Genomic DNA, 288,358 nt, shown 5'->3' with positions numbered 1-288,358 from the left:
GCATAGTTGAAAATTGACGATTTTTGATATATGACGTTGTTGAAAGGAGTGAGCAATATGTGTGATTTTTTTTGTTTAACTAGAATGTGCCACAGTAACGCATGGCCGAGTACAGTTAGTGCAAATAAAAATGAACCATACAACCAGATCGACATTTTTACTATTTTTAATTTAAGTATAAAATCTACCGTACCATCGTTATTCAATGCGCTCACGTAACCACATATATTATGACATTCATACGGTTGCAAACATTGATCGATAAAAATAATCAAACGGCATTTTCTTCGATTTTTCCCACAGCATAAAAATTTTCCGATTAACACACTTCTCATAGTAAAAATAATTGGAATATAAATCTCGAACGTATTAATTATACATGTATGAATGCTTGTACGACTCGATATTTTAAAACTGAACTATGTATGAACAATCACATAGATACAACATTTTAAGCTTGTCCAAATACTTGTTTACAAAATCTGGATTGTCTCCAATTACAGGAGTTAATTTCATATTATTTTTTGACATCTCATCAAAGATTAAGAAGAAATATATTGATTTAAGAATAATGTTTCAAAATTGGTTCATATATTTGGAACTTACAAGAATTTGAGTAGTGTGGTTGTCAATAATGGGTAGAATTGGTGAATGTTACACGTGTGTAAAGTGATCACTTAAACCAGCCTATAACGGTCGTCAGCCCCGTTAATTCCCAGACATCCATATTCTTCTTCATATTCGATGAGATGTCAAAAAATAATATGAATCACATAGATAGTTGTGTCGGGTTGCAGTCCCGTGGTTAGTATCGCTGACTCTTGAGTCAGAGTTTTTCGGTTCGAACCCACTCTACCAGAATATGAAACCTATTTCTAATAATGAGCCGCTTGGCTTACAGAAATGTGTACTATGAAATTGAAGTGTTTTTATAAATAGTAAAAATACAAATATTTCTCTTTTTTTTTAAATAAAATAAATAATGGAATATGAAAATTACTATTTGCTCTAGAAGAGATACGTTTGTTTTGTTAAAGGAATAACCCTCAAAGCTGTCATCTAATAAGCTTGACTGTAGATAGGACAGTAAAGAAAGGGAAGTTTGATACGAAAAATACGACATAAACACCCAATTGAAATTAAATATTTATTGATTTCATTTTGCAATTGGCGGGATTCAAATCCACTACGTTTCTTTCGCAGTCAAGCGCCTACCCAATTACGCCACGGTCCCTACCGTGCAAAATGCATACAAGTTTATACCAATTTTATAATTTTTATTATTTTTAGATATCAGAAAGGAATATAAGGCTGAACGAGGAATAACTGAAAAGATTAGGAAGAGTTCTTTACGGTGGTATGGACATGTGGAGCGAATGGATGGAGAGAGAATGACTAAGAAAATATATGTAGCGAATGTGAGAGGGAAAGCAGAACGAAGACGACTGAAAAAGACTTGGCAAGATCAGATCAATCAGAACCTGAAATCTGGCGGTGTCAAAAGTCTGCGTAATCGGAGGACATGTATGACTAGATGTATGGATGTGAAGGTGGCGAGGAGTGTATGTCAGTACAGAAGAGTGTGGTGTTCCATCCTCTCTGACTACCCCTGCGAGGAAACGGCGTGATGATAGTAGAAGTAGTAGTATTAGTAGTAGTAGTATCTTTACTTAAAAATGTAGGAATAACCGAATATTCAAATGTGGTGAAACCAATGTTTTAATTTTTGTATGTTTTCCTTCAGAAATGTTTCTAGAAAATTACATTCTATTTAGTAACAATTACAAACTAACAATCCACTTCCCCACAAGGGTAGCCAGAGAGAATAATGCGCTACACCACTCTTTACAAACAAGCTTCATCTCTTCCATATTCATGCATGTCCTCATACATATCCTCCGATCATTCCGACTCCTGACTTGACCACTTAGTGCTTAGGGCACTACACTGACACAGTGTTATATTTATTTTTACTAACATGAAGGCAAGTTGATCACTCCTGCGCTTAAGCGACCTGTCCAGGGTAATATTAAATAAAATTAAGAGTGTAAAATCACTAATATTTATTTTCATCTCCCCCCCTGGGAATCGAGCCCGGGACCTTCATTACGGTAGCTACACACGCCAACAACGGAGGCGGACAACTCATAAAAGAGTAATTGATTACAATTTTCTTTTGTGTATTGACGACGACATTTCAATTAATTTTAATTTATTTTCAAATTATCCTTATTATTGACCCTTAATTGTCTAAAGGCATAAAATCTACGGCCCCTACGTAAAGTACTCTATCTGCAAATCGGTTACTTTACAGGAGAGAGCTTATAAGATTTTTTCAACGTATTTTTATTTATTAATTAACGGTTTTATCTAAAATTCTAAGCTTGTATTATTAATTTAAAAACACGATAAAATATTGTATCAAATCGTTTTTAAACTTTATTATTTGTCAAAATTAAGTAGTTAGCGTTTTAGGAGTTAAATTCATTTCGAAAATTCGACGTAGATAGCGTCTTATACGCCTAAAAACTAGGCATAATTTATTTTATATATTTTTTTTGTTTGTTAAAATATGTAGATAACGGTCAGTTATTACATACACCAAATATCTCAAAATGACAAAAATGTAGTTAGAGCACTTTACGTAGGGCACGTCGAAATGTTTTATTAGATTTGAAAAATTCCTCGTCTCAAACAGAGTAAATTAAAAATACCTACCAGGTGTTACAAAGTTGCGAGGCAATATGAAAAAAATCGAATAGGTTAAATTTCTGATCAAATCCAGATTCGTAGTTCGAATTCATTGTATCGACAAAATAATATAAAAAAATCAACGCGTTAACACACCAAAAATTTAAATAACACGATTCTCCTGTCTTTTCTCACCTTTTGGTCAGTTTTTTTTTTCACTGTCGGAATCCTGTTGTTGAAGGAGATAAAAGTATTTTGTGAAACGTTTAGTGATTTGAGAATTTAAACCATTTTTTGTCCAACTAATTGTATTCTTTCGGAAGCTTTTTCTTTGTCTGTATATTTAAATATCGAAATATTATTGGTCTTTTTATCAACAAATACCAATTAGGTACTTGTTTATAAAAAGGGCATTACTTAGTGATATTATGTATCACTTATCTTAGTAAATACAAGTACAGATTTTTAAAAATGGATATTTTAATTTGCCCAAAGCTGAAAGTTGATAGTTATTTTTTTAAGGTTTCGTTTACATCTCAGCGTATGCAAAGAAGCGTATTAAGATGAGAGTATGGATGTCTGGTTATTAACAGGGCTTAGGATATCTCATTGGTTGGTTTAGGTGGCCACTTTAAAGACTGCGTAATATTCACCATTCTACTCATGATTACTCAAATTTTGAAATGCTTTTTAAATGTTGCAACGGACAAGGGATAAAAAGTTTTATATGTTACATCCATGTTTGCTCTTTTCCGAATTAAATTTATATAAATTATAATTAAACTTTAAGTGTGGTAAAGTTAAAAATGACGTTTCCACGACATTAATTTGACGTATTCACATACGTCAAATTAATGTTTATTTATGAAACCATATGTATTATCATTTTTATTTGACTAAGATAACATTCGGTCTGCCTCCATAGTGTAATGGTCAGCATGCTTGTCTACCGTACTGGTGGTGCCGGATTCAATTCCTGGAGAGGGGAAGGTCAAAAAAATATAAGTGATTTTTTCACACTAACATTTATTCAACATTACCCTGGACTGGTACTTGAAGCGAAGGGCAGATCACCTTTCCTTCATGTGTTAACGATCAAGAAAACATTACGTTTATATTATGCAGTGCCCTATGCACCATTGGGTGTGGATAAGGACCACATTAATGAAAATAACATTTCTTTAAAAATTAACTATCATATTGTGGTGGTTACCGCGTTTGTCTACTATACTTGATGTCCCGAGCTCGATTCTCAGTGTTATGCAATGTAAAAGTCTTTGTAAAAAGCACACAAATGATAATATAGGTTTGGTTTAATCGGGATACAATTTTATATTGTTTCACATTTTCAATAAATTTCGCAACTTAGTTAAAAAAAAAAATTTGCTTAGCAACAGCAGATCTGTCAGGAAGCCTAGATGCTTCTGTATCAGATCTGGGCATGCGGTGGGACAGCTTTCAATAAAATATAGGTTTAGTTAATAATTAATTTAAAGAAAATTTTATATGTTGATGTAATTAATTTTACCGACAATTGTTTTATGTACAAGTGCATGATTTTTAAAATCTATTATGAAGTGCCCTCTGCAATCTGAAATGTATTTCAATGTATTGTTCAAATTCAGGTCACGCTCTCTTTGAGAATGCGCAGTAGCTCTTTTTTATCCAGCTTCCTTCGATACCAGATCCTCGCAACAGATATTGTGGAGCATCAGAGATAAGAGACAGGCACAGTGCATAACAAAAAATTACGAACATGCTTTTGGCATCAAATCAAAACGCAGTAACGTCATAAAACATCAATTGATCCCCAGAAAAGGGGGTAAGTTGGATACTAAACAGTTTTTGGTGATTTTCTCACAATGAGTGGAAGTTTTGAATTAAGATTCTGTAATTCTGATGTTTTTTTTCATGAAAAATGAAAGATAAAAAATTTAAATAATGTTAAATAAACATGCCATGTTCGCCTCCGTAGTGTAATGGTCAGCACGCTCAGCTACCGTTCTGGAGGTCCCGGGTTCGATTCCCAGGGCCCCCCACCTTCAAATAAATAAAAGTGATTTTTGCACTGTCATATTTATTCAATATTACCCTGGACTGTGGTACCTGAAGCAGAGGGCTGATCACCTTTCCTTCATGAGTTAACGATCAAGATAACATTGCGTTTATATGATACAGTGCCCTATGCACCATTGGGGTGCGGATAAGGGGTTTGAAGGGAAGTAAATAAACATTAGAAAAATTCATGTATAAAATATTGCTTTCATATAAGTAAATTCTAGTGTAATTATCTAAAAATATAGATCTGATGCAATCAAGAATTACGTAAATTGTGTCGTTTGGCATTTCAAAAACATAGGAATGTTTGATTTTTCATTTAAAAAAAAAATAATTAGATGTTTTTAAAATAATTTTTGATATATATCATTTCATTCCCAAAATTTAACGATAAGCGGGCACCAGCGGGTTGACCTCTCATGGCTAGTCGAAGATTGTTCTTTATCCATTTTTTTTACTTATAAAAGAAAATACAAAATCCGTCGAAAATTGACACCCACTAAGCTATTTTGAACAACCATGACCACAATTTTTTTAAATGTTTCTGATTTTTTTGTATCAGCTACCTAAGTAGCACTGCTATTCACCACGATCCTTAGAAATCCCCGAATGCCTGTAAATTTTACACAAAAATTAATCGTAGTTATGTTTTTCCCTAAAATTATCAAATATTTTTACGTTTAGTCTATTTTCAAGCATTGTGGTGTAAAAAAAAAGGTTTGGACACTATTATGGCACTTCTGCATTCATACAACTCCTCATATATACACATGACTACTTTCAAGTATTTGAAATACTTTATCATGCCAAGTATTTTTGGTCTTCATTTGCTTCTATTATCAACACATACCACTCTCACACCAACCACATTTAAAATCAAAATTAATCATGATAAAATTAAAGCATTAAAAATGAATATTTAAAATGAAATGAGGTTTTAAGAATACATCACAAATTGACAACTCCGCGAATACTATTTTTCCTTTGTCACACATAAATAATGTATTTATTGAACTAATTTTTTACCGCATAATGTTAACATTGTAACATAACATATTTTAAAAATACTTCGGACCAAATCCAAATATGAAACATGTTTTTACTCCATTTCAATATCGATCCAATTTAAGTAACAGACGATCTTTACTATGATGATTTTGGCCATTTAAAATTCCAAATGCGATTCGCCATCTTTCCCAACAGATTTAATCTTCGATCACGTCCGTAGATCACAGAAAACTGCGCGTTCTGATTTCTAAAATACTCACTTTTTCCTTTTTAAATTAGAAAAATTTATTGTTTCCGTCCGACGGTTGATGCCGTATCCAAGATTTATGTGATTTATAAAGTCGTCATTTCTGATGTATAACAAATGAGGTAAGTCCTTTACGCATGGAATATGATTTATAACGCATTATCAGCATCATAAATCGCATGTTTGTATAAAAAACACCCTGTATAATGACATGTGGTTGAGTCTCGGTTGGAAGAAAATATATATAACATAAGTTAATGGCATTTTTTAAATTACTGAGAACATTGCAAAGCCATATCAATATTGTATTTGGCGAACTGGTATCTTCGCAAAAACCAAAATCACCTAATTTATGAGACGGAATAATTGAATTGGTTTAATAATAATTGAACAACCGTGATACCAAATTATTTATCGATTTTTGTGTTGAGTTTGTTGAATGACACGATGATTTGAATATAAAATAAATACACTTGTAAAAGACCACTTTTTGAGTTTATTATTGTAAACACTTTTAGTTTCCTGAACTACAAATGTTTTCATCGACAAGTGAAAATAAATTGTATTCTATATCAGTTTTTCGGTATTTTCCCCTGTTGATGAGAACATCCGTAGTTCTCGAATCTAGTCGTGTTTACATTAATAATCTCCAAAAATTAGTATTTTATTTTTATATTTAAACCGTAATACTATGTTTATGTCTTTCGATACCCTTCTTGTTAATTTTTTTAGTAATTATAATACCAAATACTTTGAATATTATTAACCAAATATGTTCAAAATATTCTACATATCTTTGTTTTCCTGATAACATAATATTTTCTTTATAAAAAAATGTATTAAAAATGTATTAAATGTAATAAGAAGATTCAATATTATAAAGATATTCATTTTCTCTAATTATTTGGTTATCTTTATATAAAATTATTTACATATGAATTTTCGATATCGAATATCAGATATTTATTTGAGGAAATTCAGGAACCATCCACTATTCTGAGTACACTAAATTCAATAATTCTATAATATTCTAGGTAAAGATGCATTCTTATTATTATTTGTGGTTGATATGTACAAATTTTCTCTAGGAGTTGAAGGCACCCGAAGACGCTATTGTAATCAAAAAGGGTATCAGTGATATAAAATGTGTACGATACATTCAAATAAAATAAACGCTATATATACGCTACTAAAATATTTTCATTTAAATTCTTCACGTCATTTGAAAGGCATTCGTTAATTTATGAGTCGGACCCAAATTCAATCTATTATACAATTTTTGATATCAAGATTTGACTGTAAAAAGGTCTAAATTCGGCTACCGGTGTTCCTTTGGCCAGAGAAAGGAATGTCCCATATCAGAGATATAAGATCTGAATGTCATTTTATATGAAGTGCGTCGGAAAAAGCCTTTAATCTTTGACATTGGATGTCCAGTGATTAACGAATTACAAAAAATATGTATATCCTTCTTCTTAATCCTTACCCACTTTTTTTAAGTGAGTTGAATTTATTCTGGTCTTTTTTAAAATGATATATGCGCCTTTTGAACGAATAATTTAAACCATTTTCAAAATCATCTTTTCCTGTTACATCACGCGTATGTGACCTGTCATGTTTCCGTCAATTTTCAAAACTTTCAATTAAGGTATCGCGTACTTGAAACTATATTTTTGTAGTTTTAATGACAGCCACCAGCCAACAAAAATAAAACATACGAGTAAAAATTATTTTTATGTATTTTATGTTGAAACATTGAAGCGGTAATACGATAAAACAGGTAAAATCCATAAATAAGACTGGTAATACCCATCCCTGAAGAAGACAATGCATGTTTCGAAAACGTAAAAAATAGTATAAAAAAATAATTGGTCAGTAAGAAGTTTAGGTTCATTATATTTATATATATTTACAAAGGAAATTTAAATAAACTAGAAATTATACAAAATAAAGCTATGAGAATAGTTCTTAAGAAAAATAAATATAGCAATGTAAAAAAAATGAGAGATGAACTAAAATGCTTATTTGTAAGAAGAAGACTTAAATTTAATATGTTGATATTTATACATAAATTTTTTCACGATAAATTACCAAAATATTTTAAGGATAAAGTTGTCTTAAACAAAAATTGTCATGAATATGCTACTAGACAAAAGGATAAAATAAGACTACCATTATTGAAAAGAGCTGAGTCGCAAAATTGCTTGATGTATAAGGGTTTAAAAATGTATGATGAGATGCCTGAATGTATGAAGAATGAAAAGTGTCTGAAAGAATTTAAAAATAAATGTCTAAGTTACTGTAAGGAAATGTAAATATATAAAGATGATGTAAATGTATATAATACTTTATATTAGTTTTAATATAAGCTAACTTATGAAATAAATAAAAAATAAAAAAAAAAATATTACATATCATTTATTACATATCATTTATTACATATCATTTATTAATTTTGTTAGGAAAAAACACATTTATTTTACCAAGTTAACATGTTTTTTCATGACAACGAATGGAAATTTTACTACACATATACATAGTACACATTTACGTAGTGAAAATTTTAAGTTATAAGGCTGAAAATACCCAGCGTTAAATACTGGAAGCAGAATTGAACGATATTTAAAATAAGATTAAACAAGCTCTATAAACAAAAAAGCTTAATACTTATTTTAAAAAAATACATTAACCAATAATGACCATAACACCGAAACCATGACCTTACCCATGCAAGTAAATAACCTCTATAAATGCCTTAACAGGTCTGCAATGAGTTTCGTCTTATTAAGTGCTGCATATTTTTCACCACTTGATTAACTGACAAATATTAATTAATAACGGTTCATTACACGCAGGGAGTGAATGCACCATTTTTTATTATTATTAAAAACCAATACGGATTTCATTAATTTTCCAATAACTCCACCCGATTACCATCAGACAAATAGCCAAGAATATGTTATCTGCCACCATTAAACTTCAAAATCAATTTTTCATTCGATTCGATAATGATACATCAATATTACATATTTTGTAATTGAGTATACGCAACCTGAATACAGACCATTTCAAAAGGGAAACTTTGTTGTACGTTTATCAGACATATTACTACCACTTCGAGTATAAATTGCAGAAAAATCGTTGAAAACTAAAGTGAAAAGCTCTACAAACAAGTTTATTATAAAGAAAAAAATATATATATTCATTTTTACATTATTATTACATACATTCTGAAAGTTAAGGTAAATTTAATCACAAGTAGATAGAGAAAATAGAACGCCGCACCAATCTGTCTTTCTAAGAAATATTTAGTATTATTATTTGTTGTATAATTATTTCTTCTTATTTAATATAATTTGGAGAAATATTGAAATACTCCGTAAGATTGATATCTAGTGGCAAACAACAAATAAAGCAAATGTACAAGAGTATGCAAAACATCATGTCAATATCCTACATTTATACTCAAACAACATCAAAAAGATTTTATGGTAATTTCTCCAATGGGGAATTTATGTCGCTTGAAAGTTTTTATAGATTGGTTTTTCTATTCCTTCAAACAACCGGTGTGGAAGAATTTTAGCATTTTAAATACCGGTACATGTTTCCTGAATGATTTTGCACCTAGCGTATTAGATTTTGATCGCCCGATAAGAGTTGTTTAAAGCTTGCGCGTACACCTTTTTAAAGATTTATTTTTTATTCAAATACATATTTATCATGGCATATTGTGAGTAACCCAAATAATTGGCGCGGCCTATCGGGACGGGATCTCGAACCCAATACCCCCAGATACGATCGGCTGGTACGTGAAGCAGAATTACTAATTAATTTCTGAATTAATCCGACACCCGCCCGCGCGCCGCCACGATAAAACGTAAATCAGATTCATTGCCTTTAAACCACTTACACTGCTTTCATAATCTTGAAAATTTGACAAATATTGTGCTTGACTTTGGAAAAAATAATAACAGTAATATAAGAAATTATTTTAAAAAACAAAAAATTTAGAATATTTTTATTTGTCATAATTTTTTTTGGGAAAGTATGAATAAAATTAATAAAGTTTTTGGGAAGGCATGAATAAAACTAGGTTTATTATTCGTTAATCCGCCTCCGTAGGTCAGCACGCTCGGCTACCGTTCTGGAGGTCCCGGGTTCGATTCCCAAGGGGGTAAAATAAATATTAGTGATTTTTTCACTGTAATATTTATTCAAAATTACCATGGACTGGTACCTGAAGCGGAAGGCTGATCACCTTTCCTTCATGTATAAACGATCAAGATAACACTGCGTTTATATGACAGTGCCCTATGCACCATTTGGGTGCGGATAAGGGTTTATATATATATATATATATATATATATATATATATATATATATATATATATATATATATATATATATATATATATATGTATATATATATATATATATAAATATATATATATATATATTTATATTTATAATTCATATATTAATCACTGCTCATTGTTCGTCACTCAGAAATACCTTAGTTAAAAGATTATTTATTTCATTAATTGATTCGGCAATGGTAATATGTATCCAATTGTTGGGTAATATATCCAAAATAAAACACGGTTATTTATTTACATAAATATGATAATATGTGACGCGTTTTGTCTTATTAAGACATTATCAAACACTCAATATAATATGATAAATTAAGATAATGTCTTAATAAGACGAAACGCGTCACATATTATCATATTTATGTAAATAAGAATAGAATTCAATCCAATAACCGTAATAATGATTAAAGAAAACACTTCGTTTTTTACCACTTAAGTTCTATTATAGACTACATGTTTCAGAAGTTAAGCTTTCATCATTCAGGTCTGTATAATAACTCAGTATAATGAGTTATTATACAGATCTGAATGATGGAAGTTTAACTTCTGAAACATGTAGTCTATAATAGAACTCAAGTGGTAAAAATCGAAGTGTTTTCTTTAATCATTGTAACATGTCTTACCACAAAGTTAATGCCGAAACAATAACTAAAATACCAATAACCGTATTTGATTTTGGATATATTACCTAACAATTCAATATGTAATTCTACCAACTGTCTGCAATTACAATAAACAATGTGAATCCATTTTTAAGTTAAGGTTTGCTTTGTAAATACCACTATATCTTTAAATCTATCGTGGCACGTGATTCGATGAGATTTGGTCTAATATTTAGAACTTTACATAATGGTGATACTACTTTGAAGCAATATTTGCAATTTGAAATGTTTAAAAATTAGTTTGAAATCAATAAAAAATAATAAAATATTTTGTTGTGTTAACAATACAAACATATATTGTTTTTCTGAGAATATGGTAATTTGTGATTCAGTTGATGATAATAATTGTACATACCTTCGATACTAACTTGTTTCACAATTTCAACACATTATAGCCCGTAGGCTATGTATGTATTCCCATGTATGTATGTACACCCTTCTTTCTTCAACCCTTTTGATCCTCGCGTGAAATCGAAACAACGATTTATTTAATAACAGATTACTTATCATTAAATTTTATTAATCTACTGTTGTATTGATTCCTCTCAAATATAACCAGAGTAAAGAACACCATGTTACTCTATTATTTATTTCTTTTACACCTTGTTATACAATTATTATGAGAATTTTTTTCAATTATCAAGTGAATATAACTCATTTTCCAATTTCAACTAGCATTTTAATAACAAGTATTTCATTTATTGATTCGGTAGTCACTTCGTAGTAATATCTGTGTTTAATTTAAGTTTCAACTATTTAATTTTTTACAGAAATGTTAGTAATATTAGAATATAACCACTCACCGAGTTTTTTGTAAGAAAAAAATAAATAAGTAAAAATGACTTACCACAATGTAGATGCTTTAAATATTAATTATATTAAGAATATTTCATTTAAGTTTTACTTAGTAAATACCACTATTTCATAAAATCTATTCTGATATATGTTTCGATGCATTCCTACTACGTCTCAAATTTAGACTTAGCTTCACATACAGTGTTTGAAAATGGATTAAGAATGGATTTTAAGAAATAGTAATCCAAAAAACAAATATAAATGGCAATCGTAAAATTGTGTAAAATTAAATTTAAAATTTATTCATTTTATAACAAAGTAACTGCCAAATTAACTCACAAATGTAAAAAAATATAATAAAAGATTATTTTTATTTTTTATTATTTTCTAATACAAAAAAACGACAATGGACGATGACAACGATAACAAGTGAAAATTAAAATTAAAATCAACTTATGAATTTTAAAAATATATATACGTAAAACTATTAAAAGATTTTTGTAATCTGATACTTGCGTTGACTTTAAGTCAAAACTATTTAATTATTTTATTTTAATTTTATGATTATAAGGAAATTCGTCGTCAGACAAAGGGTTATCATGAAATGAACTGCGACAGATTACGTATTGTCAACACGCTCTCTGTTCACATGATGCCGAGCGATTTGTGATCGGCCGCCCTTTGATTGGCAATGCGCCGCCGCTGATCCGCAAATTGGCGAAGAATTGACTCACCAATCTGCCCCGAATTACACCGCCAAATTCACAATTCAACGCAACCTTTTAATTATATGTTTTTACCTCTTGATGCATTTCATTATGCACAGATATCCATTTTTTAATGATTTCTCGAAGAGATATACAAAACCTGGGAGTAATTACAGTTATTTCGCAATATTTTGAGGTGTCCATATTTTTATTAACTAATAAACATGAGTACGCACACACATCATAAGAATTGGGAAGATTGGATTTATCTACTAAGAAGTTATTTATTCATAAATAAGTGGTTTAATAGTTTAATAAATAAAATAAAACATTAATTGATTCGGCAGTCACTTTTTGGTAACATCTAGGAAATTTTAATTTTTATTTTCATATTATTATTATTATTATTATTTTTTTTTTTTTGACATCTCATCAAAGATGACGAAGAATATGGAAGTCTGGGCATTTACGGGGCTTACGACCGTCATTGGCTGGTTTAAGTGATCACTTTACACACGTGTAACATTCACCAATTCTACCCATTATTGACAACCACACTACTCGAATTCTTGGAAGTTCTATATATATGAACCAATTTAGAAACTTTGTTCATGAATCACTAGAACTTCACTAGAGACATCTATTGGTGAGATGTAAAGAAACTTTTTTATTAAGCAGAAACTCTTATATTAGTATGTGAGATCCGAATCCTGGATTATAATCACACACATGAGAAACGCCAGAAAATACCATTTTCATTTTTATTATTAAGCTTATAATTTGACCAGATAATTTATTTACAACGTTTTGAGTGTGTCCAAATACTTGTTCACAAAATCTGGATTATCTCCAATTACAGGAGTAATTTTCATATTATTTTTTTTGACATCTCATCAAAGATGACGAAGAATATGGAAGTCTGGGCATTTACGGGGCTTATGACCGTCATTGGCTGGTTTAAGTGATCACTTTACACACGTGTAACATTCACCAATTCTACCCATTATTGACAACCACACTACTCGAATTCTTGGAAGTTCTATATATATGAACCAATTTAGAAACTTTGTTCTTGAATCACTAGAACTTCACTAGAGACATCTATTGGTGAGATGTAAAGAAACTTTTTTATTAAGCAGAAACTCTTATATTAGTATGTGAGATCCGAATCCTGGATTATAATCACACACATGAGAAACGCCAGAAAATACCATTTTCATTTTTATTATTAAGCTTATAATTTGACCAGATAATTTATTTACAACATTTTGAGTGTGTCCAAATACTTGTTCACAAAATCTGGATTATCTCCAATTACAGGAGTAATTTTCATATTATTTTTTTGACATCTCATCAAAGATGACGAAGAATATGGAAGTCTGGGCATTTATGGGGCTTATGACCGTCATTGGCTGGTTTAAGTGATCACTTTACACACGTGTAACATTCACCAATTCTACCCATTATTGACAATCACACTACTCGAATTCTTGGAAGTTCTATATATACGAACCAATTTAGAAACTTTGTTCTTGAATCACTAGAACTTCACTAGAGACATCTATTGGTGAGATGTAAAGAAACTTTTTTATTAAGCAGAAACTCTTATATTAGTATGTGAGATCCGAATCCTGGATTATAATCACACACATGAGAAACGCCAGAAAATACCATTTTCATTTTTATTATTAAGCTTATAATTTGACCAGATAATTTATTTACAACATTTTGAGTGTGTCCAAATACTTGTTCACAAAATCTGGATTATCTCCGATTACAGGAGTAATTTTCATATTATTTTTTTGACATCTCATCAAAGATGACGAAGAATATGGAAGTCTGGGCATTTACGGGGCTTACGACCGTCATTGGCTGGTTTAAGTGATCACTTTACACACGTGTAACATTCACCAATTCTACCCATTATTGACAACCACACTACTCGAATTCTTGGAAGTTCTATATATATGAACCAATTTAGAAACTTTGTTCTTGAATCACTAGAACTTCACTAGAGACATCTATTGGTGAGATGTAAAGAAACTTTTTTATTAAGCAGAAACTCTTATATTAGTATGTGAGATCCGAATCCTGGATTATAATCACACACATGAGAAACGCCAGAAAATACCATTTTCATTTTTATTATTAAGCTTATAATTTGACCAGATAATTTATTTACAACATTTTGAGTGTGTCCAAATACTTGTTCACAAAATCTGGATTATCTCCAATTACAGGAGTAATTTTCATATTATTTTTTTGGTTTATTTTACTTGGTAGCCAGTCAAGTTAATATTTTTCGAGAACAAAGTACTACATACGAGTATTTGTATTTATTTACAAAGAAGAACTAGAGAGGCAAAATCAAAAACGTCCCATTCATGGGCACTCTATCCTAAAAACCAATATTTTTTTTTATCTGTTTACGTTGAAAACGATGGAGAATGTATCGAAATACGTGTCATAATATATTCTAAGAAATAGTAGTAATCACCAAGAAAAACTTTAATGTAAAAAAATAGTAATTTGTTTCACAGTTCATTCTTCTATCATTCGTAACTTCAAATTACTTACTACGTGACTACTGATTTCGGAACAATAATTCCATCATCAGGTTATTAAAAATAAAATTAATGCTATTTGACATTTGTACAAAAATAATTTGAACTTTTATAAACACTCTTTCGGTAGTCACGAATAAGTGTTTATAAAAGTGGTTTTACACAAAGTAAACGATGAATTAATATGTTATTAGATTAAAACCAATATTTTTAGCTTTTCCACTTTATTTTTATTTGACCAGCGACCGGGTTTCGTCGTTACCGACATCATCAGACCTTCACCTTTGACCAGCGACCGGGTTTCGTCGTTACCGACATCATCAGACATTACCGACATCATCAGTCTGATGATGTCGGTAACGACGAAACCCGGTCGCTGGTCAAATAAAAATAAAGTGGAAAAGCTAAAAATATTGGTTTTAATCTAATAATATATTAAAAATGCAATTCCATCACGAAGTGTCAGTGGATAATATAAATCTATTAAACGATGAATGATAAGGAGAGTGTCATATTGTATTACCATACCACAAAGTTATCAATGCTTTTATCAATTTACAAAATGTATTTTATATTATTTTAATGATTGCGATTTCGATCACGCATGTTACAGTAATACCGAGGTATCTATTTACAGCATACTCGAGTTTTTATATCTTCACCAAACCATTATAAAAATAGCTAAGATTAAATTAAATCCATTATCCATAATTATCACCCTTGGTCATGCACTAGTTTCGAAGTGTTGAGTAAGTTTCCATACGACTTGCAGGAGAATCGGCCGAGAATGTACGGGTAGCGTGTATTCCGTCGGCAGTGGAGTGGTCTCACGTAAACACTGTAATTACGTCTTGATTGAGGTTTCAGATGTATTAAGTACTCTTCAATTTCATTATTAACGATAGCTAAGGACGTACATTTGCTTGGTAACAACTCTACTACTTGACTTAACAACGCTACCACCTTTTTTTAAAGGTTATACGTAGATAAACAGTGGATCTATTTTTAAAAAAATAACGTTACATATATTATGTATATGTATAATTTAATTATAAGAAATCGCTTATCAGTCAGCTATCTTTTAAAGGTTTTAATTTTTTTTCAAAGGAATAACCAATATTTATACACTCAAATCATAAATTGTGTTATAAATAAACGAGTTAGACCTTATGATGTGTGTCTCTAATACTCTTAGAAGGGTAATATTGTGTATGTACTGGCGAAAACCGTTATCTCGAAAATAAGCCATTTAGACTCATGATGCATATTATATTACATAAGTTTTCAATGTTCAATAAAGTTTCAAAATTCACCAAGTAGTTTTAAATGTCATAAATATGTGCCTTTAAAAGTAAATTAGACTTTAAGTTCAATAGCGGATATTTTATTAGGCTAAAAGCTTTAGTCGGGTTGTGGTTCCGTGGTTAGTGTCGCGGACTATTACGTCAAAGTTTCTCGGTTCAAACCCACTCTACTACGATTTGATACCTATTTCTAATAATGAGTCACTTAGGCTCACAGAAATAGTATGAAATAAAAATATTTGTGTCAATAATAAAAACACCAATATTTCTCTTTCTTTAAATAAAAAAATAAAATTACAGGGATTTTTCAAACAGGGATTTTAGAGTAAACGTTTTTTGCCAGTATTCGCACGATATCTTCTTCAAACGATGATATAAATATGTACACACATATGTACCATGTATGCAACTTTGATTTTTTTTTGTTTTTTTTTGTAATAAATTAAAATATAATCAAACCTCCCCTAAAACTTTGTGCAGATTTCGCTCACTCCTTTCGATAACGTCATATATCAAAAAACTTGGTTTTTCAGAAGATAGTTTTTAAAGTTTAAAAATATAATTAAATGTATTAAAAATGAATAACAAGCCAATTATTGAACTTTTTACTGCGCAACAGATCTTTTTAGGTAAAACCTGAAGGTTTTTTCTCCATTTGAAAAATATTTAGTACATTAAAAAAAATAATGAAACAATACCTTTTCTTCAAAATGCAAAAACAAATTTTCTGCCCTGTAGCCGGTAAATACTAAGCTAAAAATATGCCGCTTTTGCTGGGATATAGTACATTTTCTGGGCATTCCGAAAACACGCACAACTGAATATTGTCGATTTTTGATACACGCCCTTGTTGAAAGGAGTGAGCGATATGCATTTTTGCAACTTGTCGATATTATATGGCAGTGGTAACAACGACCAGTGACCATCGCGGTAGCGTTTTCGTGTAGATGTAGCTCGCATTATACAAATCCTGTTGGTAGTTCCACGAAGAGGCCAGCAAGAGTTGGGACTCATCACGAGTCAATCTCGTTTGGAGTAACGGACAATGGAATCGGAATAATTGACTGACCTTCTTATTTTAATTAATTCAACGAATTTATTCGCATCGGCCCAGTATACTTCCGAGGAACAAAAGAAGTTACTGTACCTTCGTAAAGTGGACAATTTGAAACAAATCGATATTGCTATCAATACGTTATCTTCATCTCATTGAAAACAAATGATAATCTTTATAAAATAAAACAACTTTGTTTTACAACATTTTGAGTGTGTCCAAATACTTGTATATTTTCATATTATAATATGAAAATGACTCTTGTAATTGGAGACACACTCAAAAAGCTGTAAATAAATTATCTGATCAAATTATGAGCTTAAATAATAATAATGAAAATGGTATTTTCTGGCGTTTCTCATGTGTGTGATTGTAATCCAGGATTCGGACCTCACATACTAATAAGAGTTTCTGCTCAATAAAAAGCTTCTTTACATCTCACCAATAGGTGTCTCTAGTGAAGTTCTAGTGATTCAAGAACCAGGATTCTAAATTGGTTCATATATTTAGAATTTCCAAGAATTTGAGTAGTGTGGTTGTCAATAATGGGTAGAATTGGTGAATGTTACACGTATGCAAAGTGATCACTTAAACCAGCCTATGACGGTCGTCAGCCCCGTAAATGCCCGGACTTCCATATTCTTCTTTGATGAGATGTCAAAAAATAACTTTGTTTTAACCACTTTTTATTAGTACAATTTGTACTAATTCTAAAACAGTGAAATAAAGTTGTTTTATTTTATAAAGTTTATAAAATGTGCCACAAAGTATCTGCGAAAAATATTCAAGAAAATAAATGGTAAATTCCTAATATCTTCTCACTTTCGGAAGAAAACTGTATACTATTAAGTATTAATTTTCTCAAAAATATTTAGAAAAAGTATACGTCTCAAATTGTTTAAGGCATCTCGAATGCTCAGATTAGAACGCATTCGGCCACGCCGAAGGCTAGACGTCTCTCTGGGCTTGATTTTTCTTAGAATATATATTGATTTCAACTTTTTTTAGAGTATAAAAGTATTGCAAAAAAAACTCGTAACCACTCTATTCTTTTCAATAACATATGTATGTATATTTATTTTGAAGAAAAACTTGGGAAAAAAGAGAGAAACCAGATTTGTGAATAAGCATTCGGACACACTCACAATGTTATAAATACAACATATGTACAACATTTTGAGTGTGTCCAAATACTTGTTCACAAAATCTGGATTATCTCCAACTACAGAAGTTATTTTCATATTATTTTTAACATCTCAACAAAGATGAAGAAGAATATGGAAGTCTGGGCATTTCAGCCCCGTAAATGCCCAGACTTCCATATTCTTCTTCATCTTTGATGAGATGTTAAAAATAATATAACTTATGTACGTATAACATATTGGTACGTACACATACTTACGTATGTTAAAGCTCTTACAACAAAAAAATATCGTGATGTAGTAAATGTTCTTGCAAAAGCCAATTACTATGCTAAATAAATATTTTCTCACCCTGGGAGATGTTTATCGAGGAGCTACTTTAAAAATCGCCTGTAACAACATCGTAAACCTTCTCCATCAGATAAGGAAAATCAATTTACGCCTCGAAACGTGGGGAAAATTGCTAAAAACCTCGTAAATTCCTACAATTTGTTTAATTCGATAAGTACTCCTTCGTATCAATCCATCTTACTGTTACTACTGTCTACGTGTAAGGAAGTTACTGAAAGAAAGAGGCCTAAGTCACATTTAAACGATATTTTATGCCAAAAAAAACTTTGATAACTGAACATAGTTGTCTACTAAGGTGGGCATATAAAAGTCGGTCTATTAACGGGGCTTTTAACCCAGGGTTGCCTTGTTTAAGTGATAATTATATGTCATATTATTTTTTTGATATCTCATCAAAGATGAAGAAGAATATGGAAGTCTGGGCATGAAATAATGTGAAAAAAAAATAATATGAGAAATACTCCTATAATTGGAGATAATCCAAATTCGTGAACCAGTATTTTGACACACTCAAAATGTTGTGGATTATTATATGCACTGTATTCAACATTCGCCATTCTACCTATATCTGACAACTACAATACACTTATAATAATTTCTGAAAGTCGTATATATGTTCTAAGGAAAAACAAAGAAGATTTTTTCCACACTTAATATCATAGGCGGCATCTAGCGTTGATTGCTCAGGTTATCAGTCTTAAGTTTCAGCATTTTACTCATCCTATGACAACTGTTTTTTTTTGTTATAATACCTTATGTCTTATTTAATTAGATTTGTTTTGAAAATTTAAATATTATTGAGTTTAAAAATTCAAAGAGAGGCTTTTCATTGACTAAAAAATTACATTAGTTAGTAAAAAAAATACTTAAATAAAAACCAATAGTAGAATCCCGTTTTTATTTTGAAATTATGATTATTTTCCATAATCTGAATGGCCCATTTCAGTCATTAATTTGTTGATTGTGACTCGTTTTTCATTTGAGTTTATTTATGTTCATTTAAATAATAAAATGTTTATACAATTACATACAAAATTGTATTGTAATTTTATTACTTTAATAAAAATTGTATTGAATTACTTGCTAAAAAATACTGTTTCTTTTATTCTCTATTATTTATTTTTTTATTATTATTTAACATACACCGCTTTGGTATTGTTCAAGTGATGTTATAACTGCTTCTTTAAAAGGCTCCATGCATTTCACGGAATTTTCAACTATCGAAATGTACAATCTACATTTTTAAACATGCTCACGTTACTTCTTATAATAATGCATGAGGTATCTCAAACGGACGAAACCAAATTAATCAACTCATTTTTGCAATCTTAACGATATCAAACCTCTACAGAGAAGGTTCCAAGAAAGTGGCTGAAACAATAATATATAATTTCGAACATTTCGAAGTAAAGATGAGGGAGTGCGCCATTCTAGTCTTAGAACCGTGAGTAGGTACACAGAAAGAAATGTCATTGAATAAACTATTGTCATATTGAAAATTAATATTTAATACCGTCAAATGCATACTTTAAATGAAAATATTTGTTTGTTCAAAATCTCAAATCTCCATAAGTTATTCATTGGTCGCTCTTTTATTTAAATACACGTGACCGTTGTTTTTATGGGACACGTGTAAACATATTTTTCTTAAACGAGTTTTTGTCGCAATGGCAGCGCCATCTGTTGAACGTAAAGGCGATGTGCCTAATACCAATGCATTGCTCATGGTGGATAGCGTGTTTATTGACAGATGCTAAAACACGTATTGTCAAATTAAACATATTAGAAATGTGTACTTTCATTTTTTTTCATTTCCATTTGACCAAACTGAGCCATTTCATCAAACAAAACATGGTTGGATAAAGTTAGAATCGTAGAATATTTTTCTAAAAATTAAAAACAAAATATTTCACTTTTAAATGCTGTGTTTAAATTTGGACTTTTTTAAACTTTATATAATATGTGAGGCGTGAATACGTGATCATAACATAAACGATTAAATCGTTTTTTAGTGTAGGTTTTTTGTGAATGAAATCGCGTTAATCTTTTTTTCCTCGAGTTTTTATCGCTCGTTTTTCGCCGCCGCTTTGAGCTTCCGTTTCAGTATCAGATCCAATACACATAGGTACGAACGTGGCCTAATTGTGATCAGCCAATCACCGCAGATATCGTGTTCCGATAAAGTTCCCAGAAAGCTCGCGATGGCGTGAGGTGTGACAACTTATCGCCCCGGCAACACTTATGATGGTGTAATTACTGCGAGTAATATGTACGTCCCCTCGAGACGAGTTCACGGAAATTGGTAGCCTTAAAGACTAAAGAATATCGGATAAGAAATACGTTTAAAATATTCGAGATTATTTACTGAGCAAGACACAGTTTGGACATTGTTTAAATAACATACGACATTTCATGAAGAAGAATATGAAAGTCTGGATATTTACATGGTTTACGATCTGTCATAGGCTGCTTTAAGTGATCACAGTATACACGTGTGATATTCACCATTTTACCCATGATTGACAACCATACTGCTTAAATTTTATCCATGATATATTGAACAATCTAATGACACAGTACCTACATATGAGTTCACAACAACCATCTATGTTGGAATAGGGAAAGCTTTCACAAACTTGAGACCCGCCTGAAAACTTGATTTTCATTTTTCATGTAGCGTATAAATTGACCATTTTTTTCAGTATTTAAAAAATATATTGAATATATTCATACGTATATTTTTTTTTACTACAAATATTTAAAATAAATACATTTAAAATTCTTAATCTAGAATTGTGAACAAATATTTGAACACACTCAAAATTTAGTTATTTTAGTGTTTTTAAGTGGTATTACACAAAGTGAACCATAAATGATAAGGATAGTATTATATTACCATGCCACAAAGTTAACCAAGCAAAATCTACTGGAAGTTATTTGGGTGCAAAAAAATATGAACATTTTTCAAAGTTGTATGAATATTTTTCACTTAAATTAATGGAAAATATTATCAATACTTCGCCGACAATGTAAAAACAGATCTTTATGAGATTCTGAACATGTCTTATACGGAACTCAGACCTGTATCTGATGAATGTATGTATGCAGGCAGTTAGTATGTTCAAGCGAGATTGACAAAAGTGATTTGTAAGACCATATCAGGTAATAAATGGGTACATACATTCCTTTATCATTTCGCATCGAAGCTCTTGTATCACTGTGCGGAAAGACATGTACAAAGACTGTACATGATAATCCATCCTAACTAACTAACTAACTAACTAACCATCACGCCGCTTCCCCGCAGGGGTAGGCAGAAAGAATAGACCGCCACACCACTCTGTCCTTGCAAACATTCTTCGCCTCTTCCACGTTCATGCATCTCCTCACACATACCCGCCAATTGTTACGACTCCTAACCTGACCACTTTCAAGTATTTGGCATACCTGATCGTGCCACGTTTTTCTCGGTCTTCCTCTGCTTCTTTTCCCACTAACATTCGCCTCATAAATTTGTTTTACCGTTATTTCCTCACTCATTCGTTCTACATGTCCAAACCATCTCAACACACCTTTCTTAATTTTATCGATAATGCTTATCTCAGCTTTGCATTCCTTCCTTATTTCACTATTCGCACATCTATCATACATCGTTTTGTCGCACATTCTTCTGAGAGATCGCATTTCGACTGCATTCAGTCTACTTTCATCCTTCTTTTGCCAACTCCATGTTTCACTTCCATACATTAGAGTTGGTACCACGACTCCGTTGTGCACTGCCAACGTAAATCCATTCAACACATGTAAATCAATATAAATCTAAACAAGCCTTATTTTTTGACATCTCATCAAAGATGAAGAAGAATATGGAAGTCTGGGCATTTACGGGGCATTTTTAGATGTCTCTAGTGAAGTTCTAGTGATTCATGAACAAGGTTTCTAAATTGGTTCATATATATAGAACTTCCAAGAATTTGAGTAGTGTGGTTGTCAATAATGGGTAGAATTGGTGAATGTTACACGTGTGTAAAGTGATCACTTAAACCAGCCTATGACGGTCGTAAGCCCCGTAAATGCCCAGACTTCCATATTCTTCTTCATCTTTGATGAGATGTCAAAAAATAATATGAAAATAACTCCTGTAATTGGAGATAATCCAGATTTTGTGAACAAGTATTTGGACACACTCAAAATGTTGTAAACAAGCCTTGTTTATAATTTGTGTTCACATCGGAGTCCAGGTTCCAACCCTAATGTATGGAGGAGAAGGATGGAGTTAGCAAATGAAGGATGAAAAAGACTGAATGCAGATGAATGCTATCTTTCATATGCATGATAGATGTTCGAATGGTGAAATAATGAAGATATGCAAGGCATGATAAAATTAATTTCATTTATTGATTCGGCAGTCACTTTGTGGTAAGATCTATCCATTTTAATTTAAGTTTTACATTAATTAAAGAAAACACTTTGTTTTTTACCACTTGAGTAAACTTTTTTACTCAAGTGGTAAAAAACAAAGTGTTTTCTTTAATTATTGTAACATGTCTTACCACAAAGTTAATGCCGAAACAATAAATAAAATAAGTTTTACATAGTGAATACCACTTTTTCTTGAAATCTATTGGACGTGTTTCAAATCATTCAGCATTATTTTACGCTTTATACGGTGTTTGAAAAGAATGCGGAATGCATCAAAACACGTGACATAATAGTTTTTACAAATAGTGGTATTTACTAAGTAAAACTAATATTATTTTTTGACATCTCATTAAGGATGAAGAAGAATATGGAAGTCTGGGCATTTACGGGGCTGACGACCGTCATTGGCTGGTTTAAGTAAATAACTCCTGTAATGGAGATAATCCAGATTTTGTGAACAAGTATTTGGACACACTCAAAAGTTGCAAGTAAAACTTTAATTAAAATTTATTCAATTAAGATAGATACAAAAATGTGAAAGATGCTATTATTCAAGTAGATAATATACAAGTATTTTAAATACTTGATAATGCCAAGATTCCATCGGTTTCCCTTTGCTCTTATTACCAACTACATATATTCGCATCACAAATTTGTTTTACCGTTCTTTGCGCACTCATTCGATTAATACCCAAACCATATCAACACACATTTCTAAATTTTATCGATAATGCTTACCTCAGCATTGCTTCTCCTTATTTCGCCATTCGGATATCTATGATACATTTTTTGGCGCACATTCGTCTGAGGGGTTGCATTTTAACTGCATTCAATCTACTTTTAACCTTCTTTTGTTTAACGATGTTGTACGATTATAAAAACCATGATCCAGGGATTTAAAAGTGAAAATGGACTTTACAATGGTAAATCTAATCATTCTAACAGCCTCTTGTTATCGAACAGCTAAGTTGCATTGAGTTATGTTGAGTTACTTGAAATTCGGCAGAGATCTTATCGGGGTAGCATAACATGTTAATATGTAATCAGCATGTTATTAGTACTAAATATTTCAGTACTCAATCATTAGTCGATACTTAACGCTAGCAGACAAGACACATCCGCTAATCTTATGTGCAGTGACTGCTCACTCCACTATACTGATAGAACTACGTACGAGTATGTAATTGTATATCAGAGAACATTACACCATTATACTTATATTACACGAACTTCTTTGTAACTGGTTTATACCGACAATTTCAGACATTCAAAAGTTGTGAAGATATTTCATTAGAAAATGTAGACAATAGTACGGAACAAAATATTCTCCATATTTATATGATAAACACAGAGTTCATTCCACCGCAGACCACCGGAGACCACCAAAGAGGTCATATGGTAGTTCACGCTCGTTTTTTTAAAAGAATTGGTTTTTTAATTTTTATGTTTTTTTAGAATATATATTTTTATAAAAAATATGTTTATGTATTGTTTTCACTCCTTACCTTTCAATTTCTTTTTTATTCAAAACCATATATCTATCATTTTTAAAGTGACCTATTGAAGTAAACTATGAAAGCGGGAAAACAATGAATGCGAGATTAAGAAATTAAAACACAAGGAGATACTATTTAGTAAAGATACCGTCCTCCCAATCTGCATTACCATTGGTAGGTTAAAATTCTGAGAAGAAAACATGTTTTAGATGTAAATAATTCAGATGTAATTTTCAAATAAATATTAAGGCGAGAAATATTAATCACTAAAAAAATACACACTCTTCCCAGGGAATCTAACACAAGACCTCCAGCACGGTAGCTAAACACACTAAGCATTTTACCATAGAGGCGGGCATATGAAGACTATTCATAGTTTAAACATATTATAATAATTTTAAAAAATAAAAACTTTTTAAAACACCCGCAATAATTTAACATTTTGAGTGTGTCCATATACATCTTTACAAATCTGGATTATCTCCAATAGGAGTGTTTTTAATATGCCCAGACTTCCATATTCTTCTTCATCTTTGATGAGATGTCAAAAGGTAATCTAAATTCAATGTTTTATTTGAATAATTCAGCAGTTTTATTTCTTTTCTACCAGGAGAACATAACATACAAAGTAGAATGAAGAAATTTAGTAGAAGAATATGCTCATAAATCCGTTTTAATTAGCCATTCAGGCGCCGACATATACCGCAAAACGCGTTGGAATGGTTGACGCATTTGCGGATGCATTTTAGACTGAATTTAATTTTGTAATCATTGCAATTAAAATATCTGATCACGTATTGGATTCAGGTATTGATCATTAATTCAGTGGTTTTTTATCACTTTATTTAATTGAGGCAATTTTATTCAAGTCTAACACACTTAAATTATGATCAGGCTTCTCATATCGCTCACGCCTTTCAACAACGTCATATACCAAAAAACTTGATTTCTCAGAAGATCGTTTTTAAAGTTTAAAAATATAATGAAATGTATAAAAAATAAACGTGAAGCCACTTATTGAACATTTTACTGTGCAACAGATCTTTTAAGGTAAAACCTTAATGTTTTTTCTCCATTTGAAAAATATTTAGTTTATATAAAAAAAATTGAATAAAAGGTTTTCTTCAAAATGCAAAAACAACACGTTCTGCCCTGTAGCAGGTAAATATTAAGTTAGAAATATGCCACTTTTGCTGGTAAATAGTACATTTTCTGGGCATTCCGAAAACATGCACAACTGAAAATTGTCGATTTTTGATATATGACGTTTTTGAAAGGAGTGAGCGATATATGAAGTGTTAAATTTTCATTCAAACATTTTTTTAGAATATATGTATGTACATATAATATACATATACTACTACTGCCATCACGCCGTTTCCCCGAAAGGATAGGCAGAGAGGATGGAACGCCAAATACTTCTGTCTTGACATACACTCCTCGCTTCCTTCACATCTAGTCATACATGCCCTCCGATTACGCAGACTTTGACACCACCAGGTTATTTTAAATAAATATTTCATGTTTTAACATGTGATGTTTTGTTGTATAAAAATCAATATTATTTTTTTTTTATCCTTATCCACACCCATTGGTGTATAGGGCACTGCATCATATAAACACAGTGTTCAAGTACCATTCCAGGGTAATATTACAGTGAAAAAATTACTTATATTTATTTGACCCCCTCCTAGGAATCGAACCCGGAACCTCCAGAACGGTAGCCGAGCGCGTTGACCATTACACTACGGAGGCGAAAAAATTATAGTTAGATAAAACTCATATTTCCATCAATCAAACATTTTTAGAGTATGATTTGACATAAATACTTAACGTTATCAAAATTAAAATATTATTCATAAATAAAACATTATTAAAAAACCCCAAAATGCATACCAAGTCCTACGAAAATTCGTTTTTAAAAAATGCCTGCGAAATGTGCAATAAAATGCTTAATCCAATAGACATCCATAATATTTCTTTTAAAACGTTTAAGGGAAATGTTGTTGATGGCTATTTTACTATTTGATTATTTGATTAGAAACATAAGTTCTAATATTATATCGTAATACTCATGTTTATTATAACCTCATTTTCGAGTATTTTTTGAAAAACCATTAAAAAATTAATATATTTTTGAGAAAATCCGTTTACTTATTTTTTATCATTGTCGGTACAAAATGGCATGAAATATTTAAATAGTATTGAAAAAATAAGTTTTTCTTCGAAATAGTTATATGGTTTAAAAAGAAAAGAATTATTGAAAGGTAAAGAGTTAAAATAATATTTTTTCTATATTTATTCTTAAAAGCAACAAAAAATATCCGATATATATTCAATCGGTGGAAAGATGTGTCACCTCTTGGGTGACAAGCGAATATCCCCTTAATGCAACTTTTCTCTATTTAAATTAGGTCTTCGGATGTAATATTTTACCACTTTTTATAATCAAACAAAAAACATCGCCGATAATTCGCTTCCCAGTTAATAAATAAATATAGCATTTTATATGAGATATTTATTGATATAGTTATTGATTTAGACAACCATGTTGTATGATATATCGAAGAGAACGGAAGACGTCAGTGTAAATAATACTCGATGGGGTTGGCGTATAAGCGGGTGCACCAATAAAATTAGTAATTTTAATTGCTACACTGTATTAACTCCGATCACCGCCATAAACTAAATAGTATGGGCAGTACCATGCATGGCGGTGCTCTTTGCACGATATTTAATACGTGAGCTTATTCTCTACACGCGCCTTTCTATATGTATAAAATAATAATAAATTTGGATAATTTATACAGCGCTGCTTTCGTAAAATACTACCACTAGGGCGCTTTAAAAGACAGACATCATTTATGTTTTTTTTATTCAAAATAGAAATATGTATTTGTGTTTTAAATGTTTACAAAAAACTCGTATGAATGATTCCTTAAACCAGCCAAATGCCAAGTCGTTAGCTGTGGGAATCTCGCACTTTCATCGTGTTTTTATTATTTAACAGAAATATTTGTGTTTTTATTATTTACAACAAACATTAATTTCATACTATATCTGTGAGTCTAAGCGGGTCATTATTAGAAATATGTAGGCATCAAATTGTGGTAGTGTGGGTTCGAACCCAGAAACTCTGACTCAAGAGTCAGCGACACTATCCACGGGACCACAACCCAATATTTAACATTTCTATATTATGTTTCTAGGGTTAAAAGTGTTGATTATTAAAAAAAGTAAGCTACTAGAAAATTCGTTAAAAATTAAAATATATTACGAAAAGCGCTACATGACGGTAAAGATGGAAAACGTAGTACAGTTTATAAAATCAAGTTTTCTGCTGATGATAATGGTAGGCAGATTCTTAACTTATGCATATTTTATAGATAATCCATGTATAACACTGATTAAATGCATTAAAAATATTATATTTTCCATAATTCACCCAAAAAATTATCATATTGCAAAAAAAAAATTTATTTAAATTGTATTAAATATTTTATTTTAGAAAATTTCATTTTAAATAAACGAATCCATCTACAGTTGCTATAAATTATTTTAAAGATTTTTTAATAAGTTTGGCTGAAATCACCGGTTCTCTAAGAATTCTATTTATAATTGTGACACCATTGTTTTTTTTTTGGGATTAGAATACACATATCTTTTATATATAACATAAACACGTAATCTTATGACGTACATTAATCCTTATATTAATATTTTATTACTTAAAATGAAATGAACTTACTGAAATCGTGTTGTGGCAGAGAAGGGATCGAACCTCGAGGGACGGATTCAACGAAAGTCTGCGACACTAACCACTGGACCACAACCTGATAAAAGATAATGAGCAAAATGTAACTGATAAGAAAGACATATAATGATCATCTTAAAATAGTGGTTAGAAAATTAACAGAGGTTATTTTACATATTAACACTCGTTATAGAATAGGCACCTCATAGTGTAGTTTCGTATTACGATCATCTCTGTCGATCTTTACGATGGCTTTCACGCGCCAATCAAAATCAACATGCAAATTATAGGTTGTCGGAATAAGTTCGATATTCTTAACTTACACTATATGTATGCAAAATCATTACTGACACTTGTTCTTAAATTAATCACAGCATATTTATATTTCACGTACTCCCATTTAGTGTTTGGATCTAAAAACAAGCCATATCCGATATATTTTTTAAAATTATTTTATTCAACTTTTTATTTGTATTTATTCAATCAGACATTGGATTTATTACATTTAGGATAATATATTTACGATAATTAATAGGATTATATATTTGCCCTCTTCTGTGGTAAAATGGTAAGCGTGTTTAGCTACTGTGCTGGCGGTCCTGAGTGCGATTCCCAGGGGGGGAGGTTTAAATAAATATTTGTGATTCCGCACAGTAATATTTATTTAATATTACCCTGGACTGGTCCCTGAAACGCAGGAGTGATCACCTTGCCTTCAAGTAAGTAACAATCTAGACAACACTGCGTCATTGCGATGCAGTCCCCTATTATTGGGAAATATTGGAAAATGGTTGTCTGAGCATTCTAGGGAATACGACTTGGCATTGACTGGTACATGTAATCACTTTATACACATGTAAAACGTTCACCATTCTGCACATTATTAAACATGTGAAATTCCTTTCACGTTTAAGTTGTATATAGAATGATGACAGATTGTCATCAGATTTTTACTTTTTTTTTTTTAAACTTGATTTTTTTTTGTTAGCAGAGACCTCCATAAAATTTATGTAGGATTCTTTATGGAATAAATATCTTTATATAAGAAACTCTTAAGTTCCCAGAATTTTGGAACAAAAACGTGGACAAAAATAAACTTGCAAAATCTTAATAAATATTTTTAAATATCTTAGACCAATGTACTTACAAAGCTTCATTAATCCATTTTTTTTATAAGACAATTATTTATTTTGTAGCTTTCCCATAAATTTTAAATATTTTATTTATTTATTTTCGGTCTAAATGAACTTTAATTTTTTTTTGATAATTACTTAACCTGATTTTCGTTGTGAGCTTTCAATCAAACTTCAAATTTGCTTTGTATATTGTGCGCGCTTAAAATTCTTATGTATTTCATCGTGATTGTTAACATAGTAAACTTGAAATTAAGACGTCTATATTCGCGTGCCCAGGGTTCTTTACAATATTGAACCAACTTGTGCATTACTGGGGTGACCATATTAATTTAATTATTAATTATATTAATTTTCGAAATCATTAAATAAATTACATTTTAGATTAAATTATGATTAGAAGAAGAAGAAGACCGAGGAAAACTTGGCATGATCAAGTATTTTGAATATTTGAAAGCGGTTTGTCTGGAATTGGAATAATCGGCGTATATGTATAAATATCGAAGAGGCGAAGATTGGGTGCTAAGACAGATTCCTGGGGCATTCTTTGTTCTCTGCCTATCCCTGCGGGGAAGCGGTGTGATGGTTCGTTAGATTTAAAACTATATTTCGAAAATGAATTAACAAGAAAAAGCATTTTTTATTGTATTTATTGTAGTTTAGAAAATCGACAGTATGTACTATTGTAGGAATCAACGAGCTTACTATAAAATAATCGTACAATACTTACATAGAAATATTTTTGCAAACTCATATGATTCCTCATATTAAATGTTGCGTATAACATTAAAAGAATGTGGAATTATATTATTAAAGCATTAATTATTTATAAAAAATATTAAATTACACAAATTCACATAGTATGATTCCTCCTAATAAAAGTTGTGTATTTTATTAAAATTGAAAGAACAATTAGTTAACATTAAAATTTTTACTAAAAAGTATGTTTTATTTTATTTAAAAAAATTAAAAAAACATAGATAATAGATAAGTACATTAAATATATCAAATCAATACTAACAATAAAAAATTTTAAAAATCAGCTTTGATAAATATCGTCATAGGGTAGTTATCATGACGACATGGTTTATCAGTAATTTTAAGCCAAAATATCATAAACCAATATTATAAAAAAAACATGGGCAATAAGTCCAATCACAAAGCATGACATATTACATATTTGCATGTCGAATTGTCTCACATACCGCATCGTCCGTTGTAAATCATTTGGTCTAGATTTAGACATTTTTATTTGGAGTTGTTAGGCAAGCCAGGCTTATGGGCTTCTATGGAAGTACCGCCACTGGGGCATGGTATGGTTACCCTACCCGAGAGCAGCATGACTCGCCCCGCCCTTGCTCGCAGTGTCCGCTCTCCTCGCGTTCACCCTACCTCCGGCTAAGTAACACAAGAGCCCCGAAATGGTACTCTATTAGTTTTGATAATAATAATTTGATGGAATGATTGGCTAAGCATTACACATTGTGAATACATTAAAAATGAAAGTACTGATGATGAATTTCAAACACGCTATATAAATAAGTTATGTATGTAATGAAATAGCTTTGTGATTTAACATTTTATAACTTACGAAACAAAAAAAAATTATGTAAAAACATTTTTATACCGCCGTTTTCGTGAAAATCGCCTCAAGGGCGCCATTTAATTACCAAGTTATTTTTTTACTTAATTTCAGTTATTTACAACATTTTGTGTTTAGGAGTTATTTTACATTTTTTACACCGTATAATTGGTCTTGAGCACTGAACATACCCAGATTTTCATATTATTATTCATCTATTTTGAGATGTTAAAATAGTTCAATTAATCTCTTTAAAAATATATGCGTAAATGTACATATACACAATTAAATATTTATTTTTCAGCGGGGAAACGGCGTGATGGTTATTTTGTTAGCAAAGAATTTTTAATAAGGAATTATATACGAGTGCGCAAAATGAAATTATAGTTATTTTAAACACGATTTGTAGGAAAAAGGCTATACAACTTATAAAGTAAACACATGATAAGCGGTGTTGCATAAACCATTGCTAGATTTCAGAGTAATTTGGACGTTAGATAATTAATGGATACAATTTTCAGGGATTGAAAATATCATTAATAGATTCGGCAGTCATTTTGTGGTAATATCTAACCATTTTTAATTTATGTATGTTTTACTTTATAAATATCGCTTTTTATTTTTTTTGGTATTTCCCAAGTAAAAATTTGAAATATCGTTTATTACCAACGTTTTTCTAAATACATTGCAACTATTCTAATTATTATTCAAATCAAATAAAATAAACGTAAACAACAGATTGACACTTCATTATCCCAGAATCGAATTTAAAATATTAATCGATATAATTCTCAATTTTATTTTATTTATTTCTTTATTTGATTTTACGTCTGAACAAATACACAATTTAGTTTTTATATACATAAATATGACTATCTTGATGAAATCTAGTTGCTCGTAAACCGGTATAAATTTGTATCATTTTTTAACCCGGTGAATTTATATAATTTTATTCATATTTTAATCGATCATATTAATTTAGTTCTTTTGATCGGCATCGCGTTACAGTGTAACTTTCCAAATATATAATACACACCTATACATGTGCTACGAATCATACAATTTATGGGCGGGCAGGCAATCACATAAGTCAACGTTGCATAAGATTTTTTTCAGGAAAAATACAGACTCGAATTTTGATTATGTTATGATTCCTTATATAAAACATTGCTTTTACCCTCAATACACTGTCGCTAGGTTAAAAATTATAAAAAAAATCACACAACCATAAAAAAAACATATCGTGCTCTCTTTCTCTCTCTCTCTCTCTCTCTATCTCAAATGAGTAAAATTTATTCAGAGATTACCTTGATTTTTTTATACAATATTGCATTTGAAAGCTTGCATGGTTTTATATACCTTATTTATTCATTTATTTATTTATTTATTGAACGGCTGAAGCCTTAAAGGTAATACATATAATACATATATGCAGTATCTAATACAAAAATAAAAAATACACTATAGAGAAACAAAAAGTCTTGTAACAAATAGTCTTATAAAAAATTGAATAACAAGTAGTAAGCACTAGTAAATACACCTCTCCTTCAAACACTATCGGTGAGCAGTAAGATACAGGTATTTTTATTTTAACCTGCAGGTATAAAAATGTTTTAAAAAACATTTTATTTACTTAAATGGCAGTGCTTTCTGTTAAAAGTAACAGTATCAAACGTAATATAAAACATTGCACACAGCGAAAAACGTGTTTCTTGACGTTGCATATATATTTTTTTTAAAGAGAAATATTTGTGTTTTTATTATTTACACAAACGTTTCAATTTCATACTATTTCTGTGAGCCTAAGCGGCTCATTATTAGAAATAGGTATCAAAATGTGGTAGAGTGGGTTCGAATCGAGAAACTCTGATTCAAGAGTACGCGACACTAACCACGGGACCAAAACGCGATACTCAATTAAAATGCAAAATTAAACATATCAGATTTTTTTACATCTCAACATAGATGAAGGAGAATATGGAAGTCTGGGTATTTACAGAGCTAATGACCAGTCATAGGCTGGTTGAGTAATCACCATTCACCATTCTACCAATGATTGACAACAACACTACTCGAAAATGTTGTGAATATCAGAAATGTTGCTTTCTGTTTTCTTTCTTTAACATTAAGTCATTAATTAGCCACAGCACGCGGGGCTGGGTACAGCTAGTCTTTAACATAATGATAATAATTTTTTGATAATGATAAGGAATGTACAATATTTTTCATATATGTACAATGTTTTTTTCACACTACTCCACTGGATGATTGCACTTACAAAAAATACCATAAATGTATCATTTGTAGGAATCTTTTCACCGTCACTTTAAATTGATTTTGAATATTAGCATTTTAATGCCGGGAGAAACCTAGTTAATTTGCCTGGCTAATAATATTATTACGGTTAAGTGATTCCGATACAAGGAATAAATCATAATTAGTATCTTTAATGATATCAAGAAGAAATGCACTCCGCCCTTGCCGCGGGAAAAATGTGTTATTCATCCATTAGATTGTATTTTATTGGAAATTAATTCACAAACGCAAAATCACAAATCACCTCCTAAATACCAGCTTACTACATAGAACCTATGATTTATTAGAAATCAATAAAAATGACTACATATATTCATATCTACCAAATTGGACGCCTTACAACTCAAATTGGACGTTAAACAAATATTTTTTTACTTAATATTGTATTATTTTAACAAAAAAGAATTTTAAAACAATGTAATTGTATTAGTGCTACAAAAACCGTCATTGTGGATATGTACCCACATCTATTAACTTCATAAGACCAGCACGTTAGTCGTCATGGATGTTCTGTAGGTTCTGGAGGTCCCGGGTTCGATTCCCAGTGATTTTTTCACTCTAATATTACCCTAATTCAATATTACCCTGGACTGTTCCCTGAAGCAAAGGGCTGATCACCTTTCCTTCGTGTGTAAACGATTAAGATAACACTGCGTTTATATGATGCAGTATATATTACACCATCGGGTGCGGTTGATGATTTGAAATGAATGAATGAATGAATGAATATATATTTATATATATATATATATATATATAAATATATATATATATATATATATATATATATATATATATATATATATATATATATATATATATATATATATATATATATATATATATATATATATATATATATATATATATATATGTGTGTGTGTGTGTGTGTGTGCATCATATTTTTCGTAAATGTCAGTACCTTTATAACCTACATTGTAGTTTTTCATTTAAAGATACGATATTACGTGAAAAACGTTTTGAATAATTTTACGTCGATGGCTATATAAAAACCTTTCAACGTCGTTTTGGGAATGACGAACAACCCATTAGTGGGTACTCCGTGTACCCCGGCATGTACAAGAATCGCGGATGTAATTTACTCTTACACCGCTCTCGATACCCATTATAATTATTATTTAAAATGAAACACCTACAAATTGCACCTTATAACAGAGTTATAATTCGTGACTCACAGGCGAAACATTGCAACTCGTTTATATATTTAATTTTTTTACATGATACTGTAGAGTCATTAAATTGAATAGTGTTTCATTTTTATTTTTATGTCTAAAACTTGGGTTACAAATAATCTTTGCCATTATACTCGTATGTTTAAAAAATCATGTTTATACATTTTTTCAAATTATAAAAACAAAAATCAAAAATATCATTTATGAAAAATTTGTTAGGTACTTACATATCTTCTTTATTAATAAAAAATGAATATTGGGTTTTTCAAAATCTTAAATATCCTTAAGTTATACACCGATGGCTATGAGTTTTTTACGTAACTTCGCATTTGAATATGTGCGTGTTTTTACCTATGATAGGTAAAAATATGTTTTTTTGTACATATTTTTTTCTATAATTGCTGCTATCTGTTAAACGTAACATCAAAATTCGCAATACTTAACACTACTCATGGAGGACAGTAATTAAAATATAATATGACCACATCAGTTTAATAAAAAAATAACTGTTGTTTTTACATATATATGTATAAGTAAGTATTGAACACCAGGATAAGAGAAAATATGCGAGATCGAAGATGTCGTTAGATGGGGAAGGCAACGATGGAGACAAATGGTATAGGCATGTGAGGAGAATGGACTCATCAAGACTCCAAACCCAAGGTAGACGACTCCCAAAAAGAGCACCAAAGAAATGGATTGACAGCTGGTAATCAACATCCCAGGACGCTAATCTCTCTTAAACACAGGCCACAAGGCCTTCACTAAGCAGAAGAAAAAGAAGAGCAGATAAGTAATAAAATATGATATATTTACATACATAAATAAAGTATATATAAAATACTATAGAGCAGTGGTTCTTAACCTGAGTTCGATCGAACCCCAGGGGTTCGGTGAGTCAGTCTCCCGGGTTCGGCGCAGGTCAAACAAAACACACACCTGACTTATTGTACGATATTATGAAAAATTATACGATGTACGATTAATTCATTCATCCAGTAGGTCTAGTAATTATTTGAAATGAATATATCCATCTAGCAATAAAAATAATACAAACGCTAAAACAATGCACATACTCCGCATTGTACATTTTGTTTTACTGGGATGGGACTTTAAATAAGACATAACAAATGTTTTAGATTTATTGTCATTGTAAATTTGTGATTTACGTAATCGGACATCACATAGAATAGAGAAGTGATAATTTCCTGACAACACTGCCCTCATTAGTCGAATTGTGACTGTCGTGATGGTACGTTATGTGATCCTTTTTTAAAATATTTTAATCCCTTCATACTATGTCAAGCAAAAAAAGAAATAATTTTCCAATAAAGGGTTCGGTGAAAGCGCATATGAAGCTGGTGGGTTTCGGTACCTCCAACACGGTTAAGAAACACTGCTATAGACATTTCAACCGAAGTAGCTTTCAAGTTATCGGACGTCTTCGCTAAACCTTTGAGCTTTAAGTCATATGAAAATTATCAGCTGTTAAACAAGGACAATATAATGCCAATAAACGGTAGTAACGAGATCGAAGCCTCCGATAAACTTTTCTCTTCGTTAACTAGACGCATAAACCTTCAAAATAAAAAAAATGTAACACTTAAATTTCAGAACGTAAATTTTGTATAAACCCTTCAGAATGTAATAATAGGTATTGTTCATTTAACCCCTTAATATGCATTTTTTTTTTAATATTTATATTTTTTTATAAAATATTTATAGCTTACTAACTAGTTTACCATCACGCTGCTTTCTCGCAGGAATAGGCAGAGAGAATAGAACGCCACACCTTCTGTCCTTGCAAATATACTTCACCTCTTCCTTATTCATGCATCTCCTCATTGTCTAGTTTTCTGTGGTCTTCTCGCTTTTATTTCCAACTACATCCGCCTCATAAATTTGTACTACCGTTCTTTCTTCATTTATTCGTTCAATATGTTCAAACCATCTTAGTACAACATCCTTAATTTTATCGATTATCTTGGATTCATTCCTTATTTCCCATTCGAACATCGTTTAGCCACACATTCATCGAAGATATCTCATTTCGACTGTATTCAATCTACTTTAGACTTCTAATTGTACATTCAATATGATCTTACATCGATACTTTTTCAATGTTTTTATCTAATATATCCAAATCATTAATATCCCAAATCTAAAATAATATTGTATCTTAAATACAATTTATTCTAAAAAAAATATTTTTCAGTATAATTCCTTTTAAGAGGCAAGAAAAACGTTTTCGCCAAGATGTGATGGACTACGAATTGATTATTGTTATTTTTACAATTCTTGAATTAAAAGATTTCGATGTTTAGCAAAAACTTTGTTGATCGTAATTAAAACGAAAATATAAAAAATATACATAAAAAAGTATTTTGCTTAATTTTTTTAAATATCACTCTAGTTTTTACAAAAGCAAACATTGTTCGAAAATTTGTGTTTATATTTTTTTTACTTGTAACACAGGAAAACCAAAGTTTCACATGCAAAAGTCAGAATCGAAAATCGTGTTTACCGGTATTTTCACCGTTGTCATCATGGGTAGATTGGTGAATGTTACACGTGTATAAAGTAATCACACAAACCAACCTACGACTGGTCGTATATCATGTAAATACCCAATCTCCTTTACTTTTGAGATGTTAAAAAAGATTCGTCTTTAATTATCTTCATTTTTAAAAGAAAAAGCTTTTAACTAATCCATCGAAATTTTATACGTGATCAACTCACAAGAAAGGGTTATTCAAAAAGCACCATCTGTAAGCCCATTCCAATATCACTTCAGAAGTGAAAAAATTCGAGGGTGATGTTTGGAACGGGAGTCGATAAGAAGCTTTCGCGATGATATTCGCCAACGAGGTGTCGCGGGGCTTGTTAAGTCGCCATTAGTCAAATTAGGGCTATAATTATCTGGCCGGGCCGCGGCCTTTCGGTCGGAGAATGCTGAAAAAAGATTTCATCTTTTTATGCCATTTTGGCACTAACGAGCGCGGATTTATTGGCCGAAGATTGCTCCGCACTTTAAGCTGCCTGTAATTAAAAGGAGTGAATCTTATTTGCAGAATTTTTGCCTTATTTTGTTTTGAAATACCTCATGTACACTTATGGTTCATAAAATTTAAAGGCTTTATTAAAATATATAAGATGGAGATGAGATGTAATGCAAATATGATTTAAATTATTCTCAATATTATTAATATTTATTGCATTTACTTTATGGTTAGTCATTTTTACTTATTTATTTATTTTTTTACAAAAATGTTAATAAAATTAGTATATAACCACTCACCGAGATTTTTACCTTACGAGATGACCAAAAATTTTACATTTTTGGTACATTTTTTTGGCAAAAATTTTACGTTTTGACAATTTTTTTTACATTTACGAGATGACCAAAAATCGCATGTGTTAGACATTTTGTGTAGTTTTGAGTGTGTAAATGGTGCTATGGTTATGAAGGGTAGTATTGTTTGCATGCTGTGTTAGTGATTGTCCTGACGAAGAGACGGGTACGTCTCGAAACCGGTAGACGTAAAAATCTCGGTGAGTGGTAACATACTAATTTTATTAACGTTTTTGTAAAAAAAATTAATAAATAAATGAATTAAATTGTTTATCTGCTTTCATAGTGTAGTGGTTGTTGCGTTTGTCTACAATGCTGGAGGTCCGAGGTTCGATTTACATTTTTTTGTTAACACTTTTCAAACGCGTAACATTCACTATGAAATTTTTGGAACTCATACATTTATCATAAATCTCTTTTATGTTTAGTCTCACGGGAGCCATCTATGAATGGTTTGAAAAAAGTTGTGTGTAAAATGATCACTTGATACCGTTATGCCTGTGATAAGTTTTAAGCCCTGTAAACATCCAAACTTCCATTTTCTTCTTCACCCAGATTTGTGTGTGAACAAGGATCTGGGCACACCTTAAAATTTTGGAAGAAAAAATATATCTTTAAACAAAATTCAATGTTTTCATAATATACTTGTACACCTTACCAGTATCTTACTAAAGCTTTTATGATTTAACTTTTTATATTCGAAAAACACAAATATTCATTTTATCGATATTTATAAGGAGTTTTCAAAATTCTTAAGTCGATAAAAATTAACGACTGGATAAAGTAAAATTTATCTAGACTTCGATTTTAAGAAAAAGTGGTATTTACCAAGTAAAGCGTAAAATTAAAAATGGATAGATTTAATCGCAAAGTGACTGCCGAATCAAATATAGAAATACAAGACTTATATCAACCTGTGTAATACACCCTCTGATCAATCTTTATAATGGTTTTCCATCACTAATGGTATTTTGAGGACGCTGATGTCATCCATAGCTCGGAATCGAACCTAAGACCCACGCGTGTCCCCTGTAATCCGCGTTATTATCCACTCGCCCACCGAACATAACATACGAGTACATAGTTCACTGAGAGAGATGTGTTTTATCTAAATTCTCAATAATCCGGATAAAATAAATAATTTTAGACATTCTTTGTTTGCAAATCATGAATTTTACTTCAAGATTTTTGAATATGGAAATCTAGATTTTTATAAGACTCACGATCTGTTGTTGGCTGGTTTAAGAGACAACTTACTAATTTTAACAAATAAATGAACTGCCATGTTTTCCACGAATTGTATTTTATCAATTGATAACTAAGAATATTTATAGCTTTTAGAAATTTAAGTGGTTTTCCATGATCGGTTGAAGCTGAATATAATAGCATATAAAGTTGTCACTACAACTAGCCAATGACAGGCTCTCTAAATGCGAATAATTTCATATTATTTTTTGACATCTCATCAAAGATGAAGAAGAATATGGAAGTCTGGGCATTTACGGGGCTTACGACCGTCATTGGCTGGTTTAAGTGATCACTTTACACACGTGTAATAAATGTTGCGAATAATTTCACATTTCCATCTCAATTAAAATCTGCACATCTTTATTAAGATATCAATAAAATCTCGTCTTTATAAATGTAAAACCAAAATAAAAATTAGGCATACTATCTATACATATGATTTTCTTCGGAGGAATTGTTATCAAAATATTTTTTTGATGTCTCACCAGAGATTTTATATTCAAACAGCTGTATGAACACTAGAATCTCATATATCTGTTCTATAAATATATCATTAGATTCATTGTTCAGGCACTCGATAAAGAAATCGTATGCATATAATAACATTGCATCAGCACACACCAAAATATTCAAACAACTTCATGAACATTAGAATCTCATTTACCTGTAGTGTAAATATCTCATTGTATTAATTGTTTAGGCACATGATGTATGTAAGAAATCGTATGCATGTAATAACTCACTTCACTATATTGAAACAACTTCATGAACAGTAGAATCTCATTTACCTGTAGTATCTCATTGTATTAATTGTTTAGGCACGTGATGTATGTAAGAAATCGTATGCTTGTAATAACACACTTCACTTTATTGAAACAACTTCATGAACAGTAGAATCTCATTTACCTGTAGTGTAAATATCTCATTGTATTAATTGTTTAGGCACATGATGTATGTAAGAAATAGTATGCATGTAATAACACACTTCACTATATTGAAACAACTTCATGAACAGTAGAATCTCATTTACCTGTAGTGTAAATATCTCATTACATTAATTGTTCAGGCACGTGATGAAGAAATCGTATGCATGTAATAACATCGCGTTTGAAAAGTTTTCGTGCCCATTTTATAAAAACGTTTATCTCGATCCTCAAATCGAGCACGCACCACGCGGGTGGCGCCACCAGTTATCGGCCAACTGATCAGAGGTCAGAGAACCAAATCTCATTTTGTTTTTAATTCTACGGATGCTCGCAAGCGCACATCGCACATGGCATATTTAATGAATTTTTAGTTACATAATACATGTGCGATTTGTTTGTAATCCTTGCGTAAGGACATGATAGACATTCTTAGGGTAAAATCACATTGTCTTTTAATAATGAATTTGACAGATATTAGTTTTGAAATAATATGGAAAGAGCGAAATAAAATGAAACTTACATTTTCACAGTATTTTGGGTGTGTCATTGTTCACTTAATCAAATCGTTGTTCTCAAATATCAGAGCTGGCACTGTTTATACTCATATCGCTCACTCCTTTCAATAACGTCATTAATCAAAAATCGTCAATTTTAAGTTGTGCATGTTTTTGAAATGCCCAGAAAATGTACTATATTAAAGCAAAAGAGGCATATTTTTAACTTAATATTTACCCGCTACAGGGCAGAAAGTTTTGTTTTTACGTTTTGAAGAAAAGGTGGTGTATTATTATTTTTTTAATATACTAAATATTTTTCAAATGGAGAAAAAACCTTCAGGTTTTACCTAAAAAGATCTGTTGCACAGTAAAAAGTTTAATAAGTGGCTTGATATTTATTTTTAAAACATTGTATTATATTTTTAAACTTTAAAAACGTTCTCCTGAAAAATCAAGTTTTTTGATTTTTGACATTCTTGAAAGGAGTGAGCGATATATTGATTAAATCAAAATATACTCATATATTCTTAAAAGCATGATCGTTAAACATAAAATCGTTTTACAAAATAATATATGTTTTCCATAAAATCATGATCATGCTTCATTTCACCTTAGAACAGAAACGATAGATATCTCAATTTAATTATAAGGAAATATGCCATATATACATCTAAAATGTGGCTGTTGAACGAACAAAGAGGGCACTTGTTATCTCCTGAATAGAAATAAACCATTTCTCCTTCCATAATCCTTTACATCCTTACATTGTGCTGAGCTTTATTTTCCTGACGTGACTTCTAAACAAAGATCTGTGCGGAACGGGTACACGGCTAATGAGGACTCAACTAGAGCGAAGAAAAGCTTAGATTTGCTTACTCCTTCCAAATCATGTGTATTCAATTTAACACCATCATTGTGATATCAAATCATTATTTATTTATTCTAAACCTTGGGGTGAAGTGTGCAAGGTTTACATCGTGTATTATCATATAAAATGCAATGTACATTATTAAATTATCCTTCCAGGGTTCCCACGAAACTTCGTTCTAGAAAACCAGTTTGCAAAAAATGTTGATTAGATAAAAAAACCGGTCCCAAGATTTAGTTAAAAAGTTAAAAGCTTATTTAAAATGATTTTTATTTATTTAGGTTATGCGTTTTAATTGAAGAATATATTAAAGTTTTTTGAGCTAAAATAACCAATAAAGCATTATTTATTTAAATAAAATTGCCCCATATAACATAAAATTTGACAAATACTGTTGTTCAATTATCGATAACTTTCACTAAAAATAAAAAAATATTATTTTCGGATTTTAAATACATTTTCTCTTCGTTATTATTATAGTTGCGTAGTACTAAGAATTAAGTCTTTATTGGCTTCTTTTTTATCTTCGATTTTTATTTTTAGTATGTATTCTCACATAATAATCTAATTCTTATACTTTAAAAAAAATGGTTTATTTTTAAACCGTTTTTTGGCATTTGTTTTTTTTAACACCGTCCTTACATAGTATTTTTTTTAAATAATAAGTTGCGAATTGACCGTGCGTTGAGTTTTCTATTTTCTCTACTATAAATACTTATTTTTCAACATAGCAAAATTATTATGAAATCATTTTTTAAATGCCATATCATTCGTTTGTTAGATAATAATATTTGGTTTGTAAATATAATATGTAAACTGAATTACCTTATTATGGATTTTTTTAAATCAATACCTGTGTATTTTTGCAAGCCCTGTATGTAGTACGTACTCTATAGCATGTAAAACGATAAACATCTAGGATTGAATATCCACAGGTTACAATAGAATAGTAAAGGGACCATAAAGAGATCAGTTGGATAATGTGACCGCAAATTGAGTAAAGAATGACAGGATGTAATCAACTAACATTGACTACATATATTTATAACATATCAATTAGAATTGTATATTTTGAGTATACTCAAATCTTTGGAAACAATTGCTGGATATAATTCCCGAGAGATTTTTGATCAAGGTTTTCATACAAATCTTCAATCAGATTGAAAACTTTAAAAAAAGAAAATATATATAGGAATTAAGGGCATTTACAGAAAAAATATGATTTATGAAATACGTTATAAGTTTTGTGTAATGAAATTTGTCATTTTTAGGTTTAGATACTTTATGACACAAAACTGCAGGGATACAATAAAATATCAATTGAAATTTAATATTTTACAGTAAAAAATAAAATCATTCAATATGCAATACTGATGACGCTGTGTGAGATGAAAGGAGAGAAGCCGTTTAAATTTTTTTAAATTTTATATTCTAAACTTTAAGAATGGAAAACTGAATACAGGGCTTACAACAGAACAACGACTAATACGCGCGTGTTTTTATATACTCCCGATATGGGTGTTTTTATGTGGGACAATTTTTCTAAACACCTTTTTTATACTGAATGGCAGCGCTATTTATGGAAAGTAACACATAACACATTGTAGACAGGATGCTCCTTGACAGCGGCTGTCATTTAGCATTTTCTATGTTTTACTTTGTATTTTTATTGTGAATTATGAATTATGCAAATGTATTTTTTTGTATCTTATAAGCATTGTTGACTTTGTGGTATGGTAATATAACACTCTCCTTATCATTCATCGTTCACTTTGTGTAAAACAAAAAAAGTGGGATTACACAAAGTGAACAATGAATGATAAGAAGAGTGTTATACATATGTATTTGAAATATGTGCTTTCCGTTTTTTTTCTTTTCAATTTGAACAAACTGAGCTACAACAACGCGTGGCCGGATGAAGCAAGTAAATATGTATGTATATATATACACTTATTTAGAGGAATGTCAAAAAAACATATAAAAACAAAAAATGTCGGATTAAATTTAGGATTAGTACGTACAAAAAGCGAGCAATTATGCATTATAGATGGCGTTGAATACCATCTTATGGGGAATAAAAAATGGAGCCGGTATTTCCTTCGATCAGGCGTGGCGGGGTTACTACATCGCAGTACATTAGTCGTCAAACGAGATATAGAGATAAAAGCACATTAAATATCGATTATTTCCATTGATAACATTTGAATAATTACCCGAATCACAGTTACGGCACATCACAAAAACAGAATACGAATAAGATATTTCCTTTCAGTGGTCGTAACTCAACTTTCGATCAAAGTAATAAACTAATTACAATGAAACGGACAGAGCTTGAAGTCGAAAAATGACACCATATGTACGAATAACGACAAAATATATATTTTTTTAATAAAGCAATATAATACTCTTCTACAAACCCTTATCCGTACCCAATGGAGCATAGGAGAGCATCATATAAAGGCAGTAACACACGTTATCGTTAACACACGAAGGAAAGGTGCCCTCCACTTCAGGTACCAGTCCAGGGTGATATTGAATAAATATTAGAGTGAAAAATGACTTATATTTATTTGACCCCCCCCCTCCCCCTGGGGATTGAACCGAAAATCTCCAGTACGGTAGCTGAGCGTCCTGACCATTATACTACGGAGGCGGAGCAATGTATACATAAATATATTTTGCTCCATTTAGACATAGGTGAGGTTCTCTCCTAAAAAATAATATGAACTAATTCGGAATGAACCTGGAATGCTAAGACTTCCATCTTCTTTCATTCAATAATAAATTATCATCCCAACTTGAGACACCTATAATATCGATTTATCATCCGTAGGGTAAATAATCCAATGTCTGCTTTTTGTAAAAAAACTTTTACTATCGTCAATAGTTTTTACGAGTATTTACATGTGAAATGTATATCACAATTTTAGAATACATGGCTTACTCCTTTCAACAACGTCATACATCAAAATACTTTATTCTTCAGGAGATCGTTTTGCAAGTTTAAAAATTTTATGAAATTTAAAAATAAATTAATTAATTAATCAAGCCACTTCTTGAACTTTTTACTGTGCAATATATTTTTTTAGGTAAAACCTAAATGTTTTTTCTCCATTTGAAAAATATTATGGATATTTAAAAAAAAATTAAAAAATACCTTTTCTTCAAAATGCAAAAAAAAACTTTCTGCCGTGTAGCGGGTAAATATTAAGTTAAAAATATGCCGCTTTTGCTGGGATATATTACATTTTCTGAGCATTTCGAAAACATGCACAACTGAAAATTGACGAATTTTGATAAATGATGTTGTTGAAAGGAATGAGCAACATGTGATAACTCCAATATATTTTTGTTAATCTAGAACTTTTATAGCGTATATTAATCTAGAACTTTTTGTCCTTGCAATTAGTACGTTTCTCCATACTGCCATTGATATCTACCATCCATTTGTCTGACTTATACTGCCTTATAGCTTCTAGAGCACAGTAGAAGTAAGAAATATATTTATGTGAAAGATACGCAAAGATCTCTATAGAAGCTTCATGTGTTATATATAACGCTATGGGCGCTTGTGCACTACAGGAAAATTACCGTCCGGCAGTCCGGTTAGCACGATAAAACGGATGATTGGCTTGAATTGGCTTGTGCTTTTGGCCATCTTTCTTCGGATCGGTGCGCTTGACCGTTGTGTGATCACGGTGCGCGTAAATTCGATCACGCTAAACTGTCGTAGTCGCTTTTATTTAAAAAAACGGACTGCAGGACGGTTAAATTCCGTGTAGTGCACAAACGCTCTATGGCGTTACTATCAAAATTATAAAATAATTTTAATTTTATTCCTTTTTTTAACAAAATAACTAAAAAAAAATATCTTTTTACTAGTATAATCAGAAATATGGAGAAAGTAAAAATAAATGTCTTAATTATATCGGACACATGCTTCCGCCAAATCAAATGTAGGTTGGTTCGTTTTTTTTAACTTAACCTCTGTATATTGTCATTTACAACTTACTACCTGCGCATGTACTACTGTAAATACGGGGTTACAACACTCGAAGACACTTTCTATTTTCAAATACCAAATAAATAATTGTTTGAAATATTTATTGTAAAAAAATAAACATGTCAAAAAATGACATTTATTTTTATTTTATTTTATATTTAACAGAAATATAATTTATTTAGAAATTTAACAGAACTTAACATAAATACATTTACAATAAGGAATAAAAAATAAAACAGGTAATTGTAACATTCCAATTACAAAATTTCACAAATGTTAAATGAGTTAAAAGTAAACAGCAAGAATTAAATATAGCAAAAGTTAAAAAGATTAATAGGCAGACTTAATTTAGAGCTAAAGCAAAAATAGTGATAGTAAAATAACATAAAAAGTTGTAAGGTGTACAAGTTGAGAAGAGCAATAAAGTTAAAATAAGTGCTAGTGTATAAGGCAACAGCAAAAAAAAAAACAGTAAACACATAAAACAGAAAACATACGCAACAGATACGTAGCTATTTATATATTAATACGTAGTATCAATTTATTGATTTGAATTTGAAATAAAACGTATTTGTTCAATAAAGGGTTAATTTAAAATTATATTAGGTTAAACAATTTTTAATGTAGAAACATTTTGATTCTACTTGTTGAAAAACTGGATTATCTCCAATTTAAGGAGTTATTTTTCATATTATTTTTTGGCATCTCAACATAGATGTAGAAGAATATAGAAGTCTGGGAATTCACGGGGCTTAAATAAGCCCCATAAATGCCCAGACTTCCATATTTTTCTTTTCCATGTTGAGATGTCGGGAAGAGAAAAAAAATATAAAAAAACAAATCCTTATTGGAGATAATCCAGATTTGTGAACAAGTATTTAGACACACTCATATGTTGTGTTAATATATAATACAAAAGACATTCCCATTCTTTTAGCTACACCGTGTATCCATGTAAGTACACACAAAACATCAATAATATTATAACATCGTAATACTACTTATTATTTTTCTGACTCGTAATTTGTCTCGTTTACGCTCATATGGTCACATTAGAGTGACCAAGATAGGATCATGTAAAATTTTAAACAGATTTGACAATACTTCTGTGAAGATAAGAAATATATTAGGTGTGTCAAAACATATTGTTTACGATTCAGTTGATTTATTATTTTGGCGATTTAATCTGAAACAATTGATTAAAATGTTAACCATTGATAAACATATTACATTAGACTAAAATGAGATTGACGACATTCGAGAACATCAATTTGAAATATACCTACAGTATCGAACAGATTAATTGAACCAAACCCGAAGAGGGCAACAAGTTATTGCCGAAACTAGTTGGTTTAAATTAAAATGTGGGTTGATAAAAAAACAAGGTGTTTTATTTCCCCAAAAAAATCACTTTTTTCGCTATATAAACTCGCACATAAAAAGACGCATGAATCACATCATATCGTAGTCGTACAGGAGAAACTCACCAACTACCAAAATGTAAAATGTTCAGGAGGGCCATTTAAGTCACTATTGCTTGGCAAGAAAATAAACACTAATGCAGTTAGTCATTTTTAACTAGTTTATATATTATACTTCCAAGTTTAAAATCGTTTGGGATTTTTTCAGGGCAATATTAAGCTAGTAAGATATAAAATAGTCAATGATCACGTTTTTGTAAAACAATGCACTTGGTCACTTTTTCCTGTATGACTACGATATATAATATATATATATATATATATATATATATATATATATATATATATATATATATATATATATATATATTGTATATATATATATATATATATATATATATATATATAAATATATATATATATATATATATATATATATATATATATATATATATATATATATATATATATATATATATATATATATATATATATATATATATATATATATATATATATATATATATATATATATATATATATATATATATATATATATATATATATATATATATATATATTTATGTATATATATACATATATATGAGTTCCAAAAAGTTAAGTAGTGTGGTTGTCGATCACGGGTAGAATGGTGAATGCTACACATGTATAAAGGGATCACTTACACCACCTAATGACAGGTCATCAACCCTGTAAATACCCAAACTTTCACATTCTTCTTCAGCTATGTTGATATGTCAAAATGGATAAATAAAGTGGAGAAACCCAGATTTGTGAACAAGGATTTGGAGTCACCCAAAATGCTGGGAATATAATTGATAGCCATACTTTTGTGAAAACTAGAAGTAGGGTATAAAATTGTTTCATTTAGTCTTAATCGTTCTATTGTTTCCTCCCGGATTTTCCGTCTCGTAGCCCCAAGTGAATGTCCACGCACCTTCCATTCTCGTTAATGCCACGACATGTATGACGTACGGTATTAGTGAGTAAGTGTCGGTAATGTAAATAAAGACCCGGTGAAGAAGTGGCCTGTGACGGCGACCGAAACGCCCATGATTGGTTTATCATAAATCACCCGCCGATCGGTGTGGCGTCTAAAAGGCCAGATGTATTCAATACGATTATTAATTATATATTATTATTATACTTATTTACCGCCGACACCAATTAAAAAAAAATTATAACATATTCAGAATAATGTTTCATACATAGATATGTCCACCTCCGTAGTGTAATGGTCAGCACGCTCGGCTACCGTTCTGGAGGTTCTGGGTTCGATTCCCAAGGGGGGTAAAATAAATATAAGTGATTTTTTCACAGTTATATTTTTTCAATATTACCCTGGACTGGTACCTGAAGCGGAAGGCTGATTACCTTTCCTTCATGTGTAAACGATCAAGATAACACTGCGTTTATATAACGCAGTGCCCTATGCACCATTAGGGTGCGGATAAGGGTTTCATTATTATTATTACATAGATAATATTTCAATAAATAGTAAATACATATCGCTTACTCCTTTCAACAACGTCATATATCAAAAATCGTCAATTTTCAGTTGTGCATGTTTTCAGAATGTCCAGAAAATATACTATATCCCCGCAAAAGCGGTCTATTTTTACGTAATATCTACCCGCTACAGAAAGGGTTGATTTTGCATTTTGAAGAAAATGTATTGTTTAATTGTTTTTTTTTTTTAATATACTAAATATTTTCAAATGGAGAAAAAACATTCAGGTTTTACCTAAAAATATCTGTTGCACAGTAAAAAGTTCAATAAGTGGATTGATATTCATTTTTAATACATTGTATTATATTTTTAAATTTTAAAAACGATCTCCTAAAAAATCAAGTTTTTTTTTAATATTTGACGTTGTTGAAAGGAGTGAGCGATATATGTATATAACGTTGTTTAATATTATTTCGAGTGTGAAAGACTGAAAAACGCATTGGTTTTTACGTAAAATTATGGTATATATTACCTAATTATGTTTTAAATACATTGAAAGTTAATAAAGTAAAAAGTATTGTTACTTAAGTACTATTATATTATGTTGAAATGTAAAAATTTGCAAAAAATGCACATACTCGTATACCTTAAAAGAAACGTCATATCACCCTTCATTAACATAAGAGCTGCGCGTACAACGTAACTACTGCACTGTAAAGTACTATGTATGTACTGCATTACAAATTGATCGGCTAATCCGAACATTTCCAAATTCGATTAGGCCACAGCTCCAATAAGATCGGATTTCTAAGGTTCTACTATAAGTCTATTAATGTCTTTTTGCCTAGTGGCCAAGTCTCTGACCAGTACGACGATGGAATTAACAACAAAACTCGGTTACTTGAGAAATGAAATAAAAATGGAAAAATCTATCAACCATAGTTGTTTTTTATTACACAAAAAATGAAAAGGAATAAAAGGAGAAAGTTTATTAATTAATTTGTCGTATTGGTAACCCCTGTTTTATGTTTGTTTAGTAAAGATTTTTTGCGCTAGTCCAGCGACATTTTATATAATGGCGCTAACAGGGCGCCTTGCTGCATAAACTAACACATGACGAGTTCTTTTCTTCATATAATTAATACTTCTACTGATAAATAATTATCCTCTTATATTAAATACTAACACTGGACTTAAGTAACGTTAAAATCGACTAATGGACCAATCAAGTCAGTCTCAGACTTATAACATATACCCAATAGGGCAGTGTTTTCCAATTCTTGGGTCTTATATTTCCCTGTTGGTTTTCGCCCTAAATAGAATCTTTGTGATTATTTTTGCGATGGACAATAAAATGTAGAAATACTCAAAATTTTCTTAAGAAATGACAGTTTTATATAAATAATCTAGCATAAACTTAGCATAACATTTCGCATTAACAAACTTTTTGATTTATCTACATATACTTATTTATATTACATATTTATACATCATATAAGTAAATATCTCATTTTCAAACGATGTGGATATATACATCCTGATTGCTAAAAAAAAATATTAAAAAAGTATGTTAGATTCACAATAAATTCACCTGGGGATTACTTGCATTATAATCAATTGCTTTGTTTACTAAATTTAATAAAATTGAGTCATAGGAGAAAATTATTTGATCTGATGAATTTATACAAAAATTGTAATAATATTGTAGACTGTCCCTTGTTATTAACATTTACGCCCCGACCAGAAACACGAGAAACCGTCGTATATTTTATTGTAATAACAGCCGAATAGTGTCTGGATTCAATACTCCTATACACAGAATGCAAAACTTTCGCAATGATTTCGCGGACTATATCGACATCTGGAATATGTCACTTCCTAACTGTAATATTTCTGGCTAATGCGTCATTTCTCAATTTATATATTCACACTTGCTTAGATAAGTACTTTTCGAACCAATAATATACTAAAAAAGAAAAAAAATATTAATATGCCATCAAGTATACAATTGGCAACGGCCGTTGATAAAGAAAAAAAAGCGTTTTTTTTCCTTTTTTGTGCAATGCAGCATACCAAAACAATGATTAAGATTTATTTGTTTCTAATTATTTACTATAAATAAATTCTAAATTGCTGACAAACTTTCAATTGTATTTTCCAATGAAATGAATATATTTTCTGTACATGTTTTAGCGCGTATGCGCATTGCGAAAGCCGGTATCACACGGGAAGGTGAACTGCAACGTTTCTATTTGTGCCAAATATGGTGTTCCACCTTCCACTTTTATTACATTCACTTCGTATGTGATGGATCATTTAGATACACTCAATGAATGAAGTAGGATCTACAGAATACGTGAAAAAAATCCTTTCCATACCAGAAAATTCTGATATGGAATAATTTACAATACTTATCAAAATGAGAATAGCAGCGAAGAGAATGTTTTTGCCGAGAATTTTCACTCATGAATTACAAGAAATTAACTTTAATCAAAAACAGTAAATCAACTCACGAGTAGGTTTAGGCTGTAAAACTTATAAAGTAGGGCCTAAGTGACCCTAAGTAGGGCCATGATAAGCGGTTTTGCATAAGTCGTGGCAAGATTTCAGAGTCACTTGGACGTAAGGTAGGTAGAGAATAGCAGCAAAGATAAAAATAACTTCTAAGGGAAGAAACCCAGATTTGTGAACAAGGATATGGACACCCAAAATGCTGTACAGAATAAGGACTAAGGACTAAGGTATTATGGAAATATGTAAAAATATAAAAGGTTAAAAAAAATAAGCACAGTGACCATCATAATATTTTTTTCATTATAATTACCAATTTTAAGGTTTAAAAATATTTTTATTAAGTTGTATTTACGAAGTAAAATTTAAATTTAAATTTAAAGATATTACCACAAAGCAACTGCCAAATAAATTAAGGCCCAGTATTTGATAAGTCGCTATAAACTTAATTTTCTCTAAACGTGATTGATTATTTTATTAAAACGCCGTTTTATATTGAAAAATTACGTTTTTCTTCAAAATAATTATATGGTTTTGAAAATTTATTTATATGATTTTGAATTAAAGTTATTGAAAGGTAAGGAGTCAAATAAAAAAATACAAATATTTTTTCTTTATTTATTGTATAAAACAAAAAACATCCGATTTATATACTTTTAAAAAATCGGGTGTGGAAGGACGTGTAACCTCTTCGTCGGTTGGCTGGCGAATGATTTCAGTCTTTGCTAATATTCGATTAAAGAAAGAATGTTACTATTTAATATTGTAGAATAATCACTCTCCATTGAGCATATTTCTAAAATACATTAATTATTTTTGAACCGCACAAATATCGTTTTTGTGCAGTTAGTTCTTAATTCATTTTAGATTGCTATTATTTTGCTGGGTGGTGTAAGGGTACACCTCGTCCAACAATGCACTACTAAACCGGTAGATACCTTATACAGAGTTCTTGTCCATATTGCATATACACCAGGCGTGTCAGTGATGACCAATTTCTTGCTACACGTTTCGACCACCGATTACTGCCTACCTGAGTAGGATTAAGGATATCTTTTGAGTAAACTTTTAAATCAAACCGTTACTCAATACTTACATACTAAAAATTTATAAATGCAACCAAAAAGGTTTTTTTTAATAGAAATTTTATTCTACAATTGATTTGACATTAGCTTTGTGGAATGACGTGTTGATTATTTTAAAAATTAAACACTTGTTTAATACCACCTATTGAGTTTTATTTCATTATAGACTACTTTCGAAAACTATAGTTGTTTTATTAAACTAAAACAGTAATCACAGTTTTAGCTATCACTTGTCGATGAAAACAACTGAATTTTTCGAAACTAGTGGTATGAATTTAATTAAAGTGTTTAATTTTTTAAATAATCAATCAAGATTAAGTAAAAAAAATTTAATACTCTATTATTTCTTAAATTTCTCCTTGAAGTGACTCAGAACCTCTGAAATGATAGCCAAACGTATTGACCACTTAAATACATAGACAGACATAAAAATAAAAACATTCGATTAATAAAATTTATAAGATATATTTCAAGCACTAACTTTGTGTTTTGTTATTTTATAATTATAATTTAACTTTGTTTTAAAATCAATAGTGATTTTAAAACAAAATTACATTTTAATTATTATAAAATTTAATTTTTTCAACCCTGGAATTCCATTTTGTGTCTATTTCCATAAAGCTGGTATTATTGTAATATTTTGTATTATTTAAGAAAATCTATTAGCATTTCAGCGGTTTAGTAACACGTTTTATAAATAATTCTCTAAAACGGTTTCTCAATTTGCATTTTACGTAAACAATGAGCAAATGGATACTGATGAGGAAGGAATCATGGATGAAGTAATAAAAGGATTAAATAAAAAATAAATAAATTAAATAAATAAAAAAAGGCGCATTCGCCTAATAAATCATTTTTACTGTTCTTTCACTCATTCGATTCACATGCCCAAACCATCTCCACACTAACTAACCAACTAACAAACCAACCATCACACCGCTTCCCGCAGGGGTAGGCAGAGAGAACAGAACGCCACACCAATATATCTTTACACACAATCTTCGCCTCTTACATATTCATACATCTTCTCATACGTACATACAAGCCGATTATTTCGACTCCTGACCTGACCACTTAAGGTATTTGAAATACTTGATCATATCAAGTTATCCTCGGATTTCTTCTGCTTCTATAACCAACCACATTCGCCTCATAAATTTGTTTCACTATCCTTACTTCACTCATTCGATTCACATGCCTAAACCATCTCAACACACTTTTCTTAATTTTATCGATAATGCTTATCTGTCTTGCACTCTTTCCTTATATCGCCATTCGAACATGTATCATACAAAGTTTTCCCGCACATTCGTCCAAGAGAACGCATTTCGACTGCATTCAGTCTATTTTCATCCTTCTTTTGCCAACTCCAAGCTTCACTTTCATACATTAGGGTTGAAACCTAAACTTTATTGTGTACTGCCAGTTAAGCTTTCGCTGATAATTTTACTCGCTATAACTGAATTTAATTTACTATTCACTCTGTTCCAATCCTTCACTCTTCTTTCTTTATCATTATCAATCTTTCCATGCTTAGAAAACATACATCCCAAATATACGAAATCATTTACCTGTTCCAAATTTTCCCCCCATTTACTACTACAGTCGAACTCGGTTATAATGACCACGGATATAGTGAGATCTCGGATAAAACGAGGAAACATTTGTTGATATTTTGGTTTAAGATTTACTTCATACATTTATTCACGCTGATAACGAGCAAATTAAATCAGTCCCGTAATCTTCGTTGTAACCGAGTATGACTATTTTACATCCAGATATATCTAATTAATAAAATGTGAATAATCCTTCTGATAATAAACGGTAACTTGTCGCGTGAAATAGTACCAGACTTAGTATAACGAGTATAAGTTCCATGCCGCAGGTTTCGCAATATTAATTATATATTTTTTATCTGTATGAGAAATTGACGAAGTCATCATTATTTCCACTTCATTTGAATATGATGCAATTTCAAAGATATCTATCGCTGTACGACACGAGTATCAATAAATTTGTGAGATGAAAGTGCATCTCTATCGGAAATATGGCGAGTCATCTCTGATCATATCTCAACTAACAGATATGTCCGATGCGTCCGATGGTGCAAGGCGTATTAAAAAACCTTCACGAACATTTAAAAACTGCCCAAATTATCCTTATATTATGTATAAATATATATATATATATATATATATTTAAATATATATATATATATATATATATATATATATATATATATATATATATATATATATATATATATATATATATATATATATATATACATATATATATATATATATATATATATATATATATATATATATATATATATATATATATATATATATATATATATATATATATATATATATATATATATATATATATATATATATATATATATATATATATATATATATATATATATATATATATATATATATATATATATATGTAATAAAATAACTAGGTACCTACCCATACATTTTATTAAGTACCTACAAATAGTACCTACATAAAACAGTTCTACCAACAGATGTCGCATGCGTCACTCAGAAGAAAACAAAAGACTTCCGATAATATTATTAACTGTCAGAATCATATAGATATAAAAATTATTGTAAAGATTAATTAAGAATAAACTTTTATTGTCGTTTCTTTAATTACAAAGCAACACATTGTTTATTTTATTATTATACACCCACTTTACATATTATTTACACTTAATTTTCAAAAGGAAAATATTACCACGTTATAAAACGACAAATTTGTTAATCAAAAATAAAAAACAAAATAAAAATAAAAATGGATACTGCTCCTCAAACATTACAAAACTTACTAGAAAAATTAATACAAAATGCTCAGGTAAGCAAACATCAAAATTTAAAAGATATTTCAGAGAAGTTCATCATTGAAAAATTTACAAGCAAAAATCCTAATGCAAACCAGTGGATGGATATTTTTGAAAAAGAATGTATACGTTTTGAGGTGACAACGGATGAGAAAAAAATTGAAATATTAAGATTGTTTATGGATAAAAGTTGTGAAGATTGGTACAGTTCGATGATGATAAAATTTTCCATGAACTCAGAATGGATAGTATGGAAAAACAACTTTTGTAAAACATTTACAAACAAGGGATGGAACCATGTAATGTTTGCATTATCTTTTAAATATAACGACGGTTCCTTGTTAGACTATGCCATAAGGAAGGAAAAACTTTTGTTGGAGATGAGAAGAACGATCGACATGGGTACCTTAGTAGATCTTATTGTGGCTGGTTTACCAGAATTTATAATTAATAAGATTGATAGAGAAAAATTAGAAGATACAGTCGATTTATTGAATGAAGTAAAAAAACACGAAAACATTGGAAATAAAAAAAGGTTTTCGGATCAAAGAAGATATGGAAATCTAAGAACTAGTGGTAAAATTAAAGATAAAAGTCCATGTCAGATTTGTGAAAAATTAAATAAGGGAACTCGATATCACCCTGAAGTAACGTGCTGGTTTAAAACAAAGGAGGATGATAAGTTTAATAATAAAAATACTATCAGACATGTAAACAATTCAGTTATAGAAGCTAAGTTAAACGAAACCGATCAAAAAAACGAATAGTAACACCATTAATAAATGTCAAACTATTACTAAATGATCAAATTGAAATATTTGGAATTTACGATTCAGGTTCAAATGTTTCTCTAATAAATTCTAAGTTATTAAAACTAAACGGAAAAGGAAACAATATGAATGAAGCAGATTTAGTAACAATTAATGGTGTTAAAAAGACAAACGGTTTGACGACTTTGAAAATAAAAATATTTGAATTGGAAAAAAACGTTGATGTATATATTATTGATGAAGAAAATTTCAAATATGATTTTTTGATAGGATTAGATATGATAAAAAAATTTAAACTAATCCAAAATGAAGACTTAAAAATAACACAAAGACAATGCTTGAAAAATGAAAATAAAAAGAGAGTAGAAAAAATTTCTACAAAATATAAAATAAAAAATAGTGAATTTAAAAATACAGAAAATAACAACAGCGAGGAATGCAAAATAAATTATAATGAACATGTAAAAGAAGAAGATTTTGAAATAAAAATAAATCATTTAAATCAATTTCAAAAATCTAAAATAAATGAACTGATTTGCAAATATAAATCCGTTTTTGCAAAAGACAAATATGATATCGGCACTGTTAGTGGATACGAAGCGAGGATAAACTTACTAGTAGACAGATATTGCAGTAAGAGGCCTTACAGATGTACTGTAGAAGATAAAAAGGAGATAGAAAAACAAATTGCAAAATTACTGGATAATAAGCTAATAGAAGAATCCTACAGTCCATTTGCTGCACCTGTTACATTGGCATTTAAAAAAGAGGAAAACAAAAAATCCAGACTGTGTATAGATTTCAGAGACTTGAATAAAATAGTAGTGCCTCAAGCTCAACCATTTCCTTTAATTGAAGACCTAATGATAAAGACCAGGAATTGCAAATTTTTTTCAACACTAGATATAAACTCAGCGTTTTGGTCTATTCCTTTACGAATCGAAGACAGAAAAAAGACGGGATTTGTTACACAAGAAGGACATTTCCAATGGACTTGCCTACCATTTGGATTGAAGACCTCACCAGCAATTTTTCAAAGGATACTAGGTAACATATTAAGAAAGTATAAACTTACTGATTTCACCGTTAATTACATAGATGATATTCTTATATTTTCTAAAACTTTTGCTGAGCACATTAAACATCTAACACAGTTGCTGGAAGCGATCGAAACGGAAGGTTTCAGGTTAAAATTTACAAAATGCGCATTTGCGTCAGACTTGGTAAAATATCTAGGTCATATAATTCAAAATAATTCAATAAAACCAGTAAAGGATAATTTGATTTCAATAAAGAATTTTCCTGTTCCAAAAACGATAAAAAATGTAAGACAATTTCTGGGGAAAATAAACTTTTACCATGAATACATACCAAAGAGTGCAATAATACTAGATCCATTGCATAACTTACTAAGGAAAAATCAAAAATTTATTTGGTGTGATAAATGCCAAAAAGCATTTGAAACAACAAAAAGCATGCTTTGCTCACAGCCCGTTCTAGAAATTTTTGATCAGGATTTACCAATCAACATTTATACCGATGCTTCTTTAGAAGGTGTTGGGGCCATTTTGAAACAAAAGCAGCCCGATGGTAGAGAAAAACCAGTGGCATACTTTTCAAAAAAACTAAATGAAGCCCAGAAGAAAAAAAAAGCAATATATTTAGAATGTTTAGCAATTAAGGAAGCAGTAAGATACTGGCAATACTGGTTAATAGGTAAATCATTTACGGTTTATTCAGATCACAAACCTTTGGAAAATATGAATCTGAAATCTAGGACCGATGAAGAGTTAGGTGATTTAACATATTATTTATCGCAATATGAATTTGAAATAAAATATAATCCAGGAAAGAAGAATTTAGAAGCAGATTGTCTAAGCAGGAATCCAGTATTAGAATCGAGTGAAAATGCAGATGAACAATTAAAAGTTGTAAATTTGGTTAAATTAGGAGATATTTTAAGAGATCAGAATAAAAATGAAAGAATTCAACAGAAAAAAAACAAATGGATTGAAAAAAACAATGTCTATTTTAAAAAGGTCAAGAAAAAAGAAAAAATAATTCTTTCAGAACCGTTTAGCATCGAAATCATAAAAGACATACATGAAAACCTATGCCATATTGGAATTGGACAAATGCAAAAGACTATTAGTCCACATTACACAGCCAAAAATTTGACGAAAAACATAAAAACAATTTGTAGAAATTGTGAAATTTGTATTAAAAATAAATCAAGAGGACAAAAAAAATTTGGATTTATGTCTCATCTAGGCCCGGCCACAAAGCCTTTTGAAATAATATCTTTAGACACAATTGGAGGTTTAGGAGGTTCAAGATCAACAAAAAAATATCTACATCTCTTAGTGGATCACTTTACAAGATACGCATTTATTTTAACCTCGAAAACTCAGAATGCAAATGATTTTATAAAACTAGTCATGAAAATAACAGAAACCGAGGATATTGGTATGCTTCTCACCGACCAATACCCAGGAATAAACTCGAAAGAATTCAAGGAATTCTTAAATGACAAGCAGATCCCAATAATCTTCACTGCAGTAAATGCACCATTCTCAAATGGCCTAAATGAAAGGCTGAATCAAACATTGGTGAACAAAATCAGATGCAAAATAAATGAAAAAGGGAAAAGAAGAGCATGGACCACAATAGCTCAAGAATGTGTTAGTAAATATAATAATACTAATCACTCAGTCACTGACTTTTCCCCAAGTTATCTTTTATATGGTACAGATGTAAATATTTTACCCAACGAATTAAAACAAGGAAAATCTAATAATGACTGGATTAGAGACAGGAAAATAGCGCTTGAAAATACAATAAAATCACATAATTACAATAAAACATTATTTGACAAAAATAGAATAGGCTGCGAATTCAACGTAGGAGACATGGTGTATGTGGAAAATGGAAACAAGCTAAACAGAAAAAAATTGGATGAACTAAAAATTGGACCTTATAAAATTATTGAAAAAATTTCTAACTCAATATACAGAATTGATACAGGTCACAAAAAAATAAAATCAAACCTTTATCATATCACTAAACTTATACCAGTCCCTTCACTACAAGAAGATGATCCGGAGGACGAGTGAAAATTTTACTATGAATTTTCATCCCCAAGGGGGGAGATGTAATAAAATAACTAGGTACCTACCCATACATTTTATTAAGTACCTACAAATAGTACCTACATAAAACAGTTCTACCAACAGATGTCGCATGCGTCACTCAGAAGAAAACAAAAGACTTCCGATAATATTATTAACTGTCAGAATCATATAGATATAAAAATTATTGTAAAGATTAATTAAGAATAAACTTTTACTGTCGTTTCTTTAATTACAAAGCAACACATTGTTTATTTTATTATTATACACCCACTTTACATATTATTTACACTTAATTTTCAAAAGGAAAATATTACCACGTTATATATATATATATATATATATATATATATATATATATATATATATATATATATATATATATATATATGAATTAATACTTAAATGAATTATGCTACACATTTCTTCTTCAACCCTTATCCGCACCCAAATGGTGTATTTGGTGCAATGGTGCGTCTGGGCGTTTGTGTGAACAAATAAATAAAACTTCGGAATTGAAAATTCAACAGTAGTTTAAAAGAAAGAAAGTGTGAAATTCAAAAGTTGGCCTTCGCGCATTTAGGTTTGATTCCTGTCAGTTGGAAATTGAATTTAAAAAAAAATAAAAATAAAAAAAATGTATTTTAAAATCATAGTTAACTTTGTGGCATGGTAATATAACAATATCCTTATAATTCATCGTTCACTTTGTGTAATAAGAAAAGATAAAAGAAATAACAATGGGAATTTTTTTTAAAAGTAGACTTGTAGTAAAATTTAATTAGTTATTTATTATAGGTATGTAAGTCTTTATTAATTGCTTTAATAATTTTTTTCTACATTATTTAAACGAAGACCAGCTTTATTTACATATTAAATTTCTACACACGTTGATTTATTAATTTATTTTTTTTAAATTGAATATACCACTTAATGAGTTTTATCTATAATACGACTAGTTTCGAAAAATTACACATGTTTTCATCTTCTGGTAAAAATAAAAACTAACGAACAAAAAATATATTTAGGGGTATATATAGGTTCATAAATATAGGGAAGGGGGGGGGGTTGAGGAACATAATTTTTTGTAAGAGGAAACATAGAAAATAATGGTTACGTATTTTGAAACAGTTTTTCATTAATTAACGTTTTATCTGAATTTCAAGTTTTATGTATTTCTAAATTTTCTAAATTATTTATGACTTGACCTTTATTTTTTGTATTTGATTTATTAAAATTATGGTCTTCAGATAAAATGTAAATTAGGAAGAAATATTATTATTGAGACACCGTAGATGTTCATTAATTCTGATACAGAATTTACTCGGTGATTTTCCTATGTAAAAGGCTGGGAAATTGGTACAATTGAATTTATAAACACCAGGATGATTCCATTGATTAACTTTATTTAGGTAAAGTTTAATTTTAATTCAAGTTTAAGAGAATTTTTACCATGTCTCATTCGAATATGGTTCTTGAACTCAGCACTTTGGATCACCAGGATGAGCTCGGTCACGTGGTCGCGACTCGTTCCCGCCGAAAATAATTCAGACACAACAATACGTGTCACAATAAAGTTGCGCAAAGTCAAAGATAAGTTTCAGATAAGAACAGGTCACTGAGGGTTAATTGCTTTCCGCAGGGATTTGTAAAGTTTGATGAGTTTATATTGATTTTTTTGTTGTTGTTAAACTTCAGGTCAAATAGTCAATTGACAAATTGTATTCAATACAAAAATACTGTGTGTGTGTGTGTGAGAGAGTGTGTGTGTGTGTGTGCGCGTGTGTGTGTGAATTTAATGTCCTCCTCCATAGTTCGATGGTTATCGCGTTATACTATCGGTGCTTGGGGTTAGATTCCCAACAAGGTCAAAATAAATATTTGTAATAACACTGTTTCTATTCGATGCAGTGCCTTATGCACCATTAGGTGCGGTACCTAATGTTCAGGAATAATAACCTTTATACTATAAAAATTACAAATTAATATCCCACCAATTGTATGTGCCCTATTTACGTTTCGACACGAAAACTGACATAACCTAGTATGTTATTTTCTGTAAATTACATTTCAAATATAGAAATATAATTTCCAGAAAGCTCGAGGCCCCTCAAGTCCAGGTCAACCACTGGTTTAATTTGAAGATACAGCTAGGGGTAAAACAGCATGCTTTATTAAGCTATTTCGTGGTCGATCGTACTGCAGCAACACCGAATCATCGCAAATGAATATGATTTATCGCTCCTCGCGAGTTTATGCTGATGAGCGGCTTTTAAAATCTCTCTATTACAAATCAAACACCGACCTAACAATATCTGACAGCATAATACCCGTGGGAACCGAACGCAACTCCGCCAACAATACTCGCCCATAGACATTAATAAATACAATACATAATATGCGATTTCCATACTGAGCGGTCAGGAAAACACCGTTCACATTTCGTTTAAAAAAAAATATTATTTTATTATAATTTAAATATTGCTGTTATTTTCCTTTTCCTATAAATTATTTTTAGTTTTCATTTCAAAATTTCATATTTGCTAATTTTTTTAATTGATTTGACAGTCACTTTATGATTATATCTTTCTATTTTTACTTAATAAATACCATATTTCTTAAAATATTTCCGCATCATTTTCGAAATGATGCCGAATGCTTCTGAACACATGTCACAATAGAGTTTTTTTCAAAACAGTTTTATATTGAGCAGGTCAAACAACTGAAAAAATAAATTAAGTATTTATTTTATTTTGTTATCCATACTTTTTTTTAAATTTGGTACAACATAATCATTTACATATAAAAATAAAACACTTGTATAAAACCAATTATTGAGTTTTTTTGTGAACACGGCTACTATTTTCATCAACAGGTGATAGAATATATATTTTTAATTATATTATATCATACTTAAAACCCTTACCATAACTTAAATGTAATTATTATTGAAATATACTTCTTATGTAAATTCAATCAATTTCAATTCATTTTGTCTGTATTTTTATAAAACCCTGTCATGTCGTGTATATTACATAGAATTTCGTCCAGCTTCCCACCAGTCTGATGATGTCGGTAACGATGAATCCCAGTCACTGGTCAAACCAAATGTATGTGGAAATAAACTATATCTTAATTGTATTTTATTATAAATATATTTTTTTAATTGAAAATATATTCGAGGAAAGATTATATGATCCAAAAGTTTCGTCGCACACTGTATTATAATAGCAAATTTGTTTTATTGTCTGTTTGTTTGGATGTTCTCTATGCTTACATGCCGATTATGCGATTATCATCCGATTATTCGATTACGAAACCATCTACTGTCTATGCTAATGAAATGGGGACATCCATCGGGTTAATCGGCTCAGATTTAATCCAAGTGGACGGCGGATGAATCGGAATTAATGAACGGTCTTTATTGTCTGACGTTAATGAAGGTAAGTCGGAGAAAAAAATCGATCCGATTTCAGATTAAATGCGATTACTCAGATTAATCCTCGCTCAGAAATCGGATTCATATCTGAGATTTTAATAACGAATCACGCGGAGATTATGCCCGACTCTAACCTTCTAATTAAAAAAACTTAAATAAATTAAAATTAATGTGGTATAAAGGTATGAACAACCTATGGAAAGAACTTCTTTTACTTCTTCTTTTAACCCTTATCCGCACCCAATGGTGCATAGGACACATTAGTAATGTATGGTAAGTACTAGTTGCATTTTTATATGTCACGCGAGTAAGTTAGGATAGGCACTGTTTTTCTGCTTATATAAAATGCACGCCTTTGACTACTGTATAATATAACTTGTAATACTAACCATAAATTTGGAAAATTTAAATAAGGCCATTTTCGTAAAATAACATACAGGGTACTTATATCTGTGCCTTATACTGATAACGTGGCTTGAAGCGTAAAACTCATCGCTCACTCCTTTCAACAACGTCATATATCAAAAAACTTGATTTTTCGGGAGATCGTTTTTAAAGTTTAAGAATAAAATAAAATGTTTTTAAAATAAATATCAAGCCATTTATTGAACTTTTTACTGTGCAATTGATCTTTTTAGGTAAAACCTGGAGGTTTTTTCTCTATTTGAAAAATAATCAGTATATTCAAAAAAATAATTAAACAATACCTTTTCTTCAAAATGTGAAAACAACACTTTCTGCCCTGTAGCGTGTAAATATTAAGTTAAAAATATGCCGCTTTTGCTAGGATATAGTACGTTTTCTGGGCATTCCGAAAACATGCACAACTGAAAATTTTTGATATATGACGTTGTTGAAAGGAGTGAGCGATATGTCATATTCATACATCCAAGATATTTTAACCTATCTTCAGTGCACGTTAAAAAATCTTATTTTCGTTACCTACCTATTTTAACCGAAGTCATAAAATAAATTAAGTCAAGTTATGTTTTGACATTGCAAGCTGCGATTTAAATTTATGCCGGTCTAACTATTCCTGCGAACAATGAACGGTAGTTATGTTTTCAAAATATATCGTATAATAAATCGTCTAGTCAGAAGAAAAAGATTTATTCATTTCCGATCAAGACAAGCCACATCCTACCTTCTTTACAAGCGACAAAAATAGTAACACTAAAAAAAAATCCACAAATACATGTACGTCATGGTACTGTAATATATTATACATTAATTTATGTAATAAAATATGATACTGAGAATAAAATGTACTTTTTTTTAAATACCTTTATCTAGCACAGTAAAATATATTTGTTCAATATATGGGTTTAGAATAAAAATGGATCAAAAAGCATAAAACACAAGGTATGTTTTAGAAAATAATATTAAACTCCCCATAGACGGTAAATACGTTACATGAGATAGCTTGTAAAAATGTACTAAAACATATTTCTTGTAAATATGTTGGATCGGCTTCCTTTTAGAAAAATTAATTCGGGGTATAAAAATATAAAATTTACTACTGCTTTTCTTTTAAATATTTGACAAGTATGCCCATGAGTTTTATAAAATACATTAATGAACAAATAAACCTAGACTGAAAAAACCATATATCGTTTGAATGTGACGAAAAAAAACGTAAAGAATATAGAGGAAAGACGGATCTAATATATGAAAAATCATGAAATTAATTTGTGGAAAATGTGACTTAAAATTTTTTTTGTGGTTATTTAGTATAAAAAAAATATAAATTTTGATTAAGCCACGATTCAACGCACGTGTGCGGGTACGATAAATGTCTATAGTAAGGAGTTAGTACATTTCTTTATCTCTATTCAATCTTTAAAATATCCAATAGGTCAATCTATTAATCTAGGACACAGTCCTCAAAGTGTGGTTCCCAGAAAAACTCTCTTATTTTTATATGTGGAATAATGATGATTTTTCGACATCTCATCAAATATGAATAATAAAATGGAAGTCTAGGCATTTACGGGGCTGACGACCGTCATAGGCTGGTTTAAGTGGACACTTTCCACACGTGTAACATTCACCAATTCTACCCATTATTGACAACCACACTACTGGAATACTTGGAAGTTCTATAAACATGAACCAATTTTGAATGTTGTGAATAAATTATCTAGTCAAATTATAAGCTTAAATAATAAAAATGAAAATGATTTTTTCTGGCGTTTCTCATGTGTGTGCTTATAATCCAGGATTCGGACCTCACATACTAATAAAAGAGTTACTACTCAATAAAAAGCTTCTTTTCATCTCACCAATAGATGTCTTTAGTGAAGTTCTAGTGACACAATAACAATGTTTCAAAATTGATTCATATTTATAGAACTTCCAAGAATTTGAGTAGTGTGGTTGTCAATAATGGGTAGAATTGGTGAATGTTACGCGTGTGTAAAATGATCACTTAAACCAGCCTATGACGGTCGTCAGCCCCGTAAATGCCCAGACTTCCATATTCTTCTTTATCTTTGATGAGATGTCAAAAAATAATGTGAAAATAACTCCTGTAATTGGAGATAATCCAGATTTTGTGAACAAGTATTTGGACACACTCAAAATGTTGGAATAATTATTATAAATTTATTTTTGTTCTAGTTTTTTACATCTTTATACGACATGACGTCGGCCATCTCTTTTAACTGTTCTACAAAGCTCCTTTTTGGTCCTCCTATTTCTTTCTCTCTATTAAGAAGTCATGCCCCCAGGAACGGTTTTTTTCTTTCTTTTCTTTCACTCTTCTTAATGTTTTTTTTAGTTAGACTATTTGAATATTTCTTCAATACCACAATCCAAACATCCTATACATATAAATATAATATACACCATAGAACTCCATATTACAATGAATTTCTATATTATTTAAAGCAAAACAGAGAAGGTGAATAAAAAATTAAGTCATGCAAACTAAACAGGTTCAAGAGTTCACGAGTTTTCTTTATGTTAAATAAGTAATCAAAAATATGAAAATGTTAAAGTATAAAAGGTAAAAGAATAAAGTAACGGTCAGTGGTCGAAAAAATTTAGAATTATCACTACACTACAGAGGACATTATCCCAAATTATCTTTCGATATGATCGAATATGATGATAAAATACCTCGAAGGTCATAGTATACTCGCATTGTTTGCACTATTGTGCAATAATATAAGTTTCTTTTCAAATCCCAATCATAGAATATAAAAAGCCTTTTGAAAAATACCTACTTAACTCACAGCGAAATAAAATAATAGTTTTCATAGTATAAGATACAAAGTCATGATAGCATGAGGTATATATGCATTTTGGTTTCGAAACTCCAGTTGGTACGAGTATGTCCACAGACGATTTTTTTGTTATAAATTAAAAATCTCCAGATAAAAAGAACCCAGAACATCAGGCATATTAGTAAAAAACTCTAAGCACTAAGCTACTAAAAACACGCTTCAGAAAAAAAAAACACGTTTAACATACCATAAATTGCAAAACAGCCTCTTGTGTGAAATTAAAACATGATTACAAATTGAAATACTGAGATAAAATATATAATAAAATTTATAACTGTCTATTTTTTTATCTTGTCCTTTCCTGTCCGCCTCCGTAGTGTAATGGTCAGCATGCTCAGCTACCGTTCCGGAGATCCCAGGTTCGATTCCCAGGGGGGGTCAAATAAATATAAGTGATGTTTTCACTGTAATATATATTCAATATAACCCTGGACTGGTACCTGAAACGGAGGATTGATCACCTTTCCTTCATGCGTAAACGATCAAGATAACACTGCGTTTATATGACGCAGTGTTCTATGCAGGGGGGGTAGGGGTATATTTGGGTGCAGATAGGGGTTTTACTACTACTTTTACTATTTTTTTTATAAAAGCGATAATTAAAAATGAATAATAAACAAGTTATTGCTTGAAACATTTATCAAATTTATGAAATAATGATGCTAAGATCTAATCATTGGAGATGATAATTTATTCCATTTTATTTTTAATGTTTTGTTTCAGTAACTTTATGATTCATTTAAATAAAGTCGCTTCACATGTTCACGATCACCGTCCCAAAGGCAGCTTGCGCACTACACGGAATTTTACCGTCCGGCAGTCCGGTTTTGAAAAATAAAAGCGACTACGACAGTTAAGCGTGATCAAATTTACGCGCAACGTGTTCACGCACCGATCAAGAGCACGGATCCGAAGAAAGATGGACAAAAGTACAAGTCAATCCAAGGCAATCATCGTTTGAAAACGCTTACTGACGTGCCGGACGGTAAAATTCCGCGTAATTCCGTGTAATGGACAAACGCCCTAAGCCGATATATCGGATTTTCGTAGTCAAAGGGTTAAAGAAATTTCGTTATCGCTAGATGTTTAGTAAATTTGTGTCGTCTGTAATTTTGAACGATATTACAGTTAGTATTCCGCTAAAAAAATGCATAGTGCTAAAAATAGGTAGAGTTATAAGTTCTTATACAACAATATCGATCTTAAGTATAAAAAATTATATGCTTACTTTTATAACGCATTTATATGCTAACTGAAGTGTCGGACGGTAAAATTCCGTGTAGTGCACAAGCGCCCAAAGTTGACATTTTTAGGACACGGTTTATCGCCAATCAAAGACATGTCCTGAACGATTTAAGATAACGCACTTTTGTGGGTAAAGAGCACATTGCTACGTAGTTAATTGCTTCATGAATAAAATATATAATTGTATTTATTTACAATGACCGCAGGCTAAGAAACGATAGGAATATTGATTTGGGTCCATAGAACTAAAAACATTGAAGTGATGACATTTTTGTGAACCCAATAAAAGTATCTAAACATTTTGCTTTATGGCATATCGCTCACTCCTTTCAACAACGTCAGATATCAAATATCGTTAATATTTAGTTGTGCATGTTTTCGGAATGCCCAGAAAATGTACTATGTCCCGGCAAAAGCGGCATATTTTTAACTTAATATTTACCCGCTACAGGGCAGAAAGTTTAGTTTTTGCATTTTGAAGAAAAGGTAGTACTAAATATTTTTCAAATGGAGAAAAAACATTCAGGTTTTACCTTAACGATCTGTTGCACACTAAAAAAATCAATAAATGGCTTGATATTTATTTTCAATACATTTTATTATGTTTTTAATCAAAAATCAAATAAAGTTTTTTGATATATGACGTTGTTGAAAGGAGTGAGCGATATGTTATTCATAAAAAAATTGACATCTTTATTATTTTATAATACTTTATTTTATATTATTATTTTATATAATTTTTTCATTCATAGATGAAGAAGAATATAAAAGTTTGGGCATTTACAGGGCTTACCGTCATAGGATCACTTTACACACGTGTAACATTTACCAATTCTACCCATGATTGACAACCACATTACTCAAATTCTTGGAACTTAAAAAAAAAATAACGAGAAATATTTTTGTTTATATTATTTACACAAATATTTCAATTTCATGCTATTTCTGTGAACCTAAGCGGCTCATTATTAGAAACAGGTATCGAATTGTGGTAGAGTGGGATCGAACCGAGAAACTCTGAATCAAGAGTCCGCGACACTAACCACGACACCACAGCCCGACACTTCTAAATATATTGTTAAAATATCGAAATGAAATGCTTTAATTCACTATAATTTCACTATAGATATCTATGGTGAGATGGGAGAAGCTTTTTATCAAGCAGAAACTCTTTCATTTGTATGTGAGGTCCGAATCCTGGATTATATTCACATACTCGAGAAACGCTAGAATATAACCTTTTGTTATTCATTTTTTAGCTTCTAATTGGAGATAATCCAGATTTGTGAAATAAGTATTTGGACACACTCAAAACGTTGTAACTATATATTATTGTTAATGGTATATGCATAATATTACGTATAAAAGTGAAACGTGGAGTTGGCAAATGATGGATGAGAGTAGACTGCATGCAGTCGAAATGCATTCTCTCAGACGAATGTGCGTCAAAATGTTGTATGATAGACGCTCGAATCGTGATATAAGGAAAGAATCCAACTAAGAAAGGTGTGTTGAGATGATTTGGGCATGTGAATCGAGCGAGTGAAGAAAGGATAGTTAAACAAATTTTAGAGGCAAATGTGGGTGGCAATAGAAACAGAGGAATACCGAAAAAAATTGGCAGAATCAAGTATTTCAAATGCCAGAAAGTGGTCAGGTGATAGGCGTATCAGAATGATAGGCGTATGTGAATGAGAAGATGTATGAATGTGGAAGAGGCGAAGATTGTATGCAAAGACAGATTGGTGAGGCGTTCTATTCTCTCTGCCTACCCCTGTTAGTTTAGCTTTATTTATGGTATACATTTATGTATTTATGGTTAGTAGTAATCCGTTTTGTCCACATCCGTGGTGTAATAGTTAGCATGTTTAGCTATCGTACTGGAGGTCCCGGGTTCGGTTCTCAGAAGATTCAAGATTCCCAGAGAGAAAAATGAAAATAAATATTAGTGATTTTACACTCTAATACTTATTTAATACTACCCTGGACTGGTCCCTGAAGCACAGGACTGATCACCTTGCCTTCATATAAGTAACGATCAAGATAACACTGCGTCAATACGATGCAGTGCCCTATGCATCATTGAGGATAAGGGTTAGAAGAAGAAGAAGAAGAGTAATCATATTGGCATACGTCTATTTATGTCATATCTGAGTGCAGTATCCACTAGGTCCAGATAAGCGAAAAAGAGAAACAATTTTTTTTCTCTCTTTTTTTATATCAAAGTAATTACAAACTGAATCATGAATATGTTTATTGTTATGCTATGACATTATCACATACTTGCAATTATCATAATTTATTGTGATTATATTAAGTATGTATATATCAGGTCACTGAACAGCGATGTATACAATGCTTGTGACGACCATTTCCATTAAATAAATATCACCATATTAATTAATTTATATATTTGGTGTTTCACTTGTAGAACTCCATTTTAATTTATGTACTTAAATATTAAAATCAAACACTGATTTTCAGACTCTACTAAATTGTATTTGATTATTAAAAACACATAAAAAAATGTGAGAATCGTTTTGCTTTGTTATGGCATTTTCAAACTACTGTTAAGATTTAATGGATTGAGGGTCATAATAAAGCTTGGTTTTCAATTCTAAGCACTTAAGTTATAATTATGCCGTCTGCAGTAATAATTATGGGAGAAAACAATGGTTGAGTTACTGCACATGTTATAACTATTACTTAAGTACCTAGAATTGTATAGCTATATACCCTTAGTCAATTTGATCTTCACAGTATTTGTAAATGCCATTACAAGGCTAAACAGTTCTCACAAATTTTATTCTTATGTGTTTTTAATAATAAAATATAATTTAGTAGACTCTAAGAATCAGTGTTTGATTTTAATATTTAGGAAAAAATACTTGATGGAAAGATATACTCGTATATGTAGTGGTTAGTCATATAATCTTATTTTGTTTTTACCGTATGCTTTTTATATTTTCTCAATTGTTATATTTTCTCATTTATTTATTTTAAATATGCTTCTTACCTTGTATTTCTCTCATTTATTTCTTTTAAATACGCTTCTTATACCTATTTATTATACCTGTTTCTTGTTTTTACATTTTGCCATGTATTAGTTTTGGTTATTTAAAAAAATCTTTTTTGTAACTGTATTATTTGTGTTCCAGTCTTGTTTACCTTAATCCCATGTCCCAAAATGAGAAATAGAAATTAATCATCGGGAATATTATATATATGACGTATGTAATATGTTTTGAAAAAATAAACAAATATTCAAATCACCATATTAATATTAAACTTTTTTTAATATACTACTCATTAATCTTTTTTTAAATATATTTATTAAGGTACCCTCCCTAATTGAATACAAAGATAATACTGATTTTTTTTTTAAAAGAGAATGATGGCATAAAATAATGATAAAACGACAACATTCCAGCCCATTCAGGTTTCAGAAATCAAAGTTTTTGGCCAAACATTCGATCACTGTTCTTCCCCACCCACTCTACTCTCCTGATCTCGCCTTCTTACTTCTTGTTCCTCAAACTTAAAAGACCGTTGAAAGGACGAAGATTTGAGACGATTCTCGTAATTTAGGCAAATGCGACGAAGGAGCTGAAGGACATCACATAAGAAGCGTTCTATGACTGTTTCCACAAGTGGAAAAACCGTTGGGATAAGTGTGTGCGTTAGGATGGTGAATCTTTGATGGTAACCCAGATATATAACTTCCAAATAATTTCGAACCCTTATCCGCACCCCAATGGTGCATATAGTACTGCATCATATAAACGCAGTGTTATCTTGATCGTTAACACACGAAGGAAAGGTGATCAGCCCTCCACTTCAGGTACCAGTCCAGGGTAATATTGAATAAACATTAAAGTGAAAAAATCACTTATATTTATTAGACCCCCCTCTGGGAATCGAACCCGGGACCTCCAGAACGGTAGCCGAGCATGCTGACCATTACACTACGGAGGCGGACAAAGTAATAAAGTCTAAATAAAGTACTTCTACTTAAAAGAGGAAAATATGGTTTTTTAACGTGACCTTTTGTCTAAATAAATTTGACTGATAATACTTTGTTTGCTCGCAAAGGTAAGAAATAGACTCTTATCAGAAGGATTAGATTCATCGCAGGTAATTGTGTATTTTACATAATGTATGGTCTTCCTGAGAGATCTGTTTGGTTGTCAACTGTTTTGTCTTATCAGAGAGTAAATACTGAATAGGTTCTTTCAAGAATACCAGAGTCGTTTCAGTATTTACATGAAACTTGTGCCCTGTAGAAATTTTAAAAGTCACTGTATTTTTGTTTAATTGACACTGATTCTTATTCGATGCTCTATGCGCAATTAATGGCGGATAATAGCTGTAAAAGTCCTGAAAACATATTAAAGTCAATATGAATCTAAATTTATATTGACTTTAATATGTTTTAATTAACATATTAAAGTCAACACACACATGATTATAACACACACATTTTTTTACCACTATACTTTGAGTACTTTTTTTCCCACCGGCTTTGACAGAAACATTATCTTCTTTGGGTATTTATCGAAACTGGTTGGAAAATTAGAAACAAAAATATATTGGTTAAAAACAAAGTTTTATTATATTTTATAGTTTTTAAATTGCGCTACAAAGCATCAGCATTTCTATAAAAATATGACCCTTTTATAGTCAGATGTTACAGTAAATTATACATACCATATACCCTTAGAGTAAATTAATTTTAATGGTAATTGATTGACTCAAATATAAACGTTAAGTCAAAAAATATTTAACCTCGAAGATAAAAGTTAAAGAAACATTATTTCACGGTTAAATTAAAAACAAACGACGTAATTTAATAATTTTACTTCCTCCTTTCGAAAAGTCTAAAGGAAAATAATAAAAAAAGGAAAAGAAGAAAAAGAAGAAGTAAAAAATATCGAGCTTATGGAAATATTAGTAGAGTATGTAAAATAAAATTTCCTACAAATTTGGTTTTTCCCATTTCCAGTCTACAGTTAAAAGTTAGTGAGTCATTAATAAAGACTTATTAACTCCTAAATTCAATATGGGAATCTCGCGAACCTGGATTTAGACTACCAATAATCTGCTGCAATAAATGATTTTGAAAAAAAATAGCATATTTAATTAATGCGATGTTGAATGCATTTTAAAAAACTTGACAAAATAAAAATAAAAACACAAAAACCTTAGCATTTCTGGCATTACAATACCTTATACAGGCCCTGAAAACATTTGTTCTTCAGATGAGACAAAGATACTTTAGTAGTTGTCTGATATCATTTGAACAGTCAAAAGATCATTCGCAAGCATATTTTTTCTGGAGTGAATAAAATTATTTTGCAATTCCTCTATTTTACCTTTAAGAAAATGTTAATAGTTCTGTGCCTGAAAAGTTTGTAATTAAAATAAAATCAATTTCAAAATGTTATCTATTCTTAAAAGGACATTGTTATCCTCAGCTCGAGCATCTAGAAAGTAAGTTAGATTTGAGGATTTTATCAATTTTTTATTCATTATTATGGTGCTTTTTTACGAAAAGTTTAAAACAGTTTTTTAAACAACATTATAGTTGATACGGACAGCAATAGTTCTTTGTTGAAATATTGTATTACGTTTTTTCCTGTACTTGCTTACTTTTGTTTTATTATTTTTTATTTGATAGTCAACCAGTGAGAGGATGTTTCTGGCAGTGTCAAGTCTTATTTTTATTTTTAAACAAAATAATGAATGAGTGAGGAAAGAACGGTAAAACAAATTTATGAGGCGAATGTTAGCGGGAAAATAAGCAGAGGAAGACCGAGAAAAACATGGCACGATCAGGTATGCCAAATACTTGAAAGTGGTCAGGTTAGGAGTCGTAACAATCGGCGGGTATGTATGAGGAGATGCATGAACGTGGAAGAGGCGAAGAATATTTGCAAGGACAGAGTGGTGTGGCGCTCTATTCTCTCTGCCTACCCCTGCGGGCAAGCGGCGTGATGGTTAGTTAGTTAGTTAGTTAGTTTAACAAAATAATAATAACAATCAATGAAAAATACATAGTTCTTACTTATGTTAAAACGGACTAATTAACTAACCATCACAACGCTTCCGTGCATGTGTAGGCAGGGAGTATAGAACGCCACACCAATCTGTCTTTGCAAATAATCTTCGCCACTTCCACTTCGTGCACCTCCTCATACAAACCCACTGATTAATCCAAATCTGACCTGAGCACTTTCAAGTATTTGAAATACTTGATCATGCTATGTTTTCCTCGGTCTTCCTCTGCTTCTATTTCCAGTCTCCTAACTACAGTCGCCTCATAAATATTCCTATTCATATACACAGTGTTCACCTAATCCTGCCTAAAAGATATGTAAATACCCAGACTCCCACATTCCCATCTCAAATAAAGATAAATTTTTCACCTATGTTTAGATGTTAATAAAAATCTTACAACAAAATGAGAAAATTCTGTCCGCCTCCGTAGTGTAATGGTCAGCACACTCGGCTACCGTTCTGGAGGTCCCGGGTTGATTCCCAGGGGGGTCAAATAAATATAAGTGATTTTTTCACTCTAATATTTATTCCATATTACCCTGGACTGGGACCTTTCCTTCATGTGTTAACGATCAAGATAACACTGCGTTTATATGATGCAGTGCCTTATGCATCATTGGGGTGCGGATAAGGGTTTGAAAAAAATATATACCATATACTTTACAAACTTCTCAACTTATGGCACCACAATCAGCCACACTTTCAAATCTAATGAATTGGTACCGACATGTGAAAGGGATCCAAGACTATAGCATATATACAGGTTACAAAAATTAATACAATATGGATATTCAATAATGGGCAGAATGGTGAACGTTACACTAGTGTATAATGTGACTACTTAAGCAAATCAAATGCCAGGTCGTAAGCCCTGGGATGCATAAATTTCAATCTTCTTTCACATAAAAACAGGAGAAACGATACATATCGAGTTGAGGCACCTTTAAAAAGTAAATTATCTTTTAAATAATTATTGAGGTAGGTCATTGGTAACCTAAATCCTGGTTGTCGGGACTTTATTCCAGTTGCGTTAGTCATTTAATAGAATTACCATATCGCTCACTCCTTCCAACAATGTCATATATCAATAATCGTCATTTTTCAGTTTTGCATGTTTTCAGAATGCCCAGAAAGTGTACTATATCCCAGCAAAAGTGGCATATTTTTAACTTAATATTTACCCGCTACAGGGCATAAAGTGTTGTTTTTGCATTTTTAAGAAAAGGTATTGTTTAATTATTTTTTTAAATATATTAAATATTTTTCAACGGAGTAAAAACATTCAGGTTTTACCTTAAAAGATCTGTTGCACAATAAAAAGTTCAATAAATGGCTTGATATTTATTTTTAAAACATTTTATTATATTTTTAAACTTTGAAAACAATCTCCTGAAAAATCAAGTTTTTTGATATATGACATTGTTGAAAGGAGTGAGCGATATGTGACATCACTGTAAAAATGTTTATAACTGAACATGTAGGAAATTAATTTCTCCATAACTTTAGTTAAGCCCTGTTGTGCTTAGACTTCCATCTTTTATCATAAAAAAAACTGGACTGCCACTCAGCACTATCAAGTTCAGTCTGAAACACTAGGCCATGGACCAGAGCCAAGAAATCTGGTTCAACAGCATAGGAGTAAACCCCAGAAGGAACTGATAATGGTGTACTCACCACAAAAGCTCTAAAGCTCTTAGCAAGAAGCATATGAGGATCCTAACCATGACCTTAACAGGGAATTACAGACTGAGGAAGCACATGTCAAAAATTGGACTGTACGATTCCCCATCTGCAGATTTTGTATGGGGGATAGCGAAACCATCCACATTCTTTATAATTGTGAAGCACTCGCTCGCAAGTCACATCCTTGCAGGGCCACTACTGGACTCCGAGAAGGTGAAGCTCCTAACACCAAGACAGGTTGTGAGTTACATGACTCACGTAGGTCTTGAGAGTGAGCTTTGACACAGAGGGAGGTCACAATAGACCTTATTTGGTCGCAGTGACACAAGGGATACAAGATCCATTGACCTCTTGTAAAAATAAAAAATTAAAAAAAAGTAAAAAAACGATAAGAGGTTTAATAGCTTTTCTTTCTTTTTTCATCTCATCTCAACTTGAGACACCTATTGTATTATAAGTATTGTAAAATCTCACTCCCTTGTGTAATTTTTAAAATATCTCTTTTTTTACAATGAGCCATTTAAAAGTAACTTTGTCAAGAGATGATATGTTTTCACAGTTACAGTTTGAGCCGTATCACCTTCGAGCCACTCTTGGAAAACAGATATGACCTGGTCATGGACCATCTCCGGGAAGTGTCTTACCTGGACGTCCCTCTGTACAAGGCTGCAGGGCTGGTAGGAGGAGGGAAGGCGCCCGTGGAACTGGACAATGTGTACCTCAACAGCATCAAGGAAGGAGTTTCCATGGTGGCGTTGGATGATGGAAAGGTAAACTTGCACTTTGCATAACCATGGTATAACTATCAGCGAGCTATGCGTTCCACAATATCAAACTTTTTTTTTCACGAATGTATTAAGTCTGCTTATATACTATGCAGTGCTCTATGCACGATTGAGTGTGGATAATGGTTAGAATAAGAATATGTATTTATGTATACATTTATAGAGACAAAACAAAGAGTTCACACATTCGTGGAAGCCTGGGTGTAACGGACATGAATAGTAAGGTAGAGGAAAGGCAATTGAGACAGTATGGGCACATAGAACATAGAGAACCGGAACATATTGTGAATCAGCCAATCACCATGGATCTTCCTTGAAAGACATCTAGAGGAAGACCAAAGAATTCATGGACCCTTCAGAATGAAATGATTCGAAGGCATGGATATAATCATCATTTATGTGTTTATTGGTGCTCTAGCATTTGTTTTATAGAAATTCCATTTTATTCCTGTTGACTCAACAAACAGTATTTCATGTAAATATGTTAATACAATTGTGATTTCATTTTTACTTTCAAAAATATACCTGATAAAATAAAGGAGATATATATTTTTTTAAATTTAATTACACGCGTTTAGTCTAATTAACTGTAAATAGCCTTTTCCCCCTAATACAGTGTGTTCTATGGACTGTTGAACAACTGAGAGCTATCAATTTTAATATAATATGTTGAATTGATAAGGTGAAGATGAAAGGATTTATTCAAAATAGTGATTAAAAAAATACACAGGCACAACAAAAAATTGGTTAAAATTACTGCATTTTGTATGTTTGTAATAAATCACTTGTTTTGAAAGCGTACAATCTTTTTTGTCAATGTGTAACGTAGTTATCTTTTTACAGGTATGAAGTTTAATTAAATGCTAAAAAATAAAAATATCAAACACATTTTAGTTATCATAAAACAAACAGTACTGTCAGTAGATATTTGAAAATGTTTTAAATGAGCATTTCGTTGGTCACTAGTCACTACTATCCAGTATTTTTTAACGTAATTAGATTGAAGCATATTTAATCATATATTTTAGTATTTTGATTGGACTCACTGTATTTTATCCCTGAGGTCTTATATTGAGATTTATTATATGTTTAAATAAAGATAAAGTATAAGAATATCTGTTTACAAAGGTAATGTGGAACATTCAGAATTCACATAGACTAATTACAATCTAACATTTATTTATTTATTTTACATAAAATATGTTATGTAACAATTCTTTTGTGTAAATTAATTGATGCTTCTATCTTAATAGACTTACTCGTTTCAAGACAGAAATCAATTATAAACGCAATTATATTCACATACATACATACTTGTACATGTATAAACATATAAACCCATTTTTTTTTGGAAAAACTCCCAAATCTTCTACTACAGAGGACTGTGTGCAGGTAAGATGGTAAGGATAGGCAAGGTAGATCTGTAGAATTCATCACAAATATCCTAAACATGTAATTGAAAATAAATATTTCTTGTTAGGAATCAAACCTGCGACGCCTGTTTTTGTGTTTGCATGAATTTATGTCAATATATTTTGATGTAAATAAAAAATAAAACAAACTATGTATTGTGACCGATTTCTCCTCCTTTCCATGACCCACGTTGCAACAGTCACTGAAAATATCAAGATAGTAATATCCCAATAGGCTGGTTTAACTAATTATTTTATGTGCATATACATTCACCATTCTGGCATTGATGTAATGATTTTACATTAATTCTTTTTCCAGTTTGCGGGAGTGCTTATCAATGGAATTCTCACTCCAGATGCGGTGCCTGGTGCAATAGCAAGCATGAAAAAATCTACAAATGAGCGATACAAGAAAATGGATTTTATGTTCCTGAAACTATTATTAGATCTTGATATATTTAACAGGTAATCTTTGATATCTAATTTCACCTCTGCAATAATTAATCAAATTGAAATTTAATCAGATAAAAAATATTCTTAGGACCTTATCCGCTAGCATGTTTTGATTCTAGGTTTGGAATAAATAGAGCAATGGAATGCCGTTTGCTGTCAACTACAAGGCAATATCGTGGATCAGGTCTGGGGAAAATGTTAGTGGATCAAATCACAACAATGGCTCAAGAATTGGATTATCCAGTAAGAATTAAAATACTTATTCAGTATTCAATATTATTTTACCAAGGCTACTCTGCTTTGCTTCATACAAAATTAACAATATCATTATTTCATCAATATCATAGTATCTCTGTCCCCCATTTTGATCGGATTACATGCTGTATTTTAATATGGCAGACTAAAATAATTTTTGCTCACTTCAGGTAATGAAAAAAATAACATTTAAGTTTTCATTCCTATATATATATGAAAATTCCTTTTGGATATGACAAGTTTACAATGATTGAAGTTCCAAATTTAATTTGGTTTTTTGCAGCTTCAGATATAAAAAAAACATAGCGGCTAATGAACTAGATAAGGTTACCTAGATACCTTTTCCAGGTTATAATATTTTTAGACACATTTGTGAAAACAAATAAAAATTACTTACCATTCTTTTCTTTTGATTTCAATTCTTCATTGTTTCATTTGTCATTCTATATAGCTGGTGATTGGAGAAGCGGTAAACGACTTTCTGTGGAGACTTCTAGTAGCAGAGGGTTGGATAATGCTGAGAGAAATGCCATACAGCGACTACATCGATGAAGCCACAGGAAAACCACTTTACAAAGTGGATCCACCACATCATATACTTGGTCTGTGCGCCAGGATAATAGACAACAGGTATGAACCCTTTAAGCACCTGGAGGTATTAGTAAAGCTGTACTCGGTAGGCCATAGCATTTTAAGAAAAGTAAAACGTAACAAAAAAATATATAGTACTCGTACATTTATATTTAAAGGATGTTGTAAAGAGTTGCCAACTATGCACACTATTTGGTGTTATATTATATGTATATAAGTGTTCCATACATTATAATAATAAAATAAGTGCTTGACATAGGAAAAAACAGCAACAAAGATGAGCACATTTACACGCTAATTTTGTATGGCCAACCTGGCAAGCATGGCATTGGAGAGAACCAGCTAAGAACATTTTTTTTTAAATATAGGGGATTTCAAAACATGTCTTCCATTATGGCTGTTCAAAAATCAAATTAAAAGGTTAATTTAGCATGTATAAATATATTAGTAATCCTTCTACCTACCTGTATTGGAACCATATTCTTCATTCATATGTACTCCTTAAAAACCCATACAGCTACCTCCAGTATGCTTGTCTCATATTATTATTATTATTAAACCATATCCGCTCCCTAGGTGGAGTATATGGAGTCCACAAATTGTCTCCAGGCTTTTCTGTCGGCTGCCAGCTCCCTTGCATCCTCCCAAGTCAGATCCGCGTCCCGAAGTACTGACGAGAACTGCCGACGAATTGTCAGCAGTGGTCGTCCTGGGCGGCGCGAACCTGATGCCTTGTAAAAGAGGCAAGCTTGATAAAGGCTCTTAGGAGGCATGCGGAGTACATGGCCAAGCCAACTGAATCGCCTTTTCTTGACGACAGTTGTGACCGAGATTTGCTGCGTCCTACGCCTTATCTCTTCATTCCTCATAAAGTCAAACCACCGCACGCCTAAAATTCTCCGCAGGCACCTATTCTCAAAGCTTAGTACACGGCTGCTCTGGGCCCTTGTAAGGTGCCATGTTTCACAGCCGTATAAGAGAACAGGAGCAATGCAGGCATTGTATAGGCGGCATTTGGTCTTCACCGAGTATAAATCCGATCTCCAGACAGCCTTCATATTGTTAAATGCGGACCCTGCGAGTCCTAATCGCACTCCCAGTTCCTTTTGAAGGCTGCCATTTTCAGCCGCGTACACTCCCAAGTACTTGAAACTCTCGACCCTATCGATGCGCTGGTTACTCAACATCAAGGGTTGTTGGGCATCTAGGCATGAGCTGTTGCACAACACATGGGTTTTTGCAACATCTATTGTAAGCCCCATGTGCGTAGAGTACCTATTTACCCTGTCGACAATTAATTGAAGACCCTCGACGGAGTCATCAATCATAACAGCATCATCTGCGTACTCTAGGTCGCAGAGTTTCCGGGAGGGGGAGATGGTTATACCTCGGTCAGATGGTAATGACTTACGAAGAATGAAATCCAAGAGGATGATGAAGAGAAATGGCGCAAGGACGCAGCCTTGTCTGACTCCGGTAGAGACCCCAAACCAATCCGTGACAACATCGTCAACTCTCATACGGCATTCTGTCTCATATTACGTTATTTAATTCATCCTCAATCAATCTCGAAGTTCTACCGAGTAAATGTTTTTAAGATACCTATAATTATTTATAAAATGGTAGCTCTAGCATTAATATTCATAAAAATTAAGTGATTTTTTTTATTTCAGGTGCAAATGCAAGGATCCTTTGCCACTTCCAAATCCAAAAATATACTATCCTATTAAAATGGATTAAATGTGCCACAAAACACCAACAGTATTTTTTTAATAAATAACATTATAATATACAAGGAAATAAAACAGCGGCTATAAAGCTACATATATTTTTATTAATATGCATTTAGTATAAAAGAGATTGTTTGTTTGAAGATACATATTAATGAGATTTTATTTACTTACGAAAGAAACAGCATGTTTCAGTATGTATCAATATGTAAAACACATCATAAATAAATAATTAAAATGATACATGTATTGTACTGACATTTCTTTATTTATTTGAATTATTTTATTATTTACCTACTATGATTCCGCATATGACAATGATATAAAAATTACAAAATATAGATACAATCACAATGATATAAGTTTATAACATATTTAAATTACTTAAATAATCATCTTTCATTTCTGTGCACTGTTTGTTTCTATCAAAACAATGATCAACCGTATCCTATTAAAGATTTATGTGAACCGGATATATTTTGGAAGCTAATTACCATCTTTGAGATAAATAAATTAGGCATCTGCAAACACGACATCTCTGGCCACATTCATAATGCGTGTTAAAGGTATAACAAAGTTTGTGTATTAATGTATATAGTAAATAGGTAGATAGGTAGGTATTTACAAATTCGATGAATTTTCGTAAAAAATATTGATCAGAAAATTTGTACAACCAGAATACATTTTTTCCTTTCCATCCCGGTAAATCAAGAAGAGTCTACTGTATTTGTATTGAGATTAGGAGATAAAAAGGATTCAAGTTTCTACATTTCAAATGGTGATAAACATTATAACAGAGTCACTGGTGACGTCATGTTAATAATGAAAAAATCCTCAAATCTCTTGTCACGAACCTTGCATTATATTTAACAGCAGCATACATATTGGCTAAGGTATGCAGCAGGAAGAAACGATAAAGTGTATTTACACTTTATGGTTCGCTCACATATTAGTATGTGTTTTTGTCACCAGTATTAGGTGGCAAAATTTCAAAATATATCCAGTAATACAGGAGTCTATGTTTTTTTAAATGGCCCAGAAAATTTAAAAAGCACTGGCACACAAAGCGTTGTAAAAAAAAAAAACATGAAATTACTTCATGCGTAATTATGGAATGAATCACTTACTAACTAAAACTCTATGGGAATTTTACAACTGAAAATCGACGGCCCTTACGCAAAGTACTCTATCTGCAAATCTGAGATCAAAAAATACTTTACAGGAGAGAGCTTAGAAGATTTTTTTAACATATTTTTTTTATTATTAATTAACGGTTTTATCTGAAATTCAAAACTATTATTATACATTCAGAAACACGATAAAATAATGTAATTAATCGTTTTAAAACTTTATGCATTGTCTAAATTAAGTAGTTAGCGTTTTAGGAGTTCAGTTCATTTCGAAAATTTTATGTAGATAACGTTTTATATGCCTGAAAACTAGGCGTAATTTATTTTATATTTTTTTTGTTTATTTATATTTGTAGATAACGGTCCGTTGATAACGTACACCAAATATCTCAAAATTGACAAAAATGTAGTTAGAGCACTTTACGTAGGGCACGTCTAAAAAATTATTTTCAGATTTTTGTATATACAAGGAATCTTTAAAAGCTCTTTTGTGGGTAGAGTGTGTTAAATCTGACATTCCTTTCAGATGATAATACCCAATTGCCTATGAAAGAATGTTTGACACATTGAATATTAATATTTTAGTTTTTATTTGTGGTTTTGTTTTCCTCCATAGATAAATAGGTTTACATAACTATACAATTTTTAATGTTGAAGAGGATAGTGTACGAATCCCAAAAGTCTCGAGTCATAGGAACCTCTGTGATCAAGTCCTGCTTTCAGATCACAAGAAGGGATAAAACTGTTATCAATTTTGAACGGAGAAAACTCTTGAGGGTTTGCGTGTATCACAGACAACTGCGGGGGCGGAGTTTCTAATCTTCTAGGATGTTTGTCCAATGGAATGGACCCCGTTCGCATAATCTGAAGAATAAAGCATGCTTTTAATTAATCTGTAAATAATAATAAATAAAGGAAAAGAGAAATACTAAGTAACTATTGCAAGGATAACTTTAGGATAAATGCAGTTCAAGAAGAATCCTAAATCAAGAACTTGAGAGAGATCGGTTAACTTAGACTCTACGTTCAAATAAACACTTTAAAATAAATCCCAAAAAAGTTTATAAAAATACACGAACAATTAAATAATATGATTAAAAATTACCAAATTTTCAAAGAATATTTGACATAATCCTATGAGTTCAAAAAGATTCTTACCTTAATGTGTTTTGATAAAATCCTTTTAAAATCAAAATGCAATATGGCTTAGGCATTGAGTTCTAACTGGAACATGCTAATTCAACGAAAAGCAAAGCTAATTAGATGATATATATTGATATTGCTCAACCCGGTTGGTAACTGTTCCCGCCATTGCATTTCAGTTTTAGTAGGTTGGTACCTACTAAAACTGAATGCAAAATAAACATCTATGGCCTTTCAAAGTTATACTAAATGGAACATATATAGAGAATTTTTGAGTAGTGAAATGGCAATAGTATTTTCAGAGTTGTCTTAATGCACTCTGTGTTTTAATTAAAATCAAAATAATAATTAAAATGTTACTCCATCTTACTTTCTCCCGGGACACTGAATTCTTCCTTAGTTCAATATTTCTGTCAGACATCTCGTCATCTTTTGTTCCAGGGTCCAGTGTTGAACCATCATTTCCAGTATCGTAATGTATCGGTATTTGGGTAGGAGGATTAATGACATCTTTTGGTTCCCCGTGTGCATTTTTCATGTGAAAGTTTAAGGTTGATCGTTGAGCGAAACCGTGATTGCAAACCAGACAAATAAATGGCCGCTCTCCTGAAAGTTAAATAATCAAATCACCAGAAATGCTATTGGTTTATTAGATACAATATGTGAACGATGAATTATGGTGTATCCTTCACCAACGGTCTCATTTAAGTAAGGAACATATAAAATAAAATGACAAGGTTTAATAAATCATTAGTTTCTATCTTTCCAAAACTAAAAAAATATTAAAATATTCCTCAACATCCCGTTTCTTAGCACATTGTTTGCAGGAAACGCTTAAAAGAGTCTTTTACATAACGTTGGTAGAGAGTGGGAGATGCTTCTATGCGTTTTATTTGCTTACTTTTGGTAGAGCACAAGAGATGTTAAAAAAAATTGTACCGATCGGAATTGGGTTTGTGGTTACTTGTGACTTACTTGTTACTTGTGATTAGTTTACTGAGGGTCGGGCGGCAGACTGTCTGAGTATAATTAGAGTCGGGGTTATGAAAAAACGCCTAACAATAATGTGTTAAAATATGGTTTACAGGGTGTTATGTGAATAATCATTGAAATTTGGATTTTAATATAAACATTTAATGTACCTGTATGAGTTCGCATGTGTTCAGTCAAATTTCTATTCTTGACAAATCCTCTGTTACAGTGAGTACACACAAAAGGCTTAGTTCGTGAACCTAAAAAAATAAACGTAGAAAAAAATGAACAAAGTCTCCAAATAAAAACAAATATTGATAATATGTATGTTACGAAAAGAATTAATAACGGAGAATAAAGAAAAATGATATCATATGAGTATAATTTAAGATTTATCATTACATAAAGTCAAATTAAAAATCAAATCAAAAAACACATTTTTTACGTTACTGATGTTAACATTTTCCTGCTTTTTACAATAAAAAATTTAATTCCCATTTCATCCACGTATATTCCCATACAAGCAATTTAATTTCATAAAATATTTCATCCCCCCAGTTTTAGGGATAAATAATTTTGTCAACATTAATGTTGACAAAATGCGTCCATATGTGGCCTACATGCATTTCGTACCATAATCACAAAAGTGGAAGTAAAAAGACAAATATAGAATAAATAAGTGAACATTTATGAAGTCATTTATAAAGTTCAGTCTATTGTTATTATTCATATACGTACAAGTATTTTATTTTGGGTGTATTTTAGAGCTTACCTGAATGTATCTTAGAATGTTGCTTCAAATAACCCTGATTAGCAAAACGTCGATCGCATATCGGACAAGCAAATGGTTTGGCGCTCGAATGAGTTCTAATATGAACTGTTAATTTCCCAGCATGGGCTACTCTGTGCCCACAAATCGGACAAACAAACTTCTTTTCACCTAAATGCAGAAATAAGACAACAACAAAAATTGAAAATGAAATAACGGAACATAATTGAATATCTATGATCTAGCGGTATAACTGTTTTACCTGTGTGAGAGTACATATGTGCTTGCAAGGAGCTCTTTTTGATAAATGCTTTTGAACATGTCCGGCATACATACGGCTTTTCGCCGGAGTGTGTTCTCATGTGAATGGTCAACTCTCCACTCCTAGCCATCCTTTTGCCGCATATCGTGCATACGAAATCCTTTACGCCTGTAGACAAAACATTATATGCCTTTATAAATGAGCTTTTAACTGATCTTCCGTTATATGCATTTATTTGCATTGAGAGTATTCATGGAGTCTTTCCCAATTTTTTATCATTGAAATCTCGAATATGTTGTAACCATTTATGTAACTATACCAATATAGGGCAATTAGCTTAAACAGTGATGCTAGAGAGAAAGATATAATACAATTATCTTAAATAACATCTTTCCTGCCATGTGATAAACGGTAACTGTATATTTTTTAATATCAGTAAAAACCAAAAGCGCACAACTCCGCTGTAGTAGCATTTGGTACAAGCTGAAAATATGTTTGCCTAAGGCAAGATACATACTGACTGACAGAGTGATTGCCTCGTGAGGATACTCAACTAGTGTACGGATATCAACATAACAAAAGTATGAAAAATGTACCACCGCTGCCCAGACACAACTGTCAAAAAATATTCCCAAAAAGTTGATATTTGTACATACATATTTAGGAGCAATATATAAAACCCTTATCCGCACCCCAATGGTGCATACGGCACTACGTCATATAAACGCAGTGTTATCTTGATCATTTACACCTGAAGGAAAGGTGATCAGCCCTCCGCTTCAGGTACCAGTCCAGGGTAATATTGAATAAATATGACAGTGAAAAAATCACTTATATTTATTTTACCCCCCTTGGGAATCGAACCCGGGACCTCCAGAACGGTAGCCGGGCGTGCTGACCATTACACTACGGAGGCAGACAAAGGAGGAGCAATGGTATCATTAAAATGACTGGCTGAAGCTAAAATCTAAATAGCGCTTAAATTCGTTTAACAACTGAATCTGTAATTAATACTATCATTTATGTACACCTATTGTTTTTAGGACATGATAATGTAAGAATCCGTAGTGTAATGGTCCTCACTCTGGGCTGCCGTACTGGAGGTCCCGTGTTCAATTCCCAGGAGGGGTTATATAAATATAAGTGATTTTTTCACTCTTATATTTGTTCAATATTAGCCTGACTGGTACCTGAAGCAGAGGGCTGATCACCTTTCCCTTGTGTGTTAACGATCAAGATAACACTGCGTTTATATGATGCAGTGCCCTATGCACCATTGGGGTGCGGATGAGGTTTCGAAAAAATGATGATATGTAAGGATAATGAAACATACCTGTATGAACGGGCATATGTAGTGTCAGGCTAGCACCGTTAGTGAACGCTTTCCCGCACTCTTTACATACAAAAGGTTTTTCACCGGTGTGGATTCGCCGATGTATGACCAGATTGTTGGGCTGTATATAACTCTTCCCGCACACATCACAAACATGTGGCCTCTCACCTGTATGCGTTTTTTCGTGATACTGAAGAGGTTTTCTGTAGGAAAAATATATATATTTATATATAACCCCAGCAAAGCATTAAAAAAAACATAATATTAGTTTTATTTATTCAAATTTTCTTGCACAGTAATGTAGTATAAAGGCAGGATTATTGCTATGAAGCAATACCTTCAAATCAACCAAAAACAGTATAGTATGAATATCAGAATTTGTATCATTTAGCTGTTTGACGAGGAAATCGATATGGTTTTCTTGTATTCTAACCTCCTATTCGAACCCAATATTGCATAGAGCACCATGTCAGATTGACACAGTATAAACTTGATCACCAACTTTATGAAAGTAAGGAAATCCTGCGTTTCAGACACTTCTACCCAGGTGTAGAATATATCTAATAGAGTACAGATGACATAAGAGAAGGAACTAAAGATAAAAAACATACTGCTATGAGGTAAAGAAATTAGAGGAAGAGTATAAGGGAAAATAAAAATAGCAGCAACTTATACTAGCTTGTATCTCAAGATCAACTGTATATCGCTGGCTCAGAGTACAAATTTTCTGAACGAATCATAAGACTTATATGTATACTTATAAATTTAAATACGGGTCAAATCTTGGTATTACAAACTTCACGGGACCAAAAAAATACTTCACTATAATGAAAATTTATTACACTGGATGTATAGGATATGACAAATTTTAAATTTATTTTATCGCTATATTAAACCCACTATGATTAGAAAATTTAAATATTATTAATTAGTTATTACTATCACACTACACCCGATCTTCCAGTCAATACAATATAGGTACCTACCTACTACAGGACACAAAAATGAAACTACGATTTTCAATCTGTGAGACTATTGGAAAAAGGAAATTTATTAGCAATGAAAGAAAAGTGAACTAAAAAGCAAGTTCAAATAGGTTTTTCATTTCTGATAAAAAAAATCGGAAAATTTCTTTTGGACTTCTCAATGTTTTAAAATGAATTGTAACATCATTTTAAAATTTTGAAAAAAAAACTTCGTTATTCTGAGATCAGCTTCGCTACATTGAATTTTGGTTCAGTACAATTTATATAGAAGTTTTCCGGGGACGAATTGCAGATTCGTTATACTGGAAATTTCGTTAATTCGGTATTCGTTACAAAGAGATTTGACCTGTATATATAAAGGAAAAACCCTTTTTTATGGAATAAATAAAGCCTGCAAGAAAAAACAAAATTGTTTTATAAAGAATGTGTTACAAATACATCAATTAAATCTTACTTTTGTGCAAATTTCCTATCGCAGTAGGAACACTGATACGGTTTTTCCCCAACATGTGAGAGGCGGTGTGTGCGCAGAGTCTGTGCATCCTCAAAATGCTTTCCACACGCGCCACACACCAAATTATTCTGGGAATTGTGAACTCTACTGTGTAACCGCAAACCTCGTACGGTTGTGAATGTGCTACCTATGTGATATAAAGTGAAGAGATTAAATAAATTAATAAAACAAAGATAGTATAATAAAAATAAATTTAGAGATTTTAAAAATGCACAAATATATATCTACAACTATTACTACCATCATGCCGTTTCACTGCAGGAGTAGGCAGAAAGAGACAGTTCGCCTTCGTACTGTAATGGTCAGCACACTCGGCTACCGTACTAGAGGTCTCTGGTTCGATTTACAGGGGGTCGGGTTCAAATAAAATATAAATGATTTTACCTATTATTTATTCAATATTTTCCTGGACTGGTACTTGAAGCGGGGGGCTAATCACCTTTCCTTCATGTGTTAACGATCAAGATAACCCTGCGTCTATATAATGCAGTGTCCTATGCACCATCGGATGCAGATAAGGGTTTGAAGTAAGGAAGGCAGAGAGGGTGGAATGCAATACTCGTCTGTCCTGATATCCACTTCTAGCTTCCTTCACGCCCATACATCTAGTCACACATGCCCTCCGGTTACGTAGACTTTTGACACCACCAGATTTTAAGTTCTGGTTAATCTGGTTGTGCCAAGTCGTTTTTGGCCATCCTCGTTCTGTTGTCCCATTCACATTTGCCAAATGTACTTTCATAGTCATTCTCTCATTATCCATTCGGTCCACATGTCCATACCACCTTTATGAAGTTTTCTTAATCTTATCTTAATTTCTATTGGTCTAAGTAAACTTATACTATATAAAAAGTGAATAAGAACGTCAATCAATATGGCAAGCAAGAAAAGAAATATCATTTCCGTTGTGCAAATAAAATTGGTAATGATTATTTTATTTGAGACTAATTAAAAGTACATATAACTGGGATAAGGTTACATATCATAGGTATACTGGCAAGAAACGTTAACTCTAAAATCTAGTATTAAAATAGACTTAATAAATCATCCATAATAAATCGTTATATCCATAATAACTCTAAAATCCCTATTATTTAAATCTTTTAGCCTGAATAAAATTCAAACCCTTATCCGCACCCCAGTGGTGCATAGGGCACTGCATTATATAAACACAGTGTTATTTTGATCATGACCACATGAAGGAAAGGTGATCAGCCCTCCGCTTCAGGTACCAGTCCAGGGTAATATTGAATAAATATTAGAGTGAAAAAATCACTTATATTTATTTCACCCCCCTTGGGGATCGAACCCGGGACTTCCAGAACGGTAGCCGAGCGTGCTGACCACTACACTACGGAGGCGGACACTGAATAAAATACCCGCTATTAAACTTAAAGTTGAATTTACTTTTAAAACCACATAAATATGACATTTCAAACTACTTAGTGTATTTTTCCAATTTAGTGAACGTTGAAAACTTTTAACTTGCATCGTTACGTCAAAATTGCAGATTTTCGAGTTAACGATTTTTGCCAGTATACCCACGATATATCAAACGGGAACAGGAGTCAAGTAGGGTATCATTGCAACTATACAGGCATCAATAAATTGGTCTTTAACCTGTTTGGGAGCGTGGTCGTACATGTACAACCATACCAAACTTTCCTCAAAGGAGTATAGCAGTAGGTACACGTACGGCTGATACAAAACATGATTTATATCAAAACATGTTTAAAACATGATTTATCGATGTTTCGATAATTTTAATATAAATCATGTTTTTTTATTCCATAAAATATGCTGCTTATAGCATCGACTGATGACTCTGAGAAAACTCACTTCCCAGGTACAGTTTTGTCTGCAGAAACTCACTCCAAAACAGGTTAATATTCAAAATAATGTGAGGGAATATATTAATTTACATGGCATACTTTTGTGCAACTCGCATTAGATTAATGAACTCATACAATGTAAGCTGCTATGTAAATACAAATAAATAAAAAAAGTGACATATTATACTCACTGCAGTTAAGGCATTGATATGGTGTATTTTTTTTATTTCCTATATCCGTATCTGTTGTTACTAAATTCTGTTTAACGGCAACATCTCTCTTCAAAGTATCTTCAGCAACATTGATTAATTCAATTTCATCTTTTATTTTCGTATCTGTGTCGTTCTTACGGATGTTAGACAGCTAGAAAATATTTTTTAAATACATTTAAATGGTGACATTTTTTAAACAGATTTAGAATACAAAGATATTCATTAAATCCCCGCGTTTCAAATCTATCAAGGCATCCATACTACGTGGTATGAAATGGATGTTCTTTTTACTATTTATCAATACGTATTATTAAACATTTTTTATGTTCTGATAGTTCCTTCAGTCTTAAACATGACATTTTCAAGTTACTGTTGTATCATGTATTGCGAGTGATATACAGATATACTTTGTCTGATCACTTACAACAGCCTTTAAGATAATCAGTCTAGTTTAATCATAATAATATTTAAAAGATTTATTTGCATTTTTTAGAATATGTAAATATTATAAAGAAAGACAGACAATTTGAGTAAATTTTTTTTACAATTTGAATGTTCTGTCTCGGAAAATTATTAGATTTTTGGGTAGTGGTCAAAAACACTGCAGCACGCACGCCTCACAGATGAGCATGAGGATCATGGTTATTGGGTTTAAAAAATTAAATAAAAATTAGAGATTCGTATCAACTTACTTGGTGTGAAGGTATGTTTTCAAATGAATCACTAAGAGGAGTAACAGAATCATCATCGTAGTTTTTCTTCTTTTTTCTCTTATTCGATTGGATGCGTAAAATGCTACCGTTTTTCAGTGTATTCTTTTGTAATTTGTATCTTTCTGTTTGAAATAAAAAAAATATATGTATATATTAGTTTAATAAAAGTATAATTAAACACTTTTGATACATTTGCCAATAAGAACTCATACATAGAGGTTTCAAAAATGTCAATAATGTAATTTCAATAATGTATTGTAGGTATTATTTTTCCTAGTAGTAGCATTCTTTAACAAATTTATACAAAGTAAAAGAATTTCTATACCTACTGAAAAAAACTTTAGAGTAAGAAAATGCTAACAGAAATTAATACATGAAAGAATTCATCAAATCATAGCCTGAAAAACTACCTTAACTAAAAATTAAAGAAGACGGATCAAGTAATGAGTTGCTCTTTTTTACAGAGACTTGAGTGGTGTTTTTATACAAAAAAGTGATGAAAACATATGATCTCGCGGTTAGTGTCACGGACTCTCGAGTCAGAGTTTCTGGGTACAAACCACTGTTGCACAATTTGAAACATTTTTTTTAATAATGAGCCGCACAGGCTCACTGGAATATTATGAAATTGAAGTATTTTTGTTAATAATAACAAACACAAATATTTCTCTTTTTTTAATATAAATTAAAAGAAAATAAATTGCTACCGGATATCACGTGAGTAGAAGAAATTCCACCATCTGCAAGACCTGCAGAAGAAACAGCCTTTTCTTTTTTTATGACAATATTTACAGGATTGAAATATGCATCTCTGATTTCGGATTCTGCTATATATTTGCGCAAAATAGAATCAGCCTTTGCACATTGATTCTTAAAATCATAAGCTACTATAAGGCTCGTAATGCAGTCTTCACACAGCTTGCTAGGCAGGCCGTCACCTTGTACAATCTAAAAAGTAAAAAATGCACAATTTTATTTTGTTTTCTTTTATAAAGACCTTAATAACCTTACGAAAATATTAAATCGAACCTGCAATCCAACGAAACCGTTAAGAAATTCTATAGGGTCGAAATTCGAATGTTTAGGAGTGCAGATAAAATTATGAGGTGTAAATAATGAACTCATTTCTAATTTTCTTTTCAAACAAGAACGGCAAATATCACTTAACCCAAGAGAACTTAACTGGGATAGAATTACGTTCTCATGCACTTCGAATAAGGACATTGTACGGTAAATTCAGAAGTACTCCAATCTTCAACGAAATACAAACAAATTTGATTTTATTTTGGGTTACGAGAATAAAAACAAAAATAATCCCGAGTAGTCCATTTGCTCATTTACTTCATCTGTCAACTGTCAAAATATCAAACAAATCGAAAAACCGGTTCATCACGTTGGTAGTATTTTTATTATAAAAATTAACATGAAGATGTTTACACTGACTTCAAGCTTCATGTGATTAGCGATGTGCATGTATTCAACAAATAGCGATGATCGATTATTGATAAGTTATGAAAATTTGTGAATAATATGAAATAAAATATGGCAGAGGATAAATATTTTTTTGATATTCTATATTGCTTTGAACTGACCTACGAATAGGAGTTATAAGATTGTGGATTGTACAGTGTCATAATAGTGTAGAAAATATCGTAGGGCTCCTTGTTCTTTTCATGGCGTACGTCCATTAAAAATAAAAATTAAAGGGGAAATTAAATTTAAGCGAACAAAATTTACATAAAAAACTCTGACAAAAACTGCTACATGGAGACAGTGTTTCTACCAGGCATAGACAGGGGACTACCCACTCACTGGTTGCTTAAATGTTAATTGATTAACATCGGATCATAATTTGTTTTTTGGAAATTAAGTAACAGCACTGCTTTTTCTTAGTCTACGGATTGAAATATTTTATTTCATCCAATAATGAAGGTGTGTTAGTATTACTTTTAAATTATTTTCCAATATAGTTTGCAAGAATGTATAATTGATTCTTTTTTATTATACCTAGGTACAACGTTGTTCGTCTATATCGATTATCAGACTAGTTATTTACATCTCTAACACCCTCTGATAATACAGTTGGTAGCAACGATATTACTATTTCAGTTTGTACTGTTGGCTAACTTTGTATACAAAGTGATCAACAGTTTTGTTGAGTATTGAATTTGACATTTCCGACATATGTTGCAGTAGCTGCGGAAATAATATATTTGTCCTTAAGTTATCAACTGACGAGAGCATTGATTCCAGTTTCGTTTAGTTTTTAATAATGGCGCTGACTTGCAGTAATTTCTTCGGCGCTTTTTTCAGCTTCATCGGATTATTTTTAGGTTATTCCGCCTTCATAACGTTCACATTTGTTTATCACAACTATCATGCTGGCGTTCTTTCATTCCTATCAGGTACACATTCAGATAATTTATTTGTTTAAAAAATTGTATTTAGCAGACTTTAACAAACTTTATTGTTTGCAGGTATCTACGCGTCCATTGTCTTTTTGATGAACATATTGGATATCAAAGGTCGCATTAACCATTGGTACACAAGGGAGCATTTGAAATCCATGAGATTGTTCTCGTTTATTGGAATATTGACCGGTCTTTCGACTACCATCTGGTATCTTTTCATTTACATATATTTCAGAATACGTGAGTCTTCCATATGTTTTGTTTGTAAATCTTATCACCTCTCTAAATCTACTTTATTAATGCATTGTTCTATTTATAGTACTAAACTGGTTATTTGTTGTAATATGATAGCAAAAAATAATCCACAATAAAAAAACAGTCTCTTTCATTATTTTTAAGGTCATATTAATGCATTTTTATATTATAATGTATTTATTATAATAATAATAATAGTCAATGCTATGTATTGTGTACAAACTTAATGTTAATCTAGGTGTAATATCTAAATGCTGATTAAAGGTAATCAATAAATTACACTCCACAGAAAAAAAGAAAACGAATATAAGACAAATACTAATATAATGATAAAAAGGCGTTGAATTTATTGTATTAACTTCAGTAGCATTTTTTTTATTCAATTGCCAGAACATTATTAATACTTCATGCTAGTTATCCTTAAGGTCAAACTCGCATTAATTAAATTTAGTTGGCTTTCGTCAACGCATAGAGCATAGAGAGAATACATAGTTTTATTTTTGTTTTTTAGAATATGTATTGGAAAAATATTTTTATATTTTTTTTGTAACTCCTTTCCTTGACTTTTAATAACTCTTTTTTTTTAAAAACTATATATTTATTTCAAAGAAAAACTTATTTTTCAATACAAAAACATTATTTTAAAAATAATAATAAAACAATAACTCCAAATGTTACCTGGGTTTAAAGAAAATTAAGTTGCTATTTAACGAATACTAGGCCTTAATTTAGGGATTTAAAGTCATAAAATAAGAAAAATAATAATTTACCTTAAATTTTTTCAGCCGTTCTCCCTATTGACAGCAGCATGCTAATTCCTTCCGTATGGTCCTTCATGACGTTGAAATGGAGCGTTATTCTATTCTTCTCCACCAAGAAATATACCCGGATCATTGAAGAAGAGCAAGTCCTTTTACCTACCACCAGCGGGCGAGAGTATTATTAACTTACAAATGGAACTAACTCTAAAAGGGTGATAATTGAATGCAAATTAAATTATGATACCCTTCCAACATATTTTCAAATCTAATATGTTTATTCGAACTTATTGTTATCAACAATATACTGGTGATTAAGAGTCAACATGACCAGCCGTCTTAAAAACCATTTTGTAGGTTTTACATTTACAAATGAGGAACATAAAACTAGTTTATTATATTTTATTATTTTAAAACATTGAATAGTCTAAATATTTCATATTTTTAATTTAAAATATTTTGGTAGTGTATTTAAAATACTTAATACGTGGGGTGCGGCGTACGCGCCAGGCGCATACATCTAACATTTCCACCGGTGCGGATATAGGCGCGTATTGCTTGAAAGTGATAACAATGAGTCAAATGGCTTATTTCATATTTTTAATTATTTTAAGCATTTTGAAAATAGCTATTTATCAGCATCTCATGAATGATCGTGATATATTGAAGGCAGTGAATGTGTTAAAGACTTTTTTTTAAATGTTAAGATTATTTGGCTTATTACCATCAATATGTTTGGATGGTTATAACATTAAAATTAGTTTAAAGCTGTTGATAAAATCGTTTATTATGATATAAACCCAACAATATATGTTTAACTTGACTTTTTTTGATTGCCTGCATTTCGGAATCACTAAATGCTTACATTATATTACGTTTTATTCTGTTTGAAATAACAAGAAAGAGTTTTTGAATTTATTATTTTTACAGTATACTACTGCCTCACAAAGTCAAATGATAATTTATTGAGGCTTTCTAAAGCATTTCTTTTTTATTCCTCTAGTACTCATATCTAATATACTTTTTCACATTGTTTGCATTTTTATGCCTTTTGCCTTTAATGTTTCACAGCTCATGAATGCTTGTAATTTTTAGTTTTCTTACCATTTTCTCTACCATAATAGTTAATTTACAGAATCTCCATCGATAATTAGTGAATTTTTAACTACTTTAAAAACATATTTTCATAAAATTCAGATGACATGGGGTGTAGAAATAATATACAATTATACAACCTTTAAAATAATTTGTTTGTTAATTTTTCAACATGTTCGGGGACATTTTTTGTTAGACTTGTCCACTTTTAAGTACTCTTACTCATGTCTTCACCAAATGAAGTAAATCAATCCATAATAAAATTAGTGACGGATTCGGTAATATCATTTACCAAATCTTATCCGGGGTATCCAAAAAAGTAAAATGTTGTATTCATTACTTGGATCTTATGAAGTAAATTATATACATAGTACCAAATTTTTAAGCACCTCTATTTTTCAAATATCAGTCACTTGTGTATATGGACATATTATTGTATAACTAATTTTTAGACATTTTGAATCTAAACATATTTTTAAATAGGGACATAATACCCTTTCCCTTCATATGAATGCTTGGGTTTTATGTCAGTTAAAACCGTCTTTTCTGTACTGACTGAAGTTTGGTTGACAATTATAGCTGCCATTTATTAAATAAGAGACATAAATGTGAATGCTTTAGCAATTATAACCGTGAATGTGTTAAGCTTTATCGCTCACTACGAAATTAATGTGTTATGTTACCATTTGTTCCTAGTTAATTTACTATATTTTAGTCGATCTAAGTGTACTTAATAAGGTTTTATTTTAAACACAATTTGTTTTTAAATTGCTGTTCGTCCACTGCAAAAATGATCCATGTTTTCCTGATCTCGACTCCAAGTAACCAGATTAAATCTAAATTTTCATTTTCACACTGATTGCTTTGCGTAACAATCTTTGTAAAGTGCCCTTGAGGTGATTTTTCACAAAAAAAGGCGCCATAAATTGGCCATTTCATTTATTATTATTATCAGTTTTACATAGGGCTTGAAAAATTTCCCTTAAATTGGTAAAAATGTAAAGTAAATCTTTTTTACCAATAACCATGGTGTAGAAAAATAAATATTTCGCATTATATTATAACTAAAACAACACTAGTAATTATAACAAGTATTTGACTAGGTATCTGTTAAATAATAGAAACGTCACAAAACATAAATCATAGTTCTGATTTGCGACACCTCCAAAATAGAAGTGGTCAGACTGTACCTTTACGATATTTAGTTCAAATTATCTCACTATGGAGGTGGAAATAATTATATCTCTTATTTGTTAAGAATATCATAGTTTAAAGTTAAGCTAAATTTGACTCTTGATCTATGTTCGTTATTACACCTGAGAAATTACCTAAAATTCTAGGTAAACAAGCTAATGAAAAATTAAGCCATATTTAATGATTCACTGAAAATTTCCCCTAGCCTTATTTTATTTATGTACATACTACACATATCATTTTCTGATTTAAGAGAACAAAATTAATTAAATTTTGGATTTGTTTAATATCGGCAATACTATAAATTGCACGCCACTATTTACACAAGGTAACTTATACATACCTGATTCTCAACAAATATCAATCTTGTGAGCGAACAGTAATATCAAGAAGTTAGACATAATTAGGCTTTTAATTTTGGGAGAATTAATTTTCATGTAATGTACATTCTTATCATTATGTATTAAATGTCCTCGGCTATTTCAAAAGAGAAATAAAAACATTTTATTAAATACATACTAGTCACTACCAAAAGAAGATCAATTTTTTTTAAAATAAACCCGTATAAAGGTATCGGGCTATTTTATTCTACAATTTGAGATTGTGCCAATTGCAGAGAGTATTGTATGTATTAATAAAATAAATAAATACACAAAGATATATTTTTACTATTCATACTTTATTACATTGACACTTGGAAAATTCAAGGATTCTTGGATCACTGAATTTTATCGCCCTTGGACACTCTAATGAGTGCCTCGAAGTGCATTTTTTTATAGGTCATGCATATATTTATTTTGAATAAATTTACCAAAAATATTTGCACCTAGCGATCTTTTGCCAGAAAAGGGTTGACATATTATTGTAGTAAGCTTAAAAGAATATTCACTTATATGTAATTATTTTTTTATTATTATATTTGTAAGGCAGTGAGATTATAGATGTTTTGCAATTTCCATTACTAATTTGGAAGATGAAAAGAGTTCAAAATTGATATTTTTTTAATACAAATTGTCTATTAGGTCCTCTAAATAGTAAAATGCAGTATTTTGATATCTGCTGTCCTTTGTAGAAAATGGCACATCCAATTTTATTAAAAATTAAAAGCAACCTCTTGCTAACAATGTCATTACATTGGATCATAACTTTAAATGTTTTGAAAATTGTCATGTAAGAATTTGGAAATTCGGTCAGATTTTTCTATTAAATTTTTCTGGTCATTATTATTAATTATAATTAAGATTTCTACAACTTTTTTCGTATTAGAAATTTATCACATATTTCTGTTTACACATGAATATTAAAGGAACTATTTTTGTTAAGTGCCAATCAATTGATTTGTCCAAGTCTAAGCTGGGTATCCGCCATGTTAGTGAACTGTAACTTCTACAATGGAGGTGTGCTTGCAAAAACAATGAAAATGTGTATTTGCAGTTTTCACCATTGTTCACTTATGATTAATTTAATCACAGATAATTTTCCAAAAATGGAGCACAAATCATTAAGTGATATAAAAATATTAAAGCCTTCCAAAATATCTACACATTTTTGTATACTTGCGCTTACTTCAAGTGCTTTCTCATAGAGTAATTAGTATTAAGAAAATTATATTCCATTTATTCCAAAAAAAAAATATTTTTAAATATTAATTATGTATTTTAATTATTATACTACTTATCAAAGACAATGTTTATATCAATCATAAACTTTGACTGAACACACTATGAAATGTCTAGTGTTTATTTAAATTTAATAAAGATTTATCTCAAAAATTGTTTGTTTTAATAAATGCACTTTTAATACATTACCTTCTGTGATTCTTATAACTTTAATATAAGGATGCTCTTTTTAGTTTTAAATAAATAAATAAATAAATACATTTATTATAAGTTATAAAAAGTTATTATAAGTTATAAAAAGAGAAGTATGCTAGAGTAAGGCCAATCAAGCAAAGGTGAAATAAAAAGGGTACATAATAATAAATTTAAAAAAAAACCAACAACAATGACTAGAGGATGTACAAACTTGTGTATTGTCCTAGTAGTATGGCAATATCCTTCCAAGCAATGCCAATATCACTATTAATGAATCCGCATTTTACCAATTTTTAACAATGTGGTAAAAAAGCCAAAAATGTTGAATATTATATTTCTTTAATCCGGCCATACTCAACCTGCGGCCCACGGGCCGCATGCGGCCCGCCAAGCTTTTTTGTGCGCCCCCCAACACATTTATTATCAGGAACATGATTTACAAAATCTGGCATTCTATAAATATGGAATCATATATCTTGAGATTTATTTCGACTTTGACATACAGACATGGAAACCCGAAGAGGATGGTCGTTGTCGTGTCAACATCAGATCTGGTATAAGAGTGTTGCTACTGCACACGCTAGATTTATTCCCAAAAAACAAACATTTAACAGACAAATATGCGCTCTATTATTATTCTGTTTTGGTCATATTTTTATAAATCTCAAATGGTTTTCCAAAAAAACGGAGGTGGTGGGTTTCATGATATTTTTTGTCATACCAGTATAGTGTTGCGGCCCGCATAGCTTTACAAATATATGTATGCGGCCCGAAGAAAAAAAAGGTTGAGTATCATTGCTTTAATCAGTCATTTAAAATTATAGATATATCATTACAAAGCTGGTTTTGTTATAATATAAATGGATTTATGATATCAATTATTAAATTCGAACTTCAACATCTCAAAAATACAGTTTTGCACATTTTAACTTTAGCGTTGACCTATTATGAGGATGTTGGGTGTTACAGCAAACTAGAATCAACCAATATTGAAATTATATGTTATTACAAACTTGACAGTTTTTCACAAATATGTCATAACCCCTTCACTGGATGATTTTAGTTTTCCTTCCAATACCTTGGATAAGTATTATATAAGGCTGAAAAAATTCAAGAAAATGTAAAATCAATTTTTTTTGTAGTATTGACCCTAACATCAAATTATATGTCAAAACAGTTGCAAACACTGTTAGAGCACAAATTGTCTGTATACTGTTTTTTCGTCTCCCAACTATAGAACAATAGTTGGTAAAAATTGCACTAGATTTTTTTTTTACATAAAAATACTCATTTGACTCTATTATATGGGGCCAATATAAGGAACCAATATATAAGCAATCCCACCAGTCAGGTACATTTGAAACCGTGCTTACGCAGGTAATTAAGATTTTTCGTCAAACAATTCAATGATAAAAAATTTCATGTTTGTTGAAATTGAAAATAAGTGTTTCCCTCTTTTGTTGTCCAGCAATCTGTAGATGCTGAGTAGGATCCTCATCATGATCTGTTACAATATCATCTTCCGATACATTGTCCGTGACAATTTCCATATCATTTTCAATTTCATCTAGATTTTCCTCCGGATCATCATTGTAATAAATCTTTATATTGTGAAGTACTACACAGCTGTATATAATTTTGGCAGATTTGATCGGATCATAATGCAAGATATTTTGTTTCAGAAGGCACCTGAATCTACATTTAAGGGCTCTAATCGTACGTTCTGCGATACTCCTAACAGCAGCGTGCCTTTGATTGTAACAACTCTCCGGTGTGCCTTGGACTGCTCCCGCTACCGGCACCATCAGCCAAGGCTCCAATGGATACTCCGAGTCCCCTATTAAATAAGGAGAAATTGCAGGATTGTTATCGTATAGTTGGCGTAAATGTGCCCTGATATGTGACGTCACCCAGATTTCAGAATTTTCTACTGACCCGGGAAATCGTGCGTTAACACCTATGATTCGGAGCGAGGGATCAATAACTACTTGGACATTTACAGAATAAAAGCCTTTACTGTTATAATAGGTTGCTGCCAAGTACGCAGGGTTATTTGAAGGCGGCGATATAATTGCAACATGCATGCAATCTATTACGCCGATTGCTCCGGGCATGTTATAGTCTCTTTCAAACGCTTCCTGTATACGGGATATCTCTTCAGTAGTGTGCGGGAAATGTACCCAGAATTCCAGTAAGTATTTGTAGATAGCTTCGCAAGTTACGTCGATGCATCTGCTCACCGACGGTTGGCTCATGCCGAAATTTATGCAGCCCGCAGTCTCCAATTGGTAACTTCCGTGCCCGAAGAAATGTAAAGACACTAATATCTTTAACACATTTGGAACTGAACTTTTATTTTTGCAGATTGGTAAATGTGGTACTAGGATATTTATCACATAGGTGGCTGCGCTTTTGCCCAGTCGGAACAGTTTTTTGAATTGTCGTTCCGGCATCTCCATAACATTTTGCGCGTCTCGCAGCATTTTTTTCTGTAGCCGAACATTTTGCCTGCAACAAAAAAAAATAATAGGGGAAACAATGTTGTTTAAAATGTGCCATTTTTTATCAAATATTATATCGTAATGGATTATTATATCTTGATATAATTTTGATAGAAATAATTCACGAATAATAAATTAAAAAATTAAAAAAATTATATACGTATTCTGTTTCTTTTCCAGTTCTTCTTGAAGAAGTTGTGCTACTAGTTCACTTATTAAACTATCCATGTTATCTGAGGATTTCTGAAACAACTGATATTATCGCGATTTTAACCGTGATGCACATTTTTTAAAGCAATACTTAAGCTCTTTAATCACAATGATCGTATCAATTATAATTCAATGTCCGTTTGCCTTTTTCGATTTTAAATGCTAATCATATACAAACACGAACCAAAATGACAGTTGACAGTTGACAGCTGGTGATGGGAAGGTTGCCACTCTTGTAAATAAGCAGTTTATCCAACCTCATGAAAAAGCAAAATGGAGGGAAAATTCGATTAGTAGGTAGGTTTAGTCATTGACATCTATGTCTAGGGGTCTATTACAAAAGCACTATCTACGTAGATGAGTCAAGTGTAGACCTTTCTTTAAAATAAAGCTTTAAAATGTTATTATATAAAATAAAGTTGCTCAGTCTGGTTAAAAGGAAAAAAAAGATTCTATTTAAATTAACAGTATGCCAGTAACCAAACTAATATCGTTGACCAAAAGTTAATGGAGGTTCTAGGCCAAATTTTATGTCGTCTTGTCTAGGTTTTTAGTTTTTTTTTAATGCGGGTGTAGCACCGTACACGTGATAGAAATGAAACTTCTTAAAAAATTTAAAAAATAAGAGAGATTTAATGTAAGATAAAGAGAAAAAAGTAGAGAAAATGATAAAATAACGATAAGAAGTTTCACTTCAAAATAAAAAATTTTTAAATTAAAATTTATTATTATGGTCACATTTTGTAAAATTAATGGTCATTCTACGGTAAGCGGAGGTTGCCTCCTAATAAATAGGTTTTAAAAAGTCTACCTACCTTTGCAATGATTTACCATGCATTTTTTTTCGAAATACTGTTTGTTTTAGTAGGTACCGTCTTTTAAACTCCACGTTGAAAATCGCTATAATAATTCTGCATCATTGTACCTGATAAGCAAAGAATCTGATAAGTGAGTAACCCGTTTTACACCTTGCGACCTGTAAAAAAAGTACCGACATTCACATAACTGAATTATTGTTGTGAATCTTCTGTCAGTCGAGTTTCACACGCCGCGGCAGTAACAGTACCTGACGGGCTTTCCGGTGAACAGAGTTAGATGAAATAAAGTAGGTACTACACACGCGACTGCTTTTCCGATCAGTAGTATGGGACAACACTACTTCATTCCTAATTTCAAATTTTCAAAAATCCGCGAATCGAGTTCAAATATGAAAAATAATAGTGATTAGTGATTTTGTCAATTCATACATTTTGGTTCCGTTTTTTACATTACAATGAATGAAAATAGATTTAATCGAGAGTTATAAACATTATGTGTGAATTGTTTATGTGGATTCATCGCACCGCGAATTAAGAAAGTGATTCACAAAAGCGGACAAAAAAGCATTTTTCCCGTCAGCGATTGTTCGCGCTCATCTCTCGCACTCAAGTAAGTGAAAATATTTTAATTTCCACGATGTGACTATTGTGTCACAATTTTAAACATTGTTTTGTAAAATAAAGTAAAATGTATTTTATTTTTTATATGTAAAAGAAGATCGTCCTCATTATTCGACATATCGATCGGTTACCATTTTTTTTAATTATATTTCTTCAGTTAGCGCAGGATTACATTTAATACAATTATTTACACTTCATTTACGTAATATATATTTACATCTTGTTACAGTACACAAAATATTTCTTTTTAAATTTAAAATTAAATTATAAAACCATACAAAAAATACTGGACCTCAATATTCTAGTTATAACATAATTTTGACATAAAAAATACTCGCAATATTTAGGTATTTTTAAAACATAACAAATCATATATAAAAAATACGGAAACAATTTTTTAACAAAAAAAATCTATTTTAATGCATTTACACAAATTAGTTGACAAATTTTATGAGGCACATGTGGTTGAAAATAGAAGCAGTGTGAGACAGAGGAAAACTTGGCATGATCTATTTTAAATATTTGAAATTGGTCAGGCCAGGAGTAAGAATAATCGCCGGGTATGTATGAGAAGATGCATGGCTGTGGAAGAAGCGACGATTGTTTGCAAGGACAGATTGGTGTGGCGTTCTATTCTCTCTGCCTACCCCTGCTGGGAAGCGGTGTAATGGGTACTTAGTAAATTTTTATGCATTTCAATAACGTTTTTTTTTTTATTATATCTAGTTATTGTGTGTTTTTAGATCAACTAAAAGTAGGAAAAAAAACACAGCCTTTATTTTTTGTGCTATGCGGTTTGCTCGTCCACAGGCGTGGATTAGATCGCCCCGCCCCTATATTTAATTTTTCCTAAACCGAATGCATGGAAATTTACCATAATAAAAAATTAAATATTAAATTAATCTTACCAGCCTAGAATCAAACTCTATTTTTTTAGATTTAAAAATGTACAAAAAAGAAGAAAATTTTTTTTTGGTAAAATAAGAAAAATCCCAAACATAGTTTTATGAATTATGAAAAAAATATATACTGAAGGGAATTTTCACATTTTTAATTAACCCTAACCAAAGTGAAATAGCCATTCTAGAAATAATTTGTTTGATTTGAATTCTTATAAAAAACTCATATTGGTGTTTTTTTTTGCATTACATATAAATTAATGCATTAGTACGCGTTTTTTTGAGAACCTATAAAATTAAGTAAAAAATTAATTAAAACAATTTTTATTAGTTGTAACAGTAATTTTAATTATAATCTTTCAATGTATCTTATAAAATCCTTTTTTACCAAACACATGATTTAACGTGAAATTAAAGTGAGTCGATGATTACACTATAAAAATATAGATATACAAAATGCCACAAATTGCTGCTTTTATTTTATTCTTATCAGATCTTATTTATCAGACCTACGCTTTAAGTACAAAAATATAGCGAAAAAACACTTTTTTTATTTTGACCCTCCTGGGAGTTAAACCCGAGGACGGTAGTTAAAAGCGCTAAACACTACACTACTGAGGCAGACAAAAAGTATTTTTACTTATTTAAATATCTAATGTTCTGCTTCTTAGTGTAGGCCTTGTGGCCTGTTTTTAAGAAAGGTTAGTCTCCTGTGATGTCGATTCCCAGCTGTCAATCCATCTCTTTGGTGGTCTGCCCGGGAATCGTCTACCTTAGGGTTGACCGTGCAATGCGATGCGGGGGAGTCTGGATGGTTACATTCTCCTCATATGTGCATACTATTGTCTTCTTCGTTGCCTTCCCCACCTAACGCCATCTAATATTAATGTTTTTATTTCTCTAGAGATTTAAATTAGACATATATCGATTGAGTCAGAATTTTTCGTATTAATTTATTTGATAATGATAAATAAAACGTAATAATACCCGATTGTTGATGACTGGCAAAGAAACAACAACTGTACAAGATTTGTTTACTCCGTCTAAAGTTGAACGCTACGATTTTTTGTCGAGTTAAGTACCTTGTCACGGTTGAATTACAGCATCTGCGCCACTTCTTGACCTCATCTTTAACAACAAGTCAACCATCTTACGTCTATCTATGACAAAGTAAATAATGAAATAAAATATTCGGACTTCTTTCTTTTATTTTTCTTTTTACTTTTTTTCCTTGCTTTAAAATAATCAATGTCGTAAGCTAGATAAATAAAATATAAATGTTACATAGTTCAAAATCTTAAAACTTCTAAACTTATAAATTCACCGATTGCTTTAAAATTTTTACACATCGTTGCATTCGAATACACGCGTGTTTTATATAAACACACCAACGATAGGTTAAAACATATTTTTAGACAGGTTTTTCATCTCAATGGAAGCGTTATCTGTTGAACGTAATAACAATACACGCAAAACTTAATATATCCTATGATAGACAGAATGATTCTTGATAGGTGTTGAAATATTTTATACCCATTGCATTGTGAAATTAAACATATTAGATATGTGTGAAAAGTTTTTTTTCTTCATTTTACCGCCCTACACATACGAATGTACGTGATACGCACGGTTTTTCTTCACCATTCCGCGCTAACCCGTATGACCTACGCGCACGAGAAAAGCTATCTGTTCCAAAAATATTTAATGCGTACCGGAATGCGTACCGGATACATTGACAACTTTCGTCAGGTTTCATACCTGACAGTATTTTGTGACAACAAACGTGATACCCGAAGGAAGGGTGGTTAACTAGATTGTGTTCGAAAAATGCGTTGAGTACATTGATTGTGTTTTACGAAATTCATGTATAAAAGGTACATATAAGTATATTTATTTAATTTTTCGTTGGTCAGTCCACAAAAGTGCTTTATTTGAGTAGTTAAAATATAATAATTAATAACCTTGACATATTTTTAGTTCAGAATTATTATTATGTATAATATTTTAAACATTATTTTCCATTTATAAGGTTCAGATTCGATAATTTTCTATAAATCCAGGTAACATTTTATGATGAAAAAAATCTTAAAACACCTTTTTTGTATTGCAAAAATAAGTGTTTCTTCGAAATAATTTTATAGTTTTGAAAAGAAAACAGTTATTGAAAGAAAGGAAAATATATATTCTAAAAAACTAAAAAATGAATACATTCAAAAATATACATTCTTAAAAAAAAACAGGCGTGAAAAGACATGTGACCTCTCCGGTGATCGGCTAAATTGGTGGTTAAATTCTGTGTTTGCGTTGTATCCCCTTAAACTCTCGACTCTACTTCTACATCTTAGAGCAAGGTCATTACAAGTCTTCAGAATTATGACTAATTATTGTATGTATATTAAAGAACGTTAAACATAACGTATTTGGTAATATAGACAACTACTAGAATTTACAACAAGACTTCTCTTTGTCTCGGATAACCTTGCTCTCCTAAGAAGATTCACTCTTGGGATTCAGCATGCTTCCATATTATACTCGTACGAGAGTTTCACCAATCTGATGTCGAATCTCTTATTTTCGCAATTTTCAAGGATCGCTATCGCCGAAGGTTTGAAATTCTTGATACCTGCGTTACTATTATCCGCGTACAATAACAATGTACTGAGATTTGCATTTATTGGCCAACGGATAATAGACAATCCTCATTGTTCTATTTATATTCGTACTAACGTTGAACCTATCGACACAAACCTTAGTACCCTCAGGTCAGTTTCATCATTGTGGGCCTTTTTGAAACTTATCTAGATATCGTGGGTGTACTGGCAAAAAACGTTTAGTCGAAAATATGAAATTTTGACTTAATAATACATATTATAAAGTTTTCAACGTTCTATAAACTGAAAAAATACACGTAGTAGTTTAAAATGTCATACATGTGTGGTAAATTCAACATTAAGTTTAATAGCAAGTATTTTATTCAGCTTTAAACAACAGAGATTATTCAAACAGGGATTTTAGAGTTAACGGTTTTTTTCCAGTATACCCACGATATATTATAGATGTTTCAACAGATAAGTCTATTTTAATACACAAAAAGCTGAACCCTCTTCTACTGGAACTGAAGGTCTGTTGACGACAGTCAACAGTCCAGCTTCTCCTGAGGAGTTTTACGTGGTTTCCTCCCAGCAATAAGCAATTTCTGAAAAGCTCCCGATCGGTTCACACTAGATTATCCCTCTTGTTCCCAACACAGATTAAAATTAAATATATTTAAATTAGCTAGAAGAAACAAAAATCCACTGAATGATCTATAAACTTTGTACATAATAAGCAAGGTAAATATTACATGCAACTTCCATCTAAAAAAAGTATATTTTAAGAAGAAATATGAGCACTACACGGCTTACAATCTGTCTTTGGCTGGCTTAACAGATCACTTTAAACACATGTGTAACGTTTACCTGATGATCTAGCTTTTGAACGTTTTAAACCCAAGGTAGCTTCATCTGTTGAACGTAATAGCAACACTAAACATTGCTCGTGGCGGACAGCCTACTTCTTGACACCTGCTGTAATTTAGCATTTTCAATATTTTCGATTTCATTTTTGTTTCAAACATTTTAAATATTTTCATTGCTTCACAGGCATAGTGAAATTATACTTAGACATGTTTGTGTGCTTTTATTTTTTTCTATTCTGTTTTATCAGACTAAGCCCCAGCAATGCATGGCCCAGTAAAGCTAGCAACTTAATTAATAACTTTGTTCAAAAACACTATTACTATCATGTATCGTGTTCTGAAAACCAAATGCTAAAAGAACAACGCTTTACTTTAAAATCAAGTGTGTTTCACATAAACATAACACGAGTACAATGAACTGCGTTTGTATATAGTTTAATTAAATTTTTGAGCCTAGAATTTTTGGTAAAAAGTCATGCTTCGCAGTTTTACTAATAAACAGCGATATTTTTTTGTGATTAATAATTTTGCTATTATAATTGTGCGAAAATTCGAGTGCCTAAATTAGAAATAGAAAATTATATTTGGGAATTATTACACGTCCACCAAAGTGTTCCGATTGCTCTCGTTGAATACCTGTGCGAATCTCATTGTGTTGCAATTGAATTAAAGGAATCAAAAGAATACATCGTTATTTTCAAAAAACTAGATATTTTTTAAACTACATATTTTAAAACATCTGTATGGAAATAAAAAAAATTGAGCAAATTGAAGAGTAATTTTTTTTTTCAACATTTTGAGTTTGTCCAAATTCTTGTTCACAATTCAGGATTATCTCCATTTGGGAGTTTTTATTTTACATTTTTTAGACATTTTAACATACATAGATGAAGAAGAATATGAAAATCTGTTTATTTACAGGGCTCACGGCCTGTCATACGCTAGATTGAGTGATCACATTCACTTATTCTACACATGATTGACAACCACACTACTGTTTTTTTTCGGAACCCCTAGATATATTGTGCTCTTTTTTTAAAATTAATGTTTTACTTAATAAATACCACTATTTAATATGAAATAGTAGTATTTACTAAGTAAAACATTAATTAAAAATGGATAGATTTTACCACAAAGAGACTGCCGAATCAATTAATGAAAATATTGTACTCTTCTTCGTGTCGGGCTGTGGTCCCGTGGTTAGTGTCGCGGACTCTTAAGTCGGAGTTTCTAGGTTCAAACCCACTCTACCACAATTTGATACCTATTTCTAATAATGAGCCGCCTAGGCTCACAAAAATAGAATGAAATTGAAATATTTGTGTAAATAATAATAACACGAATATTTCTCTTTTTTCTTTTTTTTTCAAATCTACATTGAGATCTCAAAAAAAGTTACATATGTAAATTGGCGGACTTGTTGCCAAGTAGAAATATCTTTCAAACAATCAAAAACCGATTTATGATACTGGTTAAAGTGTGGACATTATTCAGCCACTTTTTTATTTTATTTATTAAAAAAAGAATTGTCATTTACAAAAATTATCATTTATAAAAATACTTCAATTTCATACTATTTCTGTGAGCCTAAGCGGCTCATCATTTAAAAAAAGGTATCAAATTGTGGTAGAGTAGGTTCGAACTCACAAACTCTGACTCAAGAGTCCGTGACACTAACCACGGGACCACAACCCGACACTACCAGAGGGCAGAAGTTGAAATAAACAATGGTATAAAGCATATTCCTTTATTTCATTCTCATTGTTAAAATAAATAAATGAATCGACTAAATTTTGACTAAATTTTATATTAAGATTCATTCTCACAAATATGAGTTAAGTTAACCCTTGCTTAAATGAAGAGATAAGGCGTAGGACGCAGCAAATCTTGGTCACAACTGTCGTCAAGAAAAGTCGATTCAGTTGGCTTGGCCATTGAACCCTTGCTTAAATGAAGAGATAAGGCGTAGGACGCAGCAAATCTTGGTCACAACTGTCGTCAAGAAAAGTCGATTCAGTTGGCTTGGCCATTGAACCCTTGCTTAAATGAAGAGATAAGGCGTAGGACGCAGCAAATCTTGGTCACAACTGTCGTCAAGAAAAGGCGATTCAGTTGGCTTGGCCATGTATTCCGTATGCCTCCTGAGAGCCTTAATCAAGCTTGCCTCTTTTACAAGGCATCAGGTTCGCGCCACCCAGGACGACGACCACTGCTGACAATTCGGATCTGACTTGGGAGGACGCAAGGGAGCTGGCAGCCGACAGAAAAGCCTGGAGACAGTTTATGGACTCCATATGCCCCATCTAGGGAGTGGATATGGTTTAATAATAATAATAATAATAAACCCGGAGTTCTGGTTCCAACCCTTATGTATGGAAGCGAACCATGGAGTTGGCAAAAGAAGGATGAAAGCAGACTGAATGCAGTCGAAATGCGATCTCTCAGACGAATGTGTGGCAAAACGATGTTTGATAGATGTTCGAATGATGAAATAAGGAAATAATGCAAGGCTGAGATAAGTATTATCGATAAAATTAAGAAAGGTGTGTTGAGATGGTTTGGATATGTGGAACGTATGAGTGAGGAAAGAACGGTTAAACAAATTTATGAGGCAAATGTAGTTGGAAAAAGAAGCAGAAAAAGACCGAAGAAAACCTGGCACAGTCAGGTTTGTCAAATACTTGAAAGCGGCCGGGTCAGGAGTCGTAATAATCGTCGGGTATGTATGAGGATATGCATGAATGTAGAAGACGCGAAGAATGTTTGCTAAGACAGAGTGGTGTGGCGTATGATTCTCTCTGCCTACCCCTGCGGGGAACGGGCGTAATGGTTAGTCAGTTAATAATAAACCCTTGCATTTTATTCTTTAGTAACCCTGAGAATCAATCAGACCAAGGAACAAAGCTTCCAAAAACATCTCGTGTCTTGTCCGTCCGCGTTGTCCGTTTGGTCTCGGAGAACAAAGGTGTCGGGATCGGTAATTACATAACGAGGAGATCTGGGTAATTGCTCATTGTGAATTTTTCTTTAATTACGTTCCTCTGGTCGTGTCGAAGTGGATTCGGGACGCAACATCCGAAACGCGCTAAATTAGTAAATCTTGCCAGTTAACAACAACAAAAAAACGCAACTGAACTAATGATTTTATCAGGATCTCCCGATTAAAGACCCCTTTGTCTTTGAGCACTTGAAAAACAAAATTTTGGTACATACGTTGATTTTACATTGGACTAAATCTATTTTTAGGACGATAATGGAAGGTTCTGTGGAAGTAATTGTACTTTCTTGTTATAAGATGTTTCGGCTTATCCAATACATTTTATTTTACAGATAATATTTTAGGTCAAACAAAAGTATACACGTGTTATATTATTCTAAATGCATGTTATGATAATATTCGTAGGTTTTTATTTTCAAGTTCGTGATAAATATTTTTCATATAAGGCTGAGATAAGCTATAATGAAAGATTAAGATAGGTGTGTTGAGAAGGTTTGGGCATATGAATCGAACGAGTGAAGAAAGGTAAAACAATTTTTTGAGGTGAATGTGGCTGATTACAGAAGCAGAGAAAGACCGAGGAAAATTTGGCATGATCAAGTATTTCAAGTACTTGAAAGTGGTTAGGTCAGGAGTCCGAATAATCGGCGTGTATGTATGAGGAGATTCATGAATGTGAAAGGGGCGAAAATTGTGTGCTAAGACAAATTGGTGTGGAAGTCTATTATCTAAATCTATTGTGACACGTATTTCGATGCATTCCGTGTCGCAATAGATTTTTAAGAAATAGTGATATTTACCGTCGTCCGCCTCTGTAGTGTAATGGTCAGTACGATCGACTATCTCACTCGAGGTCTTGTGTTCGATTTCCAGGGAGGGGGTCAAATAAATATACGTGACTAATACATACATATAATTACCCTGGACATATACCTGAAGCGGAACTCTGATCACCTTTCCTTCCTGTGTTAACGATCAAAATAACACTGATTTTATATGATGCAGTGCCCTATGCACCACCGGGTGCGGATAAGGACTTGAAGAATAACAAAAAACACTTACAATAGTTAAATACCTACTTATCACCCTGTATTTATTTTTGCAACATTTTTTTTATGGTCACCCTATAACATGTGAGAGAAGAATCCTCATTGTGTTACGATTTGTGTTTTCTCACCCGCGTCGTTTTCCCGCCGATCACAGTTGAACGCTCCTGGTGTTGGCGCAGCTGCCGACTGGCGGCTGTCTAACGGAACCGTCTCCATGGAGAGGCATGCCAATTCACGGGGAAAATGATAATTTCCCCAGGGGGATATAATGCTATATAAAATCCCATCACGCCGAACGGATTCCCAGACCGATCTCCACTTGAATAATTCCGCCTGCAATTCATGCGATTTCTTGCAAATGAAACAAATTATCATATCCCGTTGTGATTGCTATTTTGTACCATTATCTAACAGAGCTGGACTTTTTAGCTACTCAAAATAAATAATCATGATATTACTATATCCCAGCAAAAGCGGCATGTTTTTAACTGATCGTACTAAAACCCAAGTGGTACAAAACTAGTGTTTAATTTTTAATTTAATCATATCGTACTATAAATTTAATGCAGAAACAATAAATAACTTAAACGTAATTAAAATTTAAAAAGATATCAGTGAAAAACAATTACGCAAAAAATTGTCGAAATATATCTTTAACCGATCAGTGTAATTATTACATTGTAATATGTACGCATCGCCGAATTAATATATTTTTAATCAATCAGCGCAAATGCAGCGAGCGCTCTAAGGGGTTCCTGCAATATAGGATACGAATAGGAACAACTAATTGAATACCACTGAACTAGACGTTAGACAGCTCTAAATACCTGAAGATTAGTAATGACGCTCATTGGTGGAATGTGAGCGCTTGCAGACGCTTCCAGCTTCTGCTCTAGTAGCCAGAATGACTGCAGCGTGAGACTCGCTGCTAGGAAAGAGATTCGCACGAAGTCCGTTACGTAAGATGAACGATGGAATGTACCTAATAACTTCACGGAGTCGCGACTTTTTACTGTAATAATGAGACAACTGCGACGAGTTACCTTAATAAAATATTATATATAAAATTTATTTTTATTGACATGTCAACATAGGCGAAGAAGAATATGGAAGTCTGGTTATTTACGGGGCCTAAACATGGTATTCCAAATACTTGAAAGTGGTCTGGTCAGGGGTCAAAATAATATTTTGAGAAAACGGATATGTATGAGGAGATGCATGAATGTGGAAGAGGCGAAGATTGTTTGAAAAAAAAATGCTCTGGTGTTTTATTATCTCTGCCTACCCCTGCGGTGAAGCGATGTAATGGTTTGTTAAATAGGTTTTGTCATTATATTACATCCTATAATTGACACGTTCTTTCATATATGATCTATGTGATGGCAGCATCTACGGCAAAAACCCATACATATGTGTGAAGAAGGATTTGGACATACTCAAAATTTTATGAATTTTGGTTTCGTATAATTGGGAAGGGTGTTTTCTAGCGACGGAAAGATGGATAAAGATATACAAAGGAGAGTGAATCCTGAGAAGTGAACAGTGGACTGAAATCAGTTGTGGCGAATAAAAGCCTAACAGCGATTGATGTCAGTACATAACAGAGTACTGGTAACAACCCTAATATTTGGATGTGAAACAATCTCGGTGAGTGGTAACATACTAACGTTTTTGGAAAAAATATACTTACCACAAAATAAATTATATAACTAACTAACTAACCATCACTCCGCTTTCCCGCAGAGGTAGGCAGAGATAATCGAACGCCACACCACTCTTTCTTTGCAAATAATCTTCGCCTCTTCTACATTCATGCATCTGAGGAGATGCATACCCGACGATTATTACTCCTGACCCGGCCGCTTTCAAGATTTGACAAACCTGATTGTGCCAAGTTTTCCTCGGTCTTCCTCTGCTTCTTTTTCCAACTACATTGGCCTCATGAATTGTTTAACCTAAATGTTTTATATATTAATAATACGTATAGTCCGCCTCCGTAGTGTAATGGTCAGCACGCTCGGCTACCGTTCTGGAGGTCCCGGGTTCGATTCCCAGGGGGGGTCAAATAAATATGAGTGATTTTTTCACTTTAATATTTATTCAATATCACCCTGGACTGGTACCTGAAGCGGAGGGCTGATCACCTTTATTTCATGTGTTAACGATCAAGATAACACTGCGTTTATATTATGCAGTGCCCTATGCATCATTGGGATGCGGATAAGGGTTTGAATAATATTATAAATCCAAGTTAAAAATACGTTTCATTCATTTATTTCAATGCCGTGTTAGGGAAATTGACCATGACTCATATTTAAATTCTGAAAGAATTACTGATGATGTACAATTATGATTCACATACAGTTTAATCACTTCAAATCATTCTTAGACATGCACATACGTTACAATGTACATTATCCATCTTCTCTTCAAAATGATAAGTATTATTAATTGAAAGGTTACTAACCAAAGCTAGTAAGTCTAATAATTTAAATTGTTTTTGTAGGTTAAACAAAACAACCTATGGTGTATTCTACTGTATTAGAGGGTTATCGTTAAATGGTGAGGTCTCAGATAATAATGAAACAAAACTTTTCCAGTTATTATATCGATATATTATTCTTTATTGATGTAAACTATAAGTTTATGCACAATTCATCCTAAAGTATTTGTTATTTTTCAAGTTTTTAAAATTTATTTTAAGATCCAAAAATATATTATAGAGCACAGTTAAACCTCGATATAATGGAAGCAGACGATGTCCTTTAAAACCGAAAGTCCGTTATATAAAACAAGGTTTAAAATAAATAATAATATATATTTTTGTAAATATGAAAACTGTTTTAAGATATAATTAACACTACAAAAATCATATTTATTGGCTTGAGATACTCGTCGTGAAGTGACGTTGCTGTTTGATATCGACGCACTTGCCTTCTGTAATCCTGCTTTCAAAAAGGAATCTAATTTTGTTTGCACTTTTGATGTGTTTTTAATTTAATATTTACTGATCGGATTTTTGTCCGTTACATTCGAAGCTGATTAAATATATTAGATGTCCGTTATATCAATGTTTTAAAATGTAAATACTATCCTAATGAACCAAAAATAAAAATGGTAAGAAAAAAAATGTTTTAGTTTTATTTTATTCAGTTTATAAAGTCTACCACAAAGTATCTGCAAAAAAAAACATTCAAGAAATGGAGAATTATATTTTAAACTTACAGTTATTTGACTGTCAAGTGCTCTTCGCTTTAAATTACTTCGTTCTTGTGGTACTTTTTATGATGCGTTCTTCTCGGCGCAAAGTAATATCAGCATTCATTAGTGACGAGTTCACGTGTTCGCCGAACTAATCTAGAGAATTACCATTTTTCCATCATAATTCACTTTGATAATTTGGTGAGAATAATCGCAGAGATGGCGGGCGGTCGAGTAAGTGTTCGGTTAGGCGCGGCCATTATTTCACGTTCAAAGCTCACCACCGTAACCATGCCTAGTGCCTGGCATAATCGATTTTATAGGGTTGTTAAACAATCCTCTTCTTTCAGTTTCCGCACCCAGCGATTGTAGTTACTTCCAGGGGCGTGCATTCCATTTAGGCAGAAAAACTGTGCCTATCCTAACTTATTTATTTATTTATTTTTCAAAACATATTACATACATAAGTCATATATTTAATATTCCCGATGAGTAATTTATATTTCTCATTTTGGGACATGAGATTAAGGTTAACAAGACTGGAACACAAATAATAATGTTACGAAAAATATATTTTTTAAATAACCAACACTAATACATGGCAAAATATAAAAACAATAAACAAGTGTAATAAATATGCATAAGAAGCATATTTAAAAGAAATCGATGAGAAAAACATAAGGTAAGAAGCATATTTAAAATAAACAAATGAGAAAATATAAAAAAATGAGAAAATATAAAAAATGAGTAAATATTTTAAAAAAAACATAAGGTAATAAGAAAATATGACTAAACACTACATATAAGTATGTTTATCTTTCTATAAAGTATTTTTTCAGATCATTTATTTTGGATTCCCGAATGGGTTCTTTATATATCTTATATTTTATATACCCGCTTGAGATTTAAAAACGCAAACAGTATCTACCCTACCTTACTAAGTAATACCTTGATTACCTTACTACCTACCTTTACTGCCTACCCTAGTAAGTAGTACCTAGCTTACTTTTCTACCTACCTCTACTGCCTACACTAATTAATTCTCTGTACACTCTGTGGATACATCATACACTCGTATATCCCACTCTACGCAATACGCGTGATACTAACTTTATTCATGACGAGCAGCGTGCTTCTCTTTTCCTAAAATATTGTGTACCCGCAAGTATTATGAAATAAAACACATCAGAGATTTTTATTTTCTATATTCTTTCTTTTCCGTTTAACTAGATTGAGCCACAACTAATTTTTAATCAAGATTAAAATACGTAAAATAAATTTCTCAATTTTGGTTTATAAAAATTGACAAAAGTAGGTACTAGAATGAAAAATGTATATAAGTAGTAAGAATAAATGCTGATATAGTCAGTTTAGATTTCCACTTATCTGTTCGTTTCTTTCTTCGAAATGAATTAAGTAGCGTTACTGTATATATTATATTACGATAAGCATCTACCTACTTTAGTAAACTAAATGATTGTTTAGTAATTTTTGCTTTAGGCCACGATACCTTCCCCGCCCACTAAAGGATTTAATGCATTGCTCTGCAGGACCATGCCCTTAGATAACATCGCGAAGCAGTCATGCTCAATCTGTGTTTCCCATTAAATCCTAACTGTTCTTTAGCAATAGTTTTACCAATAGAAACTTAAGTTAACTTCTTTTGAAAAATATTTTGGTGTAAAATAATGCCTTGATTTGTTTTTTGGTTTTATCCAGTTGGTATATTAAATTTACAAATATAAATGTCACCAAACAATTCTGTTTGTATATAAATAATAAACTTTTACATTTTGACATCTCAACATTTATGAAGAATTTGGATGTCTGGGTATTAACAGGAATTATAATTAAAATTAAAATGCAACTTTGTTTTAAAATCACTACAAATATTTTATAACCACTTAATTATAATGTCTAACGGTTTCGAAGCTAACAGGTAAACATTATAACTATTTAGTGATTTTAAAACAAAGTAATATTTTAATTATAAAATGGAAAATCACAAAGTTAGTGCTGCAAATATAAATTATAAGAACTATTGAAATTATTTAAACGCTTGAGATCTCGGCCTTAATGTTATGTACTTAGATTCCACTAGATTAATAATATATGTTGAGGATCTTAGGAACTGAATGATCTATGATCTAGGGAAAGATTAAGGATTAGTAACGCTCACAAATCTCGTGAGTGGCAGAGTAATTATTACACTTGCAGCGCTATCCGGATCGGATCTCAAAACCCAATAACTACTGCTGTCGAACACAAAACGACCTATTCGTACAACAAAAAACAACATTACAGCCGTTCCGATACTATTGTGGAATAACCCTATCTATCTCACAAGCGGAACGGGACTTAAACTGACCTAGGTAAGTTAAAAGCGTCGCTTTCCTTTCACACTGCACCTTTTTGATTCCCTGATACTCGTACTAAGAATGGCTGATCCGAAATTACATATTTTTGACCACTCGTGGACAGATTTTTTTCTAGAAAAAAAATATATAAATCCGATCCATTAATAATAAGTAAAATTTTTATTAATATGACAAAAAAATATATTTTTTTCTACTTGTATATTTACATTGTAAGTCTATAATTATATATATCGCTCGCTCCTTTCAACTACGTCATTTATAAAAAAACTTGATTTTTCAGGAGATCGTTTTTACAGTTTAAGGATATATTAAAATGTATTAAAAATAAATATCAAGCCACTTATTGAACTTTTTACTGTTCAACAGATCTTTTTAGGTAAAACCTGAAGGTTTTTTCTCCATTCGAGAAATATTTAGTATTTTTAAAAAAATTATAAAATAATACCTTTTCTTCAAAATGCAAAAACAACACTTTCTGGCCTGTAGCGGGTAAATATTAAGTTAAAAATATGCCGCTTTTGCTGGTATATAGTACATTTTCTGGGCATTCCGAAAACATGCACAACTGAAAATCGACGATTTTTTATATATGACGTTGTTGAAAGGAGTGAGCGATATGACGTAATTGAATTTTTACTTAAAACATCGTTTTTGTGTTGAAAAAATAAGTTTTTCTTCGAAATAAATATGTAGTTTTGAACTAAATCAGTTATTCTAAGCCAAGACATGATCAAATTTCGTTAAAACAAACTGCCGGAATATCTCCATTTCAATATAAAATTTACTGTAATTGTTTACAAAACTATAAAAGTAAAACTTACATACTAAAATATATAATTAACAACGCGATATGTTTCCATTCACGAATGTGGGAAGTTACGCTCGCCAGTCAGCAAATTATGAAGATACCATGATGAAGGGTTTCTATTCACGTTACGTCTTCCGGGATTCATTTGGTTTCTTCTCTGAAATTATGTAGATTCCGAACGTGTGTAGATTCTCAGTTGAAGAGATAATGGGTGCCTATTTACTATTTACAAGCGTGTAAGGAATGAACGGGGTATGTTTACGATCAAATGCTTTCATCATTCCGTCGTTCCCCTTAAATGAACTAAATAAGCGATAAAGAAGCATTCTGGATTCCGGGTCTAATCAAAATCTTGTATCCAAGTTATATATTATAGATATTACACCCCTCCTCAATAGCAGAGAAGCCTTTAATATAAGTATTTAGGCTTCGTTTGTTACTTCTCTGTGAGCCTACTAATTGTACATATATGTTTTAAATTATTGACGACGTTAGGCATTATGAAAATTAACAAAATAAAAAAAAATATATGTTGTGACAATTTTGTGTATACACATAGTATCAACAATAATTTCATCGAAATGCTTCTGGCAGTGGAATTGATTTGATCCCTTTTCCTTTAATAATGATTTTTTTAATGTGTATTCTTTGGACACCTTTTCACATTACACCAAAGTTAATTATCTTTAATTTAATGATATTGGAATAATGGAAATTCTACTTAAAGTTAATGTTTATGAATAATTGATTCTCAAGCATTTTGCTTATAGGAATGATTAAGAAAAATAAACATGTTTTTCCGTATGTATATTTTTTATTAAATTAACGTAATACAATTTATATATATATATATATATATATATATATATATATATATATATATATATATATATATATATATATATATATATATATATACATATAAATATATGTATATATATATTATACATATGTAGTGTATATATATATATATATATATATATATATATATATATATACACCCCTGGACAAAAAAATTTACGAGTCCTCAAAAAAACTAAAATTGACACATAATGAATTATTCTTGATATTTAATTAGTTTTTTTTGTATTGTTTAACATATGTGATGACTACTCGTTACTTCAAGGTTAAAATGAAAGATCTTACTCATGAATTGTACTTAGAAATTGCCATTATATACCAGGTATCAGATTATCCGAACCTAAGAGACCCATAACGGTTCATTTATGGTGGAGTGTTTGTGATGGAGTAATAAAAGACATGTAATTTTTTTATTCATATTTAAGAAGAAGGTTCTAATCGCTTTATTTTAAATTAAGGTATTTTACATTTAAACATATTTATAACATTTAAAAATATTTAATACTTAGTGAATTCACCTTTATTTTTTATAACATGTAAAATTCTATTATTTAACGAAGCGTAAAGCGAATCTTAAATTTCTGATGTTATTTCTTCTTCCTAAACTTGAATCAAGTTTTTTTTTAATTCCTCAATGTTTTTTTATTTTTTTTCCCAACTTTTTTTTTCATATTTGCCCATAAATTTTCTATCGGGTTCAAATCAGGACTATTCCCGGGCCACGTCAACGATTTTAAGCCAATTTTATCTTTGTATTCAATGATCTGTAAGAAAAACAATAAATTATTTATCAAGTGGTCTACAAAGTGCATTAAAAAATAAATATTTGTACTCACAGTGCGGGCTCTATAGCACGGCGCCAAATCGTCCTGAAAAATCGGGTCCGCGGTATACTGCGTAATGTCCTCGATTGTTGGAATAAGATGGTTTTTCAGCACTTTTTTGTACTGGATGGCATTCATCGTACCCTGTATAAAATTTAAAGGTCCCAAACCGTACGCTGTCATGCACCCCCAAATCATGACGTAGGGTGAATGTTTAACGGTTCGAGGGACGCACGACGGATGGTATTTTTCCCCAAGTTTTCGTCGAACTATCTTTATGCCGTCTGGACCAAAAAGGTTGAATTTTAATTCATCGGAGAAAATAACATTTTGCCAATCCTCCAAGGTCCAATTCTGGTGCTCCTTCGCCCAATCCAGTCTAGCCTTCTGCATTTTGTTCGTCAGTAATGGTTTCTTTGCGGGACTTCGTGCTTGGAAACCATGCTCCAACTGCCGCCTGAACACTGTTTTTACTGAAAATGTTGATTAGCTAGTAGACTGCACCTCTGCGTATATTTTAAGTGCCGTTAAAAATCGATCGCGCATAACATTTTTTTTTATTAATCGATCATCTCGGGCAGATGTCGCGCGCCCCCATCCGCTTCCTTTTTTCCGTTCTATGGAGTCAGTTTGTTGGAATTTTTTAAATAAAAACCTCACTGCACCTTCTGAATACCCAACTCGACGAGATATTTTACAATTAGATATGTTTTGTTGCGACAGTGTGATTATTTTGGATTTTATCGCTATCGACATTTGCTTTGCACTTTCCATGATTGTTGTGTTATGTTCCCTCAAACGCGGGTAAAACAAAATTGTTGAGACATTTTAAAATGTAAATATTGTAGAAAGGTGACACAAAGTGTCTTTAATTTATTGAACAAAAGAAAGAGGTATCAATAAAGGATTTCTTAGAAAAAGAGTTCAGTAAAGTCAAGGCGTGCGGTAGCAAGTAAACTCGTAAATTTTTTTGTCCTGCGGTGTATATATATATACACCTTTTCACATCATCAAAATTAAAAATTAAGTATCAGCAATTAAATGATATTGAAATAACGGAAATACAACATGAATTTTATGTTTTGTTTTATTTAACGACCTTCATTTGTTGGATGAAAACAGTATATTTATGTATAGAAGATAAAACATACAGTGACGGATGGTGGTTGCTAAAAAGTTTATTACTAAACGAGGCATAAATAAAAGGACGGAAATATAACCTTTCAATTTCATATTTTGAAAATCGTAACGTTATAATACTTAATCATAAATATCATTTGTATCTACGTTGAATTTTATGGTACGACATATTTTTAAAAATGCAAAAGAAAAAAAGTAAAAAAAAATGGATAAAAATCCGGTGAAAAAAAATTGACAAAGATTTTTTTGACAGCTGCCATGTAGCCGATCACGTTGAAAATTTTGACGTGTATTCACACTAAAAATTTTTGTAGTATGTATTAGTATTTAACTTTTTTTTTAAATATACATACAATGAAAATATATTTTAATATTTTTTTTACTCCTTACCTTTTAACAACTCTTTTCTTCTCAAAACGGATTATTTCGAAGAAAAACTTTTTTTTCAGTACAAAAACGGTGTTTTAAAAAAGAAAAAAGGTCAAATGTTTCCTGGGCTTAGAGAAAAGTAAGTTGCGATTTATCGTACATTGGGCCGTAATACCTCACCCGCGCCTGTTTTTAAACACGTGATACTGTCTACCTTGCAACCTTCACGGTGAATAAACCCGTTCAACTCTCGGGTGATGGGAATCTAGTGATTTATTTGGATCAACTCACCCTACGTAACGGGTAACGGGTTAACCTAGGTACTAGTGCTGCGGGTACACGATCGCACACTCCAGCGGTGCACTCGAGCACATCAACAAGTAGCAACGGGCCACAAATTCATTATTTATACACACATAATGAAACCGGATACATACATTTTATATGAAACTCACTGCTGGAAACGGTTAATATCGGTCTCATTCACCATTCAATAAGTAAACAAATAAATTTACAACATTTTGAGTGCATCCAAATACTTGTTCACAAAATCTGGATTATCTCCTGTAATTAGAGATAATCCAGATTTTGTGAACAAGTATTAGGACACACTCAAAATGTTGTAAATAAATTAATAATAATAACAAAACCCTTATCCGCACCCCAATGGTGCATAGGGCACTGTGTCATATTAACGCAGTGTTATCTTGATCGTTTACACATGAAGGAAAGGTGATCAGCCCTCCGCTTCAGGTAATATTGAATAAATATTACAGTGAAAAAAATCACTTTTATTTATTTTACCCCCCTTGGGAATCGAACCCGGGACCTCCAGAACGGTAGCCGAGCGTGCTGACCATGGTCAGCACGCTCAAAAATGTTAATAAATTATCTGGTCAAATTATAAGCTTAAATAATAAAAATGAAAATGATATTTTCTGGCGTTTCTCATCTATGTGATTATGGTATAATCCAGGATTCGGACCTCATATACTGACATAAGAGTTTCTGCTCAGTAAAAAACTTATTTTCATCTCACCAATAGATGTCTCTGAAGTTCTAGTGATTCAATAACAATGTTTCTGAATTGGTTCATACATATAAAACTTCCAAGAATTTGAGTAGTGTGGTTTGTCAATAATGGGTAGAATTGGTGAATGTTACACGTGTGTTAAGTGATCACTTAAACTAGCCTATGACGGTCGTCAGCCCCGTAAATGCCCAGACTTCCATATTCTTCTTCATCTTTGATGAGATGTCAAAAAACAATAAACAAATAAATCTTCTTTTTTCTTTTTATACATCCGAGGATCTGTCTGTTCCATTATTCGTCTCTTATGACGTGGACTGGCAGCTGTCACGTCATCGCTTTGGAGGTCTTCCAGGTGGTCTTCTTTTGTCTGGGTTTTCTTGAAGAGTAATCCGGGTCAGTCTATTTTCTTGCATTCTATTGACATGGGTGTTCGTCTTCGCTGTATTCCCTATCTGACTGTATCCTACGTGCTGAATATTTTCACTACAATTCTTCTTGAAGATTTTATGAATTTTCGTGTTCTTTCACTCTGATTCTCTTATGGCGTTTTTTGTTACTGTGATGTCCGCTCTACATTCGATCCCATACGTTATGATGTACATGTCGTACATAAGTTTAAGGAGTTAATGCATTCTAATACTATTATTTATCACTTTTTTTTGTAACTGTCACAACATGAAATATGGCACGTATCAATATGTTGTAATTAATATTGATTTTTAGTGATAAAATTAAAGCTGCAAAAAATATACATTAACTATATTTTCATAAAGAAATAATAGTTTAAAAAGTTTAAAATATCATACATAAATTAGCAGGTAGGTACATACTTCAAATTGAACGCTTGACAAATCAAATTGGATGTTATATTGTATATATTTTATAACAAAAATAAAAATTGTAAAAATATATTCAAAGTAGTATGAAAACTTCAGTACACATCGCGCACACAGACTAAGACTGCGCGCCGTGCAGGCTTGCCAACTTGGCGACTAACGCACTTGCTAGTCTTAAGAATAAAAATTCTGGACAGGTATTCACACTGGCGGTATGTAATACTAATATGAATATGTTAAAAAATTGTAACATTTATTCTCAATATTATTAATATTTAAAGCATTTACTTTGTGCTTAGTCATTTTTATTTATGTATTTTTTTACGAAAATGTTAGTAATATTAGTATATAACCACTCACTGAGATTTTTATGTCTACCGGTTTCAAGAGACGGGTACGTCTCGAACATTTTCGTAAAAAAATAAATAAGTAAATAAACATTTGATTAAATCCAATACGTTTTGTAAAAAGTCCAATTTGATCTGTAAGTCATCCAATATAGTTTGTAAAACGTCCAATTTAAAATGAAAAACCTCTACACCTACATATAATATGCAACTCGGTAGGAATAAAATTCATAGTATGTTGTACCATTGCAAGATTCACCTAAATGCATGACTTCTCTTAAAATAATATAAATCGTGATGTTGACATGAGTCAAGCTACCTATATAAGTACAAAACTAATCATTTCCAGTCCATTGCCTATAATAATTTGCGGTTGATAAAATTACAATGATGGTTTCCATCATTATACTAAGATTCAACCGATAACATTAAAAAACTAATATGTTAGCTGACTACTTGCTCATATTATCTTACCTGTATAACCGAACAACGCTGATTATCTGTGAGCGGATTATCCGGACGACCGATCATATTGGTGGTAAGGAATTTGGTATTAAAAAAAATATATATATATAAATATATATAAATATATATATATATATATATATATATATATATATATATATATATATATATATATATATATATATATATATATATATATATATATATATATATATATATATATATATATATATATATATATACATATATATATATATATATATATATATATATATATATATATATATATATATATATATATATATATATATATATATATATATTATATATATATATATATATATTACTTTATAAGTCAACTTCATCTGAATTCTGTAAATTTTCAAGATGATTTCGGTAAAAAATAAACCAATTACTTGCGAATCCTAGAAGGGTCAAAATAAATAAATAAGTGATTTTAAATAAGAAGGGAAAAACAAAATAATAAGTGATTTTAAACCAATATGTCTTCATTATTACCTAATTTTAATATTTATTAAATATTACCCTGGACCTAGTACCTGTAGCGCAGAGCTGATCACTTTTCTTCGTATGATTAAGGATCAAGTTAACACTACTTCCATACGATGCAGTGCCCTATGCACCATTGGGTGCAGTTAGGGGTTACAAGAAGAAGAATTTGAATTTAGAGAAAGTAATAAGGTGACTGTAAGATGGTATTGATATTAATTTTTAAAATATTGTAACCGGTCACACGTCGCTGTAGCTTAGTCTGGTTAAATGGAAAAGAAAGAAGAGAGATAGCACATATTTCTAAAAAGTTTCATTCCACAATGTTTGTGGGTAGGTACACCATATTTTTCAGCTGTCAAGAAACATGTTGTCCGCCATGTAATAAGTTAAGTATCGATATTAAATCTATGACGTTCAACAGTTGGCACTGCCAGGGGATAAAATTCGCTGTTTTTTTTTTTAAACCATATTTTAACCGGTTTCAGTTAAAAACTCTGGTCACAGGTTTATAAAACTACGTACGAATTCGAATACAAGGTTGTGTCAAAATTCAAATGCAAATTTGTTAATTTTTAATAATTTGAGCAAACGAACATTTAGATTTTTATCGATATAGATTTGAAAGGTATTTTGGTACCTACGATTGTTTCTGTCCAATTTACTGTCCGTTTTCGATTATGTCCACTGCGTACATTGTTTTTTTCTAATTGGGACGGATAACCGGCGTTTTACCGACAATAATGATTTCTTACGTAAAATTATTATTATTGTAGTTTGGTATCTTTATTATTACCCATGTAATTTATGGTTCGAATACCAGAAAATTATTTCAAATTATGTATGTACCTACTGGTCTTTATAAACGGTAGGTACCCACTTCGGTAAACAATCTACTTTGATATAAAATATACGTGGGTACTTTTAAAAACATCGTATTTTTGACGTAAAAATACCAGATTATATCGTCATTTTATATATTAAAAATATAATAATATAAATATAATAATATATAATATAATAAAAATATAAAATAAATCCTAAAGATACTGTGATTCAAATTGAAGTTATGTCTATGTAACATATAATACCATCAAACCGCAGAAAAAAACCTTTTGGGTTTGGTTCTTGACTGTGCGTTTAAATCCCCAAAACCAATCACTTCACGATCATCATAACTTCACTTCATCTTAGGGGATTTCTCAAGTTCTAGCTGTATCCGGCCATGACTGTGGCCCTGTCCGGTTAAATGGAAAAGTAAGAAAATATAAAACACACATTTATAATGTGTTTCATATCACAATGGTTGTGAAGCAAAAAAATATTTTGAAATCTACAAAACAACAATGCAATCGAAAACATTGAATATGCTTACAGTCGTCTATATATTCCTAAAAACAACTACCATACCTAATATATCTACGAGTTTCTTAGTCAAAAATTACAGTACACTATTTGTAGGTATACATCGGTACAGATTATGTAGGTATATACCTTCTCTCTTACCCACATCACGAAATTGTTTTATTGTTATTTTTCTCTCTCCTCCAAACTGTTCCATTCATTACTTTTCTGCCTGAAGGCACTATTAAACCTCAACACGGGATACAAAAATAATAACACCTCGAGTCCTCTTCCAATAGCAGCGCCTAATAAATAAACAAATAGACTGACAACACCTTCTTCATCTTATCAGGCTCTTTCTGTTCCCATCTCAGCTGTACAATATGTTCAAATATTTATTATTAGTTATTAGAAGGTACTTTGGTACACATCTTGGGGTAGGTTGAAAAATACACATGTGTATTTACCTAAAGTAAATAATGATAATGACAGTTATACATGCGGGACCCCTATTCTTGAATTCCAACTCTGCTTGTTTACAAAATTCCATTTCAAATTCCTCAAAATGATGTCATTTGAAATCTATGTTTTTGTATCAACTTTACCCTTTTGTATGTATAATTTTGTTAACTATTTTATTTTATTTTACTCATTATTAACCCTTTAATGTTATAGCTGATGGTTTTACCATTATAATGAGTGACAGACGTGTCTTTGGAATAATTTAAAATTAAAATAAATAAAAATGACAATTCCCAGTTCTTTCTTTAACTTGAAAAATAAATATTAATAAAAGTACTTTTTTAATCCTTCAACTTAAGCTTTAATTTATCACTCAAATATACGAAAACGTTACAGTCACAATTTTGTGGACAGAACTTTCAACTAAAAAAAATAATATTTTGCTTGGTGGTTCGATCAAAACTGACTGACCTAGAGGAATTTGACTAAATGTGCGTAGAGCTTTTGCGTCAAAAATTGAACTTGTCCATGATTTGAAAGATCACATAAAAATCTTACAATACTGTCATTCAAAATCAATCAAATCAACGTTCAAACATTTTCGATATTAGCCTCTCATAAAATACAATACATGGACATAAAATACCAGGTCAGATACCTATTTCTCCACGTTTAAGACGTAGTGATAATTTCTCGAATATTTTCAGATAATGTCGGAATTTGGATGGACAACGCCGACTATTAAATCATTTATTAGCTAGTTACATGTTTTACCGACTGAGCAAACGATGTTTTAAAATGTCATTAATATCTTGTTACTCGAGAACTTAGTTTTGAATCTGTGCTGGGAAGTATTGTATTTCCAATTCGTTTTTGGTTTGTGCGCTATTTATATACAAGTAGCTGCGGGCTATTGTTACCGCACCTTCGTTTATTTATACAACCTATGATTTAACAACATACTATCCTAACGGTAAGACGAATTTCTTCACCCGTAAATTGTGACAAATAATACCGCTACGGCGTCACTCGTATGGTAGGTCGTTACATTCTAGCAAATCTTGTTGCAGTTCTGCCAACTGCTGCTCTGTCAGCACAGACATGTATTTCACAATCAAGATAATGCTTTATCCATCCCTAATACATTTATCTAAGAATAAATTGAGAAAAAAAATCTTACAAACATACATATTTCTTTGATAAAATATACAGGGGGTTGGTAAACCGATGTAAATCCTAATTATCAATTAAGAGTACAGGTACGATTTTAAACAAAACAATATATTTTTACAATTTCATTCCATAATGACCATTATTTATATTTTATATTATAATATAACATTATAATGTTTGCATTCATTCAATTTTGATGATAGCAAACTAAAGTCTTTTTCTCAAGATAAAATACTGCTTTTCCTTTATATTCACTTCTCAGAAGCATTAAAAAACTGATATTCTAAATTTTTATACTATTTGCCATTGAAATTTATTCATTAGATACTATACATAATTTTATGTGAGTATTATGGGTATAAAATGTAAAAAAATGTATTCTATCAGACGTTGAATTGCTCACTCTACTGATAAAATATTTATAATATAATGTGATGTTCAATATTGGGCAGAATGGTGAACGTTACATAGGTGTATAAAGTGATCATTTAAATTGAATCCCAGGTCATTAGCCCTGGGATGCTTAGACTTCCATCCTCTTTCACTTAAAAATTAAATACAAAAATGTTTTATCTCAAGGTGAGATACATACCTATAATATATATACCAAATATAAAATAGAAAACTTAACATTTAAATAAAACCGGTCTTACTGGGATTTTAATGGATATGCTTTTGTATTATTTCAATTAAAGAACAACAACAAAAAAGCAATTAATACCAATAAAAAAAGAAATCGTATTAATAATCTAACAAAACATAAGTTTACATATCTTCATCTTACATTCATTCACACCCTTATCCGCACCCCAATGGTGCAACGGGCACTGCATCATACAAACGCAGTTTTATCTTGATCGTTGACACATGAAGGAAAGGTGATCAGCCCCCCGCTTCAGGTGCCGGTCCAGGGTAATATAAAATAAATATTAGAGTGAAAAAAAATCACTTATATTTATTGACCCCCCTGGGAATCGAACCCGGGACCTCCAGAACGGTTGCTGACCATTACACTACTGAGGCGAACATCATCTTGTATACAAACTTAAAATATATTATAAATATTATACGAAATATTTAATATTAATTTATTCAATACAAAGTTATTTATTGTACATACAAAATAACGTCGTTTATAATATGAAGTGTTTTTTATTGAATAATTACGTTAATTTACAAGTACCTACCACACTATGTGCCTGTTTTTTGTTTTGTTTAAAATTCGTGACGGCCCAGCCCTAATCAAGATCGGGCGGGAATTAATGTTCTTATGTAATTCAAATCGTAATCGAAACACAAATCTAATATACAAATAGGCATATTTTAGATGCCTTGGTCCTTGGGAAATTATTCAACTAATCGAGTAATGGAACGTAACAAATGAAGGTCGGGGTCAGTGGGTAGCCACCTTACAAAATTGTGTAGACTATGCAGGCATTCAGAAACGTGTAGTCAATTATTAAATGTGAGGTTACAACTACAACGCTTCAAATAATATCTAAAACGATTCACAGCAACACCAAACTGATTTTAACAGAGAAATTCATCATTTTAATGCACGAGGACATAATAAAATACCTGTAGCTCTACTAAGTTTAAAATAAGGTCCTTGAAATATATTCCCTATACCCAAATTAAGTAGCTGCCTTACATATATAAAATTAAACCTTTGGTTAAGTTAAAGTTAGGGATACAAAATTAATAAACTGAACAAATACTTTATAGGAAGATATTTGTATTGGTGATTAGTTATGTTTTCTATTTTTTTTCCTTTAAACGTGGTTCTTACCTTATATTTATTTGCCTTTTTACCGTACTTTTTATTTCTTTATATTTTACATTTTGCCCTGTGTTTTTTATTTGTTACTTTCTTCCCTGTTTTTCAGTCTTGTTAATCTTAATTCCAAGTCCCAAAATAAATCATGGAAATTACTCATCGGAGTATATTATATGTGACATATGTACATATGTAATGTGTTTAAAATAAATAAATGTGTTATCCTTTACAAAGGATTTTTCTTTTCACTAGATATTAGTTTTGGTTCATATATACCTACTTACTGAGTTTTTAGTTTACCGGTTTCAAGACGTAGGTATACGTCTCTTAGTCACGACGAGCATTAGACCAGCATGGAAACAACACTTTACACTATAACCATAGCACTAACATTAACGTCCAAAATTAATCACATGCTTTGTTTACGCAGTCTACAGGCAAACATTTATTGCTACCTTTGAAGCCTTAGTTAACCTTTGAACTTTTAAATAATCGATAATAGTAAAATGCAAGGAATGAGAATCCATTTAACCTCTTCTCTTGTATGATTTTTTCAAGTTGGTCAAATTTTCACATATATATAAAATAGACCCAATAATGTGTCGAAATCCAAGAATTTAATACCGACTAAAACCAGAAGTCAGTACAAATAAATCATTTATCTTCATCGTGATTTCGTATTTTAAGACATGTCTTTACTATCCCTCGAGAATTGCAGATCAAACAGTTAACCAGTCGGAAGAGTGAATTGGTTTGTGCAGTTCACCAGTGCAAATCGTGTTTTCGGAATGCAAACATGCAGAAGTAATTAAAGTATTTATTTCTTTGTGTAATATAGCGCGATATTTGTGTAACAGTGCACTCACCATTTCAGGAAGGTGCATTGAAACTGTTTGCTGTGCAACTTTACTGATTGATATCACGCTCACCTACATGCTATACCTATAAAATTGCATTATTCTTGGTGAAGAAACCATTGATGTAAAATATAAACATGTGTATTTAATAGCTTCGTAAGCATCTTGGCTTTGTGATTTCGATCATTCAAACACTTTTTTTTGTACAAAACTTTTAGAAGTTATAAATCGAGGAGTAAACATAGTGTACATGATATTGATAATTTTTCTGAAAAATCAACAAACATTCATTGCCTCAATCCAACATACAAAACATGTTACAGTATATTTATTAGGTCAATTTGATATATAATAAATATAATAATGTTAGTTATCGTCAATCTGTAAAACAGTTCAATGAAAAGGTTCGACAAAATATATTGATTTATTCAGAATTATTGGCTGTCGAATTTTGGGGTTGCATTTTGAATTATTTTTAAGGGGTGATAATGAAGGAGACGATTCAAATAATAAGGGAGTGCTTCGTGGTTTAAATTTCGTTTTTGAAATTGATCTTGTCTATGAAGAAACATGTTGAAAAAACTACTGTTTTCAAAGGACTTACCAATAAAATCCTTATTGATTCATTGGATGCAATTTTGAACGTAAATGTTTTGAAAAAAAAATAAAAGGAAACTTTCAAATCAGATTCTGATGAGACAACTGATGTTTCTACTAAAACCCAATTGGTTTCAATTGTATGATCGAATTATATAAAGTGATTTATGAAAGATTTTTAAAATACCAATGATATAAAATACATATATATATATATATATATATATATATATATATATATATATATATATATATATAAAAAAATATATATATATATATATATATATATATATATATATATATATATATATATATATAAATATATAAATATATATATATATATATATATATATATATATATATATATATATATATATATATATATATATATATATATATATATATATATATATATATATATATATATATATATATATATATATATATATATATATATATATATATATAAATATATATTTATATTTATATATATATATATATATATATATACATATATATATATATATATATATATATATATATATATATATATATATATATATATATATATATATATGTATATATATATATATATATATATATATATATAAATATATATTTATATATATAAATATATATATATATATATATAAATATATATTTATATATATATATATATATATATATATTTATATATATATATATATATATATATATATATATATATATATATATATATATATATATATATATATATATATATATATTTATATAATATATATATATATATATATATATATATATATATATATATATATATATATATATATTTTTTATATATATATATATATATATATATATATATATATATATATATATATATATATATATCACGTCCAACATATTTTCTGCAATCAACAATCATTTGAACCGATTTAACCGACCATTTCATCAGCCGAGTGAGATTATTTATCGTCTACTGAGCTGAACATAATCAATTATTATCATCTCTTGCGCGAAAACCGTTGGGCGACTGAACTAGTAAAAACCGTTGCCTCGTGAACTTGACAGAAATGTTCAGAACACAATGGACTTTCTTGCAGCCCGAAAGTGTCGTGAACTTGGCTTCGAATAGGTACCTACCGACTGCTTCTGAGAACCGACCATTTTAGCCGAAACATTTTCGTGCAGTACTTAATCGGTTCCGAGGAAATTTCGGAATTTGAATTACAATAAAGTTAATTGTACTTACGTTTAATTATAAATTAATTTTGTAATACACGGTGCGAATGTTTGTCTATACAAATATTGTTTTTGTACTCGGCTAATATCGAAATGTGTTCTACTTATTTGAGATAATATCGGAGTAAAATTTCCGCATTAGAGTCAATAGCTAAAAGGTTAAAAACATAAGTCACGAAAGAAAAGTAAAAGAAATTTATAAGGGGAATGTGGTTGGTAATGAAAGTAAAAAACGACCGTGGAAAACTTAGTACGATCAAATATTTTGAAAGTCTTCAGTATTCGGAATAATTGGCGGGTATGCATGAATGTGGAAGAAGCGAAAATTGTTTGCAAAAACAGATGATGGTCAGCTAGTTAGTTAGTTAGTTTTATACATGAATATATACACGTATTTATAAATATATATATATATATATATATATATATATATATATATATATATATATATATATATATATATATATATATATATATATATATATATATATATATATATATATATATATATATATATATATATATATATATATATATATATATATATATATATATATATATATATATATATATATATATATATATATATATATATATATAGTACGATCAAATATTTTGAAAGTGTTCAGGATTCGGAATAATTGCGGGTATGCATGAATGTGGAAGAAGCGAAAATTGTTTGCAAAAACAGATAATGGTCAGCTAGTTAGTTAGTTAGTTTTATACATGAATATATACACGTATTTATAAATATATATATATATATATATATTTATAAATACATTCATTCACACCCTTATCCGCACCCCAATGGTGCATAGGGCACTGCTTCATATAAACGCAGTGTTATCTTGATCGTATACACATGAAGGAAAGGTGATCAGCCCTCCGCTTCAGGTACCAGTCCAGGGTAATATTAAATAAATATTACAGTGAAAAAATCACTTAAATTTATTTTACCCCCCCTGAGAATCGAACCCAGGACCTCCAGAACGGTAGCCGAGCGTGCTGACCATTACACTACGGAGGCGGACATATATATATCTATACATAGAATTTAATTTTTAACAATTCACGATTTTAAGGTTGTTTTATACGCCTTAAGGCCCAGTATTCGTTAAATCGCAACATAAATTTCACTAAATCTATGTAACGTTTTACGTAATTGATTTTTTCGTTAAAACATTAGTTTAACATTGTAAAAATAAATATGTTTTTCTTCGAAATAATTACTTGGTTTAGAAAAGAAAAGAGTTATTAAAGAGAAGGCAATTAAAAAAAAACATATGTGTTTATTTATATAAAAAAATCCAAATATGTATATTCTAAAAAAACAAAAATTAATACCAATATACATTCATGATGATCACTGATCTTCGTTAGGAGTGGCACAGAAAGAAGAAGATAAATTCTTTTTTTTTTAAATCGGAGGTAAACAGACATGAAATGTCTCTCCGGTGGTCTCCAGTAGGATATATCGCTCACTCCTTTCAAGAACGTCATAAATCAAAAATCGCCAATTTTGAGTTGTGCATGTTTTCGGAATGCCCAGAAAATGTACTATATCCCAGCAAAAGCTGCATATTTTTAACTTAATATTTACACGCTACAGGGCAGAAAGTGTCATTTTTGCATTTTGAAGAGAAGGTATTGTTTAATTATTTTTTAAAATATACTAAATATTTTTCAAATGCAGAAAAAACCTTCAGGTTTAACCTAAAACGATCTGTTTCACAGTAAAAAGTTTAATAAGTGGCTTGATATTTATTTTTAATACATTGTTTTATATTTTTAAACTTTAAAAACGTTCTCCTGAAAAATCAAGTTTTTTGATTTATGACGTTCTTGAAAGGACGTTCTTGAAAGGAGTGAGCGATATGATATATTCTATGTTAACGAATATCCCCTAAATTGTCAAATAGAATTTTCACTTTTTCAAATCCTCTAAACCTATCTCTGCTATATCGTGTTAATAGAAATTATAAACACTGTATCTTCCGGAAATCTAATAGTATGCATCTAAAGCTGAAATTTCTCATATTTGCGATAAAAATCTATTCCCATCATGAATTAACTCAATTGTTATTTCTTGAAGGAATTCTCTGTTCACACCGCTGAAACGTAGCACGACAGGAAAAACGCATTTTCGTGCCTTAATCATAATTTACGAGTACTTAGCAAATTCGCGTGTAGATTCATTAAAACTGAATGAAATATTCGATCAAAAACAATTAAAAATGAAAAATAAATTTAACTAATTAAACAGCTATCGGAAATTGCATTTTTGTTATAAAATAAATCGTTTTTAATTACTATTACATTAATTTATTGTCTACCAATGTAATAAATAATGAAATATATTGTAAACGGATGATTTCTACGTAACTGGAGGATATTTATGACTAGTAAAGGAAGTTGGGAGTGTATGTTGGGAGAGACGAGTGTGGCATTCCTTCCTCTCTGCCTACCTCTGCAGTGAAACGACGAAATCATAGTAGTAATATAATAAACAATATTCTGAATGTGGAAACATATTACAAATCTTTGTTAACGAAATATTCAGAAAAAGTACAAGAATACAAATAATTTTCTTTTTCTTTTTGACATCGCAACATAGATGAAGAGGAATATGGAGTTCTGAGTATTTACAGGGCTCATGACCTGTCATAGTGAGATATCAAAATGTAAAAATAACTTCTGATAAATAGTATGGTCAAACCCTGATTTGTGGCCAAGGATTTCGACAGACCCAAAATCATGTAAAAATTAATTTTATTAAGTTATGTCGACCTACAAAAAAAAATCAATTCCGTTTAGTTTCATATATAATAAAATGATATTATTCCTTTAGAATATTCTGCAACATATCAATGAAAATTGATTTTCTCCGACAATATGTAAAAATGTATTATGCAACCCGTCCGTACGCATGTATTGTATATACCAGTGTATCGTTTATTTTTACTCTTTGTCTTCAAATTGCTTGAAACCTTGGCGTATTCTAGTGGGGACCGGACCCTGGTATTATGGTCATTTGGTATAATACAACACAATTGAAGGCGGTTCAAAGCGGCAGTTTTCACTTTGGATTCTACAGTTTCCATACTTTTGCAAGTAGAGAATACACTAGGAGCCATCATATTAGAAAAAAATAACGTTAGTGCATATATTGTATCACGTTTGTTTTAAAAGTCATTATTTAAAAGGATTTTTAAATATCGGGATAAAGTTGTTAAATTTATTTTATAATTTAAAAGAAACGTTTTCTTCACAACTTTTATGGGTATGCCCAAATCCTTGTAAACAAATTTGAATACCATATTGGAGGTTCAAGGTTTAATTCCCAAGAAGGGTCAAATAAATATTAGTGATTTCTCATTATAAATTTGTTCAATATTTTCCTGGTCTTGTATCTGAAGCGCAAGACTGATCACCTTGTTTTCATGTAATTGACGATCAATTGAATACTGCTTAGATACGATATAGTGCCTTATACACCATTTAATGGAGATAAAGGGTAACAGAGTGAGAAAAAGCCATAGATGATAAATCATATAATTGCAAAAAGTGAAATTAAGTAACAGTAATAAATAAATTCACGTAAACAGTAAAAAAATACAATTTGTAACTGTTCAATAAGTAAAAAATAAACATATAATAATGTTAAAGTATTGTCAGGGCATTGTTAATAGTAAAATAAAACTAAAACGAATATGGACATACAAGAAAAATATTCTTAATATTCCCAACATTATTTATATTTAATGCATTTAGTTTGTGGTTAGTAATTTTTACTTTTTTATTTTTTTTTACAAAATTTTTAATAATATTAGTATATAACCACTCACCGGTGAGTGGTTATATACCAACATTGTTACCATTTTTATTAAAAAATCAAAAAGTTATCTTAATAGATTTTTATTCCAATAAATGCCGAAGTATTGAGTGACCATTAATCAATTAAAACATAATTATTAATTCACAAACACGTGATTTTTTGTATGAAATAAAGTTGAGGAAAAAATTCCTTACAAAAAAAATGCGTTTACGATGTGAAGGTCTCCTAATGTATAATTTATGGTACAAAAAGATGAAGAAAACTGTGTGTAGAGTGTACAGTCGGCTAATTGTTAGGCATAATAATTAGTAATTACTCCACTGTGATGAATGGACGCCATACATCAGTGGAGACGAGCAGAAAGGAACTGCATAATGAGTAGACCTGCCTTTGGCGAGGCGGTAAATGTTTGTCTTCTGACATATTGTATTCTTGTGCTTTATTACGAACTCGTCCATTTCCTAATGTAAGAAGATCTGTTGGGAAACGGGTAATTACTATTCAATGTGCCTACATAACAGAATAATGAAGAAATGACACAAATGTACATATTGTATTAAATGGGCAGATTGAGACATGTGTTCCTAAAGTGACATAGTTTTTTTTAACCACCGTGAAATGTGTGTTTATAATTGTATCTTCATTGAGCTTAGTGGAGGCTCCTCCTTAGCGATAATGAAAATTTCACAGTCATCGACGATTCAGATTTTTATAATCCCTGATAAGTCCACAATCATCCACCGTGCTGGGGGTCCCGGGTTCGATTCCCAGGGGGGTCAAAATAAATATGGGTGATTTTCACTCTCATACTTATTTAATATCACCATGTACTGGTACAAGAGGCACAGTTCTGATCACCTTGCCTCCATGCAATTAACGACCAAGATAACAGTGCGTCGCTACGATACAGTGCCCTATACACCATGAGGTACGGAAAGGGTTAAAAGAAAGTAATTCGTGGAAGTGAAACGTGAAGTTGGTTAAAGAAAGATGAAAATAGACTGAATGCATTTAAAATAGGATCTCTCAGACGAAAGTATGGCAAAACGATGTATGATAGATGTTTTAACTAACCAACTAACCAACCATCACGCCGCTTCCCCGCAGGGGTAGGCAGAGAGAATCGAACGCCACACCACTCTGTCTTTGCAAACATTATTCGCCTCTTCTACATTCATGCATCTCCTCATACATACTCGACGATTATTACGACTCCTGACCCAGCCGCTTTCAAGTATTTAGCATACCTGATCATGCCATGTTTTTCTTGGTCTTCCTCTGCTCCTTTTTCCAATTACATTCGCCTCATAAATTTGTTTTATCGTTTTGTCGCACATTCTTCTGAGAGATCGCATTTCGACTGGATTCAGTCTGATTGTGCCAAGTTTTCCTCGATTTTTAGATGTTTTAATGGTGATATAAAGAAATAATGCATGGCTTAGATAAGGATAATCGATAAAATTAAGAAAGGTGTATTTAGATGGTTTGGATATGCGGAACGAATGGGTAAAGTAAGAACAGCAATACGAAATTATGAGGTGAATTTAATTGGAAAAAAGAGCAGAGGTTGTTAGGTCAGGAGTCGTAATATCGGCGGGTATGTATGAGGAGATGCATGAATACGGAAGAGGCGAAGATTGTATGCAAAGACAGATTGGTGTAGCGGTTTATTCTCTCTGCCTGTGAGTTAAGATCCAAAAAAGTCTGCGTTTATACAGGGCTTACCACTTCGTGAGTACAATTATTTTAATTTTATTTTCTTCACAAAGCGGTTACCTGTGATCGAATAACTAAGCTGAAAAAAGTCGTTAATCCACATGTCAGATAAGTAAAAGTATAGTATTTTTGTGACATAACATCCATTCAATTACGTTGAATATTTTCTCCACTTTAATGTCATTTTAAACTGTCCATTATTATCTTTGACTGTGGCGAACATAACGCAATTTTCTGCATCATAATTTTTTATTTTTCCTCGGAGAAATGTATTCACAGCCTCACATACGACGGATAGTAAAAGTATTTTTTGTTGAAAAGAAAGTTCCCAGCAATTTCATTGTAATCGTGTGATTGTGCTATAAGCTACAATTAAAAATTGCTGATTTATAAATAATGACAACGAAATTATGGTTTGCGATTAGTACAGGGAAGGAAATCATCGATTTTTTTTTCAATAAATAATAAAGTATATGATTTTTTGACATATCATCAAAGATGAAGAAGAATATGGAAGTCTGGGCATTTACGGGGCTGACGACCGTCATAGGCTGGTTTAAGTGATCACTTTACACACGTGTAACATTCACCTATTCTACCCATTATTGACAACCACACTACTCAAATTCTTGGAAGTTCTATATATATAAACCAATTTAGAAACCTTGTTCTTGAATCACTAGAACTTAACTAGAGACATCTATTGGTGAGATGTGAATGCCCAGACTTCCATATTCTTCTTCATCTTTGATGAGATGTCAAAAAATAATATGAAAATAACTCCTGTAATTGGAGATAATCCAGATTTTGTGAACAAGTATTTGGACACACTCAAAATGTTGTAAATAAAGTATATGTATTTTACATGCATATGGGACTGTCCTCATCTTCTTCTTCTCTAGTTTTCTGCTCTCCACTGCTGGATATATGCCTCTTACGTATATACGAGTGTACTTAATTGGTATTGCTATAAAATAGTCTTGGTAGAAGGATCAATTAAGTTTTATCAAATAAAACAACTTTGTTTTTAACCACTTCTGTAATGGTACATTTTTCTCCAAATGGTTGAACCCTGCTGATGACAAGGTTCTTGTCGAAACCAGTTGGAGAAGAAATGTACCAGTAAAAAGTGGTAAAAACAAAGTTGTTTTTTATTATTTTATTATATGTGCCCCAAAGTATCTGCAAAAAAACATTCAAGGGATCAATAAGGATCTGTTCTCAGAATTCTTACAACTTTTGGTCGTCATATTCAATAACGCACGTGTTTTATAGCACGTGTATATATAAATGCATATATATATATATATATATATATATATATATATATATATATATATATATATATATATATATATATATGTTTGTATATATATATATATTTATATATATATATATATATATATATATATATATATATATATATATATATATATATATATATATATATATATATATATATATAAATATATATATATATATAAATATATATATATATATATATATATATATATATATATATATATATATATATATATATATATATATATATATATATATATATATATATATGTTAAAGGAATAACCCACAAAGTCTCTACTTTTAGAGGCTTGTCTGCCGGTAAAATAGTAAGGATAGCGAGGGTAGATGTGAAAAATGCACCACAAATACCCAGATCAATCAAAAATATTTTTTCTTGAATTCGTTTTGCAATTGGCGGAAATTGAATTCCCGCACGCCAGTTTCGCAGTCGAGCATTTACTCAACTACGCCACGGCGTCTGTAGTTCAATGTACGAGTATATCATCTCTATAAAAGTACTTTTTGTAAAGCTCTTTACTTTTCATTCTCAAATACCTATTACCTTCCAGATCTAGTACGGTACATCAACGCCCAATAACCATCATCATTGATGTTATACCCGTAATCGACTTCACATAATATAATAAATTGATCCCGTATTCCACGCCACTACCACTTTGTTCCCTCCCCAACCATCCCATGACTTCTCGGCAATCCTTCCTTACCTCTTCCGCATTCTTCCACACGGGTACAAAGTGTAGAGCCCGATGCATCAAAGATTAAGTTGTGCATGAAAGAATTAAATAAACTTTCCCATATAAATATGTATCAGCGCGGATATTAGTGTTTCCGTCATTAAAAATGTAATACGTGCAAAAGCAGTATTATTATGAGATTTTTTTAATTCAGAAAAACATTTTATGACAGTCATAAGGAAATTTTATCGCTAGTTTAACCGGGAACTCCTCGAACCCATGGATAATAAAATGCAGGTTTTTAACTCTTAATATTTGACTGATATTTTCTTTCTTCACATTTTATTATCTAACGTTAAATCTGGCAGTGTCACGGGTAATGCTAGAATACGATGTAAATCTAGGTTTATCCGGTTTAACTAAGCATTACCCAATCCTTTTGGGTAGTGGTCGAAAACTGTCAAAAATAAATTGGAATTTGCAATTTACCTGTGTGTACCTAACCTAGGTTTACCTAACAATGGACGGGTAATGTTAGGTTGGGTTAGGACAGATTTTTTTTTAAAAATTATCAATACAATAAGTTTGGTATTTTTTTTTAGTTTTTTTTAGTAAAACTTATGAATTCAAATATTGTGATTAAATATTCATTCGCCCTGACTCTGTACTTAATTGTATACCTTTTTTCAACATTATCCAATCAGTATTGGGTAGACCTAGGTGTACACGGGTACACTTCGAATTCGATTTTATTTTTGTCAGATTTCGAAGTTTACCCAAGAGCTTTAAGTAATGTATAAAATACATGTATATATATTTATATATATATATATATATATATATATATATATATATATATATATATATATATATATATATATATATTCCCCATATTTTTTCTTCTAATTGGACCGTTCACGGTTCATGTGAGGACAATATATAAATGCTGAGAGATTCTTTTGAATAAATCGAAATGAACTCAAGTGAAATCTTTGATGTAGATATAAATCAAAAATATGAAGAAGAATGATTCGACATATTGTGTATGTTATAGGTACATATACGTATGTAAGCACGGTACACAATTAGTTCCCTATTGCAATTTAGACGTACCTGCTTATTATCGCAATAATTAAACCGATTTACCGTTCTTCTTGCTCTTAGTGGGAAGTGTCTGTAGCCATTAAAAGACAAGACAATGCAACTATCAAAGTGTAGCGTGTGGACCGCGATGTGGTCGTGCGGGAATATAATGTGTACATGTACAATATTATACCTATACGAGTATGTAAGTCCAGAGAATTAAAGACGAATGGAGGAGAAATAATATATAACAAATAAAAAAAAACTCACATACGACGTTATTCATGTGGAGAAAATTACACAGTTGTTACTTAATTCTTCATATACAACGTTTTGAGTGTGTCCAAACACTTGTTCACAAATCTGGATTATTTCCAATTGGGGATTATTTTTCTATTATTATTATTTGTGAACAAGTATTTTGATACACTCAAAACGTAAATAAATTAACTGGTCAAATTATAAGCTAAAATAAAAAATGAAAATGGCATTTTTTAGCGTTTCTCAATTGGAAGATTGATACACGGTACCACAAAACGTGCGACAGATGCTTCGCAGTTATATAATTTGCGAGTTTTGGTTCAAAAACATAAAAACTTACTTACTAACCATCATGGAGGTCACAATAGACCTAATATGGTCGCAGTGACATAAGGGATGCAAGATCCCTTGACCCCAAAAAAAACCCTGCATGGGTAGGCAGAGAGAATAGAATGTTTGCAAAGACAGAGTGATGTGGCTTTTTATTCTCTCTACCTACCCCTGTGGAGAAGCGGCATAATGGTTTGTTAGTTAGTTTTTCCTGAAATGAAATCGGTCATATTTAAGGCAGTACTTATCGGCTTTTAGAGATCTCGGTTGAACAAAGAACGATATAATTAAGTTTGATCAGGCACCACATCTATCATGACGCTAAAAGCAGGAAGTCCTGGAAATTTCCCAAAAAATCCTGAAAATTAAAAATAGTTAAAAAAAAGCTTCGGGACAATTCGTACATACGAATTTAAAATTTAACTAAAGTTTGACTTTAAGGGGTGGAAATTTCGATCCAGGGTAATAAGGTGGCAATATTATTTGGAATACATTGTATGGTTATCATAGGAAATATTTTCCTGCTTCATAACTAATTTGCAATTTTGAAAAATACCATAGAGAATTAACGAACAAGAAAATAAAAATAAAGAAAAAATAAAAATATTACCATCATGTTTTCATACATCGTACACATATAAATTGACAATAAAAGGTTGTTATATACAATTCAGTCAAAGACCAAATTATCACTGTCGGTATTGTCAGCAAATATTGATTACTCAGATTATTTTATATCCTGACTCTTAAGAAGGAAATAGCGGTACTTAGTATTAAAAAATACATGAAGGTATTTAAAATATATATATTTATACATTTTATGCTTTGCACATTAAAAATAACTATAAAAGATTGTTACACACAATTCAGTTAATGGTCAAATTATTCCCGTGGGTACTCCAGTAAATATAATATTAAATTAAAGATTTACATGAAAAATTAAATACCTACTTAATTTTTTTTATAACCTGACATCGTATGAAAGAAATGAAGGTTCGCAGTATTAAAAATTCAGGTAGGTATTTAAAAATATATATTTATAACTTTTATAGCGAGCACAGTGAAACCAATAATTTTCTATACAAATTTTATATCACACAAATGATTATTTTTTATGAAGAAAAAAAACGTCTGTCAAATTTTAAGCAGACAAATCCTAGTAGATACCAATAACTCTATGAAGTAAAATAAAAATTCCAATAATTTTTAAGTTTTATTTTGAAGCCATTAAAGTTACTTTCTAAAGTTACTTCTTTAGTTACTTTTTTAGTTTTTTTTATTATTTTTTGTTTTTTTTTCGTATATTTTTTAAACAAAGATTTTTGTACATTTTCAAAATGAAAAAAATTGTCCGCCTCCGTAGTGTAATGGTCAGCACGCACTGCTACCGTTCTGGAGGGCCCGGGTTCGATTCCTAGGGGGGTTAAATAAATATAAGTATTTTTTTCACTCTCATATTTATTCAATATTACCCTGGGCTGGTACCTGAAGTGGAGGGCTGATCACCTTTCCTTCATGTGTTTACGATTAAAATAAAACTTCTTTTATATGATGCAGTGCCCTATGCACCATTGGGGTACGGATAAGGATTTAATTGAAAAAAAATCTTTCTTCTCCTAAGACTTTAAAATTAAGCTTCACGTGCATACATTTCCGGTTAAATAATGCGCTTATAAAATAAAAGCACCAATTCATTTTTATGTAGACACACTTACCCATCCCCACATGCTGTGTCTAAGAGTAACCTACATAAAATGTCCAAGTCCAACACGTCCTTACCATACTTGTACGTCATTAGACTGAGGGTCCATTAAACTAGATCGATTCAAATTCTTTGGGTATAGGTAATCGATTTTTTAGAGTAATTGCCTATTTGGTCCATAATGACCTACTCAGGTGTGAGGCAGAGGTCCACCTCTCCGCCCTGCGGACCGTTAACTATAGGGCTCGCATAGAAATGAGGCGACTTTTTACTTGCGCCGAGGCACAATAATTACTGAATAACAACAGCTTTTCCTTAACCAACATAGGTAGGTACTAGATAGGTAACTGGTTAAGTACGTGTGTTTTTTTTCAATTCAATTAAATTCAATTCAATTTATTTATTATAATTAATATATACATTACAAACTATAACAAATTTAAATCGTATATACTAAAAAACATTAAAATAAAATATTTGCAAGAACTGTTGCTAAAGGTGTATAAGAATCCCGCTTCGGAAAACTCCTTAAGACACATGGAACAGATCAATATCTAATGAGATATTGTTCAACATAGCGGTAGCTCTTCTCACAGGCAAAACCGTCGGCAGGTTGGTCCTGAGTATAGGAATGTGAAACAATCTATGTCGACGCTGTCTTAGGTAACTGTCGTTAACATACAGACCAATGTTCCAGATAATTTTAGGATTATCGATCGTACCGCGCAACAATCGATAAAAATGCGTAATCAAATACTAGTGTACTACTACTGCTATGTGTTAGGTTCTCGGTAGGTACTAGGTCAATTTTCATAGGTGTTAGATAGGTACTCCGTGAGTACCTACTGGATGGATGCCTATTTCTAAGTTGTTTTTTACTTTTGATCCTTTAAAGTATTTTTTAAATTTTCAATATATACACAACATTCTGAGAGTATCTTAGAAATCTGAGTTTTCTCCAATTAGGAGTAAATTTTACATTTTCACATCTCAACATAGATGAAGAATAATATGGAATTCTGTGTATTTACAGGGCTTACGATCTGACAATATGGATCTTGCATAGAAATAAAAGGTCTCTGGTAAATAAAGCTTTTGTAAATCTAACGAAGATGTCTGTTGTAAACTCAAATAAACTGCGTCATGAGATTGATCAATATATCTAAAAGTTCCGAAATTTCGAGTAGTGTGGTTGTCAATCATAGGTAGAATGGTGAATGTTCCACGTGTGTAAAGTGCTCAATTAACCAACATATGAGAGGTCATAAGCCCTGTAATTACTCAAACTTCCATATTCATCTCCATTCATCGTGAAATGTCAAAATTCTTTATATTATTTATTTATTTGTTGTGCGTATTTATTTACAATTTAACACTAATATACAATTTTATTTATGTATTAAAAATACATAAATAAAAATGTCCACCTCCGTAGTGTAATGGCCAGCACACTCGGCTACCGTTCTGTACGTCCCGGGTTCGATTCCAAGGGGGGGTCAAATAAATATAAGTGATTTTTACACTGTAATATTTATTCAATATTACCCTGGACTGCTACCTGAAGCGGAGGGCTGATAACCTTTCCTTCATGTGTAAACGGTCAAGATAACACTGCATTTATATGAAGCAGTGCCCTATGCACCATTGGGGTACGGATAAGGATTTAATTGAAAAAAATCTTTCTTCTCCTAAGACTTGTTTTAAAATTAAGCTTCACGTGCATACATTTCCGATTAAATAATGCGCTTATAAAATAATAGCACCAATTCATTTTTATGTAGACACACTTACCCAAGGGATTAATTATTATTATTATTTATTACAAATATAAAACAATTTATGATGAAAGCTAGACTGAATGATTTTGGTTTGTTTGATTACGAGTATTATAAATATCGTCGACTTCGGAATGAAAACATAATCGTATAACTTTCAAACAAAATTTTTCGATTCTGAGAAACATATTATTGTATTCAATTGAATACAACGGAAAATATTTTGTGAATTGATAAATTCTTCTTACTAATTAAATTATGATGTTTTTACTCTCTTCTGTAGTGAGCCCATATGGGATTGTGAACTTTACAAATTAAGCTCTTAATATGGGTTCCATCGTCTGCTATCAAACAATAAAAAGTATGATTACGTTGGCAAGCCTGCTGTTTGACGTTTCCCTGTAAAGAATTTTCAAATTGGGTCTCTACGATTTTTTTTTTATCGAAGACCACAAAAAGTATGGGAAGCGGATCGATTAAAAAAAATTGAGTAGGTTGATATCTCATTTGTCAAACCAATAAAACTATTTTAAAAATGAATACAATTATTATGTAGACACCTTTACATCAAAATAAAATAACAGTCAAGTACCAGGCAGACATTTATACAAAATAGCCTTAAGTAAAGGGCAGAGATAAACATAGGTTATCATGTTTGTAGCCTGTCGGGGAAGACCTACCTCCTGAGCACCATTTCCTCAGTAATTTATTTTAATTTATTACGTACCTTGTATGATTTTAGGAGATTTATGAACGACCCGTGCACGCATTAAACGGGCATTAAGAGATACGAGTACGATACTTAAAATCGGGAATAATTTGTAGCTGTCCTCAACACGCTAGCCTTTAACAGGATCCTCTTTATCGTTTCCCATTAAATGGAACATACATTTTTGAAGGCTTAAATTTTCCTTGAAGATAATATTTCAAAATATGAATTATATTAATAAATCAATTTACTTTAACATAATTTCATTATATAAGGTAACACAACTAGTACTGAAATAAGATACTGTATTTCATATAAGAAATAATATAACGACTGAAAAGCTTCATTAATTTATTCATCAACATTTTTGTGGTAATATATATAATTTTTGGATTTTGAATTTTATTGGTAAATACCACTTTTTCTTAAAATGTATATTGATACGTGTTTTGACGCATTCAGCAGCCTGATTCTGAATCCATTGAAACGCTTGTCACGATACATTTTAGGAAATAGTAATAAATACACCAATCAATATTTTATAAAAATACCCAAATAGCTTTATTCAAAACTCTTACTTGCACCCAATGGTGCATAGGGCACTGCATCATATAAACGCAATGTTATTCTGATCGTTAACACATGAAGGAAAGGTGATCAGCCCTCTGTCAGGTACCAGTTCAGGATAATATTGAATAAATATCAGAGTGAAAAAAATCACTTGTATTTATTTGACCCCCCTGGGAATCGAACCCGGGACCTCCAGAACGGTAGCTGAGCATGCTGACCATTACACTACGGAGGCGGAAATATAGCTTTATTACATCAATTGATTAATTTTAAATGATTCTACATTTGGTTTTCAAAGATGCTGATTTATAAATGAATTATTGACAACAATTTAACAACAGTTAACACGATTTCATTCATTGATTCGGTAGTGATAATGTTTATTCGTGTTTAAGTTTTACTTGGTAAATATCACTTCAGAAATAATGGTATTAAATGAGTAAAACTTAAATTTAAAAAGCTTCATTAGACATTAATTTCAATTGAACAACGACGAAACTAATAATTTATTTCTGTTTATAAGTAATACACTCGGGAGTTTATTTTGAAATAAAATATCGATTTTATATATAGTACTTCTTGACATTTTTTTTTAATTTACTTAGTTCAAGTGAATATCGGGAAATTTTCGGAGACTTGTCGCAACACCGTGACATCTTAAGGCCTTACTTGCGAACTCACAAATCAACTCCTTCCCTTTCAGTAACCCCTTTCTTTTCAATAACTCTTTTTTTTCAAAACCATGTAATTATTTCGAAGGAAAACTTATTTTTTCAATTAAAAAAACATGTTATAAGAAAAAAACAATTACGTAAAAACTTTATAAAATTAATAAACTTTGTTTTCACCACTTTTTTTAATAATACAATTTAACCTACCGGTTTCGACAATAACCTTGTCATCATCAGGGTTTATTTTAATTCAAAATCATTAAAAACATTTTTCTGCGGAAAATATTCAAAAAATTACGTAAAATGTTAGATGGATTTAGAGAAAATTAAGCTGTGACTTAACAAATACTGGGCCTTAAACTACTACATAAACTGACGAAAATGCTGTAGATTTTTTAAAAAATAATTACAGTACACATTGTAAATAAAGCTTACTTAAATAAATCTTACAAAAGCCTTTCAATAAAAAAGTGTAACATCATCATTTATTGTTTAAAAATCAATAGCCCTTTTGTCCCAGACGTTTCAAGTACATATATTAATTAATAACTGAATCGACGTTATTAACTTTAATGAAGATGATCCCATGTAGCGTTAGGAGTACTCTTTTGTCGTCTGTGATCAGTAATCAAAGATAATTTGTTTCTATAGAATTTGACATGACGTACAATAACAGACACCATCGCCAGTAATGGGATTTAATGGGACGTACATTCTTGGCTTTATTTGAAAGGGCATTTGGTCCTAATGCTGGTGATAGAATCGGTGCAAGGATAATATGATCGGATTGGGATGATTTATAAATTGTGTTAGTACAATAAAATAAAATAAAAATTCAAAAAAATTAGTTTTTAGAGGTATTTTACGGTTAAATTTAATGTATTGAAACGGTTTGACTAGTAATTACTAGTGAGAAAAAAAAACAAATCATTGTAATACATTTTTTCTATGGACACATATAATTATTTATTGTTTTGGCATTCACTTTGTTGTAAGACAAGATTAAATTTTAAATAAAACACCTGTTTTTTTTTAAATATATAAAACAATTGTTTTTTACTACTTGAGAACTCAAGTGGTAAAAAACTAGTTTTTATTTATTTATAATTTAGACATGTCTAACATATATTCAATAATTTGTGCCGGCCAGGAATAAACCCCCCCCCCCCCCTCTTTGTTAGAATTCACTAGAAATATTTTTTTGTTGAAGTGTGGTTTTAGTAAATAGAAAGAAATTTAACATTTGTTGTTATATGGCAACGTAGTTTAAGTACATTAAATTTCGCATAAAATTCTTCATCAACGTTATAAATTATTGTAAGCCTACAAAAGAGTCCTACTTGGTGTAATGGTTAGCGCGTTTCACCACCTTACTAAAGGTTCTGGTTTTGATTCCCATGAAGGTCAAATGAAATATGTATTTTATAATAAGAGAATGAGTGATTTTTAACCCTTATATAAACTGTATTTAACACAACTCTGAACTAGTACTAGAAGCGCAGGGTTGATTATTACCTTTCCTTCCTGTATTCAACGATCAAGATAATATTTCTTATATACAATGCAGTGCCCGATGCACCATTAGATGCAAGGTAAAGTTACAGAGAGAGAACAAAAAAGTGAAAAACCTTTTTTATATAATTATGGGAAGTTGGTAATATTAAAAAAAAAAAAAATTTATGTGTGTACGGTGAACGTTTAAAAAAAAGTAATTCCATAACATTTAAATATTCATTTTAGTTATGTGTACTATAAATACTTGATGACAACGCAAATCAGTCATACGATATTTATTTTTGAATGATCTAGTTTAATTTATTCAAAGCTAACTGGGACAAGCTCTGCGACAAACAAAATTAACAAGTCTTTTTAAAAAATGCAATAATTTAGAGAATAAATTACGAAAATTATGTGATAAAATCGAACTAAACAGCAATCAATATCACCAGAAAATATTTTTAAAAAACGTGAAATCTTTTGAAAAAAATTAATAAACGTAGTGATAAATAGACCAATAAAACAAAGTTTTATACGATTTTCAGCCCATGAAATCGTTTACACGTGCCTTTTTTTAATTTGCATTAAAATTTTTAATAATCTCCTGAAAAAATGTGTGCGATTATTTGGGATCACGGCTAAATGCCTTATTCCGGCCCTTGTTAAGACTATTTTTTTAAAACACATTGATCTTCTTTATTTGTTCGTTTTTAATATTCATCTCTCAGGGGTCCATTGATAATTAATAACATCTATAGATTCCATTCAATTATTTCAATTCATTCAAAATGAACCAAAGATATTGTATTTGATTTTATTTGTATACATACATTTATTTCCGATAGTTCAATTAATTGAACTCAGCCTCTACTATTATATTTTATTGTAAATATATTTATTTAACGATAAAACTATAATTTTTTTATTATTGATATCTCAACTATAAGGAAGTCAATCTAAATGGAAATATGAAAGACTGGGCATTTGCAGAGCTGATTACCTGTCATAACTGGATTAAGTGATCATTTTGTACTCTATGTACCAAATCGCAGATGATATTTAACTAATAATAAAATATCAATCGTTCTTAAAAAAGGAAACAACGATACATGTTTCAAGTTGCGAAACCTTTAAATTCGACGGCCTCTACGCAAAGTACTCTATCTGTACGAGTATATCTGTTAGATTACAGGAGAGAGCTTAGAAGATTTTTTCAACATATTTATATATTTTTTTAATTAACGGTTTTATCTGAAATTCTAAACTGGTATTATACATTCAAAAACACGATAAAATAATGTATTAAATCGTTTTAAAACGTTATGCTTTGTCTAAATTAAGTAGTAAGCGTTTTACGAGTTCAGTTCATTTCGAAAATTCGATGTAGATAGCGTCTTATACGCCTAAAAACTAGGCGTAATTTATTTTATGTATATTTTTTTGTTTGTTTATATTGTCAGTTGATAATTTACACCAAATATCTCAAAATCGACAAAAATGTAGTTACAGCACTTTGCTTAGGGTACGTTGAATTAATACCTCGTCTGAAAGGTAAACAATCCAGTTTCCGATATAATAAATAATATAAATGTCGCGCACTCCTTTCAAGAACGTCATAAATCAAAAAACTTGATTTTTCAGGAGAACGTTTTTAAAGTTTAAAAATATAATACAATGTATGAAAAATAAATATCAAGCCACTTATTAAACTTTTTACTGTGCAACAGATCTTTTTAGGTAAAACCTGAAGGTTTTTTCTCCATTTGAAAAATATATAGTACATTTAAAAAAATAATTAAACAATACCTTTTCTTCAAAGTGCAAAAACAACACATTCTGCTCTGTAGCGGGTAAATTTTAAGTTAAAAATATGCCGCTTTTGCTGGGATATAGTATATTTTTTGGGCATTCTGAAAACATGCACAACTGAAAATTGACGATTTTTGATTTATGACGTTCTTGAAAGGAGTGAGCGATATGTATTGTCAACATTTCCTTCCAAAATCCACCAGACAATAATAAAAATGTTAAGCCGAATTCCTATTTACTCATTTGTCTCCATTTCGGAGCCTGCGTCGAATTAAGCCGATCATAAAATAACTTTATAATGCCTTTCACATCCTGCCCGGTGCACTTAGGGTCAATAAATAAATCATTCTCCAAGGGCCGCACCTGACCAGCCCCAGATATGGAATCATTGTGTTGCATTTAGTCACAGGTTAATCTAGAGTTAAGGTTTACTTAACTGCATGTAACGGGGGTCAAAATTCTTTAATTCACAGCTAATAGGGGCTATTCTCAAAACATTCCGTTAATATAACGAGAACAAAATAATCCGTGCGCTCTACTAAAAAATCAAGCTAAAACAGCGCCTTCTGACTCAACATGTATTCAATGTCATTAAGTGATTTTAAGTGATATAGATGATAGTGCCATAGATAAAATGTAGAGCTTATTGATTTTTTTGGCAAAGCACTCAAAATTGAGTGATACATAAAATAACTGACTTTTATTCAACCCATATTCGATGGCATTAAGTTATTTAAAGTGACATCGATGATACTGCTATATGGCGGTGGAAAAATAGAGCTTACAGATTTGTATTCTACTCTTATTCGATATCATTAAGTGATTTTAAGTGATATCGATGATAGTGTCACTTGATGGTAGAAAAATACAGCTTACTAACATGTATGTAACTCATATTCAATGTCATTTAGTGAATTTAAGTGACATTGATGATAGTGTTATATGGTGCAGGAAAAGTAGAGCTTGATTTGTATTCCACTCGCATTCCATGTATTTAAGTGATTTTGAGTGACATCGACGATAGTGCCTTATGGCATAGAAAATTAGACCTTACTTATGAGAAAGCAATAGTATACATAAAAATTTTTTTGAAATGAAATAAAAGTTTTTTTTTCAATTACAAATCAGCTATTGAAATGTCGCCTTGCTTAAATCCATTTTACTGCAAAAAAAGACGTTTGATTTTTATCAAGTGATGTTAAGATAAGTACTTTTTTTCAATTCGTATTACATTTCTATGTTAACAATCCATTGAAATGACACGGCAGATGCAATTTTGTAAGCTTGACCTTAACTGTGCTACAATTTTTAATTAATACAAAACTATAGTATCAAAATGGGAGTCGAAGAAATCTTTTTTGTCAACGCATTCCTTTCACGTATTTCGTGCTAATGTAGTTTGTGCTAAATTTGTGATTGATACGAATAGTTTGTGCTAAATTTGTGAAGTTTTGAATCTACACAACCATACCGAATCTAGTGTGGTTAACTCTTAACATGACAAAAAGCTTTGAGAATAGGTCCAGGCGTAACTTTTTATGTCCCTTTTGTCCTCCGACGGCATCAGTGGTACTACCGTGCTAAGCACAGAAGCTGTATTTATCCACGTACATTCAAAACAAGTAGAATAAATGTTTTTATTTTACATTTTTATGTATTTTCATCTGTACAATCTACGTCTGCATTCTTTTATGAAAGTTTGTATTATAAATCTTGCAGCTTAATATTAAAACTGATATCTAACATGTTTATTTAAAATCACATATCCATAACTGATGACTTTTGTCGTTTTCCGTTAGGTATATTTTTATGTGCACTGAACTCCATATTAATTCGGTAGATACCTACGTTCCACGTGATACCGTGATTTTTTTTAAATGTTGGTTAGGTTGTATTATAATCTTGTATAGAAATCAATTCAAGATATGAAAAAAAAATGTATTGCTTATTTTATCTTAATTTTTTTTTTTTATTTAAAAAACGAAGGTAACTTTAAATTTATTTTTATATGTGTATGTATGTAGTTCCCATTTAATATTTAGCAAAAATAAAAGTTAGGGATATAATATAGTAAATATAAATAATATATATTTATATATATATATATATATATATATATATATATATATATATATATATATATATATATATATATATATATATATATATATATATATATATATATATATATATATATATATATATATATATATATATATATACTTTTATAATAATGATTAGTGTTTAAACATACGTACATATGTAAATGAACATTTGAAGGTTCATGAATAAGACAAATCATGACATAATGTCGCTTGCTACTAGAGTCCATGTATTTTATTTTCAAGTAATAGAATCCATGAAAGAAACGCGACTTTTAATCATTTTTGCCAGACAGTATTGTATACTGTATTTGCATTTATACGTATGCAGCAGGGGTGTTAGTTAATCTTTGGATCTTTGAAGATATAGTAAAAAAAATGACGATAACGAATTTAAATCCAATAATACTCTTTGAACTTTACAAGCTCATATTTTTTTAATTAAAAAAGTTTGCTTATTAGTTATTAAACAATGACACTCCTTGTCAAGTCCTGTTTTGGACAACCCTGATCCTAGGTACAGCAGGTAATATAAACGTAACGTAACGTGACCGTAACTAAACCTCCGTGACACGATCTTAACCGCTCAATTGACAGGAGTGCTGCTATTACTCGTATTATAATGTTACCCGTGGACCATGGAGACGTCCCTTTGTTCCCTGTTCCCATGGATAAACTATGTAACCGTTAGGTCAGATGAAAGGGTGTTTGATTGAGTATTGTGTTCCTGAAAATTGACTCACGATACTTTTTTACATGTCTTTCATATTCATAATAACACAATTTTTGTTGCTTTTGAAAATATTTTAATCTGAAAATTTTATAGTTGTTTTTAAACGATACAAAATATACAAGAGTATTTTTTTCTGCAACTTTACATTACGAAATTTCGTATATGTGACATATACATCACAAAGTTTTATTTAAAGTTTATAATATTAAATATTTAGAATATGTAGGTTGAACCCCGAAATTTTTAAATATAATATGTTGTAAAAATATTTGAAGCGTGATTACTTTGCCTTCATATATTAACGATCAACTTAACATTACATCAATTTGATGGAGTGCCCTATACACCATTGGGTATGGGTGAGGGTAAGAAGGTATAACATATATTATATACATCAAAATATTATTAGATAAATGTTTATTAAAATTGACGATAATTTCTTGATTTTAGATATTCAAAAAAATGCATCACCAGTTCATCATACCCATGCCAATTCCTTTGCAAGCACAAGAGCTAGTCTCTTTTAGTGCAATATTAATTCAATAAAAAAAACATATTCATTAGCCTCAATAAATTCATAAAATAACAAAGTATTGAAAAGAACATAATTTGGTTATAAATTTTACCCGTGAGAATTTTTTTCCTCACCTGAAAAATGAACAAACTTGACAATCAGGTATTCCATCAAAAACCTTTCAATTCAAATGTTAATTATCGTTATAATTGTAGGTGAAGTGTTTCTGAATGTCTCGCCAATTATCGGAAGAGCTTTCTGGATTTAAAGAAGCTAGAATTACTTGTAAAGTGTAAGTATGTAGATGGTGAAAAAGGCAATCCATTCACCATTCATATCGAATTGTATACATTTTTTCCGTTATGCGTCTTTTCGGTTCAGCGCAGTAAATCCCGCTCGTATTAGTTATTGTACAAGTCTGATTAACAGTTCTATATTTACAGTAACATTTCGCTTCAATACCCCTCTCTACTTTACCACTGTAATATCGTAATATTGTACACCATCCGATCTCAACCTTTTCACAGACGTTTTAATAAAACATAGTTTTTGTCAAATTATACTTAATTTGTTAAAAAAAATTATAAGGCAGTAAAATGCATGAACTAAATTAATTAAATAATAATGCAGGTACCTTTCAAAATCAAACATCTGTGATCTATGTAATATAGGAAAAGATCATTCTGTTAAATAATTCTGTCCGCCTCCGTAGTGTAATGATCAGCACGCTCGGCTACCGTACTGGAGGTCCCAGGTTCGATTCCCAGGGAGGGTCAAATAAATACAAGTGTTTTTTTCACTCTAATATTTATTCAATACTTCCCTGGACTGGTACCTGAAGCGGAGAGCTGATCACCTTTCCTTCATGTGTAAACGATCAAGATAACACTGCGATTATATGACGCAGTGCCCTATGCACCATTGGGGTGCGGATAAGGGTTTTATAAATACAAAGCATGAACTAAATTAATCAAAACCAATGAATAATGTAGGTACCTTTCAAAATCAAACATCTGTGATCTATGTTATATAGAAAAAAGATCATTCTGTTAAATAAACTCATCGCCAGTTATTTTACTAAACAAATTTAAAATGATTAAAAAGATGCTTGATAAATTCTAAAATCTATTCTGACACGTGCTACGATGCATTCCGCATCATTATCAAATACCGTACGTTATTTGATAATGTTGTTTTAAATATATATATATATATATATATATATATATATATATATATATATATATATATATATATATATATATATATATATATATATATATATATATATATATATATATATACATATATATATATATATATATATATATATATGTGTATAAATATATATATATATATATATATATATATATATATATATATATATATATATATATATATATATATATATATATATATATATATATATGTATATATATATATATACATATATATATATATATATATATATATATATTTATATATATATATATATATATATATATATATATATATATATATATATATATATATATATATATATATATACATATATATATTTATATATATATGTATATAAATATATATATATATATATATATATATATATATATATATATATATATATATATATATATATATATATATATATATATATATATATATATATATATATATATATATATATATATATATATATATATATATATATATATATATATATATATATATATATATATATATATATATATATATATATATATATATATATATATATATGTTTATGTATATATATATATATATATATATATATATATATATATATATATATATGTATATTTATATATATATATATATATATATATATATATATATATATATATATATATATATTATATATATATTTATATATATATATATATATATATATATATACATATACATATATATATATATATATATATATATATATATATATATATATATATATATATATATATATATATATTTATATATATATATATATAAATATATATATAAATATATATATATATATAAAACCACAAAATGACTGCTGAGACAATGAATAGCAAAAAACTTATTTAATATCATTCTGAATTCTGAAACTATATATGTATGATATTCAATAATATGTATATGTGATAGGCAGAAAATCAAATGTGCATCGTTACAGCGGTTCGTATTTTTGAAATCGAATTAATTAGACATTGACATAATTTTTGTAATATTTTTCTAACGGATTTTTTTTTATTGTGATTGCGTTCGTAGAATTTTTTATTGATCATTATGATACATCATTACTGTAAGTACCTTTTATGATATCATTGGCCACTTTTTTATTGATTGTCAAGTTGAATGACATATTTTTTCATTATATCGTGTATCATAGCTACTTTTTGAAATGATATACGAGTAGTTACATATTTTGTTAAAAGGGGGAGGTGGAATTAAAGTGACAGTTTTAACGTTACAGTGAAAAATAACTAAAATTTATTGAAAAGTTATTATTAGTTAACGGTATTCCATTGTTTTGTATCAGAACTATAATTTTTATTTTTCTCGTTTACGTAAAGACCGTCGATTTTTTAGTTTAGGTAAAAAACAAACGCTTGAAAATATTGGTGGTTTCCATTTTTTATGAAGTATGAATAAAGAATCAATGAAATAAAAGTAAAAGCTCACTAAATTAACTTGATTGTTAATCGTGGTGGCGAATAACTCTATAGGTGATCAATTTTGCACTTCAGGTGCTAAGAAATATATATTTAGTGGTAAAAATGACCCCCACAAAAGCCAACCACGCAAAAAACAAACCAGTCGAATGAGCCAACCATTACACTACGAAGGCCGATGAAAGAATTCATACCTACCTACTACCAACATAAATATTATGAATATTTTAAAGAAGCATATAAAGACCACATATCGCTCACTCCTTTCAACAATGTCATATATCAAAAAACTTAATAGTTTAAAAATATATTAAAATGTATTAAAAATCAAGCCACATATTAATTTTTTTACAGTGCAACAGATCTTTTAAGGTAAAACCTGAATATTTTTTCTCCATTTGAAAAATGTTTGCTTTATTTAAAAAAATAATTACATAATACCTTTTCTTCAAAATACAAAAACAACACTTACTACAATGTATCGGGTAAATATTAAGTTTAAAATATACCGCTTTTGCTGGGATATAGTACATTTTCTGGGCATTCCGAAAACATGCAAAACTGAAAATTTAAGAATTTTGATATATGACGTTGTTGAAAAGAGTGAGCGATATGTGTCAATCATTCAGTCATGGGGACCAACTATAGAGTTGAAGAAAATCCCATTAGAATAAAAAATCAATATTTCCTTCTCACTCTGCTGTTATTGCATGCAATACAGCCATAATTCGTAGTGTCAAAATAGTTGACCCACGGATCCAATTCAATGTTATTCGTCGGTACACAGCCTAGTTAAACTAACTGCTTCATTAACGTAAGTATTCGACAGGTACTAAGTCGGATTCTGACTAACCCGAATGCAGATAGCGGAAGGCGGTCTGCGGTCATCCGTCGATGTCGAGATCGAATTCAGGATGTTCAATGCTAACTGCAATTAAATATTGCAAATATTTTCTTGTGCATTGCGAAAATCTTGACATTTGGATGTACGACAAAATTTATCTTAAATATAATAAAATTGTGTATTTAAATACAATGTATTATTGATTGTTACATTGTTAAAATATCGTCAGGTTTCTTCTTTTAGCATGTCATATGAGGCTCACAGAATACAGGATACCGACTTTAATACGATAATACAAAATATTTATTTCAAATTTGTCTGGGAGTTTGTGATATGTTTTTCTCATCTACCTTCCTATCGTACCTACAAACAATCAAATAAATAGAGGCCTTTACGGTAATTCCCTTTTTATGAAATTAAAATGTTCAATGCGTTATCGAAATTGGACTAATATATGGATAAAGATACACTGCTTAAATGCATTTTACTGGCACTTTCTAGTTTAATGCAATGTAATTTTATTTACAATGAATTAAATAAAAAATAAAAATGAAGCACCCAAATAGCTTTTCATTTTAATTTTCTTTGACCAGAGACTGGGTTTCGTCATTATTCACGTCATCAGTCTGATATCGGTAGTAAATCCCGTCACTGGTATAATTTATTTTATGTTTAATTTTGCTATTTTTCCAGTTATTCAATTAAATGCGAAAATACGAACAACAATCAAATATAAAGTACATGTGAATATATTTTTTTCTTTATTTTAAATTCTTTTGCATTACAACATAAATTCAAATACAAAAAAAAATGAATACAAAAAAAGATCTCACAAAGGCATGGCCTGTGTGTGGGTATACAATATAATTTAGTCACAGTAAAGGGTATAAGGGTATATTGATGTATAAAAATAAAAATTCTTACATTTTAATAACCCGCAAAGCCTCTATATACATTAAGAGGCTTGTCTGCAGGTAGGATAGGGAAGGTAAAAGTGAAAAATACATCACAAACACCCGGATCAATTGAAAAAAATATTTCTTGAATTTATTTTGCACTTGGCGGGAATCAAACACGCGATGCCAGTTTCGCATTCAAGCGTATACCCAACTACGCCACGGCGCCTGTATAAATACAAAAATTTAAACATGTGTACGATTCAATGCATTTAAACTTCGTGTTCTTTTAATAATCCTGAAAAATAAACATTTAAGAAAAAAATAAAAAATACTCTTAATCTGAACTTCCTCGAGGAATCTATCGAATCTCGGTCGTATTGGCGCTTGGCGCGTGTTCCGGTCAAACCCGTCCCCATTGGCCTACAAATTATGCGCTCCGGCTTCCTCCACGTTTGCGTAACCATTATCCAACGGCCGGGTCATCACACACCGGAATAATGGGTCACAATCGTGAAAAATGCCGGTTCGTTTCGTAATGGCGATGCTTATCCGCGGCTAACTGTACCCGCCGCGCGCGTCTCTAGAGCACTCGAGCACCGAGAATCGCGAGCGAAGGGAGCGTCCCGTTATGCCGCGCTAAACTCTCCGGCCCAGATACGAATCGTGCTCTTGTTATATATTTATTCCATCTTGTACTTCATACCGTCTGGAGATAACTGCATACCGGTCTGCAGTTCTGCGTTCCTGGTAGATCACCAGACCGACAAACAATACTATACAGGATATTTTGTTGTATATTATTATATTTATTCCAATCCTTTACTTCATACTGTCTGGAAATAACTGCATACTGGTCTTCTGAATCTAGTGTACACTTCTGCGCTCCCGGTAAATCACCAGACTGACGAGCAATACTATACAGGATATTTTGTTATATACGAGTATTTATTCCATCTCGTTCTTGACACTGTCTGAAGATAACTGCATACCCGTTTGCAGTTCTGCGCTCCTGGTAAATCGCCAAACCGACAGGTAGTCTTCTTCTAACCCTTATCCGCACCCAATGGTGCATAGGGCACTGCATCGTATTGAGGCAGTAATTATCTTGATCGTTACTTATATGAAGACAAGGTGATCACTCCTGAGCTTCAGGGATCGTTGATTATACGAAAGAAAGGTGATCATTCCTGCAGTTCTGGTAGCAGGATAAGTAAATAAATGTAAATAAATATTACAGTGAAAAAACACATTTATTTTAATCCCGTAGTAATCTAAAATATAGTAACCACCACTTTGACATTCTATTTATCATTCATCGTTCTCTTTGTGTAATACCACTTTAACAAACACTAATTCGTGACAACCAGTTTCGGAATAATCATTCCATCATCAGGTAATTAAAATTAAAATTTACAGTTTTGACAGTTTTACAAAAATAAAAATTTTGAAAGAGAGAAAGAAGACAAATGAATCACTATGGGAATATTTTTAAAGTGGACTTGAAGTTAAATGTAGTTGGTTATTTATTATGGTTAAGTCTTTATTAATTGCTTTAGCTATTTTTATTTTTCCAATTATGGTCATTTCTAATTATGCACTGAAAAGAAGAAGAAGAAGTGTTACTAGTATTGTGATAGTTATTTAAATATTAGTATAAGATTCAAACGTTTTAATGTACATTCGACCTAATTATTATATACATACCTGTTGGAATGTGTAACTAGATGTACTGCATAAATATTATATGTTAATAACATTAATAGCTTCACCAGAATGGTAATTTGCGGTAAAAGAACGCATGAATTGAATATTATTTAGTGGTCAGGTAACTCCTCTTACATACCGTAAAATCGCCATTATCTTTTATAAGATCTGCAAACTTATCGCGTAATATTACCTAATAGCGTGACAGCCGCTTAGCTATTTTTTTTACAGACGAGTCTAAGATTAGTTGAAAATTAAAATAATGTGGAAAGGAAATTGTAGGTAGGCACACAAAAATGTATAATTAACTCAAAATCTACATATCATTACCCTACTATGATTTTCAGTCATCTTTATTCGACAAAATTTCATGAAGTACAGACCTTTGTTCTCTAGCTTTTTGTTTATTGTAGCCGATATTGAATTGGATCAATGATTGATCTTTAAAAGGCGCCTGAAAACATCGTACGAGGGCTCCATCTTTTTTTTAAATGCAGATGTCTGAAGAGCGCAGAGGATAACGATATGCGTATTTTTACATGAATATTTATTTTATACAATCGTTCACCGACAGCTTCAAATACAAAGTGACAAATATTTCTAAGCAACGAATGATTAAATTTTATAACTATACACTAAAGTATCCAGACATCTCAACATAGATGGAGAAGAATATGGAAATCTGGGTAATTACAGGGCTTACGACCTGGTTGAAGTGATCACTTTATACACGTATAACATTCACCATTCTACCCATTATTGACAACCTCACTACTCAAATTTCTTCATACGTCACAGCATGTCCGAGTTCACGGCAGTATCTATGGTTGATTTTTGTAAGTTTTATTTACCAGAGACCCTTTAAATATATGCCAGATCCTTGACGAATTACTTTACATACTGGGAGACCTCCTAAGTGGAGAGACCCACATTTGTGAAGAAGGATTTGGACACGCAAAATGTTATTAATGATATTAAAATTTAAATTTTACTCCTGGAAAAAATCACTTATTATAATTTTATGCTCTGAAACGTGTTTCGATATACTTAACATCATTTTACGGTATTGACAATTATATTAAGTGCATCGAAACTCGTGTCACAATTTAGTTTAATACTAAGTGGTATTTACCGAGTTTTTTTTTAAATTCTAAAGTAGATAGGTGCTACCACAAAGCAACTGCCTAATCAATTAATGTTGTTACATCTTAATTTATCTTATATATTTTTTTATTCAATAAAATATGCAAACCAAGCCTACGGTTAAATACATTATTTAAGACTTGTAAATATAATGTAACAAAAGACCTTCAAATAAAAAATAATAAAAAATATATAAATTTTATAATTGGAGATAATCCAGATATGTTAACAAGTATTCAAGACTCATTTAAAATGTTGTAATAATCCAGATATGTTAACAAGTATTCAAGACTCATTTAAAATGTTGTAAATAAAGTAAATGGTCAAATTATAAGCTAAAAATAATAAAAATGACATTTTTTGGCATTTCTCATGTATGTGATTATAATCCAGGATTCGGGCCTCACATACTAATAAATGAGTTTTTTCTCAATTAAAAAGCTTCTTTTCATCTCACCAATAGATGTTTCTAGTGAGGTTCAAGTGATTCAAGAATAATCAATTTCAAAAATTGATTCATATATATAGAATTTACTGGAATTTGAGTAGTGTGGTTGTCAATAATGGGTAGAATTGGTCAATGTTACACGTGTGTAAAGTGATCACTTAAACCAGCCTATGACGGTCGTCAGCCCCGTAAATGCTCAGACTTCCATATTTTTCTGCATCTTTGATGAGATGTCAAAAAAGTAACATAATAAAAAAATAAAACAACATAATGGACATAATACAAATATTCCATTATAATAACATAAATGTATGTTATCTATTAACTTCAACATAATATTGAAACAAATCATAAATGAACAATTCCTTTATTTATTATGAGTCTACAACGGTGTTGAAAGAAACCTCTATGCCATTAAAAGCACATTAAACATTAAAACATAGTGACGTCCGGCTATATCCCTACTATTTCCACCATAATACAATATTACTTATTATGAAAACCCTTTGAATCCTTCATTCTAAACATATTCCTGAAAATATTAATATGAAGGAATAAAATTGATTTAAGTATGTACAGTTTCAGTTTTATTTTAAAACTTCTTGGACGTTCGTGATTTCATTTCTATCCAACCAAAAACAAACTAGTGATACTGATTGAAAATTATTTTTTTAAATTTTATTCATGTTAAAATTAATATCTAAGAATGTGTACTTGGAGAATATGAACGTGAGAACAGAAAGAGGATGGCCAAAAAATGATGACAGAACGAGGATGACCAGATCAATCAGAACCTAAAATTTGGTGGTGTCAAAAAACTACGTAATCGGAGGCATGTATGACTAGATGTATGGTTGTGAAGGAAACTAGGATTGTATGTCAGGACAAAAGAGTGTGGCATTCCTCTCTGACTACTCTCGTTTAAAATTCACAAAATGTTAATTATAAGAAAATAAAACAATATTTATTAAGCATGAATGTACCTTATTACAACTCTCCGACATAACATTTATACAAAGTAAGATATTTTATATAGATGTACATACTCAAAAATAAGTAGGTACGTGACATCAATACCATTATTTTATTATAATTAATACCATCATACCACTATTACGTTATGCGTATATAATTCGTAAATATTTATTCAATTTGTATTTAAATTCATTGAAAGACGTTATTATTTTCAATTTGTCAGAGAGGTTTTTTAAGGTGCTTTGAATTGGGAAATTTTGTAAATTTTTTAAAATTCACATATTATCTATTTAAATATGTATGTAAATTTTGTCCTCTGTAGATACAATAGCTAAATATTTTAAATAATTTTTAGTAATGTTTTTAAAAAATATTTTTCTTTATGTACTATAAATTTTATAATAAATGTTTCAATACAATATTAAGTAAATCATAGTTATTAAAAGGGTTATAGACCTCAACCCCTGCCCGCACATACTCGTAAGAACAGCGGGAATCTATTCCGCGCAAGATAGGCTTTATATTGTTACTAGCAGGAACAAAGAACTTTGTTTATTGCTAAGCTAAAGCTATCAGGGGTACCTATAATAAGATTATTGAACGTGAGGCCAAACCCCCGGAATCTGAACTACAAATCGATGAATCCAGCACACACTATTGAAGGCTACATCGTGATCGCGCAAATGGGTGGAACGCGGCTATAATTATTATAGATCTAGCTTAGATCGAATCTCGTGTTCCTTAGCTATTTTGTTGTGTAAGTATCAATTAATTATTACCTGCTATTAATTAAGTATCGAGTTAATAAGAGAATCCGCTAGGCGGTGTCGGCACCCAATTATCATTAAAATTCATATCACGCACATACGAGAATATCGTACTTACACATATTAAATCATTGAACATCTACGTTCATATATATAATAAACATGCATATTATGCACTCAAGGCCCAGTATTCGTTAAGTTGCAACTTATTTTTCTCCAAACCCAGGTAACGTTATTCGTATTTATTGATTTTTTTTACTTAAAACACCGTGTTAGGATGGAAAAAAAATTTTTTTTTTTCGAAATAATTATATGGTTTTGAAAAAAGGTTTGTTGAAAGGTAAAAAAATAAATAAATATAAATTCTTTGAAAAAATCGGGCGAGGTAAATAGTGTTACCACATCGGCGATTGGCTGACGGATGAGTTCTGTCTTTGCGAATATCCACTAAGGATACCTCACTTATCTTGTAAAGGAATAATTTCACGTATTTTAAAAATTCTATTCCACATTTTGATAGTCGATTGCAACGCATTCGTAACGATTGATATAATCGATTAAAATAAAATTAAAATTAAAATAAATTATCAATTTCGAAACAACGTTCGATTTTTTCAATTGCTTTTTTTCTATTTGCTAAACGCCAGCAGTTATCAAGAAGCACGCCGTCCGCCATGGGCAACGTTTTATTTTGCATGTGTTCTTACGTTCAATAAATGGCACTGCTATTGCCGTCAAAAAGTCGTAAAAAACTAACAGGTATACCCATATCACCTGTAATCAGAGGTATACATATATGAAATAACGCTCGTATTCAAATGCAACTTAATGTTTAAAATTTAAAGCAATAACTAATATCATTGAAATCTTCGCGTATTTTAATTATATCATAAAACTTTGCTGTTATAAGTGGCAAAAACGTTAACCCACTTTTACGAGAATATTTTATGTAAATTTTACTTGCATGTTTTAAAAAAGTCATACAATTCATACGTATATTAAGTACCATACTTATACCAAGGAATGGGTCAATTATCATCAAGTTTAGTCAAAAGATCTAACACGCAATGCCATCGTATAATAATGACATAATAAAAATTACAATTTTAATATACTTGTATTTCATTATAAATGACATATATAGACACGTATTTTTGCATACGTTTGTCGTATTTTTAATTTTTTTTCTCCCTAAGAACAATGTTTCAAAAATTGGTTTATACATATAGAACTTACAAGAATTTGAGTAGTGTGGTTATCAACGATGGGTCGAATTGGTCAATGTTACACGTGTGTAAAGTGATCACTTTAACCAGCCTATGACGGTCGTCAGCCCCGTAAATGCCCAGACTTCCATATTCTTCTCCATCTTTGATGAGATGTCAAAAAATAAAACAAAAAATAACTTCTGTAATTGGAGATAATCCAGATTTGTGACTAAGTATTTGGACACACTCAAAATGTTGTAAAAAAGTTCAGTACCCCATAGTCGAACTAATAAAAGCTTTTAAAATAACTAAATCAATGATAGCCCAGAGACGACATCGCTCACTCCTTTCAAGAACGTCATAAATCAAAAATCGTCAATTTTCAGTAGTGCATGTTTTTTGGAATACCCAGATAATGTACTATTATATCCCAGCAAAAGCGGCATATTTTAAACTTAATATTTACCCGCTACAGGGCAGAAAGCGTTGTTTTTCCATTTTGAAGAAAAGGTATTGAATTTTTTTTTAATATACTAAATATGTTTCAAACGGAGAAAAAACCTTCAGGTTATACCTAAAAAGATATGTTGCACAGTAAAAAGTTCTATAAGTGGCTTGATATTTATTTTAAATACATTGTATTATATTTTTAAACTTAAAAAACGTTATCCTGAGAAGTTTTTTTATTTATGACGTTCTTGAAAGGAGTGAGCTACATGTCCATAGTGTTTTTGCTGTTCGGTGCCTCTTTCAGGCCCCAATTTTCTCCTTGCCTCCATGCACTCGAGATGTTATCTCCTTCGTTTCTGAACAATGGTGAGGTTTCGTTATTATTAACCTTGCTGTTTATTGCGAACTCTACTTGAGTGAAATGGAAATCCACACACACATACACAAACCTACACGGGAAATTAATTTGCCAATCTTTTATCGTGCTGGGCTCAGATTCACCTAACAGTCTCAGTGGGTGCTTTCCTTAATTATGTATCTGCCTTTATTTTTATGCTCGTACATTAATTAACGTTTGATTATTTAAATTTTATCATTGTTCTTTTTATGTAAATTTAACCATTCTTGTAAAAATGTTTTTGAGTATTGAATATGCTTTATAATATGCATAGACACACATATTGATATAGAACATAAAATTGCATGAAATAGAAGTATTTTTGTAAATAATAAAAACAAGAATATTTATCTGAAAAAAATATATGTTTATAAATAAATAAAAAATTAAACCCTTTTCCGCACCCGATGGTGCATAGGGCACTGCATCTTATAATTGCAGTGCTATCTTGATCGTTAAGACACAAAGGAAAAGTGATCAGCCCTCCGCTTCAGGTACTAGTCCAGGGTAATATTGAATAAATATGAAAGTGAAAAATCACTTATTTTTATTTGACCTCCCTCCCGGGAAATCGAACCCGGGACCTCCAGAACGGTAACCGAGCGTGCTGACCATTACACTATTTAAAATGCAGTTCCGCCAATAAATGTCAATAATAATAATAAAACCCTTATCCGCACCCCAATGGTGCATAGGGCACTGCGTCGTATAAACGCAGTGTTATCTTGATCGTTTACACATGAAGGAAAGGTGATCAGCCCTCCGCTTCAAGTACCAGTCCAGGGTAATATTGAATAAATATTACAGTGAAAAAATCACTCTTTTTTATTCTTATTTTTTCTTACCCCCCCTGGGAATCGAACCCGGGTCCTCCAGAACGGTAGCCGAGCGTGCTGACCATTACACCACGGAGGTGGACAAGAAAGAGGTAAATAAATGTCAGTAAACTTAAATCTAATTAAAGATCTAAGTAAAAATATGTATATTATCAGAAAATATTTGCATAAGAAATCAGTAATGTCAATAACTGAAAATCATCAACCAATCCAGTAATAAGTAGGTATTTATTTTATAAATTTCGATCGCATTATATAAATATTAAAATATTCGAACATTTAAAAAAAATTACTCACTATTCCGATTTTAACACGTTTTCGTGACCTACTTTATAAAATAATAATTAAAGAAAACACTTTGTTTTTTACCACTTGAGTTTTTATTAAAGACTACATGTTTCAGAAGTTAAACTTCCATCATTCAGGTCTGTATAATAACTAAAATATAAAATATAAATTTTATTTATATTTTATATTTTAAATATATATTTTAGTTATTATACAGACCTGAATGATGGAAGTTTAACTTCTGAAACATGTAGTCTTTAATAAAAACTCAAGTGGTAAAAAACAAAGTGTTTTCTTTAATTATTATAACATGTCTTACCACAAAGTTAATGCCGAAACAATAAATAAAATACTTTATAAAAAATACCTCACCGTTACCTAAAAAAATCGGATAGTGTAAGTTAGAGATAAATATATCTACGTGTAAAGTTTTATTGCTGAAGAATATGCTTTCTGCGATTTCACCATTATGACTGAATGAACTTGCGCGGTTCGATGAACCGTTTATAATACAAGTTGATCGCAGAAAGCACGTGGTATCGTGGTATGGTACACCATCACTTTGTTTGATTATCCGACCGCACAATTCCACCATATTAACCTTGATGAACTTGTAGGGGAGAGCGGGTTAAGTTGTCACATAATTCATTTAAATTCTTTTTAAAAAATCAAACACTTGTACAGTACCATTTGATGAGTTTTGTTTCATTACACACGACTAGTTTCGAAAACTGCAGATGTTTTTTATATACACATATACAGATGAATAGTATAATGAAATGTTAACTGTGAAAAGTGTTTTTTTTTTAAATAATCAATATGATTAATTTAGTATTATTTTTTTCGGAATATTATGTATTACTGTAATTATTTCATATAAATATTTGATTCATTTCGCTTCGCGACAGAGTTAGATACTTTGAAATAAGACTCCACGACCCATTGCAGGCCTAACACTTCGCGACAGAGTTAGAAACTCTGAAATAAGACGAATCTGCGATGTTGAAGATGTTGTGCGATGGGGAAGAGAAAGAAAACGTTTCTGGAGAAATCATGTGGGAAGAGCGAGCTCGAAATCACATAGGATGCAAAGACAATCGCCATGGATCTTTCTCGAAAGAGATCTAGAGGAAGTCCAAAAAATTAATGGAAACATAATCGAGTGGAAACTAAACAGACTGAATGCAGACGCAATGCATTCTCTGAGACGAATGTACGGCAAAACATTGTATGATAGGTGTTCAAATGGTGATAAAAGGAAAGAATGCAACGCTGAGATAAGCATCATCGATAAAATTTAGAAAGGTGTGTTAAGATAGTTTGGGCATGTGAATCGAATAAGTGAAGAAAGAAACGTAAAACAAATTTATGAGGCAATTGTGGATATTAATAGACCGAGGAACACTTGTCATGACCAAGTATTTAAAATAATTCAATTTGTTTTGAAAATCATTCAAAACTATGTATTAACTGCAATCTTGCAATATTTCCAGGCGAAATCAACGTGTGTGTGGAAGTTTTTTGGTGAGAGTATTTAAATGTTTTTAATGTTTTTGAATTAATATAAACCCTGATGATGACAAGGTTCTTGTTGAAACCGGTAGGTTAAATTGTATTAATAAAAAAGTGATTATAACAAAGTTATTTCATTTTTAAAGTTTATAAAATGTGCCACAAAGTATCTGCGGAAAACATTCAAGGAATGAAATCAACGTTTTCATTATTTGTTCATTAAATATGTTACATACATAAATATTGCATTGAAAAAAATACTATTATTGATCTTAAATTCAATTTTTGTATCGTTTTATTGTTGTTTATTCACACATACACTTTTTTTTCATTTCCTTAGTTTAAAACCATACCTTTACATTCCATATATACTTAAGTTTTTGCTGACCAATAAATACACTTATCACCAAATAAAACGTGTCCAGTGCGTCGCGTTACCCCACTTGACCGCGCGACATGTCACGCAGCGCCGCGTCACCCCGCGCCCCATTATCCGAACCCGTGACCGAGTGCTGGCGGCATACCGCAGCACCGTGAGCACTACACCCGGCCGGCCGACCAACGGTACCCTGCGTATCGCACACCACCCACCCGTGAGTAGTGTCTGTGCCTAATAGCGACCATTATTACGCCCATGTGCGATGGCATTGCCGTGAGGCGTCGACCCTTTCTCGGAAATTATCGTTGAATTATGGTCAATCTATTCAATTTAAAGTTACGCGTGAAAAATCGTATACTTTGGAGTAATCCTTCGATATATAAATCCCCCTATAACGTTGATATAGTTACCTCGTTATCGGAAATAACATCATAGAGGGTTAATGTTTTAAATTATATTTTTACATTTTAAACTGGTTAACCAGCGGAAATAACTGAAATAAAGCATTGTGAATTTGAAATACAAATCTAAAACATTTATCTCCTTTAACGTTCCCTCAGAAAACGTAGTATTTATCTCAACGTTTAAGGAGGGTTTACTGTAAAGAAGTTTATTAGAATAGAGGTCAGGTCATTTACAGGGGCTTCGACATGCCATTGATTGTTAATGTTGTAACGTTTTACACTGCATAACATTCACAGGGCATATGTATATCGTTCATATCCTTTCCCGTGCAGAAGTTATGTCCTTTTTCCTGAACGATTCTAACTACGTTATCTGTATTTTATTATGCATATTCTACTCCTACATCTGGAATGCAGGACTAATCACATAATCACATAATCATTAAATCACGTCTTACTGATGCTACACGATGTTATATCCCGTGTACCATTAGGTTGAGAAAGATCTTTTAAAGATCATCACGCATTTTTTTACACCGTACGGTCCTGAATTGGCATCCAGTCAATACAACCTATTCATAAATTTCGAAAATAAAATTTCGGGACCTATTTTGACGCTGACGAGTCATTCCTAGTAATAAAAAATGACAATATTTCAAACAAAGATAAACATCTTTCCAATAAATTCAAATATACAATCGATGCACTGATTTTTAAGAATAGTATGGATGATAAAATACGATCAATAATTCACCCATCTTTTACTCCTCCTTTTTGTGCATACAAAAAAAATCTGACCGTGTAGGTGTGCCGTCGCGCCACATAGTCTGGGACGAGCGAGCAGCCCACGTTTTAATCGAACTACATATGGATATACTATTTTTATATTATTCCGTATGTTATATAACAAGATTCAGTTTCTATGATAATTTTTGATGTAGGTGTTTGCGACATCTCGTTGTAAGACTTTATCTTGTACTCTAGAGTGTGGGTTAATTTGAATCCTTACCAATTAATAATTTCATGGTTAAATGATAAACTTTAAATTGACTACAATTGTATTTTTAAATATAAAGAACATTTTTTGTACATTTCAGTGGGTTATTTATCACGATTTTTTTAGACTTAACATTTATTTAGACCGCAAATCTTGGTCACAACTGTCGTCAAGAAAAGGCTATTCAGTTGGCTTGGCCATGTACTCCGCATGCCTCCTGAGAGCCTTAATCAAGCTTGCCTCTTTTACAAGGCATCAGGTTCGCGCCGCCCAGGACGACCACTGCTGACAATTCGTCGGCAGTTCTCGTCAGAACTTCGGGACGCGGATCTGACTTGGGAGGATGCAAGGGAGCTGGCAGCCGACAGAAAAGCCTGGAGACAGTTTGTGGACTCGATATGCTCCACTTAGGAAGCGGATATGGTTTAATAATAAAAATTTATATAATCTCCCTGGACTATACCTGAAATGGATGACTGATTACATACCCACCGATTTTTGGACTCCTGACCTGACCACGTTCAAGTGTTTGGAAAACTTGATCATACCAAGTTTTCTTTGATCTTCCTCGCTTCCATTGCCAATGACATTTGCTTCATAAATTTGATTAAATGTTCTTTCTTTACTCATTCGATTCACATGCCCAAACCATCCCAACATACCTTTCTTAATTTTATCGATAATGCTTAAAAATACAATTTGAGTAACTTAGTAGTTATATGCTAACATTATTTTGCATTAGTTTCGTTAAGAGATTTCCGCATTTAATTATATTCAACCGTGTTTCTTTATAAATTAATTTAATTAAGAAACATTCTTTAGAACATGTCAGAATTAAGCTGACTTTGCAAGAAATTGATTGATAGCTAGCGCAAACGTTTTTCTTCGTTAAACTTACGAAACCTGCAGGTATTTTGACATTCAAATCAGAAAATCACGAATTACTTACATAAAAAAGTGATTCCATACTAAACACGATGTTTGAAAATGATGCGGAATGCATCAAAACACGTGTCACAATTGATTTTAAGAAATAGTGGTATTTACCAAGTAAATCATAAATTAAAAATGAATTTATATTACGACAAAGTGACTGCCGAATCAATTAATATATAAAATATATTTCTAGTGTTTCAAGGTATTTATGTATTTATTTTAGTTGTTCGTTCAGCTTTACATTTAAAAAAGTATGTAATAAACAATAGTTACATTAACAAAAATAGTTACATTAATAAAAATAAAACCAATTAAACAATTCCACATTTAATTTATAATAACTATTAAAACAATAAGAGATAAAAAAAGAGTGTGAGTATGTGTGTGTGAGGAAGGGAGTAAAAGGGTAAGGGTATAGTATAAAAAATAGATTTTGAAGGAAGGAAAAGGAAAGGAGAGGAATTAATGAGAGTGGTTAATGGATTTTTTTTCTACGTAAGAAGATTAAAAGTAAGAATATATTTTAGCAGTAAGATATTAATAACATATTAGTAGTTTATTTTCATGGTTTGAATTAAGTCATTAAACATCAAATTATGAATTTTAATGTTGATCTGGTACGTTAATCACAAAAACTGAAAACGAGAAAACGTCATACTGTGCTCTATGGTCCGATTTCTCAGTGGGGAATACATCTAGACTCCCCACCTTCACTTTCATTGTTAACACTTGCATTTAAAGACATTCATGTCGATTACATACATCGCTCACTTCTTTCAACAACTTCATAGAGGATTTTTCAGGAGATCGTTTTTAAAGTTTAAAAATATAATAAAATGTATTAAAAATAAATATCAAGCCACTTATTGAACTTTTTACTGTGCGACAGATCTTTTTAGTTAAAACCTAAATAATTTTTGTCCATTTGAAAAATTTTTTTTTCAAAAAAATGATAAAATAATACCTTTTCTTCAAAATGCAAAAACAACACTTTCTGCCCTGTACCGGGTAAATATTAAGTTAAAAATATGGCGCTTTTGCTGGGATACAGTACATTTTCTGGTCATTCCGAAAACATGCACAATTGAAAATCGAAGATTTTTGAAATATGACGTTGTTGAAAGGAGTGAGCGATATGTTATGCTACATATAAAGTCATGATGGGCAAAATATAATTCTCTTACAAAGCTCGTCAGCGACACACAAATGTTGACTTTTCTCCTTTTCCAACCTTACTGTTTTTCATTTTTGACATCCCAACATAGGATAAGAAGAATATGTAAGTCTGAGTATTGACATAGCTTACGACCTGTGATAAGCTGGTTAAGTGACCACTTCACAACATGTTTCTTCTTTCATATCCTATCCCATATGTATTAGTAGTAATGTCCTTTTTCTTGAACTCTTTTACAAATAAGCATGTCTTTGCAAACAAACTTCGCCTCTTACACATTTATGCATTTCCCGACCTGATCACTTTCAAGTATTTGAAATACTTTATCTTCATCCTCTATCCTCTATCATCACTCATTCGTTCCACGTGTCCAAACCATCTTAACAAATTTTTCTTAATTATATCGACAACGCTCATCTCGGCCTTGCATTTTTTCCTTATTTCATCATTCTAACATCTATCATATATAACGTGACCATTTATTTTTGTCCTCAAAACGGGACCTCTAACAATTTTTACGTATTAGTATTATATTCAAGAAAACACCTATTTTTTCATAGTTTTTATGTATTAATAAAAAGAAAAGGAATGTCGATAAAAAAAATTAGAGGAATAAATACTATTAATATGAAAAAAAATATGTTGTTCAGGCTATCTAAAAACGGGACGGTCCCGTTCAAAACGGAACGTATGGTCACTTTAATCATACATCGTGTACATAAAGATTAATGAAATAAATGAATAAATGAAAGGTCAAAGAGATTTTTCATATATCTGCTATTCCACGACTGGACTCTTTAGATGCGTCTTTACGTAAGACCCAGTTGACATACTGCTTTTGTACATACATAATGTACCTTTTTGTTTCATTGTGTGCATTTCCTTTGACGCTCCGACAGCCACTTCCGAAGCCGGCGGGAAGTCGCTTAGCAATAAAAAATTGAAAGTGAGATTCCGTATAGAGAAAAACTGTAAACGTACGTAATTCTTTGCACAGTCAATAACTCAGCTAATTACTTCGGCAATTATCCGCTCATGCGGTACACAACACTATCATTGCTATTGTAATAGCACTCCGATGGAAGGAAAACGAGGAACGGACCTCGGACGTCATACAAAATAAAAATAAAACAATTTAAATGAAAATATAAGAATATTTTGTTGTATATTATTTGGGAATTTAAGGCCTTGTATTATTTTAATAGCAAATTAATTTTCTTTAAACCCAGGTAACGTATAAATTTTTCTTAAAGCACCATTTTTTGTGAAAAAATAAGTTTTTCTTCGAAATAAATTTATGGTTTTGAAAACAAAAGAGTTATTGAATGGTAATGAGTTAAAAATATATACTAAAATATTTTCGAATTACATATTTAAAAAAAAAAATGGCGTTACCTGACAACTGGCTCTATGCGTTGCCGAAAGCCAACTGAGTTTAATTAATGCGAGTTTGGCCTTAACAGAACAGTTACATCTAAACGCTTATTATTTACCACTTGAGTATTATATTCCTACGATTCTTACTCCGGAAGCTGCATATGCTTCCATCTACGGGTTTAAATATGGTGGAGGCGAATATTGTTTTACAAAGGCAGAGTTATGTTGTTCTATTCTCTCTGCCTACTCCTGCGAGAAGCGGCATGATGGTTAGTTAATAAATTAGGGTAAATGATTAAGTGTCTAATAGAATAAATAATAATGAATTATTATTGTTCAATCTAAAGTTTTACATACACACATTTTTTTTGTAATACCTTGGATCAAGTAGATCATCAGGTTACTCAAAAAAAATATACTAATTATTTTATTTAAAAAAATACTGTAAAATGTGCCCTCGGTACGGGAAAACTCAGTGAGTGTACATTTTTGTTTTTTTTTGTAATTTGCAATTATGTATATGACGAAATTAATAAATTAATAGACACACCCTGGTACTCGGGAGAGAATATATAATTTTTTTTTCAAAGATGATTATATGTTATATGTAACAGCTGATTCGCTCCTGGAAATGAACAATACACTCGTTTAGAAATAAGAAAAAAAAATACAACGCCACAATACAGTAGGTAGATACCTTCATACATACCTACTCGTAGAATACTGTGCACTGTTCACTGTACGCTACGAGTATGAATAAGGCTGTGCGCTTACACGCTTTCACACGCGATTTCACGGAAAAACACGCATTTATCGAGAGGAAAGTAAAAACTAAACTTCAATTTTTAACCCAATGGAGCGTTCGACTCTGCCTTCACTTTGGATTAATTGCACTAGTCAACACGATTTTTGGGTGTGGGTTCTGCATATGATATTTTGGTTTCTCCTATGTTACAAATAAAGAAAAAACAGTTTTTCCGATCAAAGTTTGCTTTTGAAGAAACTAGAGCGATTTTTCAAATTTTCAAGAAAAATGACTTCTTCATATATTTTTTTTCATACTAAAATTTTTAATTACGTTTAACAAAGTTTTTTTCTGACCACCAAAAACTTTTAATTCATTATAATAAACAAAAGCATATAAATGTAAAATAACAAAAAATCTAATTGAAAAATTAATATTTCTAGTAGTTCTCCTATGGGCTTTCTCGTATTAAACCCCAAATGTAATCTCCCTTAAAGTCTTGTCTCCATCACATCTCGTTGAAAATGTTTTTCTTAGAGGAGTAATTATTGAAAAATTACATTTTACAAATGAATTTTATTAAGATACTGTTTTTTTTATTTTGAAATTAATCCTTTGTTGATATTAGCTGAAATATTGAAAAATTATGTTCCCATTTTTATTTAACTACTTTCACAACTTATTACTTATTTCTTTATAACCTTCTCTATTATGTGAAAATCCAAAGCCCTGGATCTTCTTCTAATAATAAATAAATATATTCAACATTATACTTATTATTTTTTGACATCTCATCAAAGATGAAGAAGAATATGGAAGTCTGGGCATTTACGGGGCTTACGACCGTCATAGGCTGGTTTGAGTGATCACTTTACACACGTGTAACATTCACCAATTCTACCCATTATTGACAACCACACTACTCAAATTCTTGGAAGTTCTATATATATGAACCAATTTAGAAACCTTGTTCATGAATCACTAAAACTTCACTAGAGACATCTATTGGTGAGATGTAAAGAAGCTTTTTATTAAGCAGAAACTCTTATATTAGTATGTGAGATCCGAATCCCGGATTATAATCACACACATGAGAAACGCCAGAAAATACCATTTTCATTTTTATTATTAAGCTTATAATTTGACCAGATAATTTATTTACAACATTTTGAGTGTGTCCAAATACTTGTTCACAAAATCTGGATTATCTCCAATTACAGGAGTTATTTTCATATTATTTTGTGAACAAGTATTTGGACACACTCAAAATGTTGTAAACATTATACTTAATGATTAAACGTTATGTATTAATTGTTAAATTAAAACATAAATTATATACTGCTAAGTTGTATTTTATTGTTAAAAAACATTAAAATTAATATTATGACAATTGTTTCACCTAGATATGGCATTTTCAAACGAATATGAAGATTAAATGGACTGACGGTCCTCAATCTTCAAATCCATTTAATTTTCCATCTTCATCATCGTCATCTTCTTATATTCATCCATTTAATCTTCACATTCGTTCGAAAATGCCATAACTAGCCGAAACAATTATCACAATATTGATTTTTATATGTTTTTTAACAATACATTACAACTTAGTAGACTCAAAAAATCTGTGTTTGATTAAACAATTAATACATAAATTAAAACGGAGTTCTACAAATTAAACGCCAAATCAATAAATTTAAGTTTTTCATTCAAACCCTTATCCGCACCTCAATGGTGCATAGGGCACTGCGTCATATAAACGCAGTGTTATCTTGATCGTTTACACATGAAGGAAAGGTGATCAGCCCTCCGCTTCAGGTACCAGTTCAGGGTAATATTGAATAAATATGATAGTGAAAAAATCACTCATATTTATTTTACCCCCCTTGGAATCGAACCCAGGACCTCCAGAACGGTAGCCGAGCGTGCTGACCATTACACTACGGAGGCGGACAATCAATAAATAGTTATGAAATAATATTTTTTTAATGAATCACGTACCTTGTACTTAAATTAATAACCTACTTATTTATTGTCTGACCATGAATTTTCAAAATGTTATAATATTCGAGTAATTCAAGAATCACTAAACCGTGGAAATGAATAATTAATCTGCTGGCTGTATTAATTTTCTAAAATTTGAATTAGCGATAGCTTTGAGTGATTTAATTGTACGTGCCAAAGATACGACTTTAATTACTAGCCTTAAACAAGGCCTTAGGATACCATAATTGAATTTGGAATATTTAATGTTTTTTTGTTGTTTGACCGTTATCGTATTACTCGTCTGGGATCTAAAGCCAGTTTATAAAAATTGGCAGGTTGGTAACGCCTCTACTGCGTTTCTTATTATCAATTATATTTCATTTTCTATGATTTTTTTAAAGAGATATTTAAGGTAAAATAGTGGTGGTGTATGCAGATTTTCTTAATTCCCGCGCATTTACATTTTAAAAAATGGGAGGCGTACTCAGAAGTTCGACGCAACTAGAACTTTTATTAATTTATTTCTCATTTTAAATATTTTTTAGTTGCCTTTGGAAATTCTTCTTCGTATTATGTACAAGAATTTATAGCATATTTAGTGTATATCGCTCACTCCTTTCAACAACGTCACATATCAAAAAAACTTGATTTTTCAGGAGATTGTTTTTTAAGTTTAAGAATAAAATGAAATGTATTATAAATAAATATAAAGCTACTTTTTGAACTTTTTACTGTGCAACAGATCTTTTTAGGTAAAACCTTTTTAAAAACCTTCTTAAAAAAGGTTTTTCTCTATTTAAAAAATATGAAGTATATTAAAAAAATTATTAAACAATACCCTTTCTTCAAAATGTAAAAACAACAATTTCTGCCCTGTAGCGGGTAAATATTAAGTTGAAAATATCCCGCTTTTGCTGGGATATAGAACACTTTCTGGGCATTCCGAAAACATGCATAACTGAAAATTTTCGATTTTTGATTTATGACGTTGTTGAACGGAGTGAGCGATATGTTTAATGTTTGAAGTTATAAAAATATTAAAAATCTAGTAAACAACGATACGATCGAAGAAAACATTGAAAACGCTTAGTGACAACAGCTATCCGCCTTGAGCAATGTTTGGTTTTGCGTGCTTTGCTGTTACATTCAACAGATGGCGCTGCAATTGCGGTCAAAAAAGCTGTTTAAAAAACAAAATATGTTCTAACTTGTTACCGATAAAAACACCTTTCCATAGGTATATCTTTATATATCCTTATATATAAGTATATATTTTTAAAAACGCTGTTTAAAAAAAAAATATTTTACCTGTAACATAGGTTAAAAAAAATACTAGTCACAGATATGTTAAATAACTCGGATATTCAAATTCAACGTTGTGTCAAAAATTCAAAGCAATCGGTGAATCGCTTTAGGAGATTTAAGATTTTAACAAACCAACATTTACATTTTTAGTTACATTTTACCATTGCAATAAATTTTTTATAATTGCATAATCTATATTAGAAAATTATGCTTTGTAAACTTCATTTTTTCAAACTACAAAGTACTCAATAATGTCGATCAATTCATTCACCCTCATTGATTCCTTTCTTTTCCTTCTCCTTCCTGCTAAATATAATGTATTATATCAAACTTTTTTTTTTAATCTCTGAATGTTTTTTAATAGTTTTATAACATAAATTTGGAATTGTTTAATTGGCTTTTTTTTTAACGTATCTTTTTTTGTAATGTAATGTAATGTTTATTATTGTTAATGTAACTATTGTTTATTTTATCATTTTTTTATATGTAAGCTGTACAATTCCCGAACAAATAAAATAAATAAATAAACAAATAAAAAAATAGATTTCTAAAACTGCGTCTTCCTTAAGACAAAATAGTACGAGTAAAAATGTTAAATAATTTTAGATACTCGTATTACCATTTTTAAAACGTATTTGCATTTAACACGTTTCTTCCGTATACTGTTCATACGAATATTGGATTAAGAAGGTTTTTTTTGTATTTAGTATTTAAGAATTTCTTGTTATTGTTGTGTTTTTAACAAAGTATTGTCTGATAATACGATCATATCTGAAATCTGACCGTGGTCACGAAGGCTACATGCGCAGCAGCGCCGGGAAACAATACATCAAAAATTTCTTAATAATTTTGTTCTTGTAAAAATGGCTCGAATCACAATCTTGAGTAATAATATTTTGACGGCTCTTCGCAGAACGGAAACTGAGTCATAATCTCGGTACATTGTTAGTTATTTTCCTTCCGGTAGAGATTTCCCGATAACTGCGGAAGGTTGCATTACAATAAATTCATAATATATCAAATTAAGGGGTGTCCTGAATCAAAATCTCAACAACAACAAAAAAAAATAAATATTAAATTATTGCATAAATCAATAGATAAATAATAATATATTTACAAATTGACAGAAGCAAATTCTAAATATTTCCAAGAATATAAGGCCGAAACCAGACGAGTGTCGAACCAGATTGAAAACATTGAAACGCGTGTTCAACGGTTTTTATTTTCACGATTTTTCTAAATTAGCGGGAGTGATAGCTAAAAAACCAAACGATTGTTTTAATTGAAATAAAGTTTTTTTTACTCAAACATTCAATTTTCTTCTCATTGAACTAAAAAAATGTTAAAAAGTGTAAAGCTTAAAGGTTTTTATACACGATTTTTTTTCAAACCTGCCAAAAAAACAATTTTTTCGTTTTTTTTTTAATATCACCCAGAGTAAAAATAAATAATTAATAAATCCTTTTTTGCTTTATTGTTTCTGTCAAAAATTACGAGTTGGATTTCCCCGCCGATTGAAGACTGCAGCCACAAGACGCCCGTGAAATTAGCTTAGAAATCTGTTATATATTTTATTTTATTATTTAAAACAATTTTGTTGTATTTTTTTAATATAAATTAAACCATACCTCAAAATTCAATTACTTCATTTCCTTCTTTCCATTCTAAAAAAATACAAAAAGTGTTGTTTTACAGGGTTCTGATTCAGGACACTCTTAATAAACCTTGTCTTTTGTTTTTGTTTGAAGGATGGTGGCGATGGTTCCCAGGCGGTTCTTGCTGGTGCTGCTGCTGATTGCTGTGGAGATCCTGTGCTCCGAAGGACAGCTGATATTCCCAGACAGCGTGTCCCGGAAGCCGAGGAAGAACACCAACAAGATAACGGATGTGGACGCCACTTGTACCAGAGACTCTCTCGACATTACCGTGAAGATGGAGAGACCTTTTAAAGGAGTCATATTCACTAAAGATTTCTCCAGAGAATGCAGAGCACAAGGTGAGAAAACTCATAACTTTAGTTACTTAAAACTTAAAACTTAACGCTTAAAGTCAAAACTTAAAACTTAAAACTTTATAAATTTCAAACAATAAAACAAACAAAGAAACCGTTTTTGAGAAAACCGCAAATTTTCAATTATTAAAAAAGACAAATGTTTGTAACTAAAAAAAGTTTTGAGATTCCAAAATGATAAATCCAAAATGTCTTCTTCTCCGTCTTATTCTTCATTGCTGAGGGTTGAGACCCTTGCAGAAGCAATGACTCTTCTCTAGTTATCCCTTGACTGTGCTGCACGCAGCGCTCCAACCAACTACTGAACAATTTCAACAAATTTTCAAATATTTAGGAATTAAATACTTCAATAAACTCCCTGGAGAATATTTTTTTTTAGAAGATCATCAAAATTCATACGAAAAAAAATTTATGCCCATTACATGTAAAACTTGAAAAAAAATATAAAAGAAAAGAAAAAGTCTATTATACCAAACTATCAGTTATTAATCAAACAAAACAATAAACCTTGAGTGTAAGTCCCTCTCCAAGCACAAGAACTCAGTCTCTTTTTTGGAGAGGGACAGCGAAACTAAAATTATAAGATTGCCATATGTATAGAAATTGTATCAAATTGTATTTAAAAAATGTAACTACATTAAATTTAAAAAAAAAAAATTGACCTGCTGATGGAAGCATTATTCCAAAAGTCATAAAGTAGTGTCTTTTAAAGTGGTATTATACCAATTGAGCGATGAATGATAAGAGAGGGTTATATTACCATACCACAAATTAACAATGCTTTTAAAATACAAAAAAAAATAGCAAATGAAGCTTAAAATTATATTTTTTATTGCAGATAACTGTATTATAATTAAGTAAGGATAATCAATGCCCCGTAACTTAATTTTCTTTAAACCTAAGTAGCATTTTACGAAATTGCATTTTAGTTTAAAACACCGTTTTGTATTGAAAAAATAAATTTGTCTTCTAAATAAATATATGGTTTTCAAAATAAACAAATTAATAAAAGGTAAGGAGTTAAAAAATATTAAAAAATGTTGTTTCTATATATCGTAGTCATACAGGAGAAAGTGACCAACTGCATTTTTTTACAAAAACGTGATTATTGACTATTTGATATCTTACTACCTTAATATTGCCCTGAAAAAATCCAAAGCGATTTTAAAATTGGATGTTTACTATTATAACTTTACAATAATGACTAACTGCATTGATGTTTATGTTCTTGCCAAGAAAAAATTACTTAAATGGCCCACCTGATCATTTTACGTTTTGTTAGTTGGTCACTTTCTCCTGTACGACTACGATATATTCTTTAAAAAAAAATTCAATATACATTCTTTAAAAAAATCGGGCGTGGAGGGACTTGTTACCTTCGGGCGTTCGGCCTCTGATTGAATTCTGTATTTGCAAGTATGGCCTTAAATAACTTCTGGAACGTTTCTATCTTCCAGGTAACTTGGACAATTCCGTATCTCTGCACCTTCCACCCAACGCGTGCGGAGTGCGTGTCAGTTCCCTGACCACCAACACGACCTTCAACGGGATCGAGGACGGCAGCTCCGACGGACTGTTCTACATCGTGACCCTTGTCATTCAGATGGACCGCTTCCTGCAGCAGTCCTCGGACCAGGAGCGACAGGTCAAGTGCTGGCTCAAGCCGAAGGCCTTGCAGATACAGAGCTCTATCATCGAGGAGATGCTGGAGAAAAAGCTGAAGGAGATTTCTAAAACTCCGGGGAAGCAGATTAACAACAGGTTAATTTGAATAGAAAATAATAAAAAATTTTAAGGTCTAGACCACTGATCTAGATCAGTGGTCGGCAACCTACTACCCGCGCGTAATTGATTTTGTGATATTTTTAATAAACCACTAAGAAAATATAATGATTTTTTTTAATGAAATTATTAATTAATAATATATATTTTAATACCTACATATTTGTTTTATAAAAAAAATATATTTACAAATATATTTATTTAAATCACTGTAAATAAATAAATGGTATATTTTATTATATGAAAACAAAATATTACTTTTTTAAAGAACTTTTACCCACTTAAAAATTAAATTTTGATTTGTTAAGTTTTTTTTATCCAATCTCTCAAAAGGTTTTCAAACACTGGTCTAGATTCACATGCACATTTTTAGCTCATGAGCATGATATTATTGAGCTATTGCTACTTAGTAGCATGTGTGTATGTTCTTTGTTTGAAATAAGCATGCTCAAAAATCCACCGTCATTCAATTTTGACCATGCTACATAGCAGCGCGGGTAGGAGGAGCGTACTCTGAACGGGTCGGAACAGGTTTGCTTATGAGCATGCTAGTATCAGTGTATTTAAACCAGCATGCTTACTTCAAGCAAATGTGCATAGCATGCTAGTCTTAAGTATGCTCATAAGCATCTTAAATATGCTCATAATCATGCTTAATTAATACCATTATGGTTAGAAAGAAAGTGATTCTTTATTAAAAATTTGGGGTGCAAAACTGATTACCCTGCCTTCATGAAATCACGATCAAGTTAACACCGTGTGGATTTGGTACAGTGCCCTATATACCGCATAGGTGCGGACAGAGCCCGGAATAAAAAGAAGAATCGCTCATTATTTAATAATAAAATTAGTAGGTGCTTACACTATGTAGTTGTTATGTGAAACATCTAATGTTATTTTTCAATTCTCAGGTCTGGGAGAATGGGTAGTGAGTGGAAAGATATTTCTGATGAGCAACAAGCGTCTATCATGGAGAAGGCAAGAGCGTGGATGGAAATATTGCCTTCCAATGGCAATGTGGAGGCGACAACTGTTGAAGTTGGGGAGCCGACAATGCTTATTATTAAATCCACATTACCGGGTAATTGACACTATGATACATACCACTCACAATATCCTGTTTAATAGAAAGCATTTTGAAATATCTATTAACTGTCTTAGTACCGGAAAGCGACACGGCGCTGCTCAGGCTCATATATATATATTTTATTTTTTTTTTAACTCTTTATTCCAGCTTGACTAAGTGGTGGGTGCAATACTTAGTCAGCCAAATATGTTTTACAACATTTTATATAAAAAGCGCTAGTAGCGCTATCACGCTTCATACTTCAGTATGGTATTAGGAACTTTTCTGGCAAGCTTGAATCAAATCAATATTTTACATAAATAAAATTGATATCGTCTCTTGACCTCTTGACTTAACACATTGTTTGTGGGAAATGCTTAAATGTGCTTTTTACATACTATTGGTTGTGAGCGGGAGACGCTTAAAAGCATTCTATTTGCTTATTTTTGGAGAATGAGAGACGCCAAAAAACATTGTACAGATTGGAATGTTTATTTTTGAAATCGGTTTGCAGTTAGTTGAGATTAGTATACTGAGGGTTGGGCAGGTGACTGAGTTTAATTAGGGTCAGGGTTAATGTTTTAAGAACCAATATGATGCTGTTTATATGGTTTGAGACTGTAAAAAATAAAATTTAAGATCATATGATGAATGTTTTAAAAATTATCCAAAATCCGTCCATCTCAATAAAAATATAAATACATTTATAATGTTATATATTTATTAAAACAGAGGTAATGGAAATTGTGATTTATCACTACAATCTCAGTTCATAACTACTATCAAACTTGTCAGTTCACATGCATTTTTTGTATATTCCAGCCGGTGTTGGACTCCGAATAACAGACTGTTTGGCCCACGACGGACTAGGAGAATCTTCACAGACACTTCTGGATGACAGAGGGTGCCCAGTGGATGAACTTATTTTCCCAAAGATGAGGATGTACAACCACAAACCAATCCCAGAACTGGAAACCAAAAATCCTAATAGAAAATTGCCCCCCGCCACCGAAGAGTTGGTCCAAGTTAAAGAAGGAGACATGTTCAAATACATCATGTCATACCAACACGCCAGTACAATTTTCTCGGCATTCAAATTTCCCGACAGGGCAAGACTACATCTAACTTGCGGACTGGTTTTATGCAAAGGAAACTGCCCTAAAATAGATTGCAAGGAAAGTGAAATGTTACCCAAATCTAAGGATTCGCTTTCCAGAAGAGTAAGGCTAGATAAAGACGCGGATGGGACAGTAATAGATCGTCTTCAAGTCTATAATAGCATAGAAGTGTTGGCACCTAACATTGAATTGGATGATGACACTGCGATAAGAGGTATCCTGTTATTTTATCTTACAATTTTTTTTTTTTCTTTATTTAAAATTCTTTTGCGTTACATAAATTCAAAAACAAAAAATATTTATAAAAAATAAAAATGAATACAAAAAAAGATCCCACAAAGGCATGGCCTGTGTGTGGGTATACAATATAAATAGTCATAGTACAGGGTATAAGGGTATAGGTTTCTAAGTATAATTAGTTAATACAAAATACAAAAAACTTAATTGAAATACAAAAAAAAAAAAAAAAATACTTGACTCTCAGTGAGCAATTTTTTTTTTTTTTAATTAAAACTTAAACATAAAAAAGATGACAAAGTAAAAAAGTAAAAAGCTAGCGATCATGTGCTAAATGAAAAAGGAACTTAAATCTGTCTCTTTTATAAATAATCTAAGCAAATTTTTAAATTTACACGAACTAAGGGAATTAACATCTAACAAATAGTCTTTGTGGAATAAGTTGAACAGTTTTGGAGCTATGAAAAATGAGTGTCTTTGCGCAAGTCTGGATTTACAAAAAGGGATTTCTAATAAATTATTAATTCGTTGGCTAGATCTATTATTATTTTTAGGAAATTTACTCTTCATAATTCTAATTGATTTGTTTTACTAAAGGTTAAAAAATCAGTAATGATATATATTGCTGTTTCTATCTAAATTGCAAGATAAAATTGAATTATATCATATTATATTATATTAAATATGTGTGTTCATATATTATACATACACATATATGCAAATACATACATGTATAGCTCTATTTTCATTATTAATAATAAAATATTCCATTATTATTAATTTCTGATTGCCATTCAAAATCATTAATAATTTTTGGTAATTCATTATATAGACACCCTTAAAGAAATGATAATAATTTCTTCTGTACCTGTAATTGCGTCGGAAAAAATGTTTATCACCTATATTTTCCTGCAGAGTTTTATGTATTAAGTATTTGCCACGATCTTCTTCTTTCATCTCAGCCATTTTTCCACTACTGGATCTCTTTTTTGAGCTTTTATTATCCACTCACCCCCGCAACAGGGCTAATATCATTGATCTGTCTTTTTTGAGGCCAGTGATTCCAATTTCGCATGATCACCGGATCAAATTCTAACACTAGAGTGCTGGAATTTGAGTTTGAGTGTTAAGTTCACATTAATGATTTTTAATATTTATTTTTTCAGGTTCGCGATATACTAATGGATTTAACGGCAGCGATCTGGGAAACTTTTTGACAGCCATTCCAGGCGATAAGACAGTCTGCATGTCACCGAGCAAGATGGCGTTATCTTTCTGTATACTGGGCCTCGTATTCTTGTCCGCGCTGGTTGTCGCTTTCATTTCTCTGATACGAGCGAGAAGAAAATACGGCACCGATACGTGCGGAGGTCCTCTCAGCTTCTACGCGGGCAGCAAGAGCATATTCTCAGGTTCCGGAAGCTCCAACTCCGGTTTCAGCGGGAGCAAGCTGTTGCTGACAGACAGTCCGTACCTTGATCACCAATCCACTAGCAGTAACTGGCCATACGGTCGCGTACTTTAGTACAATCCATTGAGACTTTTTGCTTAAAAAGCATAAAAACTATCGATAGTTTTCAATTTTTAAATATTTATTATTTGTTAAGTTTTATTCAAAGATGCTGATTAAAATGGGGATTCATCGATTTTATATATATTTGATTATAATAGAATAATCTAATTACGATTGTGAATTTTAACAACAATTATCAACATTGAAATTTGTGTTTTTTGCTGATATTTTTTGATAAAACTAAATTGTCAAACATTGTCATTTACATATTGTGTGATACACCATATTAATACAAAACTACTGTTTTAAAGTTTTGAATAAGTGGTTGATATATTAATCCACTCTCTTACGCTAATTTCACCCTTAAAACATTATCAAACTGTTCATATATCAGCTGATCAGGTGATTAGTGATCATGTTGACTTTTTTATTTAAATTTAAGTTTTTTCTTGGTAAATACCTCTCTTTCTATTAAGAATAAAGTACAGTGGAAATAGTGATATTTACCAAGTAAAACACAAATTAAAAATGGACAGATAATACAACAAAGTCAATTAACGAAATCATGTAAACTGTTGTTAAATTGCTACATACATTTTTCAATCAGCATCTTTGAAAACTGAAGGTAAAATCCTTAAAAATGTGATAAAAAGAAAAAGCAAAGCGAAATGTGCATTGCTGGGGAATGGTGAAGGGGGTGAAGGGACTGGGAATAGTAAATGTAGTGGAAAAAAGCTTAGTGTGGTTTCCAATAAATGGTGTTTATATTATAATATACATGACATACATTATCACGCTGTCATTTACAACATCAACAAGAGTAAATTTATATTGTTATTTATTTATTATATCTAATCAAGCATTTTTTAAATGTGATATATTTTAAGTAGTAACTTGGGAAAATAATTCATTATACGTACATATATAAAAAATGTTAAAAATTTATTTAACACCGCCTTCTTCCCATCCTAAAATTACATCAAACTTATATCTGAACACGAACACTGACCACACGTAACATCGTTCTCATACAATATTTTACTTGGCGTAACATCATTGTGAAAGTAACATCGTAAATAGCGCAAACACTTAACACTTACAAATATATTCACCCAAAATTACAACAACTGTTGGTCTTGCGCGCAGTCTTATAAAACGCTTTACTGTTCATGGAAAGTTCGTCAGATTTGGCGACGAGATCGTCCAGCTTCTCTCCGCGATCCAGCACGGCTTTTATGGTGTTGTGGAGGATAATTTTAGTTTCATCCAAGTCATCCTGCATTTTGGTCAAGGCGTCCGCTTCCCGAGGATTCTGGTACTTGGAAAGGTAGGCCGCCAAGTGTGGATAGTCCACGGTGGACTCGTTGGCCGAGGGCCAAACGTTGGCTGGAATCTTTGCCGCAAACTCATCCAACACCTTGGTGAGGAGGGTGTGCGACACTCTGTTGGGGTACTCCTGATCCGTGATCAGCACGCCGGCCAGGTTATCCCCTCGCACGTACACGTGGCACATGTACTCCGATTCCGTCACCGACTGCCTGGCGGTCACCTGAGTCCTTTCCACGATCGTTTTACTAATGAAGGTCATGAACTCTTGGACGGAGCCCCTTTGGAAAAAGCTGAAACTTCTCAAGTCATAGGAAGCCTTGAGAATTGTGGCATTGTCGACTCCTTTGTACAATACGGCCAGAGCGTAAAGTTTAACCATGATGAAGGAATAACTATTTGTAGCCTCAAGGTGAAATCGGCAAGTAGTTTCGCATCAAAGACAAATCTGAAACAAAGACAAACAGTCAAGTTTATTTGCCTAAATTATAAAGACAATGCTCTATCAACTTTTCATATAGTAAATACAAAATCCTCTTTAGAGTAATGTAAAAGGAACTTTTAAACTGTAACATGAGTGATATTATTCATAAAATACATATTATTACCTTCTATATGTATGTAAGCAAACAATGATTTTTTTGTTTGTTTTTGGATTGGTAAATTCCATTTGATGATTGAATAATAATATTTTTAACCTCTTCTGTAAAATAAACCAGAATAGACTCGGACACTTAACAGATGTCGACAATAAGTATTATATATAACAATACACTGATTTTTTTATAGTATTATTCACATTATGTCAAACAAATCCCAGGACGACGCGAACTATGCCGTTTTTACATAGAAATTCTGTTGTTTTATATTTATTTAATGACAAGTTGCATCATGTGGCTCAGTAGGTCTCCAAGAAACAATAATTATATAAAAAAAAAGAATAAAAAATATTAAAAACAAAAATAGTAAAAAGTAAGACATAAAAAATTAATTGAAAAAAAAAAATATTTATTTTTATAGATATTGAATTCAATGTTTGATTGAGGATTCATTCATATTTGATATAATATTATCAATGATTATTATGTAATTAAGTATAACAAATAATTACTCTTGTATGCATACTTATGTATCCAAGGTTTTTAATAATGATAGTTGCAATTTTTTGTATGACACTTTTTTTTATTTAAAAGAGAAATATTTGTTTTTACAATAATGCTTATTTGTATTTACAATAAGCCTAAGCGGCTCATTATTAGAAATAGGTATCAAATTGTTAGAGTGGGTTCTAACTCAGAAACTCTGACTCAAGAGTCCGCGACACTAACAACGGAACCACACATAATGTGAAATAATTTATCTTATTTGTTATTTAAAATATATTTACACTTTGATTGAAATATATGATGAATTTTACATGATTGCATCTTTAATATTCTGATATTGTTTATTACATATAGTATGTAATAAACAAAAATATGCTGATGGGGTATAAAAACCGGTTAAGAAGAAATTCAAATTTTTCAGTTGTAATGAATGGCTTATAATCAATACAAAAAGCAATTCAATGCAGAAGGCACAGGAAACACAAAGACAAGGTAAGAAAACAAACAAAAAATAAAAACAACGACACTTTGAAAAGAAAATGTAAACTTTAAATAAACATGAAATATATGCATCAAAATAAGTACATAAAAACATAAAATAAATTTACTTAAGTGTCTTATCATGAAACATATGTCAAGGATCATCTTCGTGTTATTTACAAAAAAATGGTGAATTCTTTATATTTATTAGTAAATAAAAAGAGAAAAAATATGTTATCTATCATTCTGAACAACTAGAAATATATGCATCAAAATAAGTACATAAAAACATAAAATAGATTTACTTTTGTGTCTTATCATGAAACATATGTCAAGGATCATATTCGTGTTATTTACAAAAAAAATGGTGAATTCTTTATATTTATTAATAAATAAAAAGAGAAAAAATATGTTATCTATCATTCTGAACAACTAGAACAAATTTAGTGCCTAATTTCATTCATATAAAAAAAATCTCCACAAGACCTAAATATGGTATTATGTATAACAATAATGACGTGAGCTTCGCGTTTGTAATGTATTTATTCCTTTCTAAATATATAAATACAGGATATTTAGTAACAAAACAACAAAAAAACTATTAAAAGTGATACGAACCACATCATGAGAATCTAATTCCAAATACTATTGAGTAGGTCTTGGTCGTAATCAATATCGATGCTTTGAAGACATTTAGACTCCAGTATTATATACAACAAAAAATAGAAGAAAAAATAATAGATTTGATCAATTGACATTAAACTTTGACCTAATTTAAAGATAGGTATTAGAATCTTAGTATAATTAAAAAAAATTAACAAAAACATATTCCAACCTTTTAAGCTCAATTTCAAGAAGATTCCATTGAGATTATAAATGTATTCACCATGGCTTCAATTCCTATGTGAGTCATAAATTAACAGTAAATTACCCGTTTCATTCCAACAATGTGATTGTATTAAATTTTAAAGAATTTCTCATCCAAAACCAAACCCCAGACAGAACTTGACAATATCACGTAATGCATAGATAAACATGACACATAGTGACAGTAGCATAGACAATAATAGAGAACTGAATGCATTATCGATATTATTTTCAATCGGCATTATGTATCAAATAAATGCAGGCGTGGTCAAAATAAAAATTAATAAATATTATAAATTTGCTGACGTGTATTTTACATATGTAAAATAGTTGATAAGTAACTTGTAAAACTATCTACTAAAAACGAATACATTTTTTTAAATAAATATAAAAATTGTAAATAGAAAATAACTAATTCACTAAGTCACTAATTGAAAGGTGGATCGTGTATCACTCAATTTTGGGTGCTTTGCCAAAAAAAATTGTATGGTGAAAATCATTAACAAAAGAAAGCCCAAAGAAAAATCAATAGTGTCGAGTTGTTTTTCTTTTCACATATTTTTTTTAAACTTCAGTCACAAAACGCGCTGAACATAAGGCTGCAGTCCAAATTCAGGTCATGAAATTAGCACATATAATCTTTTGATTGATCACCTTAGACAAAGTAAATACAAAGAACACAAAATCATATAGGTAAATTCTGATGGAAAATAAAATGTTTTTTTTCCACTACTACTTTGTGTTTCGCTCTCTGCTTTCCACTTTGACTGCTGAACTTCACCTCCCCTTAGACTGTTCTCAATACAAACTCCAAACACGTTACATTTATTATGTTAGCATTATTAATAAACATTGTTACCTTACAAAGGAGCCTTTTTTTTTGAATTACCTAACGTCCAAGTGACTCTGAAATCTAGCTACGGCTTATGCAACACCGTTTATCATGTCCCTACTCAGGCTTCAACTTTAAAAGTTTCATAGCCTATGCCTACTTGTGAGTGGATTTACTCTTTATGTTTAAAGTTACTATAATTTCATGTAATTCATGAGTGAAAATTCTAGGCAAAAACACTCGCTATCTCGCTAGAGGCATGAGTTTATACATTTCAATGATTCTAAGTTAGCAGTGAAGTTACTTAGGTGTATGATTTTAATTCTTGATTTTACTCAGGTAGTGAATTTACTTGTTTATTCTTATATCTATGTGTATACTTACATTTCTACCTAATACTTACATTGCGCCTGGGAAGGCAACACGCTTAACTTAATATTACACTTAACTAACTTATGATTAAGTAGCGTCTGTGTGCGGGCGGCTGGAATGGGCGGGCTCGTCGGGGGGGCGGCAGGTCCAAGTGTGTTGGTGATATGATAATGTAGTGGAAGTCTGTATTTGTACCTATAGGGCATTAACGAAGCATCCGTTCCATACGAACCGAGGTCGCGAATGAGAGGATTTCTTTGGTGTTTATTTGTGTTTGCTTTTTGCGCGTTGAGTGAAAATTTCAAAAAGCATTGTTTAATTGTGTCGATTTTCCAGCGATCGTGTATTTTCTGAATGTTTTGACGGTGGTGTGTATTGTATATGATTTTAACAGCGCGATTTTGTAGTCTGAAGTGTGACTTACAAAGGGGTCATTGTTTTTTTTTTTTTAAATGCCCCATCCCTTCTTTACAATGTGTTATGTAATTTAAGGACAAAATTATAAATAAAACAACTTAGTGTTTACAAAATAAATATATTTATCAATATGGTGGACTCTTAATGTAACATGATGGACGGTAAGAAATATCTGCTTATCCGCGCTATCAAAACAGCTCTTGGACTCTTTCAATTTGAATAATTACCTAATAGAGCAAGCTATTAGATCTTCAGGATTATTTATCATTGCCATCCTTGAAGTTCAAAGCATCTTCCGAATACCCAAATTTCGAATGTTTAAAAATAAAATTTGGAAATCTCAAGACACCATGAAAAAATCCATTTGTAGAATTTGGCCAGTTGAATCTCGCATTTAAGATTCAGGTTGTCATTATTTAATATGTAGTTGCCTCATTTCATTCAAAGCTTTTCAAGCTACTACAATTTGGCAATTTATTTCTTTATCAGAATTAGGCAGTAGCAATATCTTTCTTAACATTTTCTATCCCTCACAGCCATTTAGGTCGTTAAAAATTGCCTTAAAGCGCAACCATGTCAAATACTAGTCTGATACCAAAATTGTATCACTATTGGTATTATTCATTTCAATTTGAAGCACAGGATTGATCACCCTTCCTTCGTGTAATTGATGATCAAGTTAATACCGTGTCAATCTAATGGCGATTATTCAGGCGATGATCAGGAAGATTTTTGGCTATGTTTCAAGTAAGGGTTATCAATTTGTACTGGGCTCAGCCCTCCGGGTTGTTCCTGGCTTCCTTCTCCGTCCACATCACCAACGTCACCTTCACCATCAGACATAGGTTCTAAAAATAATTTTAATAAAGTATAAATAAAAATGCAAACTACAATACATGAGTTCCAAGTACTTATGTATGTATTCATGTAAGAGAATTGTGCAATTTTATTTGCAAGGTAGTAGAAGAAAGGTTTATTTTTTTATTTTATCCTGGTACATGTCATGTATACAATTTTAAAGATGTTAAAATACCTTTCTTCTCTGTCGCTGGTAAATCTTCAGTTCTGTTGGCCACTTGAAAGTGATATTCTAATTCCTCAAAGTCAAATACTTGGTCCGTTGGAAGAAGGCATGGTAAATATGCTGGAAAGGTTGGTTTACACGCAATCACTGAAATCATACAAAATACATTATAAAATAAAACTAGCTACTTTTATTATTAGAAGTATCTTATTTAAAATAACCTAAATGAACGCATATATAAATAGGCACTGCTTATATGCTTGTTATTGACTGCTAGGTGGAGTACTGCTAGGGGTGAGTGATAGACACAGGAGAAAAAGTCCACTTAATCACTTTATATCATACGTTAAACATCAACCGAGGACTATAAGAATAGCTAGCTTGTTACAAAACAATAGTTTTACTCACGTGGAAACATTTGATTATCATCAGAATTGAACAAGCTATGAGTTTCACCAGTTTTTGCTAAAAATCTTGTCAATGCCCTCTCAATATCCCTCTTCTGGTTTGCTGCCTTTTCTCTTATAGCCTCATACTCCGTCACGGGCTGTTTGTGTGTCTGTGGATATTATTTATTTTATTAAAACACTTTTTTTTATAACAAATTGCAACATTGATACAGATATGTAGGAGAAAAATATACATGAACAAAATACATTTTGAAAAAAATACATTTCCGTTATGTAGGTGATTTTGAAATATTTTGACACAAAAATAATATGATATACCATGATCCATACAAAAGGTTTCAGAGCATAGTTATAATAATTTGGATAATTTAATTTATGTAGCGCCATTTTTTTTTAAATACTACCTCAAGGACGCTTATAAAGACTAAGATAATATTAGGATGACGATGCTCATGATAGATAATACATATTTCAAAATAAAACAAAATGTCATTAATCCATCTCGGGGCGTCAAGTGGGCTGAGTCTGGAGCGGGGAAAAGATGAGGAGACAAATTGTTAAGCCTTCCTCTCAAGCTTCTCGGGCTAAGATGTGTGGCCAAGAAGCAGCGGCGTGCACAGAGTTCTAAATCAGGGTAGGCAGTGGGGTTGGGTAAGGATAATGCATAGTTACTATGCCTACTGTAGGCACTGGTTGTGTTTCCATATGAAACACGAGCAATCCATTGTAGGCACTGCTTTGCTGCCTATATAGAATGCACGCCGCTGCCAACAAGCATAAGTGTGAATCAAGCGCGGTCCGTCCATACATGCTGTGGATGCTCCGCATCCTTTGCATTAAAAGATTTAAACTTCTATCCTTAAACAGCAATATAAATATTTTAATATTTCTACAGCGACCATATTATGTTATTTTTTTACAAAAACAGCGCTGTACAAAATCATACAAATATTATTATTATAAAAGAATGTGCATATATCGTCCCGTCTCAGCGTACGCGCAACGAGCGACACAATACGAAGATCGCGGGCGAGTCTAAATACACATACATTCTCAAATACTGTGAAACGCGTAAAAAGCACGTAAACAAGCAATACTGGATGCGATTTGTAAACCGCGTGCAAAATGTCAGAACCTGAGTTCTTTCCGCGCATGCGTACTGAGACCCGCAAGCCAACATCCATATCAACTGCATACGATATTAATGACAGCATCCAATGTACAAAAAACGTCTTAAATACTAATGTGTATAATGAACAGAATCACATACTCTATTGGATTGTTCTTAGTGCGCGTTGCTTTGACAGTTTACTTTTGAGCTTGAAGACTGAAGTTAAACGGTTTTTAAATATTAATAACCTACGATTAACTTAATAATTTAAATAAATAAAAATGAACAAAAATGAATTGATGATATTTTGTATCTGTAATTATCGAGTTTTGGATTTATGGAGATGACGTCTAGATGTGCATATTTGATATCTAGTACGTAGTACGAGTATAAGCATTTGATGTCCAGCATCCCTTCTACAAAAAGTCACCGACCGCCACTGGTGTGAATGTATTTATAAAATAATTACCGGAGTCCGGACGTAAGCGTGGGGGTCAGGCAGAGGGGGGAGGTGTGGTGGTATGTGTGCAGGGGCGCGCGCCCGCTGGCCTGCCGACAGCATGGCGGGTGTGCGGGGGGCTATGGCAGCTGTCGGAGCCCCTATCACGTGCCGATTGGGACGCGCGGCATAGCTCTCCAAACCTTCCAGACGAAAGCCTGAACAACACAAATCCGGGATTCAAACTAGCCATGGAATCAAATCAATGTTAAACCATTTATTTTTTTGACATTTCATCAAAGACGAAGAAGAATATGGAAGTCTAGGCATTTACGGGGCTGACGACAGTCATAGGCTGGTTAAACCTGTTAACCGGGCAGTCCACTGTCAAATTACGCAACTTGTAACGGGTGCGAATACTGATTCACTCCGTGTCTTAAATTTATGTCGAGACATGTAGGGATGACTAATTAATACCTTTGTTGTTCGAAAAATATACATCCATATATATTATATAACATAATAAACATATATTTCAAGGACGTATTCATATGTGCTACCCGATATTGTTTACGTTTGACGTATTTATGCGTTCCACCCGGTTAACAGGTTAACTGATCACTTTACACACGTATAACATTCACCAATTCTACCCATTATTGACAACCACGCTACTCAAATTCTTTGAAGTTCTATATATATGAACCAATCTTTGAAACATTATTCATGAATCACTAGAACTTCACAAGAGACATCTATTGGTGAGATGAAAAGAAGCTATTTATTGAGCAGAAACTCTTCCATTAGTATGTGAGGACCGAATCCTGGATTATAATCACACACATAAGAAACGCCAGAAAATATCATTTTCATTTTTATTATTTAAGCTTATAATTTGACCAGATAATTTATTTACAACATTTTGAGTGTGTCCAAATACTTGTTCAAAAATATTATTAAACTTATTATAATTATTATTTTCAAATTATTAAACCATTTATTTGATCTTTTCATTAAATCTGTGCCAGATTATTTTTATTTCTCACAAGTGGTTAATATTTACTGTAACCTATAGTTAAGCTTCTGAATGACAAGGTTTTACGAATTCTGTAGAAACGCAAAGTGGTTATTTTAATCAATCAAAATAAAGTAATATTTTTAAAAAAAAATTATGCAGACAGTAGAACCTTTTTGTCCTTTAACCAGTTCCCAGTTTAGGGCAAGGAGTTTGCATTGAAATGATGAGCCAGAGTGCTGCTGGTAAAATCATATTCCGACTTCTGGTATTGATTTATCTGATGGAAATATATTTATGTATTTGTTTTTATTGACTAGCCCTAGAGGTGCTGGGGCAGTCTTATTTCAACTTGTTGGTGACGATCTCTTGCACCAGCTAATTTTCTCGCCAAAAATTGACTTTTAAGTGGTTAATTATATTTATGTCAGTGTGAATTTTATTTTTATTTTTAAACTACACTAAACTACTTCCCAGTTATAAACAACTATTTCAAGGTACTATTACCAACATGTGAAATTGCCTTTCAACAAAGTGTTATTGAAAAAAGCTAATTCGCTATTTTAAGATTATCTCATCAGACTCTGTAACGTAAATAAACAGAAAAAAATAATCTTTTCCACTAAATATCAAAGTGTTGAAATTGAGAATTATTGCAAATATATTACTAGACTTTGCGGCTGGACCACCAGTGGCATTTGGTTTTTATTTTGGCAATTCAAATAAAAATAAAACATATTTACCCATACTGATAAGTGCCATTATAACATCCCCTATGACAGGCTCAGAACGACCGGCTACTTCATAATAGCTCTTTGTTGAGTTTCCAGCTTCCACAAGAACTAAAATATGACAATTTGCAAATGTTATTTAAAACACAAAAAAGTCTCTACATAACGCAGGCATTAATTTTTCAGCACAAAAGCAACATTCACCGTGCAGAATTATCAAACCACTTTCTACCAATTCCTCAGAATTTCTCATTTTCCTCAAATATTTCAAATCACCTTATTGACTACAAAACTTTTTTTAAATTAGTGAACTTACATGCTTGAAGCATTTCAGACATGGTCTCCAAAACCTGTTTATCCACGGAATCGAAACCGACTTCCAAAAGAATGGCCGAAACAGCTACGTTTAAAATTTTTCTTCGCGCATTTTGGTTTGAATCCGCTTTCTCCATCCCGAATCAATTACTTCACTAAGATACAAGATTTATAAAATTCACCACAATAATATTATTCTTCAGGAAAAATATAGAATCCAAGAATTTCAAAAATGGAATATATTGCGAGAAAACGGAATCAATGTTGAGTATTCTAATGTATATACTAAAGAATAATCAGAAAGCGCATAATGTACTATGAAGAAGAAAACCGAAAACCGATGAAAACAACGGATGACAGGAGAAACAGCCACAGATTAACTGAAACAGCTTAAACACGGAAAATAATTAGTATAGAGTACAAAGATTAAAGTTTAGCAAAGACAAAACGGAACGAAGGCAGTCAGGTAGGTAGGTACTTTAATAATTTTTACTTTCAGCCCTAGTGTTATTATTTTTAATGCTTATTCAATTAATAAAAAATTTCATGAATCAAAATTTAATGGAAAAAATATTTATCAATAAAATAAAAATTTAAGCCTCTATTTTTTTCTATACTTTTATTTATATCGCCTATGCATTGCTTCCGGAGAAATGTAACTTATCGATGCGGTTCAATTTACAAAGAGGTTGCTTGAAGTGCTTAGGTGGGAAGAACAATTATTTTAACCGTTTGCACTTGAAACTTTTTTTATATGACATAGCAGTAACTCGAGTGTATTTTTTTTGTAAATTTGCACTAAAATAGTTATTTTTAGAAAAAAAAAACGGGAAATAGGTATTAGGCAAATTGACAATAAAACTGATAGAAACGTGTTTTAAATGGTTTATTTTAGAAAAATAAAGGCAATTAGTCACTATTTTATAATTTTAAAGTGTTTCAAAGTATGGTATCTAACAAAACGATCACCCAGGACAAGTATCATAATATTCATAAGTCTTATGCCTTTGCCAATTTTTGTCCCTCCGTGAGCAAACAATTCAGTCTCTTTTTGATCCTATACGCAAAACATGTAGTTTGCCATCCAGGCCGACCTCAGTTTAAGGAGTAGACGGCCTACTCGAAATCTTCCGAAAGTCCCCTACCAACTGATCTACTAAAGTTTTCACAAACTTTAAATGACTCAATGCTAGCAAAGACCTTGATCAACTGGCGGGACAGAAGTGTACCTGCGTTAGTACGTATCCCGATCTTTTATTATTCAACAACATAACGGTACATAGTGGCGACATATAGTCGACAACCGATTTACTGGGGAATTTACCATGTCGATATATTGTCGCCATTCGAGTGCAAATGGTTAAACCCCTGTAAAGCCCTAACTATATATAACCATCACATAAAATATTTTTATTTATTTATTATAGCAACATTAATCTGTACTGTCAATGTCAGTTTATCGTGGTTAATAACCTCAAAGACGAGTTGCTTTTGATTTGAATATTGAATATCGTCCACAAGTATTAATATTTTACGAAATAAATAAATAATTTAATAAAATGATTAACTTCAGGAAAGTTATAGTGGGTATGTCTGGAGGTGTTGATAGTGCTGTTGCAGCATTTTTACTAAAATCTAAAGGTTTCTTTTATTTTCTCTTCCTTGTTATTTAAATTATTTTCGTAAAAATGTATACTTAATATATATATATATATATATATATATATATATATATATATATATATATATATATATATATATATATATATATATATATATATATATATATATTTATATATATATATATTTATATATATATATATATATATATATATATATATATATATATATATATATATATATATATATATATATATATATATATATATATGTACACCTAAAGGAAAGGTGATCAGCCCTCCGCTAAATATAAACTTCGTTATATGTTCTTCGTATTTTGCAGGTTTTGATGTCCATGCTGTATTCATGAAAAACTGGGATTCTATCGATGAAATGGGAATATGTACAACAGAAAAAGATTACGAAGACGCCAAAGTTGTATGTAAAACGTTAGATATGCCTCTTACTCAAGTGAACTTTGTGAAACAGTATTGGAATGAGGTTTTTACTAACTTGGTAAAGGACTATGAACTCGGCCTTACGCCCAATCCTGATATTCTGTGCAACAGAAAAGTAAAATTTAAATGTTTCTATGAATATTGTTTCCACACACTGAATGCAGACGCTATAGCAACGGGTCATTATGCTAACACTACTTTTGGACCTTATTTGGAAGATTACAAAGAGGGTGTAAGTGAGTAAAGTATAAAAATAAAATTATCAGTTTTACTTGTCGAGCATTCTGTTATAACTAAGGTGACCATTCGTACTGGTTTTTCCAAAAGTGTCCTGGTTTTATTGAGATGTAGTTAGGACAGTTGTGACTACAAATTTTCGATTTATTCAAAGATTGAGGACATCAGTCACATGTTTGTGATTGGTCAGAGCGCCAATTCCTCAATTCGCTCTCTGTAAGAAATGTACTTTAAAAGAGTTTTTTTCTGCCCTTGGTTGTAATTTAAAAGAAAACATTGTGCAATAACAATCATATTGAAAATTTATATTTATTATTTTTGCAAAATACTACCTTGGACATCTGCTCACTGAACAATACCAGATTTATGGTAACAGATTGCCTAGGCACAATTGTGTAAAGAATAAATGACCAAAAAAAACATATGAAGTACCTAAATGATACCAGGGTATAAGCACTTTGTATAAGAGTTGTTTCCACTATCTGTATCTCTAGTGTAATTAATACCTAAAACTACATTGCATTAATACAACCATGTAATGATAGTACACATAGGGGACATGAGAAGAAATGTTTTACTAGTTTGTTTTTGTTTAAATAAAAAGTTTTCAAATCAAGCTCTTTAGAGTGACAATCAAGCAATGGGGATGTCATTTAAGATGCAAGACCATAGATCTCTTTTTGTGTATGCATTTCAACTATTTGAATTAATTGTTATTTTAAGTACCCATCTTTTTCCAGATGTGAGACTGCTTCGTCCATTTGACAAATTTAAAGATCAAACATTTTTTCTTTCTCAAGTAGAACAGGAACCACTTCGCAGAACTATGTTCCCTTTAGCAACACTTGATAAAACCAGCGTTAGAAGTCTTGCCGAAAAACATGGTTTATTGAATGTAGCAAAAAAGAAAGATAGCACTGGGATATGTTTCGTAGGACACAGAACGTTTAAAAACTTCATATCAGAGGTACAAAATACTTTATATACAAAATAGTAATACATAAAATCTTAGTAAATCATTTATGTAAATCGTATGAAATTGCCACTAAGAAAGAACTACTGTGAATGTTTAAAAGAAACCTTTTTGGAATCCCAACTAATACTTATTATGTTATAATATTAACACACTTCGGATGGGAAAAGTATTTCTACCCATTTGGTCAATTGATGCTAAAGGACAGAAAGGGTATTTTTACCTTCCGTGCCAACTTCATTTGAAATGCAGAAAAGAACTTATCCAATTATGTATACCAATATATTTATTGATGGCTTAACTATTTGTACATAATTATCAAATCCCATCGCCAGCAGTCCGCAGGCGTAAAAAAATACCCATTTGAAATGTGTTAAATTTGCTAATTGAATTTTTTTTCAGTATGTTGTTTCTAAACCTGGGGTTTTTATCGATTTTATGACTGGAAAAATAGTAGGTCGTCACAATGGATTTCATCAATGGACTTTGGGTCAGCGTTGTAACCTAGGTGGATTATCTAAAGCTTACTTTGTTTTAAAGAAAAACAAAATGGATAATTCAATTTATGTTGTAAGTATTTTCTCATCAACCATTGTTTAATCCTGTTTTTTTTTTTAATATAATAAATTGCCTTTATTGATGCACTTTTTTCATTAGTGACATTCATTTAAAACATGAAATCCCAAAGTATCATGATTTTTGTTCACGGGTGATGCTCATTCTTTTATGTGAAGTCGTTATTAAATAAATTTTAAATTATTTCAAATTTAATTTAGTAATTTATAAAATTAATTTTGAATATTCATTGATTTGGCGTTTAATTTGTAGAACTCCATTTTAATTTATGTATTAATTTTTAAATCAAACACAGATTTGATGAGTCTACTTAGTTGTATTTTACTAAAAAAAACACATAAAAATTAATATTGTGACAATTATTTCGCCTAGCTATGTCAACATTTGTTTGAAAATGTCATAACTAGGCGAAACAACTGTCACAATATTAATTTTTATGTGTTTTTTTTAAAATAAAATACAACTTAGTATACTCAAAACATCTGTTTTCAATTTAAAAATTAATACATACTTTATATTGTTAACTTGACCTTATTTTACAGATTGGTGATACTGACCATCCATCACTGTACACAAAAGTTGTTATGACTGAGCACCCCAATTGGATATACGGCGAGCCTGAGCCATTAAAAAATAATGGTGTTTTTAAATGTAATTTTAGATTTCAACACACAAAACCGTTTGTTAATTGTTCTGTTATGAAAACCAATAGTGGACTGCTTTTATATTTAGAAGATGGTGTCAGAGCCATTACAGAGGGACAGTATGCCATTTTTTATAGTGATATTGAATGCTACGGTAGCGCAAGAATTATTGACAAAGGACCAAGTTTGTATTTTATAAAGGATTAACACCTGTGAATAATAAAACACCAACTATATACAGTACATATGTATATAAATAGCTTGTACAATATATAAAATAAACTTAATTAATACCAAATTAGTGAACATGTCGCTCACTCCTTTCAAGAGCGTCATAAATGAAAACACTTTTCAAAAATCAAAACGATTTTTCAGGAGAACGTTTTCAAAGCTTAAAAATATAATACAATATATTAAAAATATATATCAAGCCACTTATTGAACTTTTTACTGTGCAACAGATCTTTTTAGGTAAAACCTGAAGGTTTTTTCTCCATTAGAAAAATATTTAGTAAATTTAAAAAAAAATCAGCAATCCCTTTTCTTCAAAATGCAAAAACAACATTTTCTGCCCTGTAGCGGGTAAATATTAAGTTAAAAATATGCCTCTTTTGCTGGGATATAGTACATTTTCTGGGCAATCTGAAAACATGCAGAACTGAAAATTGGCGATTTTTGATTTATGACATTCTTGAAAGGAGTTAGCGATGTGTGTTTTATTTATTTTATTTTTGGCAAGTTATTCAAACAGGATATATTCAACAATATTACCGTATTTGTAGAAATTGCTTTGTGTGCGCTAATTACTATGTTATTTACATTCTTTTAACTTCCATACAACAAAAATAATCCAAAGTACTTAATCTTCTAAACCAAATTACTATGATTTTTTTTCTGAAGATTAAAAATATTATGTATTTTCTCTGTTCACCAGTGTAGTTTAATATTTATACACATCAGTATTTGCAGCATCACATTCCGGAAAAGTCATTTTATTTATATGCCATAGCACACAATCATATATTTTAAAGCTTTATTTAAAACAAATTATGGAAGTTTAGGGATTTGTACACCATGTAATATTTACCATCCTACCCATATAAAAAATTATAGTATTGAATTTGTTTGCGATGGGTTCATTCAAATGTAATTTTGAATCTGATTTAATTTTTGCTTATGATTATCGCAAAAACCTTTATTAATACCTTTATTAATAATTAAACCTTTAGTAATATTCATCCGAATTTTACATACTACAAAGTGCTCGAACATTTTTTCTCCCCGCATCTTTTTGTTAAAATATTTTATTTTTAAATATAGGTACAGTAATGGTAATGTTATTTGAAATGCTATTTTCAGGTGGCATTGTTGTATTAAAGTAATGGATAATATCTGATGGATTGAAGGGATAGGTATTAAATAAAAAGAAATGTTTATTTCACGTTTTATTAAACAATATCATCCCATTTTGTTCATTCCTCATCTTTCTCTCACCATTCTTCGCCATTCAAATTACATAAAATATACATCAGTCATTCAGACTACAGCGTCTCATCATAAATTATTAATTTAATATTCGAGTGGTCCGGCGACACGGGTTCGGATGCAAGACCCGAATCTCCGTTTACTGTCAATCCACAATCTTGCATCAGAATCATAACAGACAGAAAACACTTCATACACATTGAACATAGTTAATACAATATTTCTAGCGCAAAGCGGGCTTCGAAGAATGTTCCCGTAATAAATTATTAAATAAATAACCGTAACATTAATCAAAACGCTACAAAATATTCTACATCAACATAAATAAATACTTTTGGAAAAAATCAAACATATTCCATACTCTGGTCATCGTCAAAACATTTGATAATATAATAAATTATTGTATCGTCCGATCACTCAAGCTTTGGTCAAATAATAAATTAAACATAAAAATAAACTTTTACTATTGAAATGGCGGGAAAATTTAGTCACACTTAAAATAAAGTCACTGAGTTAGAATCCGCTGCAATTTATTGGGTGGCGCATTCAAGCCAAATTGAGAGACGATTCATTAACATCAACTCAATATGATTTTGATAACTGACCAATAAGCAAAAGGTAAATAACATTAAAAAGACAAAGAATGTTTACTCTATGTTTAAGCTTGTTTATATGAATTTTCTATTTTATTACTGCATTATCATCGTTATATTGTGATAGCAATGATTTTTCTCTAGAAGGCGGTGGATTCAACTCAAAGTCTATCTAAAACACATAAAATGTCTCCAGTCATTGGCGGTTTTGTCAAATAAATTAGTTTGTTGGTTGTCTCGTAAATCGACCGCACGGTGGTTAGTGTCTCTAAATACAAGTATCGTCCTTCGTCCCTATATTTCTGTCTACGTTAGTGAGGTATGTTAAAGTCTAATGGTGTCGTTAGACCTCGTTGCACTGGAGGTAGATCTGGCGACAGTCGACTCCTGATCTGCCTTGTCTACCTGCTTCGTAATACTGGTCGAAGGTTGATCCCGATTGCCTCTCTAGTACGAAACTGGTGGCATATCTGAAACAAAATGATGATAAATGAAGTCACAACATTTTGAGTGTGTCCAAATACTTATTCACAAAATCTGGATTATCTCCAATTACAGGAGTTATTTTCATATTATTTTTTGACATTTCATCAAAGATGAAGAAGAATATGGAAGTCTGGGCATTTACGGGGCTGACGACCGTCATTGGCTGGTTTAAGTGATCACTTTACACACGTGTAACATTCACCAATTCTACCCATTATTGACAACCACACTACTCAAATTCTTGGAAGTTCTATATATGTGAACCAATTTTGAAACATTGTTCTTGAATCACTAGAACTTCACTAGAGACATCTATTGGTGAGATGAAAAAATGTTCCATTTCAAAGAATTTAAGAATTAGAAGATAAAAAAATTAAGCAATATTAATATTTTGTCTGCCTCCATGGTGTAATGGTAAGCGTAATTAGCTACCTTGATGGAGGTCCCGGGTTCGATTCCCAGGGGGGGTTGAAAATAAATATTAGTGATTTTACACTATAATATTTATTTCATATTACCCTGGTCCTTGAAGCGCAGGAGTGATCACCTTGCCTTCATGTAAGTAACGATCAAGATAACACCTCATCAATACGATGCAGTGCCCTATGCACCATTGGGTGCGGATGAAGATTTAAAAAAAAGAAAAAAATATTATTTTTATGTTAACTTACGTTCCTAGTTGACAGAATACGCTCTTGGAGCCGATATCCTTCGAGCACTCGTTGCTCGCTTCGCAGACGTACTTCTGCAAGCAGCGATCGTCGGTGGTGGAGAAGGACCTCACGTAACTCTTCATCATGGCGATCCCAGCGATGGCTGCATCACTCATGGAGTCTTTTCTGCCCAGGGAGCGAGCGGCCATGGAACGGTGGGAGAAAGATGTCTTCAGGGCGTCAAGCAAGTTCACAACGATATTGATGAACTGAGAAAAGAAATGCACAAGTCACACATCTGATGCCGGTAAATACACGAAATCCTATAAAAAAAATCATAATTAAGAGTCCTCGCGAGAAAATAAATACTTTTTTTATGTTATGAGATATATCGTAGTCGTACAGGAGAAAGTGACCAACTACCAAAACGTAAAATGTTCAGGAGGGCAATTTAAGTCACTTTTGCTTGGCAAGAAAATAAACATCAATGCAGTTAGTAATTTTTAACAAATCAATATATTATACTTCCAAGTTTAAAATCCTTTGGTTTTTTTTCAGGGCAATATTAAGCTAGTAAGATATCAAATAGTCAATCATCACGTTTTTGTAAAAAATGCACTTGGTCACTTTCTCCTGTATGACTACGATATTAGGAAAAAATAACAGTTTAAATAACTGTTATTTTTTTCCTAATATAACCTATTTGTATCATTCTATTTTATAGTGGATAATTTAAAAAAAACCGCCAAAAATAACGCTAAAGCCAAAAATGGAGGCCTTGGTGAGTGCTGGACCTAGCTACCCATAACTTGCTGAAAAGGGATGGGTATATTACAAATTTGCAAATGAATACAAACGGATTATTCTCCCGTTCCTTCTAAGCAAGTACCTGGGCGCATGTACCAGTGATAGGTACTATGTATGTTATGTAGGTCCGGTACTAGCCTTGGTTTACTCTGATAACGGCAGATGCGACATTACAAAACTTACACCCGGCTTGCATGTCATACCTCTAGAAAGCACTGAGATTATGATTCGTTTTTCTATTATTTTTTTTTAAATTAGAAAACATACATTTCTTAATATTCGGGTAGGTGCATTTTCTTCTGTGCAGTATTTTTCTTGGCAGTATTTCAAATTAATATTTTGTTTTTATAATGTTCTACTTAAAGTAAGAAATTTCCAATATAACTTTATATACTAATAATAAAGTACCTTCTTAAGCATATTTATTAAATCACTAAGTGCTTACTACTTAAACTTACACAAAAATGTTAATAAAAACCATCTCCTTTGTTAAATTTTATTTGCACATTATTTACATACACGAAATAAAAACCCTTGGTATTATAGTATAATGGTAGGTATATAATATAAATCGTATACTATTACAAGGTAGCAAGTTTTTCTTTAATTCACCTGTACCGGCAATTTTAGTACGATTTTGATTTTTAAACGCAAGCTAATTTCGAATTTTGTCAATTTCTTTGTAATTTTGATAATCTTTGAAAATTCTTCAATAATAGTCTTATTCATATTGTCTCCTTAAGGCCTTACTTGCTAATACAGAATTCAATTAAGGTTACATGTCTCTTCACGCCCGATTATTTAAAGAATGTGTATTAGATATTTTGTTCGTTTTTTAGTCAAATAAATATAAGTGATTGTTTTCACTGTAATATTTATTCAATATTACCCTGGTCTGGTACCTGAAGTGGAGGGCTGATCACCTTTCCTTCATGTGTAAACGATCAAGATAACTCTGCGTTTATATGACGCAGTGCCCTATGCACCATTGGGGTGTGTATAAGGGTTTAATATATATATATATATATATATATATATATATATATATATATATATATATATATATATATATATATATATATATATATATATATATATATATATATATATATATATATATATATATATATATATATATATATATATATATTTATATATATAGAAAAAATATTTTCATACTATTTTCTAACTCCTCACCTTTCAATAACTCTTTTCTTTTCAAAACTATATAATTATTTCAAAGAAAAACTTATTTTTTCGATTAAAAAATGGTGTACTAAGAAAAAAATGAATTGCGTAAAATGTTACCTGGATTTAGAGAAAATTAAGTTGCGATTTGATGAATACTGGACGTTAACAATCAGGAAGGCTTCCCAAAAACAACTAGCTTTGTCTTTCTTACCTCTCCAGCCTGTTTCGCCATTGTCGAGACTTGATCGGGGTCCTTGGTCCCAAGCACTGCAGAAAGGACAGCCGCCAAGATTCCCTGCAGAAAGCCAAAAAAAGGGTTCTGGTGCCGTAACCACTTCTCACTATGTACAGTACAATCTACCTATATACTACAAGGATGGGCGATCACCGCGATCAGTGATCGGTGATTAGACTCTGCGATTAGACCTCGCTGGACCATAAACTAACTCTTGGATGTGACTAAAATGTTAAATTCTAATTGGGACATTAAAATTTCTTTTAATTTTTGAAAATAAAATCTACTAGAATGGAAAATCCAAAATTCTGGTGCATTAAATACAAAGAGACATTTGATTTTAAAGGAGTTGGAAATAATGATCAATATCCCAGGTAAAACAATTAAACTTCTTCTTCTTCTTCTTTTTCTTTTAGGACTAGGTCCTGTCATTCTCGGGTCGCTCCTGGGAGGTGGTAGACCTCCCAGGAGCGACCAATTAAACAAAATTAAGAATATCAGTTTTAGGTACAATATATTCTCAATCCAAAATTTTATCAATAGACTTTAATTCTTCTTCATTTATATTCATGTGTTAACGATCAAGATAACACTGCGGTTATATGATGCCTTGTCCTATGCACCATTCACATGTTGGACATACGTTGTTTAATGCTGTACTTATATGTATATAATTATTCCATTTGGATATAGTTTTTATTTATGGTCAGCTGATGTATGACAGCTTTATTTTATATTGCGATTTTCGAACGACTGCGAGAGGTCATAAATTCGGATGAAAAGGGTTACATCTTGCAGGTTAGTATTTTTGCTTATCGACAAGACTGTTGGGTTGACATTGAATCTCAAGTAAGGTTCGGCGTTGATTTCGAATTTTTCACCCGAAGACCGGCTCGAGCACGCGCGCATCGTGAAAGCACTTTTTTGTACGCGAACTTGGACTTCGTCTCTAGCGTGCGATTGGCCACTTCGACTCCTTTCACTTCAACTATCCAACCAGAGAAAGCGAATCTTTCGCGGTTTTCTTTTTTTCCGAACGTGTGTCGCCGCACCGCCACATGAGCGCTTACTTCTGATTCAGAGCCGTGGTCACAACGTGGGAAATATTAGTTGCGAGTCAATATTTTTTTATGGACAAAAAAAGCGGTTCTCGTTAGCTACTACAAACTTTGGTGGTCATTCGCGCATTAAAAACGAGTGTTTATATATCTAATACTATATTTTAATTAATAATAAAATCATACATTAAAATATAATAAAAAATAATTCATTTTTAATTAATGTTTTACTTAGTAAATACCACTATTTCTTAAAATCTACTGTGACACGTCTTTCGATGCATTCCGCATCATTTTCAAACACCGTATGTGTACATCACCGTATGTGTACATGTTTCAAACATACGGTGTTTGAAAATGATGCGGAATGCATCGAAACACGCGTCACAGTAGATTTTAAGAAATAGTGGTATTTACTAAGTAAAACATTTATTAAAAAAGGATAGATTTTACCACAAAGTGACTGCCGAATCAATTAATGAAAAATTAGTTCCCCTAAATAGAGGGTTATCAAATATATATTTTAGTTTTGTATGTTGTTTAGATGAACGAAAGTAAGTTATTGAATAATATACAAAATAATATACCCCTAATACACGAAATAAAATCTAAATGTAAATATAAAATACTCGTTTTAGACCAGTCTTTAGTTTAGTAATGTAAACACGACTAGTTTCGAGAACACGCGTGTTCTCAAATCTAGTCGTGTTTTCATTAATTAACTCAAAAGTGGTATTATACAAGTGTTTTATTTTAATATTTAAATCATCATGTTATTCCACAAAGTTAATGACAAATAAATAATATGAAATATAATTCAATATTATACCTTTTAATTTTAAAATAAACTCTTTAAACCCCAGATTTTGTTTCATACAAAGATAATCAATGAATCACTAATCCGATACAAAAGTTTAGTCATTAAAAAAATATGTATATTTAGCATAATAATAACAAATATCGCCAACGAACGAATGACTTCCAAAGTTCGGAAATAAACTCTACTATGTTAACTAATTTATGGAAATTACAGGCATTATGAATTCGAATGATTACGTACAACGAAAATTTAAATCTATTTTTTTAATTGACCTCCATTTTTGGAGTTTCTAAAAATGACAAGCTATTATTGTTATGAGCGGGGGAGGTTACAGGGATGTTTGACTAGAAATGGGCTATTATCCAGCCAATACTGATATTGAACACATTTTATTGTTTTGCTTTAATTCATGCACTCAATTGCTTATTAATCAGGGTTGGGAAATTGAATAATATTGCAATTTTTCTCAATGAATCGATCAAAAACAAAGCGTTTCACCAACACCAGCTATTATAAATTAAAATTCTATGTCTATAACAAACGGTGATGGTGTAGTAAAATGACCCTTGGTGCTGAAAAATCGAGTGGGTAAAAAATCTTATCTTAAAATACTATAAAAAACAGCGATACATTCATGAATGATTTTATGATTATACAAACGTGGAGGCTTAATTTGTGATTGTAGTAAATACATATGTTTAAATTGTATCATTGAATTAAATCACAAGTTGATATTCTAATACACTACTTTATTGGCAATTTACGTATTTTACTGCTTTCTCGACATCATCAGACTAGTATATATAAGATTCTTAAACAGTATACTATTGATGGGCGGAATCTTATTGGAGTTCGAAATCAATTGAAAAAAAAGTATCCAATATTTCTCTATGTATTATCACCACTTTAAAAATATCTAAGAAATTATATAAAATATCTAACTTTAAAAAAATGCTTCTAAAAAATAACTTCCATTTAAAATTAAAATATTTTTAAACCAGGTATTGAAGATCATCGTCCCATTATATAAAATTCTGGTCAGATCTTCAAAGATCAGAAATTACCAGGAGGAACCACAAAAAACATTGATACTCTTAAATATTTCGAGATCAAGAAAAACAAACTTTCTACACGATGGTGACATATTTATCGAACCAAAAAATACTTTTGAATTCATAATTCTAATGAATCCCCACAAAAAAATATTTCTTGTTTTAAATATAATATGTTAGTTAGCAATATCTTCAATCAAACTCGCATGATGACGTCCTACGAGCGATACGACAAAAAATTGTCAAAATAACTATATTGAATTAAAATATCAACCCGTTAATTAATTTAATGTCAAATGAATGTAAATCACAACAAACTTTTACCAGCAAATTTTACAAAGTTGTATTTTTAATCATTCATAAATGCACGGCTTACCGCAGAATTATAATACGCGTAAGATTGGGGTTTTCTATTGATATTTGTTTCCCTAACCTGCATTGGGGATCCACCGTTGTCCACTTTGTCTATGCCGTCGTTGGATGCTCCTCCTCCGAGGATGGCAGTGAGGATCTTTAGTCCCATGGAGAGGAGATTGGCCCAAGGAGAAGGCGCCACTCCAGTATCAGCGTCCAAGTTGTCACTCTTGTTGGGTCCAGTCGGCCCACCGTTGAAGAACATCTGCATTAGCATACCTGGGGACATTTGGACTTTGGTTTGATATTTTAAAAGATTCTGGAAGCATTTCTGTTATCTATACATTTTTTTATTCATTGTGATGATGAATATTTTACTGAAACTTGTTATTAAGTGAAATATTTGTTTTCTTATTATACTCGTATACAAATGTTTCCATTTCATACTGTTTTCGCGAGCCTGAGCGGCTCATTATTAAAATAGGTATCAAATTATGGTACATAGGTATCAAATTATGGCTTCGAACCCAGAACTGATTTCATAAAAGAACTTCTTCCTCTTCCGTCGATTTGTAATTAGAATATGTCCATAGTCCTTCTCTTTTTAGTTTAACCAATCCAAAAGTAAAGATAAATGCATCACGCTTGACTTACCCAACATGTTGGACCAGGAGAAACCAGAGTCCGAAATTTGGTTAGTCTGAATATCGTCGATGTCGTCCAAAGCAACCTTCTTCATCGCGTTGGGCTTCTCGGCGAACTTTCTGGTGTCTTCCGTGGGAGCAGCTCCTGCATAGTACTGTGGATGCTGTGACCTAACCTGACCTGGAACCTGGAAAAAATTATCTTAGTTATGTATTGTATTACATATATAAGTGCAATATCAAAAGTAACGTCTCCAATCATCATCGTACCATCAAGTACATTCCACTCCTAAATGTAACCATCGACCTAACCTAACCTAATATGTGACCTGTACTCTAAAAATCTATTGAAAAAAATTATCCTAGTTATCACTTAAAGCTAAAATCAATACATAACTGAGAAAATTTGTTTCCAGGTTGTAGATCAGGTAAGGTTAGATTATACCTAAATCATAATTGATACAATAAAAAACGTTTTTGGTGCAATAAATTTGTCTTTTCAAAAATAAAAATAATAACTCGCAAATCCTTTACTTTTAGAGGCTTGTCTGCGGATAGGATAGTGAAGATAGGGAAGGTAAATGTGAAAAATACATCACAAATACCCGGATCAATTGAAACTATTTTTTTTTATAAAATATATTTTGTTTCGCTGTCAGTTTCGTTGTCGAGGGTCTAACCAACTACGCCACAGCGCTTGTCTTAGTTGTGTTTTGTATTTCAGGTATAAGCGAGAATCAAGATTAACTTATCCAATGATAGAGGTTGATTTGAGTGAGTTTATTTATTTTAATTTTAAATTACCTGTGATATTTGAAGGGCTTGCTGAGGGTAGGCGACGGTGGTGAGAAGACTACTGCTGCACAACAGAGCCAAGAAAGCCCATCCAGTGGCTTGGTGGTGAAGCATTCTGGAACAAAATGGAAAAATACTATTGAAACAAATAAAATAATAGTAAAAATAAACAGTAAAAAACAACAAAGGACTCATATTGCGTTTTGAATATTGAAAGCATTAACTTGGTGGATCATATTGATATATTATTTCTCAAAATAATATGACTCATATTGCATTCGTGGGTAAACCAGATCCTATTTTTCAACATGTAAATATAGGAATATATTATTAAATAAATACATATAAATATATTATTTTCTAAATTTTATGTTCTCAATGTAAAAACCTTTTTTTATAAATAGCAACTCTTCAACTACTAAAAATTGTAAGAAAAATTGGTATTTACCAAGTGAAACTTAAAAAAAAATGGTGGAAATAATGGTAGACAATTGGTGAATATTACGCGTGTGTAAAGTGATTACTTAAACCACCATGACGGTCGTAAGCTCAGTAAATGCCTAGACTTATGTTAATATTATTCTTTATCTTAGCTGAGATGTGAAAAAATAATGTGACAAACATTTCTTTATTAAGTGTGCAAAATACATTAATTTATAATAAATTCAAAGCATCTTCAATTGAGAAGCACATCCTTATTTTTTCTAGTAAATTCTTATCATATGGTTTAATGGTATTTTCAACATTCTTCAGGGGAAGCGATGCGTTCAGTTATATTGTGTGGCGCCAACAAACAGCTTGCCGTTTAGATGTTACCTTCTTTTTAAGGTAATTTTAAAGATTACATTGTTTTGACTGAAGTCGAAAAGGAAAAAATGATATTTCAATGCTTTTAAGACCCAATGTAAGATAAATGTGTGTTGATTTTCTTTAAACCCAGGTAACATTGAACGATACTGCTTTTTTTTCATCAAAACACGTTTTTGTATTGAAAAAAAAAATCTTCGATATAAATATATGGTTTTGAAAAAAAATTATTAAAAGGTAAGGAGTTAAATATACATACATAAAAAAATTAATTACATATTCTTAAGAAATGTGGAGATACTTCTGGCTGTACTTATACTTGTTCACAAAATCTGGATTATCTCCAATTACAGGAGTTATTTTCATATTATTTTTTGACATCTCATCAAAGATGAAGAATAATTTGGGAGTCTGGCCATTTACGGGGCTGACGACCGTCATAGGCTGGTTAGATAGATGTCTCTAGTGAAGTTCTAGTGATTCAAGAACAAGGTTTCTAAATTGGTTCATATATACAGAACTTCCAAGAATTTGAGTAGTGTGGTTGTCAATAATGGGTAAAATTGGTGAATGTTACACGTGTGTAAAGTGATCACTTAAACCAGCCTATGACGGTCGTCAACCCCGTAAATGCCCAGACTTCCTTATTATTCTTCATCTTTGATGTGATGTCAAAAAATAATATGAAAATAACTCCTGTAATTGGAGATAATCCAGATTTTGTGAACAAGTATTTGGACACACTCAAAACGTTGTAAAGAAAAATACATATAAATTCGTCTCTATTGAGATACAAAAATCTAGGATTTTTTTTTAAAAATCTAAAAACATCCTCAAATATAAAAATTCCACTCAAAAAAAAGATAAAGATTGAAAAATTTTTGATTTTCAAAAAAAATATTTTATGTATTTAAAAAAATCTAGTTTCAATATATATTATAAAAAAATAGTGCGCGGACACACGTATGGGAAGAAGAGAAAACAAACAAACGAGTTTAGTTTTTATGATGATCCATTCCTAAAGAATGCTATTAGTTTAGAAAAGCAGTCTTTTGTTACCCAGTTATTGAAAAAAGAAGATGTACGATAAAGCGGATGGATCTCGTATAAAAATACTGTCCACCTACATAATGGAATAATTTGAAGTTAATAGAGTGCGACCGTAAAAAAGTTACATAAATAAATAATATTAAACAATGAAAAATTGGAGCAGCTTTGAACGAAAGAGTCTCGGTCAGAAAAGAAAGCGACGAACAAGGTTAGGTGCATTAGTCACGGAATTATTTGCGAGTCATAGAGGTGAGTAGCAAGTACCTACTGAATACCCATATGGAGACATTCGAAATTATTAGGTTATGAACCAATATTAACTATTTAACTAACTATTTAGTTTTTTTCCACGTTTGTTTTATTTTTTTTCTTGATTTTTTTTCGCGAAGACTTTGTGGCACATTTTATAAACTTTATAAAATAAAGTAAACTTTGTTTTAACCACATTTTATTGGTACACTTTATCCAACCTGTATTCGCTGCGCAATGCTCAATAAAAGCAACATTTAGGAAAAAGATTGATTAAAACAAAAATTCACATAAGTTTATTGCGAATGATTTACCATAATATTTTAATGGAGTTTTTATATGCAATCGCAAATTAAATAACGGAATCTTAGAGTTTTTTCTTGTAGTTGGGATGTCAGAAAAATATTAATTAAATTTATCACGATATTAGAATGCTCTGTCGGGTTTCGATTAAGACGCTATACACGTTGTTATAACTGAACTTAAATATGTTTAAACATACTTGCATCAAAATGAATTTGATACAGGTTATGATGATGAATCTATTATAACTGTGGACACACCATCTGTTACGCGGAATTGATAATAGGTGATATTATAACAAGCGTAATGTTATAACACTTCTTAATTTTTTCACATCAAACCAAAACATCTGGTTATTGGCAGTTAATAAAGAATTGTTGGGGAAAACCAATGTTCTCTACTTTTAGCAAACATAGCATGTTGTCTGCGAGCACTTTTGAAGTAAGTATATACTACAGGTGAGGCAAAATAATTGACGCTTTTGAGAATCCTGAGAACAAATATTTACAACATATTAAGTGTGTCCAAATACTTGCTAGGTTTTCTTCAGTTTTTTAAACTTTTTTTAACATCTTAACGTAGATGAAGAAGAATATGAAGAAGGATATGGAAGTCTATTAACAGGGCTAATGATGACCTATAATAGGCAGGTTAAGTGATCACTTTACACACGTGTAACATTTACCATTCTGCCCGTGATTGACAACCACACTTCTTAATTTTTTGGATCTCCATATTTCATTAAGCTCATGATGTTGTACATATCTTTTATTAAGTATTTAATCTTTTCAAATTTTATTGTTGTCACTACATTGAATATTGTATTTAAAATGTTGAAAATTGCATTTGCAGATCCATTTAAACGCAAGCATTATTTTAATTTTTAATTTAATTTAATTTAATTTATTTAAGGTCGTGGGGCCTGCAACTGTCAAGACTTCTATATTACCCCCTCAAAAAACTTTATCGTTAGGTACCGTTAAAATATCTATGATATACTGAATTAATCCACTTAAGGATAAATCCAATAATTTTACTAGGATTTGGAAGTACTCAAAATGTTTGTCTTTGTAGCGACATTTTTTTTACTGCACACAATTTTAATAAATTAATATTTATTAAAGTTTGCAAATAAAGATTGAAAAAAACTATTAAAAACCTTGAACATTTCTCAGTCTAACAGTCTGAGCTAGCCTATTTTGTAACTTTTTATTAATCTCACGATTTATTCCTAGTGGGGTGAACTTATTTACTAATTTTGGCAATCACTTAGTGGTAAAATCTATCCATTTTAAATTTAAATTTTACTTGGTAATTGCCACTTTTTCTTAAAATCTATTGTAACACGTGTTTCGATGCATTTTGCATCATACGGTGTTTGAAAATAACGCTGGATACCTCGAAAGTCCTATCACAATAAATTTGAAGAAATAGTGGTAGATGTTTACCAAGTAAAAATAAAAAAATAAAAATAATAAAAAAACATATTTATCTTCTATGGGATAAACGTGACGTGGAATAATTCAACTGTGATATTTCGATTATGTTATGATCTATCGAGACGATGATGTAGTTTTGTAATGTACTGCCCTATGCACCAAACATCTGAAGTATTCATCGTCACAATTCGCATTCACTTGCCGCCGTCGCTAAAACAGTGTTTAAAGTCTATATAATTTAAGAACCACTATTGATTTAATAGCAGCAACCCATTATTACGGTATAATTCTCACTGCGATAACTGTTCTTTAAAACAAGTTTAAACTAACACCAACCTTGCAATTATAATTTATGCTTAATAATAACTTTCTGTATATTTATAATACTATATATTCGAAGATTCCGCGAAAAACAAATATTAAATTAATAATTGCAGAATTGAGAGAATCATACATTGATGTTATCTATATTTTTAGATTTTATTATTAGATTAAAACCAATATTTTTAGCTTTTCCACTTTTTTATTTGACCAGCGACCGGGTTTCGTCGTTACCGACATCATCAGACTGGTGAGAGGCTTTACAAATTTGTATGTTATATATAAAAGAAGGCAGGAGTTGATAACCATGATTTGATATAATTTTATGAGAAATTAATTTAATTTTAGTGAATTTAAGTATTGTATGATATTTTAAATATTTTTTTATAAAGGTTTTTTGTATTGAAAGCACGATTTTATATAAAGTTAAAATAGATTTGTATTTTTTGTAAATGAATTTAAATTATGTAACGAGGTATCAGGAAATGCTGGTTGACGGCTCCTTCCACTAAGCTGTGGTTGTCCGGGGGGAGTCCGAAGTTCTCTGAAATGTAAATTTCCCGGCAGTCATTTCTTATCGACAAGACATTAAGGCATCTATTGTTTCTTTTCTAATGGGTAAAGTAAGGGAGAATGAATGTGTGTTACTTGATCATTTAATATGTCTTTATTATGACAATTTTTTAATCTATTTATTTCCAAAATTTCGAGCCTATCTAATTTTTTTACCTTTACTACATTTGTGTAAGATTTTTACATTAAAATTTTTATCGAAATCATGATTTGACTCTATCAAGTGGTTTGCAAAAGTGGAGTTTTCTTTTTTATTTCTCCAACTTTGGACATGTTCGTTTATTCTTATTTTAAACGATCGTCCTGTTTGCCCCACGTATTCAGCACTGCATGATCCACAACTTAATAAATATGAGCCTGAATTTGTTTCTTTTTCCCTTTTATCTTTATTATTAATTAGTATCTTCCCCAGATTTGAATTATTATAAAAGGCTATGGAACATTCATCTTTGTTCGCTAGTTTTCCGATTCTGTTGCTACTATCCCCTATAAAAGATAATTTAGCCCATTTTTTAACTACTTTTGAAGTCTCTGTAATGAGAGCTTTATTTAATTGAGATGTTGCAAGTCTCTTTTGTTTTTTTCTAATTAATTGATCAATTAAACCACATTCATAACCGTTATTGGAGGCTATCGTCTTTATGATATTAAGTTCAGAGTTGTAATTATCATTATTTAATGGGACATACAACAGCCTATGAATTAAACTATGAAATAATGATAATTACAACTAATAAATAATGATAATTACAACTCTGAACTTAATATCATAAAGACGATAGCCTCCAATAACGGTTATGAATGTGGTTTAATTGATCAATTAATTAGAAAAAAACAAAAGAGACTTGCAACATCTCAATTAAATAAAGCTCTCATTACAGAGACTTCAAAAGTAGTTAAAAAATGGGCTAAATTATCTTTTATAGGGGATAGTAGCAACAGAATCGGAAAACTAGCGAACAAAGATGAATGTTCCATAGCCTTTTATAATAATTCAAATCTGGGGAAGATACTAATTAATAATAAAGATAAAAGGGAAAAAGAAACAAATTCAGGCTCATATTTATTAAGTTGTGGATCATGCAGTGCTGAATACGTGGGGCAAACAGGACGATCGTTTAAAATAAGAATAAACGAACATGTCCAAAGTTGGAGAAATAAAAAAGAAAACTCCACTTTTGCAAACCACTTGATAGAGTCAAATCATGATTTCGATAAAAATTTTAATGTAAAAATCTTACACAAATGTAGTAAAGGTAAAAAATTAGATAGGCTCGAAATTTTGGAAATAAATAGATTAAAAAATTGTCATAATAAAGACATATTAAATGATCAAGTAACACACATTCATTCTCCCTTACTTTACCCATTAGAAAAGAAACAATAGATGCCTTAATGTCTTGTCGATAAGAAATGACTGCCGGGAAATTTACATTTCAGAGAACTTCGGACTCCCCCCGGACAACCACAGCTTAGTGGAAGGAGCCGTCAACCAGCATTTCCTGATACCTCGTTACATAATTTAAATTCATTTACAAAAAATACAAATCTATTTTAACTTTATATAAAATCGTGCTTTCAATACAAAAAACCTTTATAAAAAAATATTTAAAATATCATACAATACTTAAATTCACTAAAATTAAATTAATTTCTCATAAAATTATATCAAATCATGGTTATCAACTCCTGCCTTCTTTTATATATAACATACAAATTTGTAAAGCCTCTCACCAGTCTGATGATGTCGGTAACGACGAAACCCGGTCGCTGGTCAAATAAAAAAGTGGAAAAGCTAAAAATATTGGTTTTAATCTAATAATAAATTAAAAATGCAATTCCATCACGAAGTGTCAGTGGATAATATAAATCTATTATATTTTTAGACATTCTTTTAGGGTTCTATTCGGAAGTTAACTTGATAATTTGAACCTTACTTATATTCGGTAAAAGCAATAAAAAATTATTGTTTTTCCTGTTATTATTTCTAATAATACAGTCCATCGACCATCGCAAAGTCGTTAGAAAATTAAGTCTAGAAGCAACGCTTAAGTTATCTATCATACATTTCATAGTTAATTCGTTTCAATTCCAGTGCGAGAATATTTTATTTTTAAAAATTAATATCAGTTGAGAAAATCTTTATCGTTTATTGTTAAACTTATTTTTTATGAAAATCTAGTCATTCACAAATCCCACGCCATGGAGTGTTCACACTATATTCTAGAGATAAATATAATTAATCTAGGAAAAATTAAAAAAAATGTAAAAATATGCGCAAACATGAAAATTCCACTCGAAGACCCTGAAGAAGAGAAAATTTTCAAACTAATGAATTTTAAAAACGGATATATTTTACAAAAAAAAAGAAATTTTTGATGTATTTAAATTCTGGAATTTCGAATGTTTTTGCTAAGTATTCCACGCAGTTGGTACTTGCACCAACTTCCTAATCAGCTGTTAAGGAGCGGCTCCACTTCGATGACCTGATATTACGCCACTTCGGTCACAAGGTGGCCCCGCTCAGCGCTCTGTGGGTCACTAACGGACTGTTATATTAGCATACTTATTAGTAAGTGGTGCTTCATAACGAGATGAGCCGACATAACAGGTAACAGGAATGCAGCCACCATCCACAAACTACATAACAAACAACTCTGTCTTCGGTAACATCGTGAACATCTAATCAATTATTTAATAAATAATTGATGCGTACTCTCTATTGAGAGTACGCATCACAAAAAGATACACGGTAATAACCCCTTTATTACTCAACAATCAATAAAAAATGGAGGCCATTAAAAAATTTCGATTGTTCTTAAAATCGGTTAGGGAAGTTTTTTAAGTTTATTTTTATTTCTTTTACATTTCACAATATAATATTACAATTACAAAATATTATATCGTGGGTAAACTGGCAAAACCGTAAACTCTAAAATCCCTGTTTGAATAACCTCTGTTCTTTTATGTTTTAAGCCTGCATAAAATACCCGCTATTACACTTAAAATTTATTTTTCTCATAAAACCACATAAATATGACATTTTAAATTTCTTAGTGTATTTTACCAGTTTATAGAATGTTGAAAACTTTATGATATGCATCATTAAGTCAAATTTTCATATTTTCGAGTGGACGTTTTTAGCTAGTATACCCCGATATTATATTATATTAATAATAATATAAAAAAAGATCCCACAAAGGTATGGCTTTTATGTAGGGTTACATTTTACTTTGGGTTATATATAATAAAGGTACGTTCATTTATATATTTCTCAAAAAAATCTCATTCGTATCGTGACATTTAAATATATTAGATCAAATTAAAATATCATGATTTTAGTTTAAATCTCAACATAGATGAAGACGAATATGGAAACCTGGCATTTAGAGGACTTACAACCAATCATTGGTTGGTTTAACAGTTCTTCACATAATCGACAACCACGCTTCTCAAATTTCGGTTATAATATATTGTATTTATGCTTTAACTGAAAAGATCCACTATATGTTTATTTCATGACATCTATGGATGAAATTAGTAAGATTATCTTTTACCAAAAACCTTCATGAAAAGTATGCAAGATTCTTCGCGAATTATTTAATAACTTCTAAGTAAGCCAATTCTCAGTAGGAAAATTACTTAGAATATATTTCAATGAGAGGGGAAGCTCGCAACTTTTTATTAATAGGATATAATTTCTTTACCCTTTAAATGTATTGTGCTCTAATTTTTCTGAATTCAGTGTATCATACTTGAAAATTGAAACGACAGATGGATATCTAGAATCCTAAAATGGAGGGCCAAAACAGGAGTATGTCGACTCAAAAATGATGGGCTGATGGCACAGTTCCTGTCGCCTGCAAAACTGGACAAGAGTAACCTAAGAAAGAAGCATGGAAAAAAGTAATGGCTGAAGAAGATGAAGAAGAAATATGTGTTCCACAGTTCACATTTCTCACTAAAATTCCATTTATTTCCTATTATTACGAAACATTAAATTTCGTTTCTCTCGTGCGATGACCCATTTCCTTAATGACAGGTGAATTCCAAACGCAAATGGGCGATCGTGTATACAGTTTTCACTTTTCATAATAAAGGTCGGCCCGAGAAGGTATAACTATGTACGCAGGCAGGTAACCTAATGGGTAAGTACCTGTATAATAACTTAATTCACGTTCCACGTTCGAACTTGGTGCCGAATTCCTCAGTCCTGTTATTTGACACGAATACCCACCGACACGGTTACAGCGAAGGAAGGCGTCTCGGGTGATATTATACTACCTCGCAGGTATAGTATCTACCTCGTACTCAGTAGTACCTACCATTCATCATTTTTCTTATCTAGTAACCCATCTACCATGAACTTGAATTTCTATGCACAAATTAAATTCTAGCACCTACTTATCTGTCATGAAGTTAAATATCTATGTACAAATTAGTACCTGCCTACTATAATTTTATAATTTACCGCGAACTCAATTTTCAATGCACGGTAATAGATTTCATTATTACACTAGAAACTATTTTTTTTTTTACTTTTTCAAATCATTTATAATAATGTTAATTCAAGATTTTTTTTTAACACGATTAACTGAAAAAGTGAATTGTGTTGTTTTTTATTACGAGTAATTTAGACATTTTTAATTTTTACGAGTATGGAGTTGTCAAAAGAATGATGAAAATAGACTGAATGCCGTCAAATTGCGATCTCTCAGACGAATGTGCGGCAAAATGATGTGTAATAGATTTTTGAATGGTGATATAAGGAATGAATGCAAGGCTGAGATGAGTATGATCGCTTAGATTAAGAAAGAGTTTTGAGATGGTTTGGGCATGTGAATTGAACGAGTGAAGAACGAATAGTAAAACAAATTTATGTGGCGAATATGTTTGGTAAAAAAAGCAAAAGAAGACCAAGGAAATCTTAGCTGGATCTCATTTCTAATATTTGAATTTGGTGAGGTCAGGACTCCTAATAATGCGCGGATTTGAATGAGGAGATGCATGAATGTAAAAGAGGCAAAGATTGTTTGCAAAGACAGATTGGTATGGTGTTTTTTTATCTCTGCCTACCCCGCCAAGGAAGCTGTGTGGTTAGTTAGATTGTCAATTGCAATTTTAATTTAACAAATTATTTATATATAGTTTACAAATAATAATAGGAAAAATAATTTAGACATACAACGCACTATTGTCTTGATTTTTATATAAAACTAAGATGATAAGTCTTCAGCTACATACTCATTACCGTGGAATGGACGTGGGGTTAGAGATGTGACTGTTACTTTTTCGGTTACCAAATATAGGTACATGTTATCGGTTTCTTTTTCTCGATTTATATAATATTTTTGTCCCCAACTGATGTCTTTTTTTATTTATTTAGCAGTCGCCCAGTAAAGGATGTTTCTGCCAGTGTCAAGTATTATTTTTATTTACAAACAAAAGAATAGTATAAAATACTAATAACGATTAATACAAAATTTTATAGTTTAAATGCGTTTAGCTTTATCATTTTAGAAATTATGGCCGCAATTCTAGAATTAGGTTCAGAAAGAAGGGGTTTGATGTCAAATTGTCAAAAATATTTAGAGCTAGAAATACGCATTACACAACCAATTTCATACATTAATTATATATAAAAAAAAAACTTATCCGCACCCCAATGGTGCATAGGGCACTGCGTCATATAAACACATATATTTGTGAAGGAAAGGTGATCAGCCCTCAGCTTCAAGTACCAGTCCAGGGTAATATTGAATAAATATTACAGTGAAAAAATCACTCATATTTATTCTTACCCCCCCTGGGAATCGAACCCGGGTCCTCCAGAACGGTAGCCGAGCGTGCTGACCATTACAGTACGGAGGCGGACAAACATTAATTGGCGTAATAAATTTTTAATCATTAAATCCAAAAGTCATTATTTAATTCGATCGCTCATTTCTAGAGGAAACGGTCACATGGTAAATACATAGGTACGCATAAACGCTCAGTGATTGCTGTTTTTATACGTTTTATTTCCCCATATTTATTTTTTATATTGACATTCTACTAATTATTGGCCTTCTAATGCTAGATTTTAGTAGATTATTTAGTAGATAATTGAGTAGATTTTATTCGAGAGTAAAATAAATGTTATGTATTATTCATAAACTTCTCATCGTAGTTTGCGAAAAAATGTATGTCATAAGTCATTAATTTACAAATAACGGAATTTAATATTCCAATGAAACTTTCTAAAGATTCTTCCAAAATATTTCTGAATGATGAAAAAAGAATAAGAAAATATAAATATGTATTTATATATATATATATATATATATATATATATATATATATATATATATATATATATATATATATATATATATATATATATATATATATATATATATATATTATATATATATATATAAATATATATATATATATATATATATATATATATATATATATATATATATATATATATATATATATATATATATATATATATATATATATATATGTGTGTGTGTGTGTGTGAGTGTGTGTGAGTGTGTGTGTGTGTGTGTGTGAATGTATACATTTCTCACTCTAATATTTATTAAATATTACCCCGGAACTAAAACGCTGGACTGATCACCTTGTTTTCGTATAATTAACGATAAAATAATCATTGCAAACATTTGATAGAGAATCCTATGCACCCTAGAGGTCGGATAAAAGTCAGCAGTAGTAATTTCTTTGTCTACATTCTAGCGTATTTCAAAACATAAACATAATTTTACTTCTGAAAATTAATATAATACATAATATAATGGTTTTTTTCTTTTAAATATACTCGTAATCACACAAGATACATTTGCAGAAATTATTTCTATGCAGAATTCGTAAAATGTACTTACACATTCGTACATGCAATTCGATAAATCTATTTGCTTATATTATTTAGCTTGACATGCTCGTAACACATGAAAGCAAAGTGTAACACGGCAAAATGGCGGAAACGGAAAATTGCTGCGAAATAATATCATTTATCCACGAATGTTAGAAAGTTGGAATAATTTCAGTGCATTGTAGAAAACGTCTAGCTCAAATAGTTCGTAGACGTTTATGTCCAAATTCTGGATGCTTTTCTCGTTCGATTTCACTTCTCGATTGTCATTGATGTAATTTATTTTATTTATTGTTTCGGCATTAACTTTGTGGTAAGACATGTTACAATAATTAAAGAAAACACTTCGTTTTTTACCACTTGAGTTTAATTATAGACTACATGTTTCAGAAGCTAAACTTCCATCATTCAGGTCTGTATAATAACTAAAATATAAAATATAAAATTGTTCTATAAATAAGGATAGGGGGAAAGTAAGGGGAAGGGGTTAGTCAAGGAACGGAGTTTGAAAACAAAGGAAAAATTGAAAGCAATGGCGAAGAATTTTGAAACAATATATTATTTAATAAATTATTATTAGAATTCAGGTTTTTTTGTATTTCTAAATTTTCAAGATAATTCATAATTTGGCCTTTATATGGAACAAGGTGTAATAATTTTAATTTATGGGAGTGAAATGAGTGATTAGTATCTATTATATGATTTGCAAATTCCGAAAAATAATTACTAACAAGACCGCTTTGATGTTCTTTAATTCTAATCTTTAAATTTCTCGCAGTTTGGCCAATATATTTTCTATCACAATCTCATATATTGGCCAAACTGCGAGAAATTTAAAGATTAGAATTAAAGAACATCAAAGCGGTCTTGTTAGTAATTATTTTTCGGAATTTGCAAATCATATAATAGATACTAATCACTCATTTCACTCCCATAAATTAAAATTATTACACCTTGTTCCATATAAAGGCCAAATTATGAATTATCTTGAAAATTTAGAAATACAAAAAAACCTGAATTCTAATAATAATTTATTAAATAATATATTGTTTCAAAATTCTTCGCCATTGCTTTCAATTTTTCCTTTGTTTTCAAACTCCGTTCCTTGACTAACCCCTTCCCCTTACTTTCCCCCTATCCTTATTTATAGAACAATTTTATATTTTATATTTTAGTTATTATACAGACCTGAATGATGGAAGTTTAGCTTCTGAAACATGTAGTCTATAATTAAACTCAAGTGGTAAAAAACGAAGTGTTTTCTTTAATTATTGTTGTAATTTATAGTCAGATATGTGATGCATGGTAATAACACTTACATGTTAGGGTTTTGATATCCTTTCTTTACTTTTGATATTGAACCCTGCATTATATGCATTAAGTTTTAATGGTTACGTTAGTATAAAATACGTGGATTTTACTGATTTTTAGGTTAATATTAAAGGATAAATATTATTAATAAGTTAATATTATTATTAATGGTTAATTTATTTAGCTACTGTGCTAGAGGTTCCGGGTTCGATTGTCAGTGGGGGGGGTGAATATAATAATTAGAGATTTTACACTCAATTATTTATAAAATACTACCCTGGACTGGACAATCTAGCGTAGGAGTGATCATCTTGCTTTGTGTAAATAACGATCAAGATAACACTGCGTCGATACGATGCAGTGCCCTATGCACCATTGGGTGCAGATAAGGGTTAGAAGAATATTGATGAATAAACTACAGATAATAGATTTTTTTAAATTGAATGGAATTGTACACTATTATAAAATAATATAATTTATTCAATATTTGTACCGATTTCATGTACTTTGACACTAGTGAGGATGTAAAAGATGATTTACTATTTTTTTCTCAATAAAATGATTTCGTAGCAGCTGACAGCTGATTACAATAAATTATTCTCATTATTAATGACTAATGCCAAATTATGACACTTACTGATGAGTGTCACTAAAAGTGACAATTAGTCACATGTAATTGGTTATTTGTATATTATAGCATTGATTATATCGAAACAAAACTAAGAAATTAGTGTGATTAAAAAAAAATTATAAAAAAAAATAAAAGAGCGGAAATTAACATATGTACCTACATAAGTGACTTTGTGTGTGTATTTGATGTAAAAATTCAGTGTGTGCTGAAAATTATGTGATAGATACACAATATATATATATATATATATATATATATATATATATATATATATATATATATATATATATATATATATATATATATATATATATATATATATATATATATATATATATATATATATATATATATATATATATATATATATAGCAGAGGTTAAAGGGTCTCTGTTAAATTAAAAGGTTACTCAAATCAACCAAAGATGCTGCCGAGAACTCACACATTTTTTTGAAATCTCAACATAGATGAATAAGAATATGGAAGTCTTGGCATTTACAGGGCTTATGACCGTCATAGGCTTGATGAAGTGATCACTTTAAACACGTATAACATTTACCAATTCTACCTATGATTGATAACCACACTTCTCAATTTGTTTAAACTTCTAGATACTTCTAGAACACAAGAATCTCTAAAAGTTCCAAAAAAATGAGAAGTGTGGTTGTCAATCATGGGTAGAATTGCTGAATGTTACACGTGTATAAAGTGATCACTTAACCAAACCTATGACGGTCGTAAACCCTGTAAATGCCCAGTCTTACATATTCTTCTTTATCTATGTTGAGATGTCAACAAAAATGATTTTGCAACATTTTGAGTGTATCACAAATCTAGATTATCTCCAATTATGGGAGTTATTTTTCATATGATTTTTTTACATTTCATCAAAGATGAATAAAAATATGCAAGTCTGGGCATCCACCCTATGACGGTCGTCAGCCCCGTAAATGCCCAGATTTCTATATTCTTCTTCATCTATGTTGAGATGTCACCAAAGCTGATTTTAAATCATTCTTCTCAATATCTACATTTCGAACCATGCAGGTAGGAACACATAGTAAACCACACAAGTCGTGAGTGAAGAGTGGTCAATAGTTTCTAGTATGTTATCTTTCGTCGGTAGATAGTAGCGAATGGGGGTCGTCTCATGTGTTGGCCCATTAGTGTGTCTGGAGGTTGGATTCCCGCTATTTCCTTCTTAAAACCGGACTGGGAATGCTATCCCCGTTGTACAGGTGCACTAAACAAAACAGGGTTGTCACAACACAAATCGTGAAGTTCCTAGAATTTTTTAATCTACAAAAAAATCACTTGAAAAGCAAAATCTTCGATGTTCGTTTCAGTGTGTTGAGATACTGTATTTTTCCTTGTGCATTATGTGTTTTTTTTTTACATATCTATTTCGTCTTCCTTTGATCAAGTGTGGAAAGGATACAACATAGGTTGATTCCATTTTTCTTAAATCTTGAAGGCATAGGTTCATATCCTATGGGTATCAGTTATATTAAAACCCTTTTTTTCATAAAGTTTATGAAATAAATTAATACTTTAAGTGCGATTGTTTGTATAGAAAAGTTCTCGATTTAAAAAATGTCATCTTTAACGGTATTAACCAAACCGATGCAATTATTTATCGCTAAGTCATTGAGATTTTACCAACAACAAAAAACTCATGAAAACTTACGATACTAACAAATAATGTTTTTTTCTTTATTTCTCTCTCGTTTTTAATCTGCAGCTAACATGTTATTTGATTGAAAAAAATCAATACATTTAAAAAAAAAATTGCACACAGTTTGTACGGTTAAAATAATAATATATAAAATGAATACTAATAAATATCTATTGGACGGGAAATTTGAATGGAAGACGGTAAAAAATAATGATGATTCAAAAAGAAAGGAAATTACATTATTTATTGTCGATCGAATCATAAGCCGTAAGTCACGCGAAAAGCGGAGATGGTCGTAAATATTACGATAGAGAATTCAATCATTTTTACCATAATAATTTGGCACAAAGCTATAAAATCATTTAAAGCAAATTGGGTTACCTACATAGTCGGAATGAATATTTATGTTATACAAACAAAAACAGTTTTTATGCAGATAAATGCAAAAGAAATATTAAAAATGTGAATATTTCTAATAAAAAAGATAAGATATTTGATTTCTTAAATAACTGAAAAATAACTAAAAAAATATCATCCGAATAGATCATTAATCCTTTGAAGGGAAGATTTCTGATGTAATATTTTTTCACCGGTAGATATCCAAATTATAGTTTTTAAATTTTATACTATGATTAAGCGATTACGAAAAAATCATCGAAAAAAAGGTAAATATTTAGTAGTTCTATCTTACCTAAACTGTATCTGACCTATTAACCCCATCAGACTTAGTTATGCCTCAGATTATTTTTTTAATGTAAATTAGGTTTAAATAATAGAAAATAGAATTAGAAATAGAAAATAGAATTGTAGATATCAAAACAAAAAACTATAAATTTGTGAAAAGAAGTATAATAAAAATAATGATAAAAATATTAGTACAACATTTTGAGTGTGTCCAAATATTTGTTCACAAATCTGGATTATCTCTAATTATAGGAGTTATTTTTCATATTATTTTTTGACATCTCATCAAAGATAAAGAAGAATATGGAAGTCTGGGTATTTACTTGTGTAAAGTAATCACTTAAACCAGCCTATGACGGTCGTCAACCCCATAAATATTAGTAGTTTAACGTTGAGGAAAAATAATAAATAAAATGTTATCTTTTTGTGAAAGGGAAATATATTATACGTATATCCATAAGAATTGATTTAATGAGCAAAGAAAATAATGCTTATAAACGGAAAGTATATATACCATCATTAGTAAAAAAATATCAGATAAGTAAATTTGGAATATTTTATGATTTTGTAATAAATTTATTCCATATTTTTGTCCGTCTTGTGTTTTGAACATCACTGGAAATTATTATACTTAGTAAGTTAGGTAATGTAAACGATATGAAGCTAAACCTGTCTTTTTATTTTTTCCAATTCGAACTGATTGAAGCTATGAATAACGTTTAGGTAAAATAACACTTATATAATCACAAAAAAAATCCTAAGAAACACAAAAAAATAATGGCCTTTTTTAATTATAAAAATAATAAGCCACGTACCCTCTGTATTACAAACAAACAAAAATGTTTGAATGGTCGATTGATTTTTTAAAATTTGACTTACCTTGCTTCTTTTATTTCACTTCACAAAAAAATCACACACGGAAAACTTTTGATTTTGGGATGTATTTCAAATTATCAGGTGAAAGCTCTCTAGAGATGGTTGGTAACACGCTCGCCACTGACGACGGTCGGACTCGTAATGAAAAGAAAGGTGCCTTGAACTTGAGCTTATATACCGTGACCCACTTAGCGGCCTTGCGCGGCAGCATTCTGGTTAGTCCAGAGCTGGAGCCAGGCTGCCGACTGAGCGGGACTTGGCGGATGGACAGATAAACGATTAATTAAATCATTAACATTGCTCGTCTTATATTCTTGGACTTAGTTTTTTTTAAAGGAAAGAATGCATGGCTGAGACAAGCATTATCGAGAAATATCATTAAAGTAAGAAAGGTGTGTTGAGATGGTTTAGGCATGAAAATTGAATGAGCTTAGAAACAATTTCACCATATTTTTTTAAAAACATTCTATTGTTAACTGTATATATGTTTACATATAAATACATTTACAATATTCAATTAAAAATACATACACATTTTTTTTAATTGCAGAGACGAACCAAGCCACCTTATTTGCCTTGTCGGTGGAGTTCTTTTTACATACGCTTTTTATTTTTTTATCTATTTTCACACAATAAGCAAAAAAAAAAATAGAAGCTGAGGAAGATCGAGGAAAACTTTGCATGATCTAGTATTTCAATGCTTGAAAGCGGTCAGGTTAGTATGCATGAGGAGACTCATGAATGTGAGAGAGGCGAAGATTGTTTTGCAAAGACAGTTTGGTGTGGCGTTCTAATCTCTCTGCCTATCCTTACGGGAAAGCGGCGTGATAGTTAGTTAATTTTATGGAAATCCATGTCTGGAAGAGACAATAGCCTAGGAAAGTTAGGGATATGGAGGGCCGAAGAGGAAGAGAAGCTCACATATTCATTGAAGTCACAAGTGCAATAGGGGTTCTTTAGGGCAATGTTCCGCAAACTTTTTCTATTCAAGGTACACCGACCAAATTAAGAAATTTTATATGTGCATATTTACCATATTATGGTAACATATTAAACATATTATGTTTAATGCGAAATGTGAGCCTACTTAACTGAGCGCAGGCAATCAAAATTTGCAGCAATTGTGTTATTCTCACAAAACTAGACTTTTTTTCGCGGCACACCAACTAAGCACCACAGTACACCAGTGTGCCGCGGCACACACTTTGCGGAACAATACTATAGTCCCTAAAGTTTAGGGGATACGCAAATGACTGAAGGATGAAGGGAGAGATGGAGGAATGTCGAGAAGACAATCCAAGATGAACATGTGTGACGTATTTGTAAAATTTATCATGATGAATTTAATCTTTACACCAACGATATGTCATATGTGGTTGTATGACACAACATGTATGTTTTTTTAGTTAACTCTGGTAAGTCAGTTTATTAAGTCCGTTGTACGCAATAATATAAAGTATGCTCAATATTTTTACTGGCCAATATTTTTTCATGATTTTTACAGTACAGTAACGCACATATACCTATATATGTCTAGTCGTTGGAAAAACAAGATACTATCGCCAACAAACAATTTTGTAGAAGTAAAAACAATTATTTGTTGTTTATTTTAATTATTTAATAGCCGCTCAACACTCGAAACAGAGGTGGTCAACGTTTTTAATGGGAGTGATCGACTTTTCACAATAAAATTGAGTTTTTGATTTAAGTTTTACTTGGTAAATACCCCTATTTCTTCAAATCTATCGTGACACGTGTTTCGATGTATTCCGAATCATTTAAAAAAACGTATGGATAGATTTTACCATAATGCCGAATCAATTAATGAAAATATAAAGTTATCTCATCTACCGTACAAAATTTCAAACAAATGATAAAAATGTGCAAAGAGAAAAATAATATTTAAAGTAATATAAGAATATTAATTATTTTAACAGAAATAAAAATATTTTGTAATATTTTGTAGGTTCTTTTGGAGTTCATCTCGATCACTTATTTCTAACGTTTCTGAACTCATTATGTCTTTCATCACCAGGGCTAATGTAATACGTTTAATATTACTATTATTAATTGTTTTTATCTACTTATTATAAGATTTAAAAAGAGGTTATCTGAGTATGCTGCTAGGTGCTAGGGGTAAGAGTATTTACAGGGGTAGAAGGAAGAAGAAAGGTTCCCTCTTCTTTTTGGATTGGTGCATAATGTCAATGTATTGGACACAACGCAACATTCGTGATGAGCGATGAAGCAACGGGCGGCAGAAATGTGAAAGTAAACTTCAGGAGGCAGCGTCGTACATAATAAAACTAAAAAATCTTATTTTACATGTAGAAAACTTCCAAGAAATACATACAATATGTATGTTGATAACATTTTGAGTGTGTCCAAATACTTGTTAACAAATCTGAATTATCTCCTATTATAGAAGTAATTTTATTTTTTATTTTTTTGACATCTCATCAAAGTGAAGAAGAATATGGAAGTCAGACTTCCATATTCTTCTTCATCTTTAATGAGATGTCAAAGCATAAAACAACATGTGTTCGTTAATTGCGTTCGTCGTCACGTTAGACCGAATCATGTCGACAAAAACGTCTTGGTTACGTTTGTTTACTATCCAACGCATCATATAACATAAGGCAAGATTTTTTTTTTAATATTTAAAATAATGAGAAAAATGTAAAATATAATCAATATTACCCTGGCGTGTACCTACAGCGGAGGGCTGATAAAATTTCTTTGATGTGTCAGCGATCAAGATAACACTGCGTTTATATGATGTAGTTCCTTTTGCACCATTGGGGTGCGAATACGGGTTTGAAGAAGATTTAAACATATATATGTGTGTGTGAAAAAACCTAGTAGACTAATGAAATGCGTATGTTATTTTCTATTCTGACGATGAGATCATTGCTTTTTCTCGAAACTAGTAATGTGTACACAAATAAATACAAAAGTCGTCTGAGACAATTATTTTTAGTAATATATATATATATATATATATATATATATATATATATATATATATATATATATATATATATATATATATATATAATATTTATATATTTTCATATTATTCCATATGCCAAATATGTAAGTAAATAATGTAAAGTGTTTGTTTACAACATTTTGAGTGTGTCCAAATACTTGTTCACAAAATCTGGATTATCTCCAATTACAGGAGTTATTTTCATATTATTTTTTGACATTTCATCAAAGATAAATATAAATATCTATCATCAAAGATAAATTATCTGGTCAAATTATAAGCTTAATAATAAAAATGAAAATGGTATTTTCTGGCGTTTCTCATGTGTGTGATTATAATCCGGGATTCGGATCTCACATACTAATATAAGAGTTTCTGCTTAATAAAAAAGCTTCTTTACATCTCACCAATAGATGTCTCTAGTGAAGTTCTAGTGATTCAAGAACAAAGTTTCTAAATTGGTTCATATATATAGAACTTCCAAGAATTTGAGTAGTGTGGTTGTCAATAATGGGTAGAATTGGTGAATGTTACACGTGTGTAAAGTGATCACTTAAACCAGCCTATGACGGTCGTAAGCCTCGTAAATGCCCAGACTTCCATATTCTTCTTCATCTTTGATGAAATGTCAAAAAATAATATAAAGTGTTTGTTTTTCAAGTTTCTTGAAATTTTGAGTATCTTGGCGTTTTCCTACGCCAATGCAGATTAACGGAACAACGCGATGAGTATGGAATCTTGAAGAAGGCGATAGTACGTGGGGACTGAAACGATTGTATTTGGCAATCGCAATATTCGGTTATGATCACCCAAAATTTGTTATCTATTTTTCTTGGAGAACAAAAACAAAAGGGAGCCAGTTTTTTTGACGATTCAAATATTAAAACAGTATCAATGGATTTAATCAAAGCAGAGAATAGGCGGTAGCTCTATAGTAGTATGATGATTATTTTTTACTTAAGAAGAAGCCGATAGAAATAGAAGGATCAACATTTTAACATAACATATTTAAAAGCAGTTTAATCTTTTTAACATACATTCGTGTAATATGTTTTAAAATACTCCCCCCCTTCCGAATGGCCGAGTATTTATGTGTAATGTATTCGTAAATTAAATTTAATATCGTGGTAAAACGCGTTTTTTTTTAAACGGGTTTTATATAAAATAAAAATTTGTCTTACTAAAAAGTGAATATCGAAACAACAAACTTCTTCTCCGTCTAAGTCTTCTTTACTGAGAGTTATGACCCTTGTGGAAGCAAAATCTCTTTTCTAGCTATCCCTTGACTGGGCTGCACGTAGCGCTCCAACCGCCGAGGTGCCTGCTGCTGTCTTAACTTGATCGATCAGCTGTTCCTGACTATTCTCATTGCCAGTTGACATGCAATTTTTAAGAAAACGGTATGGTGGTTGTTACTAAAGAAATGCTATTTGACATTTTATTCATATGCTCTTTTAAAAAAAATAACAAAAAATTATTAACTTTATAAAATTAAACAACTTTGTTTTAACCACTTTTTTTAACAAGGTTCTTGTCGAAACCGGTGGGTTAAAGTGTATTAATAATAAATTTAAAAAAGTGGTTAAAACAAAGTTGTTTAATTTTATAAAGTTAATAAAATGTGCCACTGAGTATCTGCGGAAAACATTCATGTAATAATTTTTTTTTGTAAAAAAGACATCTAAAATTCTGAATTTCAGTAATTTATTTTTCAGGTGTCATTATCGTGGTTTCGCTTGTTTTGAGGCTTGAAAATGCATAAGCCGGCACGCCAAGAGATCGTCATTCACCTGTAGCGTGCAAGAGTGCTAATGCCGACAAGCTAGTGAGTGCATCGCCGCCAGCAGGCAGCAAGAGGCCAGTGGCGAGCGATGGCACTCACCTCCTCTCGCGCGCCGCCCGCCAGTCAATGAACTTGCAACCCCCACTTTCGCGACTCTCTTCAATCATGGTCAATCGTTCACCGAACGGACGGGTTTTGGCAAAACGTACATGTCGCTCACTCCTTTCAAGAACGTAATAACTCAAAAATCGTCAATTTTCAGTTGTGCATGTTTTCGGAATGCCCAGAAAATGTACTATATCCCAGCAAAAGAGGCATATTTTTAACTTAATATTTACCCGCTACAGGGCAGAAAGTGTTGGTTTTGCGTTTGTGTAATGTTTGCGCTTAATATATTTTTCGAATACACGTATAATATTTACAACATTTTGAGTGTGTTCAAATACTTACGAATCTGGATTATCTCCAATTATATGAGTTTATTTTCATAAAAAGAGTTTCTGCTCAATAAAAAGATTATTTTCATCTCACCAATAAATGTCTCTAGTGAAGTTCTAGTGATTTCGAAATTGGATCATAAATATAGAACTTCCAAGAATTTTAGTAGTGTGGTGGTCTAAAAATGTTGTCAATGAATATCAATATAACATATGTACAACACCAAGAAAACCTAATGAAAAGTTTTGATTTATGACTCAATATAGATAAAACCATATATTGAGATGAGAATATGGTATCTCTGGGCATTGCTAAAAGATGTATACACAAGACGTTTTACTGTTTGACCCATCAACACATTTATAGTATGGTTTTACCTCGCATTTGCTCAAACTTCGTCCAAAATATTCCAAGAATTTCCAGTATCCACTTTCTCGTAACAGGATATCCTAGTGAATAAATTATTGCGTACATGAAAATATGAATAGCCCACATAATAACTCGATACTGAAATATTTTTCGCAGAGTAAAATTAGGGTTAATTGAGTAATATTATTTTATACATTTATATGTTTGCCAAATTCTCACACACATGTTTTTTAATTATTAAGTTAAACTTTGGCGATTTTATATTGATATTTTATGAGACCAGTAATGTTGATCAATAAAATAAATTTAATAACGTGGCTGTTGAATGAATGAAAATCCGTCAGAAGTGAATGCTGCAAATTTACGACTGTTCTCAATTGAAACCTGAATGCTCCAATCACAAACACTTCGTAGAAAAAAAGTTCTGGATAGTGCGACTTTATTTTCACACCAAATGCAGATAAATATTTCTTCAATAAACTAAAATTAAGTTGTAACAATATGTAACAGTAGGTATATATTTCAACGAAACTTCAAATATATTGGGAATTAAATATTTCAATAAACTTCCTAAAGAAATTATAAAAATTCTTAAGAAAAAAATTACTGCACATTGCATCTTGAAAAAATATATATAAAAAAGACTATTATACCATTAATTATATAAAACATTAAACCGTGAGTGTAAGTCCCTCTCCAAGCACAAGAGCTCAGTCTCTTTTTTGGAGAGGCACAGCGAATCTAAAACTAAAAGTTTTCCATATGTATAAATGTTAAGAAAATGTTTTATGTTGTACTAAAAAATGTAACTATATTAAATAAATAAATAAAAAAATTATATATATATATATATATATATATATATATATATATATATATATATATATATATATATATATATATATATATATATATATATATATATAACTGAGTATATTGCAGCAAAAGAGGTAAAGCTCCGTTTTTGATATACTATATTTTTTATATTTCTTAAAAAAATATAAAAAGTGATTTCATTTTTTTTTTTCTTTCTTTATTTAAAATTCTTTTGCAAAACATAAATTCAAAAACAAAAAATATTTATAAAAAATAAAAATGAATACAAAAAAAGATCCCAAAAAGGCATGGCCTGTGTGTGGGTATACAAAATAAATAGTCATAGGACAGGGTATAAGGGTATAGGTTTCTAAGTGTAATTAGTTAATACAAAATACAAAAAACTTAATTTAAATACAAAAAAAAAAAAAAAAATACTTGACTCTCAGGGAGCAATTTTTTATTATTTTTTTTAATTAAAACTTAAACATAAAAAAGATGACAAAGTAAAAAAGTAAAAAGCTAGCGATCATGTGCTAAATGAAAAAGGAACTTAAATCTGTCTCTTTTATAAATAATCTAAGCAAATTTTTAAATTTACACGAACTTAGGGAATTAACATCTAACAAATAGTCTTTGTGGAATAAGTTGAACAGTTTTGGAGCTATGAAAAATGAGTGTCTTTGCGCAAGTCTGGATTTACAAAAAGGGATTTCTAATAAATTATTAATTCGTTGGCTAGATCTATTATTATTTTTAGGAAATAAATGTTGGCGCAAATAAACATATTTTAGACACTGTTGGCAATAGATTTCTCGTAGCTCCAAAAGTTCGGCTCCAATTGTTCGCCGTCACTTTTTAATTAATGAGTATATGTTCCATATTAAAAAGTCTATTAAGTATGTAACTTAAAATTTGTTATTTTCATTTTATGACTTTTTCGAAATTTACATATTGATGTGATTAAATATAAGAGTAAGTATTGAATCAATAAAAGTTTTATTCATTAAAATTACTTAGAAATTATTACTTTAAATTACAAAATAAAAACGTTATGATTTTTATTTTATTTTTTATTATCATTTAATTTCATCTGTGTATCATCCCTCTAGCAACGTATCTTATCTTTTTCAGTACTGTGCACACACTCTTAAATATTGATTCTAGATGCAAAACACAATAAATCTTTTTTTTTAAATCTATTTTATCGGTGAGAATGCAATTTTCTACAATTTCATTGGCGAACGTCTACTCAACTGCGCCCGTCAAAAATTATTATAATTAAAATACCCGAAGTCACTACTTTGCATTTCTCAGTCACTTACTCTCTAAAATATTTATATAATAGTGTACATACATTATTTATTATGATCGGTTTCTCACTAAGTGACGGTGTTGCCAGACTTCTTGCAGACAAACGGGCATTTACATGTAGGTACATATCGCTCACCCCTTTCAAGAACGTCTTAAATCAAAAATTGTAAATTTTCTGCTGTGCATGTTTTCAGAATGCCCAGAAAATGTACTATATCCCAGCAAAAGAGGCATATTTTTAACTTAATATTTACCCGCTACAGGGCAGAAAGTGTTGTTTTTGCATTTTGAAGAAAATGTATTATTTAATTTTTTTTTAAATATAAGTACTAGTTATTTTTTAAATGGAGAAAAAACCTTTAGGTTTAACCTAAAAAGATCTGTTGCACAGTAAAAAGTTTAATAAGTGGCTTGATATTGATTTTTAATTTATTGTTTTATATTTTTAAACTTTAAAAACGTTCTCATGAAAAATCAAGTTTTTTGATTTTTGACGTTCTTGAAAGGAGTGAGCGATATGAGCAAATAAACAAATTATTGAACCCGAAACTCTCAAATCACCGCAATAGTGTTTAGAACATGCTGCGATATATTGCCGAGAGATATTTAATCTTTTTACCCTTATCCGCACCCAATGGTGCATAGGGTAGTAAGAGGATCTTAAACTCCCAAACCAGAGAACACTTACTGAGAAGCTTTTGAATGCATTTTTTAACCTCTATCCGCATACGATAGTGCATAGGGCACTGCATAATATAAATCCAGTATTATCTTGATCGTCAACACATGAAGGAAAGGTGATCAGCCCTCCGCTTCAGGTACCAGTCCAGGGAACCACTCCAGAAAGCACAGAAATAAGAAGTATTTTAAAACGGCCCTCAGTCTTTAGAAATAGAATCCAGATGAAAAATATTTATGCAATAAATTTTTAATTATTACAACATTTTGAGTGTGTCTAAATACTAGTTCACAGATCTGTCTAGATCAGAAGATTATAGGAGATTTGGATCAATAATGGGTTTTGGACCTCACATACAAATGGAAAGAGTCTCTGGTTAATAAACGGTTTCCTTGTCCCACCATAGATGGCTATTGTGAACTTGGGCAAACTGTGTTACGAGTTTGATCAATATATGTAGAAATTTCAAGAATTTTATTAGTGTAGTAATTGGAACTTCTAGATATATTGATCAATCTCGTGTTCTAGAAATATCTAGAAGTTCCTAAAATTTGAGAAGTGTGGTTGTCAATCATAGGTAGAATTGGTGGATGTCCTGTAAATGCCCAGACTTTCATATTTGTATGTGTTAAGATGTCAATAAAAAAGTATATGATTATTAAATTATTCCTACTTTGGTATATTTCTTTTCACGGGGAAATGTTTGGCAAGTTGTGGATATGCGATGGAATGAATGAGTGAGTGATTTTGCGAATATCTGATTCCAATACCAGAGAACCAGTGCCTTAACCTTGATACGAGAGGGTCAATGTTCCGTAAACAGGTGAAAGTTTATATAAACTGAGGCCTCGTTTATCACTTTGTTTTTAACATTAATTAAACCACTTGAATTTTTGTGGCATCATTTATTCTTTTTCAGTTTTGTCGGTTGTTCACAAAGAATGATCATATGGAATTTTATAGTTTTTCATTTAAAAAAAGTTTCTGATTAAAAAATAGTTACATAAACAATAATAAACATAACATTACATTAACAAAAAAGTTACAATAATAAAAATTAAGGCAATTGAACAATTCCACATTTATTGGAAATTTTGAAGTAAAAGTAAGTTTTTTTATTGTTGGCTATTGTCGTCGATAAGATTATTGTTAAATTTTCTCACCCTCCTCCAATGCGCCGAAGTTTTTCTAATACAATATTGATCAATCAAGACTAGTACCAAGGCATATAATTGATCACCTAACTTTTATATTATTGATCGACTGCTCCTTTGAATGAATACAGTGAACAACGTACCAGTTGGTATATGTATAATTCGTTGTTCGTTGTTCACTGTATTCAATCAATGGAGCAGTTGTATATATATATGTATACATGCAATATATATATATATATATATATATATATATATATATATATATATATATATATATATATATATATATTTATATATATATATATATAATAATAATAAAACCCTTATCCGCACCCAATGGTGCATAGGGCACTGCGTCATATAAACGCAGTGTTATCTTGATCGTTTACACATGAAGGAAAGGTGATCAGCCCTCCGCTTCAGGTACCAGTCCAGGGTAATATTAAATAAATATTACAGTGAAAAAATCACTTATGTTTATTTTACCCCCCTTGGGAATCGAACCCGGGACCTCCAGAACGGTAGCCGAGCGTGCTGACCATTACACTACGGAGGTGGACATATATATATATATATATATATATATATATATATATATATATATATATATATATATATATATATATATATATATATATATATATATTTATATATATATTTACATCCATATCGGAATTAATGATGGTGCTATTGTTGCCTTATTCTTATATAATATATATAATCTCAGAAGCGATATTGGCTACATAAGTAGAAAGTAATAATATTTTCTCCATAATCATACAAGTATTAAAATACTCACCACAACTTCGTTTAAAAATCGGGCTATATTTTGAATCTTCGTATAAGAAATTTGAGACGAGAAAATGTGTCGAAGTTACAAATTACAGCAGGTAAATGGAATTCCGAGATCCACCTTCTGTCTACCATATGTACTTGTACATATCACACAGGGTTGCCAGTTGTTCCGATAATTCGGAACATTTCGCCATTATTGACAGTAATATCCCGAAGACCTATTTGGTCGAAATAGGGTAATTTTTGTATTTAAAATTTCTAAAAGGAAAACAAAAAGTCATGGAAGTTCTGAAAAACCTGAAAAAACGAAATGTGAATGTCCCTCCCCTCCTTTCTTCTCTGAACATTTTAAAATCCTTTTAAAATATCGACGTATTATTTTTATGTAAGTTGATGTTTTATTTATACCTACTTATTATTTATATTACTGGAACAGCTTATTGCAGTGCCTGTTATGGAATGAGGACAAAATTGTTTAAAATGTACATCTGAAGTAACAACAACAAAAAAAACACATGACTAGAACCTGAAGCGTGAGACTAGATCTCAAATTAACAATTTTCGTTTCTGGTGTTATTATCGTACATAAAATTAAAGTGGCTTTTAATGTTTAAATGTATCTTTTTTCAGGACAAACGATGCGACGATGAAAAGATGAAGAATGATTATAATATTAAACGATGTTTCAAAATCCTTCTACGTTTTAGCAGGGTAAAAGAAATACAGTACAATCCTTCTGATTCGTCACCTATAAGACTAGGGGTATGGCCGGAACGCAAATTGGTTGGTTTATTAGAAAATACAGAAAAATCTCTGCAAAAATAAGCAATCTCTAAACTCAGAATTGACTGTATGTATTGTTCTCTAGTTTTGAATATTTGCATTCAACCGCACAAAAGCTGTTATCGTTATTTAAAAAGAGCAATGCAATAATGCATACATTAAAAATTGAAGGTAGTCTTTGGTTAAAATTACTTTAAAAATTTCTTGTAAAATTACATATAACAAAACAAAACAGAAAAAACAGGTAGGTACAAAATAAAGTAATAAAATTTAAATTAAAAAATGAATAGATTTTATCACAAAGTGGCTGCCAATAATATTAATGAAAAAATCTCTGAACGAAAAAATACCAGAATGTACTGTTCATTACTTTAAAGACCTTATAATAAACCGTACAAAAAACGGTGATTAGTTACATTTTCTCATTTGTTTCCTTTAAACATGCATCTTATATAATGTTTTTTTTTACCTAAGTACAATACCGTTTATTGTTTTATATTTTAAATTCTGCCCTTTGTTAGTTTTGTTTATTTCATTTTTTTTCTTTTCTTATTTGTGTTTCAGTCTTCTTAACCTAAATCCCATATCCCAAAAAGAGAAATGGAAATTATATAAATGACTTATGTGGAACATTATATAAATGACTTATGTGTGTAATATGTTTTTTTTTATGGAAAAAAAGTATTGAAAAATACCAAAAATTACTTACTGGAATGTTGGACCAGTTGGTATGTAAAAAAATATTACTTTGTATTGCTCGCATATACAAATTGTTATAGCTTGCACGCATAATGAGACGATTGAGGGTTATCACATTATTTGGAAATCATTGTCTATAAATATCTATATATTAAAAATAACAATTTCTCCATCTAGAGTCACTGCTGCATTAGTTTCAAAACCGGTCGTGATTGAATTAAATAATCAAAAGTGAAATTCTTTCACCGGCGCGATGTCCGCACCAAATGTTGGACATGCCACCTTTTAACGCGGTGACAAGAAATTTATATTTTTCAAATAATTTGTTTATTTATTTGGCTCGAAAATCTGCAGTCATGTATGCAGGTAATACTTTACTTACTTTATGCATTTTTTTATTTTCTCCCCTATTATTTTATTCCTTGGTAAAAAGAGATTTTTGATTATGAGCGATAACATATAAACTTTATAAATAGTATTTTTTGCAGGATGTCAGGATATATAGAAATCTATTCATGCTTAGTGTATAAAGTAAATTTGTTTATAGTAAATTTGTGGTAAAACATGATGATTTTAATTCTCATACAAGTATTTCATTTTTGTAGTTATTAAATTGTATAATTATGTAATTAAAATATTTAATCATACGATTGAAAAACGTCTCTGTTCAATGTACAAAAAAAAAACAACTTTATTAAATTAATATTCATGTTTTATAATGCGGTTTATTTTCAACATTCTATGCACAGCGACCTAATAATACAAATAGGCTCGTTTCCAATTAATCGTAATTTTTTTTAGGTAAAGAATCGTTTGAACGAGGGATAGTATTTTTTTAAAAAAAATTTAAAGATAAATATTTGTATCTTTATCATGTACACAAATATTTCAATTTCACACTTTTCTAGTAGGCTGAAGCGGTCTTTATTAAGTATTAAGTTGTTGTATTGTGGTTTTGAGCCCAGAAAGTCCGTGATACTGTTCCCAGGACCACAACCCTTATTTTTCATTAATATGGACGTATCATTATTATTATTTTTTTTTTTTATTATTATTAAAACTCTCTCTAGAGATCTTTTACTCTAGAGAAGATATTTAATATAGGTACTAGGTAAATATGAACCCACAATTGTGAATTGTTTTACAAGTACCATAAGGTTATTATTATGGTATATAATTTGATCATGGGTTCATCCCATCGTCCAAAATTGAAAATTTCAACCCGCCTCCTTTCGTTTAATCGACCAAAAAATATTTTGTGGTTTAAAAATTATTCAATTGATTTAAAATTATAAATATAGCTATTTCTTTTTTAACAAAATAAATGACCAATTAACCATTGATAGATCTGAGTTTTTCCCCACGGTGTACAATAGTGTGTGTGTATGCGGTGTTACGAAAGTACTATCTAACATCGCGGTAAAAGTGTGTAATAATCACCCATTACAATTCGATTGTTTCGCGAAATTTTTCAGGAAGTCATTCAACTCTAAACTTTTAGTTTGACTACTTTTGCATAGTATTTCAGTGAATTTATCTTAAAGTGTGCAAAAAAAAAAATTGATAATCAAATAAAAATGTAGAGGCGGATTACAAATATAGTTTGAGATTTAATATTTCCCATTTATAGATAAATTACTATAATTTTTTCGATGGCAACTGTTGCAGCTATATTACTGCTCCCAGATCACTGAGTAGTCCGATGTTCAGGTTTTATATATAGTACATAGAAGAGTATTATTGGTTTATATTCATTTAAGTTTTACTCTATTGGATTGGAGGTCTGTGAGTTTTTTAATAACTAAAAAAATCTCTTTTTGTTGTGTGGTATATTTCTGGATGGTTCATAATGTAATTTGAGGTAAAATATTAACATATTTAATTGTTTATTTGGTTTATGTATATATATATATATATATATATATATATATATATATATATATATATATATATATATATATATATATATATATATATATAAATATATATATATATATATATATATATATATGTATATATATATATATATATATATATATATATATATATATATATATATATATATATATATATATATATATATATATATATATATATAAATATATATGTAAATATATATATATACAGCAGTTAATTTCGAAAGCGGTAGATTTTTCTTAAAAATGACGTTTTTGTTTATTTGTTTGAGAAAGAATATTAAATATTCATTATGTCACAACTGTAGGGTTGTAACTACCAAGGTATCTTGTAGTGTACATGAACAGATGTCGACTTATTACTTACCACGAGGTCTGAAAATTGAGATCTATGTATATAAACTGAATCTCTTAATATCTTAGTATTAAGCACAATTTAAGATAACAATACAAATAGTTAAAGGTTAATGTGCTTCGGCCACAATACTAAAGATACCTTTTATGATATCAACTTCCTAAAGTATGTCTGTGATGAGAATGCATTATAGATTTACCAGGTCAGAAATAAACGGGGTTTAATTATAGATAAACGTACTTATTCAAGCAAAAAACGTGACACTTCGTACCTGAAGGTATTTCAATCTCGTGAAGATTTAACTACAAAACTTTGTTTGCCCTAATTTTTAGAATACACAATGAAAAATATTGAAAAAACACATTCAAAGTTTATAAATATCTTGGTTTATTTTCCGACGTTAAATAATTTGATGGGCGCATTAGAAACGTTATTGCAGTGAATGGAAAAATCATATAAATGGTGTTTTAATTTTAATGTAAATGATACTTTAACAAAAGAAAACAAATTTTTATTTTTATAATATTAAACAACTTTGTTTTAACCACTTTATTATAAGTGCACTTAACCTACCGGTTTTGACAATAACCTTGTCATCATCAGGGTTTATTAAATTTTAAAACATTAAAATACTCATAATTAATTACATTCCTTTACCAAAAACTTGTTTTTGAAAAGGGAATGCAATTATCATATCATTTTGGCGCTCATTTGTCTGAGAGATCGCATTTCGACTGTATTTGGTACACTTTCAGCCTTCTTTTGACAACTTCATGCATCACTCCAATACATCAGGGTTGGTACCAGAACTCCCAGTTTAGCTTTTGCTGATTTATTTTAAACAAAATTCGGTTGGTTTCATTGCACCATCCACTCTGTTCCCAGCATCCACACTCTTTTCTGCATCTCCTATATCAATCCTTCCATCCCTTTATAGTTTCTATTTTAATACGATTTTAGTTTTGCACTAACTTTTTCTGGTGAAACTATATAAGTATTATATAATAAAATAACAACCATTCAGTATTCAGTATTTCCACATATATTTTATTTGACCAGTGACCGGTTTTCGTCGTAACCGAAATCATCAGGCTGATCATGAGACTGACATGTCGGTAACGACGAAACCCGGTCACTGATCAAATAAAATATATTTGTAAAAAAAGTATACAGTTTTTATAAAAGTAAAAGTATTTATTTTATTATATTATGGTACATCGTAATCTATACATGTTTGCAATTCTCTACATTTGGAAAATTAAGTATGAAATTTTTCAACATTTTGAGTGTGGCCAAATACTTGTTCACAAATCTGGATTATCTCCAATTACAGGAGTTATTTTTCATATATTTTTTTTCATATTATCACTTAAACCAGCCTGACGGTCGTCAGCCCCGTAAATACCCAGACTTCCATATTCTTCTTCATCTTTGATGAGATGTCAAAAAATAAAATGATTAAATTTTTCAGTCACATGGCAATGCTAGTTTGGCACCATAAAACGCCAAGGAAATAATGTTGTTGACATACAAAATGTAAATATGGATGGCACACATTTCGGTTACCGTTACCTCCTAGTATCACTTCATGCTGTCGATACAATGAGTTATGGACTATCGAGATTACCAATTTTATTAACATATTCTTTTAACACAGATTGTCTTCATATTGACGTGTTTTAAAGCACTCTCTCTGATATTAATCAGCTATATATAATGTTAAATACCATATACATCCTAAAAAGAGGATACAAGGGTCCTAGCACCCTTCATATTTTTATTTTCTTTATTTATTTCTCTAATTAGCTTATATTACACTAATATAAACTATGATTTACACTTAATTAATATCATATATTTATATATAATTATATATATATATATATATATATATATATATATATATATATATATATATATATATATATATATATATATACATATATATATAAAAAATATATATATTATATATATATATATATATATATATATATATATATATATATATATATATATATATATATATATATATATATATATATATATATATATATATATATATATATATATATATATATATATATATATTTATATATTTATATTTATAAATATATATATACATATTTATATATACATATATTTATATGTATTTACATCTTTTTACAGTAAACAAAACATTTATTATTTTAAAATTCATTCAGACTCTTTTCATTCTTCATACATTCAGGGATATCATCATACATTTTCAAACCCTTATACATTAAACAATTTTGTGACTCGGTTTTTTTCAACAATGGCAGTCTTTTTCTATCCTTATTTCTAGTAAAACATGTTCATAGAAATATGTATTTAGCACTTTTTTATCCTTACAATATTTGGGTAGTAAAATTAACGTATCAAGGAACTTTTCTGATTTCATATTTTTGATTAAACTAATACCTACTCCAAACAAAAAATGCACATTAGGAAACCTATCTTGTTCTTATTCTTATCTCCTTCTTATATATAGATTCCAGGATATGTCTGTTGTGTTATCCATCTCTTGTGACGTGGACTGCCAGATGCCACGCCATCGCTTTGGAGGTCTTCCAGGGGATCTTCTTCCGTCTGGGTTCTCTTGAAGACCAATTTGTGCCAGTCTATTTTCTTGCATTTTATTGACATGGGTATACTAGAATCGTCTTCGCTGTCTTCCAAACCTAACAATATCCTCCGTACTACACATTTTTACTCCAATTTTTTAAGTGATATATTAAAAACAATAAATATTTAAATATTAGGAATAAGTACATCTTTTAGATGCCACACAATAATTCCAAAAAAAATATATCAATATCTGGAAATGAATTTTTTCATGATTTCATTTAATAAATAATTCAATTAAGTAAAAAAAAATGAAGATATAAAAGTAATGAAAAAAATCTGTAATTTTTATTTTATTTATTTTATTATTTATTGATTATTTAACTACGCATTAATATTGTGGAATAACATGTTAAATTTAAAACATAAAATAAACACGTGTGTAAACAAATCTAGACGTGTGTAATGAAATAAAACTCAATTAATGGTATAATAAAAGTTTTTATTATTCTTTAATCAAAATTTATTGTAATTTAAAATTTATTTATTTTAATTTTTTCATCCTCAATTATTGAAAATAAAAATAAATATTCTATGCAAGTCCCTCTGCGATCACTAGAGCTATGTGTTTTTAGAGAGACACAGGTAATAATAATATTAAATAACAAACGTAATATAATATAAAGCAGTAATGTAAAGTTATAAGTTATAGTTATAAGATAGTTGTAAGAAATTTTATACAATATTTTTAAAACATGTTTTGTTTTAGGAGTGAGGTAAGATTGCACAACTTAGTTATAATATTTACAAGTACCTACCCAAGTCTATGTGTATCATGCCAATATCTAAACTGGAAATGTGGTATCATAATCGATAGATACAGTTTGTTTATGACCGCATTACCAGCATTAAAGAGTCGTGACGTCTAAATATTAGCATCTCGAAATAACGGTGCCTGAATTTTAAGTCAGGTAGGTATTCAATATACTGATTATGATGAATTAGCGATTTTCTATGGAAATCCAGAACAGTTATTACCACTCAAATGTTTACAGTTTTCTTCTTATGTGTTCGTGTCACTGTAAATAAGCGTGCTTTAGATTTGAGACTTTTTATTGGATGCTTGCGGTCTGTGCCATGCACTGCACTGTATAGTATAATACAGATTTACTAATGGTGTCGTATTACAACGCAAACAGTATATTTTCTTTTCAAATCTGTATATAAGTAAGAAATTTAGATATGATTTGATGTTTTATATTTAAAATCTCGTGAAAATAATTAAATCAAAATGACTTCAAGTGTGAATCATAGTAGTAGGAACATACATATATTGTAATTTTAAGTTTGTGCCCTTACGGAGTTTTCTCGTGCCGAGGGTGCATTTTACAATACTTATGTACTTATAAAACTTTACATCAGAAAATTGTTTATGATGCGCAGATACGACATGGCCGAATGATGCAATATTTTTCTGATCTACCCAACTTAATTATACATTTATGAATAGTTCTTTTGTACTTTTGTACTTTTTCAATGATTTTATGTATAATGGAAGTAGGTCGTACTACTATATTACATGATAATTAAAGTTTTTGTGACCGAAAGAAATACATATGTGTGAGATTTCGTTTGATGTATTTCTGTGTTTCTTAGAATGCCAACTGTTTTTTTTCGGAAAATTGTGGCATGTAGAACATATGAATCTCAGATGATATACGATTACACACAATAAAGGTTGGATAGTCCCAAGAATCAACAATATATATGGGAGCTGAACACTGCAATATATCGTTCCGAACATTTTTAATTTGTTGCCGATGGATGTTATAGGTCAAAATAAAATATAGGACAAAGGCAAAATAAAGGGATGGGTGTACGATCAAGAGTTAATTTTATGGAAATTGTAAAATCTTTATATTCTTAATTTTTCTCTCTTTTTTGTGTGTATTAAGTTAAAATCGTTTAAAACAATAAAAAAACCTATTCAAAAAGAACTCCACAGACAAGACACACGAGGTGGCCTGGTGGGTCTCTGAAAAAAATTGTTTTAAATATGTTTAAAATTGCAATATAAATAAATGTATACAATTTATGTAAATATTTTTTTTAAACAAAAAAAATATCAGAAACCCTGGGCAATCCGACTAAATGTATTTTATTTATAATCAATTGGCCATAATTATTATTTTAAAAATTAAAGTGAAAATATTATGAACGATTTATACGTCGTATTACTTGGTCTACTGAGCAGAGCACTAGTAGCCTCGGCACGCTCACTTGAATCTCGGATTCACTTTATCATGTTTCACAGTCATTATCTGCGCTGAACTTTACTTGAGAGTGTGGATACCCTACACTCTCGTCTAAATTACCTGAAACATCTCATTTGGTGCACATCATAAAGCAATAATAGATTGCCGAAGAAAGTAGTAACTAAATGACCTAACCCAACCTAACTAAAATATTACTAACTAACTAAGAAGCACCATAGAGAATACAGCGTGCTGGAACATTTGGAACATATTTTTGAGTTCTTAGAAAAATCAGTAAGACAACTGATACCTTAGCTCTCCCACGAGTAGAACAAACTCTAAAAAAATCTCCAACATTTTCAGTGTGTCCAAATACTTCTTCACAAAATCTGGATTATCTCCAATTACAGGAGTTATTTTCATATTATTTTTTGACATCTCATCAAAAGATGTCTCTAGTGAAGTTCTAGTAATTCAAGAATAATGTTTCAAAATTGGTTAATATATATAGAACTTCCAAGAAGTTGAGTAGCGTGGTTATCAATAATGGGTAGAATTGGTGAATGTAACACGTGCGTAAAGTGATCACTTAAACCAGCCTATGACGGTCGTCAGCCCCGCAAATACCCCAACTTTTATATTTTTCTTCATCTTTGATGAGATGTCAAAAAATAATATCTAAAAAAATCTATTATACATTTGTCGTTCATCAAAATTGGTTAACGATGACATTGTAAGAGCTGAGATAATTTCACAATGACATTAGATATTGATATCGTCGTATGTCCCTAAAAATAATACCATAAGAAATTCAGAAATAATACCCTAAGTAACAATCCTAATGCGGATAGAAATGTGGAATTTTTTAATTGCAACAGTACAAGTATAAAATTTGTTTTGGAATACTTAAATACGTCTAACTTGCTGTAACTGATCCGTTATTTTAATTTTTTTAATGAAAATAGACTAAAAAAACGTTAATTTTTCCCCATTTTTTAATTAATTTATTTATAAAGTACTTTAATAAATTTTAGTATTTTTTGACGAAGCCCTTTTCGAAACTTTTATATCATGAAAAACTTTTTTCCGTTATATACATATCACTTGATCCAAGCAATGAAAACTCATATACAAAAACTATACACATGTTGTATATGAGGCTGATTCTAAATTCTTTGTCAAAGCGTCCCTAATTGAATGTTTGTATGAATTTTTCGTTACAAGGTCAAATTTCAAAGGTAATTGTGAATATATGCGTATACGAATATTAACTAAATATTTATCAGCATCGTATAAATCGTAGATTTTGTGTATTTATTCCAGTTTTAACTTTTTTTTCATACACCTAATTAATTTCTGTATGTATATATTATTAGATTAAAACCAATATTTTTAGCTTTTCCACTTTATTTTTATTTGACCAGCGACTGGGTTTCGTCGTTACCGACATCATCAGACTGGTCTGATGATGTCGGTAACGACGAAACCCGGTTGCTGGTCAAATAAAAATAAAGTGGAAAAGCTAAAAATATTGGTTTTAATCTAATAATATATTAAAATGCAATTCCATCACGAAGTGTCAGTGGATAATATAAATCTATTCTGTAGGTATCTTTACTTATAAATGAGTATGAATCTAATGTGATTACTTAAAAATAAAAGAAATTAAAACAGAACGCCGTTATAAAAAAAAAAAACAGTACGAATAATTTGCATGAATCAACCGTAAGAGTACTTTCAAAGGTCATGGGAATAATGCTACTTTATTTTTTATTCTAATCGTGGGAGAAATTATTATCTTCATTTCTTCGCCTTAATTGGATAACAGGAGTGGGATTTTTAGGCAACGACATGGATCATTCAAGAGTTTAACCATCAACCAACTTAAGATATTTAATTTATGGTACCTTCCATTCCTCCTTCATTCTCTTTTCCAAGTAGAAGTAAAGTGTTTTGTTTTAACATTATGTTCACTAAATTAATTTTTTTTATAATAATAAAACAGCATTTTACATAATAAAAAAACAAAAACTATTTGTTTGACCTCCTTCATTTTATTCAGTCTGATGATGTCTTAAAAAAAAATTCGTTGATCAAATAAAATAAATTCGGAAAAAGGTATTTAGTTGTTGCTCTATTGTTAAATCATTCAATTATGTATCCAATCAAGTGTATTAGATTCTTTGATTTACAAATTTTGACAGCAGAACTGATTTAAGTAATCACTTAAATCAGACAATCATAGATTGTAAACTCAGACTTCAACATCTTCGTATCGTTGAAACAAAAAAATCTTCGTTTCGTTGAAACATCAATAATATAAAAAGAATTAGAAACTACTTTGACGTAATGAATGGTTACTTTATCTGCATTTCAATTTAATAATGTCTGGTATATAGATACGAATGTCTTCATGAATGAATATATCAAATCATTCAGTATTTTCTGAATCGCAACCTGGCAACGGTATTTCATGAATTTACGGACCATGGATGTGATTAAAATTGCCAACCTGACGACATTACAGATAAGCCCCTTCACCGTTAGCTTCATCGATGGGTCCGAATGAAAACCAAAAGTTCCTATGCCCGATCTGGGAACGTGATGGGAGCTTTCAAAGTTGCAGTTTTTTTATTAGATTTTTTTGGTACACCGTACCAGTCTTTTTACCCTGTTCAGTTCTCGAGTCAACAGTTGGATGCAACGCGTGCACAATTAGCCTTCATAATCATTGTATTGAGGTGCAATAATGCATATTTACCTGTTATAATAATACTTACACAAATAACAGTAAAAGTATAACTGTTCCCATCAATGGGTAACAATAATTGCCGTAATCTTTGTAATAAACAATCATTGCTACTTACTACGATGCACATTGTGGATGAATGTAGCTTGTGGGAAAAGTTAACTATTCATTTACCTTTACTGTTTATATACGGGACCTTGAATTACTCGTGTTCAATTTAGTTTACTTAATCTAAATATAAACTAACTAATTAATTAACTTACCATCACGCCGCTTCTTCGCAAGGGTAGGCAGAGAGAAAATAACACCATAGTAATCTGTCTTTGCCAACAATCTTCTTCACATCTACATTTTTGCATCTCCTCATATTTTATTTAAATTAAACACTTGAATATACCACTTTAATGAGTTTTATTTATATATACGACTAGTTTCGAAAACTTACAGATGTTTTCATCTTCTAGTACAAATTAAATTTAATTCTTCTCTACATCTCTACAATATCTCTACAATAACTCTTCTAACTAATTCAAAATGTTTTTATTTGAATCTGTGTTGGGAACAGGAGGGATAATCTAGTCTGGGCCTGTCAGGAACTTCTAAGCATTTGCTCATTGCTGGGAGGAAACCACGTAACTCTCAGGAGAAGGCGGACTGTTGACTGTAATCAGCCGACCTTCCGTTCCACTAGAAGAGGGTTCAGTATTTTGTGTCCTAGCTTGTTTTATGTTACCAATGTCCTTTACTATTTTTATCATGTATGATACCACCTCTCGTGTATAATAATTCAATAATAATAAAAATAAAATAAAACTTTGCGTTTTGTGCTTACCGACTCGTCGATGTCTCCGCGTGGAAACAAGTATCGTATTATTTGAGTTGTTCATGTCAAAATAAACATTTTTGTTATACATCTTTTGCACGTTCTTTAAATATTTTTGATCTTTTTTTCCATTTGAATCATTTTGAAACCGGTCTGTTTCCGAAACTACATCAACTTAACAGCAGACAGGATGAACTTTCATTTTCTGATTTACGTATGTACTTCGTGTCTTACAGTATATGCGGTGTGGCTGAGATGTCATTTAATATATTCACTTACTTTTGATAGTATGCCTTTTTTCACCCTGTAAAAATTATAGCATTATTTAAAAAATACATATTTAAGGTAAATGATCAAAAATACATGCTTGTATCAGACACCTCATTATTCATCCTACGCATAATATATATATATATATATATATATATATATATATATATATATATATATATATATATATATATATATATATATATATATATATATATATATATATAAATATATATATATATATATATATATATATATATATATAAATATATATATATATATACATATATATATATATATATATATATATATATATATATATATATATATATATATATATATATATATATATATATATATATATATATATATATATATATATATATATATATATATATATATATATATATATATATATATATATATATATATATATATATATATATATATATATATATATATATATATATATATATATATATATATATATATATATATATATATATATATATATATATATATATATATAGATATGTATATTATAGGTTATTATTACAATTTGAGGTATTATCTTCTTCCTTTTCTTAATGTAGGCCTTGTGGCCTATTTAGCCTCCTGCGATGTCGATTCCCAGCTGTCAATCCATCTTTTGGTGGTCTGCCCGAGAGTCATCTACCTCAGGCCGTGCAATTCAATACGGAGGAGTCTGGATGGTTCTAATCTCTTCACATGCGTATACCATTGTCTTTTTCGTCGCCTTTCTACCTGACGACATATTCGATCTCGCATATTTCCCTTATCCTGTGTTCCTTATTCTATCTCTTAGACTCTTTTCAAATATGCTCCTTATAGTCTTCATTTGCTCCTGCATAATGACACTCTAAGTGCGTTTTTTGTTATTGCGGTGTCTGCTCTGCATTTGATCCCATTTGTCAAGATGAGTCGTACACATGTTTTTAATATATATTAATTTTTGAGATATTTTGAATCTACTTCTCAAATTTTGTGAATTGATAAAATGGAGTAATCTAGTCTACTTATCAAACCTCATACATAAACCCTATCCTTATTAGTAGCAGGTAATACATACTATACACCTTGTCTCGAATCATCATTACGACTAGAAGCCTCTCCAAAGGTCCGCTGCCCAGACAACAAACGGGTTTAGCCGGGAAAGTTTTGTTTACCATCTCCACATGACCTTAAAGGCGATCATTGCCTTCGTGAATGAATGGTGAATCACACGAGAACTTTCTTGCAGCCAGTACTATGCGTCAATGGGGGGATGTTCATCCTAAGGGGATCCAAGACTTGGAATTTTATCATTTATTTGTTATTTTCCTTAGAAGTGAGGATCTCATCAACCCCTGGTATGTCAGCTCTTTGAATCCTTTCCTGTCCTTGGAGGAAGAAAAGGTAGCCAATTTCATTATTTAATCCATTAATGACTTGAATTAACTCAAATTATATGGTACTAGCAGTACGGGCACGTTTTTTAAATTAATATCCATTCTGACTGTACCATGATTATTTTAATTTTTTATGTATATATTGTGTATGAATGCCCTTGTAGATAAATCTAGAAGTTAAAGGTACAACAGTTTCTTGTCGTGTATACGAGGTCTAAATAACTAACTGGCTAGTATTATACTTGAAAATTTTCACTTTACACAGAATTATATAAAATAAACTTTACACAATTTATTTTCACACAGAATTATATAAAGTTATAGTAACTTTGAACATAAGGTTAACTCACTCACACTCACGCTATAAAACGAATAAAATTTAAGCATAAGTAGGAATATAATAAGCAGTATTGCATAAGTCGTCTCTTGAGTCAATAAGACGTTAGGAATAACAAATGACTAACTACTCATTCAACAGCAAAAAAACTTCTCAGATAAATTCGTAAAAATATAATACATTTTTATTTTACAAAATTCTATTGGTTTTTACTTCTTTTATTATTATATTGTTAAAACTATAAAGGAAGATGTAACAAACACAAACTCAGATATATTCATATAGGTCTAAGAAACCATAAAACTATAACATGTCTCAAGTTTTTTTCATTCTATATACTCGTACAAATGGTGGGTTTGTATTAGTAATGTATTCTTACAAAATAAGAAGCATGACCTCACTTAAGACTCCAAAGTAGACAAAAATACACGAAAAATAAATAAAAATAACACATTCAATACAGTCAGATAAAAACACTAGTCACATTTCCGTCAAAAAAATTGGTCAAATTATGGTGACTACTATGGTCAGAATCTTCAGGTGAAAAATTTACCATTTCTGATAACTTCTACGAAACGTCTGCAACATTATCATCTACGCTTGGAACCCTAACCATCCATTATACATACCTTCTTTGGATCCTCTTTCTCTCCCTCCTCAACTCCTAACCTTTTCCTCCTCTCTCCTTTGTTCCATCAATTGCTTGATAAACATACAAAAAAAATTAAAAATATACGTAATTTTTTTTTATTTTATTCTGCGCTATCTGCACATTTATGTATTTTTAACAACTTTACAAGATACAATCCTTGACTTATATTACAAGCCTATTTTTGGTTGGTTGAAAGACATTACTTTTTAGCAATAAACCCGCCAATGTACATAATAAATTAATATTAAAGAACACATTGGATGTGGTTTCTTAACAAATATTAATTACCTAATTTTTTTAACTCGCGGTTTTCTTTCTTTTTAAAATATTGTGAGTGATAAAAGTAACACACGTTACATAAAATGTTATTTTTTTATAATTACTTTCGTAGAAATGTATTACTTTTTTAGTTATTTTTTTACGTTGATTCAAATATAATACTATATGTTAATAATATAAATGAAATGTTTCGTATAAAAACATCATTGCCTTACTTAAACGGTACAAATATCATGAATGAAAAAATGGAGATTGTTAATTTAAATTATTCACAGAATGAGAAAGCAGACGTTGCAAAATATAAATAAGGACATTCGTAACAACAACTGTTCAAACTTTAAACACCTTTCTTACACTTTTGTCATTACAAAACATTTAGTCATCTGAGAGTTGTGTTGGCCGGATTACGGATGTCCTCATGTATAGTCCTGCTAACGAAATATGGAGCATGATTGAATAATAAAATATTAACTTTTTCCTCAAGCATTTATTAGTTTCGAGGGATAATTTATTTGTTTTGAAACCGGGTAAAGTGACATTGCAATTCACTTGTGTATAATCTATTCGATACAAGAAAGAATATCTTTGTAATCTGGATTTCATTTTACGCAAACCAATAAAATCATATTGAATACATTAATTCTGGAAAATTATCCTAAGAAGTGTCTGATTGTCTGCAAAAATGCAGAGAAAATATTGATTCAATTGTTATATTTAAAATAATAAATGTTTTTTTTATGATGTGCTTTCCTTACTGAGTCAAATTCAATTAAAATTCCAACGCGTAGACTAAGAAATAATGTCAAATTATTTTTTTACATCTCATCAAAGATGAAGAAGAATATGGAAATCTGGGCATTTACGGGACTGACGACCACTTACGATCACTGAAATCAGCCTAGTCGTCAGCCCTGTAAATGCCCAGACTAGTATGATACGAAAAGTAACTACTTTAAATGGAGATAATCCAGATTTGTGAACAAGTATTTGGACGCTGAAAATATTAAAAGAAAAAATATTAAATATTGCAAGAAATAATGAACTGCGGTTCTTCAATTTTCACAAAACAAATCGTCACCTATATGCAGAACTGTCCTAATTGCATATAAAATCATTTTACGGGAGAATTAATCAAATTTATCAACGTGAGTTCCTTAAACCATTTAGTAGTATTATCTTTTGAATATTTAAATGCGTTTTGTTTTAATCGCTTTTTTGTAAGTATTTTTGGCTAATATTTTTATTAAAGACAAAATTTGTTTCTTAACCACTTTTATTATTGGTGATATTATTCCAACCGGTTTTGACAAACACCTAGTCTTCTTCAGAACGTATCTATCGCCGAAGAAGGCAAGGTATTTGTCGAAACTGGTTGAAATAATAGCATAAAAAATCATAGTTGTTTAAAACAAAAATGTTTTAATAATTCTTATTTATAGATTTTAAAGAACTGTTTATTTAAGTTGTTTTTTTGCTCTCCTATGTCTCGTATTGTGTACTCAAAAGATGATTATGATTATGATGATGTAAATCTGGCAAGATTTAAGCAATCATTAAATGAATAGGTAAGGCATTGTCTCCTTGTCGTCAAAGTTTTTATAAGTTTTATATGATTGTTTTTGTAAACCTTGTTCCATAAAATGTAATTCAAGCATGATAATTGTATTTTATGCATCTATAAATATAAAATAATTTATAAAAAGATGAAATAATGTAATAAGGTTTTTAATGAACATTTTTTTTAAAAATGGATACTTTCATAGAAATCCGCATTACCCACTAAAATACCCACCATTATTTGTACTCCTAGACCTAATAATAGCAAGTATTGTTAGTAAATAAGGACATTTTGTATAAATATTTTTATTCAGTATTTGATAACGTCTCAATAAGACGAAACGCGCCACATATTATCATATATCTACGAGTATATGTAAATAAAAGTAGAATTCAATCCAATTACCATGTTAAATTTTGGATATATTACCCAACAATTAAAAATGGAATTCCACCAACTGTCTGCAGTTACAATAAATTAAGAATTACTGTTTGTAAGGTGTTGTATATATAACATAGGACGTGTGGTTGGCAGACCTATATGAACATTACTTCATAATACGAACGTCGTCACTGCGTTTCACCGGAAGCAGACCGAAGTAACATATTGTGATTCATTGTATTATGATTATAATATGATTATTTGTAATTTGTACATTCCTGCAGCTATAAGAAGACTTAATTTCTTCTTCACAAAGGCTTCCAGCAGTATTGTCTTTGTGGCCTTACGCAATGTGCGATTGTTCTATTTAGTGAAAATGAAAATTAAGTAACAATGCGTAAATTACGAGTTTTTTTTCTTCCGATGTTTACATGACAATGTAATATTTTATAACACCTTCTGACAGTACATAACGGAGTCTTGGTAGCATCCCTAATGTATGTATGGAAGTGACACATGGAGTTGGTAAAAGAAAGATGAAAGTAAACTGAATTCGATCTCTCAGATTAATGTGCGTCAAAACGATGTATCATAGATGTTTAAATAGTGATATAAAGAAATAAGAGAGGAAGAGTCAAAATTAAGAGAGGTGTGTTGAGATGGTTGGGACACGTGGAAGAAAGAAGCGAGGAAAGAATGATAAAACTCAAAAACTAAAATTATGAGAAACTGGCGTCGCGGGTTCGATTCCCGTCAATTGCAAAATGAATTCAAGAAAGATTTATTTTCAATTGGTCTGGATGTTTGTAATGTATTTTTCACATTTATCTTGGCTATCCTTTCTATCCTACCTGCAGACAAGTCGGTAAAACTAGAGGATTTGCGAGTTATTCCTTTTCTTTTTAAATAATCAGGCGAATGTAGCGGAAATAGGAGTGGAGGAAGACCGAGGAAAACACATTGGCATTTTAAATACTTGAAAGTGGTCAGGTCAGGAGTCGGAATAATAAGCGGGTTTGTATGAGAAGATGCATGAACGTAGAAGAGGTTAAGATATTTTGCAAAGGCAGAGTGGTGTGGCTTTCTGTTCTCTCTGCCTACCCTTGTGAGGAAACTTCGTGATTTTTTTCCATAGCTTTAAAGGTTGCTACAAAATAACACTTTAACTTACATGGATAATATTTTATAAGAGGTAAGCATTTCGTCTAACGGCGCCTACAGATCAACGAGTAAACGGCCGAGGCTCTAATCCCAGTTATTATTCGTCGCGATTAACTTGTCGTTTCCTTATTTGATTAGTATGGAACACGGTACAAGGCTTGTAATTGGGTGAGGTAAACAGTGGAGTAACTGGCCACTGTCAGTTACTAACGACAGTATTCATTATTTTTGATTTTTTTTTTACAAAATCTAAACCGTCCGGGACTAAGGGACCCGTGTCTGAAACCCGGACAATCCCGGTCAAACCGGGACGTATGGTAAGCCTAATTATAAACATTTTTAAAATATTTTTGTAGAGACCCACCAAGCCATCTTGTGTGTCTTGTCAGTTGAGCTCTTTTGACATCTGTTTTTCATTGTTTTTATTTATTTTAACCTAATGTACACACAAAAAAGATAGAAAAAATTTAAGTATTAAATAATGATTTTTCTAAAAAGTGAACCTCATCCTTCCTCTCAACAATCCTTTATTCTTCTCCCGAAATTTTCCATTATCATAACCTGAAAATAAGAACTAATTTCAAAGACTAATTTTATTTATTATTTATATTTAATCATCGACGTGCTTTAAAAAAATATCATTTATTCCTTGTAACTTGGTGAGAAACACAATAACGATGTTTTTCTAGAAAAAATGTCTGCGTGCCCCATTATACATATATCTTTTATTCGTATGTAATTCTCTGCAAGACCGATTGTACATAGTTTTAAACTTTTGAAAATATATAATATATCATTCTTTCATGTAAAAAACATTAATTTTTTTCATTCACTATTTATGATCAATAAAAATAACGCTTTTTTAAATATTTTTTGTACATATTGTGTGACATATTTTATGCTTGCTTGACCATTTACCTTATCCTAACCTTGTCGAAATCGGTTGAAGAAAAAGTACCAAAAATAAAAGTGGTTAAAAACAAAGCTCTTGTTTTATTTTATAGGCTTTTATCAATGTTGGTAAATGACTCAATCAATAGATATCAGTCTAGATTAAAAATACGAATTCCTGATGGAAAAGGTTTTATATATCTTTTTTTTTCCTTTTCGAGTCGTGTCGATCGTAACCATTTTAAATATTGGCAGATTAGTAGTTTTCTTTACTGGCCAATAACTATGCAGTTTACCCTACATACGTATCCGCGTAACCTATATCATATGTCACTCGGCATCCCCACGCCTCGCTAACCCTAATCTATTAATCTACATTCTTCGTACTTCTTTTCGCAAACGTCTCCATGCTCTAGGAACTCGCTCACTTCCGGCAAATGGCGGAAAAGAACATTCCCGCCGGAATGTGTCTCTCCGCCATTTTGTTTTTGTGTAAAGTTTTCCGTTTTCCCGCCCAGCGCCGTCAGCGCGCGCTGCATTCCCCACACAATGGGCGCCGTTTTGCAAACTAGCAACTGCACGCAAGATGAGTCGGTTTCCTTTGAATTTTCTCGGATGATATGGATGATTTTATCTGGCAGAGTTGTATCTTTCGCCGTGTTAATCAGAGCTTGAAGTGGCTCTGTCGGGTTTTGAAGAATCCAGTCGATGGGAGTGCCATCTCTGAGTTTCCGTTCGGTGTCTGGCAGTGCGGGATTCTTCGGCAGCAGAGAAGTGCTGATCTGAAATGAATACAGATGGCGCTGCGTGAATATTTCGTGCGCGACCGAAATAAACATTCGAACCGCTAGGTGTCGTAGCATACTTCAGTAAAAACAAATACTTTGTATTTTATTAATTGTAATAGTATCGTAAGTCTAATTAAATGTCATTAGGACGTATAATATCTCTAAGGTCGTCTTTTTAACGGTTGGACTAAGTATTGTCGTCAATACTTAGTCCGACGTTTAAAAAGACGATATAAGTATGTATACAACAATTTGAAAATAATTGTTGGAACCCTCTGACTGATGAGTTTTAATAAAGATTTTATTTGGAAAAAAACAATATTTGGGTCATATATAATATTAATCCTCAAGTTGTACCACAGTTGTTTTGCTACGAGGCATCCGCACCCTTATAGTCACCAATATAGCCTCTTAAATTTATATCTGTCAATGTAAGGGGTTCGATCGAACCCGAGGGGTTCGGTGAGTCAGTCTCCTGGGTTCGGCGGAGCTCAAAACACACACCCGAACTATTGTACGATATTATGAAAAGTGATACAACATACAATATATTCATTTATCCAATAGATCTAGTATATTATTTGAAAGGAGCATATCAACCAAGCAATAAATTTTTCCCATTATGAACGCACATTTGAAACTGGTGGGGTTTGGTACCTCCAACATGGTTAAGAACCACTGGTCTATGTTATCCATAGTTGCATAAAATTCAATTACTTACCAGCTGTGCAAGGAATACAATAGCATTGATCACGATAGCGCTGATCTTAGCCGAGTCCAGACTCAGGGTTCTCATCATCCCCGAAAGGAGCTTGGCCCCCCAACCCTCGTCCTCGTCTTCTTCTACTTTCGGAGGGGGAGAAGTTCTTCCGAAGGCTTCAGCTACAAGATTTGCCACACCGGAAGCTGCCTCCAATCCTAAAAAAAGCCATTTCATTCATTAATTCGGCAGTCACTTTGTGTTAAAATCTACCATTTTTTTATTTCAGTTTACTTAGTTAATACTTGTCCGCCTCCGTGGTGTAATTAATGGTCAGCGTGTTTAGCTACCGTGCTGGAGGTCCCGGGTTCGATTCCCAGAGGGGTGAAAATAAATATTAGTGATTTTATACTGTAATATTTATTTAATATTACCCTGGACTGGTTCCTGAAGCGCAAGAGTGATCACCTCGCCTTCATGTAAGTAATGATCAAGATAACACTGCGTCAATTCGATGCAGTGCCCTATGCACCATTGGGTTAGGAATAGGGTTATAAGTAAGTAATTAATACTACTTTATAAAAGCGGTATTTACTAAGTGAAGCTTAAATTATAAAACTAAAAAATCAATTAATTATAAATGTAATATTAGTCACTTAAACTTACATTAAAAATAATAAAAGTTTAATTAAATAAAAAATATTTAATTCACAGCATTTTTACAGTGTTTAAATTTTTATTCACAAATTCTGGGTTTGGCTCCACTAGGGAGTTATTTATTCAAGATTTATGATTAATATTTTATTATTAATATCTCAACATAGGTAAATAAACAATCGTAATAGTTCTCTGAAATAAAATAAAATAAAAATATTATAGTTCTCTGGTAATAAATAAAAACTTAATAAACTCAACCACAGATGGTGCCAAAGGAAGAGCGAGCAAATGATGTTTTCAATTGAATCATAAATATGTCTTTCGATATTTGAGTGGTGTAGTTGTCATGGGTAGAATGGTGAATGTTACACGTGCATAAAGTGATCACTTAAACCAATGTATAACAGGTCATAAGCACTGTAAATACCAAAATTCCATAGACTTCTTCATCTATGTTGAGATATGAATAATTTGAATCTTGATGAATATATTTTAATTTATCTAAAAAAACCCAAAACTTTTTTTTAATTTCCTTATAAAAATGTAAATAAATTATTTTGTTAACTATCCAACCTTGTACGAGTAAGGGTATGCAGCATCAAGCGTTCTAGTTTATCATTTTATTATCTTTTTATTATTTTCTTTTTCATTTGCATCGTCTCTGTTCCATAAAATATATTCCACTCCTAGATCCATGAATCCGTATTGCATGACTGATCACTCTATATATCCTTAATTATCGACCTTTCTTCTTCAGGAGAAATAAAAGAAATACTTACCAAAAAGTTTTCCGGCTATTTTGAACCCATTCCTCAACTTTTCCAATACACTATCGTCTTCATGTTTCACTTCCGATCCTTTTACAAATCCCATTCCTTGCATTAATATGGTTAAAGATATTATAATCGCTATAGTACTATTCATGTTAGATTCTGCACTAGAAGTGATACAGGTACTGTATTTCAAAAGAAGGAAAAATCGCATTTTCTGAGAAGCTTTGAAAACAAGATATTTATCTTCATGCAACCTTACGTATGTGTTTCAACACAGTGGTGAACCATTTTTTGTAGAAAAATATGTTATTTTATTTGTTTTTTTTTCTGTATCGGCATCTATGCCGTATTAACTAAGTCATTGATCTTATGAAGAATAAAAAATAACTTAAAGGTACATGCAAATTTATATGATAACTAATATTTGGGAATTAAAAATTTAAACTGTATAAAATTAAACGACTTTTTTTAACCACTTTTTTATTATTAGTGCACTTTAACCAACCGGTTTCGACAAGAACCTTGTCATCAACAGGGTTTATTATATTCTAAAACATTAAAATACTCACAGTTAATTACATAATATTACTAAAAACTTTCACACACTCCATACACCATATGAAAATATGATTTTAAAACTCAATATTAATTATAATATTGAGTTTTTAAATTCAAATTAATATTCATTTGAATTGATTAAACCCTGATGTCATCATCAAGGTTCTTGTCGAAACCGGTTGTTTAAAGTGTACTAATAATAAAAAAGTGGTTAAAGCAAAGTTGTTTAATTTTATAAAGTTTATGAAATGTGCCACAAAGTATCTGCGAAAAAAAATCAAGAAATAAAAATAATAATTTTAAATTTGTTGCGGACGAGGTAAGAGGTCAAAATAAAATATGGAACGAAGGCAAAATAAAGGAATTAATAGAGGTTTCATCGGTTTATCATTATTGATAATCTATAGCAATATAGATTATCAATAATAGGCCCAGTGATGATTTGTACACAATTGTATAAAATGATTACTTAAATCACAAATACCAGGTAATGAGCCCCGGTATGCTTGGTCTTCAATCATTACTTGAGTAGAAATAATAGATGGCACTAGCTTTTGTACGTGCTCGTACTTGAAGTTTTCAATGCATTGTTTAATGCTCTACAAACATGATAAGTCGTTCGTTAAAACTGCGGCTGAAGTGCATTGAATATGAATATGAACATGCTCTGTCGGGAAAATGCAAAAATATTTGGTTGGTCCGGGTCAACCATCAACATCACAAACAAAACGGAACATCCACGGAGAGAAGGTTTGCTTTGCATCTGGTGGGATCATAAAGGTACTGGGTATTTTGATATTATAAATAAAAATATGTAAACTTTATTATTTAATAAATCTTATATGATAACATGAAGAAAAAATAATCTTTCCTCCACCACTGTTCAAAAGCTTTATCAGATGGCATTGACCGTGAAGTCTTTTATAATAACATATCATAAAGTAGGTATCTCAATTTGGTAAAATGAACCGTGCAGTAGCGGATTCGTAACTGGCTGTTTGACTATGAGCCTGTAAAAACTATATCATACTTTGGTTGTTTAGCTAGTGAAGTTTAGCTCGACATAAATAACGTTAAAGTTTATAAATAATAAAACGTTAAAATATAAATTTAATAAAATAAATGATATTTTCAGTAGTTTTTTGGCAAGTAAAATACATACCTACATTTCTTACAAATTTACGTCTCTGTTATGTGAAATTACTTACTAAATTCAACCAAGATGGTGGCAAAGAAGTAGCAAGCGAAAGGTGTTTTCAATTGAAGCATAAATACGTCAGAAATATGCGCAGTTATGGTTTTAAATCATGGGTATGTTGTATATAAAGTGATAACTTAAACCATCTTATGACAGTTCGTAAGCCCCGTTTGCCCAGACTTCCATATTCTTTTTCATGTATGATGAGATATATATATTTTTTTATTTGATCAAACACATAATTACAAATTACAGATTAAAATAATAAAATCTCACCGAGCTTTTCCATGCCGAAGGCATATTATACAGTATTTATTTTAAAACTATGTGAAAGAAATTTGTTCAAATACAACATGGCCAAATGATGCGATCTATTTAAGATCTACCCAATTTCATTATCAATTTAGGAATAGCTCTTTTATGTTTAGTTTCTATTTTTAACCTTTCCAGAATTACAATATTGATGTCCGACTTTCTCTGAGGAGTGGGTCTTTTTTACATTAATTATGTATTATTTTAAACAATTTTTTTATTATGAAGATAGAAATTATGTAAAATAATTTCAATAAAAAATAAAGCTTACCAAGGTTAATGACTTTATCAATAATGGAAACAGGTTATACAACTTTATTGCATTGTAATCAATGTTTTTTTTTTATCAAAAATGGTATGTGTTTCTATGTTTTTGGTCTCATAGGTGTGTTACCATAAAGTCTGTTAACTGCGTTAACGGTGCTTTCTTGTTTTATGCGAGAGTAATTCTTAAATGCATATGTAAATATTATTTTAGGATATACTCGATTATATATATATTTCATTGTCATAACTTGTGATTTGTTGAATATTTCAATATCAATAGAAATAACTATAATAACTGGAGAACAAAACACAGAATTTCTGATATTTTTTAAATTTCAAAATATTTTCGACACAATCAAAATAATTTTTTTTATATAAAATCACGTAAACTACTAATAAATAACTGATGTATCCGGCTCGCCATTGCCACAGCTGGGAAAGTAGACCTCTCAATGTCCGCTGCTGAACCCCGACCAATCCATCCCTGTGCGACAGTTGTAGGTAGAAGTGCATATGCAATAAGAAGAAGAATAATGTCTTCGCAAAAGAACAAGGTAATAGTCTGTGAAAGAAAGAATCGTACCGTATAATTAGTTCTGTGACTTTGCTGCATTGACGAGTGCGAGACAGAAAATGTCTTCAGTGGGTACCAATGTCTAAATAAATGTTCATCCACACAGTGTTACTGGGTTGAAAACTCGTGTGTATATATATTTATATATATATATATATATATATATATATATATATATATATATATATATATATATATATATATATATATATATATATTTATATATATATATATATATATATATATATACAATATATATATATATATATATATATATATATATATATATATAATATATATATATATATATTTATATATATATATATATATATATATATATATATATATATATATATATATATATATATATATATATATATGTCGCTCACTCCTTTCAACAACGTCATATTACATGTCAAAAACATGATTTTTCAGGAGATCCTTTTTGCAAATTTAAAAATATAATAATTTGTATTAAAATTAAATATCAAGCCACTTATTGAACTTTTTACTGTTCAAAGGATCTTTTTAAGTAACACCTGAATGTTTTTTCTCCGTTGCTGGGATGTAGTTCATTTTCTGGGCATTCCAAAAACATGCAAAACTGAAAATTGACCTTTTTTATATTTGACATTGTTGAAAGGAGAGAGCGATGTGTGTGTGTGTGTGTATTCTAATAGTTTTACTTAAAAAAATATCAGCATTTCTCAATGATAAAAACTTACAAATACAGATTATAAATACATAAATAATTTCATTCATTGATTCGGCAGTTACTTTGTGGTGATATATATAAATGTTTAATTTAAATTTCACTTGGTTAATACCACTTTTCAATGAAATTCGTATGTGTAGCTAAGTTTAAATTTTGTAAGTCTGTTCTTGGGTCGTTGAAGGATAAAGATGAGGTTGTAACTGTCTGTGTTTTTATTATTATTATTATTTTAAATTAAAAAAACATATTTTTAGGTATAAATAGGAAAATATCGATATTAAAGAAACAATTATAATGACTGAAGATGTGGAGAAAATTATTTCTTAAATGTTCAGTTATGGTCAATTTCTGGATGATGTTACATATACACGTATATTAACACATATTAATTCTAGAAAGTGTTATCGCAACTAGAATAGAGTCCTGATAACCAGGATTTAGATTGCAGATGTCCTACCTCAATAATTATTTAATTAATAAAATATGTTTAGAATTCAGACAATTCCGTATTGAATTAAAGTTCGATCAATAATAGTTCGCGTTAAACCTGTTCCTTGCACCTGCGTGAGGTTTGAAAAATATAATATTATTACAGAGTCCGACAAAGATGGTGCGTGAAGAATTAGTTCGCGTGTGACAAATGTGAACATTCTATGCGGGTACCCTGTGGACTGCTCGGGCAATTAATCAAATTACTTCTTATTCTCAACTAGGTGTTTTAAAAATTGCAAATTAATTATAAATAAGGAATGTCTGGGAATATACGTGCACGTGGCTTCGTCTGCTTAAACAATTTTCTAACGGAAACAACAGAATTTAAAAAGTTTTCAAGTAATCCTTATGCTATGTACAAGTCACTTTTATGGTATATATAATAAAAGAATAATGATAACTTCATATCAATTGAAAGATTAACAGTTAATATAAAAATATATAACACTTCAAAACTTGATGGAATATTTGTTTTAAAAAAGGTTTTATAAATACATACGTTTAAAAAAACAATGTCTCCATTTGGCATTTATGTGTACAGTATTGTTTTGTGCCTTCGAAAAAAACAATTGTATCTGCATTTGTGTTATAATACTACAATACCCAGCATTTTATTCCATTTTTCTTTGAATTTTGCATTAACATTTTGATGTTTGAGCAAATACTTGACTTATTTGAAAAGATGTTATTTCGTAAAGAAGCGATACTGTTTTCTAAAAAGCGGTAGTGTTTTGTAAAAAAATAAGTACATACATTTATATTTATTTAAAAAAAATTATGTCATTAAAATCGTGATATTATCCGAATAGTTAATGATGAGGTAATGTTAATGATATTCATAAAAAATATTGTCTTAATTTTTTTTATATATTTTAACTATAAATATTTAATAATTTTAAATCAAAATAAAATGTACGTTAATTATTTTTTTAAAGATAAGAGTAGTATTTTTATTTTTTTTTCATATACACAAACATTTCAATTCAATACTTTTTTTGTGTGCTTGAGCTATTCATTATTTAGAAAATGTATATCAAATTGTAGTAGTGTGGAATCGAACCCTGAATGTTCTGAGACTGTTCGATACTAACAACGGAATCACAACCGACACTTTACTTATTTACATTTATTTAAAAACATAAAATTCAATGGTATACAGACGTTAAAAGAAATACTGAATCAACCAATGACGGTCCATTCCTACAAACATGGTACGAATCGCCAGAAAATAAAATATTTCTATGAAATATCAAACGGGAAAATTCTGTTATGCATATTCAATGTAAGAGCAGAAAAAATCAAAATTGTCTAAAATTCTATCAACATAAATTAAATAAGGCACATAATATAGATATTAGTTAGAGCGAAATTCACAAAAAACGTTTCATCAAAATCGCAAACATTTCAGGACTGAAATTATCGCAATAGTCTCCAAGGCCTTTTATAATTATTAACATACATACAAACCTAATAAATTTTATATTACGACAGTAATCATATCTGCGTTCCGAATACATTCTACCCTACATACTTCACATAAAATATAACCTTCGTAAGTGTGTATTTTTCCATACTTTAATATATTGCCTATATTAAAGGTCTGAATAAAGGCAATTTATTTACATTATCCTCCCAACTGTGTTTTAAAATTTCCAAAATTAAAGATATTTACATATCTCATATTATCGTGTTGTTTTTTTGTTGTGTGCACGCAGCAATGTTTGTATGATGTTGTCACTTATAAATCGACATAATATAAACTTTTATGCATCCGCGCTGAATAAAAACAGAGAAAATTGTATCACTTAGGGCTCCCGAGCATGAAGAATAGTGTCATGCTCTCAGTTATAAATCAGACCTTCTCAAAACTCAGGAAATACTTAGAAAAAATACCACCAATAATAAATCAAGAAGCTTAATTTAAAGAAAATTATTCGTGAGTTTATACAATGATTCATAATTTTGGGGGTAATAATTAATAATAATAAAATAATAAAACCCTTATCCGCACCCCAATGATGCATAGGGCACTGCGTCATATAAACGCAGTGTTATCTTGATCGTTTACACATGAAGGAAAGGTGATCAACCCTCCGCTTCATGTACCAGTCCAGGGCAATAATATTGAATAAATATTACAGTGAAAAAATCACTTATATTTATTTTACCCCCCTTGGGAATCGAACCCGGGACCTCCAGAACGGTAGCTGAGCGTGCTGACCATTACACTACGGAGGCGGACATAATTAAGACAGTGCATAATATTTTTTTATGAAAACCTTAAGAATAAAAATATTTCTGATAGTATTTCGAATTTTCAAAGCATTGTTAACTTTGTGGTATTATAATATAACACTCTCCTTATCATTCATCGTTCACTTTATGTAGTACCACTTTAAATAAATGAACTATTAAGTGGGATTACACAAAGTGAACGATGAATGATAAAGACAGTATCATGTCATTTTTCTTAGTTATTCATTCTCGAAAATGTAAATCATCTTCATTAAGTCATCTTCAATATTGTATTAACTAATAATAAAATGATTTATTTTATCCCCTATCAATATATTTTCACAACTACTACTATTCTATTATTATCATATCTGGAACCATGACAGACATCTTAAGACTGGTAAATATTATATGGATTTGTATACTTTAAGTAATTAAACAGTCTTTTTCTTCTTTTTTACTACCTTATCTACACCCAATGGTACATTGGGCTCCTCATCGTATCAATACACTTTTGTCTTGGCGTGGTTGGGTAAACGTTTGACTGCAAAACATGCGTCGCCGGTACGTCTCCCTCCGAATAGCAAAACGAAATCAACAAAGATTTATTTTCAATTGATCTCGGTGGTTTGTGATGTATCTTTCACATCTACCTTCCTATTTTACGTCTATTCTTATAACGGGAGGATATTTCCTTTCTGCAGACAAGCCTGTAAAATAGTGGTTTACACCGTTTTCCTTTCTTTAAAAAAAATGCACGAAGGCAAGGTGATCAGTTCTGATCTCCTTGTACAAATTCAGGTGAAATGAAATAATTATATGAGAGTTAATATCACTTATATTTATTTTGACCCCCTTGGTTATCGATATCGGAATCTCCAGTATGGTAGTCAGACACGGTTACCACTACACTATGGGAGCGGAGAATTAAAATTGCTTTTTTTTTTATTTAATATCATCCCTTCCAAATGACTTACTACTCAATAAGAGATTGTGCAATATACTAACTAATAATTTATGATTATAATTAAATTCTAATTAATATTTCCTGTGCAATAACATAAATTTGTGCATTGTATACAACTAATAATTTACATATTCTTCGTATTATGTGATTTAGCTTCAAGTCATTTTCACTTAAGATTTCGTACCGTGGAGACTGAAATGATGACGTCATAATTTAAAGCTGGATTTCCACATGTCGTATTTTACATTATTTTTCATCTAGAGGGTGTATAAAAATATCTAAGACGAATACTAACCGAGCAACTGTTATTCTTCCTGATTTTTATATCATTGTGTTATTAAATATAATGTTTTGTAAATTTTAAAATGAATAATAATGTACCTACTAATTTTAAAAGAATAGTGGAAATGATTTTCATTGAAATATAATTGAGTATGAAAAAACTATACTCTTACGAGCGCTTGGTGCCACATCAAAGATTATTTGATTGTACCATAGACACAAACTAAGAACTTATAAGGAGATAGTAATGCCAAAAATAGTCGCTCCGTGATGTAATGGTTAACGTGTTTAACTACCGTGCTGGAGGTCCTAGGTTTGATTCCCAGGGGGTGTGAATATAAATATTAATGATTTTACACTCTAATATTTATTTTATATTACCCGGACTGTTCCTAGAAGCGCAGGATTAATCATATTGCCTTCATGTAAGTAACGATCAAGAAAACACTCCGTCATTACGATGCAGTGCCCTATGCACCATTGGGTGCGGATAAGGGTTAGAAAAAGAAAAATATAAAATATAAACAAATTTATTATTAAGTTATAAAGATTTTTGCTACACCTTCTTATTTTGTTTTATTATTATTTATATTTGTACAACTTTCCAGTTAAGTGGGCAGGAAGACATTCATTAGACATTGTGTAAAAGTTTTATTTCTTGAATATATTTATTGGTAATAGTTTTAAAATATTGAGAACCATGATTTTAGTTATGTTTGATGTAGGTACATATATTACATTTTTATACACGCTCCAAAGACGCTTTTTTTCTTCGTCCAAAGTAAACTAATAATTAGTATTCATCTAAAATATATTTGAGAAGACGTGTTATTTGTTATTATATGTAGCGTCGAATGTTATGTGCATGTTTCTTAAAAATAATATTGAATAATAAAAATGTCGCGAACCTCTCTTTTTATCAGTGTATTTTATTTACTGTTGAAATCAGAATTCACAGTTCAAAATAACAACAAAACTACCTCAATGAGTAGCCATCAAATAAATGTGGATAGATTTGAAGATCTTCGTGTTCTGAGTGAATTACCCATGGAAAAATTACTCAAGGTTAAAAGTTCTTTCGACGACTTTTCATATAACGAAGTATCTCAAGCGCCATATGCAGAATTAAGGGATAACACGTCTCCCGAAGCCTTGGCATTAAGCAGTAATTCGGATGACCCAATCAGACGAACTGATATGTGGTCGAAGAAAGGAAAAGGCGGGAAAATAAACACGTTGTTCATGCTATCTGTAACTACCCTCGCTTTTCTTTCTTTTGGGGGTTATCTTCTATGCTTGATTGTTCAAGCGATAAAAGGGAAGGGCAGTATGTCATTTAACACTCCTTCCGGTATGGCAGGAACTCAACCCATAATGCTGATGTCAGGATCTATCAAGAAGAAGAAACCTCAGATAAACTACGGAAGGAGAAAGAGAGAATTGATAGAAGGACCAGACGCGGAACAAATGTATAGTGTACTCATTATGTTGATGGAAGGATATGCTGCTTGGGAAAAAGTATCATAATGAGGTTAGCTTGTCTCTTAATAAGGTAGGCTTGTCTCTGAATAAAGAATTTTAACTCTTTTTTATTGTAACTGCAAAATAAAAGTAGAATTTAATCCAATACCCGTGTTTAGTTTTGGATTTATTACCCAACAAGGTTTATCTCTTATTAAGGTAAACTTGTCTCTTAATAAGATAAGCTTTTCTCTTATCGACAGACAAATAATGAATATTTTTTCACCTGACGTGAATAAATATATATTTTCTATTATCTGGTTAAGAAACATGTTAACCTCAAATTAAAATATAAATTTACGTTAACTTCAAGAATATACAATATAACAAAGGCAAAATATGATCTAATATAAGTATAATCTAATACATTTTGAATGTGAATTATATTTAGAGCTCTGATTTTTCTCCTTCACCTGACTCTCTGTTTTCCATTTCATTCTTCAAAAATTAATTTGTTTTAAAGTCAGTATGTGTCTCATAATGACCTATTTACTATTGATAATGTTGCTGTCGGTTCATTCAGTTTCTGTCGATATTATAACTAAGTTATAATAATATATAGTTATTAATAACATATAGTTATTAATAACGCATTTATCAATTATTAAAAAAAATCAAGTTCATATTATTTTAGAATATAGTACATAAGATAATCAATTTTCTTCGAAATTTTATTATTCAATCAATATTCTAAAAATTATAAATTAATTTGACGATAGTATAGATAGAAAACGTACATCTTTGACCCCGTAGATTTTAAAAATAACTTTGGTGAAACGACTGAAACATTATTGTACTACTTACAAGTTATTTATAGTATCTTAGTTATCCAATAATGCAGTACTTTACGCTCTTGCATTTGATATTTAATTTAAAATAATGAAAATATAAGAATAGCACCAATAACTAGTACTCGAAGTTGCATATCCATACTTGCTTGTGTAAGTTACATATATACTGCTAATATATTCGAGTGAGAAAAAAATAATTCAGGAAAATTATTGTATTTTTTAAAGGTGTGACTAAAAGATAACTGTTACTTTTTCGGTTACCCGTTTGTGTTATTCGTTACATTTTCTCGGTTATTTTTTTCCAGCTTATGTTTTTGTAGTCAACTCTTCAAATATGTAAGGAGCTAGAAATACGCAATACGCGACCGAATTTAGTAATTTTAGTTGGTATTTTAATTTGATCACCCTAGTCTATATCATTTACAATTTTGAATGGTTTTATTTTAATTCCAGCTGCACGACCAATTCGATTTACGTCAGAAGGCACGGAGTTTTGTCGTAAGTCGAGGAATATACGTACAAGGTTACAACGCAGGGACTAAAGGGGTACAGTTGCTACGAAGGGTACTTTATGACAATGTCATCAAATACACGGCGTATTTTGTTAATATTATGTTCCTCCAATACACGCTGTAAATCTTCTTTCCTTCATGAGGTTCATACACTCTGGGTCATAAGTTTACGCACACACAAATAAATAAATAAAATTATGTCGATTCTTATTGCTTATTTATTACATCCTCATTCTAATATTTAGAGAGTTGATTTGGTCGTGAAGAACACTAATTGTGAATAAGAATAATAAATTTTAAAAAAGATAAATATTTGTGATTTTATTATCTACCATACTTCAATTTCATTCAATTTTTGTGAGCCTAAGCGGCTCATTATTAGAAATAGGTTTTAAATTGTGGTAAAGTGGGTTTGAAACACGAAGCTCTGACTCAAGAGTCCGCGACACTAAACACGGGACCACAACCCGACACAACCAAACCAACCGATTTAATCCAACAAATTTGATACTACTACACTACTACAACATACTAATAATATACTACTACAATATATAAGCTTAAATGCAATGATTTTCTTTGTACTTTAATAAATTAACGACAGTATACAGTGATTTAAATACTAATTATATAAAGTATAATATAGTATAATTTAATATAGTATAAGTATAATTTTTCTAATGAAAGAATTTAGTAACCAAGTAGTCTGAAAAGTGGCCTTTTGTAATATAAATAAGAAATGATACAAGTAAAAAATAATATTATTTCAGTTGGCTGGAATTATTTTAGAAAAAATCCTAATAACCTTTTTTATTAAACAAATTACGTATTTAAAAAAAATTATGGACTTGCTAACAATACATATTTTTAAAAAAAATCTGTATTTATGTTGTTTTCCCAAGTTATTTTTTTCCCATTGAATATTTTATGTTAAAAAATGTCATGGATAGAAGGGTGAATGTTGCACAAGTAAAGTGATGACTTAATCAGCCTATGACAGGTCATCAGCCCTGTAAATACCCAGACTTCCATGTTATGTTGAGAAGTAAAAAAATAAAAATAAATACTTAAAAAAAGCTTACCAGGGTGTTCCGAATATTTTACTCACGACTGTAGGAGGCTGTGTAGTGTACGTTATAATATAGCACTGTCGTGTCACTATTCCTGGGGAGCGAACTCGGAACTGCTGATTAATGAGCACTGACGTAGACCACGGAACCATCGTCGATAATTTCGTGTCGTCATATTTATTCGAGAATTTGTTACTTATGAATTATGGGATGCGGCCCTCAAATGTTAATTTACGTGTTATGACAAATTAAATTATTACTAAATACCCAATATAATTAATTATACAACTGAATTAATGTTATTTTTATTCGTTATTAGTGCTGATTTGCATATACTCTAATGTTATAAAAATTAACAGGATGTCCTCTCAATACTGATTTATCCTCCTTTGTGGTTTTTTTTAATGTCATACAACATCCATCATACACGTTTTATTCGCTTAGTAAAATTCAAATGTAACTAAAAATTGTGTTTTTATATCTTTTCACATTGTGGAATGGTCTGTTTAGCCATCTGATTGTAAAATTATTATTGTAATGATATGTGTCTAATTTCTGTTTTTTAGATGGGAATTGCATTTATTATTTCCCTTGCTTATTTTATGTACAAGGTTTATAGATCAATAAGTGGTTTTGTTTATTCTTTATCAAAAAAGATGTTTTATTTTAATCTGTGTCGGGAACAGAAGGGATAATCTAGTGTGGGCCAATCAGGAACTACTCAGCATTTGCTCATTGCTGGGATTACGTAAAACTCCTCAGGAGAAGCCGGATTATGGACTATCTTCAACATACCTTCCTTTCCACTAGAAGAGGGTTTGGCATTTTGTGTCCTGGCTTGGTATAGTACCAATGTCCTTCACTATTTTTATCATGTATGATACCACCTCTTGTGACAGTTCCCTATGAACTATCACGGATCCGATATCGGATAGGTCTTAGATTCTTCGTGGGTTGATGACTCTCTTTATCTCGGCGTACCCGCTACAACACATGTCGGAGATTATTTGGTCAATGTAGATTAAGCGGGTCCTCTGTAGTCTGTGCCTTCACAAATACCTTCCGCAATCGTAAGAAGGAGGCCTCAGTGTCTTATATTATGGTCTATACATTTGGCTCGCTGTTGTGTTACTTTATTTAGTAAGCTCTTAGACTCCCCAGCGCTGCTTAATACCTCGTTGTATCAAGCAGACCTAATATATTGTACAAATATTTATCCTATAGCTGGTAATAGTCCTTGGCTAGAATCATTGACTGTTAATCGATATCGAAAAGTATCCCGTTAATTTAACTATTTTCTATTCAAAGTTTTTATTGATATCTCAAAATGGATGAAGAAGTATATTGAAATGAAAATATGGATGTTTGGGCATTTAAAGGGACATTTTGAAACCGCTGTTGATACATACTGTCAAGAATTATCATATAATGTGAAAAGAAGCAGAGGAAGACCGAGAAAAACATGGCACGATCAGGTATTCCAAATACTTGAAAGTGGTCAGGTTAGGAGTCGTAACAATCGGCGGGTATGTATGAGGAGATACATGAACGTGGAAGAGGCGAAGAATGTTTGCAAGGACAGAGTGGTGTGGCGCTCTATTCTCTCTGCCTACCCCTGCGGGGAAGCGGCGTGATGGTTAGTTAGTTAGTTAATGTAAAAAAAATATTTTTTTAGGTTTCATTACATTACCGATAAAAATGAAATGGTTACAAGTTTTTTTCTAAAAAGAAATAACAATAAACTCACCAATTTGAAGATAAAGATTTTATTATAGTCCACTGGGTCGATTACAGTGGTCTCATTAAACTTTCCACCTATGATTTAACTAACAATGACTTAGGCATTTTGAAAACTATTATCGATACGTATTTTCAGGGTTTTTTTTTAAATATTTGCGCAATGTTTGTTCATACGTGTTGCTTTCCATATCAAATTGGATTTAATCTAGAACTGACATAAACAGAGATATAACTGTATTTGAAAATACATTAATTACGACTAATAGATGTAAACTTTTTATTGCATATAATAATGTTTCCCTTAAGATGGATTTAATTAATATTAAAAATTCATATAAATTCAGGGTGGCATAAAAACTAACAAATTTATGTTGTATCGTCATCTTAGATCGTACAAGAATAATAATTTTTTGTATTTCAAGAGAGATTTATGGTTATTATTTTATTAACATAATTTCTGTACAATGGATAGTAATTAATGATCTTGTTTTTCTGCATTGAGACTATTCAAATCAAAATGGGATCTTCGTTAGGACAGAGGTATACAACCTTGTTGTTTTATTATTGGAATCATTTTGTTCAGAATTTTATAAAATACGTTTTAAATATATTCAAAACATTTTGGAAGTGTCCAAATCCTTGTTCACAAATCTTGGTTTCTCCACTTTATTATTGGTTATTTTTACATTTTTGCATATTAATATTTCAACCTAGATGAAGAACAAAACGGAAGTCTATGATTTACAGATCTTACAACCTATAATAGGCAGGTTAAAGTGATCCCTTTTCATCATTCTACCAATGTTTGACAACCACACTACCCATTTTTTTGGAACTAACACATATATTATATAATTCTACGTCGTTTCATATGTGAGCTCGCGGCAGTATCTATGGTTGATTCGAGTAAGCTTATATTTAGCAGAGACTCTTTTATTGAAATGCATACAAGATCCTTACCGAATTATTTCATAATATATACTGGGAGACGCCTGCAAGCAAGATTTTTTATGCAGCTTAAAATTTGACCAGTTATATTCACAACATTTTGTGTGTGTCCAAATCCTTGTTCATAAATCTGGCTTTCTCCACTTAGAAGAAACCAAAATGTGTATAAAGTGATTACTGAAACTAACCCATGACAGATTGTAAGCTCTGCAAATGCCTAGACTTCCATATTCTCTATGTATGTTGAGTATTAAATAAAATATATATAGACATATATATATATATATATATATATATATATATATATATATATATATATATATATATATATATATATATATATATATATATATATATATATATATATATATATATATATATATATATATATATATATATATATATATATTATATATATAATTTAACGTAGTCCAAAAGTTGCCTACCCCTGGATAGCGTGTGTTTGATTTGCATTAAAATGTATTAATAGGTTTTTTTTATTATCAAATAACAAGTAAAACGTTTTGTGTGTCGATAAATCTCGTCCTACAATTATAAAGTGCTTGTATTTTTAATGTCACCATTAATACATGTCCATTGAGTGTGTGTGCGTTCTTTACATCGCTTCACGTATTGTATGATCTGTGAAAATCATTTTTATTGCCATTAATATAAATCTAGTACTCGAATTGTGAAATACAAACACATTATAAACGTATCGTTTAATTATTTGAATATGGTAATTTTATGACCAAACTGTTTGGATTGAATTAATCAGCTTTGAGTATTGTGAAAGTCGATTCCATTGATTTCTTATACATTGTATGAATGAATTGTTTCAAGGAATATTACGTCAGATGCTATTTTAGAATTTTGAACAGAATAAATTTAGATTGAAAAATTTATTGGGGACAGTTGTATAATTGGTATAAGTATGGCTTTTTTAATAATTTGCATAAATGTAGGTACTACTCTTAAATTGATTTGTTCATACAAAAGTAATCAAATAAATATTTATATTTTTATTTGAAATATTTAATTGGTGTATTGTTAAAATACAGTTACCATTTTCATTTATCAATTAATATTTATTTATAATGGACACAATTATCATTTCAAAATGAAAACGGGTTGAAAAATTTTATGGAGACTGTTTAATTGATGTTAGTATAGCATTTATATTAAATAATTTCTATAAGTGTATTATTTTTAATTAATTTGTTTTATAAAAAAGTTTTTGAAAATGTATTTTGTTTTGTAATACCATAGTTCACAAATTCACACAAGTTCACATTTTACATACAGTTTGTTTGGTATATTGTTAAAATACTAGTACCATTTTCTTTAATCAATAAATATTTACTTATAATACACACAATTATCTTATGTCATATGTAAATACCTTAGAAGCTTGCATACTTCGCCTTAAAGTTTGGAATAAACAAATGAGTTATAAAAAATACGTTTGTACGAGTTTATGTAATTTAAGTTTTAATGAATTTTAATTCTTATTTTATAGTATTGTATTTTAATTCACTGATTATATTACAACAATATTACAGCTTTGTGTTACATTCTTATTTGATTATTGTGCTTTTATGAGTCTCGGTTTTAGACGCATTTAGTCCAACACTCATTATTACTATACTTATAACTATTTATTTACTATCAAAATAAATATCTGTGTTTTTATATTTTAATAAAATTATACTCTACTTTAAACTTTATTTACGCCCACGTATTCTTAGTTTTATTTATATCTACAATAACTAAAATTCTGAAAATTCCTAATAAACAATAATGAATAATGTCTTTACGAAGACATCGATAAAATCGAATTTGTAATTCGATCATTTGAATAAATTACTATTTTTCTTTTTTTGACATTTATCAAAGATGAAGAAGAATATGGAAGTCACATAGTATAGGAAACTAAAATCATACGAATAAATTTATTCATAAAATATTACATACTGAATTAGAACAACAAATTATGTTTAAAACGTCAACCCAAAAACTGAAGTAGAATTAATGTAGAATTAAGGCCACTCGTACAATTTTCCATCAAATAAGAAATATATTTTGTAACGATAACCTCAATCTAAAACTTCGGCAAAGAATATTTAGGTGTTATTTTTGGTCAGTACTTCCATATGATATAATTTTATAATTAAAATGTAACATTGTTTAAAAATTACCATAAATATTTTATTTTAACTTAATTTAAATGTCTACCGGTTTCAAAACACTATCTAATTAACAAAATTCAAAATATTTTGACATTTAGGCAACGGAACTTGGGTAGATCTCAAGTGGCTTTATTTTTTGTGTTGATTGGAAGTCACAGTCAGAAGGGATTATGAATGATGAGTGATTGGAAACATATTTAATAACGGACTTTTAGAAAAATCACTAACTTGTGTATTTGTTAGTTGTAAATTATTATTAATTGCCTTTTTACTCCTAATATTTCTAAGTAATCTAATTTAAGTCCTCTATTGCATGTGTGTAATATATTTAGATCTTTATTTTTATGAAATGAGTGATTATTTTCTATATTATACTTCTATACGAAATTGGTTCGGGGAGATCAGCACTGTGAACTGGTTAGAAGCATTTGAAATTTGGCTTCGCATTTCATGGACCGATATGGTCAGCAACATAAATGTGCTCCAAAGAGCAAGATTAGGGAGACAGTTGCTGACTGATATCAAAGTTCAGAAGGTGTGCTAACTGGAGCATATGCTTAAAGGAAAGAAGTACCTACAAGCTTTTCCACTATCATAATCATAAAAGGCAAAGTAGAAGGTCGATGAGGTTCGGGCAGAAGATAGATCTCCTGGCTCCGAAATAAAGGAGATTGTACAGGGATCAGAACCGTAGAGGCTCTTTTAAGAGCTGCCCAAGACAAGGACAATTTCTCTCGAATGATAGTCGATGTCGGGAGAACCTGACTTGACACATACAGAAGAAGAAGAACGACATCAATTGAGTTTGTTATTATTTATCTCATGTTTCAAACCCTTATCCACACCTGATGGTGCATAGGGCACTGCATTATATAATCGTAGTGTTATCTTGATCGTTAACGCATGAACACATGGCAAAGATTGTTTCACATTTCTATATAAAGGATTAACCTGTCGATAGTTATGCCTGTAGGAAGAGCAACCGCTATGCTGAACATTATCACGCTAGATATTGATCTGTTCCATGTGTCTGACTGTGTATTCCGAAGCGAGATTCATCTACATCTTTAACAAGAGTCTTTTTGCTTACTTTTTATTTTAATTTTTGTGATGTATACGCTTAAAATGTTAGTTTGTTCATATAAATTATTGTTGAATAAATTTAATTTAATGAAGGAAACGTGGTCAGCCCTCAGCTTCAGGTACCAGTCCAGGGTGATTTGAATAAATATAATAATAATAATAAAACCCTTATCCCTATCACCCCAATGGTGCATAGGGCACTGCATCATATAAACCCAGTGTTATCATGATCGTTTACACATGAAGGAAAGGTGATCAGCCCTTTACTTCAGGTACCAGTCCAGGGTAATATTGAATAAATATTCCATTCAAACCCATATCCGCCCCCCAATGGTGCATAGGCACTGCGTCATATAAAAGCAGTGTTATCTTGATCGTTAACACACGAAGGAAAGGTGATCAGCCCTCCGCTTCAGGTACCAGTCCAGGGTAATATTGAATAAATATTACAGTGAAAAAATCACTTCTATTTATTTTACCTCCCTTGGGAATCGAACCCTGGACCTCCAGAACGATAGCCGAGAGTGCTGACCAAGGAAAAAATATTCATCTAATACCTTTCATTGCTGTATCCTCGAAACGAAATATTTAAATAGATAAATATATGAAGGAATAGATTAAAGATAATAAGTAATAGAATAGCTTGGTGTTCGCATTGTCTCGGCCGTATTTACATTCGGCGAGAAATATAGGAAATAAATCAGATGGAAACATCGTTGATTAGAAATTTAGCGCCCAGCGGTTGGCCGGCATAAATAACCCCATTATATGTAATATGTAAGGTGGGGCTGGCCGGACCCCACGCTGCGAGACTTACGGGAAGAGACGTCCAGAGGTGCTTTATCACAGCCTCCCGAGGGCTCCACAGACCGCACGACACTGTGACGTCACACCCGATCAACTACAGGATGAAATTATTGATATTATAAAATTAGAACAAAAAATATTATTAAATACATATATTAAATTGGCCGCCTCCGTAATATAACGGTCAGCACACTCGGATACCCTTCTGGAGGTCCCGGGTTCGATTGCCTGGGGGGGGGCAAATAAAAATAAACAGTGTAATATTCACCATCTACCCATGATTGACAACCACATAAATAAAATTTATATATTTATATTTTGCTTTTATTGAGCATTGCGCAGCGAATATGTCCACTCCGGACGACAACTTGTGAGTTACAAATGAAACCGGTGAAAAAAGTGGTTAAAACAAAGTTGTTTTATTCTATAAAGTTTATAGAATATCCCACAAAGTATCTGCCAAAAACATTCAAGGGTAAAAATGCCCTTTCTTTCCTATTACAAATTAATATGCAAGTGAAAATAAAATTTTCATAATTACAATGGGCCGGCATCATCAGCAGTTCGTTTGTCATAGATGTGATGAAAAAAGCAACATTCTGTAGCTGACGCAAATGATGAAAAATAAAACCGAGTTGGAAAGTGAATACCATAATGGTTTATATTGGTTGATTTTATTGCAAAAGCAATTTGAAAGTAATTGATAATAAACGAACGGGTGGTAGGTGTAAACGGTTTATTTATTACTGCCAACATTAACAAATGTGTCGCCTACTCTCAAAATCCGCCAGATCCAATTTTATAAGATTTTAAAATAAATACTCTATCGGAATGCCAATTGTGATCTTTGTTGTTTGAAATATTCATATACTTGAAAACTCTGCTAAAATACTTTAAAAAAAGCGTTATATTTCCAATTCCGCTATAATCATGGAACATTCTTTCTGACCCATATCGGCCAATCAGAGAGCGGGGATAGGTCAAAAATTGAGATGACGTCATTATCGGTTTGTGTCTCGTGTTAATTTTTTAATACTGAATAATTTTCAGAAAAAAATGCGAAAATTCTCTATTTCATAATATTTTATCTAAAGACAGACAAATCTTTTAAACATAAATATTACCCGGAGAATTTCGCATTTTTTGTAAAATCGACTTACATGGATTTGGCGGATTTTGAAAGTAGGCGACACAAATGTTTTTTTGTGTATGTATACTCTACCTACATATGAATACTACATATGTGCATCAAAATACAGATATTTAATTTATATACTTCTATACCTCATTATAAATTACGAATATAATAATTCAATATATAAGAGGATTTTATTAAACTATCTGCATTATTTATTAAGGTACATCACGAAATATTTATTTAAAAAGAGAGAATTAAAAACATCAGTTTTTATATGAACGGATAAAGTTCCTGTCAGAAATGAAGACTCTAAGGAGCAAATCTGGCAAGAGTCTAAGAGATAGAATTTAGAATAGAAGAAACACAAGGATAAGAGAAATATGCGAGATCCAAGACGTCGTTAGGTGGAAAAGACAACGAAGAAGACAATGGTATGCGCGAGTGAGGAGAATGGAACCATCAGACTCCCTAACATTGCACTGCACGGCCAACCCAAAGGTAGCAGACTACTAAAAATATGGATTGACAAGTCGCTCACTCCTTTCAAGAACGTCATATATCAAAAATCGTCAATTTTCAGTTGTGCGTGTTTTCGAATTGCCCAGATAATTTACTAGATCCTAGCAAAAGCGGCATATATTTAACTTAATATTTACCCGCTACAGGGCAGAAAGTGCAAATTTTGCATTTTGAAGAAGAGGTATTGTTTAATTATTTTTTAAATATACTAAATATTTTTCAAATGCAGAAAAAACTTTCAGGTTTTACCTAAAAAGATCTGTTGCACAGTAAAAAGTTCAGTAAATGGCTAGATATTTATTTTTACAACATTTTATTTTATTTTCAAACTTTAAAAACGTTCTCCTGAAAAATCAGTTTTTTATTTATTTATGACGTTCTTGAAAGGAGTGAGCGAAGTGAGAATCAACATCGCAGGAGGTTAATCCCTCTTGAAAACAGGCCACAAGGCCTACACCAGGCAGAGAAAGAGAAGAAGAAGAGGGATAGATAAATAAGTAGTCCCCGGATTTCATAAGTAGTAGGTAGTTGGTTCTACCTACCAACATCAATTTGCAGAACCGGACTGTATCATACAGCATACAGCGTGTGGCCGGCCGTTATGATTTATGTTGATTGTGACCGAGATAAAGCCTGATGATACCTGTAACGGACCCTAAAAGGTTCTAAAAGGGAGTTGAAACACAACAGGAATTTTTATATTTGAAACAATTTGTCGTATTATGACTTTTTGCAGGGGTGGGCTAAAGAGGGTTTATGGGACCCAATGTATGATGTCACAATATTTTGAGTGTCCAAATCTTCCTTCTCTAATCTGGGTCTGACTACTGAAAAGTTGTTTTATATTGATATTTTATATTTTCAAACGTCTTCTTCAAACGTCTTCATAGTTTCATAAAAGTGTCTGCTTAGTAAAATAAAAACATACTCAATTCAACCTTACTAAATGTCAATATACGATTCAAAAAAAAAAAATTCTTTCAGTCTCTTTTAATTGTCAATCTATGAAAATTGGTGTTCGAGAAAAAGATTTTTTTTTTAAGATTTTAAAGTATTTTTTTATAAATTATTTTGACATGCATATAAAATGCCATCTCTGACTGTTGCTCCCTAGCCAGGAAATCGGCTTTTTGGCCCGGTACATAATAAACCTCATTATTGTTTTTCACGTAAACTGTTTTTTTACTTATATTTAATTGCAATTTTTTTACCTCTCTTCTTACATGAAGTTATTTCCTTTCGTTACATTTTCCATGAAATGAAAATGTAAATAATATTATGTTAAAAAATACTGTATTCGTGATTTTCCTAAGAAGAACAAATATTATATCTTTTCATAAAAACGGTTGAGTTTATATATACATATATATATGTTGTCTGGGGGGCTTAAATAAAAGTCACTATAATATTTATTCATTATCCTTTACTGATTGATACCTGAAGCGCATTGATCATTTTGCCTTCAAGTAATTAACTATAAATTTAACACTCGTTATGCGATGCAGTGCCCTATACACCATTTGGTGGATATGGATGTTAGGAGAAGAATAAAAATTAAATTAAATATTTCAATAGGAAACTCCACTAAACCGTGCGACCATTTTCTTATGCAATAAATCAACTAAATTTATTATAAAAGAAATTCAATTTGATCGAATCATTGCTATTTTATATCATTCGATTATCGATGGCTTCTTTTATCATTTAGTAAATTGGGTATAACCTTTGGGTTAGGTTTTAGTATCGAGAAAGTGGAGGTATAGAAAGGACAGTTTTGTATTTTATTTTCTGCATCGAAATCCTTTCTTTTTAGGTTATTATTTAAATTTATTTATTCATACAATTCAATTTTACTCTCCAGCTTTAACCAGAACTTCATTTGTTTTTGTTTACTTTTTAAAAATTGTTGCTTTAACCTTTCAGGTGCGGCAATCGATTTTTCAAATTTCTTTTTAAAAAAAATAATATACAACAAAATAAAGCTTTGTGTTTGTATAAATACTATGTCATATTACGCTTGCATAAAACAACATAAATTAAAAATAATTATAAAACATTTAGTATTCCTCCGCAGGGGCACAGTAAATTTGATTTCAGTACTAGGAATCGACTCCTAAAGTGCAAATTAAAATGACTCGAAGCAACTCTCACCTTTGGACGTATATAAACGTCAAGATAAAACTGTAATTGAATTGAATAAACGATTAGCCTAAGACCCCAATGAAATTCAAATTCAATCTGTGTTAGTTCGGCTTCATACAAGCTTTGACCTCATATCGCTCACTCCTTTCAATAACGTCATAAAATATCAAAAAACTTGATTTTCAGGAGATCGTTTTTAAAGTTTAAGAATATAATAAAATGTATTAAAAATACACATCTTTTACTGTGCAACAGATCTTTTTAGGCAAAACCTGAATGTTTTTTTTTCCATTTGAAAAATATTTAGTATATTTAAAAAAAATATTTAAACATTACCTTTTATACCTAGTATATTTAAAAATAATAATTAAACAATACCTTTTCTGCAAAATGCAAAAACAACACTTTCTGCCCCGTAGCGGGTAAACATTAAGTTAAAAATATACAGCTTTTGCTGGGATATAGTACATTTTCTGGGCATTCCAAAAATATGAACAACTAAAAATTGACGATTTTTAATATATGACGTTGTTGAAAGGAGTGAGCGATATATGCCAGGTGAAGGGCTATCTACCTTCAATCTTCAGCAAGTTATAAAGGAGTTTTTTGCAAAAGTGATGCAAAAGAAAGCATCGTGTTTTTTATTGGAATATGATCTTAGGAAAAAGAAGTATAAAAGGTTAGTGAACGCCGTTAAAATGCGTTCCATCAAACGAATTTGTGGAAAATCAGTGTATAACTAAATTAAAACGTAATAAAAGTTAAGCTGTGATTTGTTAACAATCATCGCCTCTTCCACATTCATACATCTCCACATGCATACTCACCGATTATTTGACTACTTACGTTACCTTCGTGACTTGTGCATGCCAAGCTTTCCTCGGTCTTTCTCTGCTCCTGTTTCCAACTATATTCGCTTCATATATTTGTTTTATATATTATTTCCTTCGCTTCATATATTATTTCCTCACTCATTCCTTCGACATGTCCAAACCATCTCAACACATCTTTCTTAATTTTATTGATAAACTTATCTCAGCCTTGCATTCTTTCCTTATATCACCATTCGAACTATCATACAAAGTTTGATTTGCTTAAAAATATGCTGAGATAAGGATTATCGATATTTTTTCCTTATTTTTAACATCTATCATAGATTTTATTGCAGCACATTCCTCTAAGAGATCGCATGTCCATCACTTTCAGTCTACTTCCATTTTTTTTGCTAACTTTATCTTTCTTTCCCATACATCAGGGTTGGTACCAGGCTCCACTGTGTACTGCCAGTTGAGCTTTCGCTAAAGAGCTTTTTTCGATAAAAATATATTAATTGTTTTTAAATGCGAGAAAACATGTTTTTAAAACACGATTGTCGGGTTTATATATTAAATTATCATCTTTTATTTTGGTTTTTAAAAAATATCTAACAATACAAAGAATAATAAAGTGTTTTAATAATATTTCTACGTTTGTTATCAAACATAAATATATTTTTTCTTCTTTTTTATTATATTGTATATACGTATTAAACATGTCATCTTTTCACGGTTCAATGTTATTAAGATTCGGGTACAAGGAACTAATAATTCATTCCTCATATGAACAGCAACAATGCGTGATAAATTTATTGTATCATAATAATAATATTATATACGTATATATTAAATTATAAAGTATGTAAATATAAGGAATATGAGCAGTGGAGGACTGCGGTGCCGTGTTTATAAAAAAAACTTGTATTTAAAATCATCAAATTAGAGAACTACTACCAAATAGAAGCTTTTTCGGAAAAGTGATGACCGAAGAGAAATTGAAGCTAACCGAAAACTGAAATTTAAAATACCTTATTATAATATATAAGCATTTTTAATTGAAGTTTTACTTGGTAAATACTAATATTTAGAAATATAGTCTGTTCACAGTTATTTTACCTCCAGTTTTTTATCATTTATTTGGTAGTAAGTATAAGTAATTTAAAAAATAAAAATAAAAAACTAGAGGTAAAATAACCGTGAACATTTTTTTAAATTATTTATTTGGCAGAATAAACAATTAAAAATAATAAAAAAATAAAAAACTAGAGGTAAAATAACTATGAACAATAAACGCAGTTGTGGTGCGAATAAGGGCTTAAAGAAGATAATTAATATAATAACAATTTTTATCTTAAATTTTACTTGTTAAATACCACTATTTAGAAATATTGGTTTTCACCCAGTAAAATTTTAACATATTACCACAAAGTGGCTGCCGGACCAATTAATGAAAATATAATAACCATAAAAAACTAGGTAATGTAACGACACCTTATGTTCGAGTTCAAGAGAGCCATCTACGGTAACTTTGAGAAAGCTTTAATTAAGCAGAGACCATTTTATTTCTATACAAGATCCTTAAGATTAATCATATATCCCGTAGGGGTTTCAAAAATTTTAATAGCGTAGTTGTCAATCATGGGTAGAATGGTGATTGTTGTACATGTAGTGATCACCTAACCAGCCTATGAAAATTCACAAGACCTGTAAATACTCAGACTTCCATATTCTTCTTCATCTAAATTGAGATGTCCTTTGTGGAGAAAACCCAGATTTGTGACACACTCAAAATGCTGAGATTCGTAATTAGTTATTATTAATTTCATTTATAATTTTTGGATATTATCATTAAAAAAATGTTAAATATTACATATTTGCTATACAGCATTAACGAGTATCTAAAGTCGTTTTAAATTACGACATACTTTGTAGCGTATATTTAAGTTATATTAATTTATACAAATTTAATGACATAAAAATGTAATTTCAATAATAATATGCAGGCGATTAATTCTGTTACATATTTATTAAAGACATTTTCTGTCTCGCTGCGGGCATTACTAATTAATTGGAAACTAATAAATTGTTTTTCAATATCATTTTTCTATACAAGTATATTGTTTTTATATTGTTTATTGTAATAATGTGTTTTAAAAAAGCTTCATGGGAAAACAAGTCTTAAACTTACTACTTCAGAATAAAAGATGTGGGCTATGTAGTACTAATATGAATATATATTTAAAATTTCAACGTTTTTATAAAATAAAATGTAACGTCCAATTTGTTTTGTTAAACGGTCAATTTGATTTGTAAGGTATCAAATTTTGTTTGTAAAATGTTCAATTTGAAGTAAAAGCCTGTATTATAATTTTCTGTTCGATGATCGAAGTCATCTAGTAATAGGAACTTCCATGTATTGTTCTTCTTACTGGCTCCATTCCGACTTATCTTCTTTGTAGATTATTAGGGCTAGCTCTCCTCGACCTCAGGTTCTAGGTACTTCCATTTTATACAACGTCACCTAGGTCATTTCTGAAGCATCCGTAAATCTTTTGGTCTTTCTCTAGATTTCTTTCGAGGAAGATCCATGACGATCGCCTGGTATACAATATGTTCAGATTCTCAAAGTCCTATGATGTATTCATACTTTCTCAATTGCCTTTTTTTTACCTCACCATTGATATCAGTTACACCCAGGCTTCCACGAATGCGTGAACTCTTTTTTTTTTCTCGACGGGGAACTCCATCCGACCATCTAAGTATTCGCGTTTCGATAGTTTCTAGTTGCTTAGAGTAGGTGTTATACAACGTCCAGCATTCAATTATATATAAATATTACAGTGGAACCTCTCATAAGGAGTTAATTGTATAACGAGCAAAAAAAAGTTCTCCCTTAACGAGCGACATTTCGCATAACGAGTTATAGAGAAAGGGCAAATCCTTTTTTCATGACACTCACTTGTGAGTCGAGACTTCGGCGCCAGTTAAAACAAAAAAATATTTCGCTTTACGAGTAAGATTCTGGAACAAATTATGCTCGTTATGAGAAGTTCCACTGTATATTTTAAATACATTTATCAAAAGAGGAACTTCCATCTATTGATAAATGTTTTTATAAAAAAATTATCTTTAATATTCTTCGTTACAATTGCTTTTCCCAGTTTTTTTCTGTAAAATATTAAACCTTGAAGAGTTCAACCCTGTTAGTTCTGTATATGACGGAAACAAGAATTATAAAATGATTTATCCTTTGGTCATTTTGTGTTACCACTCATTAGACACGGCGCCATTATTATAATTCATATCTCTTAAATGCAATCACAACGTATTACATTTTCTATAATTTATTCATCGTATGAACGTTATAACACTAAAAACTAAACGTAGAGGGTTCATCGGTCAAGCAGTGAAAGTTTACGATGAACTGAACAAAGATAATTAAAATAGTTCTTTGCTAAATGTGTTGTTATGGTTTAGACCAGTTGTGGGTAAACTTATTAGCTTAAGAGTCAGATATGCACATTAAAACGATAAAAAAATTCTTGAAAGTTCAATCTGCAATTCTAGAATATCTTAATTACCTTTTTCAAATTACGGAATAGTTAATAAAACTTGATTTCACATATAATAAGGATTTCATTCTTTAATATAACATCGATAATAATAAAAAAATCTTTTGAATGTAAGAACACTACTTTTTGCAATTAATGTCCTTGCATTTTCTTTAAAAGTTTGATCGAATCCGGTTTATATAAAAATATTAAAAATCATAATTTTGGAAACAACCTACATATGTACATATATATCGCCATTTTCGTAAAATAATACCTCAAGGGCTCTCTTTAGTTGTCGTTATTTTAGCACGTTTCTAGGTTCTAATCAAAAAGATGATTTCTCAGTTTGTTGTTAATAAGGTTTATGTTTCAAATTATTGTTCGCATGAATACGTAGAGTCGAAGATCCTTCCCGCAGATATTTGTGCCGGAGCCACACGTAAAAGGTCGAAGAGCTGCATGCGGTTCCGGAGTCACACTTTGCCGACCTTTGGTTGAGAAATATCAAGTTTAATTTTTTAATAAATTTTCTCAAAATTCAAACTTAAAGTTTATTATAATTTATATTTGAAGTACTAACTTTGTGATTTTTCATTTTATAATTAAAATGTAACTTTGTTTTAAAATCGCTATAAAAATTTTATTGTAACTTAATTATAATATCTACCGGTTTCGAAGCTAACCGCTTTTTTATCAAGACTGATTAATACTAAAACACTATTTACTTAAAAAAATTCAAAATATTTTGACGGTTAGGGTAAAGAAGCTTGGGTAGATCTCAAGTGGCTTTATTTTTTTGTGTTGATTGGCAGTCACAGTCAAAAGGGATCAACGATGATGAGTGATTGGAAACATATTTAATAACGGACTTTTAGCAAAATCATTTACCTACTTGTGTATTTATTATTTGTAAATTATTATTAAAACGTAATTAAGGTTAGCTTCGAAACTGGTAGACATTATTATTAAGTTATAATAAAATATTCATAGTGATTTTAAAACAAAGTTACAAATTAAATTATAAAAGTTTATCGGTACAATTATGGAATAATGCATTTCACTTTTTGCCACTGAGAGATAATTTTTATTGTATCAGATTCCACAGCTGCATTTGCAGAATTGCGACCTATACTAATTGACCTCTGAAGCCTTCCACACATGTCTTACGAAACATATTAAGTAAAACATTGACAAGGGAGATTTGAAAACAAGCGCAATATTTTTATCCCAGCTGGGCATCAAACCAATGACCTCAGAACGCGGTTGTGTAAAATCGGCACTTTCGAGCCAAAAGGTCACAATTATATTTTTTACATATATGGAAACTATCATGCGTTCTATAACGAATTATTCCATTTGTTTAAATATTTACATATACCGCTCACTCCTTTCAAGATCGTCATATATCAAAATACTTGATTTTTCAGGATATCGTTTTTAAAGTTTAAAAATATAATACAATGTATTAAAAATAAATATCAAGCCACTTATTGAATTTTCCACTGTGCAACACATCTTTTTAGGTAAAATCTGAAGGTTATTTCTACATTTAAAAAATATTCAGGATATTTAATAAAATAATTAAACAATACCTTTTCTTCAAAATGCAAAAACAACACTTTCTGCCCTGTAGCGGGTAAATATTAAGTTAAAAATATGCCGCTTTTGCTGGGATATAGTACATTTTCTGGGCATTCCGAAAACACGCACAACTGAAAATTGTCGATTTTTGATTTATGACGTTGAAAGGAGTGAGCGATATATGTAAGTTGGTATGTAGAGCTCAAATGGCCTATTCACTTTTAATATCAAGGATCACTTCTGTTTTCTTACTTTAAATTCAACTGATATTACCCCAATCATAGCAATGCACATAGTAAATCTAAGAAATATAATCAGTCAAATCTTTTAAAGGTTTCACAACAACTTATCACCTTAAGTATATAAAAGATAGTAAATAAATTCATCTCACCAATAGATGTCTCTAGCGAAGTTCTAGTGATTCAAGAACAATGTTTCAAAATGGGTTCATATATTTGAACTTCCAAGAACTTGAGTAGTGTGGTTGTCAATAATGGGTAGAATTTGTGAACGGTCGTCAGCCCCGTAAATACCCAGATTTCCATATTCCTCTTCATCTTTGAAGAGATGTCAAAAAATAATATGAAAAATACTGCTATAATTGGAGATTATCCAGATTTGTGAACAAGTATTAGGACACACTCAAAATGTTGTATATTAAAAAAGAATAAAACTAATAACTACTTATTTTGAAAAATGTTTCTGGGTTCAAACTTTTTCTACCACAATGTAATACCTATTTCTAAAAACATGTGCCGCTTAGGCTAACATAAACAGTTTAAAATTAAATTATTTTTTAAATAATAAAAACATAAATATATCATTCTTTTTTATAAATAAAATCGTTTATTACTTTTAGTATAGTATGAAACAGATATACCTACTCTTACCCAAAAACAGGTTAGGTCGTTAAAACATATTAATTACCGGCTTATTATTACAATGATAAGGGTATAACGATATTATAAACAGTTACTAATGCATATATTACCCCTATACTTAACTGTTTAATTCATAAAACATAAAATAAAAAACAAAAGCTTAATTTGATAATATAGATACATAATATAAGTAGGTATGTATGTTATTATGAATTAAGCATATGTATTATATTTGTACATAATGTTAATTTCTGACCTTAAATAATTAAGAAGAAGAATAAGAAGAAAAAATATCTTTCAATTAAATTTATATTTTGGGATAATGAAAAATATGTTGTATTTTCAAAAAATTATGTATTATTATTCGTATCTACTTTCCTTAAACACCGTTTACACTCGTAATAATAAAATTTAGTTGGCTTCCGGCAATGCAAAGAGCTGGACGTCGGGTCACACCCAATTCATTTAGAATAGGTACATGTTTCTTTTCGTTTTTTAAAATATGTATAGAAAATAAATATATATATATTTATATATATATATATATATATATATATATATATATATATATATATATATATATATATATATATATATATATATATATACATATATATATATATATATATATATATATATATATATATATATATATATATATATATATATATATATTTTTATATATATATATATATATATATATATATATATATATATATATATATATATATATATATATATATATATATATATATATATATATATATATATATATATAATTATATATATGTATATATATATATATATATATATATATATATATATATATATATGTATTTATAAAAAATATATATATATATATATATATATATATATTATACTCTTTTCTTTTCAAAACCATATATTTATTTCTAAGAAAAACTTATGTTTTCAATGCAAACACGATATCAAAACAATTACGTAGGTAAGTAAAACATAAAATATTACCTGGGTTTAAAGAAAATTAAGTTGCTATTTAACAAACACTAGGCCGTAAGCACTTGTACATGAATTCTAGTAAGTGAGCTTTTTTTCAAACTGGTACTTTGATCTACCGGTTTAAAACACTGAAATGTTTCGTGCTTTCGATTGGTATTGAATAAATTTAATGCAAGGACTCACATAATGGATGAAATTAATAAGGGGTTGCTGAGGCTTTTTCATAAAAAAAATATAAATTTCAAATAAAATTCAAAGGGTGAATAGACTCTATTTACCATATAAGGAAAATGTCAGTTGGTTAATGTAGTTCTTATGCACTTTATGCGGGTATTAATATTTTCCTGTCCATGCTAGAAAAATATCCTATTAATACCTTATAAGTGACGTATCCATTAATATAATAAAAATATATACTTTTAAGTAGGTATACAAACAAAATAATAATTAAAAAAATCATTGGTTTGTTGCAAGGAGTACAGATGATAATATTTTTGATAATTCGCTCACTCCTTTCATAACGTCATAAATCAAAAATCGACAATTTTCAGTTGTGCGTGTTTTCGGAACGCCCAGAAAATGAGAAATAGGCATATTTTTAACTTAATATTTACCATTATTTTTTGACATCTCATCAAAGATGAAGAAGAATATGGAAGTCTGGGCATTTACGGGGCTGACGACCGTCATAGGCTGGTTTAAGTGATCACTTTACACACGTGTAACATTCACCAATATTTACCCGCTACAGGGCAGAAAGTGTTGTTTTTGCATTTTTAAGAAAAGGTATTGTTTAATTATTTTTGAAATATACTAAATATTTTTCAAATGGAGAAAGAACCATCAGGTTTTACCTAAAAAGATCTGTTGCACAGTAAAAAGTTCAAAAAGTGACTTGATATTTATTTTTAATACATTGTATTACATTTTTTAACTTTAAAAACGTTCTCCTGAAAAATCTTTTTTATTTTATTATGATGTTCTTGAAAGGAGTAAGCGAATTATCCTTACATAAATTAGATTTCTGATACCTATTAGCAGGGGTATGCTGGAAAAAGGAGCCTCCTTGTTACTTTAAGGAGAAAAAAAACTATTTAAATATTCAATTAAATTATAAAATTTAGAAGATGTCAGTAACGACAAAAACTGGTCACTGGTCAAATAAAATATAGTAAAGTAGAAAAAAAAACTATATATATGGTGACACAAAAAAGTAGGAACTTTTTAACAATCTAATAAAACCTACATACCTATCCGCTGATTATTCCAACTACTGACCTATCTATGTACTTATTTTAAAAATTAAACAGGTATAATTCCAAGATTAAGCTATTGCTAAAATTATCCTTAAACGGGTGAGGTTCCTGAAAATTTTCATTTAATCAATATCAATCATTTGATTAATATTTTCAATAAAGGAACTTTATTAGATAAAAAGGAAAATTAATGTCCATACTGAAAGTTGTGTGAATTACTTTTCAAGTAACATGTGCATATTCAAATAATACACAGTCGTAGCAACGCATTCACTTGTTTCAGAATCTAATTAATGTAAATGAGATGTGCGAACGATAAACGGCTAAAATATGTATAATTGCACCGTTTC

At 30.7% G+C, this 288,358-nt stretch overlaps 9 protein-coding genes across 17 annotated transcripts; 4 read left to right on the top strand and 5 right to left on the bottom strand.

Moving 5' to 3' along the window:
* Positions 1-72,240: 72,240 nt before the first annotated feature.
* LOC148310462 (uncharacterized) lies at positions 72,241-80,195 on the top strand. Its single transcript, XM_088258405.1, has 6 exons — positions 72,241-72,451; positions 75,261-75,471; positions 77,218-77,363; positions 77,471-77,594; positions 78,058-78,236; positions 79,871-80,195. Exons 1-6 carry the CDS (start codon positions 72,399-72,401, stop codon positions 79,935-79,937), a joined length of 780 nt encoding a protein of 259 aa, XP_088114531.1. The 5' UTR covers positions 72,241-72,398; the 3' UTR covers positions 79,938-80,195.
* A 1,181-nt stretch (positions 80,196-81,376) lies between these two features.
* Positions 81,377-91,159, bottom strand: LOC148310461 (uncharacterized). Its single transcript, XM_088258404.1, has 11 exons — positions 90,823-91,159; positions 90,501-90,741; positions 89,773-89,915; positions 89,060-89,231; positions 86,977-87,163; positions 85,537-85,739; positions 84,204-84,371; positions 83,945-84,112; positions 83,343-83,432; positions 82,571-82,806; positions 81,377-81,921 (listed from the first exon to the last, which is right to left on the bottom strand). The coding sequence occupies exons 1-11, from the start codon at positions 91,015-91,017 to the stop codon at positions 81,703-81,705; spliced, it is 2,022 nt and encodes a 673-aa protein (XP_088114530.1). The 5' UTR covers positions 91,018-91,159; the 3' UTR covers positions 81,377-81,702.
* Positions 91,160-91,922: 763 nt separating this feature from the next.
* Positions 91,923-94,158, top strand: LOC148310460 (heme transporter hrg1-A-like). The gene is made up of 3 exons (XM_088258392.1): positions 91,923-92,198; positions 92,271-92,444; positions 93,245-94,158. Exons 1-3 carry the CDS (start codon positions 92,066-92,068, stop codon positions 93,403-93,405), a joined length of 468 nt encoding a protein of 155 aa, XP_088114518.1. The 5' UTR covers positions 91,923-92,065; the 3' UTR covers positions 93,406-94,158.
* Positions 94,159-101,086: 6,928 nt separating this feature from the next.
* cyr (cypher) lies at positions 101,087-183,183 on the top strand. The gene is made up of 6 exons (XM_088258388.1): positions 101,087-101,459; positions 176,618-176,865; positions 178,338-178,641; positions 179,574-179,743; positions 180,551-181,060; positions 182,250-183,183. The coding sequence occupies exons 2-6, from the start codon at positions 176,619-176,621 to the stop codon at positions 182,606-182,608; spliced, it is 1,590 nt and encodes a 529-aa protein (XP_088114514.1). The 5' UTR covers positions 101,087-101,459; position 176,618; the 3' UTR covers positions 182,609-183,183.
* A 153-nt stretch (positions 183,184-183,336) lies between these two features.
* Ykt6 (YKT6 v-SNARE homolog) lies at positions 183,337-186,535 on the bottom strand. 3 transcript variants are annotated; one of them, XM_088258389.1, is made up of 2 exons: positions 186,344-186,535; positions 183,337-184,370 (listed from the first exon to the last, which is right to left on the bottom strand). In XM_088258389.1, the coding sequence occupies exon 2, from the start codon at positions 184,302-184,304 to the stop codon at positions 183,705-183,707; it is 600 nt and encodes a 199-aa protein (XP_088114515.1). In that variant the 5' UTR covers positions 184,305-184,370; positions 186,344-186,535; the 3' UTR covers positions 183,337-183,704. The 3 variants fall into 3 exon arrangements, with proteins under 3 accessions (XP_088114515.1, XP_088114516.1, XP_088114517.1); XM_088258390.1 differs by having other exon boundaries at positions 186,440-186,535; XM_088258391.1 differs by lacking the exon at positions 186,344-186,535 and adding an exon at positions 184,531-184,620.
* A 1,563-nt stretch (positions 186,536-188,098) lies between these two features.
* Positions 188,099-193,423, bottom strand: Taf8 (TBP-associated factor 8). Its single transcript, XM_088258403.1, has 6 exons — positions 193,043-193,423; positions 192,739-192,837; positions 191,011-191,198; positions 189,429-189,579; positions 189,030-189,167; positions 188,099-188,844 (listed from the first exon to the last, which is right to left on the bottom strand). Exons 1-6 carry the CDS (start codon positions 193,176-193,178, stop codon positions 188,717-188,719), a joined length of 840 nt encoding a protein of 279 aa, XP_088114529.1. The 5' UTR covers positions 193,179-193,423; the 3' UTR covers positions 188,099-188,716.
* A 985-nt stretch (positions 193,424-194,408) lies between these two features.
* LOC148310456 (mitochondrial tRNA-specific 2-thiouridylase 1) lies at positions 194,409-198,773 on the top strand. 4 transcript variants are annotated; one of them, XM_088258401.1, is made up of 5 exons: positions 194,426-194,682; positions 195,005-195,355; positions 196,160-196,323; positions 196,732-196,899; positions 197,448-197,866. In XM_088258401.1, the coding sequence occupies exons 1-5, from the start codon at positions 194,601-194,603 to the stop codon at positions 197,754-197,756; spliced, it is 1,074 nt and encodes a 357-aa protein (XP_088114527.1). In that variant the 5' UTR covers positions 194,426-194,600; the 3' UTR covers positions 197,757-197,866. The 4 variants fall into 4 exon arrangements, with proteins under 4 accessions (XP_088114528.1, XP_088114527.1, XP_088114525.1 ...); XM_088258399.1 differs by having other exon boundaries at positions 194,473-194,682; positions 196,097-196,323; positions 197,448-197,865; XM_088258400.1 differs by having other exon boundaries at positions 194,489-194,628; positions 196,097-196,323; positions 197,448-198,773.
* Positions 198,774-198,981: 208 nt separating this feature from the next.
* On the bottom strand, positions 198,982-224,664 carry LOC148310455 (uncharacterized). Of its 4 annotated transcripts, none has more exons than XM_088258393.1 (7): positions 224,525-224,664; positions 207,732-207,837; positions 206,938-207,115; positions 206,363-206,577; positions 202,976-203,059; positions 200,785-201,035; positions 198,982-200,097 (listed from the first exon to the last, which is right to left on the bottom strand). In XM_088258393.1, exons 2-7 carry the CDS (start codon positions 207,834-207,836, stop codon positions 199,971-199,973), a joined length of 960 nt encoding a protein of 319 aa, XP_088114519.1. In that variant the 5' UTR covers position 207,837; positions 224,525-224,664; the 3' UTR covers positions 198,982-199,970. The 4 variants fall into 4 exon arrangements, with proteins under 4 accessions (XP_088114519.1, XP_088114521.1, XP_088114522.1 ...); XM_088258395.1 differs by having other exon boundaries at positions 206,363-206,562; XM_088258396.1 differs by lacking the exon at positions 202,976-203,059.
* A 29,660-nt stretch (positions 224,665-254,324) lies between these two features.
* Positions 254,325-257,023, bottom strand: LOC148310454 (uncharacterized). Its single transcript, XM_088258410.1, has 3 exons — positions 256,890-257,023; positions 255,475-255,671; positions 254,325-254,747 (listed from the first exon to the last, which is right to left on the bottom strand). Exons 1-3 carry the CDS (start codon positions 256,990-256,992, stop codon positions 254,325-254,327), a joined length of 723 nt encoding a protein of 240 aa, XP_088114536.1. The 5' UTR covers positions 256,993-257,023.
* Positions 257,024-288,358: the final 31,335 nt, after the last annotated feature.

This window comes from Brachycentrus maculatus, unplaced genomic scaffold (genome assembly GCF_059751285.1).
Source record: "Brachycentrus maculatus isolate JH-2025_06_01 unplaced genomic scaffold, ASM5975128v1 h1tg000095l, whole genome shotgun sequence".
NCBI lineage: Eukaryota > Metazoa > Arthropoda > Insecta > Trichoptera > Brachycentridae > Brachycentrus > Brachycentrus maculatus.
This window is presented reverse-complemented; position numbering and strand designations above follow the sequence as displayed.

What these genes read in the sequence shown, in the direction of transcription:
- LOC148310462 (XM_088258405.1), top strand. Translation starts at nt 72,399, where the DNA reads ATGTTATCTATTCTTAAAAGGACATTGTTATCCTCAGCTCGAGCATCT. An exon ending in TCAGCTCGAGCATCTAGAAA is followed by an intron (nt 72,452 to 75,260) that starts GTAAGTTAGATT and finishes ATGTTTTCACAG; the next exon opens with TTACAGTTTGAGCCGTATCA. An exon ending in GCCAGGATAATAGACAACAG is followed by an intron (nt 78,237 to 79,870) that starts GTATGAACCCTT and finishes TTTTTATTTCAG; the next exon opens with GTGCAAATGCAAGGATCCTT.
- LOC148310461 (XM_088258404.1), bottom strand. Translation starts at nt 91,017, where the DNA reads ATGTCCTTATTCGAAGTGCATGAGAACGTAATTCTATCCCAGTTAAGT. An exon ending in ATATCAATGCCTTAACTGCA is followed by an intron (nt 87,164 to 89,059) that starts GTGAGTATAATA and finishes TATATCACATAG; the next exon opens with GTAGCACATTCACAACCGTA. An exon ending in ATTCAGTGTCCCGGGAGAAA is followed by an intron (nt 81,922 to 82,570) that starts GTAAGATGGAGT and finishes TTTATTCTTCAG; the next exon opens with ATTATGCGAACGGGGTCCAT.
- LOC148310460 (XM_088258392.1), top strand. Translation starts at nt 92,066, where the DNA reads ATGGCGCTGACTTGCAGTAATTTCTTCGGCGCTTTTTTCAGCTTCATC. An exon ending in CGTTCTTTCATTCCTATCAG is followed by an intron (nt 92,199 to 92,270) that starts GTACACATTCAG and finishes TATTGTTTGCAG; the next exon opens with GTATCTACGCGTCCATTGTC. An exon ending in TTACATATATTTCAGAATAC is followed by an intron (nt 92,445 to 93,244) that starts GTGAGTCTTCCA and finishes AAATTTTTTCAG; the next exon opens with CCGTTCTCCCTATTGACAGC.
- cyr (XM_088258388.1), top strand. Translation starts at nt 176,619, where the DNA reads ATGGTGGCGATGGTTCCCAGGCGGTTCTTGCTGGTGCTGCTGCTGATT. An exon ending in CAGAGAATGCAGAGCACAAG is followed by an intron (nt 176,866 to 178,337) that starts GTGAGAAAACTC and finishes TCTATCTTCCAG; the next exon opens with GTAACTTGGACAATTCCGTA. An exon ending in TGATGACACTGCGATAAGAG is followed by an intron (nt 181,061 to 182,249) that starts GTATCCTGTTAT and finishes TTATTTTTTCAG; the next exon opens with GTTCGCGATATACTAATGGA.
- Ykt6 (XM_088258389.1), bottom strand. Translation starts at nt 184,304, where the DNA reads ATGGTTAAACTTTACGCTCTGGCCGTATTGTACAAAGGAGTCGACAAT.
- Taf8 (XM_088258403.1), bottom strand. Translation starts at nt 193,178, where the DNA reads ATGGAGAAAGCGGATTCAAACCAAAATGCGCGAAGAAAAATTTTAAAC. An exon ending in AATGGCACTTATCAGTATGG is followed by an intron (nt 191,199 to 192,738) that starts GTAAATATGTTT and finishes TGTGTTGTTCAG; the next exon opens with GCTTTCGTCTGGAAGGTTTG. An exon ending in ACGCTTACGTCCGGACTCCG is followed by an intron (nt 189,580 to 191,010) that starts GTAATTATTTTA and finishes TAATATCCACAG; the next exon opens with ACACACAAACAGCCCGTGAC.
- LOC148310456 (XM_088258399.1), top strand. Translation starts at nt 194,601, where the DNA reads ATGATTAACTTCAGGAAAGTTATAGTGGGTATGTCTGGAGGTGTTGAT. An exon ending in ATTTTTACTAAAATCTAAAG is followed by an intron (nt 194,683 to 195,004) that starts GTTTCTTTTATT and finishes CGTATTTTGCAG; the next exon opens with GTTTTGATGTCCATGCTGTA. An exon ending in TTAAAAACTTCATATCAGAG is followed by an intron (nt 196,324 to 196,731) that starts GTACAAAATACT and finishes ATTTTTTTTCAG; the next exon opens with TATGTTGTTTCTAAACCTGG.
- LOC148310455 (XM_088258393.1), bottom strand. Translation starts at nt 207,836, where the DNA reads ATGCTTCACCACCAAGCCACTGGATGGGCTTTCTTGGCTCTGTTGTGC. An exon ending in CTCCTGGTCCAACATGTTGG is followed by an intron (nt 206,578 to 206,937) that starts GTAAGTCAAGCG and finishes ATCAAACCAAAG; the next exon opens with TCCAAATGTCCCCAGGTATG. An exon ending in TGGCGAAACAGGCTGGAGAG is followed by an intron (nt 201,036 to 202,975) that starts GTAAGAAAGACA and finishes TTCTTTTCTCAG; the next exon opens with TTCATCAATATCGTTGTGAA.
- LOC148310454 (XM_088258410.1), bottom strand. Translation starts at nt 256,992, where the DNA reads ATGCAAGGAATGGGATTTGTAAAAGGATCGGAAGTGAAACATGAAGAC. An exon ending in AATAGCCGGAAAACTTTTTG is followed by an intron (nt 255,672 to 256,889) that starts GTAAGTATTTCT and finishes GGCTTTTTTTAG; the next exon opens with GATTGGAGGCAGCTTCCGGT. An exon ending in TTGTATTCCTTGCACAGCTG is followed by an intron (nt 254,748 to 255,474) that starts GTAAGTAATTGA and finishes TATTCATTTCAG; the next exon opens with ATCAGCACTTCTCTGCTGCC.